General features: G+C 41.1%; 3 protein-coding genes across 4 annotated transcripts; 1 reads left to right on the forward strand and 2 right to left on the reverse strand.

Annotated features, from left to right (window-relative positions):
- Positions 1-59,506: 59,506 nt before the first annotated feature.
- On the reverse strand, positions 59,507-158,214 carry HTR7 (5-hydroxytryptamine receptor 7). The gene is made up of 2 exons (XM_088842135.1): positions 157,393-158,214; positions 59,507-62,751 (listed from the first exon to the last, which is right to left on the reverse strand). The coding sequence occupies exons 1-2, from the start codon at positions 157,935-157,937 to the stop codon at positions 61,989-61,991; spliced, it is 1,308 nt and encodes a 435-aa protein (XP_088698261.1). The 5' UTR covers positions 157,938-158,214; the 3' UTR covers positions 59,507-61,988.
- A 16,861-nt stretch (positions 158,215-175,075) lies between these two features.
- RPP30 (ribonuclease P/MRP subunit p30) lies at positions 175,076-203,585 on the forward strand. Of its 2 annotated transcripts, XM_055425107.2 has the most exons (11): positions 175,076-175,180; positions 176,644-176,699; positions 177,238-177,294; positions 178,692-178,766; positions 181,604-181,675; positions 187,416-187,505; positions 197,255-197,371; positions 197,917-197,946; positions 198,358-198,395; positions 198,758-198,837; positions 203,037-203,585. In XM_055425107.2, exons 1-11 carry the CDS (start codon positions 175,099-175,101, stop codon positions 203,144-203,146), a joined length of 807 nt encoding a protein of 268 aa, XP_055281082.2. In that variant the 5' UTR covers positions 175,076-175,098; the 3' UTR covers positions 203,147-203,585. The 2 variants fall into 2 exon arrangements, 1 of the variants encoding a protein (XP_055281082.2); XR_016038762.1 differs by lacking the exon at positions 198,358-198,395 and having other exon boundaries at positions 198,680-198,837.
- An 8,213-nt stretch (positions 203,586-211,798) lies between these two features.
- On the reverse strand, positions 211,799-221,270 carry ANKRD1 (ankyrin repeat domain 1). Its single transcript, XM_055425106.2, has 9 exons — positions 221,116-221,270; positions 220,269-220,448; positions 219,233-219,370; positions 218,788-218,895; positions 217,206-217,304; positions 215,579-215,677; positions 215,372-215,470; positions 215,141-215,239; positions 211,799-212,639 (listed from the first exon to the last, which is right to left on the reverse strand). Exons 1-9 carry the CDS (start codon positions 221,140-221,142, stop codon positions 212,529-212,531), a joined length of 960 nt encoding a protein of 319 aa, XP_055281081.1. The 5' UTR covers positions 221,143-221,270; the 3' UTR covers positions 211,799-212,528.
- Positions 221,271-288,358: the final 67,088 nt, after the last annotated feature.

The raw sequence follows: 288,358 nt of genomic DNA on the forward strand, positions 1-288,358 counted from the left end.
AAAAGCATCAATTCTTCAGCGATCAGCTTTCTTCACAGTCCAACTCTCACATCCATACATGACCACGGGAAAAACCATAGCCTTGACTAGACGGACCTTGGTTGGCAAAGTAATGTCTCTGCTTTTTAATATGCTGTCTAGGTTGGTCATAACTTTCCTTCCAAGGAGTAAGCGTCTTTTAATTTCCTGGCTGCAATCAGCATCCACAGTGATTTTGGAGCCCAAAAAAATAAAGTCTGACACTGTTTCCACTGTTTCCCCATCTATTTCCCATGAAGTGATGGGACCAGATGCCATGATCTTTGTTTTCTGAATATTGAGCTTCAAGCCAACCTTTTCATTCTCCTCTTTCACTTTCATCAAGAGGCGTTTTAGTTCCTCATCACTTTCTGCCATAAGGGTAGTGTCATCTGCATATATGAGGTTATTGATATTTCTCCCAGCACTCTTGCTTCCAGCTTATGCTTCTTCCAGCCCAGTGTTCCTCATGATGTACTCTGCATGTAAGTTAAATAAGCAGGGTGACAATATACAACCTTGACGTACTCCTTTTCCTATTTGGAACCAGTCTCTTTTTCCATGACCAACCTAGATAGCATATTAAAAAGCAGAGACATTACTTTGCCAACAAAGGTCCATCTAGTCAAGGATATGGTTTTTCCAGTAGTCACGTATGGATGTGAGAGTTGGACTATAAAGAAAGCTGAATGCTGAAGAATTGATGCTTTTGAACTGTGGTGTTGGAGAAGACTCTTGAGAGTCCCTTGGACTGCAAGGAGATCCAACCAGTCCATCCTAAAGGAGATCAGTCCTGGGTGTTCATTGGAAGGACTGATGTTGAAGCTAAAACTCCAGTACTTTGGCCCCCTGATGCAAAGAGCTGACTCATTTGAAAAGACCCTTATGCAGGGAAAGATTGAGGGCAGGAGGAGAGGGGAACAACAGAGCATGAGATGGTTGGATGGCATCACTGACTCAATGGACATGGGTTTGGGTGGACTCCGGGAGTTGGTGATGGTCAGGAAGGCCTGGCATGCTGCGGTTCATGGGGTCGCAAAGAGTCGAACATGACTGAGCAACTGAACTGAACTGAACTGATATCATTTATTTGTAGAATCTTTAAAAATGATATAAATGAATTTATTTACAAAACAGAAACAGACTCACAGACATAAAAAACAATTTTATAATTATGAAAGGGGAAAAGGTAGGGAAGGGGTAAATTAGGAGTTTTGGAGTAGCACATACAAACTACTATATATAAAATAAACGAAGACCTACTGTATAGCACAGAGAATTATATTCAACCTATAATGGAAAAGAATCTGAAAAACACTAAACATACATATAACTGAATCACTTTGCTACACACCTAAAACTAACATAGCATTGGAAATAAACTATACTTCAGTAAAGAGGAAAAATTAAGATTGAGTTATGACCCTATAAAACGTTTTCTAGTAAACACTATAAAAGAACAAACCATAGAGAAGTTTAACATCCAAGCAAACTAACAAGCAAACTGTCTGATGAGAGTGTATGAAGACATGAAAGTATTAGTAGCTCAGTCGTGTCCGACTCTTTAAGACCCCATGGACCATAGCCTACCAGGCTCCTCTGTCCATGGGATTTCCCAGGCAAGAATATAGGAGTGAGTTGCCGTCCCCTTCTCCAGAGGTTCCTGACCTGGGGATCGAACCTGGGTCGCCTGCATTACAGGCAGTTTCTTTACCATCTGAGCCACCAGGGAAGCCCAATGTAATTTGGGGAAGAAATAAATTACACGACTCGTGTTGCAGTACCATTTGCCACATAGAGTTGCTGGGGTCAGGAAGATAAAGTGGTCATAATGGGAAAAAAGTTATTATGCATGAGTGAATTTCCATGTTGTATCTGGAAGATGCTATGCTTGGCAGTAGGGGACCAGAGGAAATATGAGTTTTAAGTTTTTTTTTCTATAAGCATAAAATAAATAAGAAGTCAAACAAAAATATAAATAAAATAGCCCATACTAATCAATAATATTTAGGGATGCATTCCTAGGTGGAATATAAATAAATATGGTTTCTTTTTTAAAATGAAGCTGTTTTTTCATAAACTTCATCAGGGTATTTATCATTAGGGAGAAGGGGAAAAATGATTGGGAGTCGGGATAAAGGGAACTTTTAGGGTACAGAGTAATTCTGTTTTGGGTTTTACATGGTTTCATTTTGCATTATATTAGAGGTGTGCACTGTGACAGATAGAATCTAGGGTGAGCCCGTGATTCCCATGCCTTCTGTGGGAGGGTCCTGTGACAGGTTTTAATCAGCAGAATATACCAAAGGTAACAGATTATACAGTGGAAGTGAGAAATAGATTTAAGGGACTAGATCTGATAGATAGAGTGCCTGATGAACTCTGGATGGAGGTTCGTGACATTGTACAGGAGACAGGGACCAAGACCATCCCCATGGAAAAAAATGCAAAATGGCTGTCTGAGGAGGCCTTACAAATAGCTGTGAAAAGAAGAGAAGCGAAAAGCAAAAGAGAAAAGGAAAGATATAAGCACCTGAATGCAGAGTTCAAAGAATAGCAAGGAGAGATAAGAAAGCCTTCCTCAGCGATCAACGCAAAGAAATAGAGGAAAACAACAGAATAGGAAAGACAAGAATCTCTTCAAGAAAATTAGAGATACCAAGGGAATATTTCATGCAAAGATGGGCTCGATAAAGAACAGTAATGGTATCGACCTAACAGAAGCAGAAGATATTAAGAAGAGGTGGCAAGAATACACAGAAGAACTGTACAAAAAAGATCTTCAGAACCAAGATGATCACGATGGTGTGATCACTCACCTAGAGCCAGACATCTTGGAATGTGAAGTCAAGTGGGCCTTAGAAAGCATCACTACGAACAAAGCTAGTGGAGGTGATGGAATTCCAGTTGAGCTATTTCAAATCCTGAAAGATGATGCTGTGAAAATGCTGCACTCAATATGCCAGCAGATTTGGAAAACTCAGCAGTGGCCACAGGAATGGAAAAGGTCAATCTTCATTCCAATCCCAAAGAAAGGCAATGCCAAAGAATGCACAAACTACCGCACAATTGCACTCATCTCACACGCTAGTAAAGTCATGCTCAAAATTCTCCAAGCCAGGCTTCAGCAATATGTGAACCGTGAACTTCCAGATGTTCAAGCTGGTTTTAGAAAAGGCAGAGGCACCAGAGATCAAATTGCCAACATCCGCTGGATCATGGAGAAAGCAAGAGAGTTCCAGAAAAAAAAAAATCTATTTCTGCTTCATTAACTATGCCAAAGCCTTTGACTGTGTGATCACAATAAACTGTGGAAAATTCTGAAAGAGATGGGAATACCAGACCACCTGACCTGCCTCTTGAGAAACCTGTATGCAGGTCAGGAAGCACAGTTAGAACCTGACATGGAACAACAGACTGGTTCCAAATAGGAAAAAGCGTACGTCAAGGCTGTATATTGTCACCCTGCTTATTTAACTTATATGCAGAGTACATCATGAGGAACGCTGGGCTGGAAGAAGCACAAGCTAGAATCAAGATTGCCGGGAGAAATATCAATAACCTCAGATATGCAGATGACACCACCCTTATGGCAGAAAGTGAAGAGGAACTCAAAAGCCTCTTGATGAAAGTGAGAGGAGAGTGAAAAGGTTGGCTTGAAGCTCAACATTCAGAAAACTAAGATCGTGGCATCTGGTCCCATCACTTCATGGGAAATAGATGGGGAAACAGTGTCAGACTTTATTTTTTTTGGGTTCCAAAATCACTGCAGATGCTGATTGCAGCCATGAAATTAAAAGATGCTTATTCCTTGGAAGGAAAGTTATGATCAACCTAGACAGCATATTAAAAAGAGACATTACTTTGCCAACCAAGGTCCGTCTAGTCAAGGCTATGGTTTTTCCCGTGGTCATGTATGGATGTGAGAGTTGGACTATAAAGAAAGTTGAGTGCAGAAGAATTGATTATTTTGAACTGTGGTGCTGGAGAAGATTCTTGAGAGTCCCTTGGACTGAAAGGAGATCCAACCAGTCCATCCTAAGGGAAATCAGTCCTGGGTGTTCATTGGTAGGACTGGTGTTGAAACATAAACTCCAATACTTTGGCCAACTGATGCGAAGAGCTGACTCATGGAAAAGACCTTGATGCTGGGAATAATTGAGGGCAGGAGGAGAAGGGGAGGACAGAGGATGAGGTGGTTGGATGGCATCACTGACTCAATGGACATGGGTTTGGGTGAACTCCAAGAGTTGGTGATGGACATGGAGGCCTGGCGTGCTGTGGTTCATGGGGTTGCAAAGAGTCGGACGCGACTGAGCGACTGAACTGAAGATGAAAGTGGTAAAAACATGGAAAAGTGAAGAGGCAAGAAAAATAGCCTGAGTTCCAAAAATGTCTATTGTGAATTCATGGAAGAGAGAGCAAAGATGAAAACAAAAAAGGAGAAACAATATGTTGAAGATACAATGTTTTGGTTTTTTAATTTTTACTTTATACTGCAGTATCACCAACCTTGATAGTATATTAAAAAGCAGAGACATTACTTTGCCAACAAAGGTCCGTCTAGTCAAGGCTATGGTTTTTCCCGTGGTCATGTATGGATGTGAGAGTTGGACTGTGAAGAAAGCTGATCGCCAAAGAATTGATGCTTTTGAACTGTGGTGCTGGAGAAGACTCTTGAGAGTCCCTTGGACTGCAAGGAGATCCAACCAGTCCATTCTAAAGGAGATCAATCCTGGGTATTCACTGGAAGGATTGATGCTAAAGCTGAAACTCCAATACTTTGGACACCTCGTGCGACGAGTTGACTCACTGGAAAAGACTCTGATGCTGGGAAAGGTTTGGGGCGGGAGGAGAAGGGGACGACAGAGAATGAGATGGCTGGATGGCATCACCGACTCTGTGGACATGAGTTTGAGTGAACTCCGGGAGTTGGTGATGGACAGGGAGGCCTGGCGTGCTGTGATTCATGGGGTCGCGGAGAGTCGGACACGACTGAGCGACTGCACTGAACTAATAGTTAATTTACAATGTTGTGTTTGTTTCAGATGTACAGCAAAATGATTCCGTCATATATATATATAGACATTCTTTTTCAAATTATTTCCCCATTTAGGTTAGACACAACGTTTAAGAATTTTCCAAGAAAGATGAAATGCACCAATCCTCAGATTCAAGAAGCCTAGCAAATAGCAGGCTAGACACACCTCAGCATAACTTAGGACCAAGTGCAATTCCAAAGACAGTGAGACCTTCAAACTAGTAAGAGAAAAAAGCAAAACTGCCTATAAATGACGTGAAATTAAATTAACAGATTATTTCCCAGTATCTTCCCAGAATAATATCTTCAAAACACTGAAAGATAGAACTGTCAACCTAGAATGTCATATCTTAAGAAATTATTTTTCAATAATGAGGATGAAACCAAGACATTTTTAGACAGACAAAACCCGAGAATTTTCAATGAATTTATACTCACGAATTTAAAATGCTTAGAATGACAAGAGGAAAAGCAACTAAAATAAACTGATGCTTTCATTGAATATCTGTTTGTTGTTTAGGCTAATTGTACATCAGATGTTGTACAAAATGTACAACATTTTATTGATAAAACATTCAGACTGAGGTAAATTAGCAATTGCTAGATATCATTGACGGAGAAGGCAATGGCAACCCACTGCAGTACTCTTGCCTGGAAAATCCCATGGATGGAGGAGCCTGGTAGGCTGCAGTCCATGGGGTCGCTATGAGTAGGACGTGACTGAGCAACTTCACTTTCACTTTTCACTTTCATCCATTGGAGAAGGAAATGGCAACCCACTCCAGTGTTCTTGCCTGGAGAATCCCAGGGACAGTGGAGCCTGGTGGGCTGCCGTCTATGGGGTCGCACAGAGTCGGACACGACTGAAGTGACTTAGCAGCAGCAGCAGCAGCAGATATCATTGAAACCCAAAACCTTGCTATTGATTTAATTTATTTATATATGTTTTATATTTGTTTGTTATTGATTTTTGAAAGGGTATGGGATTTATCTAGGGCATTTGACTCAACTGTGCATTGAAAAAATTCAGGAGGAAAGTCTGAACTAGGATTCAGGCAGGTCTGCTCATACGTAATGAACTGGTGGGTAGCTGCCCTCAGTTCATTTCAATAAGACTAATTTGTCTCATTGATTGTTTTTGGAGGATATTGAGAAAGTTGGTCTTTCTGTAAGTGCTTAAGAAGAAAGATGAAGGAAATAGGACAACAGCGTAATGTTGGTCTCAAGTCTGGTTCTCTTCCCTGGGCAATGTCTGCACCTGGGTTCAGAATGTTTTGCAGCATCCCAGGAAATCTATTTGTCTTTAGTATTTGGACAAAGGTACTGGCAACTGCAGTCAAACAAGTTCCTCTCTTAAGGGGCTTCTTAGGAAGCAAACACTGATTACAGTCCAGAACAGAAGAAGCAGAGGAGTTTACATGAGTGCCTATGAGAATACCTCTGGAAATTCTCAAAAATAATGGGAAGACCCTGTCAACAACGGACTGAGATCCTGCATAAAGGGAGCGAGCATAAGTCAGTGAAGTTCAGAAACACTTCTGCAACTGTACCTGCATAGAGAGGGCACGTGTGAGATAAAGCACCTGTGGGGTACGCCTGCTGGCCACTCCATTTGCCACTGGTCATTGGACAGCTCCAATAGCCTTTCTTCCTTGAGCCCATGCCCTGTAGCTTCTAGTAAAGATGCTTTCGGTTATTCCTGAGAACCAAGATATAGAGTGATATTTTTGGAAAGAGATAAGATTCTTATGGCAGAGTCTACCACATCAGTCCTTCCTGGGCAAAATAAGAATCTATCCTTAGGAATGCCAAGAAGAGCCTCACTCTATGAATGAGAAAATAGAAAAGAAAGTCCAAATGAAATATACTGAGGTCATAGCATAGAAAGCATGGCCTCATGGACACAGAAGAGGAAGGAGAAGGCAGGAGGAACTGAGAGAGTAGAACTGGTATATGTTCACTGCTGCTGCTGCTGCTAAGCTGCTTCAGTCGTGTCCAACTCTGTGCGACCCCATAGATGGAAGCCCACCAGGCTCCTCCGTCCCTGGGATTCTCCAGGCAAGAACACTGGAGTGGGTTGCCATTTCCTTCTCCAATGAGTGAAAGTGAAGTTGCTCAGTCGTGTCAGACTCAGCGACCCCATGGATTGCAGCCTACCAGACTCCTCCATCCATGAGATTTTCCAGGCAAGAGTACTGGAGTGGGGTGCCATTGCCTTCTCCGATATGTTCACTACCATGTACAAAATAGATACCTAGTGGAAACTGGTGTACAGCCCAGGGATCTCAGCTAGGTGCTCTGTGGTGACCTAGAGGAGTGGGACGGGGTGGGGGTAAGAGGGAGACTCAAGAAGGAGGGGATATATGTACACACACAGCTGATTCACATTGTTATACAACAAAAACCAACACAACATTGTAAAACAATTATCGTCCAATTTTTAAAAACCCTATGATAAACCATAATGGAAAAGGATATTAGAAAAAGAATATATATATGCTTATAATCAAATCACTTGTTGTATATCAGGAATTAACAACATTGTAAATCAACTACATTTCAATAAAACTAAATAAGAAAATAAAGAAAGCATGGCAGCACAGAAAGAGTAGGGAGAAGTGGAGGGAAAGCAGGCAGGAGAGGCAGAGGGCAGCATAAAAGCAAAATGAAAGAAGAAAGTGAGGGAACAAGAGAAGAAATCATTAGAAAGCTGATGATGACGAGCAGACAGAGAGCAGTCCCCAGGGAGAGCAGGCAGTCTCCTGCTCAAATGACAGCCCAAAGAGAGCACAATCAGTAAAGCTTGGGAACTGAGAGCTCTACAGGAGAAACCAACAGAGATGGCTAACAGGGGAGGAGATGGAGCACGGAGAGAGAACAAGACTCGCTTCTTTGGCTAATCAGCTTTTGCCAGCTCCCTACTGATCTAAGTACAAAATGCAGTTTTTGTGCAGCTCTACCTGCAGATATAATGTTATAACATGTTAGGAGTCAATTTTGTATAATTCTTTATGTATAGAGAATAGGAAAGAATGACTTAACAGTTTTATAAAATTATACTTTCTCATAAGACAATTCTACGAATACTGAATAGAAGGAAAAAAGACAATAAAATACTACTCAAATCCCACCTACTGGAGATTAGCATGGTTACCATATGGCAGACATCATTTCAGGTAATTCAGATAAATATCTCTATCAAGCTCATGCTAAGTCGCTTCAGTCGCGTCTGACTCTTTAACCCTATGGATGGTAGCCCGCCAGGCTCCTGTCTGTGGGATTCTCCAGGCAAGAATACTGGATGGGTTGCCACGCCCTCCTCTAGGGGATCTTCCTGACTCAGGGATCAAACCTGTCTCTTACGTCTCCAGCATTGGCAGGCTGGTTCTTTACCATTAGCGCCACCTGGAAAGCCCCATATATATATGCACATACATACATACATTAACATATAAATACAAGCACACACATTTCTCTAAAAACACACATATACATATATGTCACACACATCACTGTACACATGGTTGGATGAATAGAACGATGTACACAGAGAGATAAAAAACAAATAGATTAAAGATAGAGAAAGAAAGGAGGAAGGAAGGAATGAAAAGGAAGGAAGGAAGGAGAAGAGAGAGGAGTAATGAAAACTTTTGCAAAATGAACTTATACTACCTGCTGCTTTTAATTAAAATATTTCCATAGAGTCACATTATCTAATGTGGATACATTAAAAATTTAGATCACTAAGACAAAGAACATTACTCACCACTCAGTTCTACAAGGGTTAAGTTGTAATCTACTGCAGTTGATTACCAACAGTGCATGCAGAAAGGAATCCAGGATGAAAAAGAGATGAGGCATTCTGTGCCTTGGAAAAGCAAGCCCTTAAATAATTGGATGCATCAGGAAGAATTTCAATAACCCCAGATTCTTGCATCTTCCCATACACATAAAAGCACTAAAATAATGAATTTGAGATGTCTATTCTTTGTGATTAGCAGTAATCTTTTACTAAGATATATATAGGTGTCTCGGTGGTAAAGAATCCACCTACCAATGCAGGCCAATGCCTGCTAACGCAGGGTTCAATCCCTGGGTCAGGAAAATTCCCTGGAGAAGAAAATGGCAACCCACGCCAGTATTCTTGCCTGGAAGATCCCATGGATAGAGAAGCCTGGTGGGCTACAGCCCATGGGGTCACAAAAGAGTCGGACACAGCTTAGTAACTCAACAGCAATATACTAGACTGCATGAATTTCTCAGCCAAAAACCGTATACAAATTGGCTCCTCTTTAAAGCAGTTTCCTCAGAGCTACTGAGTGGCTATAGTCTCTCAGGCTTTAGTCCTCAGCAAGAGCCTAAATAAAACTGAAACACAACTCTTATGCTATCTTTTTCTAAGTCGACACTAAGCATTTATTTAACTTACATAGATACAGCCACACACTTAGATAAAGAGAGAGAAGAGTAAAAATTTACTAAGTGCAGACGTTTCAACTTACCTTCCCCTTCATTCAAGGAGCATAAGAGAGATTTCCATCTGTTCCTCACTCATGGTCAATCACAATGTATCTCTGTAATGCAAGCATCTCACTGAACTGAATAGGAGAGTTGGCATGCCAAAGGAGATACTGTTCGCACAGTATGCCTCCACACAAACTTACTACCTTATCTAGTACTCTAACGAGAAAATATCAATTCCTTCCAAAGCTGGAGATTAAACTTTCTAAAGAGATTTTCAAAGAAAACGTTGATTGCAAGTAATATTCACATTCTGGGATCATCTTAAAATCTATTGCTTAAGCAAGATATAATTTTTCAGTATAAATTTGGTGTTCTCAAAATTTGCCAGAAGGTACCAATGAGTATGAAAAAAATACTAAATCTCCAAGTAATATTTATGAGATTTCATTTTTAAAAAGGACCCCAAATAAAAAGACATAAAGTTATTATTTAAACTATGCCAAGATTATTTTTTAATTACTTATTTTAAGTATAGTGAATGCCTATTCATTCCCTTCTTGAAAGATATGAAAATTAACACCATAGTTTCTCCTACCATCCTTCCCTCAATTCCTACTTTTTATTCATTAGACAATTATTTTAATGTTGTAAAAGTTGGTAACATGACAGTCTGATTGTGATCATATTCCTCTTACTGTGCTCTGCTGTGCTGAGTCACTCATTTGTGTCTGACTCTTTTTGACCACACAGACTGTAGCCCACCAGGCTCCTCTGTCCATGGGGATTCTCCAGGGAAGAATACTGCTGTGGGTTGCTATGCCCTCTTCCAGGGGATCTTCCCAACCCAGAAATAGAACCCAGATCATTTGCTAATTCCATGAGTTTAACCACTACTCCATACATCATGACATTGTCATTTATCTCTTAATGTGCTACATTTTGTTATCACGTAGATTTTTCAAGATTGGATCACTGAGACCACATAATTCAGAATGCCTGCTTTACAACTTTCCAATTGCATACCCAATCCACTCGATATTGGTAGATACCTGTTCCATTCCCTTCAGACACTTACTGATCCCATTAAGAAACCTGGCACCAAACATATTTTTCCCCTGTTAAGATCTAAATCTTCTTACCACTAAATATTCCTTTATTCCTAAAACATAGTAATTTCCCCTAGAGATGTCTTAATTTTAATTATTCTATATCAAGGTTGTAGATTTTTTCGTCCTAGGATAAACTGTGCCTTTTTAATCTGCAAATTCATGTTTTCATTTAGTTCAAGAAAATTGTCTTCTATTATATTTTTACTTGATACATTTTCCCTTATGTCTTAGAGTTACATAAGTTCAGTTCAGTCACTCATTCATGTCCGACTCTTTGCGACCCCATGAATGGCAGCACACCAGGCCTCCCTGTCCATCACCAACTCCCAGAGATTACCCAAACTCATGTCCATTCAGTCGGTGATGCCATCCAACCATCTCATCCTCTGTCGTCCCCTTCTCCTCCAACCCTCAATCTTTCCCAGCATCAGGGTCTTTTCAAATGAGTCAGCTCTTTGCATCAGGTGACCAAAGTATTGGAGTTTCAGCTTCACCATCAGTCCTTCCAATGAACACCCAGGAATGATCTCCTTTAGGATGGACTGGCTGGATCTCCTTGCAGTCCAAGGGATTCTCAAGAGTCTTCTCCAGCACCACAGTTCAAAAACATCAATTCTTTGGCACTCAACTTTCTTTATAGTCCAACTCTCACATCCATCCATGACCACTGGAAAAACCATAGCCTTGACTAGACGGACCTTTGTTGGCAAAGTAATGTCTCTGCTTTTTAATATGCTATCTAGGTTGGTCATAACTTTCCTTCCAAGGAGCAAGCGTCTTTTAATTTCATGGCTGCAATCAGCATCTGCAGTGATTTTGGAGCCCAAAAAAATAAAGTCTGACACTATTTACACTGTTTCCCCATCTATTTGCCATGAAATTATGGGACTGGATGCCATGATCTTAGTTTTCTGAATGTTGAACTTTAAGCCAACTTTTCACTCTCCTCTTTCACTAAGAGGCTCTTTAGTTCTTCTTCACTTTCTGCCATAAGGGTGGTGTCATCTGCATATCTGAGGTTATTGATATTTCTCCCAGCAATCTTGATTCCAGCCGTGCTTCATCCAGCCCAGCATTTCTCATGATGTACTCTGCGTATAAGCTAAATAAGCAGGGTAACAATATACAGCCTTGACATTCTCCTCTTCCTCTTTAGAACCAGTCTGTTGTTCCATGTTCAGTTCTAACTGTTGCTTCCTGACCTGCATACAGGTATCTCAAGAGGCAGGTCAGGTGGTCTGGTATTCCCATCTCTTGAAGAATTTCCCATAGTTTATTGTGATCCACACAGTCAAGGACTTTGGTATAGTCAATGAAGCAGAAATAGATGTTTTTCTGGAACTCTCTTGCTTTTTCAATGATCCAGTGGATGTTGGCAATTTGATCTCTGGTTCCTCTGCCTTTTCTAAAACCAGCTTGAACATCTGGAAGTTCACGGTTCACATATTGCTGAAGCCTGAGAGCATCAGAAGGCAGACAGACTGAAACCACAATCACAGACAACTAGCCAATCTGATCGCATGGACCACAGTTTGTCTAACTCAGTGAAACTAAGCCATGACTTGTGGGGCCACCCAAGGTGGATGGGTCGTGGTGGAGAGGTCTGACAGAATGTGGTCCACTGGAGAAGGGAATGGCAAACCACTTCCATATTCTTGTCTTGAGAACCCCATGAACAGTATGAAAAGGCAAAAAGACAGGACACTGAAAGATGAACTCCCCAGGTTGGTAGGTGCCCAGTATGCTACTGGAGATCAGTGGAGAAATAACTCCAGAAAGAATGAAGGTACAGAAACAAAGCAAAAACACCTAGTTGTGGATGTGACTGGTGATAGAAGCAAGGTCCAATGCTATAAAGGGCAATATTTCATAGGAACCTGGAATGTTAGGTCCATGAATCAAGGCAAATTGGAAGTGGTCAAACAGGAGATGACAAGAGTGATTGTAGACATTCTAGGAATCAGTGAACTAAAATGGACTGGAATGGGTGAATTTAACTCAGATGACCATTATATCTACTACTGTGGGCAGGAATCCCTTAGAAGAAATGGAGTAGCCATCATAGTCAACAAAAGAGTCTGAAATGCATACTTGGATGCAATCTCAAAAATGACAGAATGATCTCTGTTTGTTTCCAAGGCAAACCATTCAATATCACGATAATCCAAGTCTATGCCCTGACCAGTAACGCTGAAGAAGCTGAAGTTGAATGGTTCTATGAAGACCCACAAGACCTTCTAGAACTAACACCCAAAAAAGATGTCCTTTTCATTATAGGGGACTGAAATGCAAAACTAGGAAGTCAAGAAACACCAGGAGTAACAGGCAAATTTGGCCTTCAAGTATGGAATGAAGCAGGGCAAAGGCTAATAGAGTTCTGCCAAGAGAACGCACTGGTCATAGCAAACACCTTCTTCCAACAACACAAGAGAAGACTCTACATATGGACTTCACCAGATGATCAACACTGAAATCAGATTGATTATATTCTTTGCAGCCAAAGATGAAGTTCTATACAGTCAGCATAAACAAGACCGGAAGCTGACTGTGGCTCAGATCATGAACTCCTTATGGCCAAATTCAGACTGAAATTGAAGAAAGTGGGAAAAACCACTAGACCATTCAGGTATGACCTAATCAAATCCCTTATGATTATATAGAGGAAGTGAGAAATAGACTTAAGGGACTAGATCCGATAGACAGAGTGCCTGATGATCTATGGACGGAGGTTCGCGACATTGTACAGGAGGCAGTGATCAAGACCATCCCCAAGAAAAAGGTTTGTTACATAAGTACATAAGTTACATACGTACACAATCAATATTCCTTGAATGCATAAATGATATGCCAGAATACTTTTTCTGTTCCATTTATTCCATTCTTTTCTTCATAAAATAAATTATACTTCTGTTCACTACCTTTTCTCTGTCTTCGACCTGACCAATTTTTTATACCTCTTCTCCCTCACCTTTTTTTCCCCCCACACTGCAGGATCTTAGTTCTTCCACCAGGAATTTAACCTGGGCCCTTGGCAGAGAAAGCACTGAGTCCTAGCCACGGGACCCCCAGGGGATTCCCATATACCCTTTTTAATACCTCTGTCTTTTCCATTTTGCTTTTATGATTCCTCAAGCCTATTCAGCACTTTCACCTCTGGCTGTGTTTTCAGCATTGTGCCACTTCTTTTTCCTCTCTTATCGTTTCTGAAGTGTGCTTCATCTCTGTAATGATTTTGTTTTCTCACAGTTCTTCCCTAAATTCTACTGACACATTATTCATTTTCTGCTTGATTTATTATAGTCTCTTCACAGAACCCTTTGAGCTCTCCTTTAGAAAACACAATGTAATTTCTTTAAAATACATACACTTATTTGTCTAAACTCTTCCTATGTTTTGGGGTAATTTTTATGATTTATTTTTTTCAGCTTCCTTTGAAATGAAAATAGTGAGTCTTCTTTAAATGGAGCCAACTATTAGGTAAGGAATAATGTGGACAGGGGAGAGCAATCTTGAGAAGTCCACAAGGTCAGTTCAGGTTCATGGCTGTAGGTAAGTCTATCACAAATTATATGGCAGGCTAGGAGTTCTGGTGCATATGTTAAGTTAACAGTTTTCATCAGAATGAAAGGAAACAGTCATCTGGACACTTTCATACACTTCAAAAGGGTGCCCACTGCCAACATTCTTGACCGGTAAAACATATAGATTACAAACGAGATTGGAATATATACAGTCCCTGGTGTAGACCCATCACTTTCAGCTACAGACAGCCCCCTCTCTCTCATTTTCCAGCCTTCCTGAGGAGGGAAAGTTCATGGAGGTAACACTTCGGCTCAGTGTCTTTCAGCATCACAATGGAATATTTTCTAGTATGCAGTGAAATACTGAAACATTAGTGAAGACGGCTGGTGAATAATAAACCCAAGGATAAACAGGGTCAAAATGAGTTAGAACCAAAAGATCTGAAAGCAATGCTTGGAAGAGGGAGAAAGGGGATGACTCACATCCAGAATTATGCAGGAGGCAGAGGTAAGTGTATAAGAAATTCGAATACTGGGATTTAGAGCTTGAGGACTGTGGAATTTCAGAACCGATCTGTGCCACTGGTTAGACAACCAATGAAGTTCTGATTACCCACATTTATTCTCCTGACTCATATTTCTAGTACCTAAACACAAAAGAAACAACAGCTGAACAACAATTCAAATCACAGCCCTGATTGCTCTGCTCCTTCCCAAGTGCCTCCTCTTGCCATTCCTAGCAATTCAGAAGCTCCAGCTGACTCAGGCCAGAAGATCAGGAGCCATAGTTGGGGTGAGGAAGGGGACAATGTCAAGGTGCAGAGGGAGGATATGGTTGCTGAAATTGGCCAGAGGGCAAGTTCAGAGGTGGGAGACTTAATGCTTTGCCCTGGGAGAATGTCCCCGCTTCATCTCTGAGGTTTAGTGTTTCTGTCAATCAAGTCCTTTCTAGGATATGAGTAGGTGAAAAACAGCTTCCCTGCTCCCCTTTATTCTGCTGCTGTTTGGATAGATTTAGACAATCGTGATATCCAGCCTGTCCTAGACTCTAATCCCAGCTCTACCTTTTACTTCCTTACTCTCAGGGTAAGTTTAGACACTTTAGCCTCTCTGAACCTCGGTTTCTTCATACTTGAGAGGTGCAATCTATTATGCATAAAATAAATAAGCTGCCAGGATACATTGGACAGCAACTATGGCCACTATTTTACAGTAACTATAAGTGGAGTATAATCTTTAAAATTTGTGAATCATTATCCCGTACATTGGGCTTCCCAGGTGTTCCTGGTGTTAAAGAACCTGTCTGCCAATGCAGAAGACATAAGAGACATGGGTTCAATCCCTGGGTCTGGACGATCCCCTGGAGGAGGGCATGGCAACCCACTCCAGTATTCTTGCCTGGAGAATCCCACCAACAGAGGAGCCTGGCGGGCTACAGTCCATAGGGTCGCAAAGAGTTGGACACGACTGCAGCGACTTAGCATGCACACATGCACATCCTGTATATCTGCAATTTATACAGTATTGTAAAGCAACTATATCTCAACAACAAAGAAAATTAACTCTACCCCCGCCCGTCCCCCGCCCTGGGCAAAAGGGATGTCAATGAGGCTTTTCTTTTAGAGATGCCATCCCTACCAATGAGAACTATAAACCTGGGTCTCCATGGGCCAGTCCTCATTTGGTGACCTGTGTACTGCCACAGCATAGAAGATATCCTGTGATCTATAGAATTACAGGATGAGTCTTTAGGTTTGAGACATTTGAGAGAAATCTGGGGCATTTTGGGACAGGTTGCAGTTGGGACCATTTTATTCTTTCATTGAATATGAGGGGGTTGTTTTCCCTTGTTTTTCATGCTTTGCTACTTTAGATGAGTTTTAAGGGAGCAAAAAGGAGTTAAAATGCTTTTACAAGGACATATTTAACCAGAAACTCCCTAAGTTTGGCTGTATATAGGTCAGGAAGGAACAGTTAGAACTGGACCTGGAACAACAGACTGGTTCCAAATAGGGAAAGGAGTATGTCAAGGTTATATATTGTCACCCTGCTTATTTAACTTATATGCAGAGTACATCATGAGGAACGCTGGGCTGGAAGAAGCACAAGCTGGAATCAAGATTGCCGGGAGAAATATCAATAACCTCAGATATGCAGATGATACCACCCTTATGGCAGAACATGAAGAAGAACTAAAGAGCCTCTTGATGAAAGTGAATGAGGAGAGTGAAAATGTTGGCTTAAAGCACAACATTCAGAAAACTAAGATCATGGTATCCGGTCCCATCACTTCATGGGAAATAGATGGGGAAACAGTGGAAACAGTGGCTGACTTTATTTTTCTGGGCTCCAAAATCACTGCAGATGGTGACTGCAGCCATGAAGTCAAAAGACGTTTACTCCTTGGAAGGAAAGTTATGACCAACCTAGATAGCATATTAAAAAGCAGAGACATTACTTTGCTAACAAAGGTCCATCTAGTCAAGGCAATGGTTTTTCCAGTGGTCATGTATGGATATGAGAGTTGGACTATAAAGAAACCTGAGTGCCAAAGAATTGATGCTTTTGAACTGTGGTGTTGGAGAAGACTCTTGAGAGTCCCTTGGACTGCAAGGAGATCCAACCAGTCCATCCTAAAGGAGATCAGTCCTGGGCATTCATTGGAAGGACTGATGTTGAAGCTGAAACCAATACTTTGGCCACCTGATGTGAAGAGCTGACTCATTTGAAAAGACCCTGATGCTGGGAAAGATTGAGGGCAGGAGGAGAAGGGAACGACAGAGGATGAGATGGTTGGATGGCATCACTGACTCAATGGACACGGGTTTGGGTGGACTCTGGGAGTTGGTGATGGCATGCTGGGGTTCATGGGGTCGCAAAGAGTCGGACACGACTGAGTGACTGAACTGAACTGACTGATATGTGCAGAGGAAGTCTGGGGGATTACAGCATGGAGTTTCTAGTCAGTTTAAACATTGCCTTCATCGCTTCTCGGCCTTTTGGCTAAGATCAAGTGTAGTTAACACTGCCTTCATCACTCATGAGATCTTGGACCAGTGGCTTAATCTCTCAATGCCTCAGTTTCAGCATAGGGAAAAAAAATGGAGATAATAAGATATTAATGATAAGCTTATTTGCAGGGCTAAAATAAAATAATTCATTTTAAACAGCAAATAGTAAGAGAATCCAAAAATACTATGTACTATTATTATAAATTTGCCTTATATTACCAGTTTAAGAAAACGAAGAATTGGTCAATTTGCCAAACCTAAATCTGAGTAGGCCCTACTAATGCTTACGTGTTTATATCTACATCCAAGTAAGAAAATACAGCAGTCTTTTCCCTGAAGAAACAGTAAGTGACACTTCCTTGTAGTTCTATGCCACAAGTATATCAGTGGGATAGAGTATCAACCCCTGACAGAAGCACGGCACTTCACAAGGCAAGTGTGTAGTCATAATTATCTTTGATGGGTGCAGTAATGCTCTGAGTCAGACATCATAATTACCACCATGTAGATAAGGAATCGGAGAAGGCAATGGCAACCCACTCCAGTACTCTTGCCGGGAAAATCCCATGGACAGAGGAGCCTGGTGGGCTGCACTCCATGGGGTTGCTAAGAGTTGGACACAACTGAGCGACTTCACTTTCACTTTTCACTTTCATGCATTGGAGAAGGAAATGGCAACCCACTCCAGTGTTCTTGCCTGGAGAATCCCAGGGACGGGGGAGCCTGGTGGGCTGCCGTCTATGGGATCGCACAGAGTCGGACACGACTGAAGAGACTTAGCAGCAGCAGCAGGTAAGGAATAAAAGTGACTCGTCTAAGATCCCACAATAAGGTCTCAATAACTTAGAACTACTCTCTTTTTGTCCTCACTTTGACCCATGGACCCTCAACAGAGAAGTGCAGAGGTGCTAAAGCAACATGAGCCATCCTCTGCCTCCCGTAGGTACTGGAGAAAATAAAATACCAAAATAGACAGAGGTGGCACATTTCTCCTCTTTTTAGCCCTGCAATTTAGAAAGGCTTCGAATGAGTGAACAGAAATGTTCTCAAATCCTACATGGAATAAGGTAAGGTATGGAAGGAAAGAAGGAAGGGGAAAAAAGGAAGCAAGAAAGGAAGGGAGAGAGGAGAGGAGAGAGGGAGGGAGGAAGGGAAGACAGAAGGAAGGAAACCTAATCTGACCTAAAAATATAAGTTGCCAATCTTAAACTCTCACAGACCTGTGTAACTTAAGAATTTTATGTCTTACAATCTCTGTGAAAGCAACTTACAGTCATGCTTGACATTATCAATTGATGTCAAGATTGACTTAAAAAAAAAAGATGAAGCCTGAAGAGATAACAGCAAGAGATATTAGGAATGTTAAGACTACAAATTGCTCAATATTGGGCTGTTATTGAGAGCTGAACATTGTTTCACTGATGGGAGACTGGCTAGAGAAGCAGTGACTGTAGATTAAAGAAACATCTTTATACCTGTCTTCTCAGTCTGTAGTCTGTGGGTGAGCATCCAGATCAGATATCTTTCTGTTATGATATCATTCTGTTAGGATGGTACAGTTTTTTAAGACATGCCTTTATGGAGATGCCAACAACTTTATGATAATGACTAATCCCCATCTGTAACAAGATCCATGTACGGTGTCACAATACAGTTAACTTAAGCACATGGACATGCAGAAAACATTTAAATGGGTTTCCACCTAGGAGATGCTCACTCTCTAGTTCTTCCACTAATGTTTAGTCCATGTTGCTGTACTGATTCCTTTCACAGTATTAAGGAAGCTTTCATTTCTTAGCCTTTGAACAAGAACCATAACTCCCAGATTGAGTTTGAGTTGAAAACAGTGATCACTATAAAACATCCTCCGTGGAGGTCAGCACTTTTAAACATGTGAAAGTGTTAGTTGCTCAGTCATGTCCAATTCTTTGCAACCTCACAGACTGTAGCCCACCAGGCTCCCCTCTCCATGGAATTCTCCAGGCAAGTATACTGCAGTGGGTTGCCATTCCCTTCTCCAGGGGATCTTCCTGACCCAGGGATCAAACCAAGGTCTTCCACATTGCTGGCAGATTCTTTACCATCTGAGCGAAGCCCCAAGAACACTGGATTGAGTAGACATTGTCAGTTCAGTTCAGTTCAGTTCAGTCGCTCAGTCGTGTCCAACTCTTTGCGACCCCATGAATCACAGCACGCCAGGCCTCCCTGTCCATCACCAACTCCCAGAGTTCACTCAAACTCACCTCCATCGAGTCGGTGATGCCATCCAGCCATCTCATTCTCTGTCGTCCCCTTCTCCTCCCACCCCCAATCACTCCCAGCATCACAGTCTTTTCCAGTGAGTCAACTTGTCGCATGAGGTGGCCAAAGTATTGGAGTTTCAGCTTTAGCATCAGTCCTTCCAATGAACACCCAGGATTGATCTCCTTTAGAATGGACTGGTTGGATCTCCTTGCAGTCCAAGGGACTCTCAAGAGTCTTCTCCAACACACAGTTCAAAAGCATCAGTTCTTCAGCGATCAGCTTTCTTCACAGTCCAACTCTCACATCCATACATGACCACTGGAAAAATCATAGCCTTGACTAGCCGGACCTTTGTTGGCAAAGTAATGTCTCTGCTTTTTAATATGCTATCTAGATTGGTCATAACTTTCCTTCCAAGGAGTAAGCATCTTTTAATTTCATGGCTGCAATCAGCATCCGCAGTGATTTTGGAGCCCAAAAAAAATAAAGTCTGACACTGTTTCCACTGTTTTCCCATCTATTTCCCATGAAGTGATGGGACCAGATGCCATGATCTTTGTAGACATTGTAACTGTCCACTAATCCTGCTAATTAATCAGGAAGGCTAACTACAGAACAGCCGCAAACAAAGTAAAGCTCTCAGTGAGGATGACCTGGTTAGGACTAATGATCCTTTTGCTGGGAGACTTCTCTAAAAACAGCTGAGAAAATAAACTAGAGACATGTAATAGTCAATAGGTCAGCCTTTCTATTAGTTGAATTTACATGTTTTTTATCTTTATCTTTTTATCTCTTAAACTTAGTAAACAATGTCTCAAAAGATAATTAGGCATCGCAGGCACCAAGAAGCCATTCATCTTCAAAGCTTTGCCTGGCAATTTGATACAATGTTGAGACAACTTCAGTTTCTTAATTTCCTTCATATAGCAATCACTTAAATAATTGAAACAAATTTTCTAAGTCATATCCTTTCCTATTTATTCATAATTATCCAATCAATTGAAGTACTTTCCTGTAACTTCAACCATAATATAATAAGTGCTATAATCAGATAAGTTTAAAGTTTAATCAACTCAGACTTCTATGTCTATGGAAATGTTTTAGTAATCTAAATTAAAATCACCCCTGATAATTCACTCACTTCTCTCAATGGCATTGGGTAGTTCAGGGAGGGGCACATGTCAGGGGGTTAGCATTCAGTGACTTTGTGTTGTATGGAGAAAAAGTTATTTTCTTTAAGCACAATATAAATTGCATTTTAATATCTCTATAGATTTCCCTATTGACAAGAGGAAAGCACAGCAAATTTACTAAATACATTTGAACTGAATGGCCCAGGGTTATTAATCATTACATCTCTGTATTTTAAGGACATGAATTTGCTTGCTTAAAAGCCATCTGATAAAATTGTAGTGTCTATATATTGAAGGGCAGGTGAACTCAGTCTCATTAGAGTCCATGCTAACAGTACGGGAAAGCATATACAAACTGAGCTTTGGGAATAATCCACTTCATTGTAAAAATCCATTTATAATATAAATACACACACACACACATTTAGATCTACAGAGCTATGGAAAGCAAAAGTCTATTAAACCAGGAAGCTAATTCGGCAGTCTTTCAGTACACAGTGATATCAATACTCTATATTGATTGATGTTTTTTTCCAATTATACATTCTATCAACATTTGGAAAATGTAGAAAATTATGAAGGAAGTTAAAATAATAGGCTGCTGTGCTGTTGTGTTTAGTCGCTTCAGTTGTGTCCAACTGTTTGCGACCACATGGACTGCAGCCCACCAGGCTCCTCTGTCCATGAGATTCTCCAGGCAAGAATACTGGAGTGGGTTGCCATGCCCTTCTCCAGGGCATCTTCCCCACCCAGGGATCAAACCCATGTCTCTTGCAACTCCTGCATTGCAAGCAGATTCTTTTCTGCTGAGCCGCCAGGGAAGCCCCATAAATCCCATTTATTATTAGAAATACACTTATTAACATTTTTAAAATATAGAAAAGTATAAAAAGGGAAATAAAAATCACTTATAATGTCAATATTAAGAGACGACCACTTAAACAGTTTGTACACACACATATACGACTTCCTTCAACAGAGATTTTACTATATGAAATCAACTGAGATTTTACTATATATTTTACTATATGAAAATGCAACTTCTTACCTGGAGGTTTTCACCTTAAGTTGTACCATCAATTTTCTTTTTCTATTATATATGGTCAGGCCACTCAAGACAGCTGTTCTCTTGCTCTCTGGGCATCCCCTGCCCAACCAATGCCTATTTCCCACACCTTACGCACAGGGCTGACCTTCCTATGTACTTGCCCCAGTACTTCCTAGGTATTGTCCTACATACAGCTGGTGCTTGTTCTTATCGAAGAGGTAGTAAGGGGCATGCCCCTCTGCTGGTTTCCCTGGTAACTAATGGACCACCTGATGTCAATTTCCCTATAATTGGCAAGTTCCCCTTCCTCCCCTGGAGCGAAGACTGCTGCTAAGTCCTTCCTGCCTTCTACTGTACACAGTGGGGTGTTGCTCCAGGACCTTGCTTCAGAAAAGCTCCCCCATCCTTTAAAACACTGATGTCTGTGTTGCTGACTCCAAGCTCTTCGATCTTAAAGCCAAGCAAGAGTAGGCCTCACAGGCCTGGGGGGTGCAGCTAAGCCTATTATTAACTGTATTTCCAAAATCTGTTTATCATTAATGGCTGTTAAACGATAAGCTCCATGAACACAGGGACTAAATAAAATCTATCTTGTTCATATAACCAGTAACAAGTATGTCATAGTTTATTTAACTATTTTCCAATTGTTTGACATTTAGGTGGTTTACAAATTTTCACTCTCATAAATGTTACAATATTATTAATGCATGGATTTTCCCAGTCTTCCCCTTTACCTAACAGCTGTTTTGTCTCTTATCTCTCTCCCATCCTCAGAGAGCTCTATTTTGCCTGTAGAGACTCTGAGCTTTTGTTATGCAGATTTTAGAAGGAAGGTGAAACTTTAGAAAGCTAAAGTTGAAGAACAAGAGGTATGTGGGCACTAGGAGTGGGAGAGAAATTTTCTGAGAATTTTGGAGGACAAGATGGGGGAATAGGTATGTGAGAGAATTAGATGGGAGATAAGTATTGGCAGTGGTCTGTGTAAACTCTTCTTACACAGAACAGTTCTTAAATGTAAGTACAAAAATTTAAGTGAATCAGATGGCAGGGGCAATTTTGACTGCTGAACATTCATCCTTCACGATCAGGGTATCCTAACTTCTGAAACTGTGGTGTTGGAGAAGACTCTTGAGAGTCCTTTGGACTGCAAGGAGATCCAACCAGTCAATCCTAAAGGAAATCAGTCCTGAATATTCATTGGAAGGACTAATGCTGAAGCTGAAACTCCAATACTTTGGCCATCTGATGTGAAGAACTGAATCATTGGAAAAGACCCTGATGCTAGGAAAGATTGAAGGCAGGAGGAAAAGGGGACAACAGAGGATGAGATGGTTGGATGCATCACTGACTCGATGGACATGAGTTTGAGCAAGCTTTAAGAGTTGGTGATGGACAGGCAAGCCTGGTGTGCTGCAGTCCATGGGGTTGCAAAGAGTTGGATATGACTGAACAACTGAAATGAACTTCTAAAACAACCCCCAGATCTCAGTGGTTTAACATCATCAAAGTTTGGGACTCGCTCATGTCATGGTCCATTAGAGTGTTCAGTGGGTGACTTTCAGGGGGTGAGTTTCAGGTGGTGACATATGAACTCCACTTCTTCTTGTGGTGGATCTGACATCCCCCAGGGTCTCTTGAACTTGGCACTGGTCCTTCTACATCCTACCTGGAGATGAGGAAGCAGAGGGAGCACCACAGACTCTGCAGGAGATTTAATGGGACAGACCTAGAGGTGGAGAACATCACCTTTGCTTCACTGCATTTTCTAGAATTCAGTCAGGTAAACCCCATCTAGCTGCAAGGGAAATTGAAAATGTAGTTTCTTGTGTCCCAGAGATGACTAATCTTTGTTATCACTTCCTATTCTCTAAAGTCTTGATGAAGCTGTTCCTCAAGGCATCTGTGTCCTCTTGGCCAAATGACACACAGAGGCCCAGGTTCAGAATCTCCTTTTTTCCTAATTATTTCAGTCTTCACTCAAGTGACAAAAAGATGGAAAACATTTGGGGCTTATTCATTCTGATGGCAATGCCCTGTAATAACTCTTCATTTGTTTTTGCAAGGGGGACCCCCCCCCCCCGCAATATAGTCTTGGAACCATCTTTTTTTTTTTAATTAGAGGAAAATTGCTTTACAATGTTGTGTTAATTTCTTCCGTAAACAGTGAAAATCAGCCATAATTATACATATATCCCCTCCATCGTAAGCCTTCCTCCCCTTCTCCCATCCCACCCCTCTGAGTCATCACAGAGCGCCAATCTGGGTTTCCTGTGTTATACAGCAACTTCTCACCAGCTATCTATTTTACACGAGATAGTGTATATAAATTGATGCTCCCTTCTCCATTGTGTCCACAAGTCCATTCTATACATCTGCATCTCCATTCCTTCCCTGCAAACAGGTTCATCAATACCATTTTTCTAGATTCCATATATATACATTAATATTATATTTGTTTTTTTTTTCTTTTTCTGACCTACTTCACTTTGTATATAATGGGTTCTAGGTTCATCCACCTCACTAAAACTGACTCAAATTCATTCTTTTTTATGACCAAGTAATATTCCATTGCATATATGTACCACATCTTTTTTATCATTCATCTGTAGATGGACATCTGGGTTGCTTCCATGTCCTGGCTATTGTAAATAGTGCTACAATGAACATTGAGGTACATGTCTTTTAGAATTATGGATTTCTCCTTTAAAACACTAGGGATAAATCTACCATATGACCCAGCAATCCCATACTGGGCATACACTTTGGAATCATCTTCTACAAGAACTAGATATTCAACTTTTCCTTCATATCCATAATCTACCCACATCTTTACAACAAATTACCTTGCTGTCTGTTAGCCACAGTTATTTTTTGTTGTTTTTAACAAATACAGAATTTGAACCATTTTGGAATTATGTTCATTTGTTATTAGTACTAATCTGCATTTCTTCACTCATATCATCACTTTTGGGTGATGGCCTTATAAATGTTACAGAAGTGATGTTTAGATAAATTGATCTGTACATAAATCTTTACCTTATTTCTGATTATTTTTCTAAGCCAAATATCTAAACCAAATATGCTTTTAAAAGCATTTTAACCCTAATTATGTATTTTAGTCTTTTAAAGATTGATATAAAATCCTTTCCTACGATACACATTTCATTTCAGCTTCAGAAATTGTGTTTTCATCTCTGTAAGTAACAGTAAAAGAAACAAAAAAGCACTCACCACACAAACTAGTATTAAAGTTAATGAATCTAATCATAAGTGAGGAAATCCTTCCAGAAACTGCAGATACAGTGTGAGTTTTCCAGAAAGCTGTGTCCTCAGTTGCAACAGGACGGCAAGAGAAGTGTGGCTGTATCATTAGTGAGCCTTCAGTCACGTATTGGGTTTGGGTTGTGGTCAATTCAGCTCTCAGTTTCAGTGGAAGCCATTCTTTGTCCCCTCTCTTTATTCACGTTTCTTTCCCTCTATACTGGGATGTCTCTTCATCTCCATGGAGCACCAGGCCACCAGCCACCAGGTTATGCCCACATAAACCAGCTAGGTCTTTATGAAATTGCCCGTGAGGTTTCACTGTTGCATGAAGACAGATTCTTTCACAAGGTTGTTTTATCTTCTTGGTTTAGGAAAGAAAATGGGGGAAATTGGCACATAGACATTCATGTATCCCCCCAAAGAAGATAAGGACAATTTTTCTTTTTAATTTCCAAAAGGAGGAAAAGCTGCATATCTTGAGCTATTCTTATACAATAATATCCTACTGTGAAATTGGAAGAGCTGCTGTTGTGTAAAATTTAGCTCAGGTGTGGGCAACTCAGCCAAGTATTTTGTTATTGCTGTCCAACTTGTGCTGCTTGAAAAATACATTCTTTATCAAAATGTTAGCATAAAATGATTAGTATTTAAACCAACCAATATATTATTGTAAAGTAATTAGCCTCCAATAAAAAATAAATAAATAAAAAGAAAAAAAGAGTATATTATAAAAAAAATAAAGAAATATAACATATTTAAATACAATACATATTTAAAGAAAACAAGCACAAAGCTCACTAATAGAAAATTTTAACAGAGTAATACAGAAGTATGAGGAATCACTTTTAATAAAATTAGACTAAAACAAGTCTTTTTTAACCTAAAACCAAAACAAGAAGAACATGAAAAAGCTTTTAAAAGCTACTTATCAAAAATACCTGGCAGAATCATTATGTTAGCAAATATTTTTAAAATATATATATATATAGAATAAAGTTTGCTACTGAGGCCTGGAACAGTGTAAAGAAAAAGGAAATATCACATATCAAAATATGTCATATAAACATCCTGACACTATTGCTAAATCTTACTAAACTAAAAGAAAGCTACTAACCAATCTCACTTGTGAATATCAACCAAAAAAATATCCTAAACAAAATGTTACTAGAAGAATCAAATAAGACACTGAAAGGATAGTAGTGGATCATAAATAAGTGTAATTCATTCTAGACTGCAAGGATAACATAAGTAAATGTTCACATAATATACTCTCTTACCTGCCAAAAACATTTGGTTAATTCCAAATGTATTCCTGATTTTTTTTTAATTGTAAGGTAGGATGGAATGATTACTGCCTGAATAAATAAAATAAATACATATTGAAAATTAAGGTCAGTATTATATTTAGCGGATAAACAATGAAAATGTTTCTATTAAAGTCAGAAATAAGGATACCTTAGATCATCACAATTATTTAATATTGTTCTGAACATTCAAGACAATGTAATTAATCAATAAAATGAAATAAGAGGTATACATACTTGAGGGGAGGATGCAAAATTGCCATAATTTTTACTTAATATAATTTTATACCTCTAAATGACAGGAGAACAAACTGTAAAACTTGTGGAACTATTAGGAGTATCAGTAAGGTAGCTAGTTTTTAAAATAAATATACAAAAATTCAATCAGTCTTTTTATTTACCAATGATAACTAGTGAGAAAACTACCACATTTACAATAACAACAAAGAAAGTGAAATAGAAAAGTAAAAAGAAATATGCAGTAATACAAATTATAAAGCTCTACCAATACACAAAAATTAACTCAAAATGTATTAAAGACTTGAACATAAGACCTGAAACTGTAAAATTTCTAGAATAAAACAAAGGCAGTAAAATCCTTGTACGTAAGTCTTGGCAATGATTTTTCAATCTGATACTAAAAATAACAAAAACAAAAATAAACACCTGGGACTACATCAAATTACAAAGCTTCTGCATAACAAAGACATTTATTAACAAAATTAAAAGGCAACCTAAGCATGGAAAAAATATTTGCAAATCATATATCTGGTAAGGATTTAATATCCAAAATATATAAAGAACTCACAACTCAATAACAAAAAACAACAATCCAATTTTAAATGCACAGAGGATATGAATAGACATTTTTGCAAACAAGGTGTACAAATGGTCAACAGGTACATAGAAAGATACTCAATATCGCTAATCATCAGGGAAATGCTAATCAAAATCACAAAGATATCACTCATACCTGTTAGCATGCCTGTTATCCAAAAGACACAGTGTGACGATGTGGAGAGAAAGAAATACTGTGTATTTTTGGTGGAATGTAAATTGGTGCAGCCACTAAGGAAAATAGTATGAAGGTTACATATGATACGTACTACCATGCTGCTGCTGCTGCTGCTGCTGCTAAGTCACGTCAATCGTGTCCGACTTTGTGTGACCCCATAGACGGCAGCCCAAAGGCTCCCCTATCCCTGGGATTCTCCAGGCAAGAACACCTGAGTGGGCTGCCATCTCCTTCTCCAATGCATGAAAGTGAAAAGTGAAAGTGAAGTCGCTCAGTCATGTCGGACTCTTAGCGACCCCATGGACTGCAGCCTACCAGGCTCCTCCATCCATGGGATTTTCCAGGCAAGAGTACTGGAGTGGGCTGCCATTGCTTTCTCCAATGTACTACCAAATGATCCAGCAATTCCACTTCTGTGTGTTTATCTAAAGAAGACAAAAACACTAGCTCAAAAAGATATATGCTCCCCATGTTCATTGCAGCACTTTCAATTACCAAGATACAAAAGCAACATAAGTGTCCATCAATAAATGAATGTATTAAAATATGTGATATATGTAATATATATGCATACAATGCTATTATTCTAGGCATTAAAAAGAAGGAAAGCTGGCCATTTGTGACAACATGGATAGCATTCAAGGTCATTATGCTTAGTGAAGTAAGTCAGACGGGGAAACACAAATATCATATGATCTCACATGAGAAATCTAAACAAAAAAAAAAAGCAAAACAAAAAAGGCTGTCCTATAGATATAGAGAACAGTTTGATGGTTGTTAGAGGTGAGGGGTGGGTATGGGTGAATGTGTAAAGGGGATTGAAAAGTACAAATTTCCAGTTTAAAAATAAGTCATGGGATGTAATATACAACATGGTGACTGTTTAATTATACTGTACTGCACATCTGAAAGCTGCTAAGAGAGTAGATCTTAAAAGTTCTCATCACAACAAAAGGAACTTTCTTACTATGCAGGTGACAAATGTCATTACTGTGGTGATTATTTCACAATGTATACAAATATTGAATTATTCTGTTGTATACTTGAAACTAATACAATATGTTCTCAATTATAATTCAGTAGAAATAAATTTAAAGACATACCTTGTTTCTGGATGGAAAGACTTGGTGTCATAAGATGTCAATTCTCTTTAAAATAGACTACCAACTGTATGCAATTCCAATTAAAATCCAACAGGATTATTTTACAAAATAACGAAAATTACTTTCAAGTTCATCTGCAAAGATCATAACAAAAATGAGAAAGGAATGGAAGGAAGAGGACATATGCTTTCCCTATTAGGTAGTAACATCCTGTTTAGCAATAGTAGTAACAGCAGCAACAACATAGGAAAAGACAGACTGCTAAGGCATAGGACAGAAAATTCCAGAAGCAGACTCAAGTATCATGAGAGTATTGTTGGTTTGCAAACTCGGGAACTTCCTGGGTGCAATGTGAAATTGCCCACCGCCGCCCCCCATGTAAAGGCAAGCCACTCCCTGTTGGTGGGTGACAAGTTAATAAGGAAGGGACCTCACAATGCTTGTTGTGGGTGGCTGCCAAATGAGGGGCTCTCTGCACCTGCCCCCCAGAATCGTAAAGGTTTATATAGAGGTCTGAACTGAATTCAGTCATGTACACACTCCAGATGGTCTCATCACATAACTCTCTCAAAGCTGTGTCCTTTGAGGGCTTCCAGGTGGGGAGGGCAGGTGGTACATGCATTCTGAGGATAAAGGAGGAGGTAGGGAGCCTCTGATTGTCCGGATTCAGCTTGCAGGTCAACTGTCACGTTCTCTCTGTGACCTCCTCCAAAAAATATATGATAAATCTGGCACTTCAAATCACAGGGGAAACAGTTGCTATTCACACATAATTTGGGGACAAGTGGAACCTTAAGGGAAAATTAAATGTCATAAATTCAATTCCAGTTAGATTAAAATTTTTAATAAATGTCAAAAGTGAAACAAAAGTCTAAGTAAACACTTTTAAAAACAATAGAGTAAAACAAGCATTTCCTAACTTGACACCAAAGCCAGAAACCATAGGAGAAAATGAATTTACATAGAAATTAAATACTTCCTGGCAGCAAAAACAAAAAAAATACAATTATAGAGGTGTGAAAGACTTAGAAAAAGCTATTTAGTAACACACAGGATGGACAAAGAGCCCTTACAAATCAACTATAAAAAATGGTCAAAGACTACGAATAATAAATTCACAAAAGGAGAAATTAAAATGGACAAAAAGTAGGAAAATATGTTCAGTTTCATTATTTTCCAAAACACAGACAAGAACAACAAAAAGAAATCTTTTTAAACCATAGGACTAGGATCAGATGAATGACAAAAAACAAATGTTGGTATAGAGGAGGCAGATTTTTACCCCCACCCTCTTAGGATTTTTCTGCATGGCCTGAGAATTAAACTGACATAAGATAGATTAAAGGAGAAAAGTATATACACTCATATAAAACTTACATGACATGGGAGCCTTCATAGGGAATGCGGAGTAAAAAAAATAGCAGAACCTACATGCTTTTATATTAGCCTGAAAAAAAAAAGAAGCAATTGTGAAAAGTGGTTCAGTGGCTCAGTCGTGTCTGACTCTTTGCCACCCCATGGACTGTAGTCCCCCAGGCTCCGCTGTCCATGGGATTCTCCAGGCAAGAATACTGGAGTGGGTTACCATTTCCTTCTCCATGTGAAAAGTAACTAAACAATATAGAGAGGCTAAAGGAAGATAAGAACTATTTGAACAAGGTCTGTGTGTACAGATTTCTTTCTGCCTCAGTTTCGTGTCTTTGGTGATAAGAACATCTTCCTTTCTCCTGGTACAGAAAGGGCACCTTTCACAAGGGAGTTTTATCTCCTGCTTTCACAAATAAAAAGGAGGGTCTGAACACACATGTTGCATCTGCCGTTTCTCACGTGACTTTAATGCAAAATAATCAGTTCAGTCAGTTCAGTTCAGTTCAGTTCAGTCGCTCAGTCGTGTCCGACTCTTGACGACCCCACGAATCACAGCACACCAGGCCTCCCTGTCCATCACCAACTCCCGGAGTTCACTCAAACTCATGTCCATCGAGTCGGTGATGCCATCCAGCCATCTCATTCTAGGTCGTCCCCATCTCCTCCCACCCCCAATCCCTCATAGCATCAGACTCTTTTCCAGTGAGTCATAAATCATATATTATGGGGTGACACACTCTGAACTCCTTCATTGGCAAAGGAGAAAGAAAACTGGCATTTTCCAAAACTTTTGATATAAGTAAGAACGGATACAGCCTTCCTGGAAGGTGCTTTCATCAATCCATACCAAATTATAATGGCACATTTGATTCAGTCCAAAGATCTCATATGTAGAAATTCTCCACATAAAGACAGTTACAAAATGGGTGGGGGGGAGGGCATCAACATGCCCATTGTTTTACTAATGATAAAACAACACTGAAATGAGACAAAACAAAATGTCCATCATTGGGTGATTGGTAAAGTAAATGAGAGACTCTGCTATCATTAAAATAAAAGAATGTAGTTTTACATCTTTTGAGGTAAAAACATGAAGTTAGCACATTTTTGACTGGTGAAATAATAGGCTGCAGTAAAGGATGAATTCAATTATAAAGCATATGTCCACATATCTATACGTGCATCCATGTACCTTTAGAAATCTGAATGTTTATCTCTGGATGGTTACATTTGGTGATTTCACGATCTAAATAGGTTTTTCTCATTTGGTATTTACTTATTGAGCAAATGAGTATGTGTCATCTTAACTATTAAATAATAAGCTTTTTCAAAATCACTTTACCAACCAGTCCCCAACCCTACTTAGTTTTGTCCCTCTCTCGACACCAACACTACCACATGTTGTCAATACTAAACTGCATTTTCTTTCTCACTAGGAAGCATCTTAAAATGTATGGCACCTCACAAATGCGTTTGGCCAGGAGACTGGCCAAGACGACATAGCTGTCACTATGGTTACAGTTATTCTGACTGTCATCACTTCAGTTAATTACAGACTTCACTAGCACTACATCTGTTGAGTATAATCGGCATTCAAAATTGCCTTGGTTACTCTTTACATAGTTAATCACCTCAAAACTCGATAGCTTAAAACAACAGCAATCATTTTATCATCTCACAGTTTCTGTGGGCCAGGAATTCAGGAAGTCTTGACTAGATGCTTCTGGTTAAAACATCTCTCATGAGATTGCAGTCCCAGATTGGCTGGAACCAGAACTGAGGCAGAGGGAGCAGGAGCAGCTGGAAACTGGCAAAGCATCGATCTCTCTTCACTAGTCCCATGATGTCTCCATGGAATCCTCCTGAGTTGTACTAGTTTGGGTTCCTCCCAACATGGCGGCCAGAGACCAGTCAGACTGTTAACATGGAAGCTCTGGGCTCCAGAGCAACTGCTCAAGCAAACAAGGTGGAATTTACATCATCTTTTACAGAGCTGGCTTCAGAAGTCATGAGGCACCACATCAGATGCTGTCTGTCGGTTACAAGCAAGTCACAAAGCGAGGAAAAACTAGACTTCCCCTCTTAATGTGGCAGTTCTGAGGTGCCAGAACCACGTGTTGGGCAAGAGCTGTTATCGTGATCACCTTTGGGGAAAAAATATATGTCACGAAACGTTTTCCAAAACATTATACTTTTGTTTAGTATTGAAATGTGAAGTTATCTTAAATCCAGAAAAGTACTACATGATAAAAACAAATTCCTTTTATATTTCTAACAGAGCTCTTTCAGTAGGCATAATACAAAACTTTCAAGTGACAAGGGAACTTGGCAGAATTTATTCTTCCTTGGGGTCTGTTGCAGAGATGTCCTCCATTCATCCATTTTCCACACTTCGCCTCATGAGGCTGATGCTTGCCCTCTGTGGATGTGCTCCTGTGCCCACTGGCTTCAGGTTGGGCTGGACCACTGGAGCAGCCTGGCAGGAGACCAGGAGACAGAAGGGAGGAAGGGAAGGAAGGAGGGGAAGAACACAGCCTGCACTCACATAGTTCTCTGCCCATGAGCTCACCTGAGTCTCGTGGTCACTCTACAATTCTCTCCCCTTCCAGTAATATCCCCCACCCCTCATTCTTTTATATGAAGGTGGTGACAGTTCCTCAGATGTTAGCCCTAGGTTGCTACACTTTTCATTGTGGTTCTCCTACACCTTGGTAACTAGTGCCTTTGAAAATAAATTCTTGACTGGTCAAGAGGTGTATAAAATAATGCTGCATCTTACAACTAATGGCATCTTACAATAAATACATTTCAGAACAGACTTCACTTCACTTTAACAGAACGAACTTCTGTTAACAGAATGAACAGAGACTGGCCTGGACAAAGGCTTTCTAGGTAGGAGGAGAGGTAGGCTGGTGAAGCTGGGATCGAAGGGAAGAGTTCAGTTCAGTTCAGTTCAGTTCAGTCGCTCAGTCGTGTCCGACTATCCGCGACCCCATGAATCACAGCACGCCAGGCTTCCCTGTCCATCACCAACTCCCGGAGTTCACTCAAACTCATGTCCACAGAGTCGGTGATGCCATCCAGCCATCTCATTCTCCGTCGTCCCCTTCTCCTCCCGCCCCCAACCTTTCCCAGCATCAGTCTTTTCCAGTGAGTCAACTCGTCGCATGAGGTGGCCAAAGTATTGCAGTTTCAGCTTTAGCATCAGTCCTTCCAATGAACATCCAGGATTGATCTCCTTTAGAATGGACTGGTTGGATCTCCTTACAGTCCAAGGGACTCTCAAGAGTCTTCTCCAACACCACACTTCAAAAGCAACGATTCTTCAGCGATCAGCTTTCTTCACAGTCCAACTCTCACATCCATACATGACCACGGGAAAAACCATTGCCTTGACTAGACAGACCTTGGTTGGCAAAGTAATGTCTCTGCTTTTTAATATACTATCAAGGTTGATCATCACTTTCCTTCCAAGGAGTAAGCGTCTTTTAATTTCATGGCTGCAATCAGCATCTGCAGTGATTTTGGAGCCCAAAAAAATAAAGTCTGACACTGTTTCCACTGTTTTTCCATCTATTTCCCATGAAGTGATGGGACCAGATGCCATGATCTTTGTTTTCTGAATGTTGAGCTTCAAGCCAACCTTTTCACTCTCCTCTTTCACTTTCATCAAGAGGCTTTTGAGTTCTTCTTCACTTTCTGCCATAAGGGTAGTGTCATCTGCATATCTGAGGTTATTGATATTTCTCCCGGCAATCTTGATTCCAGCTTGTGCTTCTTCCAGCCCAGCGTTCCTCATGATGTACTCTGCATAGAAGTTAAATAAGCAAGGTGACAATATACAACCTTGACGTACTCCTTTTCCTATTTGGAACCAGTCTGTTGTTCCATGTCCAGTTCTAACTGTTGCTTCCTGACCTGCATACAGGTTTCTCAAGAGGCAGGTCAGGTGGTCTGGGATTCCCATCTCTTTCAGAATGTTCCACAGTTTATTGTGATCCACACAGTCAAAGGCTTTGGCATAGTCAATGAAGCAGAAATAGATGTTTTTCTGAAACTCTCTTGCTTTCTCCATGATCCAGCAGATGTTGGCAATTTGATCTCTGGTTCCTCTGCCTTTTCTAAAACCTGCTTGAACATCTGGGAGTTCACAGTTTACATATTGCTGAAGCCTGGCTTGGAGAATTTTGAGCATGACTTTACTAGCGTGTGAGATGAGTGCAACTGTGCGGTAGTTTGAGCATTCTTTGGCATTGCCTTTCTTTGGGATTGGAATGAAGACTGACCTCTTCCAGTCCTGTGGCCACTGCTGAGTTTTCCAAATGTGCTGGCATACTAGTGCAGCACTTTCACAGCATCATCTTTCAAGACTTGAAATAGCTCAACTGGAATTCCATCACCTCCACTAGCTTTGTTCCTAGTGATGCTTTCTAAGGCCCACTTGACTTCACATTCCAAGATGTCTGGCTCTAAGTCAGTGATCACATTATCGTGACTATCTTGGTCGTGAAGATCTTTTTTGTACTTCTGTGTATTCCTGCCACCTCTTCTTAATATCTTCTGCTTCTGTTAGGTCCATACCATTTCTGTCCTTTATCGAGCCCATCTTTGCATGAAATGTTCCCTTGGCATCTCTAATTTTCTTGAAGAGGTCTCTTGTTTTTCCTATTCTGTTGTTTTCCTCTATTTCTTTGCATTGATCACTGAGGAAGGCTTTCTTATCTCTCCTTGCTGTTCTTTGGAACTCTGCATTCAGATGCTTATATCTTTCCTTTTCTCCTTTGCTTTTCGCCTCTCTTCTTTTCACAGCTATTTGTAAGGCCTCCTCAGACAGCCATTTCGCTCTTTTGCATTTCTTTTCCATGGGGATGGTCTTGATCCCTGTCTCCTGTACAATGTCACGAACCTCCGTCCAGAGCTCATCAGGCACTCTATCTATCAGATCTAGTCCCTTAAATCTATTTCTCACTTCCACTGTATAATCATAAGGGATTTGATTGAGGTCATATCTGAATGGTCTAGTGGTTTTCCCTACTTTCTTCAATTTAAGTCTGAATTTGGCAATAAGGAGTTCATGATCTGAGCCACAGTCAGCTCCTGGTCTTGTTTTCGCTAACTGTATACAGCTTCTCCATCTTTGGCTGCAAAGACTATAATCAATCTGATGTCAGTGTTGACCATCTGGTGATGTCCATGTGTAGAGTCTTCTCTTGTGTTGTTGGAATGGGTGTTTGCTATGACCAGTGCATTCTCTTGACAAAACTCTATTAGCCTTTGCCCTGCTTCATTCCGTGCTCCAGGGCCAAATTTGCCTGTTACTCCAGGTGTTTCTTGACTTCCTACTTTTGCTTTCCAGTCCCCTATAATGAAAAGGACATCTTTTTTGGGTGAGTCACTGGGCCAGTTCCCTCTTTCAGACAGGCATGGCCACTGGGCTCTAAGGGCATGACCCACTGTAATATTTTCTATGTTGTAATTCTCTTGTACTACAAATACCCCTTCAGTTATGCTTGCTTGATGTTACAGCCTGATCTTATCTATGACATAAGCAAGGCCCAAACCTCCACTTGTTGTGTAGAAGAAATAGAAAATCAGTAGGAAGGAAAGACTTGTTGCCCAAGCAAGAAATGACCTAAGAAGGATGAATAATGCTCATGTACAAACAGATGACTGAGGGGATGGGTAAGAATCAGAACGAAGGAGGACATGGATGATTTCCCTGTGGGATCCCAGATACCTGGGGAAGCTCTGTTGCTGTATGTGACTCAGAGTCTCAAAAGAGAGGGAAGCTCCCAAAAGCTGGAGATGCCTGGTTTTCATACAGTTTTAAACCTAATTGTGAAAGTTGCTCAGTCATGTCCAACTCTTTGCGACCCCATGGACTAATAGTCCATGGAATTCTCCAGGCCAGAATACTGGAGTGGGTAGCCTTTCCCTTCTCCAGGGGATCTTCCCAACCCAGGGATTGAACCCAGGTCTCCCACATTGCAGGCAAATTCTTTACCAGCTGAGCCACAAGGGAAGCCCAAGAATGCTGGAACGGGTAGTCTATCCCTGCTCCAGATCTTCCCGACCCAGGAATCGAACCAGGGTCTCCTGAATTGCAGGCGGATTCTTTACCAACTAAGCTATCAGGGAAGCCCTTAACCTATTTAGGTGAACCTATTTCTTGAACAATTTTGGACATGAGCCCACTCGTAGTCATATCTCTGTATGGGAAGCAAGCCAGAACTTCCAAATCATCTTGAAATCTGATTAACAATTTTAGCCATTTCAATTCTGCAGATACACCAGTGATACACTGTGCTGAAAACAAGGCACATTCCTTTCAAGTAGAAAGTGAGTAAAGGGTCACGCTCTTGCTTTCATTTGATGTATTACTGATTCTTCTGAAACTTAACCAAAAGAGAGCATGCAGACTCTAATTGGTTGTGGGAACCTGCTTTATAAAAATTCAGCTAACACTTTTGACTAAAACATTGTTTCAAAGGTGACTGTCAAGTTATTTCAACAAAAATGCACTCTCTTTTCAATAATTCTAATTACTGCAATCTGTCAAAAAATAGATTATATTACCAAAAAGAGATTAAGAAGGATCATTAGGAGAGCCAGAGCTTTGGCACTGTTTACACTGGAAGAGCTCTTTCAACTCCCTCCCTCTCTCCTAACTTGTCTCTTTACCAAATTATAAGAATCCTCTATATGCAAAGATCTCTGCTTCCACAATTGCAGGAGTTGTTACTTGACTTTTTTTCCCTCTGGGTATTTATATTATATCCTAAAGATTAGATGTTCCATTTTGCCAAAGGTGCCCACCTCCCTTGAGATGAACTTCTCCAGGCTGATAATTCTTTAATGTTTCAGAATGTTAAAAAGTGTATTGGAAATGAGAATTATCTGAAAAATAATCCCATTCTGAGGGATGTCTACTTTCATTTGTGAATGGATTAATAGCCATAGTTATGAAAGTTAAGAAATATATATATTTATCTTTAAATTATGCAGGTCTAGAAAACCCCACCTATCTATTACAGTTGTTCTTTAGTCACTAAATCATGACCATCTCTTTTGCAACCCCACGGACCAACCCTGCCAGGCTCCTCTGTCCATGGAATTTCCCAGGTAAGAATACTGGAGTGGAGGCAAGAATACCGGAGTAGGTTACCATTTCCTCCTCCAGGGGATCTTCCCAACCCAGGGATTGAACCCGAGTCTCCTGTATCACAAGTGGGTTCTTTACTGCTGAGCCACCTGGGAAGCCCACCTGCAACAATAACTCTGGGTAAATAGTCTCAGGAATTCCAATTATCAATATATGTAATATTTGATGCATCCATTTTGTCATAATTAATAGGTACTGAAATTTTAAAAAATGTGGCTGGTGAGACAAAAATGTTCAGTTTCAAAAATCTGAACTTTGAGACCCTAGAAATAGACTGAGAAAGGTTTTACAATGTTCTTTCAGTAGAGGTTCTCTATACAGTAGGATTCTCCTAGTTGTTTGTGTCAGAAACCCAATTCAAACTAACATCTTTCAGAAGATCAATCGTGTCTAATAAGATCATTCTAAACTCCGGTTATGATTTCTTTTTAAGAAAATATATCATTTTCTCAGCTGTCCTCACCAATGGTAGATAAATTAATTAAGTTGGTACCCTTTTTTAATATTTGTTGTGGTGAAATGAAAATGAAATCATTTTACCTCAGCCTATGTTAGTGTTACTGTAAAACTGCATCCCCCACCGCACTGCAATTCATGTTATAATATTGAAGAGATGGTTTACATCCCAAACTCTGTGCTTTGCATGATCCAAATGGATGACTGGGAATTAGGCCAAATTCTCCCTTAATTAATTTAATTTACTAAATCTTTTATTTTTGCAGATAAGTTAAAAGCCAATATTGAAAAGCGTGCTACAATTAAATTGCTAAGAGACAAGCAAACAAGTATAAAAACTAGAATTTGACAATGCACCCAGAAATAATTTCAGGTGTTAATTTTATCTCCACATCTAAAATATATTCCAACATTGCAGACAGAGCCACTGATGAGGAAGTTGATGGAGTAACGGGGATGACAAGCAACACTCCTCACAGGAATTGCTGCCTTGAGCCAGAAAAGCAGCTAAAGCTGTCTCACAGAAGCAGATCTCCCAAAGACCAGGGTCCAGGGCAACTGGCCAAATCTTCCTGACAAACCTCAGCTGTTATCTAACTACCCTCATTCATCTTTGCTTTAAAAAGCTAGGGAATTCCCTCAATTCTCAGCTCCAATGGAGCAAGAGAGAGACCTGGCCCATGGTGTAGATGGGTTTGGTTAACAGCGTGCTTTCAGATGCAGAGGACCCTGGGGGTCTGCAAGTAACTGAACCAGGTTTGGTTTGAGCTGCTGTCACCAACACCAACTTGTCACATGGTCTGAAATTTCTATCAATACTCTCTCAGGTTCAGACACTGATCCAAGGAATTGTCTGCCTCAATGTAACTATGTACCTTGTAAAAAAGGGTCACTGCCTCTGAAAAATGGATTAAGGTATTTGATTAGGGTATTTGAACTGGCTGACAGTCAAGAGGGGCTTCCCTGGTGGCTCCGAGGTTAAAGCGTCTGCCTCCAATGCGGGAGACCCGGGTTCGATCCCTGGGTCGGGAAGATCCCCTGGAGAAGGAAACGGTAACCCACTCCAGTATTCTTGCCTGGAGAATCCCATGGACGGAGAAGCCTGGTAGGCTACAGTCCACGGGGTCACAAAGAGTCGGACACGACTGAACGACGGAACGGACAGAGAGAACGGACAGTCAAGAGAGAGAAAAAGATGAGAGAATGAGACACAGGACAGGTAAGTTTTAATGAAGAGACTACAGAAAGGCACACACTGGGACTTCCCTGGTGGTCCAGTGGTTAAGACTCTGCACTTGCATTGCAAGGGGGGCAGGCTCCATCCCTGGTCAGGGAACTAGGATCCCTCAGGCCTAATGGCTAAATCCCTCGGACCATGGCTAAATAAATAAGTAAGCAAACCTTTCAGAAAAAAACATGTATTGGTACATACAGCAATGAAAATGAATAAACTGTGACTAGCCAGAACATGGCTGAACTGACAAAATGAAAATATTAAAAATAAAAAGAAAGGCACACCTGAAAGGCAAGATCAGTTAGGGTAAGATCAGTAGGGTCTTCAGAGAAACAGAACCAGTATTCAGTTCAGTCCAGTTCAGTTCAGTCGCTCAGTCGTGTCCGACTCTCCACGACCCCATGAATCACAGCACGCCAGGCCTCCCTGTCCATCACCAACTCCCAGAGTTCACTCAAACTCATGTCCACAGAGTCGGTGATGCCATCCAGCCATCTCATTCTCGGTCGTCCCCTTCTCCTCCCACCCCCAACCTTTCCCAGCATCAGAGTCTTTTCCAGTGAGTCAACTCGTCGCATGAGGTGGCCAAAGTACTGCAGTTTCATATATTATACATAGGTTATTAATACACATACATCATGAAAGTGAAAGTGGTAGTCACTCAGTCATGTCTAACTCTTCGCAACCCCCTGAACTATAGCCCACCAGGCTCCTCTGTCCAAAGAATTTTCCAGGCAAGAATACTGGAGTGGGAAACCATTTCCTACTTCAAGGTATCTTCCCCACTCAGGGATGGGTCTCCTGTATTGCAGCCAGATTCTTTACCATCTGAGTCACTAGAGAACCATGTACCTACATCATATATATAGATAGATATAGATACATCTTTACACACACATCAACCAATATTCTACTCAGATATATATGTGTGTATACATAAATGTCTATGTCTACATGTACACATATATAGAGACAGAGTTGTATATACTTACATATATATACAACTCTCTGTCCAAGAGGGCTTCCCTGGTGGCTCAGCAGTAAAGAATCTGCCTGCAATGCAGGAAATACAGGAGACACGGATTCAACCCCTGAGTCAGGAAGATTCCCTGGAGGAGGGCATGGCAACCCACTCCCGTATTCTTTCCAGGAAAATTCCATAGAGAGAGGAGCCTGGTGGGCTATGGTCCATGGGGTCACAAAAAGTCAGACACAACTGAAGTGACTAAGTACATACACATGCATATAAAATTATTATTATAAGGAACTGCTCACATGATTATGGTGGCTGAGAACCCCATGATCTGCCATCGGCAAACTGAAGACCCAGAAGAGCTGGTGATGCAGTTCAGTTTGAGTCCAAAGGCCTGAAACCAAAGGGCTGATAGTTCCAGTCAAAGCACGGGAGAAGACTGATGTCTCAGCTCAAACAGTTGGGTGGAGAGTGAATTCTCCCACCTGCCATCTTTTTGTTCTTTTCAAGGCCCTCGATAAACTGGATGAAACCAACCTACATTAGGGAGGGCAATCTGCTTTACCCAATCTATAGCTTCAAATCCCATTCAGAAACATCTGTACAGACACAACCAGAAAAAATGTTTAGCCAAAATATATGGACACCCACCCCATGATCCACTCAAATTGATACATAAAATTACCCGTCATAGGGAGGCTGCAATAGAAAGGGATAACCAGGAAAAAGCAATTGCGATACTGGGTACCTGGAAATGCAGGAATCCAAGAAAAAGATTAAGAAGCATGAATCACATCCTTTGTTCCCTTCATAGTGATCTGGGATTTAACCTTGGGCAACCGCTTTGGGGTATTCAGTGTAAAATGAGGTAAGAAACAAGAGTGAGTCCCCTCTGAGTACAGATGCATATTTTCAAGCCCACAAATACAGTCAGTAACCAGTGAGATGCATTCTGTGAAAGGGAGAATGTCAGGGAAAGTACACATCAGCTGGAGAGCTAACATTTATTACTTACAAGTTAATGTCCTGGAGGGCCTTCCCAGGTGGCGCTAGTGGTAAAGAATCCATCTGCCAATGCAAGAGGTGCAGGAGACACAGGTTCCATCTCTGGGTAAGGAAGATCCCCTGGAGTCGGAAGTGGCAACCGCTCCAGAATTCTTACCTGGAAAATCCCATGGACAGACTAGCCTGGCAGGCTACAGTCCATGGGGCCACAAACAGTTGGCCGTGACTGAGAGACACACAATGTCCTGGAGCTCCGCAAACCTCAGTCCGTTTTCCCCAAAAAATGGATTTAACAGACTTTTAGATTTTTTTTGAGGATTAGCAGAATGACTAGTGAATAATAAATAATCAATTAATGTGAGCTGTATTAATAGCTGCTATAATCACACACATACACACACAATGGCAAAAGTGTGGACCTAGGCCGAGGTCAACATCTCACTCTCAATGAGTGAGATGACATATTTGACAAAGATCAACTCTTTGTTTTGTTGACAAACATTCTGATCAGCTACTTGGCCATGGGGCCAGAAATCTGATGCACTGATTCTTAGCCAACTTTGTGCAAAGTGCCAATAATAGTTAAGCCAGTAGTTACTCAAAAATGTAGGAATAAGCCCGGTCTGCACTTAAAACTCATATGTCTAAATATAACTGAAAACTGTCTACGGGGACCTATGGGTTATTTCCTTCCACAAGCTACAGTAGCATGGAGTCCTACAGGGCACTTAAGAGAGGGTTTAAAATCAAAAGCTTCTGCACAGCAAAGGAAACTATAAGTAAGGTGAAAAGACAGCCTTCAGAATGGGAGAAAATAATAGCAAATGAAGCAACGGATAAAGGATTAATCTCCAAATTATACAAGCAGCTCCTGCAGCTCAATTCCAGAAAAATAAATGACCCAATCAAAAAATGGGCCAAAGAACTAAACAGACATTTCTCCAAAGAAGACATAAAGATGGCTAACAAACACATGAAAAAATGCTCAACATCCCTCATAATCAGAGAGATGCAAATCAAAACCACAATGAGATACCATTTCACACCAGTCAGAATGGCTGCTATCCAAAAGTCTACATGCAATAAATGCTGGAGAGGATGTGGAGAGAAAGGAACCCTCTTACACTGTTGGTGGGAATGCAAACTAGTACAGCCACTATGGAGAACAGTGTGGAGATTCCTCAAAAAACTGGAAATAGAACTGCCATATGATCCAGCAATCGCACTCCTGGGCATACACACTGAGGAAACCAGAATTGAAAGAGACACATGTACTCCAATGTTCATTGCAGCACTGTTTATAATAGCCAGGACATGGAAGCAACCTAGATGTCCATCTGCAGACGAATGGATAAGAAAGCTTTGGTACATATACACAATGGAGTATTATTCAGCCATTAAAAATACATTTGAATCAGTTCTAATGAGGTGGATGAAACTGGAGCCTATTATACAGAGTGAAGTAAGCCAGAAAGAAAAACACCAATACAGTATACTAACACATATATATGGAATTTAGAAAGATGCAAATAATAACCCTGTATACGAGACAGCAAAAGAGACACAGATGTATAGAACAGTCTTTGGGACTCTATGGGAGAGGGTGAGGGTGGGATGATTTGGGAGAATGGCATTGAAACACGTATGTTGTCATATGTGAAACGAATCACTAGTTCAGGGTCAATGCATGTTATAGGATGCTCGGGGCTGGCATGCGGGGATGACCCAGAGGGAGGATAAAGGGAGGAGGGAGGTGGGAGGGTGGTTCAGGAGGGGGAACTTATGTAAACCCGGGGCAAATTCATATCAATGTATGGCAAAACCAACCAATATAATATTGTAAAATAATTTGCCTCCAATAAAAAATAAATTAATTACCTAAAAAAATAAAAAAAAATAAAAATAAAAACTAAAAAAAAAAAAAAAAGAGAGGGTTTGTGAGCATCTTGTGCATTCCTCTGACAAGATTCTATAACCATATACAAATGATTTAGATATTATTTCACATTAATCATGCTTTCCATACTAACTTCACACAGATTCAGTCAGATGAATTGGTTTTCCAGCATCTTTGGGAAGAGCAATTCTCAACATCTGGAGCCCGGATCAGTCAGTATGATCCGGAGCCCAATCTCACCTGGTAGGCACCCTCCAGGGCACAATGAATCACAGTTTCTGTAAATGGAGCCCAGCAATCTTTATGTTTCACAAACTCCCTAGATAACTCTTGTTCAGAATGAAATTTAGAAAAACATTGGGTATAAGATATAAGGTGGTACGGCTAGTGTCAGAATTAACATTCTAATATCACAACTTTTCACCTTCAAACTCTGTGGTTGACATGCTATCAAAATCCAGTCCCTTTCTTTGCCTTACATAAGAAAAGTTTAGTTAATAGAGTCATTCAAAAAATTAAACTCTTCTCTGTGCCTTCAGGTTAGCATTCTGGATTCAATTTAACTGTAGATAATTGAAGAGCAGAAACACAGAGGGGGGACGTTCTGCTGTGTAAAGGCTCTAATTCGTGACCACAGGTACCTTCTCTGCATGTTCCTGCTACCCCAGCGGTAGTTCTCAGACATGAGCTGTTCTTCACCTTCCCCACAGTACACCCTCCCAGTATAAGGCTCATCATACATGCTCCGTACTGCCTTGCACACATGTCTTGCATACTTGGTGTCCTGCACTTGTCACTTCTCAGCTGGGGAAGTGGTAGGATTTCCTTAATTGAGTAACTGCACACTTTCAGTCGACAAGAGTTTTTGTGATTCTTCTTCTCTGTGATGTTGGCTCTGACCATATTTACTGAAATGCAGTTTTACCTTTATTGAACTTAAAGGAAAAAACTGAACTTAACATTTTGTATTTTTTTCACTTCACTTTTCTTATAATAATCATTTTTATTACTTTTTCAAATACATAGCTGTATCAAATATTTAAAAAACACTTTTTCACCTAAGATAGTTTGCAAGACAGTTTGCAAGATGCTACCCCGTATCACATCTTGTCAACAGCGTCAGACAAAACACAGTTCTAATTTGCCGTGTTCTTGCTTGCTAACTGGGGGTGGGGAGGGGGGGGTTGTATCTCTGTGGGATCTTCCTGACTCTTTTGCTTTCATCTGAGGGCTTCCCTGATGGCTCAGCGGGTAAAGAATTTGCCTGTAATGCAGGAGACACAGGAGACCCAAGTTCAATCCCTGCCTCAAGAAGATCCCCTGGAGAGGAGCCTAAAAGAACTGGACACAACTGAACAACTAAGCACAGACAGCCATGAGATTCTCTAGGTCTATAATTCTCTGTGAATACAGTTACATTTCATTTTCTTACAGGTAGATTATTTATTTTTGTCAATTATCCATGATAAACTTTTACATCTAAATGACTTTTTGCTGCGTCTCCTCATAGCTCTCCCCCATCTCTCCCACTGTGAGACTGTGTGGGTCTAGAAAATAAAGAACATTTTAATAATAGCCCAATCAAAATGTAATTAAGAAAGGTAACTGGCACCAAAAATATCAAAGAAATTCTAGATAATTCTTGCTGTCTCCTATTTTGAATTACCACTTCTCTCCCTCACTGAAATTTAAATATTTATATCAATATACTGAAGTATGCATTTCTTTCTGAACTTTCCTGTATATGCCTTATTATAATAGACATCACATTTTATTATTATAATCATTTGTGTACCGTTCAGCTTCCTTGCTAAACATTTACCTTCACAAGAATGGGATTCATTTCTGTCTTACCCCTGAGTTCTAGTGTTTAGATAGACTTTGACACATTAATAAATATCTATTTGATTGATGAGTGGATGGATGAATGAATTTCTTAGAGGAAACATGGATTAGTCTTTCATTTTTTTATAGTCTTCTGAGTATTTCTTGTCTATCACCTTCCTTTTGATCCATAATCTCTGAGCACAAATTATATAGTTTAAATAGAATCTAAGATATACGTCTGTTGAGGGAACCATAATTACAAGATGTCTCAATTCTTTCTCAGCTTTTTGTAAAGTGCCAAATGCCCAACATAACTGTCATCTGTTAAATATATTTCTGGTAAGTTATCAGCCTCTCTCATTTGTTTTGGATTACCCATCATAAATTTTGCTTTCACATTTTTATTGATGATCATATCACATCTCTGTTGCTTGCACTGCATAAGCAGGGTTTGGGAATTTTTTTTTTTTACTGTATTTAGCCAGCAGAAGTTTAAATAGCAAAGTGTTTAAGAAATTATTTTTCTTCTCCAGAGAAAGTGTAGACAAAGCAAGTTGAAAAAGAGACCCAGTTAAATAAACTTCTGTCTCTGGACACAAAATCCCAAGGTCTTCATGCCTCACACATAATACTAACAAGGCCTGCTTTTCTGGATTTACACTGCTTAGAGTAAGTAAGGAATGACATCACGATATGCATTACTCCCAGTGCTTTCAAAATGCACTGAGATACTGAAAGTTTCCAAATGGCTTCTTTGTACTCTGTTAGGGACCATCTGGCTAACTGGAGATAAACAAGTTTCAACATATGGGCCCTAACACACACACAGCACTGCTTCACTAGTGCAGAAAATTAACAAAAGGTCACTCTCTTGATATGACAAACTCATGCTAAAGAGGCAGCACCATGTAGTGGAGGGCATGCCCTAAGTTGCACACAGGAGACCTTAATTCCAGGTTCTTTCTGCCCACTCACTGCACGTGGCACTTGATTACACCAAGTCTCCTGGAGTTCCTCACCTGAAAGTTAGAGTACCAAGTCAACACTGTCTTTACTCCTTCCCTTAGATCCTTCCCTTTTTCTCTTTTTATTTCTTCCTCCTTATGAAGGAATATTTATTAGTATTTTATTTAAAGTTCTCAGCATAAAGGCCTTTAATCTCCTTCTTTAGGTTTCTTACTAGGTATTGTTTTTGAAGGGATTTTAAACAGGATTGTTTTTTTTAATTTCTCTGATATTTTATTATTAGTATATAAAAGAAATGCAACAGATTTTGCTATATTATTCTTCTATCCCACCACCTTTATTATTTATTATTATTTATATATTATTATTTCTCATTTATTTATTATTTCTCATGGTTTTTGTCTGGAGTGTTTAGTGTTTTCTGTATAGATTATTTTATCATCTGCACACAATGACAATTTTACCTCTTCCCCTCTAATTTGGATACCTTTTCTTTTTCTTGTCTGATTACTGTCACTAGGACTTCCAATACTACGGTGAATAGAAGTGGTGAGAATGGGCGTCCCTGTCTTGTTCCAGGTTTTAGCAGGAAGGCTTTCAGCTTTTCACATTGCTTGTGAGTTTATCATTAATAGCTTTTATTACGGAGAAGGCAATGGCAACCCACTCCAGTACTCTTGCCGGGAAAATCCCATGGATGGAGCAGCTTGGTGGGCTGCAGTCCATGGGGTCGCTGAGGGTCGGGCACGACTGAGCGACTTCACTTTCACTTTTCACTTTCATGCATTGGAGAAGGAAATGGCAACCCACTCCAGTGTTCTTGCCTGGAGAATCCCAGGGACAGGGGAGCCTGGTGGGCTGCCATCTATGGGGTCACACAGAGTTGGACATGACTGAAGTGACTTAGCACCAGCAGCAGCTTTTATTATGTTGAGATGTGTTCCCTCTATACCCACTTTGGTGAGAGTTTTTGTCATGAATAGATGTTAAATTTTATCAAATGTTTTTTGTGTTATCTATTGAGACGATCATGTGGTTCTGTCTTGTCTTTTGTCAATGGGATGTATCACATTGATTCATTTGTGTAGGCTGAACCATTCTTGCAACCCCTGGAATGAATCCAACTTGATTATGGTGTACGATCCTTTTTCTGTATTGTTGGATTCAGTTTGCTAAAATTTTGTTGAAGATTTTTAACATCTAAATTCACCAAACCTATTGGCCTGTAATTTTCTGTTTTGTATTGTCTGTCTGGTTTTTGTATCAGGGTGATGGTGGCTTTTAGAATGACTTTGGAAGTATTTCCTCCACTTCAATCTTTTGAAATAGTTTGAGAAGGATTAAGTGTAAGTTCTTCCATTGAAAAGGAAACACTGATAAAGGAAATTGAAGATGATTCAAAGAAATGGAAAGATATCCCATTCTCTTGGATTGGAAAAATTCATATCATTAAAATGACCATACTATGCAAAGCAATCTGTCACTCTAATGTGATCCCTATCAAGTCACCCAAAACAGTTTTCACAAAACTAGAACAAATAATCCTAAAATTTATTCAGAATCACAAAAACTCAGAATTGCCAAAGCATTCTGTGGGGGGATGGAGGGAAGCTAGAGGAATAACCCTCCTAGACTTCAGACAATTCTACAAAATTACAGTAATCAAAACAGTGTGGTATTGGGGCCTCCCTGGTGGCTCAGTGGTAAAGAATCTGCCTGCCAATGCATAAAACACAAGTTCAATCTCTGATCTGTGAGGATCCCACATGCCACAGAGCAACTAAGCCCATGTACCATAACTACTGAGCCCATGCTCTAGAATCTAGGGGTGGCAACTACTGAGTCCACGTGCCAAAACTACTGAAGCCCATGTGTCCTACAGCCTGTGCTTCACAACAAAGGAAGCCACCGCAATAAGAAGCCCATACCCCACTACTGGAGAGAAGCCCCCTATTCACTGAAACGAGAAAAAAGCCCACATAGCAATGAAGACCCTGCACAGCCAAAAAAAAAAAAAAGTGTGGTACTGGCACTAAAAACATAGAGATCAACGGAACAGAACAGACAGCCCATAAAGAAACCCACGTGCTTTGTAGGTGGTGCTATGGTAAAGAATCCACCTGCCAATGCAGGAAATGCAAAATGCCGGTTGGATCCCTGGGTCAGGAAGATCCCCTAGAGGAGGAATCACAACCCCCTCCAGTGGAATTCTCTTGCCTGGAAAATTCCATAGACAGAGGAGTCTGGCTGGCTACAGTCCATGGGATCACAGTCAGACATGACTGAATGAGCATACACTCACAAAGAAATCCATATACCTATGGCCAATTAATCTTAGAGGCAAGAATATATAATGGAGAAGAGATTGTCTTTTCAGCAAGTAGTTTGGGAAAGCTGGACAGCTGCATGTAAATCAATGAAGTTAGAACACACCCTCACACCATACACAAAATAATACATGACACCATAAACTCCTAAAAGAGAACATAGGGAAAACATTCTTGTACATAAATCAATGTAATATTTCTTAGTCTCCCAATGCAAAATAAATAAAAACAAAAGTAAACAAACAGGGCCAAATCACACTTAAAAGCTTTTGCAAAGCAAAGGAAAACATCAACAAAAAGAAAAAAACAACCTACAGAGTGGGAGAAAATATTTGTAAATGATGCAACCTGACAAGGGGTTAATTTCCCAAACATACTAACAACTTAAACAATTAAATTTCAAACAAACAAACAACCCAATCGAAAAATGGGTAGCAAACCTAAACAGACATTTCTCCAAAAAAGATATGCAGATGACCATGACATAAAAGCAGAGGAAAAGATGCTCTGTGTGTATATATGTTAGTCGCTCAGGCATGTCTGGCTCTTTGCAACCCCATCAACTGTAGCCCTCCAGGCTCCTCTATCCATGGAATTTCCCAGGCAAGAACACTGGAGTGGTAGCCATTCCCTTCTCCAAGGGATCTTTCCAACCTAGGGATCGAACCCAAGTCTCTTGCATTGCAGACTCTTTACCACCTGAGTCACCAGGAAAACCCAGAGAAGATGGGAAACATTGCTAATTATTAGAGAAAGGCAAATCAAAACCACAATGAAGTATCATCTCACACCAGTCAGAATGGCCATCATCAAAAAGTGTACAAATATTAAATGCTAGAGAGAGTATGAGAAAAGGGAATTCCTACACTGTTGGTGGGAATGTAAACTGGTATAGCCTCTGTGGAGAACAGTATGGAGATTCCTTAAAGAACTTAAAATAGATCTACTATGTGACCAAGCAATAAGGATACATGCACCCAGTGTTCATTGCAGTGCTGTTTATAATAGCCAAAGCATGGAACTTGCATCCATCAACAGATGAATGGATAAAGATTTGATACACAAACACACACACATACACACATGTTCAGTTCAGTTCAGTTCAGTTCAGTCGCTCAGTCGTGTCCGACTCTCCGCGACCCCATGAATCACAGCACGCCAGGCCTCCCTGTCCATCACCAACTCCCGGAGTACACCCAAACTCATGTCCACAGAGTTGGTGATGCCATCCAGCCATCTCATTCTCCGTCGTCCCCTTCTCCTCCCGCCCCCAACCTTTCCCAGCATCAGAGTCTTTTCCAGTGAGTCAACTCGTCTCATGAGGTGGCCAAAGTATTGGAGTTTCAGCTTCAGCATCAGTCCCTCCAATGAACATCCAGGATTGATCTCCTTTAGAATGGACTGGTTGGATCTCCTTGCAGTATAAGGGACTCTCAAGAGTCTTCTCCAACACCACAGTTCAAAAGCATCGATTCTTCGGCGATCAGCTTTCTTCACAGTCCAACTCTCAACTAGCTTGGTGCAAAAGTAACTGGTTGTACATTGTTGAACTTTGCTGTTTGATATTAGAATACATTCTTAAATAAATGTCATTATGTTATACATTATTTTCATGAGCATTTCTCACTTTATGTTTTTTTGCTAATGATGAATTACTTGCTGTTCATTTTATATTTATCTTAGACTATAGAAATGATATTAGATAATAAGCAAATTTGAGTGATTTTTTAATTTCAGTTCAAAATGGGTCGTAAAACAGCAGAGACAACTTGCAGCATCAACAATGCATTTGGCCCAGGAACTACTAATGAATGACAATGCAGTAGTAGTTTAAGAAGCTTTGTAAAGGAGACAAGAGCCTTGAAGATGTGGAGCATAGTGGTCAGCCATCAGAAGCTGACAAAGACCAATTGAGACCAATCAGCAAAGCTGATCCTCTTAAAGTTGCCAAAGAACTCAACAATGACCATTCTACGGTCATTCAGCATTTGAAGAAAATTGACAAGGTGACAAAGCTCGATTAAGCGGGTGCCTCATGAGATGACAGGAAATTTAAAAAACTGTTGTTTTGAAGTGTCATTTTCTTTTATTCTATGCAACAACAATGAACCATTTCTCAATGGGATTGTGACATGCAACAAAAAGTCGATTTTACATGGCAACCAGCCATGACCAGCTCAGTGGTGAGACTGAGAAGAAGCTCCAAAGCGCTTCCCAAAGCCAAACTTGCACCAAAAACTAGGTCATGGTCAGTGTTTGGTTGTCTGCTGCTGGTCTGATCCACTACACCTTTCTGAATCCCAGCAAAACCATTTCATCTGAGAAGTATGCTCAGCAAATCGATGAGATTCACTGAAAACTGCAACGCCTGCAGCCAGCATTGGTCAACAGAAAGGAGTCAATTCTCCACAACAATGCCCAATTGCACGTCACACAACCAATGCTTCAAAAGTTGAATGAACTGGGCTACAAACTTTTGCCTCATCCACCATACTCACCTGACCTCTCACCAACCGACTACAACTCCTTCAAGCATCTCACAACTGTTTGCAGGGAAAATGCGTCCACAACCAGCAGGAGGCAGAAAATGCTTTCCAAGAGTTCATGAAATCCCAAAACATGGATTTTTACATTACAGGAATAAACAAATATTTCTCATCAGCAAAAATGTATTGATTGTAATGGTTCCTGTTTTGATTAATAAAGAGGTGCCTGAGCCTAGTTATAATGATTTAAAATTTATGGTCTGAAACTTCAATTACTTTTGTACCAACCTAAAGGAGATCAGTCCTGGGTGTTCATTGGAAGGATGCTAAAGCTAAAACTCCAATACTTTGGCCACCTCATGAGACGAGCTGAGTCACTGGAGAAGACCCTGAAGCTGGGAGGGACTGGGGGCAGGAGGAGAAGGGGACGACAGAGAATGAGATGGCTGGATGGCATCACCGACTTGATGAACATGAGTTTGAGTGAACTCCGGGAGTTGGTGATGGACAGGGAGGCCTGGCGTGCTGTGATTCATGGGGTCGCCGAGAGTCGGACACGACTGAGCGACTGAACTGAACTGAACTGAATACACATACACTGCATTACCACTCAGTCATAAAAAGAATTTGCAGTAACCTGGGTGAACTGAGAGGGTATCATGCCAAGTGAAATAAATCAAAGAAAGACAAATTTTATATGATACCACTTATATGTGTAATCTAAGAAATATTATAAATGAATCCATTTATAAAACAAACAGACATAGAAAAGAAACTTATGGTTATCAAAAGGGAAAGAGACGGGGGAGATGAATAAATTAGAGGAGTATGAGATAAACACCACTATATATAAGATAAATAAGTAACAATTTACTGTATATTATAAGGAACAATATTTAATATCTTATATAATAAGTTATAATGGAAATAAGTTGAATATATATATATAACTGAATCACATTATTGTAAATGTGAAACTAACATAAAATTATAAATCAACTACACTTCAATTTAAAAAAATAAATATTTTTTGCCTTCTATACAAGTTCCAAGCATGGTGCTTGGTGCTGGGAATATTGATTAAAAAAAAAAGACACGGTTCATGCCCTTGAAGAATTACTAATCAATGAGAAAACATACATAAAATCAATAATTGAGAACAGGAAGAAAAAATTCCAGGCAGAGGAGGAAAGCACATGCGAAGATACTCAGATAGGGAGGAGCATGGACTGTTTAAAAAATTCAATTCAGACATTATTATATTTGTTGTTATTGTTGTTTAGTCGCTAAGTCATGTCAGACTCTTTTGCGACCCCATGGTCTGTAGCCCGCTGTAGTTCTCTGTAGTTCACTGTCCATAAAATTCTCCAGGCAAGAATACCAGAGTGGGTTGCCATTTCCTTTTCCAGAGGATGTTCCCAACCAGGGATCGAACCTGTGTCTCCCACAGAGATTGAACTTGCGTCTGTTACATTGGTAGGCAGATTCTTTACCAGTGAGCCACCAGGAAAACCTATTATTACCACAATAGCATAAACTACTTGAAAAATTGCCTGAATTTTCTATTTGTCTTGTTGAGGTAATGCCTATAATTGATGAATCTAATAAAATTACATGAAAATATGATCATCAAAAACATTTACAGGCATCTCAGGCACATGACACCATGGTAAATGCTTTAAGAATTTATGAAACAGTTTCCAGAAAACCTAGGTTCTATGAGTGCCTCCTGTTTAATATTTACAAAATAAAATTAAACACTAAGGCAACAGTCATTAAGTTACCTCTTACAAGTACGCCACTCCTCAAGTATCATTTCCCAATATTCGGTCTTACCAGAAAATAACTGATATCCTAGAGTCAGAAGAGAGATTAGTTATAATAGTCACTGTTGCTGAATAGTCCAAAAATACATATAAAATTTTAAGTGATTTTCCCAATTCTTAGTTAAAATCTGTACCTTTGGTACAAATTACATCATAGGTGAAATAGTATAAATTGTTTGACATTTTTTCTCATTCTCTCCCAGTTTCTACTTTTTCTTTCCCTTTGGCTGCTAGGCATGGAAAGTACAGTATCCAGTGACCAGCCACTGTAACCAGAATGAGGCAGAGAGTTCAAGGGTCAAGGTGTTCAAGTCAGGCAGGATAAAGAACCAATTTTAATAACTAAGGTCCTAATAAAAAAAATTAAACACATATGAAAACCTGAATCAATCCAATTAACCATAAGGCTCTGCCTTAAACTACAGGAAAGAACGTGTCATTCCTTAAAATATCTCTATTGTGCTTTCTATACTACATGGTGACAAACTGAGAAAAGTCTGAACTCTGATGTAAATTCCTCAAAAGTAAGGACTTGCTTTACCCATACTGGTTCCCTCAATGTCCACAGTGCTGAATGCAGCAGGAGCCTAACAAATGCTTATTAATCAAATCAAGGAATGAACGGTCACTATTTTTAAAAAGTTACAAAGTGTATGCAATTAATTACAGAATTATCTTAGCTACCTGTTAGGATTGCAGCAAATACATAAAGTTTGCCATTCTGTTATTCTATGTAGAGTGACATTTGTAACATCAGACCATCAATTAAAAGTCATTATTTAAGTTGCTTTATTACAGCTACAAATAAACTTTATTTGATGTAATGTAATAAAACATTTTCAAATTTAACAACATTTACCTGACCAGAATGAATCATTTAAATTATGGATATAAGTATATACAGTTACTTCAGCAAATCCGCAGTTCAGGAACTGGTACAAGTTTTATCGGAAAGGACAGTGCCCACCTCCCCTTTCAGAGAGGCAGACCCTTCCTTGTGTGTGGTAAGAAGCGAAGTCAGTGAAAGTTGGAAGAAATCTGCCATCCACGCTGGAATTCCACATTATCCTGTGAGAAAACAGCTACACATATTGCAGGAAAATAATATTCTCTTTCCATTCTCTCTTGTCAAAAGAAAGTTTGCATTCATTTTGTCCCCTTAGAGGTACTCTTCTCTGATCTACTTGCTGTCTCCCTAACTCATACATATTACATAGAACCATTTAAAAAAAAATAACAAGTACAAAGGGAACTTTTCCATGTCCTGACCTGCCCTGAATATCTACCACTTTGGGGAGGGATGGGGGAGAAGAACAGAATTGACCAGGCACACATGTGATTTCAGATACAGAGAACACAAATACCAACCCTCTAGAAGGAACAGAATGGTACTACAGAGGCTTCCCAACACTGCCCCAGGTGACCTCTGGGGCACACATACAATGCTGCTCAATGAGAATTAGCACAAGGACGTTCCATCTCCAAAAGCATCACAGCCTTGCATGGAAACCCCATTATTACCATCCTTCCTCCCCCAAACCTCAGAGTTAGGAGCCAGCCCGCAGGCCCACAGCACCCAGGTGTAAAGGACAGTCATGAGTTCTGTGCCAACCATCATGTTCATGTCCAGGGTAGGGAGGCAGCCTTCATGCTCCACTCAGGGAAAACTCCTCACAGGAGGAATGCCCCTCCCCTCTCAGAAGCCCCCAGGAGAAGAGTGAGCGTGATAAAAAAATTAAAAAAAAAACTTTATTCAGATTTTAAGATTCTCTCCATCCTGAGCTCTGTTCCTGAGTTACTCCAGACTGAGAAGAGAGTTAACAAAGAAAGGAGGCTGGTGGGGACGTCACAGGGACCCTGCAAAAAAGCCAAACTGTTTGACAGAAGCTTTGAACAGACACTGCTCTGGGAGATCATTTGTAGTAGCTGATGACAGGGTTCTGTTTTCTAATGTGGACATGCAATGTATTCATCACTAGGCTTACTGCAGTGGGCTGAGGAAAACACCCTCTGTCCCACCGCAAAATACATCTGTCTCATGAATGATTCCTGAATATTCACCACAAGGCCTAGACTCAAAAGCATGGGAAGTGCGCATGGGAACTTCTTCACTTGCACAGACTTGGACAGAAGCAAAGCACCAGAAACTGTGTTCTTTCTGGAACTCAGTTCTGTGTGTGCGCTTACAGCTGAGCCGATCAGGCCATTTTCACGTGCACACAATAGCACGGATCCACAGAAAACAAGGAGAGGTCACCATCCCTGTCACGATATACTCTGAACAGTGGATATACTTTGCTGGTCATGTCTTAGCCATCCCAAGAAAGGACAGACGCCGCATTCCATTCCGAAGTCTCGGCAAATGATTGCATTCTGTTTCCACCTCTGTCTTGCCTTGTTTATTTCATCTCCATTATTCTGCTTTTGATCATGAATCATGACTTTTTTTTCTACAGTAGTCAGAGTTTTGTCTACAGAGAGAGAGAGAGAGAAAGAGGACGCAAGAAAATGATTTAGCAGAACTGTAATTGTGAGTTCTTGTTTTGTGGTGAGTGGATTTAATTCTTACAGCACTTGATAATTTGAATTATTTGTGGTTTCTAAGGGGATACAAGCATCTAAGAGGGAAGAAAAAGTGCTATGACTCTTGTCGTACATTTCGTAACATCTACAGCGGCCTTAATATATTTGCAAATCAGCTCCAGATAACCCATTTAGAAGTTCACTTTTATAATATAGCCTCAAATGGCTCTATTCTCAATAATCCTTTCAAAACACTACTGCACTTGCTGTACCTGAAAAGAATAATGATGACTACAATGGGAAGTGTCCTTCCCTTCAAACTTAGAAGGGTGCATTACAGTAAACCATGTGTGCAGAGACTGAGAAGCCCCTCCTTCCTAGCTTCCTTCCTCCCAGATTCACAGAAATGGCATGAGTCAGAAGTCTTGGCCAACAGCTGAAGAAAAGCCCCTTTCTCCTTAGTGCAGAGCCAAATCCATCTAGATAAACTCCCCTGACTCAGTACCTTCACAGGACGTCTTAACTTACCAAACTACATCTCTGTGCTTGAGAGCTGGGTCTAAGAGGGTTCTGCCCTCCCATCCCATTGAAAGTGCCTCCTCACATGGCTGTCAAGACTTGATGAGTGAGTCTCCCTGGTGACAGGATCAGTTTCTCCATAAGACACCAACCCTCAATTTGTACCTCACCACCACCATGGTGCCTGAGGGGACGCACCATGCTATGGCTTTGACCCACGGCTCCAGGCTGCTGGGTAGCTAGCAGAGAAAAAGGCTGTGTCCCCACCAGGGCTCCACACTTATTCTTGTCCCAGGGCCTCTGCCTCTTCTCCCCACAGAGGAGACTGCAGTTCCTCCAAGGCTCACAGCAGCTCATAAGCTTTACTGAATCCCACCAGGCTCCAGCACCATCTCTGAAGCTCTGCTTTCCTCACAACCTACCTGTTAGTCAGTTCCCAAATGTCCAGACATCCTCGGTCTCTTTCCTAGTCTGAATGCCGACCTTCCTCGGGCAGGCCTCATCACTTTTACACTGCTCTCCTACCCATTTCCCTTCTCCTGTTGTGAACTCCTATTTATACAGTAGATCTTTTCTCACTCCAGCTCAAAAACCTTCATTTCTCTCCCCGCCCGCTTTGCCCACATGCCCTCCAAGTTGACCCCAATCTACCCAGCTTCCAGGTCCTACTGAAGACACAGCCAAGGGTCTCATTGTGTCTCTGTCCACTTCTAAGTCCCTCTGTCCATACTGTCCCCTCTTCTTGGAGTAGCCCCCAACCCACCTCCACCCCTGCCATCCCTTAATCCTACTCTTTATTCAAGACCCACCCCAAAGATCATCTCCTTCATGATTTCCATCATGGGTATTTTCTTCCTAAGACATCCCCCTGAGGCTATTTTTCTTGCAGACATGTTTATACTGCTTGATTTTATCTTGTGCTGTGTGTATTTACTGTCTACTGAAAAAACAAACAAAAATATTAGAAAGAAGCAAGTGAGGTCAATTGCCTGCCTTTCTTACTTTAAAGAGACTCTGCAAAGTTAAAATGTAAGCAAATACAAAGCAGGAAGTGAACAAGCTATTATTAGTACTAATTGATGATTTAATAAAAATAAAGAGCTGAATTCCAGCTAGTTAATGATGAGGAAAATACTACTCAGGGGAAAGAAAATTAATGAAATAACCAACTTTTTGTTTGGCTTTGTCTTTAAGACAACATCCTACCACAGACATCCAGGGTTTCAAGAGCAATGATGTTTCTTCCCAATTTTCAACAGGACCCATTTCATCTTTTTTTTTTTTTTTAATCACTCCTAAGTGATTCCTTGCCCATAAAGACAAGGCAGATTCACTCTAAATTCCTAAGCTTCAGTACTCACCATGGAGCAGCATTCAGGACAAGAACTCAAGATGACTCCGCTACAACTGCAATGGACAGGGACTGTAAGAGTCTCTTTGCTAGGAAGAAGGGAGAAGGGAAGGCAGAGCTACTTGAAAACAATATCATGAAATCTTTTTACACGGAAGTATTTTAGAAATTGCTGTTCAATATTGTTCACAGTAATGGTGCTGAAGAACAAAAGTCACCCAAATGTGACACTTAAAAGCCATTTAGCTTTTTGGCAATTCAAAGAAAATCCATAAATAAAGTCATCAAATTAAAAAAGTCCCTGCTTCTATCACATTATCACATTTGGTTTTATATTATCAGTATTTGAACACTTGTGAAAAGGTGACAAAGACTGTAATTTAGGGTTCTGTTCTGTTCTGTTCCATCGCTCAGTCGTGTCCGACTCTTTGCGACCCCGTGGACTGTAGCCTACCAGGCTTCTCCGTCCATGGGATTCTCCAGGCAAGAATACTGGAGTGGGTTACCGTTTCCTTCTCCAGGGGATCTTCCCGACCCAGGGATCGAACCCGGGTCTCCCGCATTGGAGGCAGACGCTTTAACCTCTGAGCCACCAGGGAAGCCCATTATAATTACCAGTGAAGTATTTATAGCCTTTTCCCTCTATTCACTCCCTAGCCAAGGAAGACTCCCGAGTGCCTGCCAGACTCCTGAGCCTCTTGTTATGCTGATCAAAAAAATGGGGAAATATTTGGAAGTAGCAATACACAAGCTAGTGGATTGTTTATACAGGAAAGGAGGAAAACTATTATATAGGAGGAAAAAATAAAGCCAAGAAGATGGAGTTGGGGCAAAAGTAAAAGAGACTAGAACCTAAGCAGCCAGGGAAGGGGGGCTGGGAAGAGGGCTAGAGAGATTGGAAGGAGCAGCCCAGAGTCTCTAGGTTGGCCAAGAAATGTGTGTGCTAGAAAGACAGGGAGGGGGAACAAAGGCTTGTAAGATTCGCTGTGAGCTATGCACTGGATGCCAGATCATTATTCCAGAGACTCGAGTAGAGTTAGGATTGATTTGGATTATCCAGCTGGTGTTTACTTGAATGCAGCTGTGCAGAGCGTGGACCATAGGGGGAGTTCTGGTTACTAGTCATTTACTAGCCACCACTCCCACCATGTCTACAGTCACCCCAGCCCACTGGATCTGTGAGCTTCCAGAGGCAAGGACTGTCACTTATTTGTCCATCACTGCCATGCCTGGTGCCATGCCTTGTCACAACAGGCTCTCAAATGTTTCTGGAGAAAACAAGCCGATGAAGAGATGCCTTAACTCCAACCTCTACCTTCTAATTCATTCCACATGATACCACCAAATCAGTCTCATGGTTTTGGTGACTCTGTTTTCCTTACTTGCAGAGATTTGGTCAATGGCTTCCTTCTGTCCACAGGAGGATTTCTGAACCTTACATTATGGACATTTTGGGCTGGGTAATTATTTGCTGTGGGGGCTGCCTGAATGAGGAAGGATGTTTAGCAGCATACTCAGCCTCTACCCACCAGATGCTAGGAGGTCTTCCCCTTCCCTATCTGAAACAACCTAAAACATCTTCAGACATTGTCAAATGTCCCTGGAATGCAAATTAATCCTGGTTGAGAACCATTTGCCTACACAAAAAAATCCCTAAAATTTCTGGGACTGGAATGGAAGGTCCTTCATAATTTAATTTATCTGATCTTTCCATTAAGATCTCTAAATCTCCCCTACAACAATGCTTCAGTCAGCCTGTCCCTTGCATAAAGTCTCACATCAACACCTCTATAGGAAATGTCCCCTTCATAAGGAATGCCATCTCTAGTCTCCTGTAGTCATAAATGTTTTGACCCTGATAGTCATATTTGACCCCATATCCTTTAGGAAGTATTCCATGGTCTGCTGCTGCTGCTAAGTAGCATCAGTCATGTCTGACTCTGTGCGACCCCATGGACTGTAGCCTACCAGGCTCCTCCGTCCATGGGATTCTCCAGGCAAGAGTACTGGAGTGGGTTGCCATTGCCTTCTCCGATTCCATGGTCAGAGGTAAGGCAATCACTGAATTATTTTCCTCTCCTTTGAATCCTATAGCTTTTCCTGTCTCCCAACTTTCCTTGTGTTCTCAACACAAAAAGAGTAAATGAGCTTGTGTGTGTGTTTACGTACAGTCTGTGCAATAGAAATACATTCACTATGGCAAGAAAGACATCGTATGTTTTGTGTATCCTCCTCAATGCTTGACACAGTTATAAACAAGAATTTAAAAATGAGTCCTCCCACATTGGAACTGAAAAGAAAATTGCCTGCCATAGAATTTTTTAAATAGCAGCTATTCCAACTAGTTAGAAATCTCCAAGAGTTAATGAATACTTAGGTCCATCATCCCAAATGATTTTAACGTTCCATAATTCTAAATAAAATCAATAATTAAAAACTTAAACAGAAAGGGATGTAATGAGGACACAATCATTTTCTGAGACCAGGGGAGAGCAGACTATGACTTGTAGGCCACATCCAGATTGCCACCTGTTTTTGTAAATAAAGTTTTATTTGTATACCATCATATTCATTTGGTTACTTGTGTCTAGGACTTGTTGCTCACTCAAAGACAGAAATAAGTATTTTCAGTGGAGGCCATATGGCTAGAAAAACTTAAAATATTCACCATCTGGCCCTTCACAGTGAAAGTCTGCTGATCCTTGTCTTAGATTAACTGGAAAACTAATACCTAAGATGCCACACTAGCTAAAGATGCAGAGGCAAATATCTTTTGATGTTATGTTAGCTGATTTAAATACTTTTATAAAAGTCATAGCAGCATGGAATTTAAAAATACATTTGAACACAGATGTCCTGCGCTCAAATTCAGCTCCCCATGTAAGACTTTGAAAAATTATTTGACCTCCCCAACAGAATGAAGATAAAGGAAACCAACCTCCCATAAGGTTTGTTTTTTTTTTTCCCCCATAAGGTTTTAAGAATTTAAATGACATAATTCACATGGAGTGCTTAGAAGAGTACCTGAGAGTGAATCATCAATAAATGTGGGTAACTATTCTTTTAAACTGGAAAACCTATTTGTATGATGTTTGAAAAATTAGCATTTTTTGAATTATATGTGAATTATTAGCTAAAGTAATCGATAAAATTATCCCCGAGTTCTTTGACTGTGTAGAAGGAAAACTAACATAGTGGTATTTTCTAGTTTAGCACCTCAGTGGTTCTTTCCTAGTTTCTACACTGGCTGCTTAACTGAACCCCCTGCCATCAGTCTTTTTATTTTATCTGCCCTTCTCACTGCTGCCAGAGAGACTTTCTTCAAACACATCTTTCAGCACGTTACTCCTGGGAACTGAAACCAACACACTTTCCTGCTCCTGTGCTGAACAATTCTGGAGCCAGGCAAAAGAACCCAGTACTTGTTACAGGAAATAGTTGCTTCTAAAAGATAAGACTGCACACCAACCGAACTAGCTTACCCCTCAAGACTGACAGTTAACTCATTAAAACTGGTTTCAAGGTCCTCACTCAGCTGTACCCACCAATCCAAAGTTACCACATCATAAACTCTGCCCCGTCTTCACTTCTCTGCCCTAACACTACCCAGCCCAAGCTCCCAAACTCCATCAATAACTTTTGTTTATTTCCTCATCAGAGAAATGACCAAGACTCTGTCAAGGAGGTGTCCTCTTAAACTGCAGTAAGTCTAATAAACTTAACTTACTCCTATTAATGGGTTTTTCTAAACATCTGCTTAGTGAACTAATTTAATGGTTAAAATCCCCAGCTCAAAACATCCACAAGTTCATTGCTACTATAGACTGAAGTCATCTGACAAGTAGTGTTACACAATAGTTAAGAGCACATGCACTGGGCTGATTCATACCATATCTACCACTCATAATCTTAGGTTGTTACTTTATGTCCCAAGCCTGTTATTCTTCTGAAAACTGGGGGTGCCAGAAGCAACCAGGTTACAGGTAGAATGATAAACACCATGATAGCATCTGGTAGGTATTCAACAATTGTTAGAAATTATTACTTGGATTATCTATTATGTGTCAGGCACTGTACTAGATTCTACAAACAGAAATTTGAATAAGACATGGCTCTTGCCCTGAAGGAATTTAGAACCTGGTTCTGGTGGATAAACACTAGTGTTTGATTCAATAAGAATCTTATAAACCTGGAAAGATCCTTGGTAATATAGGTCACTCATTGCATTTATTCTGAAACCAAAAGACTGTATTCTTTTATAATGAAATTTTATTTTTTGATGCAACATGGGGAATTTCCCCAACCAGGAATCAAACCTGTGTCCCCTCCAATGGAAGTTCAGAGTCTTAACCACTGGACCATCAGGGAAGTCCTTGTATTCTTTCAAAAAAAAAATCTAATTTTTTTTTATGAACAAGTTCTTATGTACAAAACAGGGTATAGAATAGAAGTAAAAATAAATACCTGTGAAGCTATTTCACAGCTCAAGAATTAGCATATCTGTAGTCTTACAACTTTGAGTTCCTAGGACAGGAAATGATGATCTCTGGTTTCCCTTATCCATATTAGGGAGATGTTTCTGCCTCCTTCATCCTGGTGATGAGTTAGAGAACAAGCTGAGTTCCTTGAGGTTTTCAGAGTCGTTTGGTGTGTATTCTAGTTGGGAGCCCTGGAGTCTACCATAACCAATGAGGGCACTTTGGGACCCTATTCCCCTGAGATAGCTGAGAGCACAGAGGTCTCCTTGGCCACCTTGATTACACATAAAAGCAGTTTAGTATAGGGACAGCATCTGGAGGTAAGATTCACATGATGTGGGATCCAGACCCAGAGGTACCACTAATCACCGCATGATAGCTCACTTGCCATGACCCAGTTATGTCTTCTGTCAAAGGAAGGGACTGGACATGATGACTGGGAAGGTCCTTCTCAGCTACAGAGGTCCAAGGTTCTCTGGCCAATTCCAAAGAACAAGGTTCAGTGAAGAGGGACACCTCTCGTCTCACATTCAACACTGATCTATTCTCTAACCAGCACCTTCTATTTCTTCAATCTAGTTTATTTCCCCTCAGTTTTCAAACATGAAAACGTCTCCTCTACCTCAAATTTAAAACAAAATCTTCACTGGGCCTGATGACGTTGCTATGTTGTCTCCTTCCTTCTTCACAATACCAAATTAATCCACATGTGTGTTATAGTTCCTTATCACCACTGGCTCTTTGTGGTCCTTTTTCAGATTCCAACATCCTATTGTAATTGCTTCTTGAAAAGTCACTAACTGCTTCCTAGACAAACTCAACAACTCTCTATCAGTTCCCAACTCCTAAAAGTGGGTAGCACTTTCTGAAAACTCTGTATCTATCAAGACTTTGCTCCACCCTGGCACTTCCCCACACTAACCACTCCCTACTGCCTCAGACGACTTCTTTTATCTTTACTAGATATAAGAGTAATAGCAACTAAAACGATAATGTTACAAGAATTAGAGCTATAAGGACCTAAGGTGAATGTTATTTTCAGAGAAAGGAGGAAAAACATCACCTTCCTTGTCAGCCATGGCATCAATTGCGATTCATCAGCAAATCAGTCTTCTTCCAATCCAACTGAATACCTATCTTTGGCTTTTGGAACTCTATGGGGTGGAAGACTAGAGTACAGTATTCTGGACTCAAATCTGATACACTTGGGAGAAAATAAGCTTGCTACTGGTTCTGGAAGCTTTCTGCCATGTGCTTCAGAAAGGAGTTCCATGAAAGGGTTGGGGGGATAGAAGGAAAACAGTGATAAATGACCTTACAGCACAAGCTCAGGTCTCTCAGGCCTCTCGGCGAGCTTCAGGGCCTCATGCATGCCTGCGGCCGAGAGTTTCCGGTTGATATTCCGGTACTGGCATTGGAGCAGGCTGCGGTAGGTGGTCCTCAGGTCCCGGTTGAAGAAGGCATATATAAAGGGGTTAATGAGAGAGTTTGCATAGCCCAGCCACAGACATGTCCTCTCCACCCACAGTGGAATGCAGCTGCAGGCGACACCGCAGATGAAGGGCCTGGCAGTTGAGAGGAGGAAAAACGGCAGCCAGCACACGGTGAAGGCCCCGACGATGATGCCCAGGGTGGTGGCTGCTTTTTGCTCCCTCTTAAAGATGGAGATGTTTTTCCTTTCGTGTTTGAGGAGTCTCGAAAGGTTTGCACACTCCTCTACCTCCTTCTGGAGCTTCACCATGCCATTGAGGGAGATGACGCTGTCGGGCTCCTCTGGCCGGGGGAAGCCAGGGAACTTGTGTTTGGCAGCGCTCTTCCTGGCGGCTTTGTAAATCTGGTAGTACATGAAAAGCATGACAGACATGGGGATATAAAATGCCACTGCGGTGGAGTAAATCGTGTAGCCAAAGTCCTGGCTGATCAAGCACACCTTGCCATCATTGACGTTCTGAGCCCAGCCAAAGAGCGGCGGTAAAGTGATAGAGGCGGACAGAAGCCAGACGGAGAGGATCATCTTGGCCATGCACTTTCCGTTCTGCCTCACAGGGTAAGTCAGCGGCCTCGTGATACCAAGGTACCTGGGAGAGAAGTGGGAAGAGAACACATGACTGCCATGATCACAGCTGATCAACTGGGGAGTACCACTAGGCTATGAACCTAGTAGCTCCCTTCCTTACAGTCCCTTCTAGGCAGGCATCTGTCTTCCCATTTCACAGAAAGGTAAACTAAGGCTCTGAGAGGCTGTGCATTTTATTCCAGGTCACACAGCCAGCCAAAGGAACTGCCAGCACTCAGCCTGAGCCCTCTGCCTGTAATGCTGGGCCATGCTCTTTTCATACCTTGCAGCCTCTCACAGTCTGTGTGGCCAAGGAACCAAAGACTCAACACTGCCTTCGCCCCATGACTGCTGCCACTGAAATCAGTCAGGAACAAAATGTCAAGCCTGGTGGGATGTTGTGATACACCCTCACAGGCTAGCCAAGGTCTACCACACTCGGAGATTATTCACCCACTGATCTCCGCTATCTGAATTCAGGCCAGCTCTGAATTCATTTTCACTTCCCCTTTGCACTGAAATGAAAGCACTTCTCTAAGATCACAGAGATCTGTGAGATATTTAGGAAATCCTAGGGTTTTGGAATGGAAAGTAGCAAGTGATCTTTTTTTTTTTATCCCCAGAAAATTCTCACACAAGAGTAATGTCCTAGGAGCAATCATTAGAAAATAAAAACAGCCTGCCTCGTCTTTCCAGTTCTAAGGAGGATCATAAGGAAAAGCATAATTCTGAAAAATATTAGGCAAACCCAACATTTCCTCCATGCTTAGTTCTATACAGAGAATAAATACTTCTCTGTGTCTGTTATCAAGGATTTATAATGCAAGAGAGACTCAGCAAACAGGGAAAACATAGTCAGCAAGATGTTCTGCCAAATGCTTGGTAGTTTTCAGCTTTCCAAATCTGTTTTCTTCTATTTAATGGTCTTGGCTTCTATTTGAGAAGGGATTCAAAGAGCACTTGAGAAGCCAAGATAGGTAAAACCTGGCCATTTTGTTGTTTTTCTCATTTATATACATATATATATATATATGACATATTCTTGAAACATCAAAAAGAAAGGTACAGAGAATGACCAACTTACCAACATGTTATTTTCTGAAAGTCTGTCACTTGATGGGTTGGAGTTTAAAAAATAATTATTTTTGTGCTAGAAATACCCTCACACGTTATGCTTGAATTATCTGACAAAAGTCACTTTAAGAATGAAAATTAGCATCAATGCAACACTTACAGTAAGGCAAAATTGAACTTTAGTTAAAAAAAAAAAAAGAAGAAACAGCAGCCAGATTTGCTTATTCAGTGACAATATTCACTCATTCCTTTAACAAATATTAGCAGAGTTCCTTCTATATGCCAGGTGCCATTTTAAATGTTGGAAATGTGAAACTAATGAAAGAGACACAAACCTTGAATGCAGGCACATGGGGAAACCATGCAGGGGTGAACAGGACAACTGGCTTGTGGGCATGTTACAGTGACCCCTGACCCCTCCTCCCAAGCATGCCGGTGTCAGTGGCACCAGTTCTTCATCCCCACGTCTGCCTTCCTTTGTCCACAATAAAGCTGGCCCACAAGCACAGTCTCTAGGGTTTTCAGCTATAACTAGGATTATGTTTTGGTTTCCAGATAGAATGAACGATGAGAAGGAAGGGGGTTTTTCCTGAGAATCCAAGAGTAAGAGCTGAAAAGGGAGGGAAAAGAGGAAGGAGGAGGAAAGGAGGAAGAGCAAAGAAGAAGTAGCTTTGGCCTGGAGAAGGCAATGGCACCCCACTCCAGTACTCCTGCCTGGAAAATCCCATGGACGGAGGAGCCTGGTGGGCTGCAGTCCATGGGGTCGTTACGAGTCGGACACAACTGAGCGACTTCACTTTCACTTTTCACTTTCATGCATTTGAGAAGGAAACGGCAACCCACTCCAGTGTTCTTGCCTAGAGAATCCCAGGGACGGGGGAGCCTGGTGGGCTGCCGTCTATGGGGTTGCACAGAGTCGGACACGACTGAAGCGACTTAGCAGCAGCAGCAGCTTTAGCCTTATGTGGAAATGTCTGAAATTATCTGAGTTTTAAGCTATGGGGGAAAAAAATTAAAAAAAAAAAAATGGTACGTAAGGAAACCCCTGAAGAAAGATGTTAGAACTGACAGGAAGCTTACAATCAAGCTCATCTGTACCCTATGGCTGAATGCAGAGGTTCCACTAAAAAACAAACAAACAAACCTCTCTCTGTCTTTGCTTTGGTTCAGGGGCTTCCCTGGTGGCTCAGAGGGTAAAGCATCTGCCTACAATGTGGGAGACCTGGGTTCAATCCCTGGGTTGGGAAGATCCTCTGGAGAAGGAAATGGCAACCCACTCCAGTACTCTTGCCTGGAAATTGCCTGGTGGGCTACAGTCCATGGGTTCGCAAAGAGTCGGACACAACTGAGTGACTTCATTTCACTTCACTTCACAGGGGCTCTCTCCAAGTTTTTCCCGCTAAAACTCTTTTGCAGGCCTCTCTTTTTGGACCTAGTTCTTGCCCTCTACCAACTCCTGTGGATGGAGCCTGGGCTCTTTCCAAGCTTCCCTAGGCAGCCTGTGCTAGAACTTGGACTTTGATCATCTCCCTTTGACTGTAGCCACAGGCATAAAATGCTTTTTCCCAAGCCTGGAACTGGCTTCCAGGATACTGTATCAACCCAGGCTGCAGATCCAATGAGATTAGTTCATATAGTTTCTTAGGTGGCCACCAGATGGCACTGTCAGACCATCTTACTGGGGGTTGGGATGGTGGGTAGTTAGAGAAGTAAATGCTGGAAGGAGGATTACTCATGACAAGATGAGAAATTATGTTGTATTTGTGGGGTCATATAAAAAATTTGCAAGCCTGGAACTCACAACCTGCTGAACTCTAATTCTTGAGAAAGTCAGTTCAGTTTTCCCTTCCATCCTTCACATTTTCATTACTAAAAAAAGAACTTATACCTTAAGGCTTAATTAAATTTAGCTTCTCTCTTAAGTAATATCAAATCCACAAAGATTAATCCTGAGAGGTTAATTAATTGAGTATCAAAGGACATCTCAGAATATTAAATAATCTCATAATAACAGCATACTTATTCATTCTAATATATTTAGTCTGACTTATATTATATTTCAGTGATGAGGATTCAGTCCTTCCTGGATATACAAATTATATTCCATAAAGTTGCCTATTTTAGGCTCTATTCTATAATCACCTCAACTAATGTTCTACAATAAGGGAATTATATTTTTTTCTTTAGACTTCTGGGTACCACCATCAAAGACTTCTGAAAGCTAAAATCAACCAAAAGATGATTATAAAAAAATATGAGTGCTCATTAAAGTGTCTGGAAATAAAATAAATAAAAGTCAATAGCTTTCTAAAAAAGGATTAACAATCAGAAAATATCATGGAAGAAAATAATTTCATTAACAACAATCAAAAAATTAAAATATCTAGAAAAATCTTTTTAAATGATCAGGGCCTATATAAAAGAAAACATAAAATGCTACTGAGAGACCTAAGAGAATGCCTGAATCCATGAGGAAAAAAAAAAACTATAAAAAAGTCCAGTATTATAAAAGTGCCACTTCCCCTTCAATTAATGTAAAAATATCATACAAATCTAGTTGAAAATCCTAGCAATTCTTTCGTTAGCTTGACAAAATGATTCAAGTTCATCAAGTAAATACACAAAAGTAGACAAAAAACGGAAACAATGAAAAATGAAGGGACATTTATAAAAAATAGCATTAATCCACAGACGTAAAAACTGAATAATAACTATTCAGAAATAAATAGATCAATAGAACAAGACAGATCCCAGAAGCATATTCAAAGGTATAAGAGAATTTAATATCAGACAGTAAGTAATTTTAAATCAGAGTATAAGATTAGATATTCATGAAGTCTGACAACTGGCTAGCAATTGAGGTAAAAAACAAATCTGAATTATCTTTCTTCTTATTCAAAATTAAATCCCAGATGGATTAAAGATTATCATGTAAAAAAATTAAACCCTAAGACTGCTACGAGGAAATACAGATATTTCTGCAATCCTACCAGAGGTCATTATTAACCTTTGGATACAAAAGCTTGATATTATAAAATGATATCTAAGCTTGAAACTATTGATAAATTTTTGACAAAAATTTTACACAAAAATACACATAAATAAGAAACATTTTATTTAATTCAAAAATCACTATGCACAGAATTAAAAGTCAAATGACAAACTTGCGATCCAAAGAACAATATATCAGTATTCACAGATCTCTTACAGGTCAGTAAGAAAAATACAGCCATCTTGATAAAAATAGTGAACAATAAAACATAAAAGAAATAAGAATATTCTGTAAGCATTCAGAAATATGTATAACTTCATTAATAATTAAATATATGCAAATTTTTAAATAATGTTAGAATTTGGAATCATTTGTCAATTCTTAAGAAAGACAAAACTCAATATTGGGAAAATGTAAAAAACAAGTGTGCTATCTTTTTGCCAGTGGGAGTTTCAGCTGAGATAAAAGTTCGGGAGGGCAGTTTGGTAATTAATATACATCAGCATTTGTCTTATAGCTCAGCAATCAAGACTTCTAGGAATCTGACTTAAAAATATAATTGTACAGATGCAAAATAATTACTGTGCAAGGATATTAACTAAAGATATAAGAAAGAGTGGAGAAAAAAGATGCAATCTAAATATCTATCAATAGATATTTTTGTGTGTGTAGGTACAGACACACAAAATGTGTATGTATATATATCATGTTACCATTAAAAATTATGAGGTACATATCTATTTATTGATATAAAAAAACCCAACCAGAAGTGGATAGAAAATGACTGACGAGCCCTAAAAGATAAGTAATAGAAATCATATGTTGTATTAACCTGTTTATATAAAACTAGGTGTTTTCTCTTGAGAAACCTATATGCAGGTCAGGAAGCAACAGTTAGAACTGGACATGGAACAACAGACTGGTTCCAAATAGGAAAAGGAGTACGTCAAGGCTGTATATTGTCACCCTGCTTATTTAACTTATATGCAGAGTACATCATGAGGAACGCTGGCTGGAAGAAGCACAAGCTGGAAACAAGACGGCCGGGAGAAATATCAATAGCCTCAGATATGCAGATGACACCACCCTTATGGCAGAAAGTGAAGAGGAACTAAAGAGCTTCTTGATGAAAGTGAAAGAGGAGAGTGAAAAAGTTGGCTTAAAGCTCAACATTCAGAAAAGATCATGGCATCTGGTCCTATCACTTCATGGGGAATAGGTGGGAAACAGTGGAAACAGTGTCAGACTTTATTTTTTTGGGCTCCAAAATCACTGTGGATGCAGATTGCAGCCATGAAATTAAAAGATGCTTACTCCTTGGAAGGAAAGTTATGACCAACCTAGATAACATACTAAAAAGCAGAGACATTACTTTGCCAACAAAGGTCCGTCTAGTCAAGGCAATGATTTTTCCAGTGGTCATGTATGGATGTGAGAGTTGGACTGTGAAGAAAGCTGAGCGCAGAAGAATTGATGCTTTTGAACTGTGGTGCTAGAGAAGACTCTTGAGAGTCCCTTGGACTGCAAGGAGATCCAACCAGTCCATTCTAAAGGAGATCAGTCCTGGATATTCATTGGAAGGACTGATGCTGAAGCTGAAACTCCAATACTTTGGACATCTCATACGAAGAGTTGACTCACTGGAAAAGACTCTGATGCTGGGAGGGATTGGGGGCAGGAGGAGAAGGGGACAGCAGAGAATGAGATGGGTGGATGGCATCACCGACTCGATGGACATGAGTTTGAGTGAACTCCGGGAGTTGGTGATGGACAGGGAGGCCTGGCGTGCTGTGATTCATGGGGTCACAAAGAGTCGGACACAACTGAGTGACTGAACTGAACTGAACTGAACTGAGGTGTTTTCATGAGCGTGTGTGCACGTATATATACTGAGATGTCTAGAAAAATATCTACCAAGATAATAACAAGAATTTTAACTGAGTTTTGGAGATTTTTAAAAATCTTCTCTTTGTTTTTTATGCTTAAGTTTTAACTTTATATAATTCTTTTAAGTCATTTTAATTCTAAGAACAAAATAAAAGATTTAAGAGGATTCTGTGATTCTTAAGTCACATAAGTGATTTTGGCAACAGAGATGATCTGGTTTAAAAGTCTGACAATTAAATCTTAGATAGTTTTATTTGATTAGCTTTTCAAAAGTGTTTTATTATATTCATAAGTTCACACAAAGAACACAGAACTTACTGGCATTTAAAATCCTATAATTACTACATAAAGTAATACTGGTATTCAGGAAAGTGTTTGTCCAAATTATAAATTGATCCTCTGCAATCTTCTATAATACAAACCTTACCGTTGGTGGGGGGAAGCAGCCTAGATTGATTCTAAACATTCCCTTATATGCGTGGCTAACATTTGTCAAACTAACATTTTATGCTCACTGTTAATTAGAAAGCGGGGTGCTTATAAAGCCTTCAGAATTTTATTTTTAAATGCATACGAATGTGAAAATACAGTAAATCTCAAAGACAAAGGCAGCAAAGTATTATATAATTGAGAAATGTATGCAATTCACACTAGGGATTCCATTAAAATGGGGTTTAGAGAAAAAGAGGATTAGAGAATTATTATATACATGGAGAAGGATTAGAATGCAAATTAACTCTGCTGCCTGTCTTCCATTCAAACTGTATAGAAATTATAGATAATGGCTCTTTAATTAAATGGCTTCTCCTGAGTTTTGTTAATATAGAATAATCATTTATGGGGTAAGGAAACTGGGTAGAATTATTCTGAAATACACTGGTTGTTTTGGAATGTTAGGTTTTAAAAAGATCTGCCCATTTAGAAGACCTCTTCTGTGAGACCTCCTTCCTTACAGTAAGTGAAATTAACTGCAATCTCCAGCCTCATCAGTGATTCCCCAAATTATCAGATTATCAGAATCACCAAGAAGCTGTTGAAACACAGACTCCCAGGCCACCACCCAAAGACTCCCTTTCAAGGTCTGGAGACCCTGGGCACTTCATCTGGGGCTGATGATTCTAGTTCTTTATCCCATGTATCTTTAGAGTCATCGCCCCTCGTTCAGTCAGAAAGACTTTACACTCACAGTATGAAGGGCTTTATTGTTTCTTTACACATCTCATCTTAATGGTGTGCTTCCAGTCTGGTCAAACAAAATCATCATGAACCACATTTCCAGTATCTCAGCCATTAGTTCTGTCTTTCAGAACTGTGCCAAATGAAAATAAGACAAGCATGGTTTTTATGTCTTAATAAAGTTGTAGATTTTTTTAAATGTACAATACACAGCAGAGTTTTGTAAAATCTTTCTGACATGAATTAAAAATAAATATTTTTTACAATAAGAAATACATTTTTCACCATCACTCAGTACAAATATATATACTGAGTTGGCCAAAAAGTTCGTTTAAATTTTTTCTTAAGATTTATGAAAAAATATGAAAGAACTTTTGGCGCAACCCAATATTTATTTATGCAAATTAAAAACTGATGCATGCACATGTATGTACATCTACGAAGGTATATAGATATAGATGCACATATTTATATATATGAAATTCAAACAAAAGTTTTACTGTACCATACTTACCATTCAGTTCAGTTCAGTTCAGTCGCTCAGTCATGTCCAACTCTTTGCGACCCCATGAATCACAGCACGCCAGGCCTCCCTGTCCATCACCAACTCCCGGAGTTCACTCAAACTCATGTCCATCGAGTCGGTGATGCCATCCACCCATCTCATTCTCTGCTGTCCCCTTCTCCTCCCGCCCGCAATCCTTCCCAGCATCAGAGTCTTTTCCAGTGAGTCAACTCATCGCATGAGGTGGCCAGAGTATTGGAGTTTCAGCTTCAGCATCAGTCCTTCCAATGAACACCCAGGACTGATCTCCTTTAGAATGGACTGGTTGGATCTCCTTGCAGTCCAAGGGACTCTCAAGAGTCTTCTCCAGCACCACACAACTTGCAAATCACTCTCTTCTACTGTATGCTATCCAACTTCAGATTTTTTATATCTGGTCTAAATGTACTAAATTGATTTCAAGACCCAATAATGAAGCATGTCCCGAAGTTTGAAAATTGTATTAGTTGCTCAGTCATGTCCGACTCTTTTGCAACTCCACGAACTACAGCCTGCCAGGTTCCTCTGTCCATGGAATTCTCCAGGCAAGAATACTGGAGTGGATTGCCATTCCCTTCTCCAGAAGTTTGAAAATTACTGACTTCCAATAAACATATATGGGCTTCCCTGGTGGCTCAGAAGTTAAAGTGTCTGCCTCCAATGCAAGAGACCCGGGTTCGATCCCTGGGCCAGGAAGATCCCCTGGAGAAGGAAATGGTAACCCACTCCAGTATTCTTGCCTGGAGAATCCCATGGACGGAGAAGCCTGGTAGGCTACAGTCCACAGGGTCGCAAAGAGTCGGACACGACTGAGCAACTTTACTTACTTACTTAATAAACATATGGAAAGGTATTCAACATTATGAGTCATGAGGGAAATGCAAAATAAAAGCATGCTGACATACACCAGCATGTATCAGAATAGTTAAAATTAAAAATAATGATGATGATGACAATAAGAATAATAAATTATGATGCCAAGTGTTTTGTGAAGATATAGAACAACTCTAGTTGTCATGCATTGCTGGTGGGAATGTAAATAGATGTAGTTACTTTGAGAAACCATTTCTTAACATCCTCTAAAGCTGAAATAAATATATATACACACACACACATATATATATATTTCTTTCTCTATGACCCAGCAATTCTAAGTATACAATGAACATGCATCAAAATACGCATATAAGAATGTTCAAAGCAGTAGTAATGGTAATAAAACCAACCCATTCTACATGAATAAAATAAGTACAGTTCTGCAACAGTAGAAGTGGTACATAAACTGTGGTACATTTACACAGTGAATTCTATAAAAAAAAACAAGAATGAACCAACTACTGTATCAACATGGATGATTCTCACAAACATAACTGAGCTAAAGAAGCCAAACTCAAAAGAGAACGCAAGGTTCAAAAATAGTCAAATCTATGGTGACAGGAGCCAGAAGTGTCACTGCCTTGAGGGGAGAGGACATGCTCCGGAAATGTTCTGTTTCTTTACATTCCCACCAATGGTGCAAGTGTGTTCCCTTTTCTCCACATCCTCTCCAGCATTTATTGTCTGTAGACTTTTTGATGATGGCCATTCTAACCTGTGTGAGGTATATCTCATTGTAGTTTTGATTTGCATTTCTCTAATAATGAGCAATGTTGAGCATCTCTTTTCATGTGTTTGTTAGCCATCTGTATGTCTTCTTTGGAGAAATGTCTGTTTAGGTCTTTTTCCCACTTTATGGTTGGATTGTTTGTTTTTCTGGTATTGACTTGTATGAGTTACTTGTATATTTTGGAAATTAATCTTTTGTCAGTTGTTTCATTTGCTATTACTTTCTCCCACTCTGAAGGTTGTCTTTTCACCTTGTTTATAGTTTCCTTTGCTTTCCTTTGCAAAAGCTTTTAAGTTTAATTAGGTCCCACTTGTTTATTTTTGCTTTTATTTCCATTACTCTAGGATGTGGGTCAGAGAGGATCTTGCTTTGATTCATGTCAAGTGTTCTGCCTGTTTTCCTCTACGAATTTTATAATTTCTGGCCTTACATTTAGGTCTTTAATCCATTTTGAGTTTATCTTTGTATATGGTATTAGGAAGTGTTCTAACTTCATTCTTTTACATGCAGCTGTTCATTTTTCCCAGCACCACTTATTGAAGAGGCTATCTTTGCCCCCACTGTATATTCTTGCCTCCTTTGTCAAAAATAAGGTATCCATGGGTACATGGGTTTATTTCTGGGCTCTCTATCTTGTTCCATTGGTCTATATTTCTGTTTTTGTGCCAGTACCATAATATCTTCATGATTGTAGCTTTGTAGTATATTTTATCTGTGTGTGTGCACAGATCCATTCATTTTTAGCCACTCTTTTTTACATTCTTTTCCCATATGTGTCATTACAGAGTATTGAGTAGAGTTCCCTATGCTGTATGGTAGGTTCTTCTAAGTTATCTATTTCATCGCCCTGATACCAAAACCAGACAAAGATATCACAGAAAAAGAAAATTACAGGACAATATCACTTACAAACACAGAAACAAAATTCCTCAACAAAATACTAGCAAACTGGGTACTTCCTGCTGGTTAAAAATCCACCTGCCAATGCAGGGGACACAGGTTCAATCCCTGGTCCAGGAACTAAGATCCCACATGTTGTTGCAGTTGCTTAGCCACTAAGTTGTGTCCAACTCTTTTGCAACCCAAGGGACTACAGCCTTCCAGGCTTCTCTGTCCATGGGATTTCCCAGGCAAGAATACTGGAGTGGGGTGCCATTTCCTTCTTCAGAGGTCTTACTGATCCAGCAATTGAATGCACATCAATTGCATTGCCAGGCAGTTACCACTGAGCCACCAGGTAAGCCCCAAGATCCCACATGTTTTGGGGCAACTAAGCCCATGTGCAATAACTACTGAGTCAGACAGCCCTAGAGCCCACGGTCCACAACAAGAGAAGACACTGCAATGAGAAGCCCATGCACCACAGCTAGAGAGTAACCCCCACTCACCACAACTAGAGAAAGTCCATGAAGCAATGAAGAGCACATGCACTGTAAAGAAAACTCAGCACAGCCAAAAATAAATAAACATTAAAAAAAAAAATACTAGCAAACCGGATGGAACAATACATTAAAAGGATCATATACCATGACCAAGTGAGATAAAACTATCTTTAAAATGGGGTTCTACTATACTTTTAAACCATTTTCATCAGTGTGTCCAAGCTGTAATTATAGTTAAAACCAGTAAACAATCTAAATTCCCCATTCTGACCTTAGCATTGAAGAAAAAATGTGAGCGGACAAGCAGGGACAAAAAAAGCGACAAACTTCAACAAAATTTGGAAACGAGAACAAAAGCTTTTTCTTCTTTGAAAAAGTAAATTATAAAACAAGATACGAGTTTCCCTTTAAGGAGAGAATCAGACAATTAAAGCAAATCACTTAAAAGTACTTTTAAAATATTCATATATTGTTGCTACATAATTAATTACCACAATTCAATAACTTAACACCAATTCTGCAGGAGATCTCACAGTTCTGTAGGTCAAAAGTCTGGACACAGTTCAACTGGGTTGTCTACGCGTGGTTTCATCAGGCTGAAGTCAAGATGTTGGCTGGGGCTGAGATGTCATATGCAGCTCAGAGTACTCTCAAACACATGTGGTTGTTGGTCGAGTTCATTTCCCAGTAGCTGTAGAACTCACAGAGGTTGCCACCTTCAAGCATACCAGAAGAGCACTGGCTGCAGGTCTCACCCTTTGATATTTAGACCCACTTTGAAAAGGGCTCACCTGATTAGATCAGGCCCACTGACATTCAGGGGGAAGGAATATACAGGGCATGCACACTGGGAGCCATCTTAGAACTCTGCCTACACAGATAGTTGGTCATAACAGAAGCTAAAGATGCAGAAAATGTCCTACCACAGGAGTTCGACAAAGACCTATTTCCTACCTACTCAAGTTGAGACAAGCCTTCCAGTGACACTAATGTTGTCTGTACTCTATCATAAGGCAGTGGTTTTCTACTGAATTTTTCTGTCATTCAGTGCAAAAATATGTTATCTTATTGTCAACTCATTTATTTAGCCATCTGTTATGTAAAACTCTCTATGTCATCTATTAAAAACTATCAAAGGTGATTTTTAAATAATTACAGAAAGTCATGAAAATGAACAATACAGGAGATCAATAGTGATCCCTACATTACGCCTACTGCTAATCACTGCAGTTGTATCTGAACTTTATTATACAATAGACTCTGAATTTTCCCACCAAAGAATTTTCCCACTCAGAGAAAGAGAAATGGCAAGGCAAAGAGGGAGCCCAAATTTACAACAAAAAAGGAAAGGATGGCATAAAACCTTAGCTAAGAAGTACGAAGATTACAGGAAGGGAAAATATAGAGAGAGAGAGAGAGAGTTATGTGACCGTACTCAGTTCAGTTCAGTTGCTCAGTTGTCTCCGACTCTTTGCGACCCCGTGAACTGCAGCACGCCAGGCCTCCCTATCCATCACCAACTCCCGGAGTTCACCCAAACTCACGTCCATTGAGTTGGTGATACCATCCAACCATCTCATCCTCTGTCGTCCCCTTCTCCTCATGCCCTCAATCTTCCCCAGTATCAGGGTCTTTTCCAATGAGTCAGCTCTTCACAAAGTGGCCAAAGTACTGGAGTTTCAGCTTCAACATCAGTCCTTCCAATGAACACCCAGGATTGATCTCCTTTACGATGGACTGGTTGGATCTCCTTGCAATCCAAGGGAATCTCAAGAGTCTTCTCCAATACCACAGTTCAAAAGCATCAATTCTTCAGTGCTTAAAAAAATAAATTAAAAGGGGGGCTTCTAATCCCACCTTATGCCAAGAAGCAGCACTGAAGAAAGAAGGTAAGTGAATAAAATCCTTAAAATTCTGTCTGTGCATATTGCATGCTAAGTTGCTTCAGTTGGGTCCGATTCTGTGTGACCCCAAGGATGGCAGCCCACCAGACTCCTCTGTCCATGGGATTCTTCAGGCAAGAGTACTGGAGTGGGTTGCTGCGCCCTCCTCCAGGGGATCTTCCCAACCCAGGGATCAAACCAGTGTCTCTTATGTCTCCTGCATTGGCAGGCAGGTTCTTTACCACTAGTGCCATCTGAGAAGCCGAAAACTTTGACTATGCTGTACTTAGTCATGTCCAACTCTTTGCGACCCCATGCACTGTAGCCCGCCAGGCTCCTCTGTCCATGGGGATTCTCCAAGCAAGACTGTTGGTGCGGGTTTCCTTGCCCTCCTCCAGGGGATCTTCCCAACCCAGGGATCGAACCCAGGTCTCCCATACTACAGGCAGATTCTTTACCATCTGAGCTATCAGGGAAACCCAAGAATACTAGAGAGGGTGGCCTATCCCTTCTCTAGGGGATCTTCCTGACCTAGGAATCAAACTGGAGTCTCCTTGCATTGCAGGTGGATTCTTTACCAGTTGAGCTACCAGGGAAGCCCAAAATTCTGACTAGTACCCTCCTCTTTGAAGAGAAGCAAACTGGGGTGGTAAGAAACGAGCATTAAAAATAAAGTAATGAAAAACTATCATGTACCAATTGTACACAATTTCAGCAAAGATTAGAGGAGCCACCATAATTTGCTCTCTTTCAGGCCACTGGGATGAACTGGGACACACCAAGGTTTGGAAGGGGTAACCCTTACCTAACTGGAAAGTGCTCTGATACCGGACATGGATGAGAAGTCAGAATGAAGAATAGTCCTCTATTAAAGGCCACACTTGACTGCAGTGAAGTCCACGCCCTTCACTTCCCCCAACTCTACACCTTTTTCAGGCTACAGAGAAATAGATACAGTAAATAGTAGCCTAAAGGATAAAATTAACTGAAATCAAACAGGAATGAATATCAAAAAGAGTTCAACCACACTGTGTCAGAAGAAACATTAAGTTTTAAGTAACCCATGAATGAGCAAAAGAAAACACTAAAAGCTTCTTCAGAGCAAAGGAAACTATAAGCAAGGTGAAAAGACAGCCTTCAGAATGGGAGAAAATAATAGCAAATGAAGCAACTGACAAAGGATTAATCTCAAAAATATACAAGCAGCTCCTGCAGCTCAATTCCAGAAAAATAAATGACCCAATCAAAAAATGGGCCAAAGAACTAAACAGACATTTCTCCAAAGAAGACATACAGATGGCTAACAAACACATGAAAAGATGCTCAACATCACTCATCATCAAAGAAATGTAAATCAAAACCACAATGAGGTACCATTTCATGCCAGTCAGAATGGCTGCTATCCAAAAGTCTACATGCAATAAATGCTGGAGAGGGTGTGGAGAAAAGGGAACCCTCTTACACTGTTGGTGGGAATGCAAACTAGTACAGCCACTATGGAGAACAGTGTGGAGATTCCTCAAAAAACTGGAAATAGAACTGCCATATGATCCAGCAATCCCACTCCTGGGCATACACACCAAGGAAATCAGAACTGAAAGAGACACATGTACTCCAATGTTCATCGCAGCACTTTTTATAATAGCCAGGACATGGAAGCAACCTAGATGTCTATCTGCAGATGAATGGATAAGAAAGCTGTGGTACCTATACACAATGGAGTTTTACTCAGCAATTAAAAAGAATACATTTGAATCAGTTCTAATAAGGTGGATGAAACTGGAGCCTATCATACAGAGTGAAATAAACCAGAAAGAAAAACATCAATACAGTATACTAATGCATATATATGGAATTTAGAAAGATGGTAATGATAACCCTGTATACGAGACAACTAATCTTCAAATGTATAGGCATAAAGTTGTTTCTGTTATTTATATTCTTAATGCTTCTATGAGTAATTCCCATTTTGAGTATTGTTTATTTGCAAGATTTTTCTTGTTGATTATTGTTACCTGATGTTTCCCTTTTTAGAGAAGCTTTTTAACGATAACCCTGTATGCTAGACAGCAAAAGAGACACAGATGAATAGAACAGTCTTTTGGACTCTGTGGGAGAGGGCGAGGGTGGGATGATTTGGGAGAATGGCATTGAAACATGTATATTATCATATGTGAAAAGAATCACCAGTCCAGGTTCGATGCATGATACAGGATGCTCGGGGCTGGTGCACTGGGATGACCCAGAGGGATGATATGGGGAGGGAGGTGGGAGGCGGGGTTCAAGATGGGGAACACATGTACACCTGGGGTGGATTCATGTCAATGTATGGCAAAACCAATACAATGTTGTGATTATCCTCCAATAAAATTAATAAATTAAAAAAAAACTATAGTAACTACATAAACATGCGACAAAAATAACCCTAGTGAAAGAAGCAACTGAATATGCACAAGACTGTTGAAAAACAAAGTTCAAAAAGAAAACACAACTCTCAGAATATAAGCCATTTTCCTACAAATACTTTTCACTGTGAAAGACCTTAATAAGTATATGTTATCACTAAAGCAGAGACTCAAAGATGAGATTTTAAAACAGAACATGACACAAAAAGGGACCATAAGGAAATAAATTGAGGTCAAAACACCACCACTGTGGATCTAATAGATAAATTAGAAGCAACTGGGAATAGAATAGACAGGCTTGAAAAGCTAATCAATAGCATGAAATAAAGGCTGGAAGTAATAATAATAATAAAATACAGGGGGAAATTTTACTCAAGCAATTAGAGAGACGATAACCAACATACAAAGAGAATATAACATAAAGATCACTTATGCTCCCAAAGAAAAGAAAACAACAAATGTAAACAACAAAATGTAAACAGAGGTGCAATATGTAAAAAGTATACAGAGATACAGGACATTTTCCTTAATGCAAGACCTGAATGTTATGATCTAAGCGACACATAATATAGTTGGAAGAAATGACCATTATTATCAACAAGACCTATCCAAAAAAGTCACTAAACTTCAAAACATGGGAAGATGTATGCAGGCATCTGAAGTGAAAAAAGAAACTGAAAAATATGCAAGGGGAAAATAATCGAGCTGACTCTCAACAGCACCATCCCGTAACAGGACATACTCAAAAAATATCCAGAAAGACATGAATGTACAATAATATTATACCTGCTATTAATGGTTATGAAATCAACAAGGATACTTTCTCAAATATGAAAACATTGGTGGTGGGGAGATAGTTCCCTTTTTGGGAGGAAAACCAAAATTCATTCAATCAAAAGATGAATCAAATTAGAGAATTTAGAACCATGATTCTAAACCATGGTTATCACTGAGCCTGTTTAAATGTAGAAAATAACACCTGTGGGAATTATATTAGAAAAACAGAATGTAAATTTTACAAAGTAAAAATAATATAAATCACAAGAACCGGGAGCTGAGAGAAAGGGCATATGATATAGTGTTCAGTTCAGTTCAGTTCAGTCGCTCAGTCGTGTCCGACTCTCCGCGACCCCATGAATCACAGCACGCCAGGGCTCCCTGTCCATCACCAACTCCCGGAGTACACTCAAACTCATGTCCACAGAGTCGGTGATGCCATCCAGCCATCTCATTCTCCGTCGTCCCCTTCTCCTCCCGCCCCCAACCTTACCCAGCATCAGAGTCTTTTCCAGTGAGTCAACTCGTCGCATGAGGTGGCCAAAGTATTGCAGTTTCAGCTTTAGCATCAGTCCCTCCAATGAAGATCCAGGATTGATCTCCTTTAGAATGGACTGGTTGGATCTCCTTGCAGTCCAAGGGACTCTCAAGAGTCTTCTCCAACACCACAGTTCAAAAGCATCGATTCTTCGGCGATCAGCTTAGAGTTCTAATAATTCCACTCTCACAGTAGGGCACAACTAAGACTGTCTAAAATTTTAACAGAGTTTATACAAATCCAGTTTCTTGACAGTGTTCATATTTTCCCTCCTACTCTTCATACAATCTTTTAGGAACTACTAGCTCTGAAATTAATAAAGGTCTTAAAGGTCTGAAATTAATAAAGGTCTTAAAGGTCTTTTTTATTTCTTTTCTTTTAAATTCAAATAAACTCAGTTTTAATATTTTCTGAAAAAATGTATAATATGATTTCATTCTTAAAAGTTTTTATCTATCAACTTTCTATCTAGCTGCCTGTGGAGTCAGCCAATCAGAGCCAGCCATCCTTCTAAGTGGATATAAGAATAGACAACCTAAAGACACAGACATAAAGAACAGACTTGTGTGGGGGATGAGAAGGTGGGACGAACTGATACAGTAGCATTGAAACATATACATTGCTATATGTAAAATGAGATGGCCAGTTGAAATTTGCTATATGACACAGAGAGTTCAAACCCAGAGCTCTGTGACAACCTAGAGGTGTGTAATGGTATGGGAGGTGGGAGGAAGGTTCAAGGGGAGGGTACATATGTATACCTATGGCTGATTCATGTTGATGTACAGCAGAAATCAACACAATATTTTAAAGCAATCATCCTCCAATTAAAAATAAATAAATTTTTAAAAATAAAGTAAAAAAAAAAAAGAGAGACATCTAAAATGATGCTCACCAAATGTTAACACGGGTTTTTTTTTCCCTCTGCAGAGGGAGAGTTCAGATGATCTGTTGCTTTATTTGCATTTTTTATTTGTATGTTTTACAACTGCTTGAAATTTTTATTATGAGCACATTTAATTTTCACAAAATTAAGTTATTTCTCTAAAATATAGCAAAGCCTTTAAAAAAAACAATGATTTCAACCAGTCGTTTCATTCACCCACCGGTTGGTCTCTTTAAGAATCCCTCCAGGAACTTAGCAAGTTTGGAATTAACAGCTAATTTAACCATATTCACTTTCTGAGAAATTTTGCCAAATTATCTGTTCTCTCTGAATTCTCACTAACTTCTTGGACTGTGAAGTAAATGGAAGAGGAAGCCAGTTCTAACCATCCTAACACTATAATCTCCTAATGAGTCGTGGTGGACTACAGACAGCTACGTATTCTTTGCCCTTCTCTCTTTGAGGGGTAAACTCTTCCCCTCTCCTTTATTCTGAGCTCTCCCTGTGACTTCTCTTTACCATCAGAGAGTGGGGCAAGTGGATAATGTGTAACTTCTGAGGCTGAGCCTTAAGAGATCGGCAGCTTCCACCTTCACTGCTTGGAAAACTCCATCTTGGGAGTCTACTATGTTGCAAGGAGGCCAAAGCTACCCCTGTTAAGAAAATCAGTGCCATGTGGGGGAGCACCGGGGAGTCAGACATCTAAGGAAGCCTTCCTGGACCTTTCATTCCAGCTGAGATAGCAGCTGAGTGCAGCCAAGTGAATAATCCCACATGATGCCATTGGGAGTCAATAACTACCCACGTTCCTGAAACAGGAAATTAGGAATAATAATAAACACAAATAAAGTTACAGGGTAGTTTATAAGGCAACAGTAGATGCCCCCCCCCCAAGTGGTGCTAGTGGTAAAGATTGCACCTACCAGTGCAGGAGACATAAGAGACATGGGTTTGATCCCTGGGTGGGGAAGATCCCCTGGAGGAGGGCATGGCAACCCACTCCAATATTCTTGCCTAGAGAATCCATGGACAGAGGAGCCTGGTGGGCTACAGTCTATGGGGCTGCAAAGAGTAGGGCACAACTGAAGCAACTTAGCACTCAGCACAGATAATTGAGACAACATAACAATGCCATATTCTCCTAACATATGACCTTAGAAATTGGATTGGTTGGCAAGCACTTCGCCTCATTACTAGGAATGAGTCTATCCAACCACTTTGACTTGACATCTGCAGTCCCTAAAGTGAGCCACAAACACCAGTATTTGAAGCAACTCTAAAATTCATTCCATGCTTACTTTGGAACTTTGACTGATTCATTTATTCATTCAAAAACTATATCCTAAGTGTCTACAGTATACCAGGTACTGTTTTAAGAACTAGGGATACAGCAGTGAACGAAACAGACAAAAATCTGTTAAACATGAAGCTGACAATCTAGCAAGGGGGTGAGGAGACAACTCCAAGATAAATAAGTAAAAACACAGTGTCAGATAATTATGAGTGCAATGGAGAAAAATGAAGCAGAGGAGGGGGAACAGTATGGGGTTGGGGGTAAGCTGCAACACAGACTTGCATTGTGATCACAACCTTGAAGCCCTTTCACCTCTACCTCCCAGGGTGGATATCTAGACCTCAGCTCTTCCTTGAAACATGAGATTGGTGTGTCCCTTTAGGATGAAGATCACTATTATCTCAAGTAGGAGTTTCCTATGCAAGTTTTATTCAACAGAATCTAAACTCCCCCTGTGCAAGGACGTACTTAAAGAAGACTGACTGTGGGCCTAAGCTTTCTTCCCTCCTCTAAGGACTGGCATTTAAATTATTTCTCTCCCCCTCTAACTTTTCAAGACTATAGGTTTATTCTGTTCCACCTACAGGTATAAATGTATGGGTGGGTACACATGCATCTACTGTGTGTATATATTAATAATGTGCATGTGTAGTCATGCCTGACTCATTGTGACCCCATGGACTGCAACCTGCCAGGCTCCTCTGTCCATGGGATTTTCCAAGCAAGAACACTGGAATGGGTTCCCATGCCCTCCTCCAGGGGATCTTCCCAACCCAGGGATCTAACCTTTGTCTGTTGCATCTCCTTCATTGAAAGGTGGATTCAGACCACTGTGCCACCTGGGAAGCCCTTTTGTATATATTATATTCCATCTAATCCTCCATAGTTCTCATTCCTTTTCACCCCAATTCTATGGAACATCTCTAGATAGCATATTAAAAAGCAGAGATATTACTTTGCCAACAAAGGTCCGTCTAGTCAAGGCTATAGTTTTTCCCGTGGTCATGTATGGATGTGAGAGTTGGACTGTGAAGAAAGCTGATCGCCGAAGAATTGATGCTTTTGAACTGTGGTGCTGGAGAAGACTCTTGAGAGTCCCTTGGACTGCGAGGAGATCCAACCAGTGCATTCTAAAGGAGACCAATCCTGGGTGATCATTGGAAGGACTGATGCTAAGGCTGAAATTCCAATACTTTGGCCACCTCATGCGAAGAGCTGACTCACTGGAAAAGAGTCTGATGCTAGGAAGGATTGGGGGTGGGAGAAGACGGGGATGACAGAGAATGAGATGGCTGGATGGCACCACAGACTTGATGGACTTGAGTTTGGGTGAACTCCGGGAGTTGGTGATGGACAGGGAGGCCTGGTGTGCTGTGATTCATGGGGTCGCAAAGAGTCGGACACGACTGAGCGACTGAACTGAGCTGAAGCTGCTTTTATTTTCTACCCACCCACTTCCTTCTGATTCTCCCAATAATCTGGTTTCTAGCTGCACCAAAAGCAGTTTACTCTAAAAGGTTACCTCCCTTTTAGATAAGTCTAACTGTTTTTTTGCTCATTTCCAGTAACTCTTGACACCTCTCCTCCCTGAACTGTGATTGCAGACTACCCAGTCTTTCTCCACTCTCAACTTCTGTGGCGCTGCCTTCCCCACTTCTTTATCTTAGCCTGCATGGACAGGTACCATCTCTACATAGTGGTTAGATGATATTCAATGTAAAGAGAAAATGAAACCAATCTAAACCTTGCATTGGAGAGGTCTGGTTTGAGTTTTGGCTCTGTCCTTTTAATCAGCTAAAATACTCCAAAGCAGCAACTTAGGCTTCCTGAGCTTTCCCTGCCTCACGCATAAGGAAGAGGAAAAGAGTATCTATCTTGTGATTCACTATGACAGTTACCTGAGAACAGGCATATAATTAAAGCTTTCACCACACTTTCTACCTAACAGACATTCATAATATATAGCTGACTTCCTTTCCTCCAAATGTTCTTTTAAAGAAAGGAATGGGCAAATAAGGTGATCTAGTAAGAGAATAAGAGGATTACAATACAAAGATCCGAGAAACGAAGTAAGACTGCTGCTGCTAAGTCACTTCAGTCGTGTCCGACTCTGTGTGACCCCATAGACGGAAGCCCACCAGGCTCTCCCGTCCCTGGGATTCTCCAGGCAAGAACACTGGAGTGGGTTGCCATTTCCTTCTCCAATGTGTGAAAGTGAAAAGTGAAAGTGAAGTCGCTCAGTCGTGTCCGACCCTGAGCGACCCCACGGACTGCAGCCTACCAGGCTCCTCCATCCATGGGATTTTCTAGGCAACAGTACTGGAGTGGCTTGCCATTGCCTTCTCCGGAAGTAAGACTAGAAGGTGGTTATTTCTACATACAACAGAGCATACAAACACAGAGCAGGTATATGTGGAATTCATTGGTGTGATTGGAGGCTGGATCTGAATTGGTGAAATGGTGCTATTAGTGGTGAGAAGAAGACAGAAGCAAGAGACAATGCTGAAACAGAGTAACTAGAACTTGAAAATGGTTTAGTAAGGATGTGGGATGCTGTGTGTGCTCAGTAGTATCTGACTCTTTGTGACCCCATGGACTACAGCCTGCTAGGCTCCTCTGTCCATGGGATTATCCAGGGATAAAGATAAGGGAGGAACTAAAGAAGCTCACCGATTTTCCTGCCAAGATAACAAGCAAAATGGTTGGCCAGTATCTGAGGTAAGCAGATCTCAATCCACTGTAATCCACCCAAGAAGCCTCTGAGATGGATCTTGTGGGGATCACTGATGCTCTCTCTGGATTCCAAGGACATTTCTCCATTCTCATCATCCCCCACAGCTCTGCAGCCCTCGTGTGCACTCACTGCCTCCTCCTTGAAACTTTTTCCTTGTTCGGTATCACCGCACTCTCCCAGTTTTCCCAGTCCTCGGCACCCTCTCACTCACTCTTCTTTACCTCCCTTGTCCTCCCCGAGCACACCTTCATGTTTTAAAATTCCACAAGGCTGGGTCCCAACTCTACTTTTCTTGTAATTCCAATTCCCTAGTTGTCTTCAACAATTACCAGTTCTTCAAAAATCTCTACTGACTGATGATCCCCAAATTCAAATCCCCAGCCCAGACTTCCCATGGAGCTCCAAACCCACAAATGCAACTGCCTCCTTCATGTCTCTGTTTTACTATCTTTAAAATATCATACTCATTTCTTTGTTCAACAGACTGTTATTAAATACTCTGTATGGGTCTGACCCCACCTAGACAGGTCCAAACACATTAGCATCTCCACAAACTGAGCTTCCTTCTGTTTCCTCAAATTCATGAGTCCATCTAAGGGCATAGTCCAGAAACCTGGGAATGATCCTCGACTCCTCCTCTTTCGTCATTCTGCTCCCAGTTATTAACACATCCTGCCCTATTTTACCTCCCCAGTACCTCTAAAACCTATCCACTTCTGTCTGTCTCCACTGCCCCCACTCTTGAATCACTCTCTCTCCACTGATTACTGCAACGACCTCTAAATTTGTCCTCCACATCTCTTTTCCTTCCTAATCCATTCTCTTCCTGCATCCAGGGCAATCTTTTCTTTTTAAATTTTTTAATGTTAATTTATTTCATTGATTAAGTAACATCTTCACGTACCTCAGGGAAGAGGGAGCCTGGTGGGCTTCCACCTATGGGGTCACACAGAGTCGGACACGACTGAAGTGACTTAGCAGCAGCAGCAGCAGCACGTACCTCAACATTTTAAATTAGGTGGGTATTAAGAAGTCTTACTTCAAATCCTATTTCCATCCTCCTCACCCTCGTCTCATATATGTACCACTTTTATTAGAATCCTGTGCACTCCTCCAGTTTTTCTTTGTACAAATGCAAGCAAATAGAAATATGTGTTCTTATATGTAAGACAGCATACTGGATACAATATTTTGGACTTTTCACTTTAAAATATCTCCTGGGGATATTTTCACATGGGTGCATTGTGAGCTCCCTCATGTTTTTTCAGAGCTGCATAGCATTCCATTGTAGGGCTCTGTCATTGCTTACTTAACCAGTAATCAATAAATAATGGGCTTCCCTGGTGGCTCAGTGGTAAAGAATTCACCTGCCAATGTAGGAGATGCAGGTTTGATTCCTGGGTTGGGAAGATCCCCTGGAGAAGGAAATGGCAGCCCACTCCAGTATTCTTGCCTGGGAAATTCCATGGACAGAGGAGCCTGGTGAGCTATGGACTATGGGTTGCAAAGAGTCAGACACGACTGAGCAACTGAGCGCAAATCAATAAACAATAGGATTAACAAATTCAGATGGTATCACCAACGTTCTTACCCACTTTCTACCTGATATCCACACTTCAGAGGTGAACACCCAGGCATATAAATGATAAAATAATTACAACATCTTGGTGATACAAACCCTAAAATTTAGTGGCCACCAGTCCTTCAGTTCACCTTTGAAGAAAGGATGCTGACGACAAAGGCTGGTGTTCAGCCGCTCACATGGCATAGAATTGACATTCCTTCCTACTAGCCAAGAACAGCCCCATTATCTGGAGCCTAGGGCCTACTTCACAAAAACCCTGCAGAAGCTGATGGTATGTGTCCCTGAGGCATCCTTGTAGAAGAGACAAGAAAACAAGTTTCCTTAATGTACTCCAAGTTGCTGTACTATTTGAATATGAACATCGCTTTACTCCTATGTTAAGAATATCACACATAGCAACCTAAATCCATCAATATTCAAGTTTTTAAAAAGCATATAAAAATATGGCACCTACAGCTTTGGGGAAGACATATGTCTCTCTATTTAACACTTTGAAAACACCATTTCCCCTTAAGTGAATTGTATGGAAAGTTACAAATTAAATTTATTCTATACTTTCTTTTCTATTCATTATTGTTGATAATTGTTAATTAATTTGCCCATTTCCATTAATCTTCGCCCAAAGCAATCAACTAGCAAGTATATTTAATCTTCAAAAGCATATTATGTATGCATATGAATGCATAATTTCAGTGTGTTTTCTTTCAGAACTAAATTGCTTATCTGATCTAGGCCTATCACAAATGTTCATATATTTCCACTGAAATAGAGTAGAATATAAATCAGCATGTACCAAAATGCATTTTCTAGTTTAAAGTTTTAAACATAATCAGCTTCATGCATTAGAAGTAACTATAACCAAATACGTACCTTAAAATAATTATGAGAACAATGAACAAAAGATGTTTTAGAATTATAGAATCAATGATATAATATATTCCAACTTAGAAAGTAATTTTAAAAATTCGAGTCTAAAATCCAAAGTAAAAATAAAACAGTAATAACAGAACCAGCTAGCAAAACACCAAATGCCACCAGTGCTTTGAACAAAATGAATAAAACTGAAAATCCCCTTTGTGGACTGTGAAGTAAGAAAGAAATGAAAAGAGAGAAAATATTATACGGAAAGGTCAATAATTTTCTAAGTAAAACAGAAAACAAAAAATGAAGAAAAGCCTCTTGGTAAGAACCATAAAACATTACATCTTTAAAAACAGTATTTAGAAGAAATCTCAATTGAAAACGGATGATAAAATTACTATAAAATAATTCAACAGCCTCCTAAATTCAGAGAATATTAAAACAAATTCCTAAAAACAAAACTCTCACATCATAACAGCACAATTTTATTCATATCTACTTAATACTATAAAACAGCAAATAGGCATCAGGTGTTTGGTTATTCTCTTAATCCTTTATTCTTATATTTTTTAAATAGTTTCTCTTAAAATAGCATTATTCAATAGTTTGAAATAACATTCAGTGCTATTAATCTATATGAGCCATCACAGAGTCTAATTGCTTAGCTGTTGTCTTGTCCTAGGATACACAATATATAGCAGTAAAAGAGACATTTCCCCTCCTCTTCCTTTCTCCTTTAGCACATTAACCACTAAAAATCCACCACAGCTTTAGTCCAGAGGCTATTTTTATTCTTCTCTTCTTCCCCTGAGTCCCATTTTACATGACAAGTCTCTGCATGCATGTGTGTGTGCTAAAGTCGCTTCAGTCATGTCTGACTCTGCAACCATAGCCCACCAGGCTCCTCTGTCCATGGCATTCTCCAGGCAAGAATACTGGAGTGGATTGCCATGCCCTCCTTAACATCTCTCTTTACACTAAAGCAAAAACCTTCCCGATTAAATATTATAACTGACAAACTATTACTTTCTACTTGTATGGGGAAGAATTATGTTCATTTTATACATGTGTCTACCCAGAAATCCACACTTAATTATGTAAGGTTAATGAAATACGGCATATTTTTTTCTTTGCTCCCCAGAATGATTATGCTGAAAGAATAAGAAGAGCAAAAATAATTCTGCCTCATGTTTACATAGCATTTGAATAAAACTGGCTGATATTTACTGAGCATACAGCATGCCAGGCTCTGTGATAAGTGCTTATACAGAGTATTGGATTCAGTTCTTACAACCCTAAATGGTAGGTATTATCCCCATTTTACAAATGAGGAAATTGAGGCTCAGAGAGGTTAACTTACTCTCCCAATGTCAGATAGTTATTTAATAAAGTTCAAAACTGGGTTTCAAACATGGATTTTTCTCCAGATCCTCCTCTTAACCAATATATACTTTTCTACTGAGTCAGTTACAAACCACATCCATATACCTGGTCTAGTATAATCCCTGTTTCCTGTTTATACTGGACAATCAATGAAATTCTTGTTGGAAAGAATTTAGAAGACCTGACTCTGACTCAGTATAGAAATTCCCACTTTGAGCATCCCTAGCTTTTAGTTAAACTCATATACTGACAGAGAAGTCATGGCTGCTTGAAGCAAACATCTACACTGCTGGATGGTCACAAATGTTTAAAAGTTCTATTAAGTCCAGGACAGACGCACCTTTTAATGGATTTCCCTCCCCTCCATGGGTGTCACTCTTTCAGAGCAACTAAGACTAATTCTGAATCTTTTCCATATGACACCTATTCAAATAACTGTAGCCATTTGTGATCTTTTCACATCTTTCATTAAGTTAGGTCCTTTCTTTTGAAAATGACAGAACCCCAAGCAAAAATCAAGAGTAAGCAAGAAGGCTAGTGTTGAGGTTATGCTTCAGGCATGCCTCAATCCGGAGGCTCAAATGATGTCACCAGAATCTAGGTTCTCTCCAACTCTCATCTCTGTACCCGTCAATATGGCTTCATTCTCAAGTTCAGTTATGGCAATATGGCATTCCAAGCAGCACCAGGGTTATATTTTGCAAGGATCAATCTGATTCAAAAGTATGTGCTCTCCCCCAGCACATGCAGAAAATGTCTGATTGTGTTTTTCTGGCCCAAATCAGTTCACACGTCCACCCCAAACAAATCATGCAGGCCAGGAAAAACACCCCACCCTCCAGACTGGGGCATCCACTCCACCCAAAACACATGGAATAAGAATAGGGGTAGGGATAGCTTCCTGGACAAAAATAATAGCTGTTCCAGGCATCATCCGTGTTTTAAGTAGAATATGTCAGTCATAACATGACTACAGAAATGAACTCAGGACTTCAAATGTACATGAACTAGCATAGATTACATGAAAAGCAGAATCATTTTCTCACATTTCTGTGTTATATTTATAATTCAAACTTATATAATGGTAACTGAAGGTATTTTTCCTTTGTTGGAGTTTTTTGTCTCTCAAGTCCTGAGAACTCATTTTGTGCTAACTGTGTCTCTAGCCTACTCCTTAGAGAGATTCTACTTATTGTCACTTATTATGACTTCTGTACCTTCATCTGACAGGTTTATAATTTGGAGGCTGCTTCACTTGAATTTTATTATAACATAAGACCAGTTAGATACATTTGACTGGGGAGAAATATTTTTCAGAAAAATCAGCTCAAAATGACCTAAACAATGAGAATGATTTATTATCTCCCCAAACAAGAAGTCATGAAGTTGGCCTACTCTGAGATACTTAATTTGCCAGCCTGATGACATCAGTGGGGAGTGGGTTTCCTTCCATCTTTTCACTCTGCCATCGTCAGTGTTCAATTCAGCAGCTCCAATGGACAAGGTATGGCAACTGCCAACCCAAGCATCACCCACAAACCAAAATCAGTAGGACTCTGACAAACTGTTTCTTCACGAGCATCTTTTTTTAAGAAATAAAGCCTTCCCAGATGGCCTTCTCCACAGCCTTCTGCTCATGGCTTGCCAGCTGTGAACTATATCACATATTTATCCCTAAACCAATCACATACAGAAATATGAGACAACCACAAGTGGTTTAGTGAAACATGACCACATGTAGAAGAGGGAGTGCCTGAACAAAATAAGGTTCTTTTAACGAGGAAAAAGAGGGGATGAGCTCTGAGAGGTAGCAGGAAAAAGTTAAAATCAATCATACACTCATCACCCCAGAAATAGATCTGATTAACATTGTGGTGTATTTGCTTCCAAACTTTTTTCTATTTTGTTGCTTCTCTTAAAAGGTTTTCATTCATTCATTTGCTTGACAAATATTTACTGAAAATCTACGACTTCCCACTAGTGTTCTAAGCATTGGAGATATGGTGGTGATAAAGGCAAGGAAACAATTGAAGATGGCTTCTCAGACAGTGTTAGGTGCCAGGTAGGTTAATTAAAAAGGTATAAAAAGCAAGGAGGGTGCAGTGGGCCAAGAGAGATGGTAAGGTGAGGGCAGGACTATCTGAGCAGAGTTCTGAGAGAGGCTAGTGTGAGTCACACGAGGGTCCAAAGAAGGTGAAGCCTAGATGCAGAGGTTCTGAGACCTCTGTCCATGAGCACACGCCACGTCCAAAAGCCAGCCAAAGGACCAGAGTGGCCCCATCATCAGGTGGGTGAGTAGGGGAGATATGAGTGAATCAGACCTTACAGGGCCTGATGGGTCCCTATGAGGCCCTTGGTTTTATTCTTGGTGAGATGAGAAAGCCTTGGAGAGCTGAGTGGGGGAGACGTGGACTGACTTACATTTTGTGATGTTTACTCGGGCTGCTCTGTGTAGAAGAGACTGTGGACACAAAATTCTAGGAAGCAGACTTTTTTCAAGAATTTCTGACAGCTTTTTAATGTCTTTTTCCCCCTGATTTACAAGAACAACGCTGTCCACTCACTAGCTTTCTCCTGTATCTCTGATAGTCTCTTTCAATTTTGTTTTAGACCATACCTGGCCAACAGAAATATATGATGAGAGCCACAGATTTAAAGTTTGTAGTAAAAAAAAAAAAATGAAGTAAAAAGAAACAGATGAGCTTGAATTTAATATTTTATTTAACACATATTTCCTGAATAAAATTTCCACAATCAACTAATACAAAAATTTTAATGAAATATTTTACAAGCTTTTCCTTGTATAAAGTCTTTAAAATCTAATTATATTTTATGCAGACAGCACATCACAATTCTCACTAACCACGTGTGGTCACTGCTCACCATATTGGACATGGAAGTTTGGGACAATAGTTTCTACTTGTTCTATATTCCTTTTAATGTATCCCTTATGCTGTATCATACCTTTAATATCTGTGGACTTAATTTCATGAATATTTTAATTTTAAAAGGTCCAGCTAACTTTAATACCCTGTATCAGTCAGATAACGTTGGATGGATCTTGTCTCATTCTATTGTCTCTTTAGATTAACTTTTTATTTGCAAATATTTTAATTCAAAAACACACTTATACAGTTGACTGCAGGCTAGTAATAGTTCAAAATATTTACCTGAAAAAGGCAGAATGAATACTGACAATCTTTATATCCTTTCTGTTCTGTTCAGCTGCTCAGTTGTGTCTGACTCTTTGTGACTCCAAAGACTGCAGCACACCAGGCTTCCCTGTCCTTCACTATCTCCTGGAGTTTGCTCAACTTATAAGTCCACTGAGTTGATGATGCCACCCATCCTTTAATTAACTGGATAAATTGTATTAACCTTAGAAAAGATGTAAATCTGATTTACTTTTTCTTTCTTTTAAGTTTATGTGAGAACTATGTTAATATCCTCACACATCACAAAACTGCACGCTTCCAAAATTGCATTACTAGTCTTTTAAAAATCTGAGTATGGTATTCAGTACATGGTACAGAAGTGGCACACAGCAGGGGATGGTCAGTGTGAGATAAAGGATTAAGTGAATAAACACAGCGCAGCTCAGAAGGTACCAGGAACAATGGGAGGCACAATGCCTTGGGAAACGGAACAGACTCCCATTCAGTGTGAACATCAGCCATCACTAAGAATGACAAAATCAAGTTCCCTACATCTGTAAATCTAAGAAGTAAAATCTAATGAGATGATGGGAAGTTATCTGATTTTTGGTTTATTTTTTAGGTGCTGTTGTGGTTGTTTGTCCCAGCAAGAAACACGCATAGCCCAGAGCCCAGAGCATTGTAGGATTCCATATGTCTGACTTTCCTCTCTCTCCTAAGAGTACCACTGGTTTGAGGAAGAAAACCAGGACAATCAAAACTCCCTTGCAAAGAATAAATATTTACATCTATGACATATGAGACTTAAAATTTTAAATGTTTAAAATTTTTCATTTTTCATATTGGAAATATGAGACCCACAGCATTGAAAAAATATGAAAAAGTATGAATTCAAAAGTAAGTCTCCTTGTCCATTTGTAACCTAAATTTCTAATACTACTCTCCAAAGAAACTGCTATAACAGTATATTCTTCTTAAAATTATCTATGCATACTATATTCATACATGTTTATACGTAATCTTTTTGTAAAAATGAGGTTATACTCTACATATTCTATGACTTGCTTTTTCCCCTTCACCACATACACTGGACATGTCTCTGTCATAAATATAAATACCCTTCCTTCATTTTAAAGCTGAATAGTGGATTTAACTCTGGGCTTTCTATTTTGTTCCATTGATCTATATTTCTGTCTTTATGCCAGTACCATACTGTCTTGATGACTGTGGCTTTGTAGTAGAGCCTGAAGTCCGGCAGGTTAATTCCCCCAGTTCCATTCTTCTTCCTCAAGATTGCTTTGGCTATTCGAGGTTTTTTTGTATTTCCATACAAATTGTGAGATTATTTGTTCTAGTTCTGTGAAAAATATCGTTGGTAGCTTGATAGGGATTGCATTGAATGTATAAATTACTTTGGGTAGTATACTCATTTTCACAATATTTATTCTTCCAATCCACGAACACGGTATATTTCTCCATCTATTAGTGTCCTCTTTGATTACTTTCACTAGTGTTTTATAGTTTTCTATGTACAAGTGTTTTGTTTCCTTAGGTAGATATATTCCTAAGTATTTAATTCTTTTCGTTGCAACAGTGAATGGAATAGTTTCCTTCTCTTTCTATTTTCTCATTATTAGTGTATAGGAATGCAAGGGATTTCTGTGTGTTGATTTTATATCCTGCAACTTTACTATATTCATTGATTAGCTCTAGTAGTTTTCTGGTAGAGTCTTTAGGGTTTTCTGTGTAGAGGATCATGTCATCAGCGAACAGTGAAAGTTTTACTTCTTCTTTTCCTATTTGTATTCCTTTTATGTCTTTTTCTGCTCTGATTGCTGTAGCCAAAACTCCCAGAACTATGTTGAATAGAAGTGGTGAGAGTGGGCACCCTTGTCTTCTTCCTGACTTTAGGGGAAATGCTTTCAGTTTTTCACCATTGAGGATAATGTTTGCTGTGGGTTTGTCATATATATCTTTTATTATGTTGAGATATGTCCCTTCTATTCCCACTTTCTGGAGGGTTTTTATCATAAATGGATGTTGAATTTTGTCGAAGGCTTTCTCTGCATCTATTGAGATAATCATATGATTTTTATTTTTCAGTTTGTTAATGTGGTGTATTACATTGATTGATTTGCGGATATTGAAGAATCCTTGCATTCCTGGGATAAAGCCCACTTGGTCATGATGTATGATCTTCTTAATGTGTTGTTGGATTCTGATGCTAGAATTTTGTTAAGGATTTTTGCATCTATGTTCATCAGTGATATTGGCCTGTAGTTTTCTTTTTTTTGTGGGATCTTTACCAGGTTTTGGGATTAGGGTGATGGTGGCCTCATAGAATGAGTTTGGAAGTTTCCCTTCCTCAGTAATTTTCTGGAAGAGTTTGAGTAGAATAGGTGTTAGCTCTTCTCTAAATTTTTGATAGAATTCAGCTGTGAATCCGTCTGGACCTGGGCTTTTGTTTGCTGGAAGATTTCTGATTACAGCCTCTAGTTCCATGCTTGTGATGCATCTATTTAGATTTTCTATTTCTTCCTGGTTCAGTTTTGGAAAGTTGTACTTTTCTAGGAATTTGTCCATTTCTTCCCGGTTATTCATTTTATTGCCATATAATTGCTGATAGTATTCTCTAATAATCCTTTGTATTTCTGTGTTGTCGGTTGTGATCTCTCCATTTTCATTACTAATTTTATTGATTTGGTTCTTCTCCCTTTGTTTCTTGATGAGTCTGGCTAGTGGTTTGTCAATTTTATTTACCTTCTCAAAGAACTAGCTTTTGGCTTTGTTGATTTTTGCTATGGTCTCTTTTGTTTCTTTTGCATTTATCTCTGCCCTAATTTTTATGATTTCTTTCTTTCTACTGACCCTGGGGTTCTTCATTTCTTCCTTTTCTAGTTGCTTTAGATCCACGCACCTATGGACACCTTATCTTTGACAAATGAGGCAAGAATATAAAATGGAGAAAAGACAGTCTCTTTAACAAGTGGTGCTGGGAAAACTGGTCAGCCACTTGTAAAAGAATGAAACTAGAACACTTCCTAACACTGTACACCAAAATAAACTCAAAATGGATTAGAGAGCTAAATGTAAGACCAGATTCTATAAAACTCCTAGAGGAGAACGTAGGCAAAACACTCTCCGACATAAATCACAGCAGGATCCTCCAGGACCCACCTCCCAGAATATTGGCAATAAAAGCAAAAATAAACAAATGGGACCTAATTAAAATCAAAAGCTTCTGCACAGCAAAGGAAACTATAAGCAATGTGAAAAGACAGCCTTCAGAATGGGAGAAAATAATAGCAAATGAAGCAACTGACAAAGGATTAATCTCAAAAATATACAAGCAGCTCCTGCAGCTCAATTCCGGAAAAATAAATGACCCAATCAAAAAATGGGCCAATGAACTAAACAGACATTTCTCCAAAGAAGACATACAGATGGCTAACAAACACATGAAAAAATGCTCAACATCCCTCATAATCAGAGAAATGCAAATCAAAACCACAATGAGATACCATTTCACGCCAGTCAGAATGGCTGCTATCCAAAAGTCTACATGCAATAAATGCTGGAGAGGGTGTGGAGAGGAGGGAACCCTCTTACACTGTTGGTGGGAATGCAAACTAGTACAGCCACTATGGAGAACAGTGTGGAGATTCCTCAAAAAACTGGAAATAGAACTGCCATATGATCCAGCAATCACACTCCTGGGTATACACACCGAGGAAACCAGAATTGAAAGGGACACATGTACTCCAATGTTCATCACAGCACTGTTTATAATAGCCAGGACATGGAAGCAACCTAGATGCCCATCTGCAGACGAATGGATAATACACAATGGAGTATTCAGTTCAGTCCAGTTCAGTCGCTCTGTCGTGTCCGACTCTCCGCGACGCCCCCCATTAAAAAGAATGCATTTGAATCAGTTCTAATGAGGTGGATGAAACTGAAGCCTATTATACAGAGTAAAGTAAGCCAGAAAGAAAAACACCAATACAGTATACTAATGCATATATATGGAATTTCTGTTCAGTTCAGTTCAGTTGCTCAGTCGTGTCCAACTCTTTGTGACCCCATGAATCACAGCATGCCAGGCCTCCCTGTGAAAGATGCAAATGATAACCCTGTATACGAGACAGCAAAAGAGACACAGATGTATAGAACAGTCTTTGGGACTCTGTGGGAGAGGGTGAGGGTGCGATGATTTGGGAGAATGGCATTGAAACATGTATGTTGTTATATGTGAAACGAATCACCAGTTCAGGGTCAATGCATGTTACAGGATGCTTGGGGCTGGTGTGTAGGGATGACCCAGAGGGAGGATAAAGGGAGGAGGGAGGTGGGAGGGGGGTTCAGGAGGGGGAACTCATGTACACCCAGGGCGGATTCATGTCAATGTATGGCAAAACCAACCAATATAATATTGTAAAATAATTAGCCTCCAACAAAAAAACAAATAAAAATAAATAAATAAATAAAGCTGAATAGTGAGAATAAGGAATTTAAGCCATATCAATGAGCCAAAACTTTCTGGAATTTCACTTTTAAATAAATCTTTCAAAGAGAAAAAGAGTTTAAGACATTCTCTTACAGAAACAATGAGAAAACTGAGCTCATATTCCACAGAAAAATCAGAAGACCTCAGAAGGGTAATATATGGTCAATACAATGCAACTATTCACCTTTTAACTGAAACTAAGAATCTGAGAAACTAAGTATTTTACTTTCCCTAGAAAGTGTGTGTGATTCTTCCAGGGGAAAAAAAGAATGATTTCAAATGTCCTTATTTCAAACACAGTTTTGTTATAAGCCCTCTTCTTTTATTTTCTCATAAGCAGAGAATCAGAATTAAAGTCCCTCCCCATTACTTAAAGGCAATATTCATGCATCAAACTTCACACATTAAATCAGTATTTTGCTGGGAAAACTCTCTCAGCAGTGCTTTGACCACTGTAAGGTTCCTGGCAGAACCCTGCCTATAGCCATAGGGAGCAAAGACAGCAGTCAAACTGCAGCCTGCACCTCACTCAAGGATTGTTCCCCAAGCCCAGCTCCCTGCTTTGGGCATGTTCTTCTTTGGTGCCAGACCTCAGCTCTCTCCCTCTTCTGCCTGGGTTGGATCAGACTGCATTCCAGAACCAAGCACTGACCTCTGGCTCTGCTCCGGTTTCCCCTTGGGAGGTTGATTCCTGCCATTCACGGGACATCACAAGTACAGCAAGGATGGCTTCCTCCCACATCCTGGAGAGGTTCCTGGATACTGGCTCTAGCAGATCCACAGCACCTCCAATTCCATACTCATGAGCAGGAGACAATGCACCCATGTCCCACCTTCTCGGGTACCACTCCGGCTGCTCTGCTTCTCCAGGGGGACACGGAGCAGCTTCCAGAGAAGCCAAGTCAGGAATGTGAGCGCAAAGATCAGGCTGACTGGGGTCACACCCAACTTCTAATTTGTAAGCTAGAGTGAGCCATTTTTTTAAATATTTATTTATTTGGCTGCGCTGGTTTTCAGTTGTGGTATGTGGGATCTAGTTCCCTGACCAAACTCTGGCCCTCTATGTTGGGAGTGCAAATCTTAACCACAAGACCATGAGGGAAGTCCCTAGAGTGAGCCATTTAACCCAAGACTTCATCATCTCACTGATAACATTGGGTTAATGATAGCACTTTCATAATATGGTTAAGTAAAATCTTATTTAATAAGATTAAATAATCCCTATTATTTATTGTGCTCAGTAAAGTTCAGTTAGGTAATAACACTATTACTGTGTTCAGCACAATGCATGAAGCTTAGTATATGCTTAATAAGTATTAGTGGAAATGACAATGGTGACGGTGATGATGATAATGATGACAACAATGATGACAATGATGATGCTGCTGCTGCTGCTGCTGCTAAGTCACTTCAGTCGTGTCCGACTCTGTGTGACCCCATAGACGGAAGCCCACCAGGCATGATGATGCTAGACCTTGCCAAAAGACTTTAGAACTACTGGCTTCCTAAATAATTAACATGAAGAGCAAGAAGAGAAAAAAAAGCCTTCTTAAATGAACAGTGCAAAGAAATAGATGAAAACAACAGAATGGGAAAGACTAGAGATCTCTTCAAGAAAATCAGAGCTACCAAGGGAATATTTCATGCAATGATGGGCACAATAAAGGACAGAAACAGCAAGGATCTAACAGAATAAGAAGAGATTAACAGATGGCAAGAATATACAGGAGAACTATACAAAGAAGGTCTTATGACCCACATAATCACGATGGTGTGGGCACTTACCTAGAGCCAGACATCATGGAGTGTGAAGTCAGGTGGGCCTTAGGAAGCATCACTACAAAGCTAGTGGAGGTGATGGAATTCCAGCTGAGCTATTTCAAATCCTAAAAGATGATGCTATTAAAGTGCTACACTCAAAATGCCAGCAAATTTAGAAAACTCAGCAATGGCCCCAGGACTGGAAAAGGTCAATTTTCATTCCAATCCCAAGAAGGGCAGTGCCAAACAAGGTTCAAACTACCAGACAATTGCATTCACTTCACATGCTAGCAAGGTAATGTTCAAAATCCTTCGAGCTGAGCCTCAACAGTACATGAACTGAGAAATTCCAGATGTTCAAGCTGGATTTAGAAAAGGCAGAGGAACCAGAGATCAAATTGTCAACATCCACTGGACCAAAGAAAAAGCAAGAGAGTTCCAGAAAAACATCTACTTCTGCTTCATTGACTACACTAAAGCCTTTGACTGTGTGGATCACAATAACCTGGAAAATTCTTAAAGAGATGGGAATATCAGACCACCTTATCTGTCTCCTGAGAAACTTGAATGTAGATCAAGAAGCAACAGTTGGAACCAGACATGAAACAATGGACTGGTTCAAAATTTGGAAAGGAGTACATCAAGGCTGTATATTGTTACTCTGCTTATTTAACTTACATGCAGAGTACATCATGTGAAATGCCAGGCTGAATGAAGCACAAGCTGGAATCAAGGTTGCTAGCAGAAATATTAACAATCTCAGATATGCAGATGATACCACTCCAATGGTAGAAAGCAAAGAGGAACTAAAGAGCCTTTTGATGAAGGTAAAAGAGAAGAGTGAAAATGGTGTGAAAAAGCTGGCTTAAAACTCAACATTCAAAAAACTAAGATCATGGCACCCAGGTCCCTCGCTTCATGGCAAACAGATGGGGAAAAAGTGGAAACAGTGACTGACTTAAATTTTCTTGGGCTCCAAAATCACTTCAGACTGTGACTGCAGCCATGAAATTAAAAGATGCTTACTCCTTGGAAGAAAAGCTATGACAAACCTAGACAGCACATTAAAAAGCAGAGACATCACTTTGCTGACAAAGGTCCATTCAAAGATATGCTTTTCCAGTAGCCGTGTATAGATGTGAGGCCATAAAGAAGGTTGAGTACCGAAGAACTGATGCTTTGGAATTGTGGTGCTGGAGAAGACTCTTGAGAATCCCTTGAACTGCAAGGAGATGAAACTAGTCAATCCTAAAGGAAATCAACCCAGAATATTCATTGGAAGGACTGATGCTGAAGCTCCAATACTTTGGCCACCAGATACAAAGAACCAACTCACTGGAAAAGACCCTGATGCTGGGATAAATTGAGGGCAGGAGAAGAAGGGGCGTGACAGAAGGTAAGATGGTTAGATGGCATCACCGACTCAACAGACGTGAGTTTGAGAACACTCCGGGAGAAAGTGAGGGCCAGGGAAGCCTGGTGTCGTGGCGTCTCAAAGGGTGGGGCATGACTTAGCAACTGAACAACCACAACTAATTAACTCCCTAGAATCACGCCCCATTAACTTTCCTAGATATCAAGGAATGAGAAGCCTGGATCCTTCCAGAGGAAAGGCACTCTGACAAAGATTCATATCTTTTCAGTGCCCTGAAATGGCCAACTACACTTAACCAGAATCCTCCAAAACTAAAAGGAAAAGCCTTGCCATTTTCCATGTTCTTGAGGCTTCCAAGAGTTCATCTGAGGCTTGTACAATTTTCTAACACTCATCCTGGAGCCATTTTTCCTCTTCCCACAAACCTGCCCAGTCATTTTGTATTATTTTTGTTCCTTGCTCATACATTCAATTCCATATTTAACCTCTTTAAACACAGTAAACTTGGGTATCTGAGGTTCAGTATTTGATAATTACATCTAAAGTCTACAGCCCAATTTGGCCTGTGTGTAGTGTCTGTTAGTAATGCCTGGCTTCCTAAGGATTTGATGATGTGGTGACTGTGAGCCCGGGTTTACTGGGACTTTAACTGTGGGGATTCTTTGAAGCCTGTAATGAAGATGTGTTTCTCCAGGGGCCATCTGCATCCATTTCTACCAGGCCAGGCAGCATTGTCAATCCAGGAAACCTTTACATCAAATTCTAGTTTGGGTTTTTGGTTTGTTTTTCCTTACACCTCAGGAGTAGTCCCCAGAAGTGCCTGCTTCTGGTTACAAATTCTTAAGCGAGACTACACCACACAGTGCCAGAGTTAAGAAAGGCAAATTTCCCTGCTAAATCTCTTGCAAGCCCCCACCCCCACAGGTCACTCTTTTAAGGTCCTAAATTCCAGTGGTAGCTTCAAGCTCACTACCTCATTCTGCAAAATCTCTAGGTTTATTTCTTGCCTCCAGAATGCAGTCTTTATAGACCAGGTTCTAGGTCACCAGAAATCAGCAACTATCCCAAGGGAGGCCACCAGCTTCCATGCTGGTTTTCCTCTCTGTTTTCTCTACATTTAAGGATTATAAGGATTTCTCTCACTTTTTAGCCAGATCAGCCACATGATTTAAATGACAAATATTTTTCACATTTTATCCAGCTTTTCTAAGGTTTTTCATTAGATAAGTCTTACAAAATAGCTAGTCCATCCATGATACTATCAGGAATAGCCTGGATTTTTTATCTGATGTTAAAATGTACTCAGTATTTTGTTTCCAGTGATTGGAATGACTTGTCTGCCTCTCCTTGTCGTCTGCTTCAATAATCATGATGTTCTTGCTATACTGTGGAGCCCCCATGAACTCACCTCTGTCTGAATTGTCTCTTACTCAGTTCAGTTCAGTCGCTCAGTCGTGTCCGACTCTCCGCGACCTCATGAATCACAGCACGCCAGGCCTCCCTGTCCATCACCAACTCCCGGAGTTCACTCAAACTCATGTCCATCGAGCCGGTGATGCCATCCATCCATCTCATTCTCTGTCGTCCCCTTCTCCTCCCGCCCCCAATCCTTCCCAGCATCAGTCTTTTCCAGTGTCTCTTATTACCTCCTCTCATTTTCCATTAAGCTCTGGCTCTTCACCACAAATTTTTCCAACCAGGTCTGCCCATAGGAGAAAGGTTACTGCATAATTATTATTTTACTCTGTAACTTCAAGCAAGATTTCTAGGAAATTTAATTCTTGATAGGTACAATAAAATTACACAAAGAAAGATGGGGATTAATTACATTCTTGTTAAGGCAAGTCCTATTAAAGAGATGATATGGAATAGTATGGCACTTTATACATTATCTGTCATAAAATACACCACACACAAAACTATCTAATTATGTTTCCAACCACCTCAGGGATATAACTGTCTACATCCTATAATGCCTTCATTATCTTAAAATTAATCATGAAAGACTCTGAAAAGATTCACTAATAGCCCCTGCAAAACATACTAAATACCCCCATATTGTTCTTTCTCTAAAGCTCAAGTCTTAGGATTTCAAGCCTAGCCTCTGCAATAAACAGCTGGGTCTGAGTCCTTACTCTGATCCTTAGAGTAAGAGCCAACAGCAGGTCACTCCATCTCTATGAGCCTCCAGTCCTCATTTACACAACAGAGATAACAGCTCCTCCTTTATAGCACCACATCAGGGTTTAAATAAATGCATTTATAAAAGCCTTGGTACAGTTCCTAGTACCTAGGTTGTCTTCAATAAAAAACAGCTAAAAGAATGAATTCTATTACTACCTAATTTTTAAAAAATACCCACCATTCTTACAAATGGAGTAGTAAGCACAACTGGACCAACATCAGTAAAGTGTAAGGAAGCCAAGAGATTTGTTTAAGGACTGGAGATTAATGTGTGCTGACCTGATCACTCTTCTACTTGTTACTCTGTGGAACCAACCCACTCTCCAAGATGGTCAGTCAGGAGAAAGCCTAAATTCAGGATCTGTAATAGCTGGTTGTGTGACTTGGTATCAGTAGCACAAGTACATACAGTTCTATACTATTGCCCAGTTCATTCATCAGCTGTTCGTGCTCTTGTCCACTCTGGGGAAGACTCAAGCTCCCAGCCACTGTATAGACTGCTCCTCTGCCTGGAATACTCTGTGGTCTTCCTTGGGCTGCTGCTGCTGCTGCTAACTTGCTCTAGTCGTGTCCGACTCGGTGCGACCCCATAGATGGCAGCCCACCAGGCTTCCCCATCCCTGGGATTCTCCAGGCAAGAACACTGGAGTGGGGTGCCATTGCCTTCTCTGTTCCCTGGGCTAAGTCCTACTTATTCTCTAGATACCAGGTTGGATGCCGCTTCCTCCAGATTCTCCAGAGTTACGAAGTGCCCTGCTCAGAGTTCCTAGAGCATTTCCTCATCACAGCATCAACCACCCTGGACAATGATTAAACGCTCATGTGTTTGGATTCTCGGTAAGGTTAAGATACATTAGGATAGGAATCATGTTTTTCCTTGATCAGAACTAAATCCAAACACTAGTACAATGGCTGACAGGCATTAAATACTGGTAGGATGAATGAATGAATGAAACTTGACAAACTATACTAAAGACTTCTTTTTTCCACAGACATCATTTAGAGGTATTAAAAATATCAAAGGTGTTTGATCACTCAGGCAGCGATCATTAGGCCTAAATATCTAACAGAGGTAATCAAACTGAAGAAATGGCACAGACATACACTTAAAACACTATCTTCTTGGTGAAAGCCACATAGAGCCTAAAGGCAAGAATACTTCACCAGGGGATCTGCCCAACCCAGGGACTGAACCTGCATTTCCTGCATTGGCAGGCACATTCTTTATCACTGAGCCACTATGTGGTACACAGTCACTAAATAAACATTATCTGAATAACTGAATGGCACCCTTGCATTTTTCACACATCAACCTCAACACTTTGCCTATGGTTAAATCGTTAACTTTCAGCAATCCATCTCCAGCCTTCATTTTGGGGATGTACTTTAAATAATATTATAGCTGATCCTTCTTTTTTTTCAGTGAATATATACAGTATTCTATTAATTTCACTTAGGAGCTTTTAAAGATAATATGATGGTCCAGTGGTTAAAACTCCACACTTCCACTGCAGGGGGCATGGTTTGATCCCTGGGTCAGGAAGTTCCACATGCCATGCAGTGTGGACAAAAGATAAAATCAATTAATCAATAAATATATACCAGGTAATCACTAATATTTTACTAGGATGTGGACAGGTGTTTTTCTTTTCATTAATTTTGGGATGAGGGCTTTTTAATTTTTTGTTTTTATTGAAATATACTTGATTCACAATGTTGTGTTAGTTTCTGGTATACAACAAAGTGACTCAGTTACACATTTTTTTTCAATATAGGTTATTACAAGATACTGAATATATTTCCCTGTGCTATACAGTAGGACTCTGTTGTTCATTTATTTTATATATACTAGTTTGTATCTGCTAATCCCAAACTCCTAACTTTTCTCTTTGGTAACCATGAGTTTGTTTTCTATGTCTGTGATTCTGTTTCTGTTTCATTGATAAGTCCATTTGTGTCATAGTTTAGATTCCACATATCAGTTGAGCTCAGTTGCTCAGTCATTTCCAATTCTGCAACCCCATGAACTGCAGCACGCCAGGCCTCCCTGTCCATCACCAACTGCCGGAGTCTACCCAAACTCATGTCCATTGAGTCGGTGATGCCATCCAACCATCTCATGCTCTGTCGCCCCCTTCTCCTCCTGTCCTCAATCTTCCCCAGCATCAGGGTCTTTTCCATTGAGTCAGCTCTTTGCATCAGGTAGCCAAAGTATTCGGAGAAGGCAATGGCAAGCCACTCCAGTACTCTTGCCTAGAAAATCCCATGGATGGAGGAGCCTGGTAGGCTGCAATCCGTGGGGTCGCTAAGGGTCGGACATGACTGAGCGACTTCACTTTGACTTTTCACTTTCACACATTGGAGAAGGAAATGGCAACCCACTCCAGTGTTCTTGCCTGGAGAATCCCAGGGATGGGGGAGCCTGATAAGCTTCCGTCTATGGGGTCACACAGAGTCGGACACAACTGAAGTGACTTAGCAGCCAAAGTATTGGAGTATCAGCTTCAACATCAGTCCTTCCAATGAACATGCAAGACTGATCTCCTTTAGGATGGACTGGTTGGATCTCCTTGAAGTCCAAGGGACTCTCAAGAGTTTTCTCCAACACCACAGTTCAAAAGCATCAATTCTTTGGTGTTCAGCTTTCTTTATAGTCCTACTCTCACATCCATACATGACTACTGAAAAAACCAGAGCCTTGACTAGATGGACCTTTGTTGACAAAGTAATATCTCTGCTTTTTAATATGCTGTCTAGGTTGGTCATAACTTTCCTTCCAAGGAGTAAGCATCTTTTAATTTCATGGCTGCAATCACCAACTACAGTGATTTTGGAGCCCAGAAAAATAAAGTCAGCCACTGTTTCCACTGTTTCCCCATTTATTTCCCAAGAAGTGATGGGACCGGATGCCATGATCAGATCCCTGGGTCAGGATGATTCCTTGGAGAAGGGAATGGCTACTCACGCCAGTATTCTTGCCTGGAGAATCCCACGGATGGAGAAGCCTGGCAGGCTATAGTCCATGGGTTGCAAAGAGTTGGACATGACTAAGCTACTAACACTTTTATACACACACACACATATACACATATGAACACACAAATATGGGCTTTCCTGGTGGCTCAGTGGTAAAGAACCCGCCTGCCAATGCAGGAGATGCAGGTTTGATCCCTGGATCAGGAACATCCCCTCAGTTCAGTTCAGTTCAGTCGCTGAGTCGTGTCTGACTCTTTGCGACCCCATGAATCACAGCACGCCAGGCCTCCCTGTCCAACACCAACTCCCGGAGTTCACTCAAACTCATGTCCATCGAGTCGGTGATTCCATCCAGCCATCTCATTCTCTGTCGTCCCCTTCTCCTCCTGCCCCCAATCTTTCCCAGCATCAGAGTCTTTTCCAGTGAGTCAACTCGTCACATGAGGTGGCCAAAGTATTGGAGTTTCAGCTTTAGCATCAGTCCTTCCAATGAACACCCAGGACTGATCTCCTTTAGAATGGACTGGTTGGATCTCCTTGCAGAGAAGGAAATGGCAACCTACTCCAGTATTCTTCCCTGAGAAACCCCATGGACAGAGAAGCCTGGTGGGCTTCAGTCCATGGGATTGCAAAAGAGTCGGATAATATTTAGCAACTAAACAACAACATACATACACATGTGTGTGTGTATACCTACCTCTTCTTTATCCATTCATCTGTCAGTGGGCATTTAGGTTGTTTCCATGTCTTGGTTATTATAAATAGTGCTGCTATGAACATACAGGTGCATATACCTTTTTGAGTTACGGATTTCTCTGGATATATACCAGAGGGATTGCTGGGTTATATGGCAATTTGATTTTTCATTTTTGTGGGAACTGACATACTGTTTTCACAAGTGAACTTATTTATGAAACAGAAACAGACTCACAGATATAAAGAACAGACTTGTGGTTGCCAAGGGTTGTGGGGAGGGATGGATTGAAAGTTTGGGATTAGCAGATGCAAACTATTATTTATAGAACAGATAACTCTCCAAAGAAGCTGCACCAATTTACATTCCCACCAACAGAGTAGGCAGGTCCCCTTTTCTCAACACCCTCTCTAACATTTATTGCTTGTGACATTTTTGTGTGGACCATAGCCCACCAGGCTCCTCTGTCCATGGGATTCTCCCAGCAAGGATATTGGAGCAGGGATATTGCCCTTCTCTGGGAGATGGTCTTGACCCAGGGATCGAACCCATGTCTCTTACGTCCCCTGCACTGGCAGGCAGGTTCTTTACCACTAGCATCACCTGGGAAGCCCAGCTGATTCTTTGCTGCTAAGTCGCTTCAGTCATGTCCGACTCTGTGCGACCCCACAGACGGAAGCCCAACAGGCTCCCCCGTCCCTGGGATTCTCCAGGCAAGAACAGTGGAGTGGGTAGCCATTTCTTTACTCAATCTTAAAATCAGGTTTTTATTTCCCCCAACATTTCTTACTACTCCTCAAAGTACACTGTAATACTTGATGCTAACGACTGAGCTCTGAATACAAAGCCCCACAAATTCCTCCAGGAACAGTTGCTGAGCAGCCAGCTAAGTACCCAACGTGGGAATGTACATTCCCGCTGGGCGTGTGTTTCCCCACTGAGATACACGTGACCACTGATATGGCCTTTCTGTGAGGAGCTTAAACATCACCTCAGTTCAGTTTAGTCACTCAGTCGTGTCTGACTCTTTGTGACCCCATGAACCACAGCATGGTAGGTCTCGCTGTCCATCACCGACTCCCAGAGTTCATCCAAACCCATATCCATTGAGTCAGTGATGCCATCCAACCATCTCATCCTCTGTCGTCCCCTTCTCCTCCTGCCCTCAATCTTTCCCAGCATCAGGGTCTTTTCACATGAGTCAGCTCTATGCATAAGGTGGCCAAAGTATTGAAGTTTCAGGTTCAGCATCTGTCCTTCCAATGAACACCAGGACTGATCTCCTTTAGGATGGACTGGTTGGTTCTTCTTGCAGTCCAAAGGACTCTCAAGAGTCTTCTCCAACACCACAGTCCAAAAGCATCAATTCTTTGGTGTTCAACTGTCTTTATAGTCTAACTCTCACATCCATACATGACCACTAAAAAACCATAGCCTTGACTAGATGGACCTTTGTTGACAAAGTAATGTCTCTGATTTTTAATACGCTATCTAGGTTGGTCATAACTTTCCCTCCAAGGAGTAAGCGTCTTTTAATTGCATGGCTTCAACCATCATCTGCAGTGATTTTGGAGCCCAGAAAAATAAAGTCAGCCACTGTTTCCACTGTTTCCCCATCTATTTCCCATGAAGTGATGGGACCAGATGCCATGATCTTTGTTTTCTGATGTTGAGCTTTAAGCCAACTTTTTCACTCTCCTCTTTCACTTTCATCAAAAGGTTCTTTAGTTCTTCTTCACTTTCTGCCATAAGGGTGGTGTCATCTGCATATCAGAGGTTATTTATATTCTCCCAGCAATCTTGATTCCAGCTTGTGCTTCTTCCAGCCCAGCATTTCACATGATGTACTCTGCATATGAGTTAAATAAACAGGGTAGCAATATGCAGCCTTGACGTACTCCTTTTCCTATTTGGAACCAGTCTGTTGTTCCATGTCCAATTCTAACTGTTGCTTCCTGACCTGCATACAGGTTTCTCAAGAGGCAGGTCAGGTGGTCTGGGATTCCCATCTCTTTCAGAATTTTCCACACTTTACTGTGATCCACACAGTCAAAGGCTTTGGCATAGTCAATAAAGCAGAAATAGATGTTTTTCTGGAACTCTCTGGCTTTTTCCATGATCCAGCAGATGTTGGCAATTTGATCTCTGGTTCCTCTGCCTTTTCTAAAACCAGCTTGAACATCTGGAAGTTCAGGGTCACATATTGCTGAAGCCTGGCTTGGAGAATTTTGAGCATGACTTTACTAGCATGTGAGATGAGTGCAATTGTGCAGTAGTTTGAGCATTCTTTGGCACTGCCTTCCTTTGGGATTGGAATGAAGACTGACCTTTTCGAGTCCTGTGGCCACTGCTGAGTTTTCCAGATTTGCTGACATATTGAGTGCAGCACTTTCACAGCATCGTCTTTCAGGATTTGAAATAGCTCAACTGGAATTCCATCACCTCCACTAGCTTTGTTTGTCGTGATGCTTCCTAAGGCCCACTTGACTTCACATTCCAGGATGTCTAGCTCTAGGTGAGTGATCATGCCATCATGGTTATCTGGGTTGTGAAGATATTTTTTGTACAGTTCTTCTGTGTTCTTGCCACCTCTTCTTCATATCTTCTGCTTCTGTTAGGTCCATACCATTTCTGTCCTTTATCGAGCCCATCTTTGCATGAAATGTTCCCTTGGTATCTCTAATTTTCTTGAAGAGATCTCTAGTCTTTCCCATTCTATTGTTTTCCTCTATTTCTTTGCATTGATCATTGAGGAAGGCTTTCTTATCTCTCCTTGCTATTCTTTGGAACTCTGCATTCAGATGCTTATATCTTTCCTTTTCTCCTTTGCTTTTCACTTCTCTTCTTTTCACAGCTATTTGTAAGGCCTCCTCAGTCAGCCATTTTGCTTTTTTGCATTTCTTTTCCATAGGGATGGTCTTGATCCCTGTCTCCTGTACAATGTCACAAACCTCTGTCCATAGTTCATCAGACACTCTATCAGATCTAGTCCCTTAAATCTATTTCTCACTTCCACTGTATAGTCATAAGGGATTTGATATAGGTCATACCTGAATGGTCTAGTAGTTTTCCCCACTTTCTTCAATTTCAGTCTGAATTTGGCAATAAGGAATTCATGATCTGAGCCTCTGTTAGCTCCTAGTCTTGCTTTTGCTGACTGTATAGAGCTTCTCCATCTTTGGCTGCAAAGAATATAATCAATCTGATTTCGGTGTTGACCATCTGGTGATGTCCATGTGTAGAGTCTTCTCTTGTGTTGTTGGAAGAGGGTGTTTGCTATGCCCAGTGCGTTCTCTTGGCAAAACTCTATTAGCCTTTGCCCTGCTTCATTCCGTGCTCCAAGGCCAAATTTGCCTGTTACTCCAGGTGTTTCTTGGCTTCCCACTTTTGCATTACAGTCCCCTATAATAAAAAGGACATCTTTTTTGGGTGTTAGTTCTAGAAGGTCTTGTAGGTCTCATAGAACTGTTCAACTTTAGCTTCTTCAGCGTTACTGGTCAGAGCATAGCCTTGGATTACCATGATATTGAATATTAACACCACCTGGCTTCCAGCTAAACTACTGCTCATTCTCGGCCTTTCTTGGGAGAAAATTCCTCAGAACTTTCTGCACAGGTTTATCTCTGATCTGAACAACCTGTGTTTTCATTAAGAACACATAATTTAGAAGAGCACCTGGGAGGACCACCTGATCTTTGCTTGGCATCTACCCACACACCCAACAAGCAGGATAACTGCCGTGGGGGCCTGCACACTCTGTCAATGCCAAATGGCCAAGGATGATTGGCCAGGCCTTGCCTAAGGATGACTGATCGGCTTCAACCACAGGAAAAGACTGGTGAAACTTGCCTGCTGCTAGATACCTGTTCATATTTCTCTACGCAGGTCAGTGATCTTTTTCTTCCCACATACATTCCTCTTGGGAATTCTGAAGCTAACGAGGAGGCCAGCTGTGGCACCTGGATTAACATTCCCATGTGTGTCTGTCCCTGACACCATGACACAGGGACAAGTTAAGACATGATTAAAAAGATGGAAAAGCTATGAGATGGGGAAGACTGAGAAACTCTGACAGGGTCTAACGTCCCTTATTGTCGATTATTACCTGAACTTTTATTTTTTAAACCACAAAGCCTTGAAATTCATGAATAATACAGGAAATCTGTAAAATGCCACTTTTCTGGAATAACCAGGACATTAAAATGCAAATTGCAGTTCCACACACAGCTGTACTCGATGTGACAAATTAAGCTCCTCTTATTCCTAGTCTTGACATTTACCTTCAAGATGTTTGTTCGATGTAGATAGAGCAAGCAAAAAGCAGATGAGAGGAGTGGCCACAACAAACCCCCAAGAGGCCAGCCTCCATAAGATGCCCTCAGGGGGTGAAAGGTCACCCTGGGACCCTCCTTCCCCCCTAGCAGAGAGCAAGGGAAAAACCGTCTTCTGCATTGTCACACTTTGTCAAGAAAACCTTCTCCTAAAAACAGTATTCTTTCATGATAACAATCCGTCTTCAGAACGAGGAGGACAGAAATCTATAAATGAAGTAAACTGGAAAACTTATGAGCCCCTGTTGGACCCATAACTCCACACTGTGTTCACTCAGCTAGACTCACAAAGCCCATTCTCAAACTTTCCCTTAGTATTCAACATATTTCTTTACGAGGACTACCTACTATGGGCCTGGAACACTTAGGATCCATAAGCAAATAACACAGACCAAGCTCACTGACTGGGGATGGGGGATGAAGAACCAACACTTCATCAGCTGCACTGCTAAGTGTTTTACATGAGACCACCCAATCCCCAGGAAACTGAGGCACAGAGAAGGTATTTATCTAGTGAACTAGTAAGCAGATGAGCTGGGATGTGAACCCCTGTACCCTGGACCAAGAATCAGCATGCTTATCCACTTCATTAGATTACCTTTCTCTACAGCCTTGTCCAGGCTTCCCAGGTGACTCGGTGGTAAAGAATCCACTTGCCAATGCAGGAGATACAGGTTTGATCCCCAGGTCAGGAAGATCCCCTGGAGAAGGAAATGGCAACTCACTCCTATATTCTTGCCTGGAGAATCCTGGACAGAGGAGCCTGGTAGACTACAATCCATGGGGCCACAAAAGAGTCGGACACGACTTAGGGACTAAACAATAAAGGCCTCCTCCACTTGCTATTTGTCTACAATAAAGTGCGAACTCTCCCAAGGACAGGGTCTACATCCTAGTAATCTTGGGAACCCACCACTCACAACCCATGTATAGTTCGGGTTGCATGAGTGCTAAGTCATTTCAGTTGCAACCCAAAGGACTGTAGCCTGGCAGGGTCCTCTGTCCATGAAATTCTCCAGGCAGCAATACTCAAGGGGATCTTCCTGACTCAGAGGTCGAATCTGTGTCTCTTATGTCTCCTGCATTGGTTCAGTTCAGTTCAGTTCAGTCGCTCAGTAGTGTCCGACTCTTTGCGACCCCATGAATCACAGCACGCCAGGCCTCCCTGTCCATCACCAACGCCCAGAGTTCACTCAAACTCATGTCCACAGAGTCGGTGATGCCATCCAGCCATCTCATTCTCGGTCGTCCCCTTCTCCTCCCACCCCCAACCTTTCCCAGCATCAGAGTCTTTTCCAGTGAGTCAACTCGTCACATGAGGTGGCCAAAGTATTGCAGTTTCAGTTTTAGCATCAATCCTTCCAATGAACACCTAGGATTGATCTCCTTCAGAATAGACTGGTTGGATCTCCTTGCAGTACAAGGGACTCTCAAGAGTCTTCTCCAACACCACAGTTCAAAAGCATCAATTCTTTGGCGAACAGCCTTCTTCACAGTCCAACTCTCACATCCATACATGACCACGGGAAAAACCATTGCCTTCACTAGACGGACCTTGGTAGGGTGATTCTTTACCACTAGCGCCACTCCAACATTCTTGCCTGGAGAATCCATGGACAGAGGAGCCTGGTGGGCTACAGTCCATGGAGTTACAAAGAGCTGGACACAACTGAGTGACTACACACAGCACACAGCACCATCCAGGAAGCCTTATGGATACTCAATAAATATTTATTGAATAAACAAATCTTCTACTACTACTAAATTATCCTGGAGCTACAACAGCAAATATTAGCGCCATCTAGTGGAAAGAGGCCTGGCACAGGAAAGACTGCTATAATATTATGGAGTGGTTGACACCAATAGTCAAAGGTAGTCAAAGGTTATAGCAATTATCTGGATGACACAGGAAAAAGTCTTCATGTAGCTGCCTTGCCATCATCCTACAGAATGCTGGCACTTGATTTGATAACTAATGCTAGTTGCCTAGTATATAAAATTAACATTCCAAACCCAAAACAGATCAAGCCGTACCATTTTTAAAGGATCAACAAAGCAGAACATTTTAAGCAGAACTCTTCTGAAAAACCCATGATCACTGACTCACCATAATAGGGAAGATCTCAAATTCTTATAGGAAAGACCTACAAACATGTATCTACAAAATACGGTACTAATATTGTGAAAAGCAGATGACACCAATCATTTGGAGACCAAAAATGCAACTGGGTCCAGATATAAAGCCCTAAAGGGCTTCCCAGGTGACTGAGTGGTAAAGAATCTGCCTGTCAATGCAGGAGACACAGGTTCGATCCCTGGTTCAGGAAGGTCCCCTGGAGAAGGAAATGGCAACCCACTTCAGTATCCTTGCCTGGGAAATCCGAGGGAGAGAGGAGACTGGTAGCCTACAGTCCATGGGGTTACCAAGAATTGGACATGACTGAGTGACTAAGCAGCAGCAGCATAAAACCCAAAAAGAATATGACTCTTTCTGACCTCTACTCCTCAGGAACCCATTGTATATTCTTTTACTAAATATTAGCTAATTGTGCTATCAATTTATTAGTAAAAAATAAGAATGAAGCCTCTATATAAACCAAACAAATTGCATTTACTTCTTAAGACCTCTTATCAAAAACAATAGAAAAAGTAAGAATATTTTAATCTTCTTCATTTGCTTTTCCCCTTTGACAAAAAGTTAAAATAAAAAAAGAACAGAAGAAGTCAATGAAAAATGCAGGGAAACATTGTTATAGGCCAAAATGCAAAAGTCAGAAAGAGTCTGTAAACTTCTAACCCCCACTTCCTAACCAGGAAAACTCCTATTCATCCTTCAAGACCTTGCTCAAGTGTCACATCCACTGTGACGTTCTTCCCTTCTGCACCCCACCTACAGCTGCACACCCTCATTACTGAGATCTACAGCACCTGAGAAATAACACTATGATATGACTTATATCACATTATATTATAACTATGCCCTGACATCCTTCTCCTGCCTTCCTCATGAAGTTTCTCAGCACATCTACCAGCTCTAGAACTACTAAAATCAGAAATAATGATCATTTGAAACAAATATTATTTCTTTCTTCCTAAGCTATTCATTGTATCATTACACAACAAAAAAGCTCTTGAAAATAGCACAGAGACACAGCAATTCTCAAGGCCTTTGCTTTGACTCTCTGTTTGTGGGTTTTTTCCCTTATGTGGTTTTCAAAACTAATCCTGCTGACAAAATCAACAATCACTGAAAATGTAAAGTAGAAGAAATAACCAAGGACTTTGGTTTTCAACGCTATATTTGTCTGTTCTGCCCACGATAAAACTGTGTCAGGAAGGACACCCCACACACATCAATGCATCTGCCTGAACTGCAAAGAATGTGGAAAGGCTCACTAGGAACGTCAAATCCACTTCATAAATCCAAGTGCTCAGACATGATCTGTCTCTTTCAATGTTCTTGGCAAATGTATGACTGAAGGTTAACAGACAATTAAGAATCTCTCTAGTTCCATGAAAATAATAAATAAAACAGAAAGATCAGCCTTGCATGGTTACATAAAATCAGCTACAATTAAACAAAAATAAGCCACTAGGGAAAGCAGTGTGCTTGCTAAATGCATCTTACTGGTATACTGCTGCTAAGTCACTTCAGTCGTGTCCGACTCTGTGTGACCCCATAGACGGAAGCCCACCAGGCTCCCCCTTCCCTGGGATTCTCCAGGCAAGAACACTGGAGTGGGTTGCCATTTCCTTCTCCAATGTGTGAAAGTGAAAAGTGAAAGTGAAGTCGCTCAGTCATGTCCGACCCTTAGCGACCCCACGGACTGCAGCCTACCAGGCTCCTCCATCCATGGGATTTTCTAGGCAAGAGTACTGGAGTGGCTTGCCATTGGCCTTCTCCATACTGGTATACTGAGATGGTTAAATGTTTGGATATGGGGAGATCACAGAGCCAGAATTTAAATCCATGCTCCACAATGTATAAAACAGGCAACACTGAACATGTTACTTGATCTCTTTATGCCTCAGTTTTCTTATCTGTAAAATGGGAAGAATAATAACACAATCCTGGGTTTGTTATGAGCACTTTGCAGAGTGTCTGATATACGATAAACATTCAGTAAATATTAAAAAGTTATCATCCTTTCTCTTATCTCATTTATTTATTCATTAGTTCAAGAAAATAAACATTTAGTGCCAACACTAAATATCGTACTAGAGACATTCATACATCATGGCAATTCCTATCTGGAAAAATGAAAAGATTTTATACTGTGAAACTTTTTGATGTCAATATCTTTCATTCTAGTCATGTGAGTAATAAAACATGGCTTCCAGAGTTCTTCAAATATCTGATTTAAATTTCATTGTGAAAATATCAATGATGAAAATATATCAATCATTTTTTGGAACTGTGCTATAAAGTATCACCCATACTTAACTTGTGTTCTGTATTAAACTTTAACACAAAGCAGATCCCAAGTGACTTAATTTGTGCTGCCTTGTTATCTCTGCTTTCTTCTGGAGGCTTCATGATAGTTTCCTCATGGATATATTTGAACTTTATAGGAATGTGATGATGATTAAGAAGATCTCTTCTTGTTTTGTTTTGCTAAAATTCAGACCTACCCATGTCTACTCACAGAAAACCATACAAGCCAATACAGCACAACATATGTGTGTTCCACTCCATTAAATGACATGATATAGTCATAGGTATTTTTTGACAAATGATGACAAATTAAAATAACCAAGGAACCCATTAATTGACTCTAAACTGAAACTTAACAATTACTTGCATACACTTGTTCAGTTCAGTTCAGGCGCTCAGTCGTGTCCAACTCTCCGCAACCCCATGAATCACAGCACGCCAGGCCTCCCTGTCCATCACCAACTCCTGGAGTTCACTCAAACTCATGTCCACAGAGTCGGTGATGCCATCCAGCCATCTCATTCTCCGTCGTCCCCTTCTCCTCCTGCCCCCAACCTTTCCCAGCATCAGAGTCTTTTCCAGTGAGTCAACTCGTCGCATGAGGTGGCCAAAGTATTGCAGTTTCAGCTTTAGTATCAGTCCCTCCAATGAACACCCAGGACTGATCTCCTTTAGAATGGACTGGTTGTATCTCCTTGCAGTACAAGGGACTCTCAAGAGTCTTCTCCAACACCACAGTTCAAAAGCATCAATTCTTCGGCGATCAGCTTTCTTCACAGTCCAACTCTCACATCCATACATGACCACGGGAAAAACCATAGCCTTGACTAGACGGACCTTGGTTGGCAAAGTAATGTCTCTGTTTTTTAATATACTATCAAGGTTGGTCATAACTTTCCTTCCAAGGAGTAAGCGTCTTTTAATTTCATGGCTTGCTATGATATTAACTTGAAACAAGTATTCCCTACTCTTTTGAGTTACTGTAATAGTTAAATTGAAGAGCAAGCTATTAGAAAATACTACCATTTGCAGTTATTCATCTGTGTGAGCCCCAATTTGCTTAAAACCATGCAAAGAGAAAGAGAGTGTGCTTTTACATGAGACAGAGACACAGAACGAACAGAGAGGGAAAATTAAATTGGAGGCTTGTATTTATGTGACTAGAACTGTTTTCTATAAACAAATTTCATTGGAAGTTTACTATTGATAAATCAGCCTCATTGATCTTTTGGATAACTTTATAATAATCAAATGTCACAAATTCAAACTAACAGCTTATACTAACAAAATGCCCCTTTAATCTCTTCTACATATTTGAACCCTAGATGATATTTCTTTTAAAAGAGAGGTTCAGAAAACTGTTCCAAGCTATTCTCTTTAGTGAGCCATTACCACAGGCCAGTAACTATTATGTTCCTAAGTGAGACACAAAGAAAAATACTACAAAGTACCTGTCCACAAGGTTTAAATCTAGAAGAGACAGACATGTTGACATTTACAATAAGGTAGTATGTGGGACGTGCCAACAAAGTATGTGTGCAATTATACACAATACCTGAAGGAGGAGGCAGATTGAGGGATGATCAATTTCAACTGGAAAGTTAAAGGAATTAGTATTTAATGAGTATTTAAGTTGCACATTGAATATTGATTAGAATTCAACACAAGGATTAAATGGGAAGTTTCAAAGGAAGAATGCTTAAGAAAAATGCATGACCCAGTGTGTATATATACATTTTTGTTCACGTCCACTGAAGGGAGGAGGGGAGGAGATGGAACATTCTGAGATAAGGCGAGCTTAAATTAAAATATGTCACAGCCCCCGAAACTGTACCTAGAATAAAGATGTACATTTGGTATTTAGCGTATATCTAATGAGCCAGAAGAGTAAATGTTTACACTGAACTGTTGATAATGCCTTCCAGTTTTTCCTTTCAGCCAAGATACCATTATAATTTCCAGGAAGTTGAAGCCTGAAAATCCTCCTGTTTCTTGACCTTTCCTAACAATTTCTCACAAACATAAAAATTATTCCAGTTTTTGACAAGAGTTTTATTTCTTCAAATTTTAAGTAACTGGTTACAGCTGCTCCATATAGTTCTTTGGTAGTTACCTGAGAAATCTCCAAGGCTGTCTTTGGTATAGTCTAAAAAAATACATCATGAAATTAAAAAACTTTGAAGAAAGAAGGAACCATAAGATCAAGTAACTCAAATTTCTCATTTTCAAAGGCATCTATAACCCATAAAAGTTAGATGATGCTGTTGAAAGGATGAAATGAAACAGAAGGTGAAACAATTTTTTTTAATGCAAAAACCACTAAAAAATATTTTTTTTAAGTGTCACGCAAGTTAACCACATAAGCTCTCAGCTCAGTTCAGTTGCTTGGTCATGTCCAACTCTTTGCGATGCCACACACTGCAGCACACCCGGCTTACTATCCATCACCAACTCCAGGACCTTGCTCAAACTCATGTCCACTGACTCAGTGATGCCATCCAACCATCTCAACCTCTGTTGTCCCCTTCTCCTCCTGCCTTCAATCATTCCCAGCATCAAGATCTTTTCCAATGAGTCAGCCCTTTGCAACACATGGCCAAACTACTGGAGTTTCAGCTTCAGCATCAGTCCTTCCAATGAATATTCAGGACTGATTTCCTTTAGGATGGACTGGTTGGATCTCCTTGCAGTCCAAGGGACTCTCAAGAGTCTTCTCCAACACCACAGTTCAAAAGCATCAATTCTTTATGGTCCAACTCTCACATCCATACATGACTACTGGAAAAACCACAGCTTTGACAAGATGGACCTTTGTTGGCAAAGTAATATCTCTGTTTTTTAATATGTTATCTAGGTTGGTCATAACTTTTCTTCAAAAGAGCAAATGTCTTTTAATTTCATGGCTGCAGTCACCATCTGCAGTGATTTTGGAGCCCAAGAAAATAAAGTCTGTCACTTCCCCATCTATTTGCCATGAAGTGATGAGACCAGATGCCATGATCTTAGTTTTTTGAATGCTGCATTTTAGGCCAGTTTTTTCACTCTCCTCTTTCACTTTCATCAAGAGACTCTTTAGTTCCACTTTGCTTTCTGCTATAAGGGTGGTGTCATCTGCATATCTGAGGTTATTGATATTTCTCCCAGCAATCTTGATTCCAGCTTCTGCTTCATCCAGCACAGCATTTCACATGATGTACTATGCATATAAGTTAATTAAGCAGGGTAACAATATACAGTCTTGATGAACTCCCTTCCCAATTTGGAACCGGTCTGTTATTCCATGTCTGGTTCTAACTGCTGCTTCTTGACCTACATACAGATTTCTCAGGAGACAGGTAAAGTAAACTGAAGTGAAGTGAAAGTCACTCAGTAGTGTCTGACTCTTTGAGACCCCATGGACTATACAGTCTGTGGAATTCTCCAGGCTCAGAATGCTGGAGTGGGTAGCCTTTCCCTTATCCAGGGGATCTTCCCAACCCAGGGATTAAACCCAGGTCTCCCACACTGTAGGCAGATTCTTTACCAGCTGAGCCACCAGGGAAGCCCAGGGTAGGTAAGGTGGTCTGGTATTCCCATCTCTTTAAGAATTTTCCAGTTTGTTGTTATCCACACAGTCAAAGGATTTAGTGTAGTCAATAAAGAAGAAGTAGATGTTTTTCTGGAATTCTCTTGTTTTTTCTATGATCCAATGGATATTGGCAATTTGATCTCTGGATCAAATTGGCTACAGCCATACCAGATGGAAATAATTAAATAACTATAATTATAAAACATACTCCATGTATGACTCTCTTTTTCATTTATTTATCTTTAAAAACACAGGGAATACCATGAATACACCATCCATCCCAAGAACCAGGATGCAGACTATCATATCTCTCCATGGACATCTTCCTGTTTCTTTCTTTGCCTTCCAAGGGAAGACTCAATGGTCAGACTTGAATCAAGGATGATCAGTAGCATTTGGATAGATGGAAAATAATACACAAATCTGAATAAAATCTTGAACAAAGTACAGACAAACAAAAAAACTAGAACTAGGAGGAAGCAGGGGGGTACAAAGACCTATGCAGCAGAAATAATAATTTGTGGAAGGACTTAAGAGAAAATGCATCTATGGGTTCAGTCGCTCAGTCGTGTCCGACTCTCCGCGACCCCATGAACCACAGCACGCCAGGCCTCCCTGTCCATCACCAACTCCCGGAGTTCACTCAAACTCATGTCCACAGAGTCAGTGATGCCATCCAGCCATCTCATTCTCTGTCGTCCCCTTCTCCTCCCGCCCCCAACCTTTCCCAGCATCAGAGTCTTTTCCAGTAAGTCAACTCGTCGCATGAGGTGGCCAAATGCCACCTAAGGGGTCTTAAGCTTATCCTGAAGACATTGGGGAGATTTTCAAAGGGAAAATGAATGATCAAAGTAGTGTTTGGGGAAAGTTGGCAGGATAGATAAAAGCAAAATAGACTGAAGGGAAGGAAACCAAAGTCAGAAAGTTCAGAGTTGTACAAGGAAATCTCACAGTAAATGATCACTGGCCAGCATTCCAATAGCAGCCATTCTCTGCTTCCCATAAAAATACCCACTCTTCATGAAAAATAAAGATATGACTTATAAAATTACTTGTGAATAATCAAACTACTAACAAGAACCCTCAGACTATCTTTAAAAATATTGAACAAGACATAGCTTAAAAAAAACACATCTATTTAAAAGCACAGAGAGTTACAGGATAAACAGAGGCAAATATTAATTTTAAAAAAAGCAGATGGCCATATTAATTTCAGATGAAGTATACAATTCAGCTGACCCGAAATATCTACAGGAAAATATAAATTTCACAGATTAACCCCCCGAAGAAGTAGATTAGTTATTAATAGTCTACTAAATAGACTAGTTAGTAACCTACTAAATAGTCTAGTTAGTAGTGAAGAAAAATTAAAGGGGAAAAAGAGACTCCAGAACCAGACGTTCTAATATGGACAAAAAGATGTAAACCTATCTAATTCATTTTATAAATCTAATATAATTCTAATATCTGAAAAAAAAAAAACTAGCTCCATTTAAAAACAAATTATTGATACTAACTACAGACAGTTTCATGTCTTTAATTTTAATAGGTTTTACATAGATCTATTAGGTATATCTATAGATCTGTTATCTAATAGGCACTATGCTACAACACAAGGAAAAAACACAATCTCTATATTCCTAGTACTTATAGTCTAGCCAGTAAACAAGCAGTTATTAGTGTTATGGGGTAGATATAAGATATATAAAAATTACAAAAAATACTGACATTTTGAAATAAACTAAAAGAACCACTCATAATGACCACAGTGGAGGTTAATACCAGGAATGCAAGTATAATGTTCAGAAATTTATTTATATCGTTGTGTATCAACATATTTAATATATGTTAAGAAAATTTACATTAAAACCAATTTTAAAAAACTCCTTAAAAACAAAAAATAATATCAGCTCATAATTACAGATCAGTGTATACTATAGCTTCTACACTTATTCATCAATTCCTTGATGTATAAAGAGTGTTTTTTAAAAACAGAGTTGGAAAGCAAGAAGAGGTTACCTTCAGTGAACCAAAACTCACATGGAATCCCTTAAAGACAAAAAGTACATGCATGCATACTAAGTCATTTCCAACTCTCTGCGACCCCATGGACTGTAGCCCGCCAGGCTCCTCTGTCTATGGGGTTTCCTAGGCAAGAATACTGGAGTGGTTTGCCATTTCCTCTTCCAGGGAATCTTCCCAACTCAGGGATCAAACCTGCGTCTCCTGAGGCTCCGGTATTGGCAGGCAGCCAAGTAGACTGGATCAAATTAAAAGAGGAACCACGGTTCAAAATGCACTGAGAAAAATGACTGCTGAAAACCAAAGGGGACTGCTCTAAGCTAGGAAGCAGGACGGATACAGGAGGGGGATCCAGGGAAACCGATAGTGTGATTTGAGTGGGGACAGTTATCACAGTACAAACAGACAGGCAAATCTGTCACTCTCCACTCACCCCTGTGCCCCAAACACTAACTAGTAGGACAGCACACCTGGAAATGCCTCCTCCCTCCCTCATCATAACCCGGGTACTGCGGTGAAAGAGACACCATCAGCAGATAAGCAAGATGAGCCCACAACCAAGAACCACAAAATATTTTACGGGAGAATCCAAAATCACCAAAGTGAAGCAACAAACTCAACAAGACCTAACAGAGGAGGAATTATTAGAACAAACAGGGAGAGACTTGAAAAGAGGTATAATTTTTAAAAACACAATTAATAATCCCAAAATGATCACACAAGATATTAGTCAATAAAAAGTAAGAGTTTGTATAGAAATTATATCTCAGAAATGTAACAGGATATTTGTTTTCTCAAAATGAGTTAAGTAATTCTAAGTTCATCTAGAAGAATACTTAGATGATATTAGCCAAGGAAATAAGTGATCTCATCAAATAATAAAAAATTAAAACAGCAAGATATTGGCATAAGAATTGATAATCAATCAGATAGAATAATGGCCCAGAAACAGACCTCAATATGTATTAAAGCTTTCTATAACAATGAAAATAACGAAAGAATGGAATGTTAAAAAAAATCCATGAAATAGCTAAAATAAATCACAAATATTTAAATTATCAAAGGATACATAAAGACATCTTAAGCAAAAGTGAAACCTAAGAAATAAAAGAAGATAGATTTAACTGTACTAAAAATATCACCAAAAATAAAAAGCAAATGATAACTCAGAAAAATATATCTGCAACACATATGACAAAAAAGGGACTATCCTCCAAATGTAGAAAGCTCCTATGAGTTAAATTTTAATTAGTGTAAGTATTGAGATATAAAGAAAAAAGATTCTTTGAATATTCACCATCTTAATGATACATATCTTAATGACACATATCTCTATGTTGCAAAAGTAAGAATTTTATTTCCTTTATACATTTTTGTATATGCCAAATTTTCTACAATGAAAAATTTTATAATCAGAAATAATTAGAAATAAAAGTTATTTCTAAATCAGTAAAATGAAGAACACACAGCAAAGACAATTCACAAAAGAACAAAGAGAACGCCGGTTAAGATGTGATAAAAGTTGGACATTACTAATCAAAAATGCAAAACAAAATGAGATGCTATGTTTGTTTCTTAAAATGTCAAACTTTTTTTAGGTTTTTTTAAAAATGAAACTACCAAATGTTGGCAAGAATGCAATGAAACACATACTTCACATACTCTTAGTGGTGAAAACTGGACTGGTATAATCTCTCTGAAGAACATGGTGATATATGCCATAAATATTAAAAATATACAAACTCATAATGTCTACTTGCAGGAAATTAGCCTGAGAACTGCCTCAGAGTGGCAAACTGGTATTTTTATCACACTCTTTAATAATGGTCAAAAATGACAAATAACCTGAAATATATCAACATATATATATATATATATAACAAAATAAATTATGGTACACAATTATGCAATCTCCAAAAGATACAATTTTGAAAAATGACTTAATTGTGGGGTAACTGCACTCAAAACAATGTTAAAAGAAAACAACAAAACATAAAATTCTATCTACAGGGAGAATTTAAAATGGTGCAGTCACTATGGAAAATAGTAGGTAGTTTGTAAAAAAAAAAAGAAAGAAATTAAAAACAGAATTATTAAATAACCCATAAATTTCACTTCTGGATATACACCCCCAAAAAACAGAAAGCAGGGTCTTGAAGAGACACGTGTACATTCATGTTCAAAGCAGCATTATTCATAGTAGCTGAAAGGTGGAAGCTACCCAATAGACAAATGGATATCTGTACAATAGAATACTATTCAGCCTTGAAGAAGGATATTCTGACACAAGCTACAGTATGGAGGAAACTTAAGGAGATATTGCTGAGCAAGATAAGACAGCCACATAAAGACAAACGCTGTCTGATTTCCATTAATATATAGTACCGAGAGTAGTTACGTTCATAGAGACAGAAGACAGAATGGTGGTTACCAGGGGATAAGCAGAGAGAGGAACAGAAAGCTATTTACTGGGTACAGAATTTCACTTTTGCAAGATGAAAAGAACTGGACAGTTTAGTAATGGTTAAGACTAAATTTTATGTATGTGCACTGTACTACAATTTTTTAAATGGGGAAAAAAATAAGCATGAACCCACTTTTGAAAGACATTGATATGGAAGAGAAAAAGAAAATTATCACCTCCCTCGACCATCTCTACTACCACTGATTTCTAAGGAGACTGATGGTATAAGCACAAAAGATTAAAAGTTATCTGAGCAATAAATATTACTAATAAAATAATATCCTCCATAAGAGACGAGAAGTTTAGGAAATGAAGCAAAAAGCAAGAGAGAAAGGAAAAGATATACCCAACTGAATGCAGAGTTCCAGAGAACAGCCAGAGAGAGAAGACTTTCTTAAATGAACAACACAATGAAGGAGAGGTAATCAATAGAATGGGAAAGACTAGAGACCTCTTCAGAAAATTGGAGATATTAAGGGAACATTTCTTGTAAGGATGGGCACGATAAAGGACAGAAAAGGCAAGGACTTAACAGAGGCAGAAGATATTAAGAAGAGGTGGCAAAAAATACAGAAAAACTATTCAATAGGTTTTAGTGACTGGGATAACCACGATGGTGTGGTCACTTATCTAGAGCAAGACAACCTGGCACATAAAGTCAGTGGGCCTCAGGAAGCATTACCACAAACAAAGCTAGTGGGGGTGATGGAATTCTAGCTGAGCTATTTCAAATCTTAAAAGATGATACTGTTAAAGAGCTGCACTCAATATGTCAGCAAATTTGGAAAATTCAGCAGTGGTCACAGGACTGGGAAAGTTTTCATTCCAATACCAAAGACAGGCAGTGCCAAAGAATGTTCAGCTACCGGCTAACTGCATTCATTTTGCATGCTAGTAAGGTTATGCTCAAAATCCTTCAAGCTAGGCTTCCACAGTACATGAACTGACAACTTACAGAGGTACAAGCTGGGTTTAGAAAAGGCAAAGGAACCAGAGATCAAACTGTCAACATTCAATGGATCATAGAGAAAGCAAGGGAATTAAAAAAAAAAAAAAACACCTACTTCTCTTCACTGACTATGCAAAAGCCTTTGACTGTGTAGATCACAACAAACTGTGGAAAATTTTTAAAGAAATGGGAATGCCAGACCCTGTTACCTGTTGCCTGAGAAACCTGTATGTGAGTCAAGAAGCAACTGTTAGAACCTTACATGGAACAATTGACTGGTTCAAAATTGGGAAAGGAGTACAAGTCTGTATATTATCACCTTATTTAACTTATATGCAGAGCACATCATGCAAAATGCTGGGCTGCATGAATCACAAGCTGAAATCAAGATTGCTGGGAGAAATATCAACAACCTTAGATATGCAGATGATACCACTCCACTGGCAGAGAGTGAAGAGGAACTAAAGAGCCTCTTGATGAAGGTGAAAGAGGAGAGTTAAAATGTAGGCTTAAAACTCAACATTCAATAAAACTAAGATCATGACATCTGGTCCCATAAATTTATGGCAAACAGAAAGGGAAAAAGTGGAAACAGTGACAGGTTTTATTTTCTTGGGGTCCAAAATCACTGCGGATAGTGATTGCAGCCATGAAATTAAAAGATGCTGGCTCCTTGGAAGGAAGTTATGGCAAACCTAGATAGCGTATTAAAAAGCAAAAACATCACTTTGCCAACAAAGACCAATATCGTCAAAGCTATGGTTTTTACAATAGTCGCGTACAGATGTGAGAGCTGGACCATAAAGAAGGCTGAGCGCCGAAGAATTGATGCTTTTGAACTGTGGTGTTGGAGAAAATTCTTGAGTGTCCCTTGCAAGGAGATCAAACCAATCAATCCTCAAGGAAATCAGTCCTGAATATTCACTGGAGGGACTGATGCTGAAGCTGAAGCTCCAATACTTTGGCTGCCTGATGCGAAGAACTGACTCACTGGAAAAGACCCTGATGCTGGGAAAAACTGAAGGCAGGACAAGGGGACGACACAGGATGAGATGGTTAGATGGCATCACTGACTCGATGGACGTGAGTTTGAGTGAGCTTCGGGAATAGGTGATGGACAAGGAGGCCTGTCATGCTGCAGTCCATGGGGTCACAAAGAGTTGGACATGACTGAGTGACTGAACTGAACTGAAAACTCCATTACCAAAGAGAATTTACAGTATGTTATAAATGGCTTCTAAATACTTTGTGCAAGTGGATTCTTCTAGGAAAGCTCAGAGAAGAGGCTGAGTGGCAGCGGACATCTGGGTTATATAAGAAATGTCTAAGAAAAAAGACTGGAAGGATACCTCCTAACTGTCCATGATGGTTATTTCTGGCTGGCAGAACTCCTGGTGGTTTTTCTTCTTGTTCATATGTTTTCATTTATACATTTTCTAAACTTTCTACAAACAGTATGGGGGGAGTTATTTTTCAGTGGTTGTTTTGGAGCATAGAGAAAAACAAAGCAAGGGAGAAGTGATAAGCATGAAAGAAAGGTTAAGCAAGAGACACTGCTGTGTGAAAGACAAACCTACAGGATTAGGGTTAGGCCCACTGAGGAATTTTATCTTTTTTGCAGGTCATTCATTTTCCGATTCACTGTTCTCATACATATTTATCAAGATTCAAAGGACACCAAAATGAAGAAGATTCAGTTCTTGCCCTCAAGAAGCCAGTTCTTCCAGTCAGTTCTTACTTACAGTCAGTTCACCATAAAGGCAGAGGAGAACTGAACAAATGCTGCATGCGAAGGATAAACTGTAAAAAAAACTAGAAATCTTGTCAAAGTACCAACTGGAAGCTAGGGTGGAAAAATGCTTGGAATTAGTATAAATCAACAGACGCAAGATTCTGTCATAACTATCTGAATTATTCCACTGAGGAACAAAAGCCCCATAGAACCATGGAGAATGTATCAAGAAAGATGTGCCCCTAAGCAAACTGTCCCAACAGTGCATGTTCAGGCAGTTAACATGTTGATAAGTATTTTTGAATGAAATCTTTCAAAAATAATGTGTATGCTTTTTCTGCATCCCGAAAGAGCATCTGCAGAACAAAATCTAGTTTTCCTGATGACTCAATGCCACCATGAAAAGAATCAAGTATTATACTGCCTATGACACAGCTATGCCCTCAGAAGCTACTGGGTTCTCTAGGATTATTTCCTCCATACTGGGTCCAGATTTCTAAGTTTTTCTCCTTCTTGTATGTGTTTTCAGCAGCTTTTTATAGCTTTTATCTTAAATACATTGAATTTTAGAGCTGGAAAGGAACTCAGAGATTAACCAGTTTAACCCACTCATCTCATAAGAAGAAACCGTTCCCTCCTTCACTCTAAAGTTCTATCTCCAACTTGGAGACATTTTAATGCTCCTGCTGTGATCGACACCTCTCCCTTTTCTGATTTTTCTGCCTCTGACAACTGGGAGACCAGATAAGCAACCTTATTAAAATGATACCAAAATTAGCCATAATCGAAATGGAAAAAAATATTCTAAGAACACAAAGTCTGATTTTTACCATTTTTCTCTTGGGCCATACGTTGTGGGAACATGGAGGCCTCTTTTCTATTCTCCAGGTTTGGTGAATCTGTTTACAATATGAAACTGAAGGTTTCCAGGACTGTCAAATGATGAATGCTCATCCTCTTGAAAAGGAGGACTTCTTCTCCTTATGAACTGTGTGGACTTGAGTAATTATTCTGAGCCTCGGTTTGCTCATATGTATAAAGGGAACACAGAAGAGGAAATAGCAACCCACTCCAGTATTCTTGCCAAGAAAATCCCATGGACAGAAGAGCTGGACGGGCTTCAGTCAATGGGATCGCAAGGAGTTAGACAAGACTGAGCATCTGAGCACACACACACATGAAGGAAATAAAGTTTACCCAGGATAATAATGAATGTATGACATGAAGTCATGTGCTTTAATGAGTGCTCAAAAAATGGGACGTGCTCTTGCTGTGTCTCCCCACTTTTCCTTAAGCAGCACGAGACGGAATATTTGCCATCTTCATTTTCTGCAGCAGCTTCAGGACCTGAGTACAATCCTGTTCAAAGCAAAATGGGTTCATCATAGGGCTTCTCAATGTAGATACCATTAGAATCACCTGGGGGCTTGTAAAATGTGTGCTGCTTACACATCACCTGCAGATATTCTGATTTGATTGGCCTGGGTTGGGGCCAGGTAGAAGTTCTTTTTAAGAAGTCTCCAGATGATTTTCACAGAAGCCCAGGTTGTGAGTTAATGCTCCAGAGAAAAGCCTTGAGCTGTGCTAAGCCTCCATGCCTGTCTGTGTGAGATCAGGACCCCTAAAAGCCCACTGTTCACCGGCCAGACCTTGGATTGGACCCTTTGCATAGACAGCCATACAATTTGCCTCCTAATTTTATTCAAGTCTTTGTTCAAATGTCTTCATACTGAAAACAAATGGAACCCAAACTAGTCACTAAAAAGGCGTTTTGCCTTTGCTGCAAAGCACAAATTATTTACTACACTTCTTAGTCTGTGTGTTGTATGAGTCCCTCCACTAGATCCAAGGTTCAGTGAGAACAAAGATTTGGCCTGGTTTGTTCATTCTCTATTCCCAATTCATTGAAAAGAATCCATTCCATATTAAGTGCTAATCAGTATTTGCCAACAATGTGTGAATAAAATGAATTACATACTACTTAGAAAATATATGGATGAGAGAAAATATCTGCAAATCATATATCTGATAAAGAAAGGGCTTGTATCTAGAATATATAAAGAGCTCCTACAATTGATAATAAAACCACAAACAACTAAAAAGTGGGGGAAAGTTTTGAATAGACATCCCACCAAAGAAAATACACAACTGGCTAACAAAATGCTCAAACTCAGGACTGGGTAGGAAAACATGAATTTAATGACAACAAAATTCCACTGTAAACCTACTAAAGTCACAATAAGCAAAACGACTGGTATGAACATAAACTGAATTCCCATTCATTGCTTTTGGGAGTGTACAGCAAACATCTTGGAAAATAGTTCAATAGTTTCTTAGAAAGTATGTTTAACTCTGACTGTAATTCCACGCATAGTTATCTACCCAAGAAAAACAAAATCAATTGTCCACATAAGGACTTAACACTATTTATAGTAGCAAAAAAAAGTGGAAATATTCCAGATGTTGAGTGAATAATTATGTTGAGTGAAATATTCATTGTTGAGTGAATAAAACACGGTATATACATAAAATAAAATACTGTTCTGCAAATAACGTGTGTACGTGCGTGTGTATAAAAGGAATGAGCTACAGATACGTACTACAGTATAAATGAACCTCAAAATATATTATGCCAAGTGAAAGAAGCAAGGTACAAAAGACCACATATTGTATGATTCTATTTACATGAAATTTCAAAAAAAAAAAAAAGGCAAATCTATAGATACTGAAAGCAGAAGACTAGTTGTCTAGGAGTGGTCAACGGGAAATAAGGGCATATGGAATTTGTAGATGTACTGAAAATTTTCCGGAACTGGATTGAGCGGATATATTCACAACTCCATAAATTCACTCAAAATCACTGATCTGTGTACTTACATTGGGTAAATTTTACAGTATGTAAAGTATCCTTCACTAAAGCTGTTAAACAATAACAATGAGACAAGACGAAATAAAAACCACCATGGAAATACATGTTCATTCCATTCCCTCCCAGAAAATCTCTCCTACTCCCTTTTCATTAATACTGCTTCTCTCTCCACTATGGCAATTAGACATGCCTAGGGCTGGGGACCCAAGTCAATAGGGATCTGCTGGGTCTGGGACTTTGTCTTTGAACAGCATACCCCATTCCCCCATAAATTCTCCCAAATAGCCAATGATTTGTTGATAATTTTGAATCACAACCCTAAATTGCGCCACTAAGGCTTAACCTGATATCTGGCTTCTACTTCTATGGTTGACCCACTGTGAATTGTCCTCTTGGTTCTCACTTTTGTCCTGGACGCTAGCTTTGGTTTAGCCTTATTCCTCAAAGCATACACCTGAATCAAGAACCCTCCATTCCATCCCAGATCCTGGGCAAAGAACCTCCTTTAGATCAGCACCAGCTAGTTTCCCACTACTTCTGGGGAGAAGCAGAGTTCATGCAGTATCTCACAAGCTAAAAGGAATATTCCAGGAAATCCCATCCTCCTTCAAAAATGAGGACCCCTTTTATAGAAATGTCAAAACATTTTTCAAACCCACATTTAGTAGTCATTGTACTTCTAGTATCAGTTGACTGAAAAAATTCAGAATGACACAAAGGTATGATAGCTTAAATGCTCTTAAGTAAATTTGCATTTTATTAATCATAACTACATCTACATTAATCAGGAAGGAAAACTTGCTATTTTAAAAAATAGGGAAGCACTCCAGCTGCTGCTGCATTCTGAGAAAGGGAAGAATTCACTTCTGGGGGAAAATGTCGTTGTTTTGCTTAGAATGACACAGCCCCAAGGTCACGAAAGGGGAGGCCCTAGGCTAAACTGATGAGAGAGAGGCTAAAGAAAAACAAATTGTTCTACATAATAAAATAATACAGCTATTTTAAGTTGTTCCTAGGTAGCTTAAGAGAGTGATGGCTTTCAATTTTGTTTTTGTTGTTGGGGGTGTGGGCAAATAGGAAAGGAAAGACTCCCAACACATTGAAAGAGATGTTGGGGGAAAAAAAGTTGGTAAGAAGAGGAAATGAACTTGAATTCAGGCCTCTCTTATTTGGAGCAAGAACCTGGAGGCTGTCAGAACTCAACCAACAAAAAGGGGATATCCGCTGTAGGAAATGCAGTTCCTGACCATTTTCTTGAGTTATTTCTTTAGAATCATAAGAACTACCAGTGATTTTACAGATACTGGGCAAAGATCCCAAGCATCTAAACCAGGAGATACAAGGATCAAAACTCAACATAGGCCCCATAGTCCTGCCAAGTCTGTTGTTTCAAAGGACAGTTGTAACATCCTAACACTACAGTAAAAGCAATGATTTCCACAACTTACAGAAAAGCACTCTTGCATAAACTTTATTTTCACCACCAAAATATCCTATGAGAAAGGTATTACCAACTCAACTTTATAATGGGGAAATTTAGGCTCAAAGAGAATGAAATGATACTTATAGCTAATAAGGAAGCCACAGAATGAGAACTAAAAGAAAAGCCTTTGCATTCCAAAAGCAGTGCTCTTTCTACATCAACACAGGTATGGAAAAGGAGTAAAAAGATAAAAGGGCATCAATAAAATTATAATTAATTTTATCAGATTTCAGTAGCCAATACAGAAAACCTGAGAGGTCAAAGAATGAAGCACTGCTCAAGACAGATTAGATTCTACTGCTAACTTTAAACCACTTCCCACTCAATATGAATATTCATTAATTTAATAATTAAACAAATACTTATTGACTTTTTATCGTATGCCAGTGCACTGACAAAAGCTAAGTTTCAGTAATTATAACTTGAACACTGTTCAATAATTGTTATCAATAAACAGTGTAATGATATTCTTCCCTTGATGGTGAAGTGAAGTGAAAGTTGCTCAGTTGTATCTGACTCTTTGAGACACCATGGACTATACTGTCTTCCTGTCTTCCCTGGTGTCTCAGCTGGTAAAAAAAATCTGCCTGCAATGTGGGAGACCTGGGTTTGATCCCTGGGTTGGGAAGATCCCCTGGAGAAGAGAACAGCTAACCACTCCAGTATTCTGGCCTGGAGAATTCCATGGACTGTATACTTCATAGGGTCACAAAGAGTCGAACATGACTGATCAACTTTCACTTCACTTCCCTTGATGGTAAGAACCTGATTCACTGCCATATTGGTTTGTGGATGTTATAAGCTGATGCCTTTCTTAAAAGAACAAAGAGCGTTTACCCTGAAAGACATTAATTACACTGAACACAAACCATCTGCCTACACTGCTCTTAAATTTGTAACCAGATAAACACAGAAGCCCATTTGTGACTTTTTTCATTCTAGAGCACCCAAGGTAAGACAAAAGTCATAGCTGAGAAGTTGCCCAAGTACAGCTGAGCAATGACGCAGGTCAAAGTCACCACAGGAAGATGTGAGCCAGCAAAACTGCCCTATTAACAAAGGAAATAAATAAATAACTTCCTCAACTTATGTTCTGCCAGTCCCTGTCTTTTGTCACTAGAGTCACTAGACAAGAAGTCAGCCCGGCGTGCCTTTCAAGTTCTGGTTCTGCCACTTAGTCAGTTTCTTCAACAGACACTTTCTCTGCGCTTCAGTTTTCTCTTTATAGAATGTAATGGTTTAACTACATAATCTCTAGAATCCTCTGTCAATCAGCAATCAGCAAGATACAGACTGTACACTCAGGCAGGAGGTAGGGAAAGTACAAAGGACAGAGAAGCCACAGGAGAATAATCACCATCTCAGGAAAAGGGAGGAAGGAGGAGGCAGTTACAGGACAGAAGGAAGGAGTCATGTAGCAAGGGCCACCGTGAGATGAGCAGCGACTCCCTATCACAGGGTACAGTCAGTGCCAGGTGACCACCCTGCAGAAAGGGCTGGATCTCCCTTTCATATCCTTCACTGGACTTGCTACTGGCTGAACCCAACCAGGAGTCAAAGAGCACATCCATTCTCCAGGGCAGAGAACAGACTGGAGAAGGATAGATAAGGCCTGGAGATGGGAACCAGCACAGGTTCTTTGAAGTTTTAACACTCGCTGATTCTGTTTGTCTGGCACTTTGAGGGGACAACTTGACCTCATTTGACCACTGACATGCCAAACCTGGACCTTCTGGGCAGTCAAGAATGTGTACAGAGCAACATTCCCAACGAGGTCAGCCCCTATCCTATCCCTGTACAGAATATTTCCAGATCCTGATATTATGCTCCTAGGTGAACCCTGAAGGTCCAGACATGTTATTTGATTTTCATCTTTAGAAAAGAATACATAATCTAAAAGAAATAGACCATATTTTCCATCTACTTCTCTGTGAAGCATCAGAGTTAAGACAGCAATGCTGAAATCACATCAAATCAAACCCAAGTCTGATTCCAGGTTCCGATTCTGGGTAACTCGATTAAACTCTCTAAGCTTCTCCTTGTTTGTAAAATGGGGATAACAGAACCTACCATGTGATTGGGAAGTTTCAGAGATGGTCAGCATGTAGCGCAGGGTCTGAGTGATAGAAGGCAACCTTTAATCCTTCACTGGGTATTTATCTAACAGCGTTTCTTGGGGAGTTGTTAATGACTATTACCTGAGTTATTTTCCTCCTCCTTCATTCTGACTCTGAAGGACTCCTTCAAATGACTTTCTAGGGTTCCCAAAATGCCAACAATCAATCACAGATTTTTACTGAGGCTACACATTAAACGAATTTGTTTGAAGAGTTATCACCTCAGACAAGACAAAATGAATAGCTTTCAGAGGAAAAATTGTTCATTTTGAAATCATAAATCTTACACATTGAAAATAAAATCAAACCCAAAGAAGATATAAATCAATCATCACATAACACCATTGAAAAATATAATTTAGAAAAAGGAAACTTGGATTCTATCAAAGGGATTCATTTTGCCCAGTGCCTTTAATGACTATATAATCCTATTTTTTAAAAACTTGGGGGACTTGGGCAATAGAAACGCAAAGATAACATAAGAATGGATGAAAGATCACTGTACAACAGAATGTGACAATACAAAATATCACGAGTACAGCAAACATCAGGTTTTACGTATCTAGCTGGGGCGTAGAGAAGAAACAACTAAAGAGAATATTCCTGACACAGAAGCCAAGATTCAAAGACATCACAGTTGAGCTGTACATGCTCATCTGGCCCATCCACACTTCCAGACTGTGTTCTTAGTCCTGGGCACTGGAAGAGGTTGAGGATGAGCAAATCCTATTAGTCTTCCAGATACCACTTCTGCTTCTGGAGTATCCAAGGTCTACTGGGGAGGTAGACTCATAAACAACCATCAAGAGAACACAATGGACATGGATCAATACGGGAACATAAATCCAGGGGGAGGAGAGTCCAAGTACTAACGGCTTTCTATAAGTTATCTTTGGCTATGTAACAAACTAATCTAAAACCCTATGATTAAACACCAGCCATCATCCAGCTAAATATTTGGTGGGTCAGTGGGCCTGTTCTGGGTCAAGCAAGTTCAGTTCATCTCAAGTGGGTTATCTTATGTCTGTGTTCAGGTGACAGATCTGCAGGTGCCTGAATTGTTTTACATGACTTCATTCACCTGACTGGTAACTGGCAGCCAGGGAACTTAGAGGACTCAGCCATGGGTCTCTCATCATCCAGACGGGACTCCTTCACATAGGTTCCCAAAAGCAGCAAAAGAAGGCAAATTCCAAGTCTCCGTATACATCATGCTTGCTGAAGTCCCGCCAGCCAAAGCACGAAAGAAGATCAAGCCAAGAGTCAGTGTGGGAAGGGCTGTACAGACACACTTGAAAGGCACATAGCGTTGGGAAGAACTGGGAGCCATTTTTATAATCTATCACAAGGCTACTGACAAGTGATATTTGTGGGGAATGTTAACAGTCTCCAAGGAATTCACGAGGAAGGAGCTATTCCCTGGAAGAAGAATCAAAACAGGAAATGGAAAAATGCGCCACAGACCCACCAAAGAATGGATTAAGACAGGTTCTGGAGGCAAGGTTAGATTTCATCACTTGATTTCTTTTTTGAGGAAGTTTATTTGAAATATTCATGGCTATAGTGGATCCCATCATACTGTCTCCAGTGTCTAGTCTTGTCCCTGGGGCTTGGTAGCTAACCCAATAAGGCTGCTGGGGATGTTTATACAATATATTCCGAAGGCAAAAACCCCACTACCTGACCATCCTTACAGGGAGACCTTAAAGAAAAAACAACCTGGAAATGAAATCCACAGCATCTTTATAAGTCATGAGAAGCAGAACTGTGCCTTCAAAGACATAGAAAAAATGCTCCTGGTAGCTATAATGAGGTCCCCACTCAAGGGAGTAAGGAAACAAGACCCACCAAAGCAGAATGAGTCATAAATCATGTGGCTTCTATGTCCCTCTTTCATTTTCCCTCCCTGTTTCATACTTAATGTCTTAAATGACACAAATAGTCAATTTTCCCCAGCTTCATTCATTTACTGATTCACTTATCCAGCAAATATTTATTAAGACCTTTCACATATCAACAGAAGCTGGGAGCAGACAGAAATTTTTTTTAAAAAAGATGTCTCTGTCTTTAAGAACGTAGCATTTAGTGTGTGGTGGACAGAGAAATACGATCAACTACATTTCATGATCATAGAAAACGAAGCTCAAAGTGGTAAGGGAGAGTCTCGGAGGGGCATCTAAGCCAGACCAAGGTGTCAGAAACAGCCTTCTAGAAACCAGGCCGTGTTAGCTTCGTCATGAAGAATACTTGCCCGAGGTCAGGGGTGGCGGCGGAGAGGAGCTACCCCACGTCCAAGGAGTGGCGGCTGCAGGGGTGCAGGAGGGCCGAGAGGAGCTACTCCACGTTCAAGGTCAGGAGAGGTGGTCGTGAGGAGACACTCCTCGTCCAAGGTAAGGAGCAATGGATGCGCTTTGCTGGAGTATGCATGAAGAGACACCCCACGTCCAAGGTAAGAGAAACCCAAGTAAGACGGTAGGGATTGCAAGAGGGCATCAAGGGCAGACACACTGAAACCATAATCACAGAAAACTAACCAATCTGATCACATGGACCACATCCCTGTCTAACTCAATGAAACTAAGCCATGCCATGTGAGGCCACCCAAGACAGATGGGTCATGGTGGAGAGGTCTGACAGAATGTGGTCCACTGGAGAAGGGAATGGTAAACCACTTCAGTATCCTTGCCTTGAGAACTCCATCAGTTCAGTTCAGTTCAGTTGCTCAGTCGTGTCCGACTCTCCACGACCCCATGAATCACAGCACGCTAGGCCTCTCTGTCCATCACCAACTCCCGGAGTACACTCAAACTCATGTCCATCGAGTCGGTGATGCCATCCAGCCATCTCATTCTCTGTCGTCCCCTTCTCCTCCCGCCCCCAACCTTTCCCAGCATCAGAGTCTTTTCCAGTGAGTCAACTCGTCGCATGAGGTGGCCAAAGTATTGCAGTTTCAGCTTTAGCATCAGTCCTTCCAATGAACACCCAGGACTGATCTTCTTTAGAATGGACTGGTTGGATCTCCTTGCAGTTCAAGGGACTCTCAAGAGTCTTCTCCAACACCACAGTTCAAAAGCATCAATTCTTCGGCGATCAGCTTTCTTCACTATCCAACTCTCACATCCATACATGACCACAGGAAAAACCACAGCCTTGACTAGACGGACCTTGGTTGGCAAAGTAATGTCTCTGCTTTTTAATACACTATCAAGGTTGGTCATAACTTTCCTTCCAAGGAGTAAGCGTCTTTTAATTTCATGGCTGCAATCAGCATCCGCAGTGATTTTGGAGCCCAGAAAAATAAAGTCTGACATTTTTTCCACTGTTTTTCCATCTATTTCCCATGAAGTGATGGGACCAGATGCCATGATCTTTGTTTTCTGAATGTTGAGCTTCAAGCCAACCTTTTCACTCTCCTCTTTCACTTTCATCAAGAGGCTTTTGAGTTCCTCTTCACTTTCTGCCATAAGGGTAGTGTCATCTGCATATCTGAGGTTATTGACATTTCTCCCAGCAATCTTGATTCCAGCTTGTGCTTCTTCCAGCCCAGCGTTCCTCATGATGTACTCTGCATATAAGTTAAATAAGCAAGGTGACAATATACAGCCTTAACATACTCCTTTTCCTATTTGGAACCAGTTTGTTGTTCCATGTACAGTTCTGACTTTTGCTTCCTGACCTACATACAGGTTTCTCAATTGTCAGGTCAGGTGGTCTGGGATTCCCATCTCTTTCAGAATGTTCCACAGTTTATTGTGATCGACACAGTCAAAGGCTTTGGCATAGTCAATAAAGCAGAAATAGATGTTTTTCTGGAACTCTCTTGCTTTCTCCCTGATCCAGCGGATGTTGGCAATTTGACCTCTGGTGCCTCTGCCTTTTCTAAAACCTGCTTGAACATCTGGGAGTTCACGGTTCACATATTGCTGAAGCCTGAACAGTATCAAAAGGCAAAATGATAGGATACTGAATGAGGAATTCCCCAGGTCAGTAGGTGCCCAGTATGCTACTGGAGATCGGTGGAGAAATAACTCCAGAAGGAATGAAGGGAGGGAGCAAAAGCAAAACCAATACCCAGCTATGGATGTGACTGGTGATAGAAGCAAGGTCCGATGCTGTAAAGAGCAATACTGCATAGGAACATGGAATGTTAGGTCCATGAATCAAGGCAAATTGGAAGTGGTCAAACAGGAGATGGCAAGAGTGAAAATAGACATTCTAGGAATCAGTAAACTAAAATGGACTGGAATGGGTGAATTTAACTCAGATGACCATTATATCTACTACTGTGGGCAGGAATCCCTTAGAAGAAATGGAGTAGCCATCATGGTCAACAAAAGAGTCCGAAATGCAGTACTTGGATGCAATCTTAAAAATGACAGAATGATTTCTGTTCATTTCCAAGGCAAACCATTCAATATTACAGTAATCCAAGCCTATGCTCCAACCAGTAATGCTGAAGAAGCTGAAGTTGAATGGTTCTATGAAGACCTACAAGACCTTTTAGACTAACACCCAAAAAAGATGTCCTTTTCATTATAGAGGACTGGAATGCAAAATAGGAAGTCAAGAAACACCTGAAGTAACAGGCAAATTTGGCCTTGGAGCATGGAATGAAGCAGGGCAAAGGTTAATAGAGTTCTGCCAAGAGAACGCACTGGTCATAGCAAACACCCTCTTCCAACAACACAAGAGAAGACTCTACACATGGACATCACCAGATGGTCAACACCAAAATCAGATTGATTATATTCTTTGCAGCCAAAGATGGAGAAGCTGTATACAGTTAGCAAAAACAAGACCAGGAGCTGACTGTGGCTCAGATCATGAACTCCTTATTGCCAAATTCAGACTTAAATTGAAGAAAGTAGGGAAAACCACTAGAACATTCAGATATGACCTAAATCAAATTCCTTATGATCATACAGTGGAAGTGAGAAATAGATTTAAGGGACTAGATCTGACAGACAGAATGCCTGATGAACTATGGACAGAGGTTTGTGGCATTGTACAGGAGACAGGGATCAAGACGATCCCCATGGAAAAGAGATGCAAAAAAGCAAAATGTCTATCTGAGGAGGCCTTACAAATAGTTGTGAAAAGAAGAGAAGCAAAAAGCAAGAGAGAAAAGAAAAGATATAAGCATCTGAATGAGAGTTCCAAAGAATAGCAAGAAGAGATAAGAAAGCCTTCCTCAACGATCAATGCAAAGAAATAGAGGAAAACAACAGAATGGGAAAGACTAGAGATTTCTTCAAGAAAATTAGAGATACCAAGGGAACATTTCATGCAAAGATGGGCTCGATAAAGGACAGAAATGGTAGGGACCTAACAGAAGCAGAAGATATTAAGAAGAGGTGGCAAGAATACACAGAAGAACTGTACAAAAAGATCTTCATGACCCAGATAATCACAATGGTGTGATCACTCACCTAGAGCCAGACATCCTGGAATGTGAACTCAAGTGGGCCTTAGGAAGCATCACTACAAACAAAGCTAGTGGAGGTGATGGAATTCCAGTTGAGCTATTTCAAATCCTGAACGATGATGCTGTGACAGTGCTGTACTCAATATGCCAGCAAATTTGGAAAACTCAGCAGTGGCCACAAGAAAGGAAAAGGTCAGTGTTCATTCCAATCCCAAAGAAAGGCAATGCCAAAGAATGCTCAAACTACCACACAATTGCACTCATCTTACACGCTATTAAAGTCATGCTCAAAATTCTCCAAGCCAGGCTTCAGGAATACATGAACCGTGAACTTCTAGATGTTCAAGCTGGTTTTAGAAAAGGAAGAGGAACCAGAGATCAAATTGCCAACATCTGCTAGAACATGGAAAAAGCAAGAGAGTTTCAGAAAAACATCTATTTCTGCTTTATTGACTATGCCAAAGCCTTTGACTGTGTGGATCACAATGAAGTGTGGAAAATTCTGAAAGAGATGGGAATACCAGACCACCTGACCTGCCTCTTGAGAAACCTGTATGCAGGTCAGGAAGCAACAGTTAGAATTGGACATGGAACAACAGACTGGTTCCAAACAGGAAAATGAGTACGTCAAGGCTGTATATTGTCACCCTGCTTATTTAACTTATATGCAGAGTACATCATGAGGAACACTGGGCTGGAAGAAGCACAAGCTGGAATCAAGATTGCTGGGAGAAATATCAATAACCTCAGATATGCAGATGACACCACACCTATGGCAGAAAGTGAAGAGGAACTCAAAAGCCTCTTGATGAAAGTGAAAGAGGAGAGTGAAAAGGTTGGCTTGAGGCTCGACATTCAGAAAACTAAGATCTGGTCCCATCACTTCATGGGAAATAGATGGGGATACAGTGGAAACAGTGTAAGATTTTATTTTGGGGGGGCTCCAAAATCACTGCAGATAGTGATTGCAGCCATGAAATTAAAAGACGCTTACTCCTTGGAAGGAAAGTTATGACCAACCTAGACAGCATATTAAAAAGAGACATTACTTTGTCAACAAAGGTCCATCTAGTCAAGGTTACGGTTTTTTTAGTGGTCATGTATGGATGTGAGAGTTGGACTGTGAGAAGGCTGAGCGCCGAAGAATTGATGCTTTTGAACTGTGGTGTTGGAGAAGACTCTTGAGAGTCCCTTGGACTGCAAGGAGATCCAACCAGTCCGTCCTAAAGGAGATCAGTCCTGGGTGTTCATTGGAAGGACTGATGCTGAAGCTGAAACTCCAATACTTTGGCCACCTCATGCGAAGAGTTGACTCACTGGAAAAGACCCTGATGCTGGGAGGGATAGAGGGCAGGAGGAGAAGGGAACGACAGAGGACAAAATGGCTGGATGGCATCACCGACTTGATGGACATGAGTTTGGGTGAACTCTGGGATTTGGTGATGGACAGGGAGGCCTGGCGTGCTGCGATTCATGGGGTCGCAAAGAGTCGGACACGACTGAGCGACTGAACTGAACTGAACTGAAGCAGAAAAGAGGAGGGCATTCCAGGCAGAGGAAACAGAATACACTGAGACACGAAAACAAAGGAAGACATAGTATACTGGAGAAGACGGAAGAAGCCTCAATACTTACTGTGATACACAGGAGTTACACAGAGAAAGGACAAAAGCAGGAAACAGCTAGGATGTTGTGAGGAGTGATGGTGCATCACAAACACTCCCCTCCCTATTATCTAAAACATTACATAAGGTACCAATTATTTATCCTTCCTGACTGACCCACTGAGCACAACTTAGCATGACTGAATTAAAGTCCTTGACTTGCCTCAAGCAGCATCTGAACTAAATCTTGAAAGTGACTTTGGCCCCTATTTTTGGCATCCTTGGACAGGCAGGGTGGTGCATGGGCAGGCTGGCATTCCCTGAAGCCTCATCAAGATCCCATATAGACTCTTCCTAGATGGAGGAGCCTGGTAGGCTGCAGTCAGTGGGGTCGCTAAGGGTCGGACACGACTGAGCGACTTCACTTTCACTTTTCACTTTCCACTTTCACACATTGGAGAAGGAAATGGCAACCCACTCCAGTGTTCTTGCCTGGAGAATCCCAGGGACTGGGGAGCCTGGTGGGCTTCCGTCTATGGGGTCACACAGAGTCGGACACGACTGAAGTGACTTAGCAGCAGCAGCAGCAGCAAGCAAAATTGATTTACTTTTTCCTTTCAGGATGACACAGGACAGTCAGAAAAGTCAGCAGTGAACCTTCCCATTCAAACAACTCTCCAATGAGTGGCTGGTAGAACTCAATTCTCTGGTACATTAATATTATTAATATTAACATCACTAATATTAACAATAATAACCACTCTCAATCAGTGGGTATTTTATGTAAGTCAGGCCCTTGGCTAAACTCCTCATATATATAATCTCATTTATACCCCACATTAACTTCAAGGAGATATTTCTATCATACGTGAGAAATGAGGTTTAAAAATAAGGTCTGCTGCTGCTGCTGCTAAGTCACTTCAGTCATGTCAGACTCTGTGCCTCCCCATAGACAGCAACCCACCAGGCTCCGCTGTCCCTGGGATTCTCCAGGCAAGAACACTGAAGTGGGTTGCCATTTCCTTCTCCAACGCATGAAAGTGAAAAGTGAAAGTGAAGTCTCTCAGTCATGTCGGATTCTTAGCGACCCCATGGACTGCAGTACGTCAGGCTTCCCTGTCCAGCACCAGCTCAGAGCTTGCTCAAACTCATGGCCATCGAGTTGGTGATGTCATGTAACCATCTCATCCTCTGTCGTCCCCTTCTCCTCCTGCCTTCAATCTTTCCCAGCATCAGGGTCTTTTCCAACAAGTCAGTTCTTCGCATGAGGTGGCCAAAGTATTGGAGTTTTAGCTTCAGCATCAGTCCTTCCAATGAATATTCAGGACTGATTTCCTTTATGGTGAACTAGTTGGATCTCCTTTCTGTCCAAGGGACTCTCAAGAGTCTTCTCCAACACCACAGTTCAAAAGCATCAGTTCTTCAGTGCTCAGCTTTCTTTACAGGCCAACTCTCACACCCATACATGACGACTTGAAAAACCAGAGCTTTGACTAGATGGATCTTTGTTGGCAAGGTCTCAGTTACGTTACAGTTAAGACCTCTGTTGGCAAGGTAACAATTAGGAGTCACAGAAACGGAATCTGGCTTCTGACTCTGGCCTTTCCCCAGAGGGAAAAGGATTCTATGGGAATCCTGGTCTAAACAACCAGCATCGCTGACCTTTCCTAACCCAAGCTCCCCTACTGTACTCCCAAGTTTAGCAGACTCATTTATTCGTTCAAGGATATTTTTTGCATTCCCACTAGTGTACATGAGCTTCCAGAAGATGAATCAGACACAGTCTTGAGCCTAAAGTATTTCTACTCTAGTAGGATATTCATTAACTCCATTGATCCATTCATTCAGTTAATATGATTCATTCAGTTAATATGATTAAGCACCCACTGTGTGCCAAAAACAGTGTAAGCACTAAGAAAAACAGAATTTAAGACATGCACATAAATAATTATCATAAGGGTCACTGCAGCAGAAACAGAGTTGAAATGTAGGTTTCCTGACTCTAAATGCTGCTGCTGCTAAGTCGCTTCAGTCGTGTCCGACTCTGTGCGATCCCATAGACGGCAGCCCACCAGGCTCCCCCGTCCCTGGGATTCTCCAGGCAAGAACACTGGAGTGGGTTGCTATTTCCTTCTCCAAAGCATAAAAGTGAAAAGTGAAAGAGAAGTTGCTCAGTCGTGTCCGACTCTTAGCGACCCCATGGACTGCAACCTACCAGGCTCCTCCATCCATGGGATTTTCCAAGCAAGAGTACTGGAGTGGGATGCCATTGCCTTCTCCGACTCTAAATGCTAACCTTCTTCAAAAAGCTGATTATAGTCATTGCCTCTGCTTCCTTCTTCTCAATCTTTCTTCACTTCACTCCATGTGGGCTTCCACACCACTTTTTCACTGAAACCACTCTTCTTAGGATCACCAGTGACCTCAAGGTCACCCAATTGATTGGCCATTTTCCTAGCCTTATCTTAAAACTGTTTTTGACACAATTGATATTCTATCTTTGTCAAAACATGTTTACCTTAATTTCCATGATGGCACTCTCCAGATGTTCCTATTTCACTGACCATGTCCATGTTTTAAATTGTGCTGGCTCTTTCTCTTCTCTTTACCTCTAAATATTTTACTTCCCTAAGTGAGAGTTGGACTGTGAAGAAAGCTGATCGCCGAAGAATTGATGCTTTTGAACTGTGGTGCTGGAGAAGACTCTTGAGAATCCCTTGGACTGCAAGGAGATCCAACCAGTCCCTTCTAAAGGAGATCAATCCTGGGTGTTCATTGGAAGGACTGATGCTAAAGCTGAAACTCCAATACTTTGGCCACCTCATGCGACGAGTTGACTCATTGGAAAAGATCTAATGCTGGGAAGGATTGGGGGCAGGAGGAGAAGGGGATGACAGAGAATGAGATGGCTGGATGGCATCACCAACTCGATGGACATGAGTTTGAGTGAACTCCGGGAGTTGGTGATGGACAGGGAGGCCTGGCGTGCTGTGATTCATGGGGTCGCAAAGAGTCGGACACGACTGAGCGACTGAACTGACTGACTGAACTGAAGAACTAGTAGCTGGACCCCACCCTATGGCTCTAAACATCATTTCCAATGATGCCCAAATTTGTATCTCCAGTCCTACTTCTCTCTGGAATCCTAGACTCTTATATCCAAATATCTATTGATATCAAAGTTACCATTCAAAACAGAACTCTTGGAAATGCAAATCAAAACTACAGTGACATATCACTTCACACCAGTCAGAATGGCCATCATTAAAAAGTCTACAAATAACAAATGCTGGAAAGGGTGTAGAGAAAAGCAAACCCTCTTCACTGTTGGTTGCAATGTAAATTGGTGCAGCTACTATGGATAACATACATATAGAGATTCCTCAAAAAACTAAAAATAAAGTTGCCATATGATCCAGTAATCCCACTCCAGAGTATATATCTGGGCAAAATGATAATATAAAAGCAATGCTGTACATATAGCATACAGTACTGTTCACAATAGCCAAGACATGGAAACAACCTGAATGTCCATCAGCAGATGAATGGATAAAGAAGATGTGGTACATACAGACAATGGAATGGTACTCAGCCATAAAAAAGAATGAAATAATGCCATCTACAGCAACATGGATGGACCCAGAGATCATCATACTAAGCAAAGTCAGAAAGAGAAAGACAAACACCAAATGACATTACTTATATGAGTACTCAAAAATATGGCACAAATGAACTTATCTGTGAAACAGACACGAAGAAGAGACCTATGGTTGCCAAGCGCAGGAGGAGAGAAGGACTAGGGGTTTCGGTTTAGCTAGATACAAACTAGTACATACAGAATGGGTAAACAAGGTCCTAGTGTATAGCATGGGGAACTGTATTCAACATCCTGTGATACACCGTAATGGAAAAGAATATGAAAAGGCATGTGTGTGTGTGTGTGTGTATAACCAAATCACTTTACTGTACAGCAGAAATTAATACAACATCATAAATCAACTATACATCAACAAAATAAAATGCATCACAGCTATATAAAATGAAACAAATAAATAATAGAATTCTTGATTTTTTACCACCAGTTCTGCAACTCTCTTATTTGGTCAACAGCATAACCATCAACTGACCTGCCTGAGCCCAGAGCACAAGGTCATCCTCTATCCTTCTCTGTCATCCAATCCCTCAGTCTGTTGGGTTATTCATGTCCAACTCATCGCAACCCCATGGACTCAGCACGCCAGGCTTCCCTGTCCTTCACTATTTCCTGGAGTTTGCTCAAATCCATGTCCATTGATGCCATCCAACTATCTCATCCTCTGTTGCCCTCTTCTCTTCCTGCTCTCAATCTTTCCCAATATCAGGGTCTTTTCCAGTGAGCCATCTCTTTGCATCAGGTGGCCAAAGTACTGTAGCTTCAGCATCCGTCCTTCCAATGAATATCCAGGATTGATTTCCTTTAGGATTGACTGATATGATCTCTTTGCTGTCCACGGGACTCTCAAGAGTCTTCTCCAGCACCACCATACAAAAGCATGGATTCTTCGGCACTCAGCCCTCTTTATGGTCAAACTCTCACATCCATACATGACTACTGGAAAAACCATAGCTTTGACTACAAGGACCTTTGTCAGCAAAGTGATCCCTTAGTTATTCCTATCAATGTACATCCCAGATCTATCTCAAATCCTTCCACTTTTCTCCAACTTCACTCTTTTAATCTTCTTTTATCTTAACAATTACAGAAGCCTTCCCATTGATCTCCCAACTTTCACTCTCAACTCCTCTCCATTTCATTCTCCACAAAGTAACCACAAGGAACTATTAAGACTATAAACTAGATCATGTCACCCAAGACTTCAAACTCTTCAAGGGCTCCACTTTATTTAGAATAAAATCCATTCTCTTCACCTGTCCCAAACCTCAATACGGCTGTGACCACTGCTCTACTGTCATCTCCTTCTGGGCTTTCCCTTGAACTCCTACTCCAGTCACACTGGCCCAGGGCCTTTGTATAAGCTGCTGCCTTTGCCTAAAATGTTCTTCCTCCTGATCTTCTCACTGCCAGATCCATCACATTACTTGTACCTCAATGTATATGTCACCTCCTCAGGATCACCCACTCTAACACATCATTCTGTTTTAATTTTTCATCTGGCACTTATCACTAATGAATCAGTGTGCACATGTGTATGAGGTTTTTTTAGTTTATCTGTTCCTTATCTATTATTACTCAAATATAAAATCCAAGACAGCAAAGGCCTCATCTGCTTTATTTAGGATAAACAAGAGTAACCAATGAAGGCTAAGTAATCAATAAATACTGAAGATATGAATAGGTGAATCCCCTAGGATTCCCTTAACCTAAAAAAGGGCAATTTTTCTATGTTAAGAAATTGCTATCAGAAGACTATCACCTCTGTGACCCCAAAAGGAAGCCAGAGTGGTAAAAGCCTGCAGTATTCAGAAAACTGTCAACTATGAAACTGTGAGGCAATCTATTTTTCAAAATAGGAGATTCTGCAAAGACTTCTCTTGAGAATATCAGAGACGTCTTCAAACCAAACGTATAGAAGATACATTTCCCAAAAATAAAATTCTGAAATATTCAGGCAGCTGGGCCAGATTGATGATAGATGGCTTGAAGCATACCATTTAAGTCTCTGCATGTCTGACTATAAATATTGATAGCCCCCGTGAGGTGGATGGTTCTGCCTGATGTTCCAGATAAAAGAACCATTTGGAAGGAAGAGAGCTATCCAGCTGCCTCCCTTTGAGAGTGGGAAATATTATCAGAATGCCCAGAAATACAGAATTTGAATCAGAACAGAGGCCAGGATGAAAGTGAGAATACAAACTGGCTAAACAGGCAAAAATAAAGCTCCCCAAATAGATGCACTGGAGATCCTCCCCCGAAGGCCCACAGCTGCTCAGCCCCCAGGGCCTGGCATCCTGTACTTCAGCAGGCAACATCAGAAGCATGAGCACATAGGTCTGACCTCGCAGCCCTCGTTTTGCAGCAGTCTTAACAAGAATTCTTCAGGCACAGAGAGGATGCTCAAAAACAGACCATAGAGTACTGGGGGTTTTATCGATGGAAGTGCTCAAACCACCCAATTGTTTGCAACCAGAAGCTATGTGATTCACGAATCCCTTCAAGAAAGGTTATATCACACAGGGATTGACTGAAAAGCAATATGGACAACCTAACTTCTTAAAGGTACAAATGTTCTGGTATGTGAAAAAAAATAATTTATGCTCAACTAGATAACCTCTTCGGAGAAGGCAATGGCAAGCCACTCCAGTACTATTGCCTAGAATATCCCATGGATGCCTGGTAGGCTGCAGTCCGTGGGGTCGCTAAGGGTCAGACATGACTGAGCAACTTCACTTTCACTTTTCACTTTCACACATTGGAGAAGGAAATGGCAACCCACTCCAGTAATTTTGCCTGGAGAATCCCAGGGACGGGGGAGCCTGGTGGGCTTCCGTCTATAGAGTCACACAGAGTCGGACACGACTGAAGCAGCAGCAGCAGATAACCTCTTAAGGACAAGGTTGTGTCTTTATACACCTTTGTGTCCCGACAGTACTTAAATACCCAGTAGGCAAACAACAAGGGTTTCTTAGTAAATAAACGTCACCCCCACCATCTCCTCTAACCTACTCGCCCATGTACCCTCTGTCACCTCCCTTCCCTCTCTTCTTCTCTCTCTCCATCCATACCAATCCCCACTTACCTACTCCTCTTTTCACCCTCCCCCTTTACACACACACACACACACACACACACACACACACACTTGGCTTCTTTGTTAGGGCCTATTGCTCAGACTCCAACTTAAATCTTTGAAGGAAAGTGCTAGTCACTTCAGTAGTGTCTGACTCTCTGTGACCCCATCGACTGTAGTCTACCAGGCTCTTCTGTCCATGGGATTCTCCAGGCAAGAATGTTGGAGTGGGCCACCATTCCCTTCTCCAGGGGATCCTCCCTATTTAGAGATAAAACCCAGGTCTCCTGCATTGCAGGCAGATTCTTTACCATCTGAGCCACAAAATGGATCTTAATATTCCATAATATTCCACAGTGACTTCACCTTAACTGTAACCCAAGAGCTAATGGATGGACTGGAATGGGGGATGCCCTGGATCAATGCTAGAGGAAAATGTGCCAGAACACATCTGGTCATTGTCCCTGTCTGAGCAGCAGGAGAAAATACCTTCTATCACTTGGAATGTTCAGAAATGATGTTCGCAAAGCCAATACCCTGGGTCTCAAAAGAGCGGGACTCACCCCCAGCCAAATGGGATTCACTGCTTTCCTCCTATATGCTCTTGGGCGAGTTACTTCATCTCTCTCAGCTTCCCTTTCCTCATCTGACAAGAGCAGTGGGCATGAGAGTGCCCACGGAGTGGTCATGTGGATGAAATGAGATGCACCACATTAAGCTCTTGGCACTGGGCCTGGCACATAGGATGCGCTCAGTAAATGATTCTGTAACCGTCAGCTATTGTGCTCCCCGCCTTGGGTACCACCTTCATGACTAACACCCATGGCTTTCCTTCTGGGTTGCATTAGCTCTGTCAAAATATGTTTTACTCATTGAAATAGAAAGAGTCTGGGATTTTTGTTTCATTGTGCCTGTCTTTTCACCCTGCTTCATGGCACAGCAATGATGATAATAAAAAGCTTACTCCTGGGCTCTAAGCTGCTAAATTTTTGCATCACTAGGGCTTTGTTTATGTCAGTGTTCTGCACATGCGTGGAGAGCAGAAAGTGACTCACAAGTTTACTATGCCTTACAGGATGACCCCTCAGGACTATCCAGTTGCCTCCACACTGCTTCTGTTTCATCACAAATCTCCCAACCCTAATTTGGCTTCCAAAAAAACTTCCCCAAGAGGAATATTTCATAAGAAGCTGGAGAATAAGAAGGCAAGGCCAGACATTTGGGAATCAGAGGTACCCACCTTCCCGCTCCTCCTTTCTTCCTCCCTCAGTCAATCCATATGGATTAACTGAACACCTACTGTGTACCAAGTATTATGCTGGGGGCAGGGCGCACAGTCTCCAACAGGAGAGACCTTGGTCCTGCCATGTCTGCTGTATGGACAATCCAGCAAATCATGAATCCACTATAGTTAATTTAAAACCGATAATTACAGACCGAGGTGAGAAAAACTGCAGGGAGTTATAAGACTAAGATAGTCTGGGGATTCTCAGAATGCTTCCATGAGGCAGTAACATCTAGTCAAGGACCCGCCTGAAGAATGGTAAAAGTTAACTCACCCAAGAGGCACATAACAGTGCCAGGGTGTGGGGTGGGGAATAGGCAATAAAAAGACTTGTGAAGTCCCTGAAAAGCAAAATGTCAAGGAAGTGAAAGAAGCTCAGAGTTGCCAGAATATGGGGGAAAGAGAGACAGGGGGAGGGAGAGAGATGATCTGTAAGATAGAGAATTGAATTGAATCAAACCAAATCTTGGGTAGAAGTCGGCAAACTCTAGCAGCATTAAATCTGGTCCCTACCTGTTTTTGTATACCAGTCCCCATCAGCTAAGAATACTTTCATATGTTTTAATAGTTGAAAAAATAAAAAGAATAATATTTAATAACATTGTGAAAATCATATGAAATTCTAATTGCAGTAGCCATAAATAAAGTTTTATTGGAACACAGCCATGCCTGTTCATTTACATACAGTCTACAGCTGCTTTCATGCTACAGAAGCAGAGCTGGGTAGTTGCAACAGAGACCATATGGTACACAAACCCAAAATATTTACTATCTAGCCCTACTGTGGAGAAGGCAATGGCACCCCACTCCAGTACTCTAGCCTGGAAAATCCCATAGACAGAGAAGCCTAGTAGACTGTAGTCCATGGGGTCGCCAAGAGTCAGACACGACTGAAGCGACTCAGCAGCAGCAGTAGCAGCAGCAGCCCTTTACTGAAAAAAAAAAAAAAAAAGCCAACCCCTGATCTAGTAAAATACACAGAAATCAGATTACAAAATCTTTTAAATTATATTAAAAATTTAGCATCTTATCCCCAAAGCAGGGGAACTCATTAACCCATTAAAGAGTTTGAAGAGGAGAACAGCATAATTCAGTAGTGCCCGAACCTGTCTGCACACTGGACTAACTTAGGAAGCTTCCAAAATATAATGCATGAGTTTTGCCTCCAGTGTTGTACATCAGTTGGGTTTGTGTATGGTCTCGGTATGGGTTTTGGAATTTTGGGAAGATTCCAAGGTGATTCTGATGTGCAGGTAACTTTGGGAACCATGGATAAAATCACATCTACATTTTTATAAGATCACCCTAACTCAGGGCTTCTCCCCCTGGCTGGATACACCTGAGGGATATTTTCAAACACACTGATACCCAGGCCCACTCCACACCAGAATCTGTAGAGACAGGCTCCGAACACTGATATATTTTAATTGCCCAGATGATTCTAACGTACAGCTAGGGTTACACACTTTCTTATCAATGTGTGGCAAGAGTAGATACAGGGAGAATCCTGGGAGGCTACTTCAAAGGGTCCAAGTTAAAGATAACAGAGACTTGGGTTGAGTTTCTGGTCCTGAGACTGGGGAGAAGAAAAGTGAAGGGACAGTCAGTAGGATCTGGTGATAGGCTGGTGACAGTGAGGGGTTGGTTGGGAAGTTTCAAAGGTGATACCTAAATGTCTAGGAAAGAAAATGGGTGCAGCCTAATGCCATTTACTGGGATGGGAACCCTGTAAGAGGAACAAGTTCGGGGGTAAGAACATTAGTTCTATGATTCTGACATCTGGTTGAAAGAGAGAATACCTATGATGGAGTTAAGTCAGATTGAGGCTATAAAGGAAGCTGGGGTCAAATTACAAAAGGCCTTGAATGCTATACTCACAATATCATCCTCATTCAGCAAGCAATGGCTACCATGCAGTAGAGGAACACGTGAGGGCTTTTCATTCAGCTGGTGTTCTTGCTCCATACAGTGTGTATGCTTCCTCAGCTTCCTCATCTACAAAATGGGATTTGAAATGTTCCTACTCTGTCTCTTATACCTTTAGCCAGCAGACCTCAATGACAGCAGAGGCCTCAGTAAACACCCTTATAAAGGTGTTATGAAGATTAAATGAGATATTGTGTAAAGTCTCTAAGGATTTATGTAGCACAGAAGGCCCTTGTTTCTAAATGTCCATTCTAAGAAGAGTGGATAAAGAAGATATGGTACACACACACAATACTGTGCTGTGTTGTGCTTAGTCGACTGAGTCATATTCAACTCTTTGCGACCCCATGGACTGTAGCCCACCAGCTCCTCTGTCCATGGGGATTCTCCAGGCAAGAATACTGGAGTGCGTTGGCATGCCCTCCTCCAGGGGATGTTCCCAACCCAAGGATCAAACCCAGGTCTCCAGCATTGCAGGCGCATTCATCTGAGCCACCAGGGAAACCCAAAAATACTGGAGTGGGTAGCCTATCTCTTCTCCAGGGGAACTGCCTGACCCAGGAATCAAATTGGGATCTCCTGCATTGCAGGCAGATTCTTTACCAGCTGAGCTACCACCTGGCCATAGAACAGAATAAATAATGCCATCTGCAGAAACATGGGTGGGTCTAGAGATTACCATACCAAGTGAAGTAAGTCAGAAAGAGAAAGACATATACCGTAAGATATTACTTATATGTGGAATCTAAAATAAGATACAAATTAACTTATCTATGAAACAGAAACAGACTCACAAACATAGAGAACAGACTTGGGGTTGCCAAGGGGGAGGGAGAGTTGGGGAGGGATGAAGTGGGAGTTTGGAATAAGCAGATGCAAACTATTATATATAGAATGGATAAACAACAAGGTGCTGCTGTACAGCACAGGGAACTATATTCAATATTCTAAAATAAAACATAACGGAAAAGAATTTTTAAAAACAGTATTCATTATTGCCAAAGGAGAATGACACAGTGACACCTCACAATGATGCTTTAGGAAGTATATAGAGCATTAGTGTGAAGGATACACACGTAGGATAAGAAACTGGCACTAAGATTTAGAAGTTGTGACAGACAACATAACCATATCTGTTCAACCACTAGTAAGAAGTCAGGGACATGCAATCCAGTAGAGTCCATAACCCTTCAGGGTCCCCGCTACCCTCCCAGTAGTTATCCTCCTTCTCAAGCGTGGCCCTGGTTGGTTGTCCCTCTTGATCATGAGTTCCAGCCACTGTACTCACTATCCAGTTGACAAGATGGAGGGGAAAAAAACAAAAAAGAAAAGGATTCTATCAACTCTTAGAGAATATATACATGCTGAAAATTAATTTTAGAGATGATCAAGGATGACTTCCTTCAAAGAGAAAGGGGATCCAGAGAAGCCAGAAGGCACCCTGCACTGCTGACTGCAGCAGAATTAAAGCCAAGAGAAGAACTCAGATCACTGAGGCGAATGAGTCATGGTACCTGGCGAGGAAGCAAGGCTTCAGCCAGACACCAGTCAGAATTAAAGATTATGGCTCTTGCAAATTAGCCAGAGGAGTTCCTGTAACTGTGGACAATCCAGAGACAAGCCCTGCCCTCACACATGAGCCTGCAAATAGTTGCTGACTGCATTAAAACAGTAACTGCTGAGCGACTTCACTTTCACTTTTCACTTCCACACATTGGAGAAGGAAATGGCAACCCACTCCAGTGTTCTTGCCTGGAGAATCCCAGGGATGGGGGAGCCTGGTGGGCTTCCGTCTATGGGATCACGGAAGAGTTGGACACGACTGAAGTGACTTAGCAGCAGCAGCAGCAGCAGCACCTGCTCAGATTAGCCATACATCTGATGTACATCCTAAACACCTCACAAGATGTCATCAAATAAATACTTCTGTCCCTTTAATATAAAATAAAACACAGATGGAGGAAGTTGTGGATATTTTCATAGTAACTTTTAGAGAACCCTCAAGATACCTTGCCTGTATCCACCTCTACAGGCAAGAGATAAAACATTATGCCATCTCAAAAGCATGCCTCTCTGTTTCTTCCCACCTAGAAGTAACTAATCACTATCCTTGTTCTCATGATGTATATTTCCTTCCTTTTCTTTAAAATATTTCCATTTCTATGTATCTCCAAATAATGTTGCTTGTTTCTATTTTCACAAGAAAAGGATTACATTAAATGTGTTCTTTTTACTCTGTTTCTTCTGCTCAGCATCATGTTTGTGGCTTCAAAGCATTATATTTATGGGTGAAAGGCCACAATGTCTAAAATTTGAGTTAAAATATGGTGAGGCAGGAGTTACAAAGTAAACATTAAATACTTTGTGATGGATAGATTAGGCTCTTTATACCAGACTCTTGGCTCTTAAATTTTAAGTTTCAAAATTTTTATAATAAAAAATTGCTTAAATTACTTTGTGAGATTCCTTTAACTACAGTAATTTTCATTGCTGTATAGCAACAGTTTTCTAAGTAAGGTCTCAAAATCAAGAGCATCAGAATCATTTGGGAATTTGTTTGAAATGCAAATCACTGGGCTCCACCCCAGACTTACTGAATCAGAAGCGCTTGGAATGGGGCCCAGTAATCTGTGTGTTAATAAACCCTCCAGATAGTTCTGATGACGCTCAAGTTTGATAATCACTACTGAATAGTATTCTATTATGTAAATGTTCCACAGCTTATCCATTCTACTATTGATACATTTATATATTAACATATTTCAAGTTTGGGGGTTTCAAATTTGTGAATATTATAAATAGTTTGTACAAGACTTTCGGTGACAAGAGTCTCTCTGATATATACCTACTGGTATAATAACAGAATCATAGGGTATACATATTAATATTACCTGATAATGCCAACTATTTTCAAAGTGGTTCACCAATTCACAGTCCCACTAGTAATGTACGAAGGTTCCCTCTGCTCTACATGCTTGCCAATATTTGGTATTTTTCAGATATTTTCATTGCTGCCTTTCATTAAGCACTTTCAAGCTTTCCAAGTTGGGATCAAAAAACATGTATTAGGGAATAGAACTCCAGACATGAAATCATAGTATTGCAACTATATTAGTTGGTGGATCTGCATGGAATAAGCCTGACATAGAATTTGGCATGATAGAGAAACTGAAAAAGGCCAATATGATTATACTATGAAAAGCAAGGTGAAATACAGTACAAAATGTTGTTGGAGGTAAGAGAGGAACAAATCAGGGACCCTGTAAGCATGCTAAAGACCTTGAATTATATTCCTAGTGAAATCAAAAGCCAATGAAGGTGTTTAAGCAGGAAATTTACATGGCTATATTTCTACATCTGTATATTTAAAATCTTTCAGGCACACATCCAATTCTCCCTATAATGGAGTTGCTTAATGCTTCAGACTATGCTTCTGCTAAAAACAACTAGAATAGCTGGATAAAGCACAAATACATACACACACCTTCTTAAAGGCATAACAGAGTTTTTGAGACAACCAGTAACTGAGGGGACAAATACTAGAGATAAGGGAACCACAAAGAGATGAGCCAAAATTCTGCAGTCATTCTTTCCCTTGGGACATTTGCCTAAAGTAGGGGAGGGGTAAGGGGCTGAGGATCCAGGCAAACAGCCTCAACACGGTTGCTATTAAGAGGCAAAAACACCAGAAGATATTTCAGTAGTCTCTTGAGGAAAGAAAGACAAAACTTAAGAGCCTTGAGATGCCAAGATCCAAATAAAAAAGAAGCAGAAAACTAAGCCCAGCGCTTGGCTGGTATTCCCCTTTAGACATCTGCTCACTTCTAAAGCTGTGCAGGGCAGGAGGCTAAGAAGCCAAGGAGAAGGATCCCAAAAACACTTCCAGCAAGAATTCTGATAGTCTCACACTGCTGAGGAGAGAAAAGACCTCTGGACTAGCCAGGGGGAGAAGTCACTGAGAACACCCTATGCTCTTAGCTGGAGTTCCAAGAAGGCTACGACCTAGAAAAAGGCACCGGCAAGGGGCACACACAGCTACATCAAAACTGAAACAATGCCTATGGTCAGCTAAGTCCCTAGCTGGGTTATAATCATCAGTCCCCCAGTGTGCATGCCTGGAAGCTTTTTCTCTGGAGATAAAATCACATACAACATTCACAATTTTTCATACCAAATGTGGAATATACAATCAAAGTTAATTAAACATGCAAGGACACAAAGCACAAACCCAGAGGGGAATAAAAAACAGATCACAGACAAAGAAACCACAAGTGATTCAGGTATTAGAGTTAACAGGAAAAGAGTCTAACTATGATTAAAATATTCAGAAATATAGTAAGAAGGTGGAAAAATTCATAAAAGGTAAAGAATTTCACCATAGAGTTAGAAGCAATAAAAAGAATCAAATGCAAAAAATAAGGTCAAAAATAATTTCTAGGACTGTAAAATGAAAACTACTGAGCAACATATTAGACATACAGAAGAGATGATTAATAAATAGGAAGGTAGGTCAAAATTCTTCAAAGCTGAAGCACAGAGAAAAGCTAAAATGGAAAAGAAAGAACAGTGTAAGATACATGTGTGATAAAGGAAAAAGACCTAAATTATGTAACTATGAAGACATAGAAGAAGAGCAAAAGAAGAGGCAACAAAAGTATTTAAAGAGATACAACCAAGTTAGAGATATCAATGCACAAACACAAACGTTACTAAGAACTTCATCAGGGTTGACAGCAAATATACAAGAGAAAATAATCAATAATGCCAAACCTAGGGACATCATAGAAAGATGGATAAAAACTAAAGGCAAAAAGAAAATCCTAAAAGTAACCAGAGGTAAAAAAACACAATATCTTCAAAAAAGTATTAATAATGTTGGTTAATGACTGACTTTTCAACAGAAAGGATGGAAGCCTGAAGACAATGGAATAAGATTTTTAAAGTGCTGGAAAACCTTCAATATATTAATAGAATGACATATTTAGAGAAAATATCATTCAAAATGACAGTAAAATTAAGATATTTTCAGATAAGTAGAAACTGAGAGGATCTGTCAGCAGTAAACCCTCACTTTGAAAAAATGCTAATAAAAGTCTAATGGGCATAAGAAATTGATTCCAGATGAAAGCATGGTAATGTAGGGAAAAAACAAAGAGCAACGGAGAAGGTAAACATGTGGGTATATAAGAAGGAATATTGATTGTTTAAAGTAACAATAAAAATTCTAATACATTTTTAAAATGTGTATTGTAGATTAAAATGCATCTATAAAATGAAAGATGTGAGAGGGTATATAAAATTAAAATGCAATAAGGTATCTTATTATCCAGTATTACATTTACCCAAAAGAAATGGAAATATGTACACAAAATGATTTATACATTATATATTTATAAAAGCACTATTAGTGACAGACTTCCCAGGTGGCGCTATTGGAAAATAATCCACTTGCCAATGCAGGAGATGGCAAGAGACATGGGTTCGAAATGTGGGTTGAACCCTGGAATGAATGATCCCTGGAGTAGGAAATGGCAACCCACTCCAGTAATCTTGCCTGGAAAAATCGATGGACAGAGCAACCTGAAAGACTACAGTCCATGGGGCCGTAAAGATTCAGACACGGCTGAGCACACACACACCTACCTAATTCCTAGTATCCACGGTTAGTGACAGGTAGAAACTGAAAACAATTCAAATGTGCATCTACAGGTGAACTGATAATCAAATTAAATGGAATACCACTCAGGGAAAAAAAGGAACAAAATACTGACAGACTAAAAACTATTGATGAATCACACACACGGGTTTAGAGTGAGCAAAAGATGCCAGGTTTAAAAGTACACAGTATACTATTCCATTTTGTGAAGTTCTGACCAAGAGAAACTAGTTTATGATGCTAACAATCAGGATAACTGTTATCTTTGGGAGTAATATAAACTGGGAACAAGTAAGAAGGGACCTCTGGCTGGTTGGTAATGTTCCATTTCTTGATCCAGTTACATTCACGGGTTCACTTCATGGAAAGGGATCAAGTTTCACATTTAGGATTGTTCATTTCTCTATATGTATTTAAAAAAAAAACAGAAAGTTATACACAGGATAGCAAGACTATATCAACCACTAAAATATAGCTTGACCAGTATCATTAATACGTATGTTACTCCCTAATTACCCCCACCTCCACCCTACTAGAGATAACTACTCTCATAAATTTGGTGCTCACCATTCTTCTGCACTATCTTATATTTTAACTCCTTATATATCAGTTCAGTGCAGTCACTCAGTCGTGCCCTACTCTGCGACCCCATGAATCACAGCACACCAGGCCTCCCTGTCCATCACCAACTCCCAGAGTCTACCCGAACTCATGTGCATCGAGTCAGTGATGCCATCCAGCCATCTCATCCTCTGTCATCCTCTTCTCCTCCTGCCCCCAATCCCTCCCAGAATCAGCATCTTTTCCAATGAGTCAACTCTTCGCATGAGGTGGCCCAAGTATTGGAGTTTAAGCCTCAGCACCAGTCCTTCCAATGAACACCCAGGACTGGTCTCCTTTAGGATGGACTGGTTGGATCTCCTTGCAGTCCAAGAGACTCTCAAGACTCTTCTCCAACACCACAGTTCAAAAGCATCAATTCTTCGGTGCTCAGCTTTCTTCACAGTCCAACTCTCACATCCATACATGACCACTGGAAAAACCATAGCCTTCACCTAAATAATATATAGAATTGTTTTGCATGTTTTTAAACTTTATATAAAAGATAATTTGATTTCTGTTTTTAAAAGATCATTCTAAAAATGGCACAAGGAAACTTCCTAGTATAACAAAATATTCTATGTATTATTTGGAGTGTTAGTTAAATGTGTAAAAACATTTGTCAAAGCACATCAAAATGTACATTTAATATCTATGCATTTCACTACAGGTAAATGTTACCTCACTTAAAACCACTTTTTAAAAAACAAATCATTCTAGCATTTTCATAGGCAATGGATGAGAAGTGAAATCAGGAAGGCCAGTGAAAATATTACAGTAGACCTAGTGAGGGCCAAACGCATCTCTCTGAGAAGTAAGGAACGAAAGTCAGGTTGTGGTCATAGTTCTTTGAACAGCTTAACTGTGAAGTGAAGGGCTTCCCAGGTGGCTCAGACCGTAAAGAACCTGCCTGCAATGCAGGAGACCCAGATTCAATCCTTGGGTAGGGAAGATCCCCCGGAGAAGGGAATGGCAGCCCACTCCAATATTCTTGCCTGAAGAATCCCATGGAGGAGGAGGAGTCTGATGGGCTACAGTCCATGGGGTCACAGACAGTCACAGACAACTGAGCAATAATCCTTCCACTTCCCACTGTGAAGTGAAGCAGGGACTGGAGGGAGGAAGGAGGCCCAAGAGAAGTTCTCAAAAACGGAAGATTAAGCCTGACCCTACTGAGAGGCAACAGAGAAGACAAAGGAGAGATGGGGGTCAAGGGTGGAGTCCTCCAGAAGATGAGAGGGATGGGGTGGTCTGGTCTCTGCTGGGACCCAATGCCTTCTTGCTTTTAACTAGAAGGAAGTAAAGGTACAGATGCAGGAAAAATTGTTTGGTGATAGAAAGACAAAGGAGTTTCCATTCAATGGCTGCTACTTCTTCAATGATCATGGGTCATTACCTATAAAGGGTGGAGACTGGAGTGTCGAAGCTTATGAAAAGGGGCATGAAACTCCATTGGAAAAGGCTGGGAAAGCATCCCAACATGGTAGTGAAAGGTTAAGAAAAAAATCTAAGGTTCTATTTTGCTAGGTTAAATGTCCAACAGTTATCCAAATCAAAAACAGGAATATTATTATCCATCTTTGCTTATGCTTCATGAAGTACAGTGTAACAAATGTTAGGTACATGAAAGAATGAATGAGTGAAGATTAAATCTTTTCATATTTTCTTAGCACCTTCTTATATCGTTGGCCATATTCTACCATGGAACTGAAGAAAAAATAGAAACAATGTACCTTATCAATCAATCACTATCAAATGCATTTTCCTTTTCCTCAGTTTTAGTTCTGTTTGTTCTTGGAAGAAAAACAATCTGTGTCTTCCAATGTTATAAATTCTTCATTTTATCAAAAAACGACACGTTCATCCTCTAAAATAACTGTTCAGCAGAATTCACCAATGGGGCAATTTTCATTAAAAAATAACTAAGAGATAAACTCTGCATCCCTATATTAACACAGTCTGTGACAATCATAAGGATATATATAGTTGAAGAAGAAATGAGAAGCTCTTGCCAAGAAGGATTAACCTCGTCTCTATTGGAGATGTTCCTGCTGCTGCTAAGTCACACGTGCATATGAGTAAAGAAAGCCTTTAGCTTGTGTACAGGAATCTCAGGGTGACCCCAGCAAGCAATAAGCACGCTGTGCTGTTTGTTTATCACTTATCAATTGTGAAACTGGAAAAAAAAAGATTATAAATGCATTACTTGCAGTAGAAATTATTTTTATTACACTAAGCTCCATTGAAAACAGCTCCATTCATACAAGAAGCACAGTTTTGGCTTGATGAACAGTCAGATTTTTGCACTTATAATTCAAGCATATACTTACTACGTACATTGAGTGCACTCTCCTAGTTCCTGTTGCCACAGTCAGACTATAAATGCGTATTTGCGGTCATGCTTAACTACAGTAATTCAGAACTTCAACTGTCAGGTTTGGAGCTAATATTCTCACGTATGGAATTCATGTTCTACTCTTAAAAATAATTCCTTGTTTGCTATCAGAAGCTCCTAATACACAAAATAGGAGGATCAATTTTTTAAAATAATCCATCTATATCTTTAACTAAATGTACTTTTTTCCCTGAAAATATCCCCTTCCTTCAGTAACTATAAACCCTGGTGAAGCAGTAAAACAGCAGAACATATTAAATATATACAAAACACACAGAAAACAGCAGTGTTTACAGGGAGGAAAAGAAGGAAAATCTCAGTTTTGTGCTAGACTATCCTTTGAGACATTTTTTTAAGTGTGGAGGCACCAATTATTTCTCTTTTGCTGGAAGGTCTACACATTTAAAGGTTCTGTAGGTCCACTAAGAAAATAAGCAACTGTTTCTCTGTATCACTAAACACAACAGGATACCAGTCCTGTGCCGATTTTAAAACACTAACAGAATTCTAACTGTGAATATTAAGATTTAACATTTCAGTTTGAAGAGAAGCAAAGAGTTGTTTTGTCTCCAAAGAGCATTAGAACCATACTCCAAATTGTCAATTGCACAATATCTCTAGCACTGAAGGCTAGCTCCATTGCAGAATCTTATAATGCTAGAGTCTGAAGAAACCTTGCAGGTCTCCTATTCCAATCTGACACCCAAGACAGGAATTTTTCCTCAGCATCCCTGACAGATGGTCAGTCTCTGTTTCAATTACTCCAGTGGGGGAGTTCTCAAGAGAAGATTCCCAAGGGATATGATGAAATGCTAGAATCAACCATTCAGACAGGGAGTACAGCTCCAATAAGCCTGTAGATACAGACAGCGTTGCCAGACACTAAAACCAGACTTCCAAAAGAAAGTGATTCAGAATCAGCAACGTTAAGACATGTAGACCCCCCAATTCTGGGACCACCCTAGGTCTTTTTATTGGCCTGGGAAGTTAGCGTCTACAATCTGGGAAGCAAGGTGGCTTTTCTCCTGCTGGTTTCTTAAAGAACTGATTCTTTCAGGCTCACAGCAAGGGTTTGTTAGGCTCAGAGAGGATCAAATTTCTTCCTTCTGAAAACCAAGCCAAGGGACCCCCTGGTGGAATTGCTAATGCTTAAAATACTCCTAACTTTGGTCTTAAAATTCTCACTACAATAAACCAGGGCATTTCAAGCTCTTCTTTTAAAGGTACATATAGGCTAAGCTGTAACTGAAGTAGTTTGGTTGGTGTAGGGTTGATGTGTGGGGGTTGATGGTTTAAGCGCAGCCCTTCATCCCGCCGTGAAGTCTGGTTTATCTGACCAGGAAAGGCGAGCGTGCGGGGCTAAGCTGCCAGCACACCCCCTGCCGGACCCCGTCACAGGGCTGCCCGGCCCTTACCTGTCGATGCTGATCACGCACAGGGTCATGATCGAGGCCGTGCAGCACATGACGTCCATGGCGATAAAGACGTTGCAGAAGAAATGGCCAAAGATCCACTTGCCCCCAATAAGGTCGGTGACGCTGACGAAGGGCATGACCGCCACGGCCACCGAAAGGTCGGCCAGCGCCAGGGACACGATCAGGTAGTTGGAGGGCTGGCGGAGTTTCTTGACGAAGCACACCGAAATCACCACCAGGCAGTTGCCGGCGATCGTCAGCAGCGTGATGAGCGTCAGGATGGAGCCGATCACAACTTTCTCGGCTCGGCCGTAGTTGATCTGCTCCCAGCAGCCGGAGGTATTGTCCCGCGGCGCGTCCCGGGTGGGCCCGGGGCTAGCCGTCACCTCCACGACCCCGTGCAGCAGGTGCGGCGCCCAGGAGCCCGCGACCGGGCCGGCGCCGTCGGGGCTCAGGTCGGGCAGCCCGCGCCCCACCTCCGGCAGGAAGAAAGAGCGGAGGTGCCCGTAGAGGTCCGGGCGGCCGCTGCTATTAACGTCCATCATCCTGCCGCTGTGCGCCGCTGCCCATGGAGCCGGCGCGCCCGCCACGCGCTGCGGCTGCCGGCCCAGGGGCTTCACCTCGCCGGTTCCGCTCCGCTCGGCCCAGCCATGAGGCCCGCGCTGGCCGCAGGGGGGCGCCCCGGCTCGGCCTCGCGGCTCCGCACGTCCCGGTCCCGCAGCCGCAGCGGACCACACGGGAGCGCGGCCGCCCCGGGGACTACTTGCAGGAGGCGTCTCCGGCACCCGACGGACGCCCGAGACGCGCGGGTTCGCGAGCAGGCGGGCCGGGCTCGGCTGGCCGCACCGCAGTCCTCAGCCCGCAGCCGCCGCGCCGCTCGGCCGAGAGCGCCCGGGAGGCAGCGGCAGAAGTTGCGGAGTGCGCCCCGCCCCTCGCGCCCGCCGCCGCCGCCGCCGCCGCCGCCGCTCCCCTGCGGCAGCCACGCCGCGTCCCCGCCGCCGCCGCCGCCGCCGCGTCCGGCCGCTGACCGAGCGCCCCGGGATCCCGGACGGGCTTCCCGCGCTGGGCAGGGGCCGCCGCCTCTCCCGCGCCACCCCCGACCCACTGGGCTGGGGGAGGCGCTCCTGGAGCCTCCCGGGATCCCGAGTCGCCTCGCCCGGGGGATCCCTCTTTCCGCGGGAGGCTCACACGCCCTCCGACAGACCCGAACCCCCTTGCAGTAGTAAAGATAGTTTGGTGGGGGAGGACTAGGGAGCCAGCGGATGTCCGAAGCCGGGGAGGAATTTTTTTTTTTAATCTTGATTTTAAAAAAGAAAAAAAATAAACCTTTCTGAGCACTATACCAAGCAACAGATTATTTCCAATTCTTATTTTGACCACTGATGGGAGAAAGCGAAGATGAAAAAAGAGAAGCAGCTGAATGGGGCGGGGGTGAGGGCTCAGATGGAGAAAAGGGACCGAGAGGGACGTCTTGGGGTCCTGGCACCTAGGAGGAGCTAGGGGCTCTGGAGAGGGCTCTGGAGAAGGGCCTTCAGAGAGCTTTAAAAAACCCATTGTGACAAACCCCCCAGGCGTCTAGAAACCGGCCTTTCCGCTCTGAATATAGACCTTGGCTATATTCAGACTTCGGAGCCTATGTTCAGACTTCAGAGCCTAATATATTGAAGTATTCACAGCCTAATACATTGAAATGAGGGCTAATTCTCTATGGCGTTCTGGAAATCTTGCACATAAACGACCGCTTATAATGTTCTGCATTAGAATCCTGGAAATGTATGTTGATTTAATCTCTATTGCTTAAAATCCCCTTGGTATTGAAGCCCAGTCAGGGTGGAGCTGGTTTTTTTATTTGTGAGACTTATTTCATTCCATTTTGTTCAAATATTTTATCGGAAGCTAGCAGTGATTTCTTTAAAGACCCTTAAAAATAAGCAAATCTGTTTTCTAGTTAGGCCCTCAGTTCAGTTCAGTTCAGTCGCTCAGTCGTGTCCAACTCTTTGCGACCCCATGAATCACAGCACGCCAGGCCTCCCTGTCCATCATCAGCTCCCGGAGTTCACTCAAACTCATGTCCCTCGAGTCGGTGATGCCATCCAGCCATCTCATTCTCTGTCTTCCCCTTCTCCTCCCACCCCCAATCCTTCCCAGCATCAGAGTCTTTTCCAGTGAGTCAACTCGTCGCATTAGGTGGCCAAAGTATTGCAGTTTCAGCTTTAGCATCAGTCCTTCCAATGAACACCCAGGACCGATCTCCTTTAGAATGGACTGGTTGGATCTCCTTGCAGTCCAAGGGACTCTCAAGAGTCTTCTTAGGCCCTGCTGCTGCTGCTGCTGCTGCTGCTAAGTCGCTTCAGTCGTGTCCGACTCTGTGTTACCCCATAGACGGCAGCCCACCAGGCTCCCCGGTTCCTGGGATTCTCCACGCAAGAACACTGGAGTGGGTTGCCATTTCCTTCTCCAGTGCATAAAAGTGAAAGTGAAGTCACTCCGTCTCCTAGTGACCCCATGGACTGCAGCCTACCAGGCTCCTCTGTCCATGGGATTTTCCAGGCAAGAGTACTGGAGTGGGATGCCATTGCCTTCTCCATCTTAGGCCCTAGGCCCTAGTGTCTCATAAATAAGAAGAAAGGGAACAGAAACCTCAAAATGTATTAATGTGAGTGCTGGGTTGGTTAACACTTCATTCTTCAAGGTTTTTCATTCCTCCTATTTTTCCAGATAAGGAAACATAGTTGCTATTTCAGTCAGCTGGTAATAGGTTTCAAACCCAGGTTATTCTGATTACGATATTCATATTCTTCCCTCTAAACATTCCCAAAAATGTTTTAAGTGGAAAAAAATAAATCCCTAAATCTTGGGCCATTATTGACAGCTCTTTCACTACTGTGAGCGTGTCAGGGGCTCTCCTCTGTTTGGGGTAAGCCGATCAGTACATTCAGAGGAAGAGTGGAAGGTAACAGAGACCACAGAGCAGCACTGTTTCATAGTTAAGAGGATGGGTGAAGAAGTGTCTTCAACCTTACATAAATTAGTATTAAACGTAATTTCAGACAAAAGAAAAGTAGTTTGCAATTGGAAGGCAGCTGAAAAACCATTCTGTTGCAGAGAGGGGAGTAGAGGCTGGGGCAGGTGACTTGTCCAAGATCATTCGTGACTACAGTGAAACGGATCAAGTTTTTGGTTTTGTGGTTTAGAATCGTCTCAAGGTCTCATAAAAATTCCTCAATGTAGTAAATTTCACACGATGTTCTGGGCTTTTCTCATTTTGACTTTTTAACTCATTTTGGCTTTTCTTATTTTTTCCTTCTTGAGAACTCTAATCAGGGTCACCTTACTTTCTGTCTTGGCTCTTTTAAGTAATATTCTATATTAATTATACAAAGAATCTGAAAAGCAATATTCTATATTTGAATCTATAGTCAGTATAATTTGCCACTATACTCTGGCCAGCCCTTACCCAGCCCACTTAGGTTTCATAGCAGCTTCTGATGTTTTTTTGCTTTTGTTTTTTTCATTGTAGACATATAAATGCACCAAATAATCGGTAAAATAGTAGTTTCAAATTTACTTCCTCTTCCACGTTCAATATAGCATTAGTTCCAAACTCCCCTTTTTATAGTGAAGTCACCTCTATTATATTATCCCTGGTGATGGCTGAGTGTATTTCCTAAGAGTTGCTAGGTTTTTAATTTATAAGCTGTCACAATGCATAAACACAGTTATTGAAAATCTCAGCCTCTGCAACATTGCTTATGTTGAGTTTAAATTTCATCTATCATTGTATCATTCCAAAATCCAGACAGAACAACCTGGAATTCTTTCAGTTTGCCGCTAACGTCGACTAACAAATAATCATATCTTAATAAAAATGCTAAAATCTCATTTATTCTTTTCCATAATTTTCTCACAAAAAAATGCTAAAGATACAGCTTCACAAAATGTTCATTAAAATACCTAACATTCACCTAAATGGGTTGTTTTGCCCTTGGTTTCCTGGGGTTTTAAAATCCATATCAGGGTGTTGCTGTCTTTCCTTTCCTCCTGCCAGCCTACTCTGGCTGTTATTTTAGAGATAATAAGAGAAGTGTTGGCATTTAAATCAGATTATGTCTTTAGTTTTTATCCCTTGTATTTCTTTCATTAAAAAAATACAACTCTTCTAACTTTAAAAAGTACTAGTCCTTGTCTAGACTCTCATCTCCTATAACAGCATTATCCTAAAATTGTCAATGAGGGCACCTGAAACTACAGCTTTCTGAGGCCTCCAACTGGCAATCTCCTGCTCTCAAAACTGCTCTGGGGGAGGACAGAAGAGCAGCCGCATCCTACAATAGGAATTATCATCTTTTTATAAGCTCTTCTTCCTGTAGGTACTCATCTGGCTCATCTAAATGCGTGTGCTTAATCACATCTCTGCAGACCCACACATATCCATCTGGAGAACATAAGCTTAGGAGAGTTTATTTTCCCATAAACCAGCATACTCTGATAGTCTAGATTTACTTTAAGAAACACAAGTAAAACTAAGGCTTTCTATGCCATAGGATTCACTGGCAACACACTAGTTGTTAAGCATACTAACGTCATGGTGACTGAGGCTCCAGTAATTTCCAATGCCCGATGCAGCTGTCTTCCTACAGGGTTACTCTTGCACATCCCCAAAGCTTCTCAACTGCTTGCTTGTACATCCAATTGGCTCATTCAACTGAACTACCCAGAATTAGATAAGAAAAGGCTAGGAAAACAATGCTTAGATGGGTATTGTGCTAAGATTAGTATATATAAATAATCAAATCCTGCCCTGTGGACCAGTCAGACTGCAGAGCAGTAGCACAGAGAAAGAACATTCATCCTAGCAACTGTTAACACAGATACTGGGAGGCCCAGTTGGAATAAAAGCAGTTATTCTGGTACATAAGAATGTCCCCTTCTCTGTGACAGGCCCCCTCACTGTGACTAGTCTCCTCCTTTCTAGGCGCTGAAGGCTCTTATGGCACTTTTTTCACATCTTTATTATAGCACTTACAGCATTATGCTTTTTATGTTTAGGTGACTTGATTTTCTGTCCAAGTGAGAACACCCCAAAGATAAAGATATTTTCTTATTCCCTCCACATACTAGGTGCTCAATAAATAAATGGCTGTCAAATAAATTGAGTGTAGAAAAATGCCTATAACCAAGAGTCGTTCAGGATTTAAAATCATTCCTCAGCTTAAAAGTGAATGGTGAGTTTTGTTTTCATTCAGATGTATGTGTCTTTTAATTGTGATACTTTTTTCATTTGCATTTTCACTTAATTCTGACTAGAAAAAAAATGTATTTTTTTTCCATTGGTTCCTTTCGTTTAGAAAATTTTCATTCTCTTCACAAAGCAAATGTAACCTTTAAAAATTTTCCTCAAAAACAAACAAACAAAGAATATGAAGAGAACATCAGGGAACAGATAAATCCAAAAACGCTCATTTGTTTTCCTAATTACTCAACTTTTTCTTACCAGGACCATCTTGACAAATAAGCGGTACATGCACACCCTCTAGCGGTGAATCCATTCCTCATACAAATTCCACACAGAACTTCAAAGGAAAGCGTCGGCTTCTATGGTCCAAACCTGAAGGATTAATTAAAAGAAAAATTAAGTTCCTCAACTTAAAGAAAAACAGATAATATGAATATTCACTCATTGATTGAGTCAACATTTATCGACTGTCTAACACATCCCAGACACTGTTTTAGGAGTTCTTTTTTAAAAAGGACACAGTAAGCTGAAGATCCTGATGGACATCCAAGTGGAGGTATCAGATAGTAAGATACAAGTTCAGGAGACAATTTCTCAAGAAGAATAGATAGAGAAGAAGCCTGAGGAATTTACCCTAGGATGGATGCTCCAACATCCTGAGGTCAGGGAGAGGATGAAAGACCAACAAAAACTGAGGAGAGACCCTTGAGTTAGGAGGTGAACCACAAGAGATTGGATGCTCCAAGTCAGGAGAAGAATATGTGTCAAGGAAAATAAATTGATGAACTGGATCGAATGCCAAGTAAGGAAAGAATTATTCCAGTGGAGTAGCTGGAATAAAAGTGGACTAGAATGGATTCAAGAGATCATGAGAAGAGAGAAAATGGCAACTGGAAGGGCAGACAACTTTTGTAGTAGTTTCATTCAAAAGAGTAACAGGGAATTGGGCAGAAGTTAGAGGCTGCTGCTGCTGCTAAGTCACTTCAGTCGTGTCCGACTCTGTGTGGCCCCATAGACGGAAGCCCACCAGGCTCCCCCGTCCCTGGGATTCTCCAGGCAAGAACACTGGAGTGGGTTGCCATTTCCTTCTCCAATGTGTGAAAGTGAAAATTGAAAGTAAAGTCGCTCAGTCGTGTCCGACCCCTAGCGACCCCACGGACTGCAGCCTACCAGGCTCCTCCATCCATGGGATTTTCTAGGCAAGAGTACTGGAGTGGCTTGCCATGAACATGTGATATTTAAAGATGATCAGAAAAGAAAGAAATAGGAAAGTCCCTTTTTTAAAAATTGATAGGACACACCTTATTCCACATTTTCTAATCTCCTGTATAATTTTAGCAATCCTTCTATAGTCTTCAAAATAGTATGTGAAATGAAAATTTCCATCATGTTCATGTCCCCATTTCCAGGCAAAATTATCCTTGATCCATTCTTTCAGTCATTTAATAAACAGGTACCAACTATGTATTGTGTTCAGTGCTAAGGATGAATAATTAAGACAAATTCTCCATTCTGCAGATGTTTACTACCTGGTGAAAGAGACGGACTAGATACAATGCAGTATGAAAAGCCTCATAGGTATGAAACAGAGGAAAAGGGCATTGGCTGTTCTTGAGGAGACCAAAGAATTCACAGAGCTAACATTTCAGTTCAAGCAGAAGTTTCATCAATAGACTGAAGGACAGGGGGGTGTTCATAACTGTATGGAAGATTTGCCATAATATGTAATGTAAAATGCATTGGAAACAGCAAGGGTAGACTTGTTGGGAGACAAACATAAAGAATCATGTGTGTCCAAACAGTTAATGCTAGAGAAGGTGTGGCAAGAAGGGAACCTTCCTACGCTGTTGGTGCAAATGTAAATTGGTACAACCACTGTGGAGAACAGTATGGAGGTTCCTTAAAAAGCTAAAAAAAGAGATACCACATGACCCTACAGTCCCACTCCTGGGCATATATCCAGAGAAAACATGATCTGAAAGGATATATGTACCCCAGTGTTCATTGCAGCACTGTTCACAATAACCAAGATGTGGAAGCAACCTAAATGCCCATCAGCAGAGGAATGGATAAAGAAGATGCAGTACATATACACAGTGGAATCTCACTTAGCCATTAGAAAGAATGAAGTAATGCCATTTGCAGCAACATGGATGGACCTAGACAGCTGAGTCATACTGAGTGAAGTAAGTCAGACAGAGAAGGAGAAATATATGACATCCCTTATATGTGAGATCTAAAAAGAAATGATACAATTTAACTTACTTACAAAACAGGAGACTCACAGACTTAGAGAACAAACTTATGGTTGCCAGGGGGAAGGATAGTGGGGACAGGATAGGGAGTTTGGGGTGGATCTGTACACACTACTATATTTAAAATGAATAAATAACGAGGACCTACTGTATAGCACATGGAACTCTGGTCAGTGTCAGGTGGCAGCCTGGATGGGAAGGGAGTTTGGGGCATAATGGATACATGTACAATGGATACATGGTGGAATCCCTTTGCTGTTCGCCTTAAACTACCACAGCATTGTCTGTTCATCACCTATACCCCAACACAAAGTAAAACACTTGAAGAAAAAAGAAATGGTGCTACCACCTCCCCCGAAAAAAGAATCATGTGTCATACCAAGAAGGTATGAACGTTGCTGTGTGCTCATATGGCAGAGATCAGAGAGAGAAGAAAAGAACTTTCTCATGTTTCTTCTTGTAAGGGCACTAATCCCATCACAAGGGCTCCACTCTCATGACCTAACCATCTCCCAAAGGTTCCTTCTCTAAATGTGATGTAAATACATCATATTTGGGGTTAGAATTTCAGCCTATGAATTTGCAGGTACACAAACATTCAGTTCATAGCACTTGCCTTTTAAATAAAATATTTTGCAATGATGCTACTGCTACTGCTAAGTCACTTCAGTCGTGTCCGACTCTGTGTGACCCCATAGACAGCCTCCTACCAGGCTCCCCCATCCCTGGGATTCTCCAGGCAAGAACACTGGAGTGGGTTGCCATTTCCTTGCAATGATAGAGGAGAGAATACATAGATATATAAGTGTATGCATGCTTAGACACCACTGTATCAAAAATATAGTAGATGCCTTTATCTACTTCTAACAAATATGTTTTCATTTTAATACGTTTAAATGCAGATTTGAGATCAACTGAATATAGTCAACAGTCCAAATTTACATGTAACATTTTGAAGTAAGGGCTAAATACATATATATATATATATATATATATATATATTTACTATGTAACATATATTAGATAGTATATAAGATGATGGATGGATGTACTTGTGGGTATGTCTGGTAATATTTACATAATAGAATCACCATGAATGTAACTACTATAAATGCAGAGTGACACAGATTGTCAACTCAAATAACTGAAGTAGCATAGCTGCAATGACAAAAGTTTTTGAAGTGGGGAGCAACTCTTCTGGTTTTCTTATCTATCAGTTCAGTTCAGTTCAGTCGCTCAGTCGTGTCCGACTCTTTGCGACCCCATGAATCACAGCATGCCAGGCCTCCCTGTCCATCACCAATTCCCGGAGTTCACTCAAACTCATGTCCATCGAGTCGGTGATGCCATCCAGCCATCTCATTCTCTGTCATCCCCTTCTCCTCCCACCCCCAATCCTTCCCAGCATTAGAGTCTTTTCCAGTGAGTCAACTCGTCTCATGAGGTGGCCAAAGTATCCAACTAACTCTTATAGGTCCAAGCAAAGCAAAATACAGTCTTCCCTCTATTTTCACAATAATTATATTCCTAGAAAATTCTGTGCATATAAAAATTGCTGTGCTTTTATATGTAAAACCTATTTAGGGTCTAGGCTTAGGCAGTGATAAGCAAGCTTTACCCCCATGTGAACATCTAGCAGGATATTCAAAAATCATGCAAGATGAGGGACAAGGGTTCATTATATGATACTCTCATTCACTGCAGGATAGTTAACATCTTGGCCCCTTCCTACTATAAGCTAGTGTCAACCACCTCACTTCTCAAGTATAGTGACAGTGATAAGCTTACAACAATAAATTACTATGACAAGCAAAAAATTACACAAATTTTCAAATCCCTCCCCACCCTGGCAATGTTAACTGAGAGGTAGAATAGAGTGTATGAACACTGTTGTGGATCATTGATTTAAAAAGTGTTCATCAGATGAAAACAAGGTCCTCCTGTACAGAACAGGAAACTACATTCAATATCTTGTGAAAAGAGTATGAAAAGGGATGTATGTAAAACTGAATCACTTTGCTACACAGCAGAAATTAACACAATGTTGTAAATCAACCATACTTGAATAAAATAATTAGAAAAAAAACAATGAAGAGTTCAGCAAACATTTTCCATAATTTATATCAGATAGTAAATATTTTGGGTTTTCTGGGCCGAGATGCAGAATTGAGGCTATTATGTAGGTGTTTAAATAGCAAAACTTCCTTTCGTAATTTAAAATCACATTAGTGACATTAATTCAAGAGGGCAAATTAAGAAGTATTAGTATGAAGTTTCAAGGTTTAAATCAGAGCACCCTTTTTGGATCAGTCTTCAGCTCCACAATTTAGTGCTGCACTGTGAGATTAGACCACAGTTTTCATATTTGGAAACCAATTTCTAGGCCAAAAATGAGCTTAATTATTCCTAGTCAGATGAGTTTCCCCAAAACAAAATTTTGCTATACATAAACAAATTGGTTTATATGATTTTTTCTAAAAAGAAAAAGAGTATTTAAAGGGGTTATCAGTCAGTCAGTCAGTTCAGTCGCTCAGTCGTGTCCAACTCTCCGCGACCCCATGAATCACAGCATGCCAGGCCTCCCTGTCCATCACCAACTCCCGGAGTACACTCAAACTCATGTCCACAGAGTCGGTGATGCCATCCAGCCATCTCATTCTCCGTCGTCCCCTTCTCCTCCCACCCCCAACCTTTCCCAGCATCAGAGTCTTTTCCAGTGAGTCAACTCGTCACATGAGGTGGCCAAAGTATTGCAGTTTCAGCTTTAGCATCAGTCCCTCCAATGATCACCCAGGATTGATCTCCTTTAGAATGGACTGGTTGGATCTCCTTGCACTGTAAGGGACTCTCAAGAGTCTTCTCCAGCACCACAGTTCAAAAGCATCGATTCTTCGGCAATCAGCCTTCTTCACAGTCCAACTCTCACATCCATACATGACCACGGGAAAAACCATTGCCTTGACTAGACGGACCTTTGTTGGCAAAGTAATGTCTCTGTTTTTTAATATACTATCAAGGTTGGTCATAACTTTCCTTTTATGGCATGGACCAAAAGAACCACATCTGGCCCAACCTCCACTAGTAAACCAAGATGGAGATTTTTTTCCTTGACAGCATCAGTAAAGTAAATTTCTTTCAGGAGTTCAAACTTTCCTCAGCATCCACTATATGCGCTGCAGCTTTTTGGAACACAGATTGTGTGGGTCATGGTTAATTACCATGGCTATTACTTGTATAGTTTTTAAGTTTAAAGTTCAAAGTGGTTCTGATCTACAGGACAATAAATTGGCTAAAATTCTGCCTTAACAAAATCTTGTCACATTGTGCTTGTATTTCATGAGTCTGATGTTAACACTGACCCCTGCAGGAGTCCCATCTGTAGTCATGGTTACCAATTCTGACACATCTACTTTAAAATGGTCAAAATTTCTCTCCATACACAAAAATAAGCCACTTCCTAATGATGTGCCTTGTTCAGGCAGCATTTTCAAAAGATATTTGGTCATATCAAAATTCTCAACCTCACCAGTAGCTTTTATATATCTACTTACTTATCAACTGTAATAGAATATGCCAGAAATAACCTAGCTTTTTCTTGCAATTTACCCTGAAAGTTCTAAGCTATATTTCCAACATACTGAAAATAGACTTTTAGTTGTATTGTCTGTGAATACTAGTTGCCTGAGCAGTTTTTCTTCACTTATGGGATGATTTCAAGGCACCATTCCTACAATGATTCTATCAACTTGACTGGGCCACTGGGTGCCCAGATCAGTGTCAAACATTCTGGCTGTGTGTTTGAGTCTTTTCTGATTGAGATTAGCACTTAAATCAGTAGACTGAGTAAAACAGATTAACCTTCATAAGGTAGGTGGGTTTCATTCCAACCTGTTGAAGAACTGAATTGAACAATAGGACTGACACTTCTAAGGGCTTCCCTGGTGGATCAGCGGTAAAGAACCCACCTGCAATGCAAGAGACACAGGAGACACGGGTTCAGTCCCTGGATTGGGAAGATCTCCTAGAGAAGGGAATGGCAACCCACTCCAGTATTCCTACTGGGAATATCTCATGGACAGAAGAGGCTGGTGGGGTATAGTCTAAGGGGTCACAAAGAGTTGGACACGACTGGAGAGAATGAACACACACACAGTATGCTTTACCAGGGTCCCTAGGAAAAGTTGGGCAGGTGGTTCACTGAGCAGACTTACCACCCATGTGGTGAATAGGGGCAAATGTGAATCTGCCTGGAGGAAGGGCCTCTTCTTCTGATCTGCACAGGAGCACCAGTAAGTACTCCATCATTGGGAACAAGAGAGGGGGCTCTATTTGAGTTGCTAGTGTACCCTACCAGTCTACCATATACATAGTTCAGTTAATTTCTGTGTTTAGGTAATTGAATACATACATCAGTGCTTCAGTTACCCAAACTGTTGTTTAGGTAATTGAATACATCCAGTAGTGCTCTAGGGCTTCCCTGATAGCTCAGTTGGTACAGAATCCACCTGCAATGCAGGCAACCCTGGTTCGATTGCTGGGTCAGAAAGATCCACTGGTGAAGGGATAGGCTACCCACTCCAGTATTCTTGGGCTTCCCTTGTGGCTCAACTGGTAAAGAATCTGCCTGCAGTGCAGGAGACCTGGGTTCAATCCCTGGGTTGGGAAGATCCCCTGGAGAAGGGAAAGGCTACCCACTCCAGTATTCTGGCCTGAGAATTCCTTGGACTATACAGTCCATGAGGTCTCGAAGAGTCGGACACGACTGAGTGACTTTCACCTTCACCAGTGCTACAGTTGGGTTCACATGGGGTTCACGTGGGTATGAAGATGAACACAAAGCCATGGGTTGCTGTATTAAATTTGCGACTTTTGACTCAGTACCACCTACTTCATGCTAGTTCTGGATACACCTCAGACCTCTGCATCTTGTTGTTCCTCCATTTCATGGGTCAAAATTTAATTCAAGCATCACCTCCTCTAGTAAACTGCATGTCCTCTCCAAATCTCTCAAACCTCATCCTCAGTCTGGAAGAGAAGACTCTGCCAGATAACCTGTGCAAGTCATGTTATATAGTATTGCTTTCTTGCCTTGCCCAACCTCAACCTTAAGCTGACAGAGGCCGGGGCTGGGAGGAGTGTTTCTGAGCTCACTCAGGAAGGCTGAGCCAAGTGAGAAGAGTACAAAGGGCAAAGACCAACAGAGCACTGACATTGAGGGGCCAGCCCAAGAAAGAGAGGTCTGCAGGGAGACCCAGATGGGCTGGAAGGTTGCTTTGGATGCTAAAGCCTGTTCTCTCTTTCACAGCTGCCTAAGGAAAAGGAAATAACTGAAGAATTATCCTTTTTGAGTTCAGGACTCCTTGATATAATAGGAATAACAATATCTCATTGGCTGGTTGTGAGGATTAAATCAGACTGTAGATAGGAGATATGTAGAGTAATTATATAGTACTATTATTTTCCAGTCGGAAGTTTCCAAGGTCTTCTATTAATTTTTTGCTGTAGCTACACCAACCCACCTCACCCCTAGGCCAAATTCTGACTCCTCTTCCCTGCTCCCCTCCCAATGCCATCTTCTCTTTTCCTTCTTCCCATCCTCCTCCCCTCTTCCACCTCCTTCCTCGCCTACCCTCTCCCTCCCTACTTCTTCTTTCCTCTCTCTCCAGCCCTCCACTCTCCCTTTCCCTCTTCTTCTCTCCCCGCTCCCTTCCCATCCTCCAACTCTCCCTCTGCTTGCTTTGCCCAGGAGACAGAACACCGAAGTCCAGGATGAAGATGCTTGGATCGACATGTAGGTCTACCACGATTAACTAAGTTTTAGATGACTCAGATATAAAATGTAGATGTTACTAAAAAGCAGGACTTAACTCATAGCTGCTTTGAAAATTAAATAACATATGTAGGTAATTACTTAGCAAATGGGCTTGCCCTCAGTAAAGTGATCAAGACTGTCATCTGCTCATTTTCCTTCTCGCCCTTTTTCTTTGTTAGCTAAGCCCAGGGTGAAGATAAAGAACAAATTCTAAAGGGTACAGTTCACAGCAACAGCACCATGACTTTCAAAGAGAGAAGCTCTCTGTTGTCTAATGCTGGCATCAAATAATGAGTCATCTTATTTACCTTCACCACACATTGGATGTATTTCTGACCAATCTAGATTTTGTGGTCATAGTATTACCAAAACACAAGTTCATGTGTCTGACACACAGTGAGGTCAAACAATACCAAAATGTCATGGTTTGGAACAGAGAAATTGTATTACAGGGCCATGCAAGCAGATGGGCGGCTCAAGCCTTAAAACCCCCAAATTCCCTGAAAGCTTTCAGCAAAGCCCTTTTTTAGGAAAGGTGAAGAAGAGGTGTAGTTAGTCATTGCAAACTTCTTGGGTCAGATCCTTTGTTTTTGAGGTCAGGTCATGGCCAGGTAACGATGTTTCTGTAGATCTCTACCAAAGGAATGTTATTCTCTGTTCTGACAAGAAAGGGCAAGGTCTCAAGGCACAACTTTTTCCCTCTGAGGTCAAGTTCCTGGCTAAGAGGAAGTAAAGCTCAGCTAGCAACTCCCTCAGAGCCAGCTCCCTGCCCAGGTGTCACCGCTGAGGGAGCCAGATGCCCAGGACCCAACTGGCCCTCAGGTTCCTCAGGTCACCTAAATGGGAGGAAAGAGAAGGTCACACAGACTGCAATCCAGGCAGATGTCAGTAACTGCTATCAGGTCACTAAGATGCGCTTGGGGGAGAGGTTCACTGCTGCCTCACAGCCTGGGCCAAGGCCAGTGGGTGGCCATGATAAGGGTTCTGGAGTCCTATAGGACAGAACCCCCAGTCTGTTCGCTGGGCTCCCCAGCTTACCCACCGGGCTGAGACCAGGTGAGCTGGAGGAGCCTGAGGAGAAGGCAGGGAACTCACCTCTTACCTGATTTTTCACCTGACAACCACCACTCTGCCTGACTGGAGTTGGCTGAATAAGCCCACTAATGGTCACTCCTTGAAAGTTGGTGCTTGTGGGCGGGGCCCACTGCAGTGCTGACCAATGGCTGAGCAGTACCCCTAATGGTCCTGTGGTAACCTTTCCCTGGTAACAGGGTGCAGGGATAATGCCACACAGCAATGGCCATGTGCCAAGGGCTGCACTCGGCTGCACTCTATTACAATGGTGTGATAGAGTATGACTGAGTGCAGCTCTTAGCACCTGGACCATTGCTGTGTGCCATTAACACCCTACCCTGTTACCAGGTAAAGGTTACCACAGGACCATTAGGGGTCCTGCTCAGCCATTGGTCAGCACTGCAGTGGGCCCTGCCCACAAGCAACCAACTGTCAGAGTGACCATTAGTGAGCCCCTTCAGCCAACTCCAGTCAGGCAGAGTGGTGGCTGTCAGGCAGAGAGAAAGGTAAGATGTGGATCCCAGCCTTTTCCCCAGGGCCCTCAAACTCACTTGCTGGCCTGAGGCCCAGTGAACTGGAGGGACCCAGGAAACAGGCAGGGGGCAGTGTCCTGGGGGGCTCCAGAGCCTGTCCCAAGGACACCCACTGGCCAGACCCAGGCCTTAAGGTGGCAGTGAACCTCTCCCCCACCCCCTGCTCTGTGACCTAATAGCAGCAGTCTGCATAAGATGCAGTCTGGGGGACCTGGCCCCTGATGTTTGGGTGGCCTGAGGAGTCTGAGGGTCAGATGGGTCCTGGGCACCTGGCTCCCTCAATGATGACAGCTGGACAGTGTCTGGGAAACTGGCTCTGAAGACACCTCCAGCTGAGCTCTGCTTCCTCTTAGCCAGGACCTGAACCTCACAGGGTGAAAGTTGTGGGTTGGGACCTTGCCCTTTCTTATCAGAAAAGAGAATAACATTCACTTAGTGGAAGTTTACAGGGACATCATTACCTCACAATGACCCGACCTCAAGAACAAAGGATCTGACCCCAAGAAGTTTGCAACAGCTAACTACACCCCTCTCTCACCTTTCCTAGAAAAGGGCTTTGCTGAAAACTTTTGGGTTGCTGGTGGTTTTTTAAGCATGAGCCACCCATCTCCTTGGATGGCCCTTGATAAACCCTCTCTGTTCTAAACTCCAACATTTTGGTATTGTTTAGCCTCACTGTTTATCAGGCTCAGGGACTTGAGTTTCCGTAACAACTGGTGAAGATCCTGTAAAATTAACATCAGATATTCTGATGAAAAGCAAAGGGTTTGCTTTATATGACTTCGTTCTCTTTGGAGAACTAAATTTTTATTCTTACTTAGGATATATCAAGTGTTGGGAAAACAAAAGATTTCTTCTTTACTAAACTTAGCCGAAAGGAGAATTGCTTGCTGTTACATGCAATTCTAGGGACAGGATTGAAGGCAAAAGGAGAAGAGGGCAGCAGAGGATGAGATGGTTAGATAGCATCAGTCACTCAATGAACATGAATTTGAGTCTGCCTGCAGAGCAGGAGACTTGGGTTCCATCCTTGAGTTGGGAAGATTCCCTGGAAGAAGGAAATGGCAACCCACTCCAATATTCTTGCCTGGAGAATTGGAAATGGCAACCCACTCCAGTATTCTTGCCTGGAGAATTCCATGGACAGAGGAGCCTGGTGGGCTACAGTCCATGGGGTCGCAAAGAGTCAGACAGGACTGAGCAACTTACACTTTCACTTTCAAGAGATAGCGAAGGATAGGGGATCCTGGTGTGCTGCAGTCCATGTGCAAAGAAATGGACATGAACAACAATAACATGGGGCAGATCCCTCTTAAAATTCCCTTCTGAGACCAAGGGGAAAATGAGAGGAATACAAGATGTGGCCTCAGGCTAGAGATTGTCTGTGTACTCTCTGTGATAAGTTAGCACAGAAACTGAAACTGTTTAGAAACTTTCACACCCATTAGGCCTTATCTGGATACCCAAGTCCCTAGTTATTGGTCTCTTTTTATTCAGTTGTGTACAGAGCAATTCAGATGTTAGATCAAACTTGTGAGGCCAGATTTGTCTATTGGTCAGGCAGGAGGAAACAGGCATGGGTCCTAGAACAATTGGTGGGGGGGTGGGCAGTCACCAGGCCCTTCATCTCAGATCGTTTGAAAAAGCACTGATGTTAACTATTGTTGTTGTTGAGTTGTTAAGCCTTGTCCAACTCTTTGTGACCCCATGGACTACAGCACGCCAGGCTTCTCTGTCCTCCAGTGTCTTCCAGCGTTTGCTCAAATTCATGCCCATTGAGTCAGTGATGCCATCCAACCACATGATGTCATCTGATGTGAACTATAGTTCCACAGTTTTATGTTCTTGGATCATTGATCAATATTTAAGAAGAGTTCACTTACACGAAGTTCAAAAATGTGGAAATATCAATTGTGTGGGATTTGAGTGTACATTTCTTCTTATTTCAATTACTCCCCTCTTGTCTAACCAGTTTTTGGCTAAACCAGTGATGGAGCTAACCTCTCATCCTACAGAGAACCCTGCCATCTGGTGGCTGAGGATGTTGAGTGTAAGGAAGTAGCGCGCTGTGAGTCCCCAGTTCAGACAGAGGAAAAAGATCTTCCCCCCTGGCAATCCGCTTTTAGGTCAATTTCCCCATTTTCCGTTAAGTCCAATTTAAACAACGGAATGGCCTTTAACGGGAAAAAAAGGAACAAGTTCCCCACTACTTTTAAAGCATTTCCAGCCCTTAGCAAAAGGATTTGGTTCAAGTAGGCGCTCAATTAATGGTGTATATGCCCGCTGGCTCAGCGGTTAAAGGGTCTGCGCCTAATGCGGGAGACCCGGGTTCGATCTCTGGGTCGGGAAGATCTCCTGGAGAAGGAAATGGTAACCCACCCCAGTATTCTTGCCTGGAGAATCCCATGGATGGAGAAGCCTGGTAAGCTACCGTCCACGGACTCGCAAAGAGTTGGACACGACTGAGCGACTTTACTACTCACTATTACTATGTCCATTTTAAAAGAATCACTTTCTACATTATTTCGAAGGATGAAGGGTGGGAGATGTGAACCCGCACGCCCCACCCCAGGAGAAACCAAACATTCTGATTTGGAAGCAGACGAAGAAGGACTGAAGCGAGGCTGCTAATCTCCACATGCTAACTTCTGCTGGTACTTGAAGGCGAGAAAGGAGCCTGAGAACCGCAGACCACGGGAGGGCGGGGCTGACCCAGCCGGTGAACTACAATTCCCGGCATGCCCGAGGCGGCGGGGCCCAGAGGCTGCGCTCGCGCCGCGCTCACGTGACTTCAGCATGGCGGCGTTTGCCGATTTGGACCTGCGGGCGGGTTCCGACCTGAAGGCGCTGCGCGGGCTCGTGGAGAACGCTGCTCACCGTGAGTCGCCCGGGCTTCGCGGGCCGCCGTGCCTGCGCTGTCTCGCTGTCCCTAGGCTGTCCAGCCATGCTCTGGGGGGACCCGGTGGGCCTAGTTCTGGTGTCCTGGGGCCTCCGGCTTGTCTTTGGAAACTGATGCCCCAGCGGTGTTGCTCTGACCCGAGGCGCGGGAAACTCGAAAGCACTGGGGAGATGTTACCCAGTCCAGCTCCTTCTGTCTTGCGAATTGAGGAAACTGAGGCCCTGACTTGGCGGAGGATCTGCATGGGCCCCGCAACTGATGGATAGCACAAAACAGGGCTCCCAAGTGTACACCTACAGCAGTGCTTTTCATATCGCCCCTTCCTGCGTCTCTTGACATTGTCCTGAAACTGTCAAATGCGGGAAACTGACGCAGAGATGGGGAGGGGGGCGTGTGGTTCCGAGTGTTGGAATGTTATTTTCACGGAGAGCAAGTGGGGGCGGAGGACTTACTGGGGGTCGGGGGGAAGGAGAGCAGAATGGCTAGCATGTTACTCCTGTTTGATTCCAGGGGAAGCAAAAGCCGTGAGAGGTAAGACCTCATCTTAATTATTGAAGTGAGTCGCAACTGCTGTCTAAGTGGGGATAGAAGAGTTTCAAAATAAGAGGTTTCTTCAGGGTCTGTTAAGTAATGGATGCTCAGTAAATATTTGAGAGAGGAAAAAAAGGACCTTGGACAAACTGATGAGGGGGAGACCACTATTTTGGCCTGAGTATGCGTTATCTTTTAATATTAATATCCTGTCGTTACCGTTGGTGTTTAAATAGCTTAAAGATTGGAGTCGTGATTTAAACATATTTTTGAAGTCCACATGTCCTGAGCAGTGATGTGTTGAGGCTGATAAAGCGAGGCCCTGGCTTCAGAGAGTTCTCAGCCTCTTGGTGGGTAGCTCAAAGGAGAACGTGGACACTGGTGTGAATAAGTGGCCATCCTGTTTCTCCTTAGCAAAAGGGTCTCTGAAGAAGTAGAAAGGGTAAAAAGCAAAAGAAAAAAAACAGCAACAAAAAAGTAAGAATGAAGTTGATAGTGAAAAAAGTATAAATTTGATGAGATGAAAATGAACATAGGGACATAAAAAAGAATGATGGTTGAAAGAAGATAGGCAAAGATAAGAGTCTCTGTTATCATGCTGATAATACATCACCAAAGTCAAACAAAGCCCTGTGTCTGTGCCAGGCGCTCTTCTAAAACATCCAGTGTGTGTTATCTCATTTAATTCTCATGAGTTTTATGAGATGAATCCTGATATTATCACCATTTGGCAGATGAAGAACCTAAGTAACTTTTAAGTGGTAATGTTTAGGTTTGAGAACAGGCAAATCTGACTCCAGAGTCCATACTCATAACCATTCTTCTACCTTGTAGTCTTGACATGAATTGGTATGAGCTTATGTGTAAAAGAGGTTGTTGTATTTGACAAGAATTTCAATTTTTCTTTTCAGTGGGCTATTCAGTTGTTGCCATCAATCATGTTGTTGAATTTAAGGAAAAGAAACAGGTAAAATAGGATTTCTGACATTAATAATAACCAGCATTTATAATTATTTTGTGTGTATTGGTAATGTGGAAGCTACAGATGAGCACTCTTTGTGTGTTATTTTATGTGTTAATAGTTGAGCTGATACATATCTGTGCAAATGATAACTTTTTTATGAAGTACTGGGGTATGGTGTAAAGATTCTTAAAGTCGATTTGATGTTAAGTAACTTTTTAAAAAGTGCATTGTTGTTGTTTAAACTGTAATCACAATAGTTAATCTTTTTTTATTTTACTGTCATGGACTCATTACTGATTGATTTCCCTTTCGAACATACTAGTAAATATGTGTATCTCTCCTTAGGCCAACAACTGTTTCTTACAGATTGTTCATCCTAAAAAACTGTTTTTCCTCCTTCCTTTCCACTGATGTTCTCAGCTCCTACTTGGCTTCAACTTTCTTCATTAAAAAACACACACATGCACATACACACAGCTTATTTAGTGTTTCTGCATGCTAGAAATTAGCTTTCTGAAAAATTATTCTTTATTTGTCGTAGGAAATTGAAAAACCAGTAGCTGTTTCTGAACTCTTTACAACTTTGCCAATTGTACAGGTAAGTACTTTATTTAAGAAACATAATACATACTCAATCCAGTTCAGACATTCCCAGTCATACGTATGGTTCTCTAACCTGCACTGCCCCTTCCTTTGTCTACCAGTCTTACCTTTCCATGAAGACTTAGTTTTTCCATGAAACATTATGTACATCTCTTTTTCTCTAGCTATACAGGTATACCTCAGAGATACTGTGGGTCTGGTTCCAGACTACCACATTAAAGCAAATCACGAATGTTTTGTTTCCTGATTCATGTTAAGATTATGCTTACATTGTTCATTAAGTGTGCAGTAGCATTATATCTAAAAAAAAAATGTTTATCTTAATTTTAAAATATTTTACTGCTTAAAAATGCTCACCATTATCTTAGTCTTCAGTAATTCATAATCTTTTTGCCAGTGGAGGGTCTTACATTGATGCTGAAGGCTGCTGACTGATCAGGGTAGTGGTTGCTAAAGGGTGGGGTGGCTGTGGCAATTTCTTAAAATAAGACAACAATGAATTTGCTGCATGAATTTGCTTCCTTTCAGTACAATTTCTCTGTAGCATGCAATGCTGTTTGATAGTGTTTTACCCACAGTAAATCTTGTTTCAAAATTGAAGTGAGTCCTCTCATACCCTGCCACTGCTTTATTAACTGAAATTTTATGTAATATTCTCACTAGAAAAGAGTCTGATGCTAGGAGGGATTGAGGGTGGAAGGAGACGGGGACAACAGAGAATGAGATGGCTGGATGGCATCACCGACTCGATGGACATGAGTTTGAGTGAACTCCGGGAGTTGGGGATGGACAGGGAGGCCTGGCGTGCTGTGATTCATGGGGTCGCAAAGAGTCGGACACGACTGAGTGACTGAACTTAACTGAGCTGATGTAATATTCTCAATCCTTTCTTGTTATTTCAACAATTGATTAACTTCAGTGTCTTACATGTGTGTGGTTTTTGACACTGAAAACAATTACAATAGTATCATCAGAGATCAGGGAATTCCCTGGCAGTCTAGGGATTAGGACTTAGGCAAAATCAGTAATTACAGATCCCCATAACAAATATGATAATAATGAAAAAATGTGAAATGTTGGGAGAATAACGAAAATGTGACACAGCGACGTGAGTGAGCAAATGCTGTTGGAAAAGGACGCATTACAATAGACGTGCTCAATACAAAGTTGCCACCAATCTTCAGTTTGTAAAAAAAACAAAAGCAATATCAGTGAAGCACAACAAAGCAAAACACCGTAAAACGAAGTGTACCTCTATTATAAATTCCTTGAGAGTTAGGGCTAGGTTTTACTGATCTTCACTATTCCTTATTGTTAGTACCTTTTAATGAGTACTTTCCACTGGTAAGGAGGAAAATCAGTCATCTGTATTTTGTGCTTTTCTTATTACAGGGAAAGTCAAAACCGATTAAGATTTTAACTAGGCTAACAATTGTCGTTTCGGACCCGTCTCACTGTAATGTTTTGGTAAGTTAGTTTTCTTCTCTCGTGGTCTTGTAAGTTGTATTGATTACTGTTGAACACTTGCTTTTCAACTCACCTCATTCTTACATCTTCCCCAGCCCCCAGTGTGTGGCGCTTGACCTCTCTCCTTAGCTCAGAATTCACATGGTATAGTAGAGTCTCTCCTACTCATGACACATGTATAAGGATTAAAGATTGAAAGAGTCTTCCAGCAGCTGGTACTCATTGAACTTACACGACCCAGACATAGAGTACTGGTGACGTTGCTATGAAGAATACAGACGTCATCCTTTGGAAAATGGGAAGAATGTTTAAAAAGCGGGAGATAGTAAATAAGGAATATTCTGGGAATGTGTAACAGGAGGCCAAGCTGAGGAAGCTGATGTTCAAACTATGGCCATACGAATCAGTGAGTTATTGGTGCCAGATAGGGAGAGGATGTTCCCTCAGACAGGATGAATTGTGCAAGTTTCTGAATCCCAAAATAACATGGTGCATGGTGGGAAATGAAATGCCAGTTGAGTTGAGCCTGATGAGCTGTCTAACCTAGGATGATATTAGAAAGGTAGGTCTGGGTGAGCAATTAGAAGAAGCCTTTGAAGGTTTTAACTAAGGGAGTGCAGTTATGAGATTTGCATTATAGAGAATGGGTCAAAGGGGATATAGGAAGGGTTTTGATGGGTGGGGGAGGGGAGGGTTGACAGGATTTGATGTTGATTGGATCTAAGGTGGTGACTCCCTGCTTTGGCCTGAGCAGCCAGATGGGTATATGGTACCATTTCCTGAGATGAAGCATACAAAGAGAAATAAGTGTCGGATCATCATGTTTGAGACACAGTAGGTTATTGTAAGAGTTCCAGTGAAAAGACAGTCACAATCATGTCCAACTCTTTGTGACCCCATGGACTGTAGCCCACCAGGTTCCTCTGTCCGTGGAATTCTCCACGCAAGAATACTGGAGTGGATTGCTATTTCCTTCTCCAGGGGATCTTTCCAACCCAGGGACCGAACCCAGGTCTCCGGTATTGGAGGCAGACTGTTTACCAACTGAGCCACCAGAGAAGCCTCAAGAGTTCAAGTGGAGCTTGTCAAATGAGTAGTTGGAAAAAAAGGACATGGCCCTCAGAAGAGGGACCCCAATTCAAGATACTCATTTGGAAGTGGTCACCTTGTAGAGAGTAATTGTATTCATGAGAATGGATGAGACTCCCCGGTCAAAGTATAATGTGGGAGGAGAAGGTCTGGGACAGAATCCTGAGGAGCATCTATATTCAGTGGTGGAGTAGAGGGTGAGCTGGGATGGGAGACGGAGATAGGCCATCTGCAGAGCAGGTGGACAATGAGGAACATGAGAAGGCTGAGCAGCATCAGCGTGCCTGAGTACTCAGTCAAGCAGGAGAAGGGCTAAAACATGTCTTGGACAGGCAAGTTCCCTGATGACATGGTGGTCATTGGTGGCCTTACGAAAAGCCGTTTTCATGGAAATGATTGGGCTATAAGAAAATGCAGCCGGTGTCTGCTGCTAACTTTGCTTAAGAAACTTGACTCCATGGAGGAACAGAAGGCTTGGGAGGCTGGTGAGAACCTGCTGTCTAGATTCTGTTTGTTAAATGGAGACTTGCAAATAGCTGGTGCTGATGTGAAGGATTAGTGAGGGAGAGAGAAAGTGAGATCTCTGAGAAGCTGAGCTGTTTCATCATCAGCTGGAATGGCCTCCTTTCTCATAGGAAAGGAGTAATCAAGGAAGGGCTGCCTCCTTTCTAACAATTAGCATTGCTAAAGAAATTATGAAAAACCAAATTTGGGGTTGTTTTTTTTTTTATAGTTGCAGGTTGCATTCTGGTTCTCTAAGCCTGGGGAGACACAGAGTTGACTTTTTATGGTCACAGTTGATTTTTCTCTTGTTACCATGAACATCCTGGTGGCCCCTTTCAGTCCCTGTCCCAAGTGGGAGTGTCACGCAGAGGAAAAGAGTGCTGGATCCTGACTTTTTCTGAGACCTGGAACCTGCCCTGTCTTGGCATGCATCTGCCCAGTGGGTTCGCTTAGCTGCTCAAGCACAGTACCTGCTGCGTCTCTGAACCGTCCTGTTTCCTCCTTTAATTTTTATCATGCTTTTTCTTTTTACAGAATAAGAGGTAAAAAATTTGAAAGGTGCCAAAGGGAGAGAAGAAATAGCGCATACTGTCTCATCATTCAGCGATTGTATACTTGAATATGTATTTTTTCAGCCTTTTCACGTGCATGCATACACAGTATCAGTTTGAGACTTTCTTTTATAAACAGTCTTAAACTGATAAATCTCTCTCCTTCTGTCAGAGGACTCTTGGTTATTTTCTTACACATCTAGCAGTTTAATTTGTATTTAGCAGTATTCACATTGTGAACCTAATCACATCATACTTAGTCATGTGTATTTCTCATCTCACCAAAATAATGATAAGCTCCACTGAAAGCAGACGTATGCCTCAAATGATTTTGTATCCCTAGTGCCCTACTCATAGCAGGTGCTCAGTACATTTCTGGCTAGCTCCTCCGCTAGCTTATAAGAGCAGGAGCTGTCTAATTTGATTTTTGTGTCTCAAACAAAATGTTTGATATACTGGTAGAGCATGACAATGTGGGAAGGAAGGAGAGATGATTGGTGAGATGGATATTGATAACTAGAGTCTTACGTGCTGAGAAAGTCTTTTCTGTCAACATACAAAGCAAAGCAAAAATGTCAGTGGCATATTATAAGTATTACAAGATTGAAGAATAAGTGCAGCCAGGACACTAGTCAGAATCCCATATGCATTTGTTGTTGTTACAATACGGTGACATTCTTTTCATTTTACTAGAGAGCAACTTCTTCAAGAGTCCGGCTGTATGATATTGTTGCAGTTTTTCCAAAGACAGAAAAACTTTTTCATGTAAGTAACAGTAAAAGAAAATAGTACTCATTATTTTACATAAGAAGGCTGATGTTGTACCTTTGTAGATGACCTGTTTCATCTCATCTGGAAACACTGAGGATTTTTCGTTTATACGTGGAGTCCTGGAACTGCCAGAGGGTGTATTTGGGTGGCATATTTTTTTTGTTCGTTCTGTTACATATTTGATGGGCTGATATTAAGAGAGTCCGTTAAGTTTTCCTCTTTTTTTAAAAAAAATAATTTTGTTTATTTTTATACTGATAGCTGGGCTGGGTCTTCTCTGCTGTGCAGACTTTTCTGTAATTGTGGGGTGGGGGGCTGCTTTTCATTGTATTGCACGGGCTTTTCTTTTAGGTGGCTTCTCTTGTTGTGGAGCTCTAGGGCAAGTAAGCTTCAGTAGTTGTGGCTCTCAGGTTTAGTTGCCCCATGGCACGTGGGATCTTCCCATGTCAGAGATCAAACGTGTGTCTCCTGCATTAGCAAGTGGATTCTTTACTTCAGTTTCTGTCCTTGCTAGTTGCTGCTGCCTGTTACAGAAGAAAGGCACAAAATTCTACTGTGGCACAAAAGATCCTTCTCTGCTTAGCTTTTCCTTTGTTTCCTCTGAGGAGTGGTCCATATGCTAGCATGATCATGGTCTTCTAGATATCCTTCAGAATCAACCATCTGCTGGTACTGTTCCTTTTTGTTTAAGAGAACCTTTATGAATTTCTTTTGTCCTTTTCAAATGGCCATTTCTGTGACCTTTTAAGAGGCAAAGTTGTTTAATGTATATGCTCATTTTATTAACTTGAGACAGAACACACTGGGAGTTGTTAGTGATCACAGGAAAAAAGAAATCAACTGTAATAATAGTTTTTCAGGAATACGTTTTATTGTGTAAAGTTAGATATAGCTGCTTTTAGAAATTTTGGAACGTTGATTTTGTCTCGGTTCAAGAAAATAGCCATCTACCAAAAGTGTATCCACCAAAGGGATATTATGGAGCTGGTCTTTGATGTTTTAATTTTACAGCATAATCGATTTTTAAGTAGTCTGTTCTAGAATTATAAGAAAATTTTCCCTAAGTTTATTCCAGTAGATGGAGCTGTTGACTAAGGAGACTCATGTGTGATAAATTTCATTTTTGAGGTACACTCACAATTTTCATTGTTTATATTAACGCAGGGAAACAGCACAAGTTAGCAGTGAATTCCCCCCTTTTGGTGACTCCTTTTCTGAAATGCTCAGTTATAGTAATTCTCTAGAATTTCATTTCAGAAAAAAGGGAAGTAGGATCGAGTAGATCTTAGACATCAGAGACCCCTGTGGAACCTTTTAAAATCAGGCAGGCTCAGATCTCCACCATGGGATATTCTGATTAGGTAGGTTTGGGGTTGAGCTTGGGTATCTGTTTTTTTAAGTTCCACATGGGATTTTGATTCAGTGTGGAAACCCTTAAGAGAAACATGAATATGTCCAGATTTGTTAAATAGCAATTTAGTTTTTTCTTAAATATTAACAACTCGGTTATAATGTAGACTAAAAGTTGGTAGTATACCTAATTTTTTATTGTACTCTTTTGTTTTGAATTGTTTTTGAAGAGCATACATCATACATTTCCATAGCCATTTACGTGATTAGAGAAAACAACAGCCCAGGGGGTAATTGAGATAGATGCTTATTATTATCCCCATTTTATAGAAGAGAAAATTGAAATTCAGGCTAAATGATTTGGTCTAAACCTCAGGTAGCTTGTCATAGAATTAGGACTATGGTGTTAGAATGCATTATAGTTTGATTCAGTGAATTTATCTTACTGTTTTCCTCAGATTATTCTCAAATTTTAGGTCAGAAGTATGAACACATAATTCATGATGGTGGGTGGAAGAATCAAATATTCTGGAAGATGGATAAAAGCTATAAATAATTGGCAGAGTATTTGTTTGGAATTGACTGTAGAAAAAAGTTTTTAAAATCAGAACATTTTTCCATATCTTACCCATTCTTTAAGATTCAGTTGAAGTTGGCACTCCTTGTTTTCTATAGAAAATCCATTTAAAAAGAGATTTTTCTTTTAATCGTAAAGCTTGAAATTGGGTCAGATGCAAGCAATTTGTTGCTTAACAGGTTATGTTCTATTAAGTGATTTTGTTTGGTAAGTTGATTATTTAGAATGTAGGCAAGTGTCTCTGTAGATAGGATGTTCTAAAACTAAGGTCTCTAAAAATGAGTCATAAAAGTATTCCTAAACACATGTTAACAATTAGTAGTATGAAATCTAACCACCTTAACTGTTGTTTCCATGGGAATTAACATACTAGTTTCCACTCAGAGTATCTGAAAGATATCTCATAGATAAACCCTTTTCCTCCATAGTTACCCAGGGGATAAGGCAAAGATGAAAGGTTGTAAGCTGAGTCCACTGGCCAGGGCTTCTTGGGATGGGGGTGGCTGTGGAATGTGGCAGAGAGAGTTACATAGAAGTTTCAGAAGCTTCTGAGTTAAGTTATTCCCATTTAGGATTTTTTTTTTTTTAATTTTATTGAAGTATAGTTGGTTGTGTTAATTTCTGCTATGAAGCATAATGATTCAATTACACATATATATTCTTCTTCATATTCTTTCCCGTTGTTATTCCCATTTTGGACTGGACAGGGTGAGGAGAATTCAGGCTGTTTAGTCCAGCGGCCTCCGATCTACTTTGAGTGTGTACTATATCAATTTGAAAAAATACTGGTCCTACATCCCCAATATGTGTGTGTTTATTTTCTTTTAAATTATTTGCATGTTCCATTATATCAGTGTGCTTTATGAAATAATATACACACACTGAACAAAATATTTTAAGAGAAGGAATTAAAAATGAGTGAAAATTGAAGTTCTCTTTTCTTCCTGCTTCCAAAATCCATGCCTTATTGTACTAATAATACCTGAGGCTACTGAAAGGGCAGATCTTTCCAGGCTCCTTTTAAGGTGTGGTCTGGCTGCACTGGTGTCAGATTTGCCATGAAAATTTGTTAAAATGCAGGTGATTAGACCCTACTTACTGAATTGATTGCTGGGAGTAGGGCCTGGTAATCTCCATTTTAAGGAAATTCTTCAGGGGAAGATTTTTTTTTTTTTTTTAAACACAGGTTAGGTTGGGATCCGTTTATGGGCATCTCTTTTCACTGACAAGCCTGGCTCTTCCTTGAGTAAAACACCAGGATGTACCAATCTGACATCCATGAAGGATATGGGGGAGACAGAACCTTCTCCCTCTTATTCTTCTTGTTCCATAACATCGAAGATAAGTGTATGTACCATTTGGGGAATACCTTCCTTATATCCTCATAGGAGTCTTTGGCCAGAGGAAGATTAGGAACAATTGATATGAATTCATATACAACCTGCCAAAACTACTATCATCAAATTCTTAATGACAAGTATTTGGACATAATGTAATCATTTTTAATGATTTAGAAAGTATTTCATTATAATGTGAACATTAGCTCTTATTTTATAGTTACCTAAGTGTATCAGTTGAACATTTGGATTAATAGCTAAATAACAAAAGAATTCGGTTTGAGACATTTTAAGTCTAAGGTGCCACGTAGAGCTGTCCTTTGTAACTGAAAATTTATTATAACGTGTGTATTTAAACCAACACAAGGGATTTTTTAAAAATTAACCCTGGGGAAAAAAGAGCAATACATAATCAAGGAACCTAATTTAGCCTTACTCTGGGGAAGAATGTTTTACAGGCTTTTAAGAAATGAATCAGCTTTTTGAAATGAAAAATAATTTGTGCTTGTAATAATAAATTCAAAGAGTGCAAAGAGGTATACACTGAAAAGTACACCATCCTCCTACTTAAAACGCCTTGTCCCTTTTCTTTAGAGGCAACCATAGCGAGAAGTTCTTGGGTTTCTTTCCAGAAGTGTTTTTACCCAGTCCTTCTTCGTTCCCCTCTCCCTCTTTCCTGCATGCCTTCCTGACACCTTGCTTTGTTCACCTGACAGTTTGTCTTGGCAGTGGTTCCATAATATTCATTTGAGAGGTACCTCATTGCATATAAGGAGTCAGCGTATCCTATTGTGTAAAGCGACCCTGTTTGTTTAAGTAAAATTGAGGAATGTTTACTTGTGTCTAGCCTTTTGTGATTGGTACTGCAGCAAATGTTCTCTCACTAATATGCTGAAGCATTTGTAGGGTATAGAGCTATAGAATACACTTCTGGTCTCTGTAGGATACCTTCCTATAGGTGAAATTTGCTGATGTGTGCATGTAAAATCTTGATACCTATTGCTGAAATGCTTTTCAAGACTGATTTTAAAAACCGTGTGAGTCCCTGTTTGTTCTTGTGTCACCTGTATGTTACTAAACTTTATGATCTTTGCCAATCTGATAGTGTAAAAATGGCAAACAGAGGCTGAATTTGTTTTAGTTTTACCTGCTATTCAGAGCTTTTCACATCCATTCTTAGCAAATTTTCAATGATTTTTATGAGTTAGACAGCTGTAGCAGTTGGGATGGGACAGGTCCTTTATGAGCCGAGTGTCTGCCAGAGCAGCATTACTTCCCAGGCTTACTGAGTTACTGTGACTGTCTTGAAGCCAGGCAGCCTCCGATCACTCCCTGCTTCCTGGAACCCTGAGGTGGGGGTAGCAACGAGTGGAACAGGGATTCTGAAGCAAAAGTATAAGATGTGACAGTCCTGTCATTGCTGAAGGTTGAGCCTACCCTACAGGGCGTTGTCACCCCCTCTCGACTCATTTCTCTTGGTCATTGCCACTGATGTTAGATTGCCAGCACAGCCACCCTGGCAGGTTGAATTTGTTCATCAAGCCTGACTATACTGGCATTGATAGTGAGACTTATTTTTTGTCATAGTAGGGAAGAGCCAATTCTTTTTATCTCTGTAAATCAAATAATGACAAAATGAGAGCCGGATGTGCAGCTTCTGGCCTGCACTTTTAAGCTAGTAACCACTCCTCAGCTTTATTTTCCTTCCCTGTTCTTCCTTTTATCCTCATTTCCTTATCCATTTATTTTTTTCTTGCATGTATTTTTTTATAAGCAGTTTCAGATCTCTTTTGGAAGTAAATGCAGAGTGTCAACAAGTAATAGCAAAAATGAGAAGAAAGGAAAGCAATTAACAGTTGAAAAAAATGCATTCAGAATCATTTGATTTACAACAGTTCTCCTTTGACCATTTGTGGAGATGCTTTGTTTCTATTAGCATTTGAACAAAACGCTATTGGTAGTGACAGGTAAGTGTTTCTTTGACCACTCAGTAGACTGATTGGGCCCATAGATGTGGGACAGTTGCTGGCACAAAAATAAATAATTTCTGGAGAAAGTGGACCATGCATATATTCCTTTTAGCTTTTCTTTTTTCTTTTTTTTTTGGATATCAGAACAGTTTCCTTTTTCTGGAACAGTCTGAAGTAACCTTCCAGAAATTGAGCCTGTCTTAGCAACCTCTCCTTGTGTAGCTGACCGTGGATTAGAGGGTCTCTGGACCATGTCTGTTGAGATGTTTTGTAGACATACCACCCTACTTCAGCTGGATTACAGCTAAACCATTCAAACCAAATGTGAATGGCTAACCATTGGTTTTGCAAAAGGACGGATGCATTTGAACACAGAACCCTCCAGTGTCTGTTGAGTGAGCTGTATCTGTTTACATTTCTTTATATCATGTTTGAACCTACCCCATTCTTAACATGTGCCAGTTTTGCTTTTGGTTTTACATGTGTTTTCTTCTTGACAGGTTGCTTGTACACATTTGGATGTGGATTTAGTCTGCATAACTGTAACGGAGAAGCTACCGTTTTACTTCAAAAGACCCCCTATTAATGTGGTAAGTGTCACACTTTGTTCTCTATGTGAATCTCATGCGTTAACATGCTGGGAAAGGGGCAGAGGAAACCGCTGTTTTTAGAGGGGAAAAATCAAACGCTAGTAATAAATAGACAACTTAAAGGATTTTTTTGTGCGAGCTGACTAAAGGTTGAGAGAAAGCTTAATATAAAAAATAACTAGTAAATTACCAAGGTGTGTTTGAAAGGTCTTAGAAACTCAACTGTGTGAAGGGAATTTCCTAAGCAGATAGCTAATAATAATGGACACTTACAGTTTGCATGTTGCATATTAAGGAGACAGAAGCCAAGAAAGGAGGAGGGAAAAAATAGGGTTCTCATGGCAGCAGCAAACTGGAAAGGGGAGTGGGAGTGGCAGGGACAGGAGATGGCAGGGAATGGAAAGCACAGCAGGCATAGTCTGTGCCCAGTTAAAATCTGCTCTGAGGTATGCTGGCTCACACAAAAACCCAGCGTTACTTTTGTAATAACCAAAGTAGGTGACCCCACGTTGTACTCCTTCCTCTGCTATAGAATCTTTCTCGTTACCTTTCTACATAATTTCTCATTTTCTTCTACTCGTTATCTTCCATCTGTCACACCTTTTTATAAGTCTTATTCTGTCATGAAAGTGAGATTGCTTCACATCGGGAGGATAAGGTTGGCACAGCTGTCAACTATTTGCATTGGCAACCGGATCCTGGGAGGAGTCTGGGTGCTATTTTAGAACAGAGTCTTCTGAAGCTGTTTCCCATTCTCAAAAAGTGCTGTTGAAGGAGAAAAAAGGTTTAACAGTCTAGATTACATACCCAACCCTGTCAGAACTGGAAAATTAAAAATTTATGGATTTTTTTTTCAGGATAGGTAACTCCCCTATCCATTTGTCTCTGGAGAATCTTTTGTTTCCCTCTCTGCTGCTAAGGAGTTGGCTTGATGCTGAGAATAGGCAAAGACTGTAAAAAGGAGAAAATTGATCTGTATGGTATGGAAAAATTGAATCTGGTGTGGAAAAAGTTTAAGATAGCTTATGTTCTACCCCTGAATGTATGCTACTAAAGCATTCAGGAGTAATATTTTGAAAAGTATTCAAAATGTTAAAGTTACGTATATTTAAAGGGAAAACTATTAAACAGCTCTTTGCTGATTAATAATGAGGATACTACTGAACATATATATAACAACACGCTCAAATTATTGTTTCCCCACGTTCTTGCCAGTACTTATAAATAAATGAGTAAACACTTTTAAGAAAAGGCCCTAAAGCATCACATTTTGGAATTGGAGATCTATGTTGTTTTAACAGCTCACTTGTCAAAAGTGGTGAAATGAAGGCAAGGAGAAGCTGTACAGCTCTTCAGACCCAGGGTTGGGACAGATCAGATTTGATTTCCATTAGATGAGACTTCCAACGTGCCCCACCTACCATGTTGAAAGCTCAAACTAACAGAGTACCTGAGGTGATAACAGTCTTACTGGCCTCACATGTTGTTCCTCCCCTGAGGAAGCAGGCTTTGTCTCCAGAAGTTTGCCAGGGCTTTTTACCAGCTTCAGTTTGCCATTCCAGTTTACATGTAAATGGCACCCCCCATAAGTTGCTCTTAAACTTTCAACTTCTTTACTTTTCTCTTCACCCTGATGAACAAGGAAGGCCATTTTTTAGATGACTTTGAGTAAACCCACGTACAATTCTGTGTTCTTGGTTGGGAGGAGACAGTGGCATGTGATGCTAAGGCCAATTCCATGGAATGAATGGACCGCAGTTCACAGCACTTAATTCTTCTCATCCCACAACAATGCTAAGCTACCCAGGGGCAGTTTTGGGGATGTCTTTCTGTTGGTTTCTTATGAACATGCCCTACTGTTCAACCCAGATTGTAAGCTTCTAGGAAGCACCATCCATATCATGGTACTTTCTTAATTACCCCAATACCTTCTCTTTAATGAGTCCTCCCTAAAATTTTCAGTTGAACGAGTATACATCTAATTTCATATTGTCAAGGTACAACTCAGGGAACACAACCAAATCCTGCAAGCCATTAACCCTTAACTGGTTGTCAGGGCTCGGCAGGCAACCTCCACAGTAAGAGGAGTGGGGCACTGGGGCAGCATGAGGAGGGGACGCACCAGGACAGCCCACCTGCCAATTCCATCTGTAAGTTTAGGAAGGTACTATTTTTTGATGGATATTTTTGGCCACATTCCCACATTTTTTAATGTAAGAATTCTGAAAAGTAAAAATTTGACAAGTGAGACGAATATGCAGTATTTAACACAGTGTCTGCTTTTTTTAAAATCTGGTGTGAACATTTTACATATGTTGTTTAATAAAAACTAGATGATGGAGTGGAGGGAAGGCTGTGCAGTCTTATTTTTAGTCTTCGTCTAGTGTATAAGTAGGCTGCGGTGTGAATTGGTCAGGAAGCAGAAGAGTCCCTGTTAATTTCATTCACCTCTTTTTCATTTAAGAGAAACTGGAATTAAAAGTTAAATTAACTAAAATTAAAAGCTAGAAGCATATTGATACAATAAAAGTTATCAAGCTTGTTGTACAGGATAAATAAAGAGTAGTTGTACAGATGTGTGTATATTATTTATACCTGATATTATGGATTTGGAACTGTATGCTTAAAGTATGGAAATATATTCCCCATGAACGTGGGGAATTGTTTAGTCTTAAGTCTTGGTCCTTGCATGCTCTTTTGGCCCTTAGAATGAATTTGTCTTTGACCATGATAAGTTGTTGGCTTGGTTTATAAGGATCATAGTATTGGGTACAGATCTTAGTTTGGATGGAGTGGTGAAAAAAAAAAAGGAGCAGTAAGATATTTAATTCATTAGTCTTGACCTCCTGGCCATAATACATGTGAGAATTATCAGCTCAGAAAGTTGGGATTTTAGGTCAAAGGGTACAGATTTTCACTTAGAAAAAGAACTAGTTCAGAGGCTCTAATATACAGTATGGGCAACGGTAGTTAATAGTCCAGTATTGTAACTTAAAAGTAGTTGAGAGAAGATCCTAAGCAGTCTCACCACAGGAAAAAAAAAAAGTTAACTACATCAGGTGATGGTTGTGTTAATTCTTTTGATCTTGGTAATCATTCTACACTGTAGAGCAACGGTCCCCAACCTTTTTGACACCAAGGACTGTTTTCTTGGAAGACAATTTTTCCATGGACTTGGGGCTTGGGGGAGGGGATAGATGTTTTCACTTTCGCCCGCTGCTCATCTCCTGCTGTGTGACCGGGTTCCTAACAGGCCATGTACTGCTACTGGTCCATGGCCTGGGGACCCCTGATGTAGAGTATATGTATATCAAATGATCACATTATATACTTTAAATATATGCATTATATTTTTCAATCATCCCTCAATACAGCTTTAAAAAAAGAAGTAAAAGAAGGCTGCAATTGTGAAGCAGGGCCCAGGAGCTAAGACATACCAAAGCATTCCTTATATATAATTTTTAGCAGCTTTCATCCCTCTTGGTATCTTCACCACGTGCTTAGAGCACCATAATTTCAGTTATGTTAATTCCCTCTAGAATCTCCTACAAACCTCCTCTGAAGTCTAAGTAACTTGTAATAGAATCATTTTATCTTGTTATAGTTGGGTTTCAAGAAAGTTGAATTCAGCTCCTTTTCTTGGATAACCAAATGACCTCTAATAGCATTTTAAGGTTTAAGCTCTCTCATACTTGCTCTCAGCCCATAGCTTTAAGGTGGGGTAGATGTGAATTCTCTCCATTATGCAGGTGATGTAATTGAGACTCAGGTAGCTTGCATCTCACAACAGGTACATATCTCTCTCAAAAGTTAACTTGGGATTTGTACTCAAGCTTTGATTCTAAATCTGCTGTCATTTTCCTCTTGGGAAATGCTATTTAAAATTACTGCAGAACTCTTTGTTAAGCACAGAGTAATTTCATATTTTAAAACATCATTATGAATTCAGGTTTTGAGAAGAATTTTCTTTAAGCAACACCTATCTTCACCTTCACTTTTTTTTTTAAACAGTTTTTTACCATTCAACAACAACTAAAAGTTTTTTAAGCTGTTTTCAGTGATTTTATGTTTTATGCTGTCTTTGTGACGTTTTTCCTTCAGCATTTTCTCTAACCCTAATCCATTTGTCTTCTTGGTCCAATTAGTCCCCACTGAGAGAAATCCAGTAAATAGCATCTGAAGCAATGAGGTTGTTCCAGGAATCTTTCCATATATCCTTAAGTTGCGTGTGACTGCTCTATGAACTTTATTTTTCATCACACATACTGTGAACCTAAATGTGTTAAATACTTTATGGATCTAGTGCTTGGAGCAGTGCCAGCAAGCTTGACAGTATCAAAAAATGTCTGTGTGGCAAAAAAAAAAAACACCCATCAGAAACAGTGGAAAGGCTAATGACAGATTGGTGGAAATAGTTTCACTTATGTCATAGACAAATGGCTAGCCTCTTTAATATATAAAGAGCTCCTAGAAGTTGATAGGGCTTCCCCAGTGGCTCAGACGGTAAAGAATCCACCTGCGATGCATGAGACCTGGGTTTGATCCCTAGGTTGGAAAGATACCCTGGAGAAGGGCATGGCAACCCACTCCAGTATTCTTGCCTGGAAAATCCCCATGAACAGAGGAGCCTGGCAGACTACAGTCCATGGGGTCGCAAAGAGTCAGACATGACTGAGCAACTAAGCATGCATGCAGAAGTTGATAAGCTTAAAAAAGAGAGATGTTCAATCCAAAAAAATGGATTAAGACTATGAAAAGGACATTTCACAGGAAAGGAAATACAAATAAGCTGTTGACATATGAAAAGATGCTTAAATTCATCATGCTAACATAAATTCACATCAAAAATCACCTGTCTGGCACAAACCCAGAAGTTGATGATACATGGTTGTGGAAAGCAAGGGCTCTCATACTTTGATTTTAACTTTGTAAGTGGAGCAATCCATGTGAGGGAAGGGATAATTTGGCAACAACTATCACAATTATACATGCTTTACCCTCTGACCTATTGTATTAGTTGCTTGGGGTTATCATAACAAAGTACCACAAATGGGGTGGCTTAAACTAACAGAAATGCATCAACTCACAGTTCTGGAGTCCGGAAGTCTGAAATCAAGACATTATGGGGTTATGCTCCCTCTGAGACCAGTAGAGGGATCCTGCTTTGTCTCTTCCTAGCTTTTTGTGATTTGCTGGCAATCTTTGGTGGTCGTTGGCCTGCAGCTGCATAGTTCTGATTTCTGCCTCTGTCTTTACAGCGTGTCTCTATGTCTTCATGTGGTCATCATCTTGTAAGGACACCAGTCATACTGGAATAGGAGTCTGCCCTATTCCAGTATAACTTCATTTTAATTTACATCTATAGTGACCCTGTTTCCAAATAAGGTTACACCCTAAATACTGAGTATTAGGACCTCAACATAACCTTCATAAAGAGACACAATTCAACCCGTAATATCCAGCAATCCCACCTTAGCATTTATTCTACAGATATATTGGAACAGTTCAAAACTATCAGAGGCTTGGTTAAGCATGCCATACCTCTGCAATGGACTACTACAGCTCTAAAGCAATGCTGAAGTTAGGAACTGAGATGGAAAACCCTTGAAGTCAGAACCACAATGCAGTGGGCTATCTGGGGTAAGAAAGAGGAAAACAGATATTCATATTTGCTTATATTTATATGAAGAAACTCAGGGAAAAGACATAAGAAATTAATAAAAGTGATATGGGAGATGGGGGTGGGGCAAACAGGAGCAGAGATACAATTAAGACTTTTTGTTGCTTTCTTGTGTTACTTGATATGTGAACCGTATGAAAAAGTTACCTATCTCAAAGAATGATACACCAAGAGTGTCCTCCTTTGCAATTCAGTAAAGAACTAATTTTCATGAAATAAACAGGGAATCTGTTTATTGTCCCAGCAATCAACCCCCTATTTTCTTTCTCTTAAGCTTTGCTTTAGCTCTTGGAATTTTACCACCACTATCTCTTTTCACATGTCACACACCTGCTCTTGGTTTGTAGCATGGTTGTGACTGTTATTTCTCATTAGTAAAGAAATATCTGCTTATTCTAGAACCTTTGGTCAGAGATGGAAACAAAAGCTAATCAAGCAGGCACTGGCATTCTTTATAAAAAGGCTGTTATGAACAATCAGTTGATGAGCTTAAGGCAATTTACATTAAAATGGTCTTGGAAGCAGGAGCACAGGTAATGAGTCTATTTCATCTATCTAAAAATTTTAAATAAAGTGTTATGAAAGAAGTGTTCACAGCCTTCAGTAGCACATTATGTTCAGTTTCTGAGTTTTCTTTCCATTTTAAAAAGTGAATTTGATTAATGTACTAAGATCAGAATCAGAACTTTTTTCTTAAAAAATAATTAAGTGGATAATTGTGTCCATTTAACCCTCTCCACGCCCAAAAAAAGAAGTTTTTATTTTGCTCTGGTCCCCAAGGAGGCAGGAGGTGGGGGAAGTAGCAAGAATACTTTGGGACCTGGTCACCTAGTTCTGTGTGTCACCTGCATCTTTTATTTCTCCTCTTCTCCATCTTACTGACCTGTGTTTTAGTTCAGCACCCAGAGGGATGAGGAAAAGAAGTACATATAAGTAACCTCTTTGGCTAATTAGTAGTTTTGGTTAGAGAAATAGCCAGGGGGATAGTTGAGAATATGGTTGAAAGACATGATTTGGTTTATCTGTGAATTTCAATTTGCCAAGTTAACCCTGGTTTCTTTTATGATGGATCATCCATAGTGAACAGCATTATCATATGATCTCTTTTCCATAAGCTACTATTTATTCCCTCAGAATATTAATATATTAAATACTTTTTATATAAAAGAACAGCTCTGTGTTACTGAGAAGTATCATGATACCAGCTTCCAAATGTCCAAGCTAGACTGGGAGAATGGGGTATATCTTTGTGCCACAAAGAATATCATAAGAGATATCATTCCCAGATATAATCAACAGAAGACAAAGAATTGGGGCAGGAAGAAGCTGTCTGAAAAAGAGAGAGGGGGTGGTTGCAGTGTGGAAAACAGTGTGTAAATGCTAATTACACTAGGATCAGATATATAGGGAAGATAAAATAAAATCTGGGCACCTCAAGGCAGGAAGAAGAGGAAAGGGAAGATTCGGGGATGGAAGAAAAGAAGTATTCAGAAGACAGATTTTTTGCATTACTTGTTACACTCAGGAGTAGACCTCTAGCCGTCCCAGCTGAACAGGTCCCAGCCCATCTACCTCCTGGTCTTTGCCTGCTTTACTTTGTTCCTTCAAAAGACCACTGCAGCCATTGTGACTCCAGTCATCACCTCCATGAGAAAATCCCTAGATGCTCTGTGTGGCTAAGATTAATTCTGTCTCTGTTCTAAAGACCTGCATTGCTGGCTCTTCCCATCCTCTTCTAGCCTCCACTCCCACCACAGGGCTCTCTGCATTCTCTCCTCCCCAGCCTTTGACCTTCTCCACACGCTCCACCACTCCCTCCAACCCTAGAGCTTCTTCATACACCCTCCCCCCAACCCCGACTGTGCGAGTGCTTCACTCTTCTGCTGTTTAACTGATTAAGTCCTTCTTCAGCTGCACCTAGACTTCTCCTGACATTACTTAGCACAGTGGAAGTTTTTAATTTCTGTGTGATTATTTGATGGTCCTCCCCACTAAACTGGAAGTTTTTAGAAGAGAAGAACCATCCATGTAAGCTTTTGCTCACCATTCCCTTGCACAGCTGGCTTGAAACCACTCTCTTGTAAATGGATGAAGATGCAAATCACTCATCAGGGAAGCAGCATAGTGTAGTGGTGGATTTAGTCCCATTGCCACCTCTTCCAGGCTGAACAATCAGTTGATGAGCTTAAGGCAGTTCACATTAAAATCGTCTTGTAAGCAGGAGCTTAGGTAGATGAGTCTGTATTTCATCTATCTAAAATTTTTAAATAAGGTGTTAGCTGTGGATACCTGTGAATTCCACCCTATTCAATTCAGTTCAGTCGCTCAGTCGTGTCCGACTCTCCGCGACCCCATGAATCACAGCACACCAGGCCTCCCTGTCCATCACCAACTCCCGGAGTTCACTCAAACTCATGTCCACAGAGTCGGTGATGCCATCCAGCCATCTCATTCTCTGTCGTCCCCTTCTCCTCCCGCCCCCAACCTTTCCCAGCATCAGAGTCTTTTCCAGTGAGTCAACTCGTCGCATGAGGTGGCCAAAGTATTGCAGTTTCAGCTTTAGCATCTCTCCTTCCAATGAATACCCAGGATTGATCTCCTTTAGAATGGACTGGTTGAATCTCCCTGCAGTACAAGGGACTCTCAAGAGTCTTCTCCAACACCACTGTTCAAAAGCATCAATTCTTCGGCGATCAGCTTTCTTCACAGTCCAACTCTCACATCCATACATGACCATGGGAAAAACCATAGCCTTGACTAGACGGACCTTGGTTGGCAAAGTAATGTCTCTGCTTTTTAATATGCTATCTAGGTTGGTCATAACTTTCCTTCCAAGGAGTAAGCGTCTTTTAATATCATGGCTGCAATCAGCATCTGCAGTGATTTTGGAGCCCCAAAAAATAAAGTCTGACACTGTTTCCACTGTTTTTCCATCTATTTCCCATGAAGTGATGGGACCAGATGCCATGATCTTTGTTTTCTGGATGTTGAGCTTCAAGCCAACCTTTTCACTCTCCTCTTTCACTTTCATCAAGAGGCTTTTAGTTCCTCTTCACTTTCTGCCATAAGGGTAGTTTGCATATCTGAGGTTATTGATACTTCTCCCAGCAATCTTGATTCCAGCTTGTGCTTCTTCCAGCCCAGCGTTCCTCATGATGTACTCTGCATATAAGTTAAATAAGCAAGGTGACAATATACAGCCTTGACATACTCCTTTTCCTATTTGGAACCAGTCTGTTGTTCCATGTCCAGTTCTGACTGTTGCTTCCTGACCTGCATACAAGTTTAAGAACACCTTAAACAAGAAAGTTTCTTTTTCTCATGTAGAAGGCCAAGCTTGCAAGCTGGGCAATATTGTCAGGGATGCGGGCTGCTTTCATTGTTTTTGCTGGGCATTCATGAGCCTTGCTTAAGATACTGACTCCATTAATAAAGAAAATGGGGAGATCAGAGCGGAACAGTTAGCTGTCTCTGCCATAGTGCTTTCTAGGCATTGTGGGTGTTGAATAAATACATAAGACTCTCTCAGCACAGTGCCTGGCACATAGCACTTCTTGGCTGTTTGTGTTTCTTCCTTCAGCATGTGCATACTAAATCACTTACCCTGGATGCCTTCTACTCCTGTTCTTAGGATGTTTTTGAGTTCTTCATTTTTTGTCTCTTCATTCTTGGATCAAATTAGTTGGTTTACTACATTTGCAAACAGTCTGCCCTGCGTGTAGGGAACACGTCTCCAATTTCCTTTTTTAGTTCGTGGAGTAGTAGCCTTTCTGCCACACCACTGGGACATTGCTCTCCTCGGCCTCTTGATGACTCCTGTTTATATAAAGTCAGCTTCCCCACAGCTCAGATAAATTCTGTTGATCAAATAGAGCCAAAGATCTTTTTTTTTTCGCATGAATGGTGCCATCCGGGCACAAGTATGCCTTTTTTCAAAGCTGTACCTGGACATGCAGGAGCTAGGTGAGGTGGGACGGGTGAGGGAGGAGGTGAGAGGGAAGTTCATTGAAAATACAGTAAGACAGTGTGTGTTACCTTGACAGCTTTATTTTCTTTGTTTCCTATGAAGGCAATTGACCGAGGAGTGGGCTTTGAACTTCTTTATAGCCCTGCTATCAAAGACTCCACGATGAGAAGGTACACAATTTCCAACGCCCTCAATTTGACGCAGGTCTGCAAAGGAAAGGTATGATTCCATAATTTTAGGATGTTTTTCATATCTGATTGTTTATTATTAATATACTGGGTTATCCAGCTGATCCTTAGAGCAAAAAGTTCTCAAGGCTCAAGAACAAATTCTCCCATTTCGACAGGCTCTGCAGGTTTTAAGAGAAAGAAAAATACCCTAAGGAAAAATAACACGATGGGGGAAGATGTGTTGAAAGTCTTTATCTTTCAGTAAAGAATTGGCCATTTACCTACTGTGAACGAATAGTCTGGAGAGCAATTATTTGTCATCATTGAGTTGAATTAAGGTTACATGCCCTTTTCAACTAGTTTTTTAAACTGATTCATCTTTCCTAAGATCTGTTGGGAAGGCCTGTTCTGTTTCTTATTTTAGGCTGCTTTTAGTTTGACATGAGGTCTTTCATCCATCACTTTATGTACCTTATCTTAAGAAGAAGTTGGTGTTTATGTTAAAATTTGATTGCTGGTTATTTGTATTGTAAGACTCTTCAGTATTTTCCCACATTTATCTAAGATTAATGTTGATTACTTTCTGTTTTGTAGAATGTAATTATATCTAGTGCTGCAGAAAGGGTAAGTCTGGTATTAAGTACTTTGTTTTCACTTTTCAAGTTTTAAAACTAAAAGGTTTTCCAGGGCAGAAATTAAAATAGTAATGTAATAAAAGTTTGTGTTTTCATTTTTAACTTCATTTGCTCATTGTAATTGCTGAAGAGCAATTTTATCCCTATTTCTCCCCATTCTTTTGGGGCTTCAAATTTTGTTTATATAAATAGTCTTTCCTTTATATTGTTGTAAAATGCTTTTCAAGGATCTTTTATATTTTCAAAAATGTAAGAAACCCATCAAAATTATAGTGACTTAAATTTATGCAGTTGACTTCCTTATTTTTAGATACTTAAGCATCCTATTTACTGCAGATGAAGTCACTGAAATGTTATGAATAACTTCTCTCCTATCTATTTTTTGTTCCTTTTATTTTAGCCTTTAGAAATAAGAGGCCCATACGATGTGGCAAACTTGTATCCTTTTCTGAATAAGAAGTCATTGCAATTTTCTTTTAGGAAATTTGGAATTTGGTATATTAAACTTTAACAAGAGTTTTAAAACTATAAGTTTATCAACTAGGAGCTTCAGAAACAAATTATATCAGGCTTAAAGTGCTTTATCCTTTTGTTTTCTGGATGAAGAGTAAAGTAGAAAAGAAGGGGAAGAGTAAAAGTTTAGAGTTAAATGAGTCTTTTCTCAAATGCTTTTTCCATTTGGGCTAAGAACTGTAGAATTAAAGTGTCTGTCTCGGTGCCAGGGCAGCTGGCATTGTTATGTTTCTGTTAGTCTGGTGTCCTCGGCTGACTCTGGGCTGAAATCTTTAACGACCCCCCAGAGGGTTGCTGTTTGGGCTGTCTGAAAGTGATGCCAAGGCCGCAGTGTCCACCAACTGCCGAGCAGTGCTTCTGCATGGAGGTGAGCACGTTTTTCCAACAGAATCACTGAGTGGTCATGTTAAGAGCCAGTCATTTCTGTCAAACAGTTGAGCCATATCAACTTTTATTATCCTACCCCTCAGAGTTCCTTTAAAGTCATCTTTTCTGAACCCACTGGCCATGTGCATCAATGCTTTTCTTGCCCTTCCCTTCAGGCTTTATGTTCTGTAGTTTGTGGAATGAATATACTTTGCCTTCAGTGTTGAATGCTTTCTTTCAAGCTCTACATATGTATCCCTGCCTACATTTTGATAGGCCTCTAATTGCCCTTTCTCCTCCAGAGGGACATGCTTTCCCTGCTGAAAATAACTGATTGAGAGAAGTGAAAAGTGAAAAACACATGTTAAGCCATTGATGAGGAACACAAAAGCACTGAGTACATTTTTAAAGATCCAGCTAGCAAACTCAGATCACAACTTTGCACATTTATTACATCTTGTGATTCTTTCCTCATTTTTTGTTTCCATGTTAATATGCATAGATTCCACGTTTTTTACTCGCATTTCATTCACATATATCTACCTCCTTACCTTAATTCCACTACTTGAAGGCACTGAATTTCTTATTCAACAGATGATAAAAATTGAACTAGAAGTGTTTGATATGCCAGGACTTTGGAGAATGAAAAAGAAAAAAATTTTGTACTTTTGATCTGCTGTTTTTATCTTCATTCCCTTTGTAATTTTTAGTACTAGTGGTAATGGTCAGGAAGCAGTTTACTTGATATCATCTACATGAATGTTAAGCTTCAGAATTGGTTGCTACATAAAGACTAGGTTATTTAACAAAAGAGTAGTTATTGAGGACTTGTATATTAAGCCTGGATTTTAATGATCTGATTTCTGCTTGGGAGAACTGGTTGCTGTATTGACTTACCATGAATTTGATGATTTTGCTTTTGTTTTCAACCTTTTTAGTTTGAGATTCTTTTATTACATATATAACCTAGCCCCATCATATAAGCTCTGGGAATGACCAAATTAGAACTTTTATCAAGATTTTCTGAAATTAGGAAACAGTTCAAACTGGTGGTTCTGCCATTATTTTTGTCTGTGTTAAGTGAACATAAGGTTATCATCAAGATTTTGGGTAACAATTAGTGGTCAACAAAGAAGGGAAACTAATTTTAAAAATTTAATAGGGAAAAATATGAAGATCTACTCTTAAAGAACCTCAGCTGTTCAACCTAAGTTATATCTAAAGCTTGGCTTTTATGGAAGCTAAACTAAAAGGAGTCTCGTGGACTTTAATAGCATTCCCGTTCATTCTGGTTGTGCCCCAGACACTCCTAGTTTATGCTCGCTGTCCCTGTAGAATTAATAGCACGTCTATAGGATAAATTGTAATTACCATGGTTTAGTTGACATTGGGATCAATGAGACAGTAGTGTGGTGGGATACTAAGATTATTAATTCAGCCTAAGTTTCAGTTCAGTTCAGTGGCTCAGTTGTGTCCAACTCTTTGTGACCCCATGGACGGCAGCATGCCAGGCTTCCCTGTCCATCACCAACTCCCGGAGTTCACTCAAACTCATGTCATTGAGTCAGTGATGCCATCCAACCATCTCATCCTCTGTCGTCCCCTTCTCCTCCTGCCTTCAGTCTTTCCCGGCATCAGGATCTTTTCCAAAGAGTCAGTTCTTTGCATCAGGTGGCCAGAGTATTGGAGCTTCAGCTTCAGCATCAGTCCTTCCAATGAGTATTGAGGACTAACTTCCTTTAGGATTGACTGGTTTGATCTCCTTGCTGTCCACGGGACTCTCAAGAGTGCTCTCCAACACCACAGTTCAAAAGCATCAATTCTCCGGTACTCATCATTCTTTATGGTCCAGCTCTCACATCCATACATGACTACTGGAAAACCATAGCTTTGACTAGACAGACCTTTGTCAGCAAAGTAATGTCTCTGCTTTTTAACATGCTGTCTAGGTTTGTCATAGCTTTTCTTCCAAGCATCTTTTTAATTTCATGTCTGCAGTCACCATCTGCAGTGATTTTGGAGCCCAAGAAAATAAAGTCTCTGACTGCTTCCATTGTTTCCTGATAAAAGTGAAAGAAGAGAGTGAAAAAGCTGGCTTAAACTCAACATTCAAAAAACTAAAATCATGGAATCTGGTCCCATCACTTCATAGCAAATAGATGGGGGAAACAGGGGAAACAGTGAGAGCCTAAGTTTCCATGAGAAGAACTACTCGATTCTGAGGCAAGAGGATTCAGTCGCACTGTTGTCCTCTGTGCTGGTAAGACCCAGCTGGCACCTGCATCATCCTGAGTGCCGCATTTAAGGACACCACTGCACAGAGGCACTGCCAGAAGATGGTTCTTGGAGGGTGTGAAAACCCTTTCATGGGAGCAATTGTTGAAAATAGTGCCAGAGTAGATACCTAGAAAACAGACGAGTTGAGACACACAGTGCTAGCAGGCCTTCCACATTGGAAGGCTTACTCCAAGGAATCAAAGTTAGATGAGTCCTATGGGGTTCTAGCAACCAGTGAATAGCAATTTTAAGGTCGAAACAGAGAAAAGAGGTTCAGGGTCTAAAAGAGTTACTTTAGTAACTATATAAAAATCTTGTTTTTCAGTGGTTTATAATCCTGTTGGCTTAAATTAAGAAGTAAATGTTCATGTGATTAAAAAAAGAATATTTCTGACATGGAACTAAAATAATTTTGAAACCAGTCCTTTTTGTTTTGTTACAAACATTTTTGTTAATTGCTTTTCACAATTTAATTTTTATATTTTTTATTTGTTCTGATTTTTAGACTTTTACTCATAATCATAGAGATAAAATAAACATCTGTAAGTGTAACATTTTTCTTGGTGAAATGCAAATTTGGGGCAATTTCTGTTTGTTTTGAGGTTCTCTGATTATGTTGGCATTGTAATGACCTTGAGAGAAGTTTTGTCCCTGTTACAAATTAAAATGCTTTTAAATGACAGAAATTTAGTAGACTTGGTAAATTAATCTTGATAAATGAGAAGGTAATATTTAACTTTTTAGAAATGACTTTACTTCTATTACATGAAATAAGTCTTAATTAAATTTGCATTTATCAAGTCCCTTTGATGTTATCTCTTTTGTCACCAAAGGGTCTTGCTTCCTCCGTCATCCTTCCCCATTTCTTAAGGACTAAGTTTAAATCTCTTTAATGGCACTGTGACCTTTCACAAACTACCCCTCCAGCCTTGTTTTCCCCTGATGTTTTCACACTACTCGTTTACACCAGTCATCTTGTCTCCTAAGTATTATTTTCTTCTGAGCTCTCTCTCCATATCTTTGCAAAGGAAAACTTCCCTTTTTCTTTTCCTTCTTTTATGATAGTGTTACTTCTTTTATAATACCTTCCTGATTCATCCAGGCAGGGTTACTTCTTGTGGGGTCTCCACTCCTATTATACTATTATATTTGCCCCGATGTTCTGTCAGTATAGGTAGAAAGAAGCACTGTTTAGGCATCTCAGAATCCTCTGTAGATGACACAGTGCCTGGCCCCTTAGTACATTTTTAGCAGAAGTTAGCTAGACTGAAGTTGAACTCTGCTGCCAGCCTGACCTAAACATCTAATAATTTCCATTCTTCTTTTTGTCCATTGTCAACAACATAAAAGAGACCAATAACTATGTATATTATTCTTTATTCACTCAACAAGTATTAAACACTTGTTAAATAGCCAGGCATTGCTGTATGTTGGCCATACATTATGATTGATTCTTCAGACAGACACTCATGATCTAGTGAGGGACACAGATAATGAATGGTCTGTGCCATAAAATGAAGTGAGCATGCACACCACCATGGATCAGTACGGCTGACTGTTGTACTTGCTGTCCTGACTCATCCATCTCTACCACACTTTAAGCATGTGCTGTCCCAACCTCTGAAACTTGGTTTCTGGCTACATGAGATACCATTAGAGACAGACCTGTTAGAGATAACTTGCCCTGTAATTTTACCCTTGAGGGTAGTCCCTTTGGATGAACTAGATGTTAATAATATACTGATATTTGTATAAGCTAGGGGCAGGTAAAGGTGATAGTAGTAAGGCATCAGCACTCACAGTTCATATAGGTTTATCATTTACTCGTGCTATAAGTCACAGTAACATGGGGATGCTTGTTACACCACCTCTTTAAATCATATCTTAACTTTAAGCACCTTGGTTTCCCTGTTTGACTTATAGAAACTAGAAAAACTGCTTTTGGAATTATTTCCACGGTGAAGAAACCTCGGACATCAGAAGCAGATGATGACTCTCTTCCAGCCTGCAAAAAAGCCAAGTGTGAGAGCTGAAAAGAACCCTCCATCTCGGTCGACACTCTGCCCTTTCAGAGTCCATCAGCCACTCTGAACAGAAACGGAACTCCCGTATGATTCACTGTTTTCACTTGGAGCCAGATATCACTAGTCTATTTAAAAAATCCTATATTCAAGCCATTAAAATAACAAAACCTAGTAAAGCATTTAAAACAAAAAAAGACTGTCCCCTTAATGAATTTAGATATATTTTAGGAGAAAACAAGGACTAGGTGGTTTATCCTTGGCATTAAGCGATAAATGGCAGGCATACTTGAGTAAGATGTTTTAATACAAGAGACTCTTTAAAAATGTTTCTTGTTCATTTTGAAGTGCATGCTTTTCAGCTTCACTTGGTATACATGGCTAATTATTTTTTAGTTTTACTGCTCAAAATGTGATTATTTTGAGGACTATTAAAATTTTTGTTAAGGGGTTGACTTTTTCGCTGATCTTTTGTTTTAAGCCTCTCTTTCATTATGTTCATGAAGTCCAAGTCCTTTCTAAGAGAAATTGCTGTAAAATTTGTGGAAGGAAAGGGAAGGTGTACATAAAATCACATTGGCCTCTTCCTTTGCTGCTTCTTACCTCCATGATGTCCTTAAAATATGATTCCTCTGAGTTGGAAGCCCCTGAAAACGTAATACTGATTTTTATAAAACTATAGTAAAAATCTCAAAGTACTGGATTCAATCAATTTTGTAAATAATTTTTTTTAATAGTGGGATCATTATGTTAAATAGAAGTAGCCTTTTTTTACAAGTATCTGCATTTATGTTATATTGATACTAAGAAAATTGGAGAAAGCTTTACACCAAACTCACCTGTGAATTTAGATGCTTACATAAAATATTGGCAAAACAGTGTATCCAGGTGAGAATCTTTCTAGAAATGTGTTTCAGTTTTTTCAGTGTACTATACTTTATCATATTAATAGGTCAAATTAGATAAATCAGAATCATTTTAATAGATGCAAGTAAGACATTTAATAAAACATGAAATCTACTCCTAATTTAAAAAATAATAAAAGCCCTTAACAAAATACAAGTATAGGAATACTTCACACATACATGCATATGTTTGTTTCTATTTATATACTGTATTAAGCATCATGATTCTAAAATAAAGCATTTTTTACTCCCATCTGAATGCAATATGATGGATTAGCCTGCTGCACTCCCTAAAACAGATGGCCACTGCTGCTGAACCCTAGAGCCTGCCACTTCCTTGAGTGCCAGCTTGCTTCTGCGTTCACCCTACTGCATTCACCAAGGGTTGCTGCTGCTGCTGCTAAGTCACTTCAGTCGTGTCCGATTCTGTGTGACCCCATAGACGGAAGCCCACCAGGCTCCCCCGTCCCTGGGATTCTCCAGGCAAGAACACTGGAGTGGGTTGCCATTTCCTTCTCCAGTGTGTGAAAGTGAAAAGTGAAAGTGAAGTCGCTCAGTCGTGCCCGACCCTTAGCGACCCCACGGACTGCAGCCTACCAGGCTCCTCCATCCATGGGATTTTCCAGGCAAGAGTACTGGACTGGCTTGCCATTGCCTTCTCCGTCACCAAGGGTTAGGTGTATGTTTATTCACAAGTATATTTATGCCATTGCATTTATTTAGCATTATAGAATTATGTAAGTTAATTTAAAATTAGTGAAAACTGATGAACTAGGAGAACAAAAAAAAAGGATTCCCATGAAAATTAATGCTTTTGAAAAATTTTAAAAAGATTTAAAAGAACTGTCAAAATAGGTATGAGCAAGACAACTAGATTTGGAAGAGATCCAGTGGACATTTACCAGTCTTTTATTTTTTTTCTTCTTCTTTTTTAAATTGATGTAACATTGTTTATGAGGTTTTATGTGTATAACATTATAATTCAACTTATGTACACTACATGTGCTACCAAAAGTTTCTACCCATCACCACACAGTTGACCCCTTACCAATTAATTCCACATAAGAATGAGATCATTTAGTATTTGTCTTTCTCAGTCTGACTTCATTCCCTTAGCACCATATCCTCAGGTCCATCTGTGGTGTCACAAATGGCAAGATTTCTTCTTTTATGATTAAGTAGTATTCTATTTTATATGCTCACACACAAGCCACATCTTTATCCGTTCATTTGTTGATGGACATTTAAGTTGTTTCCATACCTTAGCTATGTAAATAGCGCTATAGTGAACATGCTGCTGCTGCTAAGTTGCTTCAGTTGTGTCCGACTCTGTGACCCCATAGAGGGCAGCCTACCAGGCTCCCCCGTTCCTGGGATTCTCCAGGCAAGAACACAGGAGTGGGCTGCCATTTCCTTCTCCAATGCGTGAAAGTGAAGTCGCTCAGTCGTATCCGACTCTTAGCGACCCCATGGACTGCAGCCTACCAGGCTTCTCCGTCCATGGGATTTTCCAGGCAAGAGTACTGGAGTGGGGTGCCATTGCCTTCTCCAATGCGTGAAAGTGAAGTCGCTCAGTCGTATCCGACTCTTAGCGACCCCATGGACTGCAGCCTACCAGGCTTCTCCGTCCATGGGATTTTCCAGGCAAGAGTACTGGAGTGGGGTGCCATTGCCTTCTCCGATAGTGAACATAGTAGTGCGTATATCTTTACAGATTTGTGCTTTCGTATTCTTTGGATAAATTCCCAGAAGTGCAATAGCTGAGTCATGGTAGTTCTATTCTTAATTTTTTGAGGAATTTGCGTAGTGTTTTCCTTATTTGCATTTCCACCAATAATGTATGGGGGGTCCCTTTTCTCCACATCCTCTCTATACCATTTGGTATTTCTTGCCTTTTTGATAATAGCCACATTCCAATAGGCAGTCAGGCATGACGTAGGTATTAGCATTATCTTTCTGCATGTTGTATTCTCAGGCAAGGGAAACATTCAAAAGTAAAAGGCTGGACAGCAAAAGAAACCCACCAGCAAAATGAAAAGACAGCCAACAGGGACCTTCTGAATAGCACAGGGAACAATAATAAATATTTTGTAATAAACTATAACGGAGAAGGAAATGGCAAGCCACTCCAGTACTATTGCCTGGAAAATCCCATGGATGGAGGAGCCTGGTGGGCTGCAGTCCGTGGGGTTGCTGAGGGTCGGACATGACAGCGACTTCACTTTCACTTTTCACTTTCACGCATTGAAGGAAATGGCAACCCGCTCCAGTGTTCTTGCCTGGAGAATCCCAGGGACGGGGGAGCCTGGTGGGTTGCTGTCTATGGGGTCACACAGAGTCGGACACGACTGAAGTGACTTAGCAGCAGCAGCAGCAGCAATAAACTATAAAGAAGAATCTGAAAAGGTATCATGTGTATGTGTAAAAGGAAGTTTTTGTCTAGTAAAAAAAAGGCAACCTTTTGAGTGGAAAGATATTAAAATAATGTATCAGATGAGGGGTTAATAGTCAAAATATATTAAGAAAAATTCATACCACTCACCAACAGAACACTAAACAACCCAATTAAATGGGCAGAGGATCTGAATATAGACACTTTTCCCGAGATGTACAGATGGCCAATAATTGACACATGGAGAGATGTTCAGTATCACATATTCAAATCAGCGCTAATTGAGATCCCACTTTTCTTCTTGAAAGAGAACGGAACTCAGAAACGAAGATCCCCCATCAGTGGAACCATACTTCAAAGAATAGGCTTTGATGTGATGTGATATGATGTGAAAGTCGCTCAGTCATGTCCGACTCTTTGCGACCCCATGGACTATAGAGTCCATGGAATTCTCTAGGCCAGAATACTGCAGTGGGTAGCCTTTCCCTTCTCCAGGGGATCTTCCCAACCCAGGGATCGAACCCAGGTCTCCTGCATTGCAGGCGGATTCTTTACCAGCTGAGCCACAAGGGAAGCCCACAAGTGCACAAAAGATTGCACATGAGTGTATATTTACATATTTTAACTTGGAATTTTTAAGGGGATGTGTGTTCAACTTATTTTTGATGCACCTCCATAATCTACATTTTCAACCAACTGACTGTATATTAGCCCCATCTGTGCCAGATATAATATTGAGGAGTTTCATGTTATATTGGAAAGGAAGTAAAGTTACGGCAGAATGTGAGTCTTGTTTGAAATATTTCAAGAAAAGCAACTAGATAAAGATGAGAAATACATCTGTTATGTATTTGCAGTTGTACCTGCTTTTTGATTATGAATATGCACTTACCCTGTTCAAAATAGGGCATGATGCCTGGTCATCAGTGAAGAGCAGCAGGCAGGGCTTTTTAAAGTTTGCTTTGGTTAGAACGTGAACTGGTTTAATTGTAACAAGATGACAGTACCTTTATTTCAGCAAGGTGGTCAGTATAAATACAAAAGCCAATGGTTTTAATAAATATAACAGAAACTTGTTATAAAATACCATTTTAAAAAATGGTCCTAATCACAGACATGTTACCAAGAAACGATGGAACTCATGAAGAAAATTCTTAAAGGATATGGGAAATTAAAGCCTGGAATACATCAAGGGAGATGTCAAATTCTTCCCCAGTTTATGAATTTAACAAAATCCAAAACAATGTATATATTATTGTTTGTGTTTACTTTTTGCTTTTAGGCTTCGTATTTTGAAAGAAAAAAGTTGAGACTAGCTAGGGAATTTTTTGTAGAGAAACACTGGGAGGGACTTGGAATGGTGATTATTACAGAGTACAACAGAAATGTAGTAACTAAAACAGTATATAACTGGTACAGAAATCCATGTGTATGAATAAAAGAGCTGGGAGTCCGTAACACTCCAGTTACAAGAAGTGACCAGATTGTTCAGTTAGTGGTGTTGGAACAACTGGTTACTTAGCAGGAGAGGCAGGACAGCACAGTACAGTAAAGTGCAAAGACTGAAGACATGCTACCCAAACTGCTAGTAGTTACTGCCCATGACCTTGGGCAAACGACATAACCACTCTGCATCACTTATCTTCTCCCAGTGGTGGTATTGCAAGGGTTAAGTAGATTGAAATTTGTAGAAGGCTCAGAGCAGAACCATGGGGTCACTGAGTCGGACATGACTGAGCGACTTCACTTTCACTTTTCACTTTCATGCCTTGGAGAAGGAAATGGCAACCCACTCCAGTGTTCTTGCCTGGAGAATCCCAGGGACAAGGGAGCCTGGTGGGCTGCTGCCTATGGAGTCGCACAGAGTCAGACACAACTGAAGCTACTTAGCAGCAGCAGAGCAAACCTGTCATAGAATGTTCCTACTAAGTATCAGCTGTAATTCCGTCATTTAGGGGGAAAAGTCCACTCCCTATCTCATACCCAGGACACATCATAAATTCAAGTGGATTGGAGAGTTAACTTTAAAAATTAAGATTGGATTGGAAAAGACCTAAACATAGTCACCAAAGCCAGAAGACAGAAAAGCTTAATCAGTTTGTCTCTATAAAAATGTAGTGTTAGAAAAGTACAAACAACTAGGAAGTTACATTTGCAATGCATATTCCAGCGAGGTTTAGCATTCTTGGCTTTTTTAAAGAGATTGCTTTTAAAAAACAAATATGCAGCATGACAAATACTGCTAGTGTCCATCCAGATTCTTTCTACCAGGTGGTACCCCCTGCCCCACAGCTGCTGAAGATGTTAGGTATTGTTTATCCTCAACCTCCCCCAGAGATTGTCCAGGGCTAGTTGTCCCAGAAATGCTTGGGAAGGTTTATCCCCAGCCCTGGAGGTTGGCCCATGCTGGATGCCTGATGCAGGGCATTACAGCCTGGCCTTCTGGTCTCTGTGGTGCAGTTTATGCTTCTGAGCTCCCCACGGAATTAGGTTTAGGGGAGACTTCTGAAACCACCTCCGTGCCTCTTCTCCTGCTCTATCCTGTTTCTCTCTGTCCCTTATAGAGCACTCTCAAGAAATCACACAAGAATCCTCATTTCTTAAGTGCCACTTCCAGGGAACCTGACTTAATAGAAAATTGAGCAAAGAAGATTGACCCAGAAAAATGCTCAACAAACCTGAAGATGCTGAATTTTTATGGTAATCGGGAAAATCATCAAAAATACATGTTTCCATTGCTGATTGGATTGAAAAAAGATTATTTATAAAGTGAGTATTTTCTTGATTGTGGGGAAAGGCTAAGGGATAATTTGATACCAACCTTATAGATACTTCTGTAAATGCATTTCTTCAGAAATGGTTAGGTGTAAAGGATGCATGGGTAAGGATAGTCATTGCAACAATGTCTGAAACTGGAAACAACCTAGATGCCCGAAAATGATAGGATTAGTTAAACAATCCATTGTACATTGAAACAAGACTATCGTTTATAAAAATGTCTAGAATAAGTTGTTCAATTGACAATAAAGTTATAAAGCTAAGTGTATGGTGCCCATATGTAATGTGCACAGAAATAATCAGTGCCATGAAATTAGGGTTATAGGGAATGTTTGTTTTCTTCATTATTCTTTTCCATAATCGGCTTATCAATGAGCATGTGTTGCTTGCTCAAGGGGAGAAGACATTTTTTTCATTTAGGAGGTAAAGGTAGCATGATAGATGTTATGACACGGAGAAAAAAAGTACAGCAGGAACACACGAGACTAAAAAGTCCAGGTAAGGATCAAGGATGGCTTCCTGGAGGACGAACAGCTACCCGGAAAGGGAGGAATGAGGAGAAATTATGCAGTGTGGGGGGAAGAAGAGCCTTCCAGGGAGTTGGCACAGTATATGAGAACAAAAGGTAGTGCCTAGGTTTTTTTTAGAAACTGGAAATTCAGTTGAATTGAAATTTACTGTTTAGCTAGGAAAGTAATGAGAAATGGATGAGAATGAAGAGTTAACAGCAGCCAGATTTCCAGAGTTTTAGAAGACGTTAAAGGCATTTTTATTTCATCTTGAGGGCAATGGGCAGTCACTGAAAATTTTTGTAGAGAAGAATGACCAGATTTGCATTTTAGAAAAATCACCCTGGCTGCAACTTGAACAGACTGGAGGAAAGTTAAGCTGAAGCATTTAGTAACCAGGGAGATGACAGGTAGTCTGAACTAGGAGTGGCCCCTAGGACGAGAGGAAGTGGACAGATAACAGAGCCCCTTAGGTAGGATTCTTGGTAAGCAGTCCTGAGGTTACTTGAAAGAGGGATGAGGCAAAGGGCAAGTCTACAACAACTTCCAAGACTCCATTGGCCAGCGGGACATTCCCTTCACTGATAACACAAGTGAGAGACTGCGGGCAAAGAGCTGGCTCAGGCTGGAAGACAGCTTATAAATGTTGACCACCTTTGTGACAGACTTTGCCTCAAGTGTTTATCTTCTCAAGTAGTAAAGGTCACTGAGTTGCCCTTGTTATAATGAAACTTATTCCGTGTTGATTCTCATGCCCCCTACTTCTGTACTAGTGCAGATCTTCATATGCATGAACACAAAAGTGTTTTAACCCCTTACTTCCTTCTCTCCTTTACCTTCCAATTCTTGTGGGGAAGGGAACTTGAGGAAGACATAGAAAACTTGGCCACATAATAACACACCCAAGTTATGCTGTGGGAAATGTCAGTGTAGCAAGGGAGATGCTGCCTGTTTAGTAGGTGCTTTGCTGAGAAAAAAATGGAAGGATCCTGAACCATAAGGATCTGATGGGTTAGAGTCAGCAGGATCCTCTAGGGAGGGCAGGGGGTGGCAGAAGGGTATTGAGAGGGAGGGATATAACAGAATGAAGCTCCTGAGGCCCCCAGGAGGTGGATGCTACAAGATAGAAAAGGCACAGAAATATTTCACACCATCCTTTCAGCTCCATGATCAGCTAACTGAAGGATCTTCTGGTTATGGATTGTGCCTGCATGCCCTCAGTGTTGGCGACATAGCTGAGAGGTCATGAGTATTATACTATCTAAAGTGGTTTATTTCTGTGATCACTTCTTTAAAATTCCTAGGAAGTCCTAAGAATAGGGGGCTTCCCTGGTGGCTCGGTGGTAAAAATCCACTTGCTAATGCAGGAGATCAAGGTTCGATCCTTGGGTCAGGAAGATCCCCTAGAGAAGGAAATGGTAACCCACTCCAGTATTCTTGCCTGGGAAATCCCATGACAGAGGATTGTGGAAGGTTACAGCCCATGGGGTCACAAAAAATTGGACACGACTTAGCAACCAACAACAATCCCAGGAAGGCAGGGCAGGGACAATCTGGTTTGCTCATCACAGATCATAGCACCTGGCCTAGCATATGACAAAATCATTCTCCTTGGAGTTCAACAATCATTGGCCAGGTGCATTTTTTCTTGGGCAGCTTTGACACTAGTAGCTGGCGTCCACAATAATTGTTAAACCTCAGATTAGTTAAACCCCAGTGGGAACGTTTTAAGGAATCATTAACTTGTAGTAATCATTTTGCCCACCAGAGGTCCCTTTCTCCCCATCACGGGCCAAAGAGCTTGAACTCCTGTGTATCTTCATAGTTTTCACAGCCATCCTGCTCATTGAAGACTGTGGTATACCACCACCTCTGCATCACTCAGGGGCTTGTGTAATGCAGAATCTCAGGCCCCACCCACACTGGAGGAATCAGAATCTGCATTTTAACAAGATTCTCAGGTGATCTGTGTACGCATGAAATACTGCGAAGTACAGTTCTACAGAACATGCATAATCTGAAAAGCTTGGAAGACAAAACCCCATCTAAATGGCCTTTCCACAAGACCTAAAGACGGAAAGAGGTTTAGAATCTGCTTTTATTATGAATATAAAATATACATACAACATAATATACATTTACACATTTACAAGTTGCATTTAGTTTCACTTTTTTAAGCACATTTGGTTCTGCACGGCCCAGTGGCCCATGTTCCTTCCACTTACACTCAAGACATTCTCTTCACCTTGGTACATACTTGGTAAGAAATACCAGGCCCAGGCATCAAATGGCCAGCTTTACTGTCTTCACAGAATCACTTTCATTCTGTTTCCCCTTCTGCTGCTACAGGCTTTCCATGGCCTCAAACTTCAGCATTAAAAATGCAGGAGAAAAGAGGGCTGCAGTAATCCCCTTTGTCTTTCAAAATCACCTTGAAACATCTCAGCTGAGCAAGGTGATACATCATAGGCATTGCTAGTTAACATGGTTTAAGAACTACCTACGGGGAGGCTCTGACGTGTCACATACAAACTAAGCTTGTTCACCAAATGAATGATCAAAGGATCTGAGTATCGGTGGTATCGCAGTAAATAAATAAATAAGTTAACTGGAATAAATACAAATAAATAGAGTGAGTTTCACTAAGGAAAATGTCAATGCCTACGTCCCTGTGCTCCAAACCTCATTAGGTGCCGCTTTACAACAGGTTGATAAACAGAAGCTGGATTTCTCTATGAGTCGCTCTTTGGGGCAACGCCTTCCATGTGCTGGTAAAGAGCAGCCAATGGAATCGTTTGTCATCGCTTTTCTCAGAATGTTGCTATGCGAGAGGCTTTGTACGAGTTCTCTTTGAGGCTGTCAAATATTGCTTTGGTTCCATTCTGCCAGTGTAGTACCAGATCCATCGGAGTCTTCCCAGCCTAATCAAAACAGAGGAGGGAATATGACTTCCAGGTTGAAGGCATCTATAAGTTCATCTCCTCTGTGTGTGTGTGTATTTAATGAGGTAATAGATAGGAGTATGTTACTGAGGTGTTTTATGTTTCCCACTATGATTTGCAGTTTATTTTCAAACCAGCCCTTTACTGTTTCTCACAGGAATGCTTTTGGCATTTCAAATTAGCAGATCAGCAGTGTTTGGGGTTTTTTTGCCCCCCTGTGGGACTATCCCAGATGTTGGTAAAAAACCCTAGTCCCTTGACACTAAATAATTGCAAGCCTAAGCCAAATCATTGTGAAATTCAAAAGATGCCTCTGTACTTATACAATGTACTGCAGAATGGGCATGGAGAGGTAGCAGTATCCACCTGGTCAAAAACCAGTTCGTATCAGTTTGGAAAATGATTTCTGACTGATAAAAACTGGTGGGATATGAGCTGCTGCAACACCTTGGCTTAATTACACAGGTACCACTCCAGGGAGTAAATTTTTCACAGCTGCTCAGAAGTTACACTGGGCTCTCCCAGGGAAATTATTTTTCTTGGAGATGATATCAATGATTTTTGAGACCAAAATTTTTTTTACTTTATGTCTCAAGATATTTACAAAAATTAAAATTATGTCACCTCTCAATCCTTCCCTTTCAATTTGAGAAGTCCTGAAATTTTCCATCTCTATCTATTCAGAAGTCTCTCTTTATCCCAGAGATTGCAAACTGGCAGGTTTGAGATGCAAATCAGTCTAGAGGCCTGTTTTGGCCCAAACAGAGCTTAGATTTTTTAAAAATTGGAATTAATTGGCAACAGTTGGAAATTAAGAGATTTCCCAATTGAATCTGTGATCTCTCTGAAAAAAACTGGAAGGCTTGGCAGCACGATATCCATGGTTTCATGGAGCAAGGGACTGGATTAGGGAAGGACCACTACCTTATGTGCACAGAGCCTGCAGCCACCATAAGCCATTTATGTGATCTGCCTGGGCCCTAGAGGATTTGAGTTAATGTCCCTGCAACCTTAATTTTGGACCTTCTCACCCTGTAGCATGTGCCATGGGGAACACTTATCAGCAGACATGAAGACAGAGTTTGGGACAATGATACAATAATACTACAGTAGTGTATTGTTTACAATTCCCTTCAAGATGGTGTCCAGTAACTCAGTAGTCTTTTTTGGGAATATCCATCTATTGAGTCAATGACATTTATAGTTCTAGAACCTTTATGCTGGGGTCTTACTGAATGCAGAGCTCTGAGGCCCATTTGTATATTTAGGGCTATTTTTCCATGAATTCCTTAAACTCCTTTGTATTGAAATTTATCTCGTGATTCCCTAGCTACTCACACAGTCTCCCCAAATCTATATGCTTTTGATCTCTGCCTGAAAAAAAATTATATTTTCTGCAGCTTTGGGGATTTTGGTGAATCCACTCTTTCTGATAGTTTAAATTATTTGATAAGATCAATCCCATATCAAGGATGAGGGGACCCTACTGTTAACACTTTCCCAACCCAAGCAGTCTCTATTTATTGCATTTATTTTGTTCCTGTCACCAAGACAGCTTTATTTTTTTTTTGGAATGGTGAAGTATTCCTCTCAGTCTTATAGTAACACAGTAAGAGGAGGAAATGATTCACAGTAAAAGATGACTGGGTTTTTTTTTTTTTTCCCCTTTCTTTGTAAAGTGATTCTCCAAAAGCCTCTTTCAAATTACTTCTTCAGTACTTTACACTCATTCCTCCCAGTGGTATTTTTAAAGCTTATATTAGATGATGCTTGACTAGGAATTGGGACCATGAGGAAAATCTGGTTACATTCCCTGGCTTACAGATGAAGCTAAATTAACATGTACTTGTAAAAGGGATTTATACAAGCATTTTCTGGGCCTAAATATAAGAAACTATTTTGAGGGATGTGCAGCTAAACCAAAGAGGAGAATGAATAGAAATTAGCTCAAAAATAAAGGCAAACAACATGGCTACCTCTGTAAGAAGGTGGTAGCATTCATGCTGTTGTAAGAGGGGAAGGACTATTCACAATTACTCGGATTCAGTGTTGAATCATTTGAGTTCCTTGACCCTTGGCTGCACTGACCACTGTGGAATTTTCAAGAGCTTCAGGAATGGTGGGTGTCTATTCCTGACTATTCCGGCCTAGCTCAGCCAGGGACGGCCAAGGCAGACACTGCTTGTGGCTGTGAAGGTGGGTGGTTTGACCATCTTTTATTTCCAATACCAAATTCTCAAAGAATTCCTAAATGCTGTGTTAGGCATTGAGGGCATAGGAGGCACGATGGCTTCCCCATCTCTGACTAGGTGGCCTGAGTCCTTGCCAAGGTCAGCAATATCCTTATGGGAAGGAACGGGGCATTTAAATCATCAAAAGACCCCCGAAATGCTACCGCTGTTAGGCTACTTTCAAGTATGTGAGCCATACTTCTGTTCATTAGAAAGCAGGCAAACGAGGCCCCTCGCCTGAGTACTTACACAGTTCTTGACGTTGAGGTCGGCGCCATATGTAATCAGGAGTCGGATCATCTTGTACCGATTCAGCCTCACGGCGTCATGCAAGGGAGTATCTCCCTCCTAGAGAACAGAGTGAACAGGCTAAAGGTGGGCCCGAGGCCAGGAAGCGCGTCCCGAAAGGGTGCCCAGCAAGGGCACTGAGCCCAAATACATGAGTGAAGGTTTCGGAGGCCAAGCTGCCGGCCTGCTCACCCGGTCTTTGGCGTCGAGGTCTGCCTCGCAGGCGATGAGGTGCTCTGCGCACTCGTGGTGGCCAGTCCTCACCGCAACATGCAGCGCGGTGCTGAGCAACTACGAAATGGAAGAGCCTGGCTGGGTCCCTGGGCGTGAGGACAGAGGGTGTCCCACACCCCGACGCATGCGTGAAGGGGAGGAGGGGAACGCGGGTTGCAGAAATACCTTATCCCGCGCACTGATTTTGGCGCCTTTGTTCAGCAACAGTTTCAAGACATCCAGGCTTCCTCCGCGGCTTGCCCAGTGGATTGCTGTGGATTCAAGCTATACGGGGAAGGTAAAAGGACATGACTCGGTGGAAGAAGGACCTGGTCAAAGGAATTAGTTCTTGGTTTCTAAGATCTAGGAATACCAGGTTTGCTAGGGCATCTGTGATAGCACTGGGCTGTCCTGGTCTAGATTGCCAGTTCTAACTATGTAGTTCAATTCTCTTGCCAAATGTTTTGGCAAAAATGTGCGAACGTGAGTGTATGCTCTCCTATGTATGTATCTGTGTGCATGTTTGCATCATTAGGAGGTTCTTAATAAACCTCATCTTTTTAAGCGAGGATAGGAACTAAAATGTACTGAGAATTTCGTGGTGCCCACATGGTGCTTCAGACGCATTGATGCTCCCAGCAACACTGTGAAGTGGGCGTTCCTGTGCTCATTTTGCAAATGAGAAAAAGGAGGCTCCAAACTATTCAAATTTTTTGCCCGAGGAAACACAGCTAGTAAGAGGCAGAAGAGTTATTCCAACCCACAGTGTGCCTGGAACGTTTAACCACTTTTGCCAAATAAACTCAAAAGTTCTAGACAAATGTTCAGATTTTAAAATCCTGGCAGGAAAGAAGTAGTCCCTTCCCAAAGATATTCATCTGGATCTGACCCCTCTCCCTGTGTCCCTGTTTTCCTTTCCTCGTCTCTTCCTGGTTCTCTCCTGCCGTTTGTGCTAGCCCTCTGTCATCTGCCTCCACCGTCGTCATTTGTGGTTACTGCACTTAATCACACTAGAAAGTCTGGTATATCCCTGGCCCTCCAAATATCATGCTCATGAATTTTTGTGTCTTTCCACGCAAACTTTATATTTTGTTTCTTTACTTGTTTTTCTGTGTGTGTATCTTCTGGGTTCAGTTTTTAGCCAAATCCTTTGGACTTTTCCAGTCCCTTTACCACTCTGCTTGAAAAGTCAAATGGAGCTGTATTTAAATAAAGCTTTTGTTTTTCCCCCAGCTCAATCTTCATTTCATTGAATATGCTATATACTGGTCTGCATAGAAATCACATTGGTTGAATTACTGAGATCTGAATAGCAGCTACTTCCCATAGATGCAATTCATTTTGTGTGCAGTCTAGCCCCAAATCTCACTGACGGCAATCAGCATCTATCAAATTAAGGTGTGCAGCTAGAGAATTCTGAGATGTTGCTGGCAGCCAAGGGTCAGGAGCAGGTGGCCACATATGATGGAAGGATGGGGATGCTGAAAGGCAAGTGGCGACTTTATTACTTCTCAGTAAGGCTACTGACTTGATAACGACCCAAGTCTTTGATGAGGATATTGAATTCTGTCCAACAGCTCTCACTTCCTTCTTTTCCCTGAAATACTTCTCTCCTTTTCAGTATGTATGGAAAATACTTTCCACATGACCTAGTCCTATCTCCCAACTTCCCTTTGTATGGAGAAATAAGCTTCTGCCTAGTTCTCTCAGATCAATCTTCAATACAATTGGCCCCATTTTTCATTGTAGGTTTTCTCAAGCTTCACATAGTCTACTTACTTTGGCTCATTTCCAAACAAAGAGATATATTTACCATATCACGGAATTCAATCTGGGCTCCAGCTTCTATTAACTTCTCCACAATTGCCAAATGTCCTTCCAAGCATGCTCTGTGAAGAGCTGTCCGTTTATACTGTCAGAATAGAGATTTTAAAAAGAGTGAGAGAGAGCAATGCATATAAAAATGAGTATAAATCCTTTCTAAGAAATAGGGAGCTGGGGATTCTGATGACCTAGCTGATAGAAACTTGAGTTCTTCTTTATGAGTTAGAAATGTCAAATTTACTAAAATTATCGACTGGAACAATTATTCTGCAATTGAGATTTGCGTCTCCTGCAATACACGTTTCTAAGTGATTAGAGGTCTTCATTGAGGCTCATGGACTTAAAGATTCAAAACTACCTAAGTGCTGACACTTCCCTTTCTTGTGTTTTGTGCCCTCATGATTTCTGTAGTATCTGCCATGCAGTTCAGACCGTTTCCTTCCTTTGGGACTGCTGTTAGGTTGAATATCAAAAAGTATTCATTTTTAAGATAACGGAAGACATTTTTCTTTCAGCTTCGGAAATGATTCCCCATTCCAGTTCATAGGGGAAAGGAGTCAAAAAAGGATTAGTGATGTCTGATAAATTGGCTTCAAATAATGGATTAATGGGCTTCCCAGGTGGCTTCCCTGGTGGCTCAGAAGGTAAAGAATCTGTCTGCAATGCAAGAGACCCAAGCTTGATCTCTGGGCCGAGAAGATCCACTGGAGAAGGGAATGGCAACCCACTCCAGTATTCTTGTCTGGAGAATTACATGGACAGAGGAACCTGGTGGGCTACAGTCCATGAGGTCACGAAGAGTCAGACACAAGTGAGTGACTAACACTTTCACTTCAGGTGGCTCAGTGGTAAAGAATCTGCCTGCCAATGCAGGAAACACAGGAGGCAGCAGATACCATCTCTGCGTCAGGAAGGTCCCCTGGAGAAGAAAATGGCAACCCACTCCAGTATTCTTGCCTGAAAAATTCCATGAACAGAGGAGCCTGGAGACCACAGTCTGCAGTCGCAGAGCCAGAGACTACTGGGCTCACACGCAAATGGATTAATAGGCTATTTGTGCTCAAACACTATTAGGCATTATTTCATTCCAATGCCCTCTTTTTTCAGGTAAGGAAACTGAGGTCCAGAAAATGCAGATTGGCTGCCAAGAATCAAATAAGCGAGTACTGATAGAAATGACACTTGAACTCCGGACTAGAGATTCCCTGTGTAGAGCTGATATATTTGGGTCCAGTCAAAGCTAATGCCAATAATATATCTCTCCAGTCATGAATGGTTGGTCCTGCTGTGCTAAAAGTCTATCCCAAAGATCTCAAAATTAAAGGCAAACTGAAAAGGCAGTGGGAGGAAAACGAGAGTGCAAAAAAATAATGCAATCCATAGCACTGATCCAGCATATTCTTTTTCTGGCCCACTGCACTCCCCTGTTATGCTACTGGCATATGTGGCAACAGCTGGGGAGACGGTTTCAGGTGGATTGATTTCTGGCATCAGACTAGCAAGGCTGCAGTAAAGCATAAGAAACACAAAATTAACAAGATGGATTTTGCAGTGCTTTGTATAAGCCTTACCTCATCACAGACATCTGGATTGTTCTTGTCTGACAAGAATTTTTCTATTACTGGCAGTTTATTCTCCAGGGCAGCTTTCAGAAACCTAGGCACATCCACAGGTTCTGTCTAAAGTTAAAAAAAAACAATGTGAGAGTTACCATGGGTTTTCCTACATTCAGTCAAACCCCCCACAGATAGTTAATTCCTTGTAGCCTAATGCCGAGGGTTTCCCTGGTGGCTCAAACAATAAAGAATCCGCCTGCAATACAAGAGATCCAGGTTCAGTATCTGGGTTGGGAAGATTCCCCTGAAGAAGGAAATGGCAACCCACTCCAGTATTCTTGCCCAGAGAATTCCATGGACAAAGGAACCTGATAGGCTGCAGTCCTGGGGTCACAGAGTCAGACATGACTGAGCGACTAACTCCCATCCCCACAACATGAGGAAACCAAGCAGTGCTTACCACGATTTCAGGTTCAGGTTCCTTCACAACTGGAACTTTTGTTTTCCTGTATTTTTTCCTTTTCTTCAGTTGAATGATTATTTCAAGATCTTCTAGATTTTCCAGTTTTGATCTTTGTTCTAGTTTTTTCTTCTTGAGCTAAAAAAGAAATCCGTGTTTCAAAATATGGTGAGTTCTACTGACAAGCATTCTGGTTGTGTCAAAACAAAATCTGCAAGGTCTGAGCTCAATATGTGAACAGTTTGAGCAAAAAGATTTAAAAAATATATATTTATAATAAATCTTTGACTTGGATTTAGTGATTTCTTATTCAAGTATGTAGGGGTCAAATTTTTCAGCTAACTGCCTTTATTTTTACTTCCCTTGCTTGTAGCACCAGCTTCTTGTTGAAGATAGAATCTAGTCTCCAAGTGATGATTTTGTAATTATTTCCATAAACAGACCCCAGATTTCTGTAGAATTTTTTTTTATCATGCTCATGAATTTTTTTAATTGAAAAGACTTTACTAATAAGTTTCAAACTCTAAAATTTCAATGCCAGTGACTTTTAGGTGGCTCACTGAGCAGGGCTCATGAAACAGACTGTCTTGGGACTACATCTGTGGTTAGTAAGTAATGAAAATTCACCCAGCAACACATTTTGTCAACACAGAAAGTTGCCACAGTCAAACAATGATCCACGAACCACAAACCACATTACTGAGAAGAAAAGGCTCCCTTCCTTGGGATTAATTAGACAATATAAGACATCAGAAATTCACCGGACACTTTTCTCTTTCCAAGTCTTTGAGTCAAAACACAGTCATACACCATTCGGTGATTGATTCAGAATCCAGAGGTCAGAGTCTTGCCAAAGAATTATTTTCTACAACCTGTTCCATAGAAGTTGCTTCTTTATAAGTTAGAAATTGATAAAGAAATACCTTTGGAATGGTTGCACTTATTTGGTTTCTCTCTCTTCACCTTCCTATCTGGCGCCTTTGTCCTCTGCACCATTCCCAACCTCCCACTAGTGAGTTTCACAGAAGGCCCTTACCTCTGCCTCTCGCTGTTTGTCAGTTTTCCATTGTTGCTCCCCCAGGCTCACAAAGTGGGCCGGAAGTGTTTTCAGGTCTTCTTGCTTCTCTAAAGTGACAGCAGCTTCATATTCTCCATCTCTGAAGTCCTCGGGAAGGAACTCCCCAGCATCCCCACTGCCATTCTTCTTTCCTGTAACCTGCAAGGGAAGAAGGTGGCAGGGTCAGAATAGCAGAGTCTGTCCGGGGGTCCTTCTCCATACAGGATGCTGCAGGAGGTCCCCCGGCCCTTCCTCCCTGCTGACAGTGGCTTCAGAGCAATGCACTCTCAGAGCTCAGGCTGTGATGCGCTGCCCCAGAGTTCCAGGAATACCTTCAGATGCTTGTTCTCTTCTATTGGTTAAATCAAGATTTAGTTTAGGTTAATATGTTTAAGTCTGCTTTTAATCCACTTAATCACATTTCTCCTAAGAAAATCCCAACCTCTTCCCCCATCCCCACCGATGATTTTAAAATTCTTTCATTTTCAGTACTTTTGATGATCCCTTGCCTTCCTATGGTTTCCAGATATATATTGTTGCAATAGAACTTCTCGCCTAAGGCATTTTGATTACTGTACATGATTCCACACTTTAGTGATAAAACCAAAGGAGAAGATAATAAATAGGGAATATGTAGAGAATTCATTACTGCCAGCTCCTTTTTTTCTAATTTTATTTATTTCATCACATGAATCAACCGTTTTCCATATATGACATTTTCAGAATACCTGTGCATTATGCCTGAAAGAAAAGAGCATTTCAATTTTCAAATAAAAATCAAGGCAGCACCATTTTTCACTGCATAAAAATAATGTGCTTTACATACCAGCTCTTCTACCTTCAGAACCATCATGTTGACCCGAAGTTCGTCAGTCTGTTTTCCTCCTGGGGAATGAACCCTTAAGTTGCCCTGGGGAGCCCATCTGCTCCAGTGAGCTTATATAGCTAGAGCTGGGTGAGATAATCTTCCAACCTGGGAACCCAAGTAACACCCCTACCCCCTCCCTCCTGGGGCCAACTCAGAGGCAGGTGAATTTTTCATTTCAGACTCAGTGTCTGGGAAGCAGGAGAGGGAGGGGATGACAAGTAACCCCGCTGAATATGTGAATCAGGAAGAAATGTGAGAGGGCCATTCCTTTGGCAGTGACCACACCGCTCAGCAATGCAAGTCATCCTATTTATCAGGGAGCCAGAGGACAGCTGTCTGTTGACATTGCGCCACACCGCTGCTCCTTTTCCTTCTTTGTCAGCTTTCATATGACTAACCCTATCAAGAAAATGTAAATGGCCTGCGTATCACACCTCCAGTAATATCTTTCTGATAACCAGACTTATCAACACGTCACTTGGGGGAAGTGTTGCTTTAGGACATCCTATTCCCATGGGTAAACAGCCTGAGAGGAAAGGACCCAGGTCCTAATGACCCTTGTCTATATCTGTTTGGAATCCTCTGGAGTGATGTCGAGGGCTAAAAGGGCCCCATGACATGCCACCTTACCATCATTATAAGAAATTGAAAGCATTCAGTAATACACTTTTATTTTATGGTGTCACAGGCCATAATTAGCACATGACATGCTTACTGTCTTCTAAAACAGCATACTTACTGGAACAATTTTTATTCAAAAAAGTTTCAAAATGTCCTGAGATAGGTTATATGAGGCTAATTGTTAGTAACAGTATGACCTTGATCAGGTCATTGAGCCACAGTTCTCAGTTGCTGTGGAGAAAAGACACCTGCAGGAGCTGGTGAAAACTGCAGGTCCCTGGGTCCCACTCCACGGCATTCTGTGTCAATTTATGGTTGAGTCCTAGGAGTCTGTTTTTCAAAGCACTCAGGTAATTCTGATGAAGGTTTGAAACAGGTTGCCAGAGAAACAAAGAGCTCTGTTTGGGTTGGAGTAAAAAAAGACCTCTGTTCCTGGTTTCTCATCTCTGAAGTGTTAAATTATGTAAAAAATATTTATGTCTCTTTGGGCTTCCCTTATGGCTCAGCTGGTAAAGAATCTGCCTGAAATGCAGAAGAGCTGGGTTCGATCCCTGGGTTGGGGAAAATCCTCTGGAGAAGGGAAAGGCTACCCACTCCAGTATTCTGGTCTGGAGAATCCCAGGGACTATATAGTCCATGGGGTCGCCAAGAGTCGGACACGACTGAGCAACTTTCACTTTCACAGTCCAAGGAGAAACTAGAATTACTATCTCCAAAGCCATTTTAAAACTTTTTTTTTCCAGTAAAAGAAAGGAAAGGAAAGTGAGAGAAAGGGAATGTGAATGGAGAAGTGTGTTCATTAGATGTTATGCTGACCTTCTGTGTCTATCACTCCCTCAAACGTACCCCACTCAGCACACATGGCTGCCAGCCTCTTCTTTCCCCTGATCAGCCTGGGGGTGGTTTTGCTGAAATTTTCAGAATGACACATTGACACCCACCACCAGCCCCCCCCACCAAAGTGCTGACAAAGAGGGATCCTCCCAATTACTCGGGTATCTGTTCTAGTCTTCTAATGTTCTATCCTAAAAGGGGTTTTACTAAAACGAAATTTCCCAGTGTTTTCTTTGAGGTGGAGACAGCTATGACCATTTTCATTGGTTTCTTTAAATTAAGAAGTAGCCTTTAAACTTTTCCTACCTTTTCTTATCTTAGTCTCTTTGTTCCAGGGCTGACCCAAACTGAGGGGAGCCTTAGGAGATTTCCTTGAGGGAAGGGTCACAGGTTGTTGAAGTGTCTTGGATATTGAATCCCAGAGCTGTTAATGCCCTCAAAGTTCAAGCAAGGCCAGTGCGTTCATTATACAGAGAGGGCATGGAAGCAAAGAAACATGTCAAGTCACTGGTTGCAGACACACAGCTGGTTGGTGGATGCTAGGTTGAAGAGTTTGGATTCCATCCATCAGAAGAAGAGAATCACTGAGGCCAGAGCACATTTCCCAGGGTAGTTCAGACCTAGACCCACTCAGGGCCCAACCAAGACCTATTAAAAGGTTCTTCTGTGTTCAGGGCACCTCAAAAAAAAAAAAGCAAGTGAAAGTGGGTGGGATGGTACACCAAGCCTATTTCTTCCTCTGGTCATTTAATTATCCCCTCAAACCTGGCTGGTTCTACACAGGAGAGTCCAATAGGTCTAAAGAAAACTGCAGAGGATGACGCTTGAGGAAGGCTTGATGGGATGGGCAGAACTTAGAGAAAGGAGACTGCTGGCCAGATCCCTGGGTATCATCAGGTGAGTAAACTCTGCCTGCCTCTCCACTCCCCACTTCTGGTGTTGATCCCGTTGGTCATCGTAAAACATGAGAGGATTTTGCTTTTCAAAAGAGATTCTAGATGTACTTAGCTCCCTAACAACGGATCAGATGAAATTGTATTTTCAGATCATTCCTATTCATCAAAATTGAGAACCAAACTTCGCAACTGGAGGAGAGTTTTCTGTTACTTGCTTTTAAGGAGCTTCCTTTCCATAAAAGTTCCCCTAGTGGAGTAAGTTCTGAAATTTGTACGTTTGACTTGATCACAACCTCAAACTAGGCATAACCTTTCCTTATCAAGACGAATTAAGACAAATTGGTTCTAGAATGATTTAGCAAACCAGTGTCAACCACCTATGGACGGAATAAGCAGGGAAATGGTCCCTGAGATTGACCAGAGTCATCTCAAGAGCCTTTTCTCCTTCCTCTCAGGATTTGTGCGTTTCAATGAGACCAGAATTATAATCCTATTTTCAGGTAAGGAAAGTGAGGGGCAGAGAAGTGGAATCTAAAGCATTTATTATTGTATTATTGTCACCCAGAGTCTGAAAGACATGCCCCAGCACCACCAGGGTTCATGTGCCTTAGCTCAGCTCCAAGGACAATTTTGTCTTTCCAAATTTTAGGACATGATACACTTATCTACTCAGACTTTTTATTTTTACTATGTTTTCTTGACTATGTAAGTAACATATAAATATGTTGTTAAAGCAATGCAGAGAGAAGGTTGCTTAATTGCAATCTTGCTGAGTGCTGATTTGGTGCTTGATGTGTTTCTCTTGATCATGTGTCTTAAAGATTATCTTCTACCAGCATGGATGAATCTGTCTCATTATCTTCAACCACCACGTGGATTTCTGTGTGTGGACATACCTTGCTTATTTATCCACTTTCCTATTTATGGATATTTAGGCTATTTTCCAAAATGGTCTCTCTTATTTGCTACAATCCAAGGTATTTTATAGCACACATAATGGTATGGTTATTAACACTCCTTGCCCTTGGAACACCCACCTTGATACAAAGAGGAAAGGCTCTGAGGACGGTCGCCAGACTCTGACTGGAAGCCACCTTGTTCTGCTACTGCACTTGTAACTGCTCATTTTGCCATCCCTCCTAATTGCCTTCCCAGTCCCAGCTGCTCCTCACCTCTCTTGGCTCTGAGAAATGGCTGACTTGGCCCAACTAGGAATCCAAGTATCCCTCCAGCCAAGCTTAGGTTCAGTTACACACTCAAAAATATCAGAGGGAGGTCACAGAATTGAAGCAAACAAGGTTCAACGTTCCTTCTCTCCCCTGCCAACCAGGGATGGAATCACCTGTATTTGAAAAGCCACACGTACTGGGAACATTTTGAGCAGGATTGAGGCATCTGCCTTCCTCTGCTCTCAAAGGATAGACTCAAGACCAAGGTCCTCCTGTATCCAGGGCTCTGAATAAAACTTGCATGCACACTGCGGTAAGCAACCCAGTTTCAAGCTACCTTTTCGCAAATATCAGCACTTTCCTTTGGTAGAGATGGGTGAAGGCTTTAGGTCTCTTCCCCATACCTTACAGCAGCAGGTCCCTTGCTGTAAATTATGTCTCTAGCCAAATTCTGCCCCACTTATGGATTTGTGTCACCCAACAGGTACACACAGCCATACGACTGTTCTATAAACTCTCTGAAAGTGGCCCCTACCCACTTACACTCTAAGACAGTGCCTGGCAAATGAAGTCATTCTAGCAGTAGACTTTAGCTAACTTGCTAGCCTAATCAGATGACAGAACCCTTCATGTATGACCCAAGACAAGATCTGTCCAGTTCCTAGTACTGAATATATAGGTCTAGGACTCCATAGAGCATACGTAGCAAAGTGCCTGACACATAGTGAGGCTAAGTATTTAGCTAACATCTGGTAGGAGTTTTATAATCTTTCCTAGCCATACCACATATCTCAAATCTCCTTTCAATGACAAATAATTAGGAACATTTTAATGCTAAATAACAAATAACTTTCTAATACTAATTAGGGGTAAAGATAAAGTGCTTAGGTAATCTCTGGAGTGTGAGCATCTTATTAGCATTTTTCAAATGCTGACCAACCATGACAAGTATAATTTCCCAGTTAGGGCATATCACAAGTGCCCTTCCCTAATGTGGTGGTTCCAAGGCTGGGTGCGTCTTAGAAGCATCTGAAAATCTTTTAAAAGATGCTGATGCCCTGGTCTCAATCCAGGTGAATGAAATCTGAATATAAACTTCAATATCCAGGTATTGTCTTGAAAAAGCAAAAAAACAAACAAACAAAACCTTTCCAGTTGATTCTAATTTCCACCCAGCATTGAGATTACCACTCCAGGGTACAGATTTAAATGAATGCATACATAAATATATACTTGTATATCCTCGAAGATGGAGGCAGTAAAGCCATCTTTATCCCAGTGTCAGAATTCTGACTGTGAAAGACTTCACCTTTACTAAGACTGTGGGAAACACACACACATAAAACTTACCATCAATATTTATTTGGCCCTACTATGTGTCAAACTCTCCTGCCCTTGGGGAGTTTTCAGTTTTACTGAGTTTTTTAAGGAAAATCGCAGGCAATATAGTATGCTGCTTCTGCCACAAAGCCAAGGAGGGCAGCCTTCGTATATATAAATGTATAAAGTTGTGAAAGATGAAGGATGTGGGGTGAGGAATTAGGGAAACTGGCTTTTAATCCAGGCTCTGCCCTGGGACTAGTTGAGCAAATCCCCTCAACTCCTCAAATTACCAAAGGAGAGCTTTGAACAAAATGATTTCTGGGCCCCTAAAGTTTTACTGAAATCTCAAAATCACTGAATTAATAGATAGAAATAAACAGCGCTCCTGACTGCAGCACCACACGTGGACCACAGAGTGGATTCTCCAAAGCCTCTGACACAGGTGCTGTGCTGTGCTTAGTCACTCAGTCATGTCCAACTCTTGTGACCCCATAGACTGTAACCTGCCAGGCTCCTCTGTCCATGGGATTCTCCAGGCAAGAATATTGGAGTGGGTTGCCATTTCCTTCTCCAGGGGATTTTCCCCACCTGGGAATTGAACCCAGGTCTCCTCATTGCAGGCAGATTCTTCTTTTTTTATTGAAGAATAACTGCTTTACAGAATTTTGTTGTTTTCTGTCAAACCTCAACATGAATCAGCCATAGGTATACATATATCCCCTCCCTTTTGAACTCCCTCCCATATCCCTCCCCAGCCCACTCATCTAGGTGGATACAGAGCCCCTCTTTGAGTTTCTTGAGCCCCACAGCAAATTCCCATTGGTTATCTATTTTAAATATGGTAATGTAAGCTTCCATGTTACTCTTTCCATACATCTCACCCTCTCATCCCCTCTCCCCATGTCCATAAATCTATTCTCTGACGTCTGTTTCTCCATTGCTGCCCTGTAAATAAATTCTTCAGTACCATTCTTCTAGATTCTGTATATATGTGTTAGAATACGATATTGATCTTTTTCTTTCTGACTCACTTCACTCTGTATAATAGGTTCCAGGTTCAGCCACCTCATCAGAACTGACTCAAATGCATTCCTTTTTATGGCTGAGTAATTTTCCAGTGTATATATGTACCACAACTTCTTTATCCATTCATCTGTCGATGGACATCTAGATTGCTTCCATGTTCTAGCTATTGTAAATAGTCCTACAATGAACAATGGGATAGATGTGTCTTTTTCAAATTTGGTTTCCTCAGAGTCTGTGCCTAAAACTGAGAATGCTGGGTCATATGGTCGTTTTATACCTAGTTTTTTAAGGACTCTCCATACCGTCTTCCAGTGGAAACAGTGTCAGACTTTATTTTTTTGGGCTCCAAAATCACTGCAGATGCTGACTGCAGCCAGGAAATTAAAAGACGCTTACTCCTTGGAAGGAAAGTTATGACCAACCTAAATAGCATATTAAAAAGCAGAGACATTACTTTGCCAACAAAGGTCCGTCTAGTCAAGGCTATGGTTTTTCCTGTGGTCATGTATGGATGTGAGAGTTGGACTGTGAAGAAAGCTGATCGCCGAAGAATTGATGCTTTTGAACTGTGGTGCTGGAGAAGACTCTTGAGAGTCCCTTGGACTGCAAGGAGATCCAACCAGTCCATTCTAAAGGAGATCAGTCCTGGGTGTTCATTGGAAGGACTGATGCTAAAGCTGAAACTGCAATACTTTGGCCACCTCATGCGATGAGTTGACTCACTGGAAAAGAGTCTGATGCTGGGAGGGATTGGGGGTGGGAGGAGACGGGGACGACAGAGAATGAGATGGCTGGATGGCATTACCGACTCGATGGACATAAGTTTGAGTGAACTCCAGGAGTTGGTGATGGACAGGGAGGCCTGGCGTGCTGTGATTCATGGAGTCGTGGAGAGTCGGACACGACTGAGCAACTGAACTGAACTGAATACCATCTTCCATAGTGGCTGTATCAATTTACATTCCCACCAACAGTGCAAGAGCATTCCCTTTTCTCCACACCCTCTCCAGAATTTATTGTTTGTAGATTTTTTGATGATGGTGATTCTGACCAGTGTGAGGTGATATCTCATTGTGGTTTTGATTTGCATTTCTCTAATAATGAGTGATGTTGGGTATCTTTTCATAGTTTGTTAGCCATCTGTATGTCTTCTTTGGAGAAATGTCTGTTTAGGTCTTTTTCCCACTTTTTGATTGGGTTGTTTGTTTTTTTGGCATTGAGTTGTATGAGCTGCTTGTATATTTTGGAAATTAATCCTTTGTCAGTTGTTTCATTTGCCATTATTTTCTCCCATTCTGAGGGCTCTTTTCACCTTGCTTATAGTTTCCTTTGCAGTGCAGAAGCTTTTAAGTTTAATCAGGTCCCATTTGCTTACTTTTGCTTTTATTAACTTTACTCTAGGAGGTGGGTCATAGAGGATCTTGCTTTGATTTATGTCATTGAGTGTTCTGCCTATGTTTTCCTTTAAGAGTTTTATAGTTTTTGGTCTTACATTTAAGTCTTTAATCCAGTTTCAGTTTGTCTTTGTATATGGTGTTAGGAAGTGTTTTAATTTCATTCTTTTACATGTAGCTGTCCAGTGTTCCCAGCACCATTTATTGAAGAGGCTGTCCTTACCCCATTGTATATTCTTGCCTCCTTTGTCAAAAATAAGGTACCTGTAGGTGCATGGGTTTATTTCTGGGCTTTCTATCTTGTTCCATTGGTCTATATTTCTGTTTTTGTGCCAGTGCCATACTGTCTTGATGACTGTAGCTTTTTAGTATAATCTAAAGTCAGGAAGATTGATTCCTTCAGCTCCATTCTTCTTTTTCAAGACTGCTTTGGTCATTTGGGGTATTTCCACATGAATTGTGAAATTCATTTTGCTTGAATTGCATTCAATTTCAATTGTGAAATTTTTTTGTTCTAGTTCTGTGAAAAATGCCATTGGTAATTTGATAGGGATCACATTGAATCTGTAGATTGCATTTGGTAGTATAGTCATTTTCACAACATTGATTCTTCCTACCCAGGAACATGGAATATCTCCCCATCTGTTTATGCCATCTTTCATTTCTTTCATCAGTGTCTTATAATTTTCTGTGTATAGTTCTTTTGTCTCCTTAGGTAAGTTTATTCCTAGATATTTAATTCTTTTTATTGCAATGGTGAATGGGATTGTTTCCTTAATTTCTCTTTCTGATTTTTCATTGTTAGTATATAGAAATGCAAGTGATTTCTGTGTATTGATTTTGTATCCTGCAACTTTGCTAAATTCACTGATTAGCTCTAGTAATTTTCTGATACTATCTTTAGGGTTTTCTATGTACAGTATCATGTCATCTGCAAACAGTGAGAGCTTTACTTCTTTTCCAATCTGGATTCCTTTTATTTCTTTTTCTTCTCTGATTGCTGTAGCTAGGACTTCCAAAACTATGTTGAATAATAGTGGTGAAAGTGGACACCCTTGTCTTATTCCTGATCTTAGGGGGAATGCTTTCAGTTTTTCACCATTGAGAATGATGTTTTCTGTAGGCTTATCATATATGGCCTTTACTATGTTGAGGTTGGTTCTTTCTATGCCCATTTTCTGAAGAGTTTTAATCATAAATGGGTGCTGCATTTTGTCAAAGGCTTTTTCTGCATCTTGAGATTATCATATGGTTTTTATCTTTCAGTATGTTAATATGGTTTATCACATTGATTGGTTTGCATATACTGAAGAATCCTTGCATCCCTGGAATAAATCCAACTTGATTGTGGTATATTGGCTTTTTGATGTGTTGCTGAATTCTGTTTGCTAAAATTTTGTTGAGAATTTTTGCATCTACGTTCATCAGTGATATTGGTCTGTAGTTTTCCTTTTTTGTGTTGTCTTTGTCTGGTTTTGGTAAAAAGGTGATGGTGGCCTTGTAGAATGAGTTTGGAAATATTCTTTCCTCTGCAATTTTTTGAAAGAGCTTTAGAAGGATAGGCATTAGCTCTTCTCTAAGTGTTTGATAGAATTCTCCTGTGAAGTCATCTGGTCCTGGGCTTTTGTTTTTTGTAAGATTTTTCATCACAGCTTCAATTTCAGTGCTTGTAATTGGGTTGTTCATAATTTCTCGTTCTTCCTGGTTCAGTTGCAGGCAGATTCTTTACCAACTAAGCAACAAGGGAAGCCCATAAAGTGAAAGTTGCTCAGTCATGTCCGATGGACTATACAAATTGTGACCTGATCGACTATACAAATTCTCCAGGCCAGAATACTGGAGTAGATAGCCTTTTCCTTCTCCAGAGGATCTTCCTGACCCAGAGATAGAACCTGGGTCTCCTGCATGGCAGGTAGATTCTTTACCGTCTGAGCCACTATATCTACCTTTTCAGATATGTAAGGCAGAGCCTTTAACAATCAGCATGTGAGATGGTGATAAGGATGAGTGGATTGCCTATTACCACTCAGAGGAGAATGGGTGTGTGGGAGAATCAGCTATTGTGAATACATAATGTTTTCCCCTCCTGCCCTTAAACTTCTTGAAAAGCTAAACTGACTTCATGAGATGAAATTGTACTGAATGGACAGTGGGATGATGAAGAGTTTGCACTGAAGTGGTTTTTTAAAAAGAAGCCTGATTGTCATAGTAACACTCTGAAAAGATTTTGATGCAACTTTGGAATTACTTCACATCCAATTACATAGGACATTCACTTGGGGTGAGAGATAAGTGCTTCTGTCACTGCAAACATAGAAAGAAAATCCATTTAACCTTTTTAGCCAATTTATTAAAGCAGAGGAGAATTATTTTTAAAATGCAATTTCTGACTTCAAGTAAGGAGTGTTGGAAGAAAATTTTTCTTGGTGTAGTGTGGAGTTTCCTAATAAAGGAGAAAATGCTGCAAGACATCTTAAGTTTGGGTTCTTTAGGAAGAAGAGAACTCGAGGACCAAGAAAAACACCAAGCAGTCACTGAGTTCATTCACTGACCACCAGGAAGGTCCAGGTTCAAGCAGGTAGGATCCTCCTACTTTAAAGACTGAGGCCAAAAATAAATAAATAAATAAAGACTGAGGCCTCTCTTTGTAAATATCCCAGGGCTTAAACTCATTTTACCATAGTTTTTTTATTTTTTTAAGCTGCAGGTGTCTGAGACGAGTCCCGGGTGCCAGTCCCACAGCTCAGGGAAGCGCACCACGTGGGGACCCCACTCCGTTTCTTTCCAGAGCCCAATTCTTCACAGCTGCAATGGGCACCTCCGGAGAAGCACGGAGAAGCACCGGGCCAACCCGCGGCCTCAGGCGGGGGTGCTGGGACTGGGCGGGCGGGTCACCGCAGCATAGTTTTTTTTTATGATTTACCTAAATCTTGGCAGTTTAGTCTGTTTGTTTCGTTTTAGCTTCAGAAAAGATCATCACCACCAAAAACGTTGATTGAGCACTTTTTACAATGAGTTTTGTTAGATGAAGAGGAGAAAAAGATAAAAGGTTTCTACCCCTAAAATCTTACAGGAACAATCCCCTCTTTTGGCTCAAAACCCTTCTCATAAATAGGTATTGTTAATCTCTTCAGAACATCGAATTTTGGAGCATACAAAGGGTTTCAGTACCTCTAGCCCAGTTCCCTAATTAAATACAATGGAGCAAGTGACACCAGAAGAGATTAAGTGGTTCAACCCAAATCACACAGAGTTGGGATTCCAATCCAGGTCTCCCTGCTTCCAGACCAGTACTCCATCTCTAGCTTAAAAGTATCTTGGTTATTTTTCTTCACAAAGAGACCCTGGCTGACATTTAGTGCTGTATTCCCTTCAAAGTAAATGCCCACGCATGTATCATTTTATATTTTGTCTCCTCCTATACAGTGTTTCAGAGAAGGCAATGGCAACCCACTCCAGTACTCTTGCCTGGAAAATCCCATGGATGGAGGAGCCTGGTAGGCTGCAGTCCGTGGGGTCACTAGGAGTCAGACACGACTGAGCGACTTCACTTTCACTTTCCACTTTCACACATTGGAGAAGGAAATGGCAACCCACTCCAGTATTCTTGCCTGGAGAATCCCAGGGATGGGGGAGCCTGGTGGGCTGCCGTCTATGGGGTCACACAGAGACGGACACGACTGAAGTGACTTAGCAGCAGCAGCATACAGTGTTTATATATATATATAAACAATGAAACGGGAGGTTCAATATGAGCTTAGACTACCCTGTGCTTGGAAGCACAGAGGTACTCACAGACCATGGGAAACTTGCCCAAAGATGCAACTGTAAGGGCTCCTGCTCTCCAGATTTGGGACATGTCGAATGTCAGAAAGAATCACAATGTTAACTTCTGAATAAAACAATCTATTGAGTCCACAATGGCACTCAAAAAACTAATATGAATATATAAACAAGTAAATAAATATAGAAAGAAAAGGAAAGGGAAAGTCTCTTCTTAACAGAAGAATGCTAGCTAATCGATATGGAGAGAGGGCACAATTAGAAAGTTAATGGTTTCACAACCCCCAATGAAATAATTGATTCAAGCAAAGATCATCTATGAACTCAAAGACCATAAAAGGTTGTTGGGCATCAGGATATTCTCATAGTACTAAAAGATCACACAGAGCAGAGATTCCTTAAAAAACTGGAAATAGAACTGCCATACAACCCCCTTAAAAAACTGGAAATAGAACTGCCATACAACCCAGCAATCCCACTGCTGGGCATACACACAGAGGAAACCATAATTGAAGAGACACGTGTACCCCAATGTTCATCACAGCACTGTTTACAATAGCCAGGACGTGGAAGCAACCTAGATGTCCATTGGCAGATGAATGGATAAGAAAGCTGTGGTACATATACACAATGGAATATTACTCAGCTATTAAAAAGAATGCATTTGAATCGGTTCTAAGGAGGTGGATGAAACTGGAGCCTATTACACAGAGTGAAGTGAGTCAGAAAGAAAAGCACCAATACAGTATATTAACACACACATATGGAATTTAAAAAGATGGTAGTGATGACCCTATATACAAGACAGCAAAAGAGACACAGATGTAAAAACAGACTTTTGGGTTCTGTGGGAGAAGGCGAGGGCGGGATGATTTGAGAGAATAGCATTGAAACATGTATATTATCATAAGTGAAATAGATTGCCAGTCCAGGTTCAATGCATGAGACAGGGTGTTCAGGGCTGGTGCACTGGGATGACCCCAAGGGATGGGATGGGGAGGGAGGTGGGAGGTGGGTTTCAGGATGGGGAACATATGTACACCCATGGCTGATTCATGTCAATGTAATGCAAAAACCACTGCAATATTGTAAAGTAATTAGCCTCCAATTAAAATAAAAAATTAATTAAAAAAATAAAAAATCACACAGGGATTACATACTTAATACAAAGGAGCAAAAAGCATCTTTACAATGGAGAAATCTGGCAGGTACCACCTTCACCAGTGACCTGGTTTATCAAGAGAATTGCTTGGGACCAGATATTTGCATTTTTAAAAATTTTCCAGCTAATTCTAATTTCTATCTAGAATTGGGAATACCATCCCAGGGTTTATTTAGATTTACACAAATATGTATGTATATGTATATTTATATATATGGTGCTTCCCTAAAGGCTCAGCAGTAAACAATCCACCTGCCAACGCAAGAGATATGCATTCCATTCCTGAGTTGGGAAGATCTCCTGGAGAAGGAAATGGCAACCCACTCCAGTATTCCTGCCTGGGAAATCCCATGGAAAGAGGAGCCTGGAGGGCTACAGTCCATGGGGTCGCAGAAGAGTGAGATACAACTTGGTGACTAAACTGTGTGTGTGTGATACCTTATCATGGTATCAGAAGTTTGATTGTTAAAGACTCTGCCTTTACTGAAACTATGGGGGAAAATACATACATCATATATAGAAGTCCTTCATTCAACAAATGTCTGTTTAGCTAGTCTATTCATTTCCTAAAGTGTTGCAGTGAGTAGCATCACTTATGTAATATTCTTACCAAAAATGATTGACCTGAATCCAATTCTGAGGCAGTAGTCTGACAAATCTAGAATGTTGGGCAGTCAAAAAGACAACTAACTACCTTGGGCTCTTCAAAGGTCAATGACTTGAAAAACCAAACAAAAAGTGAGAGATTGTTCTAGATGAAAAGACATAAAAGAGAACAGTCAGACAAAATGCATAAACTTTGGTTGGATCTTGTAATTTAAAGAACAAAAGCCATAAAATACATTTTAGAGCCAATTCAGTTCAGTTCAGTCTCTCAGTCGTGTCCGACTCTCCGTGACCCCATGAATCACAGCACGCCAGGCCTCCCTGTCCATCACCAACTCCCGGAGTTCACTCAAGCTCATGTCCACAGAGTCGGTGATGCCATCCAACCATCTCATTCTCTGTCGTCCCCTTCTCCTCCCGCCCCCAGCCTTTCCCAGCATCAGAGTCTTTTCCAGTGAGTCAACTCGTCGCATGAGGTGGCCAAAGTATAGAAAGCTAAATTTGGGCTGTATTTTAGACATGATATTTGATTTAATGATAGTTTTCTTGTGTGTAATAATGATTTTGAAATAATGTAGGAGAATGTCTTTATTCTTAGGATATACATTCTGAATTATTTAGGGGTGAGGTGTCATTTTACCTGCTCTCAAATGGTTCAGCTAAAAAAGAGTATGTGTGTTTGTGTGTTGAGAGAGAAAAGTGGAAAGAAAAAGAAAGAGCATAACTTTAAAAGGTTAGCAGTTGAATCTATGTGAAGAGTATACAGGTACTCATTGTACTATTTCCATGTTTCTGTCCCTTTAAAAAATTTAAAAGAAATAAATCAATCCTCTTAGTAAAATAGGAACCTTAGGACACAAACTCCATGAAGCAAGGGATGTATGTTTGTCTGTTTATCTCACTGGGTTACCAAAAGCCCTTAGAGCAGCCCCTGGCACATAGTAGGCATTCAGTAAACATTGTTTAATGCAAAACAAACAGGAAAGGTGGCCCCAGCTTGGACTCAGAGGGCTGGATGGAGGCCAGGGGACAGGCGTGGCTGCCCAGTGGTGCCCTGCCTGTCAGCACGGTTCTGAGCTCCCTGGGGAGGCTCCAGCATCAGCCTGGTGCTGCCAGCTGGGCAGAAGGTTGGGGGAAAGAAGAGTCACTCAGCCAGAATGGCTTTCCCATGACCTGCTTTCTCACCATTTGCGCTGATCCAACTGGAAACAGCAAGGAGACGTTTCTGATGAGAGTATTAAGATGTAGGCACCCGTCGACACATAGGGGTTCAGCCACCCCATGGACTCAGGAGAAAACCTCCTGGATGGCAAACTCCAACAGACCCATACAATGGGAAAATCGAAAATCTTACAGTAAGGCCACAACTGGCTTCTTTTCTTTTTATCTCCCGTAATGCCTGGCGTGCTGTGATTCATGGGGTTGCAGAGAGTCGGACACAACTGAGCGACTGAATTGAACTGAACTGAATGCCACCAAAACAATACATTGCTTTTCAAAGATGAGTTTCCTAAGATTCTATCAGTTAATGACTTACCACTTCATTTCCAAATTCTAGGATTAAGGAAACATATATATTAAGAAACGATACAATCAGTTCAGTTCAGTTCAGTCGCTCAGTCATGTCCGACTCTTTGCGACCCCGTGAATCACAGCACGCCAGGCCTTCCTGTCCATCATCAACTCCCGGAGTTTACTCAAACTCATGTCCATCGAGTCGGTGATGCCATCCAGCCATCTCATTCTCTGTCGTCCCCGTCTCCTCCCACCCCCAATCCCTCCCAGCATCAGACTCTTTTCCAGTGAGTCAACTCGTCGCATGAGGTGGCCAAAGTATTGCAGTTTCAGCTTTAGCATCAGTCCTTCCGATGAACACCCAGGATTGATCTCCTTTAGAATGGACTGGTTGGATCTCCTCGCAATCCAAGAAACTCTCAAGCGTCTTCTCCAGCACCACAGTTCAAAAGCATCAATTCTTCGGCGATCAGCTTTCTTCACAGTCCAACTCTCACATCCATACATGACCATGGGAAAAACCATAGCCTTGACTAGACGGACCTTGGTTGGCAAAGTAATGTCTCTGCTTTTTAATATGCTATCTAGGTTGGTCATAACTTTCCTTCCAAGGAGTAAGCATCTTTTAATTTCATGGCTGCAATCATCATCCGCAGTGATTTTGGAGCCCAAAAAAATAAAGTCTGACACTGTTTCCACTGTTACCCCATCTATTTCCCATGAAGTGATGGGACCAGATGCCATGATCTTCGTTTTCTGAATGTTGAGCTTCAAGCCAACCTTTTCACTCTCCTCTTTCACCTTCATCAAGAGGCCTTTGAGTTCCTCTTCACATTCTGCCATACGGGTGGTATCATCTGCATATCTGAGGTTATTGATATTTCTCCTGGCAATCTTGATTCCAGCTTGTGCTTCTTCCAGCCCAGCGTTCCTCATGATGTACTCTGCATATAAGTTAAATAAACAGGGTGACAATATACAACCTTGACATACTCCTTTTCCTATTTGGAACCAGTCTGTTGTTCCATGTCCAGTTCTAACTGTTGCTTCCTGACCTGCATACAGGTGTCTCAAGAGGCAGGTCAGGTGGTCTGGGATTCCCATCTCTTTCAGAATGTTCCACAGTTTATTGTGATCCACACAGTCAAAGGCTTTGGCATAGTCAATGAAGCAGAAATAGATGTTTTTCTGGAACTCTCTTGCTTTCTCCATGATCCAGCAGATGTTGGCGATTTGATCTCTGGTTCCTCTGGCTTTTCTAAAACCTGCTTGAACATCTGGAAGTTCACGGTTCACATATTGCTGTAGCCTGGCTTGGAGAATTTTGAGCATAAGCAATTTTTTTTTTTTTTTTGCTCAAATGATACAATATGAATTTTAAAAGTGCCCTGGAAGTAAATGGAGGAGTTGGTGGTGAGGGACTCGGGTGTGTGACACAATTGCTCAGTGAAAGGCCCTCCAGTAAACGTGTCTCTATCCTCCTCTTCTTTTCTCTTTTTCCTTCTTTCTTCTATCCGCTTTCTTTTGCTGTCTCCTTTCTTTCTTCCCTTCCTTCCTATCTTTCTCTCTCAAAAAAAAAAGTCACCTGAAGCTCAAGGCTGACCCAGCCGCCACCCTCGCCCCCCACCTCCCATGAGCAGAGCCATTTCCCTCCCAATAGTGACAGTTGGAGAAAGAGTTTCAGACCCTTTACCTCAGAAAATCCCCCACCCTCTCCCCAGGCCTGTCATCTCTTTCCTGTGTAGACCTGCAATCGAGGCGACCTTACCTCTCCTGGTTAGAAGGAGCCTGGTAGTGCTTTCTGAACTGAATTCATGTAAGAAAGGGAAGCGCCTGTTTAGAAGAACATACCCTTCTGCTGCCAACACAAGCAGATCTTTAGAGAGAAGGGAAAATGCAATCCCTCCAAGATCTTTGCTCTCCTTCGGAGCCCAGGCGGTCAGGTTTCACAAAGGAATTTATAGAGCAGACTGACGCCTCTGGGGTTGGAATGGGCTCAGAACCAAGTGGAGAGCAAGAAGAGGGACAGGCACCCCTGTCTGCTTTGTGTGGGCTGGAATTGTTTACCAGGGGATGAAAACGTCCTCTCACTGAAAAGGAATGTTTGGCAAGGAAATGACCTCTGGAGGCTCAACCCAGTGGCTCCCTGGGGAGGCAGTCTGGGTGAGTAAGAGATCAGAACCCCCAACCTGGACAAAGCTCATCAAGCTGGGCGAGGAGGGGGCTGGGATCACAGGAGCTTTGTGATGTTTAAAGCAACTCCTGCCTTCAAAGGACAGCTGTCCTGTTGATAAATTATGTTTTGCAAAAGAAGGAAGAGAAAAAAAAAAGCTTGAGTGGTGTGAAAGCATATTGAAAAATAAAAGAAATGTTTCCTAATGTACCATTTAGCTCAGAGCTATCCTAGGTCCTTTCAAAACCATGTTTGGGGGTCCCAAGACGGCGTGGGGTGAGTTGCTCTGGTTGCTGACATTTCTACTCGGGTGAAATGGAGACAGAGATGACATTCTTCCTTATTTGGTGGCTTTGGAAGTCAGATTCCCTCATCATCTCTCTTCCTATAAGACCCTGACCCTGGTCAGTAGAAGCCCAAACCATTCAGCAGGCCCCACCCTTGGTGCTCGCTTATCTCAGAGTCTTCGCTGTGGAATTCCCAGGCCCACCCAGTGCTCCGGATGCGCTTCAATCCAGGGCCTGCCACTTGGCTCTTCTTGTGATGACAAGCAGATAACATAGCTCACATGCCTTCTCCTTTTCTTGCATACCAACCAGACCCCAGCTCCAAAAAGGAAACAGACCACAAACCGAGAGAGATGGAGTTTTTATTTTTATATAGACATTGTTAAGACTCTGCAGTAAGCCTAGAATTGTGGAAAACACCCTCTTGTGTTGCTTCAGTTAATCTTCTCCACATCCCAGGATTTTTACAGATGAAGAAATTAGTGGATACAGAGGTTAATTAAATATCCACAGTCACATAACAGACATGTATGTGTGTGTGTGTTGGGGGTGAGTGGCAAATCCAAACCCGAGGCTGACTCTAAGTCCAAAGCACTTTTATTGTAGCTAAATCCCATCACAACTAAGCATGACCCCAATGGCAATCACTTTCAAGAAGATTTACCAAGTTCGGACATCATTAACTTCAAGACAAGTTTCCTTTCTTCAAGGCTTGCTAGCAAAAGTAGCACTTTCATTATTCATCAACATCACCATGGTTACAGCCACAACTTCAATGCAATTTACAAAGGCTCCATATCTGAGAAACAAGAAGCAGAGAAAATATTTGCTAAGCACATTAGTAAATGAATAGGTGTAAACATGAAATGAAGTGGCAGAAATATGCCCGAATCAATAAATATGAAGGAGTTAAATGCCTCTTTTAAAAGACAGTTGCTCTTATATGGGGTAAAACAATATGAACCAAGCTATCTGCTGTTTTGTGAGGGCTTCCCAGTGGCAAAGCATCTACCTCCAATGCAGGAGATGTAGGAGACACAGGTTCGATCCCTGGGTTGGGAAGATCCTCTGGAGGAGGAAATGGCCACCCACTCCAGTATTCTTGCCAGGAAGTTCGCATGGACAGAGGAGCGTGGCGGGATACAATCCACAGGATAGCAGAGTTGGACGCGACTGAGCATGGATGTACACATCTGCTGTTTTCTAAGAGACACATTTATACCAGGATGACACTGAGAGGATGAAAATAAAGAGGTGGACAAGGGGATACCATGTAAATGCTACCAAAATATGCAGAAGGGGCAATGTTAGTATCAGACAAAATAAATTCAAAGCAAAAAAGCACTACATGAGACTAAAAAGGATGAAAAACACCAGCGAGAATTTCTACTAATAATTAATTTTTATACAGTCAACAATACAGCAACAAAATTTCTAAAGACCGAATCTGTGTACTCAGGCCTGCTAAGAATGGGTACACTCAGTAAAAAGTATTGTCTGGGTCCAATAGGAACTTGCTGTCTCTTCCAGTGGGTAATTTGAATGCAGTGTATTTAAAGCAAGGAGCTTAAGCTCAGATTTCTAGATTGGAAAGACTCGAAGTATTTCAGGGAGAGTTTATTTACCCTGTATGAGTATTTTACGTCAGGGAAGCATTATAACAAATAGACCGTGAAAATCGCACCACATCCTAAGGAAAAACAAAAAGCCACAGAAGGTTCTTGGAGTGTCTCTTCAGGAAATCCTCAAGCACTCAAAGTCCTTGCCAGTTAGGGTAATGTGTTCATAAATTTCCCCTAACAAACTCATTCCAGCATCAGAAAATGACAAATCAATCAAACTTTAAAGGATTGATGGCTAAACTCTTCCAGGACCGTAGGCATGAATCCAGGGAAGGAATTTATGCCAGAAAATTGAACCCCTTCCTGCCAGAAATGGAAATAAAGACAGAAACCCGTTTACTACAACTGATATCTACCGTGCTTTAGTCAAGAGAGTGAGGGTGCAGCCGATAGCTTCTCAAAGGTGAGAAGAAAGTAAGGAAAAGACAGGAGCTAAAGTGTTCAGTTCTTGAACAAATGTCATCTTGTCAGCAGGGATTGGGTCAGTGGAGGAAAGGGGCCCATTGACCCCTAGTAAGGGGGAAGATTGTCTGTGGAGTAAGCACCTAGGTTCTAAATGATGTCTTCTGAGGGGCACACAATTTGAGTTGATATTAAAGGAAACTGAAAGCTAGTAAGTACAAATCTAGAATATTTAGTCTGGTAAGCCTAAATTAGACAATGAATAGGTTGGAAACCCTTGAAGGAAAATTAATGTAGTTGAGATCATGAGTCTTTTATGTCCTATGTCCAAACCCCATAAATCCTTCCAAACTCTGTGGAGATATAGAATGAGACCCTACTAGGTCAGTGACCAACATGACTTTTTGGTCTGTGAATGGGTTGAAGACACACACACACACACACACACATATAATTGTATGTGTGTATGTCTATATATGTGTGTAACTATAGGTGGGTAGATATTAATTTCTATCTCTCCCTCTCCATTTCTTGCATGGTCTTTTCTCTTTCTCCTCCTCTGTCTGATCTAACTTTCTGCCTCTGTTTGCATTCCCTGTGTGTCGGTCAGCACGTATGTCTTTTCTCTGCATGTGTCTCCATGGAGCTCAGTGTATTGCTCTCAGTCATAGGCTGTTTGTCCTTCTCTCTTGCTCTCTCTGTCTCCCTCCTCTTTCTTACTTTTGCCTTTTGCCCTGCTGCTGTGATGCATTTTCTACTAATGGTGTGAGCATTCAGGATGAACAAATATGGTAATAGGTTTCAATCAGAGTTGAGATCATGGTAGCTAGGCAATGCTTATACCCTGTACAGTGCTCGGGAAACTCAGGACCCTCACAAACACCTCACACCTCATATCCAGGCTCCTGAGATCCGGAGGAGAGAGAGAGATAGCCAGTCCCTGGTTTATAAAAGGCATCAGAGGCTCTTTGTTGGCAGCCACCACTTGTTATAATTCAGTCAATTTTCCATCCCAAAGCAATTTACATTCATGTCTCTGTGGGGATTACTTTGCTCTGCCCTTACTGGAGGGGAAGCTGTCTTCCTTAGAATCATTTAGATAATCAGAGTAAATCCACTGGATAAAGGAAAGCTCAGGTACAACAATGAAACTATTGAAAGATCTTTTTTTAAAATTCACCCTTCTTTTAAAAGAATGTTCAAAGAAACTGTCACATCAGAGTTCTGAAATGTCAAGAATTCCTCTCATTTCTTGTGGTAGCTAATGCCAGGAACATTCTAGAACACTGCAATTGCTTGTTCTTTAACGTGAAGGATAAATGATAATTTTGTTTGCCTGTGCTTTAACCTACCTGAGAAGTATTTTTTCGAGGTCCTCCTTGAGCAAAAGACTGAAAAATGTTCAACCAACCTATGGGGAAATAACTTTTTTTATTAAAGGGCTTTGCTTAATCAAGCATTCGTCTATGACATTTTAGGGATTTCATTTTTACTGAATCCTTCCCGAACCTGCAAAAAACCTTCAATATGGACAGCACCAACTTCAGCTACAGAAAACAGTTGCAGTGAGGGTTAAAGGAGACAGGCTACAGTGCAATGTGTCAAGAGTACAGTTTCATTTTTCTGTATTTCCCTTTTGTGATTTATTTTTAAAAAGGAATCCAGATCAGAAAGGCAGGGGAGCCTATCACTTAAATTCATGACTCATTAAATTTGTTAGAAAGGGTTTTTTTTTTTTTAAGTCTTATGGAAAGGCTATGTAGGGTGTGACGGAGAAGGCAATGGCAAGCCACTCCAGTACTGTTGCCTAGAAAATCCCATGGATGGAGGAGCCTGGTAGGCTGCAGTCCGTGGGGTCACTAAGGGTCGGACACGACTGAGTGACTTCACTTTCACTTTTCACTTTCCACTTTCACACACTGGAGAAGGAAATGGCAACCCACTCCAGTGTTCTTGCCTGGAGAATCCCAGGGACGGGGGAGCCTGATGGGCTTCCGTCTATGGGGTCACACAGAGTCGGACACGACTGAAGTGACTTAGCAGCAGCAGCAGCATGTAGGGTGTGAAACTTTCCACCTAGGAAACTTTCCCCCTAGGGCTTCCCAGGTGGCGCTAGCTGTAAACAACCCACCTGTCAATGCAGGAGGCATAAGAGACTTGGGTTTGATCCCTGGGTCAGGAAGATCCCCTGGAGGAAGAAAAAGCAACCCACTCTGGTATTCTTGCCTGCAGAATCCCATGGACAGAAGAGCCTGGAGGGCTACAGTCCATAGGGTCACAAAGAATTGGACATGACTGAAGCAACTTGGCACACATGCAGGACAAATTCTAAACTATAATGGGACCTTCCCCTCAACCCAGCGCATTTATTACCATTTATCGAGTACTTAGTCTATGTCACATTCTGGGGTAAATGTTTAATTAGTTCTGTAGCAATACACATAAGATTGTGCTTGTGCTGTGCTTAGTCACGCAGTCATGTCCGACTCTTTGCGACCCCATGGACTGTAGCCCATGAGGCTCCTCTGTCCATGGGATTCTCCAGGCAAGAATACTGGAGTGGGTTGCCATGGCCTCCTCCGGGGGATCTTCCCAACAGCTATCAAACACAGGTCTCCTGCATTGCAGGCAGATTCTTTACCATCTGAGCCACCAAGATTACTATTCTCTATTTTACAAGGAAGAGACTGAGCCTCATGGGTTAAAGCAATTTGTTCACACATAAAATTCTTCCTAAGAAGGAAGAAATATGGGATTCAAATCCAGGTCTGCTGACATTACAGTCTGTATTTTTAAATACCTGTCCCATGGCTAGACTCGATACCTGAGAGTTCAGCTACAGGGAGAAAATTGGCTACAAGTCCCAGTGGGAATAAATGTGTCATATGGGAAGATTATGGAGACCTTTGTAGTAAGAACTATTGAACTATTATAGTAAGAAATAAAACAGGAAGACAGCTAGAATTTGTGAGAGGGAAAATACAGAGCAGTTCTCTATCCAACATTCCCAATAGACAGAAATCACCAATAAATTCAGTTCAGTTCAGTCGCTCAGTCGTGTCCGACTCTCCGCAACCCCATGAATCACAGCACGCCAGGCCTCCCTGTCCATCACCAACTCCCGGAGTTCACTCAAACTCATGTCCACAGAGTCGGTGATGCCATCCAGCCATCTCATTCTCTGTCATCCCCATCTCCTCTCGCCCCCAACCTTTCCCAGCATCAGAGTCTTTTCCAGTGAGTCAACTCGTCGCATGAAGTGGCCAAAGTATTGCAGTTTCAGCTTTAGCATCAGTCCTTCCAATGAACACCCAGGACTGATCTCCTTTAGAATGGACTGATTGGATCTCCTTGCAGTCCAAGGGACTCTCAAGAGTCTTCTCTAGCACCACAGTTCAAAAGCATCAATTCTTCGGCGATCAGCTTTCTTCACAGTCCAACTCTCACATCCATACATGACCACGGGAAAAACCATAGCCTTGACTAGACGGACCTTTGTTGGCAAGTATTGTTAATTAATTCATACCTGTAATAAGATGTTACATGTTAAGGGAGACTGCCAAGAGAACGGGGTATAGAGATTAAACAAGTATGTAAAGGAGATCGGCACGTCCTTCCCCTGGTTGGATGTTCACAGCAGACCAGTTCTTCCATCTCTGCATCGAAGATGATTGGAGAGATGTGGAAGGTACAGAGAGATGCTCCAGCACTCAGACTTGCTTGCCCACCACTGAGCTTGGCCCTGAGCTTGAACTTTCCATGGGACAGCTGGAAACGCTACATTGCAGGGAGCTAGGCTTGAGCCATCTTGCTGTCATCCCACCTAAGAGGGTTGTCCATCCAGTGTGGATGCCCATCAAGAGGGTGTTGCATATGCCACCTTTGATGGGAGCTTAGATGGAAGGAAAGTCCAGGAGTAGAGGACATGGAGCTGGGGCTAAGAGATTTTGTTAGGGAGGAGGAGGGATTCCTCAGGAGTTCCGAAGAACTGCTGCATGTACATCTGTCACAGGGGTGGCATGGACATTGAGCACTATAACCTGGATAGTTAGCAACACAACAAGGGAGGACCTTAACTAGTTGAGTGAAAACAAGTTTTCCCTTTCTTCTTCCCTCTTCCCCACTTTCAGTGGTTAATTTTATGTGTCAACTCGATGGGCCCCAGGGTGCCCAGATATTTAGTTAAATATTATTCTGTGTGTGTCTATGAAAGTGCTTCTAGATGAGATTACCATTTGAATCCAAGGACTGAGTAAAGCAGACGGCCCTCCCAATGTAGATGAACCTCATCTAACCTGTTGAAGGTCTGAATAGAGTAAAAGATTGAGTAAGAGAGAATTGGATCTTTGTCTATTTTTGAGCTGGGATATCAGTTCATCTTCACCTGCCCTCAGACTCAGACTTGGACTAGAATTACACCATCACTCCCCTGGGTCTCTAGCTTGCCAACTGTGGATCTTGGGACTTGTCAGCCTCCAAAATCATCTGAGCTAATTCTTACAATAAATCTCTTTCTGCATATATTTACTTCTTTTTCTTTTTTTAATTTATTGAAGTAAAGTTGACTTACAATACTGTGTTAGCTTCAGATACACAGCAAAGTGATTCAGTTATACATACATATATACCAATTTTTTCAGATTATTTTCCCTCAGCAGTTCAGTTCAGTCACTCAGTCATGTCCGACTCCTTGTGACCCCATGAACTGCAGCACACCAGGCCTCCCTGTCCATTACCAACTCCCGGAGTTTACTCAAACCCATGTCCATTGAGTCGGTGATGCCATCCAACCATCTCATCCTCTGTCGTCCCCTTCTCCTCCTGCCCTCAATCTTTCCCAGCATCAGGGTCTTTTCAAATGAGTCATTTCTTTGCATCAGGTGGCCAAAGTATTGGAGTTTAAGCTTCAACATCAGTCCTTCCAATGAATATTCAAGACTAATTTCCTTTAGGATGCACTGGTTGGATCTCCTTGCAGTCCAAGGGACTCACAAGAGTCTTCTCCAACACCACAGTTCAAAACCATCAGTTCTTTGACATTCAGCTTTCTTTATAGTCCAACTCTCACATCCATACATGACTATTGGAAAAAACATAGCCTTGACTATACAGACCTTTGTTGACAAAGTAATGTTTCTGCTTTTTAATATGCTGTCTAGGTTGGTCGTAACTTTTCTTCCAAGGAGTAAGCATCTTTTAATTTCATGGCTTTTCCCTATATATTGCAAAATATTGAGTATAGCTCCCTCTGTATATATTTAGAGCCCTGACAAGTGGAGAGGAAAGGTATAGAGCTTTGAACCACATAAAACATTTAAATCTTATACTGTGTCAGGCAAAATTGTAACAGCTGAAAGTGAAGGGAAAGTTATGGAATGTATCTAAATTCTGTTAAAGCCTAAAGAATGATTTGATGGTGTATAATAGGGCCACCTTATGCGACAAGTTGACTCACTGGAAAAGACTTAATGCTGGGAGGGATTGGGGGCGGGAGGAGAAGCGGACGACAGAGAATGAGATGGCTGGATGGCATCACTGACTCGATGGACATGAGTTTGGGTGAACTCCGGGAGTTGGTGATGGACAGGGAGGCCTGGCGTGCTGTGATTCATGGGGTTGTGGAGAGTCGGACACGACTGAGCGACTGAACTGAACTGAACTGAACTAAATAGGGACTTGGGAATAGCCATTGAAAGAAATAAAAATATTTCATGTTTATACTCCAAGAAGTTTAAATTCTTCAGTAACCTAGTTACATGCCTGACCTTGTCCCACAAAAGGTTTAAGTCATTTATTAAAAGCCATTTAATACAATGGAAAATAAAATCTATGATAGGAAAAAATGTAAACAGAATAGAATGATAATCAACAAGAAAGGAAAGTCACAGCAAAGAACCACAGGCCTTCCAGTCCTGCACTGCTAGTAGGGTTAAGCCACTGACTTGTTTCTGATCTTCTTGGCAGCCAAAGCAGAAGGGTGAACTGGATCCATTAACTGATAACAGGAATGAAGTATGCTAACAATTTTCAGAATAAAAATGTTCTGGACGGTGAACTGTGTGATCAAGTATTCAACACCAGTAACTGTCACTATACAATGCCCTGTCCTCTACTGCTTCATTTCTTTAACACTTAACTATACCCTCCAATTAATAATATGCTTTGTGTGTGTGTGTGTGTGTGTTAGTCACTCAGTCATGTCCGACTCTTTGCGACCCCATGGACTGTAACTTGCCAGGCTGCTCTATCCATTGAATTCTCCAGGCAAGAATACTGGAGTGGGTTGCCATTCCCTTCTCCAGAGGATCTTACCAACCCAGCGATCGAACCAGGTCTCCTGCCTTGTAGGCAGATTTTTTTACCATCTGAGCCACCAGGGAAGCCCAATAATATGCTTTAGATGAATAATATTAATGACTAAAATAGGCATGCTGAGTACCATGCGAGTACTTCTAGTTGTCCTCATTTCATAGATGGGGACCCTGACGCTAATAGAGACTAGGTAACTAGACTACATTGACCCAGCTAGCAAGCTGCAGAACCAGAGTCTGAAGTCAGATCTCCTGATTCCTAAGCCCGCATGCTTCACTAAACCCAACTCTATAACGCTGTTACGGGAAAGGAGAAAATACTGACAGCGCCCTCTTGGCCTGAGAGCTTAAGGACCGGGGTGTTCTGGTCAGCTGAGGGGCAAGCACACTGGTGACATCTCGTCATCTAGGGAATGCAGCGATACGACGACAATGGTTAAGAGTGTTTGAAAACTCCGCCCAGCGTCGGATACCCTCCACGCTAGCTCCTCTTTCAGGCCACAGAAAGAGAATCCAGATCCCTCTCACTGACGACCTGAACCAAACTCTTTTTCTTTTCTTCCAAGTGCACAGTTGTGATTTTTCAGGTAATTACATTTAACTGACAGTCTAGAGAGCAAACAATTCATAGAACCAAAACTCTCCACTGATCTGTGTTAAATGCTCTCAGTTCACATTGGACTTCATCCTTAACTCTGATTTTCAGGATTTCATGCCAACAGGCTGGGAGCCTATGATTTGGACTAAAATGCCTGAAAACCGTTTATTCCTTCCTTTAGCATTTTCATCACTGGTAACTGAATTGCTCTGAGACAAACCTGGGAAGAAATACCTTGCATCCGTTTGTTTTCTGAATACTGCCATGGTTAACTGACTTCCTGTGCAGGAGACGCAGCCGTAGGTAACCACAGAAATAGAAGTGTACAGTTTCCGGCCTTTAACAATGAAAGCGGGAACCTGTGAGATCTAGGAAAAGCTGAGTCTGAATTTCCCCACTTGGAGCCCCTGCCTCAACCACAGCAGCCGAGTTCCCAGAACGTATTAGAGAAATCACAGAATTAAGAGGTAAAGACCCAAGTTCTCATCCTGGGCCACTTCAGGCAAAGAGTCCTCTACACATGAGAAGGATAATGATGCTTTACTTGTTACCTAAAGGTCATAATATGTAATAAAACCTGAAGTTATCTAACCTTCACATGTTGAATATTGACAGTGTACCCGGGTAATGTTCGGGCTTCCAAGGTGGCGCTAGTGGTAAAGAACTCATCTGCCAATGCAGGAGACATAAGGGACGTGGGTTGGATCCCAGGGTCAGGAAGATCCCCTGGAGAAAGAAATGGCAACTCACTTCAATATTCTTGCCTGGAGAATCCCATGGACAGAGGAGCCTGGGGGCTACAATCCATGGGGTCACAAAGAGTCAGACTTGACTGAAGGGACTTAGCACACAGGTGATGTTCTGGGGGTGGAACAGTAAACAAAACTAAGACCTTGCTCTCATGGAGATAAAATTTTACAGTGGGAGTGACAACTGTTAATGTTAAGTTTTAAGAGATCTGGCCACTCTGGCGAGAATCGATTGCAAGGTTGGAAGCAGCGAGACCAGTTAGAAGGCTATTGCAATAAGATAGGTGAGATTTGACTCTGGCTAATGATGGTAGAAGAAGTGATTAAGGGTGATCAGAGCACAGATGTGTTTTAAGGTTGCTAAGTCCTTTCAGTCGTGTTTGACTCTTTGCGACCCCACGGCCCATAGCAGCCAGGCTCCTTTGTGCATGGGATTCTCTGGGCAAGAATACTGGAGTACGTTGCCATGACCTCCAGGAAATCTTCTCAACCCTGGGATGGAACTCACATCTCTTCTGTCTCCTGCATTGGCAGGTGAGTTCTTTACCACTAGCGCCACCTGGGAAGCCCATTTTAAAAGTGGAATCAACCAAAATTTTCTGATGCAAAGTGGTGGTGTATGAGAAAAAGAGGAGTTAGAGATGACACCGAGGGTTTTCCCTGAGTAATCAGGAGGGCAGCGCTGCCAAGTGGAGCAGGGAGATGGAAGACACAACAAGATAACCTCTTCAAATGTGCTGCTCAAGTAAGGTCCTCCCCTGGATCCAGGCTCCTTCTCTGTGAGTTGGACACATGGTGGCTGCAATGACCTTCAATGGACAGTTATTCAGCTCCAACCAGCCACCGCCCCCACTCCCCACATTTCTCTGGGGCCAGCAGCTCTGTGCCCTTCACTGTGCTGATCCCTGCCAGCCCTCCCCTCCCTCCGGTCCTAATGTTCATCTTTCCTTTGGAGACTTTGGGCACAAGAGGAGCCTGTTTTATGTGCCTTTAGAGGAATGAGAACTTGAGGGTGGTGTCCTTATCATGCTTTGCCTCCCTACCTGCTGCTGCTTTCTCCCCAGGGCTTAAACCCAGTGGGAGCAAGTCTGCAGCTCAAGAGGCAGTACAGACTTTCATCTAGGGATTGAAATGGCAGTCTCCCCACCAGAGTTTATAGTCAGTTCTCGTGGGCCTCACTTCCCTAGTTCGAGGGAGGGACAGTTGGTGGCCTTCTCCCTGAGAGAGGGGCAGCATCTTTTAGAAAATGATATGTTTTCTTAAAGGCATCTCCTTCCAGACTGCAGTCCCCTCTTAAAACTCTTCTCACCAGGGTCCCCTCTCTTGCACAGGTGATGGTGGAGGGTAGCAGCAGGTGAGAGGGTTGGTCCTAGAGCAGGAGTGGGGCTTTGTTTGAATTGGAGATCTGAGAACTTGTTAACATCTCACTAGAGCTATCTTTGCTACATAAAGCAAAGTCAGGAGCAGAGGAAAAAAAAAAAAAACCTTAATACTTTAAAACATCCCATGATGTACAGGATGAGTTGTTGCCATGAAGCAACAGAGAGCCCTGTCTGTCCCTAAGAATACACATCAGAAAGAGTGGCCCCTGCCCAAGGCAATGAGGGAACTGGCTTCCAACAGAAGAGATGTGGAAATACCCATTTCCCAAGGCCAGGGGTGGAGATTCTGGTCTAAAATCACATTTTCTGGGCCAATCAGCCCAATGGGACATTTAACTTTTCTAAGACTCAGTTTCCTGATCCCTAAAATTAGCCTTGAATTCATCTGCCTGGTTTTCCCAGCTCCGGTTTTTAAGAGTTAAGATGACGGAATGTGCTGATGTTGTATAAATAAAAGAAACAAGTCATTTTTTTTTTAGCTATCTGGAAATCCCCTTCAGAATTTGTGACTAGAGATAGAATTCAGATTTATAACCCAAGATAATCTTCTCCTATCTCAAATGTCCCCAATTTACTCTCTGGCTTATTGTTATATTCATTTGTGATTTAAGCCAAATAGATGTTGTCCTGATTAAATAAAAGCAAAAATCAAGTAACTTGGACTTCAAACTTGTGAGCAAATTCATAAAACTAGAGTGGCATGGCAAAGATATCAACTGAAACACACAGACTCTCTTAAAGGAGTCCAGTGACAAATGGATAAGGAGTAAGAAGGGGTATATTTATCCAGGACTATTAAAATGATCTTAAAACTACAAGGTGGCTTTGTTGGAAAGGCACATGGAGATCTCCTGGAACCCAAGGGCAGATAGGGTAGCAGACCCCATGGGGACGGGTCCCAGGGGCTGGGGCAATACTTCTCACCAGCTATCCAGCTACATGGTCTTTTATCTTGGCTTCTCCCTGCATATCTACCGGCACACTTCAGAGAGAGTGTGGGTTCAGTTCCAAACCACTGCAATAAAGCAAATATTGCAATAGAGTGAGTCACGTGAATTTTTTTGGTTTCCCAGCACATTTAAAAACTATATTTACACCACACTGTGGCCTATTAAGTATGCAATAGGATTTTGTCTAGAAAAACAATGCACATGCTGTAATTTAAAATTATTGATAAAAATGCTAACCATCATCTGACAATGCAGTGCCGTCACAAACCTTCAATTTGTAAAAAACGCAGTAAGTGAAGCACATAGTGATATGCCGGTACTGTTACTGAGGAGGAGTAGGTGGAGGCGGGGTTGACAAACTGATGAAACAGTGTGTGACAAATTGCAGAGCTCAGGGAGCCTTTTTCTTAATGAAAGTAAGTCTTGAGTTTTAGTTACTCGTGCTTCTGATTTTAATGGTCTTTGTTGTTATGGGAAGCCTAAGAATCTTAAATTGTAGGTGCCTTAGGTTCACCAGTAATAATAATAATAAAAGATAAAGCACTGGATAACAAGACAGGGAGAGTTGATTGAAAGCTGTCAAGTCCCTGAAAGACAGAAATAAGGCATAAAGACTCCCATGCTCCTAGTCCATGATTCTGGCGACAGTTGACCTGTTCACTTAAAGATGACATTTAAAACGGTTGGCTAGAAATAATGACAGTGTCAGAACCTGTTAACCATGTTAAGATTTGAGAAAGAACCTTCAGTAAGAAAAAGTGAAACTTTGCCTATTACTCAGACATCTTTGGCCTTTTTTCTTTCTTTCTTTCTTTTTGGAAATAATTTCCAGACCTCACAATAATTTGAGCCAAAAGTTACCAGCCCAGAACCCAGTCCAGGCTTTGACACTAATTTTTCAGAAAACTTGTACCTGGAGCCTGGAGTTTGATGAATAGCACAGAGTTCCTTCCCTAATGCCTTTGCTGCTAAATGCTTTGATGTCTCGAGAAGGCTACAATGCTGGTTCCATCACTGACCAGTTATGCGCCCTTGGGAATATACTTAACCTCTCTAAGTTTTTCTCATAAAGCCTTGAGCAGTTCACTTTCCTATCATTTGTGTTAACAATCTTGAAGTCTTTTGAGGCAGTGTTTCTCACCTGCAACACTTTGTCTTGGCTTGGCTACCGCTGTTGGCACAGTGCCAAGCTGGGAACCTGTGTTCAAGAAATGTTTATAATTTACTTGATTTTGCCAAAAAATAATAATCATTTATGAAAATTTTCCTCTGGGCAAAATCTGGTTTCTTTAATGAGGGGAGAGGAAGAAGGACCATCAAGGAGGAAGATTTGTCTTTAGGAACCTTTAGTTTTGTGTAGGGACCAGATAGGTAATTGACCTGGCAGGTTTCTCCTCTGCTCTCCCTCAGTGTGTGACCCCAGGGATCTGCTTGGGAGTAGAAGCTGTTGGGACCAGAGTTGTTGTCTAGCTCGATGATCCTGGCTTCCTAGTGACCCACAGAGTCAAAGAAAGGAAGCTGCTGCTGCTTGTTAGATGTCCTGTTTTCCTAAAACAAATACATATTGGACATTAAAGGAGATCTGCTGTTCTTCTTTAAAACGTTCGGTTATTGCCTCAAAGATCTGGAGCTGCACAAGCTGGGAGTAGGGGAAGGGCAGAGGTGAAGGGGAGAGTTATTTGTGCATTGTGCTCCTGGCTTTGCCCCTCTCTCCTAACTTCCTTGTACCCCAGAAAGGAGCAAATCCCCATGCCTGCAGGAAGCGGGGCTTCTCCCATGGACATCCCCCTCCACCCCTGTCCCACCTCGTTCTCCTTCAGTCCGTTCTCTCTGATCTTCCAGGGTGGAAGGTGAAGGTTGGAGAAGTGTGAGTTCTGGTGGTCCCGTGGATGAGGGGAGGGAGAAGCACCTGAAAGGGATGGGGGAGGGGGAGGACTTGCCATTCCAGATTGCCATTCATTTCCTCCTCAATAATCTAAAATCACACACTATTTGTGAACCAGAAGACTAGCTTTGCTCTGCTAATATCCACTCCAGTGTACTGTGTGAGCCGTTCCTATTCCTCCTATGAACAGAACTTTGGTCCTGTTTCTGATGAAATAAAAATCCTGCTCCTACCGAGCTGAGTTCGTCCCCTCCATATCTGGGTAATTGTGAAGCTTCCTGGCATTAACTGACATTGACGGGTGCCTGTCATCCCTGATTTCTCCTCCTTCCTAGGTGGAAGAATAGGCAGCAGGTAAGGGTGGAGGTTCAGCCAGCCTTATAACAATGGATTATAGGAGCTAATGTCAATTCACACAGCATCTTTCCCCAGGAGTCCAAGGAATATTGGTACCCGGTGAAATTGCAGTGCCTTCTCCATGATATCTAGGGAAGCTGCTTGCGTGACCCTTTCCTATATACTTAGAGTATTGTCCACAACCTAGTGTCATCTCTACCACTCCCTAAGAATGAAGGCAAAAGAAAAGGGTGCTAGAGGATGAGATGGTTAGATAGCATCATCAACTCAGTGGATATGAACTTGGGCAAACTCTGGGAGATAGTGAGAGACAGGGAGGCCTGGCATGCTGCAGTCCATGGGGTCTCAAAGAGTCAGACACGACTTGGCGATTGAACATAACAACCACCACTCCCCACCTGAGGCTGTGGGCCATCTGAGGGCAAAGTCTGCCCCACCACCTGCAACTAAGGGCATGCCAGCTGCCCTCCCACCACCCTTTGCTCACAACATTTTGTGAAAAGAAAAGAGGAATGCTTTGCCTCCCTTGTAATTGTTCAGAAAGTATAGCATCCTCCTCCCAAGCACTGAGACTCACACTTAAAGTCAGTCCATAATGGATGAGATGAGATATATACAAAGACAGGCAAAAGACAGATTGGCTTCCGAGCCTGAAACTGGAAGGCCAAGCAATTCTGGCTCCATCGACTTGTCTATAGCTGCATGGAATGAATGGTATTACCATAACCCAGGAAGTTCAGGATGGTTAGACAACTGCAGCTCTAGTAAAGGACAGACAAGGAAGAAAGAACCTGCATGTGTCTCCAGAGCTGACCCTCAGGTGTGGCCTGTCTGTTCCAGCTTGTACAGACAGATGATTCAGCTGTCAGAGCCTGGAGACATAAAATATTTGAATCATACATGCAGTTACCATTCATATCATTTCATGTTCACTAAGCATCGTAGTGAACATTGTAATCAAATTACAATTTGATTTTCCATGTATTTATTAATACCCCACTTTGTTCTAAAAAATACATGAGGGAGCTTATGAAAGTGGGCATGCTTCCATTTAAAAGATAAAATTTAATATAAATTGTTAGTGTGGGTTTTGGTTTTTCCTGCCTCAAATCCATTTTATCCTTATATGTCCACATTTTCTTTGGGAGAGCTAGCTACCTCTCAGGTGGAACTGGTACCATCTCATCATAAGTTCCTACACCTGGCACATCTGAAAATTGCATCAGCCTGGTCTCTGCGGCTTGGCTGAGTCCCCCATGGAAACTCAATTCTAGAAACTTTGTTGGAATCATGAGGAAAAAGAAGCTCTTCTTCCATTGGCATTGCTGTCAGTATGGTGATATAAGTCTGACACTGCCAGGAGCTTTCAAGGAGTAGGCAGGAGCCTGAGGATGGAGGCTCCATAGAATGGAACACAGCTAAGAGATGCAGGAAAAGACACTAAGTGTTGATGAGAATTTTTGAATTCTTAGATCCAGCCGTGGCAGAAGTTAGACAAACTCATGGGTTTTCTTAGCAGTCCTAACGTATTCCCTTTTTTCTTAAGTTGAGTTTCTAGCCCCTCTCAACTGAGGGTCTTGATTAATTCAACATATCAGAAAAGTAGACAAAGAAAAAAATTAGCGTAGAGAAGGAAAAATGAGACGAATAGTAAGGTGAGCACACATACCCACAAAATGTTTGCAGTGGACTCAGTCTCTTTGTTGGCACTGGCCTGCAAACTCACCTCAAACCACATAGCAGTTAACACAGCGGCAGCCTGATCACTGAGGCTAATTACAGGACCCAGAAGAAGAAAACTAGGCAAATGCTCAGGAGAAATATTATTATTCCTGATTATAAAAATTGAAGAAATTTCTCCTTTGGGCTCCTTGTAAAGAAGCTGTGTGAAATAATGAATCACACCCTCAAAAATATTCCCACAATAAATCCAACAATGAAATAATGACTTTCATGGGACTGTTTCTAGTAATATCTTCTATAGCGGCCTGATGACATAACACCAGAGCCTAACTCAACGAGGACTGCTTTACAGTCCAGGAGTTCTGCCAGTCATGTCTATGGCTCTTTGCTAACACGCTTGGTCAAAGTGACTCCTCCAAGGTGAACACGCTGCCACATCCGCCTCTAGGTGACAGAAATGGTTTAGGGCCATAAACCAGTTACAATTTCTTTGCTTTGGGAAGCTGATCTATGTCTAATTTTCCGTGGTAATTAGATGAATCACTGGCTATTGAGGCCATTCATACTTTAATGCCTTAATGCAAGGTCACATGCAAAGAAGAGAGTGGGCCGCAAGAGGGAGGCTTCTTTCTAGTTTTCTAGAAGGGATACCTTCCGGATTTAAAGGAGTCTTCCTGCCTACAATTTGACAGAGACACAGGGTTTTTGTTGCTGTTTTTTAATCTAATGAATTTCTTTTTTCTGTTTTTTAAATTCTTATTTGTTGAATTTCTTATTTTTTTAATGAGGTTGCTTTTTTTATATTATTATTGAAGTAAAGTTGATGCACAATGTTGCATTAGTTTCTTTTTCTTTCTTTCTTTCTTTCCTTTTTGGCCACACCACACAGCATGTAGGATATTAGTTCCCCAGCCACCAAGGACTGACCATGCCCCCTTGCAGTGGAAGAGCTGGTTCTTAATTAACCACTGACTGTCCCAATGTTGTGTTAGTTTCTATACACGGTTTCAGTAAAATGCACGGCAAAGTAATTCACTTATACATACAAATATATCTATTCTTTTTCATATTTTTCCCCTTATACATTTTGTAAAAATTATTTAGTTCCATGTGCTATACAGTAGATTCTTGTTGGTTGTCTATTTTATATATAATAGTGTTTATATGTTAGTCCCAAACTCCTAATTTATCCTACCTTCCCTTCTCCTTTGGTAACCCCATCAGTTTATTTTCTATGTCAGTGGGTCTATTTCTGTTTTGTATAAAAGTTCATTTGTATCATGTTTTTTAGAGTCCACCTATAAGCGATATCATCTGATATTTGTCTTTCTCTATCTGATTTAATTTACTTAGTATGATAATCTCTAGGTCCATTCCTGTTGCTGCAAATAATATTACTTCATTCTTTTTAGTGGTTAAGTAGTATTCCATTGAATAAATATACCACATCTTCTTTATCTAATCATCTGTCAATGGACATTTAGGTTGCTTCCATGTCTTTGCTATTTTAAGTAGTGCTGCAATGAGCATAGAGGTGCATGTATCTTTTCAAATTATGTTTGTTTGTTTTTTTCCCAGATATATGTTCAGGAGTGGAACTGCTGGATCATATGGTAGCTCTATTTTCAGTTTGTAAAGGAACCTCCATACTGTTCTCTATAGAAGCTGTACTAGTTCACATTCCCACCAACAGTGTAGGAGGGTTCCTTTATTGCCACACTCTCTCCAGCAGTTATTATTTGTACTTTTTGACGATGGCCATTCTGACCAGTGTGAGGTGGTACTACTTTGTTGTAGTTTTGACCTGCAGCACTAACTGTGTGGCTAGCATGGTGGAGTTCAAAGGCAGACAGTCCCTGCTTGATGGCAGAAGATGTTTAATATGTGAGTTGAATGTGTGATAATCACACACTTGAAGTATATCTTATAAAGGTTTTCTGCTCCTGTTGAGACAGAAAAGTCTATAAAATCCCTAGTAACACTTCACTCTCTGGATGGCCACTCAAGATGGCTCTCTTGCTCTCTGGACACCCCCTGCCTGACCAGTGCTTGCTTCACCTGTACCTTGTGCACACAACTGACCTTCCTACTTATTTGCCCCAGACCCCAGCTGGTGACTGTTCTTATCAAAGGGGCTGTGAGGGGTGTGCCCCCTCTGCTGGTTTCTATGGTAACTAGTGAGCCCACCTGAGGTCAATTCCCCGTTATTAGCAACCTCTTTATTCCTTCCCCTCCTCTGCCTGGAGTGAAGACTGCTGCCATGTCCTGACTGCCATCAGCTGCACACAGTGGAGTGTTGCTTCAGGACCTTTCTGATGGGTAAGCGCCCCTTTCCATTAAACCACTGATGTCTCTGTTGCCAACTCCAAGCTGTTTCTTTGATCTTGAAGCTGGGCAAGGGCAGGCCTTGTAGGCCTGCAGGATGAAGCTCAACAGTGTCCTACGAACTCTTTCTATTTATGTGGTCATTATCCAATTTTTTAATGTACAAACAAGTTCATCTCTAATAGGCACAAATTTTAATGTATTCCTTTCCTTCAATTTGTATTTCCATTCCATTTCCTCCATAGAATTTCATTCTAATGTAATATATTTTTATATGTGAAAGTCTTTTGCTGATATTTATCTTCAAGTACACTTTGTAAATTGAAATTAATTTTTTAATTCTTGTGACTATAAAATTCTTAGTGTTAAAATTTTCAACTGGATTCAGTTATTCATTACAATAGACATTAATATGTGATTGATCAAAACAACATAACTATATTACAAATTATAATAAGTACTTAAACATAAGAAATAACATTTTATGAAATAGTTTCCTCTTGATGAGATCGATGGAACTTTTTTCAGTTTCTCATATATCCTTGGATGAATATTACTTCCTGTTAGAATGAGACAGGATTCAACATAACTTCTAGTTCTCCTTTTTGTTTTTATAAATATAAGCATTGCTAAACCTGGCTCACATAACTAATTAGATGGGAATGGAAAGAATTTTGTTTTCTTAATTCAACTCAATTATATTCTAATTTATAGTCATATTTATTTATATTTTTGGACTTTAAGCTCCTATATAAACTTATGATTAATATAACATACAATTACTATATAATATGTTACATATATTATATATTAGCTGGGAAAGATTGAAAGCAAAAGGAGAAGAGGGCAGCAGAGGATGAGATGGTTGGATAGTATCACTGACTCAATGGACATGAACTTGGGCAAACTCTGGGAGATGGTGAGGGACAGGGAGGCCTGGCGTGCTGCAGTCCATGGAGTCACAGAGTCAGAAATGAGTTAATGACTAAATAACAGCAACAAATGTTATATATTCATATATTTGATTCCTATATACTCTGTTCTGCTAAGTTATATTCAGAAAACCACATAATGTTCCATGTTAAGATAACTTTTAGTGATCATTGAGAAAATTACTTGGCCTTCCTTTAATTTAGCTGAATGCAAAGCATTAGACATCATAATATTTAGAAAATTATTCTTTAAATTCTATCATTAAGGTCATTTACTTGCTCGAAGCTATCAATTTCAGTTGCCCCTTTTTTCAAGCTTTGGACTTCTGTGCCCATTGTGAGATTCAGGATGCGAGAGTGGCACATAGAGCAGAGAAGCACATGTGATGTGGGTAGGGAAAGGAGAGGCACACTGTCTCCTCTGCAGGTCAATACTCACATGGAAATTAAGGCTCTGGAAAAAGGCGCCCTTAAAATTCACCCTTTATACCCTCAGCCCTTAGAAAGCTACTTATTAAACATAAGAAATGAAATATGCATCTCAGTTTGAGTGTCAGTGTTCTAGTGAAGAAGAAAACATTTTATTAAAATATAGGAACTTACTAAAAAGTACTATAAAGAAGAAGCCAGTGGTAAAATTCTGGAGGGAGGGTGCTGTGTGAGAAAGACCATGGGAGAGGCCTGTGACAGGTGCCACTGAACTGAAGTCCAAGGACAAGCATAGGCAGCATGCAGAGCTGGGGAAGCACGTTCTAAGCAGGAGGAACAGCAAGTACACAGGTCCCACTGGGATTATGCTTGGGTGCACATGACTGGCAGGAATTAGGCTGGTATGGCTGGAGCACGGTTGATGCGGGAGGTGTGGAGCAAAGCGAGACCAGAGAAATGGGCAGGGCCAGATTGGGTAGGGCCCTGAGGGAGCTGCCTATTCTTCTTGATACAGTCCATAGCCATTCGAAGTTTACCAGGAGAATGATAGGAGCTGAGCTGTGTTTTAGAGAGATCATTCCAGTTACTAGCGTATGAGGCAGTGGATGATGCAGAAGTAAGAATAAAACCAGCAAACAGCTGGTGGCCTTAGACTAAGGCAACTGTCCACAGGGGAAGAACAGAGTCTCAGGATAGGGGAGGAAGAATAGAGCTATAAGAGGCGTTGAATTAGGGCAATACTTTGTAGAAAAGGCCTATAGGAATTACTGATGAATTGAATATAGAGTGTAAAGAAAGGGAACGAATCTACCTGTAGGATAAATTCTATAAGTGGGATTACTTAATTATGTCTATGACATATTTCAACATCAGAAAATTTGAACCCAGAGGTGCTGGGCAGCTATTTGGGTCATGGTACTCAGTGACTGCTTTTTTTTTTTTTGGCTTATCATACTGTTCACGGGGTTCTTGTGGTGAGAACACTGAAGTGGTTTGCCATTCCCTTCTCCAGTGGACCATGTTTTGTCATAACTTGCCACTATGACCCGTGTGTTTTGGGTGGCCCTGAATGACGTGGCTCATAGATTCATTGAGTTATGCAAACCCCTTTGCCACAACAAGACTGTGATCCCTGAAGGGGTTCAACTCAATGGACACAAATCTGAGCAAACTCCAGGAGACCTGAAGGACAGGAAAGCCTGGTGTGCTGCAGTCCATGGGGTCACAAAGAGTCGGACATGACTTAGTGACTAAACAACCACTAAGTGACCATGAGTGCCGGCCTGAAAATCTACCTGGATAAGCAATGATGTGGATCCTACTCATGGCTTTTTGCTCCCAATCACCATCCATGTACCAGGCATGAAAACTGCCACATAAAATCTCTGAAAATTAGGTCCATTTTTGAAGGGGAATTCTTATTGCCACAGTTCTGGTTAGTTCAAAGTATATGCCTATCAAGTTTTAAGTGAATTTTCTGTAACTATTACCAAATAAGAGTTTTGAAAGTAAAATAAATATTTCAAAATTACCCATAATTTAAACAATTTTGATCAACCTAGCAAGAGAAACCATCTGATCTTTCTCACTACAGAAAATAGTATAAAAATGTTGTTACACAAAGAGGCAATTAAAGAGCACACAGCCAAAATGTAAGGGAAGAAGTATGATAGAAATGTGTCAGGCAGGTAGTTAATAAAATGTTACATGACCTTTCTTGATTTTGTGATGATTATGGTATTTGTCAGCATTTTGAAATTTGCAATTCATTGTTATTTCTCAGCCTAAATGAATATTTATTGTCACACTCAATTTGTATTTTAATTTTGTATTATTTATGTGAAGAGGGCTCTGCAAATCATTTAAGCTTTAGGCCTAAAAAACCTGCCCCTGGCTAGTGGCATCAGTTATAAGATGGGGAAGTCTTGGCAGGGAGCAGAAGATTGTTGTTGTTTTGGGGGCTGTGGTATTGGATGGGTTATCAGTAGTGTTTTTTTCCTTTTCTTTTTGGAAGGGATGAGCCTAGGTTAAGTGAGAAATGACCATTAGACATCCAAATGGAGCTAGGCAGTTGAATCAGTAGGTCTAGAGCTCAAGAGTTCTGGGTTGGAGACATCAGTTTGAGCATAATTAATGCACAGTTGGTGTTTAAAGCCCAAGAGTCTATGAAGTTAGCTGGGGAAGGAGTTTATAGAGATGGAAGAGAAGCAGGTTCCTGACAGAACTCTTGGGTCATCAAGGTTTAGAAATTTAGTTTAAAAAAAAAAAAGACTCAAGAGAAGAGGCTTGGCAGCAATAGCTGAGCAGGGAAGCCAGGAAAGTGGGAGTCCAGAGGCCTGGAGGAAATGACTCTATGGAAATGGGGAGGTCAGTCAGGCCAAACCCTGCTGCAAGGCCAAGAAAGACAAAGATGGAGCTGGCCCAGGGCTTTGGCCACTGGTAACTCTGACAAGAGTCGTTTCCTTAAAGTGGTGGATAAAGAACAACTGGGTTTGGAGAGTTTGGGAGAGTGTGGATGGGGAGGAAGTAATGACGATGCCTGGAGACATCCCTCTTAAAGAGCGTAGCAGTGGTGGGAGCAGAAAAAGGCAACAGTAGCTAGAGGAGTGTGGGCCCAAAGGAATGTAGCTGGATTTTCTGTTTAAATGTGTGATATTCAGGCATATTTGTGTGTGGATGGGAATGAACCGGTAGAAAAGAAAATTGATGATGCAGGAAAGAATGGGGATAATTGCTGAGGAATCTGGGTCCAAACGGAAACATTTAGCTTAAGTGAGCGCCAGGATGGAGGGATGGTGGAGAGTGTGGTTACCAACCCAGGTTAAGGATGGATCTCGTGCTGGGCACTGAGGTGTCCTCATCTGATCACATCTATTTTCTCTGTACAGTATGGACATTTGGAATCAGAGAACGGCTCTTCTCTGACTATTGGGGATGAGGGGCAAGAGGAAAAAGTGTTGAAGATTTGCGGTGAAAAAGAAATGTGAATAGCTCTTGAATGGAAAAGCAACACGACTTTGCTGTTTGTACTGTTGTTGTTTAGTCATTCAGTCGTGTCCGACTCTTTTGTGAACCCATGGACTATAGCCTGCCAGGTTCATCTGTCCAAAGGATTGTCCAGACAAGAATACTGGAATGGGTTGCCGTTTCTTTAGCCAGGGAATCTTCCCAACCCAGGGATCAAACCCGTGTCTCCTGCATTGGCAGGCAGGTTCTTGACTGCTGAGCCACAGGGGTGGCCTGCTGCTTGTATACTTTTCTACAAAATTGTAAGCTCTTTGAGGGATGAGCCTGTGATACCCATTTCCAAAAACCCTATAGAGCCAATATGGCATCTGGCACAAGTAGGCCCCTGAGGCACTCCTGTTGGGTAGGTGGGTGGGTGGATAAATGAGAGCAGTCTTAGAGAAATCCAAACGTAGAAATAAACTTCATCAATTGAAGTAAAAGACTTCACCCAATGATGTGGGGCAGGGAGGATATGAGTGATCAGGAGGATTTTCCACTTGAGTGTGGCATGAATAAGTGTAGCATCGTCTGGGAAGACTTTTCCCCAACTTTGGCAGAGAGATGCATGTTTGAGGCTATGGGGAGATACATTCATGTGTGTTGGTGAGAGAGGCCCAAGTGTGCTGTGCCTTGAAGGTTGTGCTAAGGAGATTGGACTCCAGCTGAAATTAGCAGCATGTATGTGGTGCCCAGGCTGAGACTTTTATTTGAAGGCTTAATGAATACAACCTGGAAAAACTGAAATTTTAAGACCACTACTAGTTTCATGTCACTCAAAAAGTAGAAACTTAAAAAAGTAGAGGCTTCTGTTTCTTGGGAAGCCATCTGAATGGGTCTTTATACTACAAAAATGTAAAATGTGTGGCTCTCTAAAATGAAGATGTTATTAACGCCAGAGGCTAAGCTCCTCTGTAAGATAAGGGAACAGGTTACTGCTGAGGGTGCAGAAAGAGTTGCATCTCTGCAGATGTTTCCCTTAGAAAAATGATTTCTTACACCCACTGGCAGATGTTTGTGTTCTGCTTGGATGGATGTGTTCTTGTTCAGGCAATGTTCATAGGAGGCCAAAGGCAAAAGAGTGGGAATGGTGAGTGGAAAATGACTTCACCTTACCAAGGGGACTGGTTTGGGTTTGGCAGGATTTAACCCGGTTTGAACTTCTGGTCTCCTGCCCATCATATCACTGAAGATCGATTAGCCCAGAAAGTACTATTATAAGAGTACTGAATTATGATGTGGTTGTCCAGAAATCCTCCTGCAGAGGAAAGCTATGTTTCTCTTGAAAGGAATGAATATCATTGCTGTCAATCACCCAGGGAAGAGCTAGATCCTAGAACAGGAGATAAAGATTGGGAAGGCTGATCTTAGACTAGAGAAGAGGAGAAACTCCTTTCATTCACTGCGACTTGGGTGATGGGTCTGCATGATTTGGGTACTTCCACAGATGGGTGTGATGACCATTTTGTAGGCAGGTCAAATTTTAAACAACTGTAAGTCAGTATATCAGCCTGTATGTTCAGAGAAACCATATCTTACATTATCTCTTAGTGCCCTCAGATTGGGGAAAGTCTAAGTCTCCTCCTGTGCTTCCCCCAGCCTTAAGTCAAGTTCAGCCTAAGCAAGGTAGTGGGGAAAGAAGAATGCACGGGGACATGTTTGGGTCCTAGTGAGGAAGGGCAGAATAGGGCCCTTCTCAGAGGCCAGTGTGATGAAAGCATTATACAAACTGCCATGTGCCACAGCACAGCGATCCCTGGGGACCATGGGCAGCAGAATCGTGGGAGCTTGGTGGTTTTGCAAGGATGTTATTAGACATGAGACATCAGACACCCCATAAGGGATTCTCTGAAATAACTGGGAGAAATTCTACAGGAGAAGCCAGTGGCCAAAATCATACTTTAGCAATTTTTAAAAAAGTGTTAAGGTTTAAGTAAGTCATATAAAGCAATTCCATATCCCTCTTCCAAATTTGAAATGGATAGAGATTTAGACATAGGGGTCAAAATATGAAAATATCAACCTATTGTCACCAGCACTGACTTGGATGTTGCATATAAATGACGGCAAATGACCAGACAGCAGACACACCAGCCCTGCTGGGGCAGTATTCCTTGGAGGAAAACACAAGAGACAGAAGCAGTAGAAGATATCTGGGTGCCCACTGCCCTCTGCCTTCTAGGGCATGATCAGTGGAGCCAGATGTCAGATTCCAGGAAACAGACCCTGACTCTTAGGCTGTGAAATTTTAAAGATATGTTTTTTTAAGGAAACAGTCTTCCCTGGTGACTCATATGGTAGAGAATCTGCCTGCAACGCAAGAGACCTGGGTTTGATCCCTGGGTCAGGAAGATCCCCTGGAGAAGAGAATGCCTACCTACTCCAATATTCTTACCTAGAATTACTCCAGTATTCTTACCTACTCTAGTATTCTTACTGACGGACAGTAACCCGCCAGGCTTCTCTGTCCATGGGGTCACAAAGAGTTGGACACTACTGAGTGACTAACACTTTCATTTATACTCAAAAAAACACCAAGCCATCCTCTGGAGTATTTGGTGGTCAGAGTACAACACAAGTTTCTAGTATAGTAGAACCCTGGCTCTGGCCCCTCGCCTTGTATAATTGGCTCTTGGGTGTGGGGGAGGGGTGAGTCCAGGCTTTGCCTCTGCAGCTGTAGCCGCAAGGTTCATCCCAGGATTCAGGACCTTTCTCCTGGCCGGTTCTGGAGCCTGCATCCAAGCCTAGAGATTACCTAGGACTGGGTGCCTTCAGCCCGGGGCTGTAACTTGCTTCCTGAAATCTTTGCCGCCAACTCCTTTTCTAGAAGGCTGATTGGTAAGAATCAGTCTCAGACAAATGAAGACATATCTTTCTGAGCCTCACCCAACTGCAGGCCTTCTTGGGGAGGGGCAAGGTCTACCTAAGTGAATTTACTTGTCAGTGGAGCAGGAAATGTGCATATCCTGAGGCAGGCTACTGTGAAAGAGAATATCCAGAGAAGGTTGAATTTCAGTCTTCTCCCAATTCATCAATCAGCTTAGTCATTCATCTACCCTTGGGGAGTAGGAGTGAAGAGTTGGAAAGTCTTCAGAATAACCTTCCACTGATGCTTTCTGTTCCTGGGGAAGGAACGCAAGTTTCTTGTCCTTTATGGAAATGTACGGCGGCTCTGAATTAAAAGTGAACTGGATCTAAAAGTTCTGGACATGGATGATGGTGATGGTTCCACAACAATATAAATGTATTTAATACCACTGAACCATCCACTAAAAAATGGTTAAAATGGTAAATTTTAGTTATGTATGTTTTTACTACTGTAGAGCAAACAAATGAACAAAGTGAATCTAATCCTGGCTTTTGTTTTGCTTTATTTTGAACAGTTAATATATTCAAAAGATTTTAAATTTAAAAAATGAAATGGCACCTCTTCTGTCTTTCTGAGCCAATCCATTTTCTTCCCCAGAGGCAAACAATAAATACCAGCATTTTGGTATTCTTTCAGAGACATTTTATGCAGACACAAACAATACTTAAAAAAAATTTTTTTTGACACAAATGGTATCAAACTTACACTGTTCTACAGCTTGCTTTTTCAGCTTAATGAAATTTCTTGAGGAATGTTTCAGATCAGTCTATCAGAGTTCCAACATTCATAGCTACCTATTTTGCCATGCATGGATGGCTCACAGTTGATTAGTCCTCCTTTATAGTGCAAATCTAGATATTTCTACCCTTTTACTATCCCACACACTAAAGAACCTCTAATATGTTTCATTTCTCACCTATATCTACTCACAGGATAAATTCCCAAATGTGGAATTATCTAACCATGGTTTTAATAGTTTTTAACAGGGAGGCCTGGCGTGCTGTGATTCATGGTGTTGCGGAGAGTCGGACACGACTGAGCGACTGAGCTGAACTGAACTGAACATAGGCAACCTTAACTCTAATACTCTTTTTAAAATTAATTAATGAATTAATTTTCTTCTGGTTACACTGGGTCTTCACCGCTATCCTCAGGCTTTCTCTGGTTGTGGTGAGTGGGGACAACTCTCTGTTGCCACGGACAGGCTTCTTACTGCAGTGGCTTCTCTTGTTGCAGAGCACAGGCTCCAGGTCCATGGGCTTCAGTGGTTACAGTACATGCAGTAGTTGTGGCACGCAGGCTTAGTTGCTCTGTGGCATGTAGAATCTTCCCAGACCAGGGATCAAACCCATGTGCCCTGCACTGGCAGGTGAATTCTTACCTACTGTACCACCGAGGAAGTCCTTAACTTTTAGTACTCTTGAATAGACACTGGAACTGAGTAAGATCTCTAATCTGACAAGCTAGCCAGAAAAGTGGTGATACGTATCCCACTCATAAACCAATGCACCACACTTCTGTATGTGTAATAAAGTGGGAAAACCATCAAGTGAACCCCAAGACATAATGTCCATTTTCAAAGAGAAACTCTTTCTGACAGCAGTCTGGTCAGTCTATAACTACCTGACTATACAGGTGTTTTCTTTAAATAATTCCTTACATTTTCCCCAATATAATTTCCTCATATTTCTATATATGTTATCTGTTTTGTTCTGTAATAATTCAAGAACCCCATTAAGTTATCCAGAGAAAATGACTACATGCTACGATAGGTAAGAAAAGAGAAGAATAGAGGCCAAGTGAAATTGCAGCTAGTTTGATGTCACCCAGCAAGTTAGTGGAAGAGTCAGGATTAAGATTCAGGCTGACAATAATAATAGGGACTTCCCCGGCAGTCCAGTGGTTAAGACTTTGTCTTCCAGTGCAGGGGATGTGGGTTCTATCCCTGGTCTGGAAGCTAAGATCCCACATGCCTCTGGCAAAAAAAACAAACAAACTTAAAACAGAAGCAATATTGTAACAAATTCAATAAAGGACCACATCAAAAATAAATAAATAAATGACCCAGCTCAATAACGTAATTCTGTGCCTTTTTACTAATCCATATTGTCCTGTTTATCCAGCTCTGAGCAATAAAGGAACTGTTCTGAACATACTAGGCTTGGGAGAGGTCTCAGTTTATGGTTGGCCAACGACTGCCTCGCTGTTTATAACTTTTCCCTGATGCTTCCTTATGCTGAAGATGAACAGAGAGGATCTCTCAGGAATAAAAGGTAAGTCTGAGCTTTGGTTGATACCACTACCCAGGAGGAACCAGAGAGGAATGAATTTTGATTTTGCACCATGGGAAACACTTTTTCATATTATGTGCACTAAAATGCTATGAACTACTTAAAAGCCTTACCATGCAATGCAATGCAGGGTGGCATGGAAAAGAACAACTCCAGCACTGCAAGCCATTCTGGGATCACCAGACAATAGCCATTGTACCAATGGGAGTAACTCTGCGTATATATATTTGGTCAATAAGGAATTTACTCAGGTTAATCTTTGAGCTGTAGTAGACATAGTAATGAATTCTTCAAAGTTAGTATTTCTAACCTTGGTCTATGAAAGAGTCTGTTCTGAGTGCTATAACAAGCAAATCTTACACCTACCTCTGTCACAGTGAGGTAGTGGCTGTATGAGGTGGGGGTGGGGGGACTGTACTCCTTGTGATCACAGAAGTGATGTCATCACCAGGGCTCAATGAATGGTTCCCATTGCTTGGGAGGTTAGGAAATGAGTTTTCCAGTGTGCTTGGGAGAAAAAGAAGAATTAGGGTAAATACAGCAATCTCTGGAGAAAGAAGTGACAACCTACTCCAGTGTTCTTGCCTGGAGAAGTCCATGGACAGAGGAGCCTAGCGAGCTACAGTCCGTGGGGTTGCAAAGAGTCAGATATGACTGAGTGATTAACACACACACAGAGCAATCTCTCTGCTCTATCAACATAAACAATCTTAGAATTTCAATGGTAAAGGACACAGAAGAGGGCACCACTTAGGGAAGAACTGAGACAATTAAAAGAAAAAAGATCTGAACAGAATCAGATAGAGATATACAGACAAATCTTTGGTAAAAAAGAATGTGGAAATTGATTCCATAATTAGTCTATTATGGATGACTTTGAGACCGTGTAACAAACTGTACATCCTTGTCTCTTCATAACTGGAGTCAATCGTTCTCAGTTGGCTGTTTGTAAGGCCGTGGGTTAAAGAACCATACTGGGTATTTCTAACATGAGGTGTTTGGGCAGGGAGAGTCTTACAATTGAGGTCAAGGTTCTTGGCCCAGGGCAGAGAGCAAGAAGGGGTCCCCCTTCAGGATGGCACCCTGGGCAGATTCCTATGTGCCATGCTACACGCCTCACTTCAAGCCTGGAAAAACGAGTGAGTGAGCAAGCATCAAACGCCGAGTCCCTGGCAGAGTTATTCTAAAACCACACACCAAGACAAATCTCAGGGAAGTTAAAAAACAAACAACAATAACCGAGGCATCCCAGCTATTCTAAATGGGGCGGGAGCTTCATTTACTTCAAACCCAAATTCCTGTGAACTTGGCAACCTCTCAATTCTGAAACAAACATCCCTTGCCAGCCACGATGTTTAAACAACACAGTTATCCTCTAAGTCGAAGCCTTCTCTAACACCAGAAATGTGTCTGTGTAGGGGGGCCCATGACAGTGGGTTTATGACAATGTGACCGTGTTGGAGTGTGTGTCTGGTTTATTGTATTTGCGTTACTCTGTGTACTTGCGTGTGTGTGTCTGCATGTTTGTGAAATCCAGACCAGGAGAGAGGAAGGTAACTCAAGTGGCTCCGAGTTTTACCTTAAACCACGTGAAACTCTAGTTAATTGGCTGAAGAGAAACAAACCCACAGGGAACTGACATTAGGGCCATTAAGAGGACCTAACCTTTGCTGGCTCTGTAACCACAAGCACCTGCAAAACTCTGCCTGGCTGAGGACTGAGCAGGGTACACCTGGCAGCCAACATCTGCCTTTAGGAAGGCAGACAGGACTGCAGCCCTGAGCAGAGGGGTGCCAGCCCCTCTCCTGTGCTCTGCTGTCACTCTCAGGTGCAGTGTGCGTGGGTCTGCCTGTCAGCTGGCACTGAATCCTACCACCCCATTCCAGGCCTGCCTATCTGCTGTGTGTTCCCAGAGACCTGTTGCCCCTGCCTGTGTGCACCCAGGAAGACTCTGGTTTCTATAACAACAGACCCCGTCCCCCCAGAGTTTCCTCTCATTCTGAATTTAGGCCACCTGCCAATCTACACCAACTCTGCCCAGCCCTCAGCCTGGCCATGCTTGTCCCCACCCAGACACCAGCCCTGAGCATCAGTGTTGCCCACGGGTGCCAAGAGGAAAATGGAGAATCGGTAAATGTCAATCAAAGGAGAGCTTCTGTAAGTCATTCTAATCTTGGCACAGTTCGCATTGCCTTTACCACTGCCTTATCTAGGTTCTTGAAAGCTTACAGCGAGAGTCAGAAATCGGCCATCATTGGCTTGCAGTGACATTTTCTCAATAATCTTTTTGAACGGCAGTTGATTCCAGATGTTTTCAGATCTAGACGCAGCATTCTGCTACATTTATGGCCATGATACCTTTTGCTGGAGTTGTCTTTTCACTTGTAGGGTTTTTTCTCAGAGTCCATCTTGGCGGGAAGAGAGCAGGTGAAGTGTTGCTCTGTGATCTTGTGCAAACTGGAAGGAATCATGCTTTCAAGTCTGAAGGATCGTGACTGTTGTATTGTGACCATGTTCACATTTGCAGTCTTCCTCATAACTAGAAGAGCCACTTGACAAATGTGTGCTCTGAAGGCACCAAAAGAACTGCTTATTCCAATGTGGCTCTGGGTGCTGCAGGGTGCATAAGCAATTGCCCTTACAGCTGTAGGGCCAAGCCTGAGCATCAGTCCTCTGGGTGGATTCGGAGCTAGTTCCTTCCCCACCAATCTCAGCTGCTAAGAGCAGGTGACCTCACAAACCATTTTAGCAACTTTCACTGCTGGGAATCATTCTCTTGGGAACCTCAGAAGCTGGCAAAATAAATCTTGTGCTCTGCTTGTATTCTGATAACACTGACTAAAAATCCCTCCTTTAAAGAGGAAAGGTTTATCCCAAACAAAGGCAACTGACAAAAGAGATTCCTGTTGTGTGGCTTTGAAGGTGTTATTGGAATAATAGTAATTGCTTAAATTTTGATAAGGGTTCCAGAGTTCTCTTCTGAGTTCCATTTCATTTGATATTTGCAGTTACCATGTGAAGGAGGCAGGGTTGACCTTGACCAGCTTCTGTATCAGCAGCTCAGTGGGATTAAATGACTTGCCAATGTCACAAGGTGAGTCTTGGCACTGATTGCAATGCAAACATTCTGACAAATAAGTTAGCTGGCTTTCTATTCTGCCGCTCCACTAAGCTAAAATTATCCAGTGAATTAAAAAAGAAAATGTAATGGCCACTCATGCACAAGCCCCTGGAAAATTCACAGGCTGATGAAAGGGGTCCATTTTGGTGATGAAAGTAAATACTGAGCTGCTGATTTTGAGCAAAAGCAGCCGATGCAAGTCAACATGAAATATTCATATATTCATCCATTTGAAAGAAATCTGATGGCAGGAATTTGCTCCCAGATTCTCAGATTTTTGCATGTTCCAGCATCTGTACAAATGCATGTCCTTCTCTGCAACCTCCATGCCCATAGGAGGAGACAGATTCTCTGAGCATGAAGATGAGACCTTAGAGATAATTTTGTGCCACCCATTCTGTTGGGGGAGTGGGAAGCAGGTGCAGAGAGCAGTGCTTTATCTAAGGTCAGAAGTGTCAGAAGTAAGACCAGACCCCAGACTTTCAGACACCACAGTCAGTTCGGAGTGACACCTCTGAGTCCCTGAGTAGTTCCAAGCCACTAAAGTACCACTAAATTATGCTCAGGGCAGTACTTAAGCAGATGAGTGCAGTCAGGCCCTTTTAGCAGGATGTAGAACAACAAAAGCTGGAATCAAAGGCCTGCGGCTTGTTTAAGGTTGTTCTGACAGCAGGTCTTTCCAGAGGGCAGGCTCACAGCAAATCAGCCTCAACTCCGCTTTGTCCTGGAGCCTCGGGCCTTGCTGTGTGAAGACAGAGCTGGCTGGTGCCCAGTGTGGTGTGATGGCAGGGACAGGGTTTGGCCCTGGGCTCCCCGTGCTTTCCACATGGCTTCATTTATCAGCCAGGACACAGTGCAAGTCCCAGAAAACCAGGCCAAAACAATTGTGACCAATGGCGCAAGGGGTGACGGTATTTATTCAGGGGCTTTCTCAGAAGGCTTTCCAAATATTCCATGGGGAGATTTATTTTCAAACCTCAGTCCAAGACCAAAGCACTCAGAGTTATGTCAGCCTCTTTGCTCAAAGTGTCCCTGAGCTGCTTTCAGCAAGCTTCTCAAAGAATCACTCAGACTCAGGGTTTGGAATGTCTCTGAAGGAATGGTCTGAGCCCAGGCTCTATAGGAAACTTTCCTGTGTGTCTCTGCACCGGGGACTTAATCAGATAAACCTGTGTTGGGTGGGGGCTGCTCTCATGGGTGGGGGCTGCTCATCATGCTCACAGCAGATGACACGTGTGCTGCTCCGATCTTCACCTCAGGACCAAGGCACATCCTCCCTGAGGTGTGAGCAGTGTTGGCAGTAGGTGGCCCACAGTGATAATCACTCAAGATTACAACAACCTGCGTCTGATGGCTGGTCATTGTTGGAGGTACAAAGCATTAGTCCTTTTGCTCAATTCAGGACACGTTTGCAGGAGCCCCCTGTGGGATGGCTGGGGCCTCTGTGCTACTGCCCCAAAGTACAACTCCCCGCTCTGTCCAGTCTGCTTCCCTCACCCCTGTACAGTGGTGTTGCCCAGAGCCACCCCCCAACTCAGATTTACATGCAAATTTTTGTCCTAGAATATCAGTACACACTCCCCCTCACCTTCTTCTGGGCCAGAATCTTGACTCTTGTCAAATGGCTGCCACCATCTAGGCCATATCAAAATGCCTAGAAGTCTCTTTTGATCAAAACAACCAAAGAAATCTGCATTAGTTTCCTATGACTGCTGTAACAAATTATTAATACAATGAACTTGGTGGGCCAGAAGCTGGAAATCAGCTTCACTGGGCCAAAATCAGGGTGTTGGCAGGGCTGGGCTCACTTTGGAAGTTCTTGGGGAGAATCCATTCCTCGCCTTTTTCAGTTTCAAGAACTAAATTCTTTGCATTCCTTGGCCCAAGGCCTCTTCCTCCATTTCAAAAGCCAGCCACAGAGCATCTTGCTTCAGTGGTCACATTCCTTCTCCTCTGTGTCAGAGCTCCCTCTGTCTCCCTCTTATAAGGACACTTGTAACTGCATTTAGGGCCCAGCTGGATAATCCCAGATAATCTCCCATCAAAAGCCTAAATCTAAGCCCACAGCAAAGTCTCTCTTGCCATACACGGCAGCATTTACAGATTCTGGGGATTAGACCTGGATATCTTTGTAGGTCATTGTTTAGCCTGCACAGAATCATTGAGTAAACCCTGGGGGACACACACTCTGATTTTGATTTGTAGTTTATAGTTGTTTACTTGAAAGTGAGGAGGCCTCCAGATCTTCTTTTTGCAGTCCATTTGTTATTGTTCCAATTAGCCTGGTCTCAGCTGGGAGACCTATTTCTTTTTTAAAAAAATTAGAGATTAATTACTTTACAATATTGTGATGGTTCCTGCCATACATCAGCATGAACTGGCATTAGGTATACATATGCCCCCTCTCTCTTGAACCCCTCTCCCACCTCCCTCCCCATCCCACCCCTCTAGGTTGTCACAGAGCACTGGCTTTGGGTTCCCTGTGGAATATGTGGAACTCCCCCTGGCTATCAATTTTATGTATGGTAATGTATGTGTTTCAGTGCTATTCTCTCGTATCATCCCACCCTCTCCTTCCCCCACTGTGTTCAAAATGTCTGTGTCTCCTTTGCTGCCCTGCAAGTAGGATCATCATTACTATCTTTCTGGATTCCATGTACATGTGTTAATATATGATATTTGTCTTTCTCTGGCTCTGGAGTGATATTACTTCACTCTGGCTCTAGGTTCATCTACCTCGTTAGAATTGACTCAGATGTGTTCCTTTTTACAGATGAGTAATATTCCATTGTGTATATGTCCCACAACTTCCTTATCCATTTGTCTGTCAATGGACATGTAGGCTGCTTCCATTGTACATTATTCCATTGCTACAATAGTCCAAGCTGTGGTAAATAGTGCTGCAGTGAACTCTGCGGTACATGTGTCTTTTTCAATTCTGGGGACACCTACTTCTTGATTCTGGCTTTTATTATTAAACAACAGTAATTCTTACTTCTTACCTGCTAGTGCTAAGAACTCATTCTCTCTCCCTCTCTTCCTTTCTACCCCTCAAACCCACCAAATTCTGTCACCTTGGTGGTTGTCTATTCTATGCTGGAATAACATTCTTAGGCATGCTATGGCCTCGGGTATGGACAGAATGGGCAAGGGAGGGGAGTGGAATAGTGGTTTAAGCCCAATTATCAGACTCCTGTCACCTCTATAGAGCATCCTTAGTCAATAGCAACTTGGGATGATACCTTATGAACCTTCAGATAGGGATTTGAAGATCAGTCTTCACATAGTCATTGACCAGAAAGAAGGCTGATCTGAAATTTTGGTAGTTCCAAGAAATCCTCTGCAATCTCATTTCTTCCCCTGCCCCCAATTCTTTTAACATATTATTTCTACCAATTTTTTTTTAATGGACCATGTATCTTGGTCTGTATATTTATCTTTCCCAAAAGAAGACTGTGAGCTTTTTTTTAAGACTTTATTTTTTAGAGCAGTTTGGGGGTCACAGCAAAAATTGAGAGCAAGGTACAGAGATTTCCCATATATCCCCTGCACCCCCCACACATGTACAGACCCCCCTATAATCAACATGCCCCTCTAGAGTGGTACATTTGTTGCAATCAATGAACCTACACTGATAAATTAGGTCACCTGAAGTCCATAGTCTACACTAGGGTTCACCCTTGCTGCTCTGCATTCTATAGGTTTGGGCACATGTGTAATGGACATGTATCCACCATTGTGGTATCACAGAGTAGTTTCATTGCCCTAAAAAACCCTCTGTGCTCTGCCTGTTTATCTTCCTCCCAGCACCCCCCCTAAACCTTGTTAATCGCTGATCCTTTTACTACGTGCATAGTGAGCTCATGTTTTTCCTCTCTCTCCTGATAAACCGATTATCTGGGGTCATCCTGGGAGTACATGGCCTCTGCAGAAGCAGGCTACCTGCAGTCTGTGAACAGCCTGGAATCCCAGCGGCCCTGGTTACACCACGTGCACAAAGACAGGCGCTGCCGTCCAGTGACACCTTGGCAATCAGAGGGAGCTTGTGACTGTCATCTGTAGACGTGACAGCCAAGCGTGTGGCCCTGGGGAAAGCCCTTCAGATGGGTCTTTCCTTGTTGCATTTATATTTAGCTCAAATGAAAAGCCATATTTGTTTCCCTCAGTGGTAGGTACCAAACAATAGCAAAAAAAAAAAAGCTAAGGGATCATTATTACTGTTTTCCTCATTAGGACATGTAGTTTTTTAATTTGGGACCACATGTCTCTGACAACTGACTTTCCTATACTTGGCCCAGGGTATGCGCACAAATGTTAGTTGTATAAAATTGTATTGAAGAAAATTCAGAGGGAAAAGGCTTGAATTCTGGTTCTCAGATTTTTTTAAATGTTTCTATATATTTTTTTTACAGTTAAGAATTATTTCAAACATATTGACAGGGTAGAAGAAAAAAAAAGACGACCATATGCCCCTCATCCAGATTAAATAGCTTTTAACATTTTCCCATTTACTTTAGACCACTTATAACAGAAGCCAGATTAAAAAATATATGTAACTACCCACCGTCTGCCCTCCCCCTTCACTCTTAATCCCTTTCCTTCTTCCCTCTGTAGAGGTATCTCTGCCTCCAGTTGATATATGTTGATCCCGTGTATGATTCTGGACTTCTACTAAGCATCTGTAGGTCCAAAACAACAATTACTATCATTTTATGTACATTCAGAATTTACTTAAATGGAATCATATTGTCTGTATTATTTGCATCTTGCTTTTCTTACTCGAGGATTTATTTCAGAGATTTGTTCAAGTTGTGTGGATACAGTGTATACCTCGTTCATTCACTCCAACCACAGCCTGTAAGTCGCTTCAGTCGTGTCCGACTCTGTGCGACCCCATAGATGGCAGCCCACCAGGCTCCCTGGGATTCTCCAGGCAAGAACACTGGAGTGGGTTGCCATTTCCTTCTCCAATGCATGAAAGGGAAAAGTGAAAGTGAAGTCGCTCAGTTGTGTCTGACTCTTAGCGACCCCATGGACCGCAGCCCACTAGGCTCCTCCGTCCATGGGATTCTCCGGGCAGGAGTGCTGGAGTGGGCTGCCACTGCCTTCTCCACCGCCTAGCATACCACGATTTCTCCATTTTTCTAAGGAGGGACAGTGGGTTGCTTTTCCGTGGTTGTTGGTGTGAACATGCTTCTGCGTGTATCTTTGTGCACCTGTGCATAGTTACTTTAGTGCAGGCACCCGGAAGTGGAATTGGTAAGTAGCAGGGAATATATGCCTTCCTTTCCTTGATATGGAAAAATTGCTCTCCCAAGTGGCTACACCAATTCACATTCCTACCAGATTCCAAATTTCTATTTTCCTACATCCTCACAATCCTTTGTGAGACTTAAATGTTTCCAGTCTGACAGATGTAAAGGCAGTTTATTGTCTTAATTTACATTTCCCTGATTATATATAGGCTTAAGCACTTTTATATGTTTGCTAGCCAGGAATGTGTCTGTGTGTATGTGTGTGTGTGAGTGAGAGCGAGCGAGCAAGGGAGAAACTAGTTCTAATCTTTTGCTCCTTTGAAAACGCTGGTTTATCCTTTTCTTATACATTTATAACTGTCCTTTATTTACTCTGGTTATTATTCGAATTGCAAATATCTTCTCCTGAACTGTATCTAGCCTTTTTATTTTGTTTATGATATCCTCTGTTATAAATAACTTCTAAAACTTAATGTAGTCAAGATCATAGATCTTTTAAAGATTTGGGGGTATTTGGTCTTTATTTAATAAATCTGTTCATGATTCTACATCCAAGATATTCTCCCATATTGTTTCTTAAAAATTCTAAAATTTTGCTCTTCGCATTTAAATTTTTGTCCATCTGGAATTTACTTTTGCTTATATGGTGAAGTAGGAATCTAATTTTATCTTTTTCCAAATAGAAAGTTAAGTGTTTCAGCACTTCGTAAGGATAGTCCAGGCTTTCTCAGTGTTTGAAATACCATTTCTGTTATATACAAGTTCCCATGCATAAATGGGTCAGTTCTTAGACTCTATACCATTATCTCGGTCCATTTGTCTATCCCTGTGTAATTTTAACATTTTTATAGCTAATAGCTACACTTAGCAGTTGATATAGTGATATAGTGAGTCCCTCATTCTTTGTCCTCAAATTTGTCTTTTTTTTGTTTTCCAGCTTTACTGAGATATAATTGATAATATTTTTAAGTTAAAGTTGTACAACATAATGAATACATACATATGTGTGTATATATACACATACAGCTAAATGATTACCGCAATAATGTTAGTTATCACATCCATCACCTCACATAGCTACCATTTGTGTGTGTGTGTGTTAAAACATTTAAGATTTAGTCTCAGCAATTTCAGATCTATAATACAGCTCTGTTGATTATAGACTCAAATTTGTTTTGACTTCCATTAGTCATTATTCTTCCAATATTTAGGATTAACTATTTGATTCCTATGAAGAATGCTATTGGAATTGATAACAGTAGTGCATCACAATAGATTAATATGAGGAAATGCTGCCATTTGTATAATATGGAGTCTTCCCAGTCAGAAATACATCTTTGTACATAGGTCTTCTTGATAAATGATATATTTATATTATTTAATAGATTTATACATTTCCCTGTAAAGACTGTATACATTTTTGTTAGCTATATTGTGAAGTTTTTATAGTGCTCACTAATACCATAAATAGTATCTTTTTGGAAATTGTGTTTTCTAAATTTGTTGTGGGCTTCCCAGGCAGTGTTAGTGGTAAAGAACCCAGCTGCCAATGCAGGAGACTGAGAGGCGGGTTCCATCCCTGGGTCAGGAAGATCCCTTGGAGGAGGGCATGGCAACCCACTCTAGTATTCTTGCCGGGAGAATCCCAAGGATGGGGGGCCTGGCAGGCTACAGTCCATAGGGTCAGAAACAACTGAAGCGGCTTAACACCGTACACACAAACATTTGTTGCAGATATTCAGGAACCATTTTTAAAAATCCATTTTAAATTAGATAACTTGTTAATTTCCTTATTTTTTCTTCTTCTGCTGCTGCTAAGTCACTTCAGTCGTGTCCGACTCTGTGTGGCCCCATAGACGGAAGCCCACCAGGCTCCCCCATCCCTGGGATTCTCCAGGCAAGAACACTGGAGTGGGTTGCCATTTCCTTCTCCATTGTGTGAAAGTGAAAAGTGAAAGTGAAGTCGCTCAGTCATGTCCGACTCCTAGCGACCCCACGGACTGCAGCCCACCAGGCTCCTCCATCCACGGGATTTTCTAGGCAAGAGTACTGGAGTGGCTTGCCATTGCCTTCTCCGTATTTCTTCTAATAGTTGCCTATTCTCTTCTCTTGGAATTTTGAAGATAGTATCCATAAATAATGATACTCATTTTTCATTATGAATCTTTATTAATTTTATTTCTTCTTATTATCATTACTTCATCAGATAGTACTTAAAAAGTACCAGTGAATAAGGACTTTTGAGACTAGTTATCCTTGTCTCCCTCCTGAACATGAGTGGAATTATTTTAGAGATACACTGAGTAAAATTTCCACTATAGATTAATAGTAGATGAAATTTATTGGGTTATTCTTTTTATTTTTTAGTATGCTAAGGGCATTTGCTTATGAATGGGTATAGAACTTTCTTAATATATTTTTTGCATCTTTTGGGGTGATCACATGTTATTTCTTATTTATCTTGTGTGCAGCAAATTACACAAATAGCTTTCCTATTGTAGTCTATTTTTAAGCTTTCATTCCTTGAGTAAACCAACGTGGTTATGATGTATTATTTTAGCACTGCTAGGTTCAGTTTGCTAATGTTTGATTTCAAAATTGTACATATTTTTTAACAAATGAAATTCTCCTATATTTTGTGTTTTTTTTGTAATGTTTCTTCCAATTTCTGTTGTCAAGTTTATATTATTATCACATAATGAGTTGGAAAACATTTCTCTCTCTCTTTTTTTCTGAAACAGATTGCTAATGATAGTAATTCAATTTTCCTTGAAAGTTGGGAAAAAATTTACGCATAAAACTCCGTGAGGTGTCAGCTCTTTTTTTTTTTTGATCAGTTCAGTTCAGTTCAGTCGCTCAGTCGATAGATTTTTAAATTACTGATTAAATACTTAAAAGGCCATATGTCCATTCCGTTTTTCTTTTTTTTTTTTGAGTTTTATTTTCTGGATGTGTTTCCATTTCACCTAAAATATCACTATTATTACAATAAAGTCAAACATAGTAGTCCCATGACTTGGTAAATATATATCTATGGTTACATCTTTTTATTTTTTCTTTTCCAGAATAGTTCATTTATACCATCTTTCTTTTTCTCCTGATCTTTTGCCTTCATTGGCTGCTCAGTTGTTTGTTTTTCTATTTCATTAATTTTTGTCCTTATCTGTATCTTCTCTCCTTTGTCTTTTCTTGGGTTCACACGTGATTTTTTTCTGACTTCTTTAATTAGATATGTTCATTAGTACTCAAGCTTTCTTTTCGGGTTTAGTATTTGTGTATATGTGTGTCTCTGACTCTTTGGACCCCAGGGACTGTAGTCCTCTAGGCTCCTGTGTTCATGGGATTTTTCAGGCAAGAATACTGGAGTAGGTTGCCATTTCTTTCTCCAAGGGACCTTCCTAACCCAGGGATTGAATCCACTGTTTCCTATATCTTCTTGCATTGGCAGGCAGGTTCTTTACCACTGAGCAACCTGAAGTGTAAGAGAGAGTGTTGGTTGCTTAGTTGTGTCTGACTCTTTTCCACTCCATGGACTATAACCCACTAGGCTCCTCTGTCTATGGGATTATCCAGGCAAGAATACTGGAGGGGGTAGCCATTTCCTACTCCAGGGGATCTTCCTGACCCAGTGATCAAATCCACATTTCTTTGTGTCTCCTTCATTGGCAGGCAGGTTCTTTACCACTGTGCCACATCCATAATGTTCTCTCTTGTTGCACTTATTTAGCTACATCTCAGAATTTTGAGATGCAGTTTTTCCCTGATCATGCAACTCTAGATACTTTAATTTTTTCTTTATGACTTCTATTTTAACCTATTAATAGTTCAGAAGTATTTAAAATTTTCCAAGCATATGCTTCCATTTTTTGTAGTTACATTTTTGTAATTTGCTTTAAGTTTAGTAACATTTTGAAAGGGAATGTGTTCCATATGATATTGATTCATTTATTACTGTTAGATACTTGCTTTGTGGTCAAGCATGTAGTCATTTAAAAATAAATTCAATCTGTACCCTCTAACTGTTAGATATAGGAAATGTCATGTTGAAGTTATTAAATGTGTTGTTTAAATTTTTTATTTTGTTGTTCAGTTGCTAAGTCATGTTCAACTCTGCAATCCCACAGACTGTAGAACCCCAGACTACTCTGTCCTCCATTATCTCCCAGCTGCTGCTGCTAAGTCACTTCAGTTGTGTCCGACTCTCTGCAACCCCACAGACGGCAGCCCACCAGGCTCCCCCGTCCCTGGGATTCTCCAAGCAAGAACACTGGAGTGGGTTGCCATTTCCTTTTCCAATGCATGAAAGTGGAAAGTGAAAGTGGAAAGTGAAAGTGAAGTCGCTCAGTTGCGTCCAACTCTTAGCGGACTCATGGACTGCAGCCCACCAGGCTCCTCCATCCATGGGATTTTCCAGGCAAGAGTACTGGAGTGGGGTGCCATTACCTTCTCCAATTATCTCCCAGAGTTTGCTCAAATTCATGTTCACAGTATTGATGATGCTATCTAACTATCTCATCCTCTACTGCCCTCTTCTCTTCCTGCTTTCGATCTTTTCCAGCATCAGGGTCTTTTCCAATAAGTTGGTTCTTTGCATCAGGTGGCCAAAGTATTGGCACTTCAGCTTCAGTATCAGTCCTTCCAACGAATATTCAGGGTTGATGTCCTTTAGGATTGACTGGTTTGATCTCTTTGCAGTCTGAGGGACTCTTAAGAGTCTTCTCCAGCACAATTCAAAAGCATTGTAAGTTTACTAATTATTTTGTTTGCTTGAGCTATTTAAAATTGCGCATTGTGTTAAAATATCTCATTATGATTGTGGATTTCTTGTTTTTATTTTTGCCATCATGGTCATTTCTGGTTCATATATTTTAAGACTATCATCTTAAAAGTCAACAATTTCAGAACATTTTGATCTTTCTGATGGACAATTCTTGGCCTATCTATATAGTAATTCTTCCTTTGTTTCCACTCCTTCCTCTGGGAACTAAACCAGTCCAGGGAATTCTGCCACCATTGCCCATACACATTCCCACTGCTCTAGAATTAAGATTTAGACTCTACCTCTGAGAAGCTTTTGTTAACTTTTATTGAGATTTGCAGCCACTAATACTCTTTATGATCCAATTCATGTACCCCATTGCTTGAGGTCCACAGCTTTGGGGGAGCATTTCCACTTATTTTATGACTCAACTTTAAGCTCTCTCCCTGTTTTGCTAAAATTGAAGGTCAACTTTTAGTTTTTTATTCTTCTTGATGCTTTGGGATGCAGAAAATACCAGTTTTTGCTGTCATCTTCACACCAGAATTTCAACATAATGAAACCTCAAGTAAATCAGTATTTTTGCCTGCTTCCTGAGCATTGCTTTACTCCTTTCATTCTAACCACTCTTTCTTGTATTGTATGCTTTTGTCTAGTACTATATTTTGTCTAGTATTTTAGTTTTTATAATCCCCAGAACAAATCATCATTATGTTGGTTTGTGATCACTGTTCATTTAGACTTCCACAGGTATTTATCAGTCACTTAATTTGCCTTTGCCTCTGGCTTCCCATGATTTCTCTCAGAGAAGGAGAGATTTCAGAATTCTTTCAGCAGCGGGCCTGTGAACTAGCCATTGTTTCAACCTTTGCTTGCCTGATGATGTCTAGTTTGCTTTCACTCTTGAATTTTAGTTTAGCTGAGAACAGAATTCTAAAGGGTCATTTATTTTCTTTCAGCATTTTGAAGTTTTTTTTTTATTAGTTTTCTATTATTGCTATTAATAAATTAGCTAGCAGTTTAATTTATGGTTTCCCAAACATTTTTTGATTTTGCAACCTTATAAATAAAACCAATTTTGATTCCAAACCTCTAGTGTGTGTGTAATATATAAATACACATAATATATATTAATGTCCTCCTCAGTCATGTCTGATTGTTTGTGACCCCAGGGGCTGTAGCCTGCCAGGCTCCTCTGTCCATGGCATTTTCCAAGCAAGAATACTGAAATGGGTTGTCATTTCCTCTTCCAGGGGATCTTCCCTACCCAGCGATTGAACTTGTGTTCCCTACATCTCCTGCATTGCAGGCGGATTCTTTTTTAACTGCTGAGCCACAGGAGAAGCCCCATATATTACTGTGTATATTAGTAAGTTTATATATATATTAATGTACTAGTATGTACAAAATACAACATATATAAAATACAAACTGACTGCATACATGAAAGAAATAATTTAAAAGCTAAATTTGTCCTAATATACAAAAAGCATTTTGCTTTTACTAAATTAATAGTTATAATTAATAATACTTTAAGAAATTAAGTATGGATAAATATACGCTTCATTGGATTTAACATGCTCTAAAATAAAGCAATAGGAAGATCTGGTTACGTTTGGCTTATTCTGATTCTTAGTTTTAGGGATTATAACAGCTTATAGCAAGAACAAGAAATCTAGACCCCTCACAAAGACATATGGATACAAATGGGGACAACAGTAGTAGCTCTTACTAAATCAAAATACTAATTTTTTATTCCCATTTGTCAATTACATAAAAGTTTTATTTAAATTCTATTATTACATTTCTAGTTCTCCTGATGTCAATCAATTACTTTTACAAACTATTTGAAACTTGTTGTATTTTTGCACATTTAACGTATGTATTTAACTCACTAAAACTCTTCATCTGTAAGAGCTGTAAACAGGTTAGGAACTTGTGTGTCCAAATTTTGTATTTGTTCTTTTTTGTAAATACACAGTTATGAGGTGTTTCCCCTACAGAAGTGACATCCTTCCATTGTTTTGGTGACAAATGATCACATAATTATAGAAAATGTCTTGACAGCCCTAACAGCTAGAACCATTTCTGTTAGTTCTCTGTGCCACTTCAGGGAAAACACTTCCATTCTCCGTACCATTCTCTCGTCCTACCACCTCCTAAGGTACTCCCACACATTCCTAACCCACCCTAGGAGAGCTGAGCAGAAAATCCAGGCTCTTGGGAGTTGTGGTTACACGAATCAGTGCGCATCCACATGGCAGAATATGGTGCAGCCATAAAGAAATAAGGATGCTCAGTGTGTGCTGATATGAGTGGGTTTCCAACATATCACTTAAAGACAACAGAAAGGGAAAGAAGGGTGCATGAATTAAAAAGATAGATCAATGTATAGTTGTTAGTAGAAACAATTGGAGAATGGGGAGAATCAGTGGTTAAGTGTTCACAGTGGTTATTAACAGCATGGACAAGGGACTAAGCAGTAAAACCTTTCTTTTTCCTTCTTTCTTTTTTTTTGAAACTATTTTGAAGTATCTGAATTGGATAATTCAGAACAAATATTCCATACATACATGTATATATGAATGTCATATACTTATGCATGTGTATGTATGTATGCATACATGTATATAACATATGCACTATATAGTATATTGGGATTATACATGTTATATATAATCTATATTACATATAAAACAGAAAATTATATATATAACAGAATGGTGGTGGTGATTTAGTCCACTAAATCTTGTCTAACTCTTGTGACCCCATAGACTGGAGTGGGTTGCCATTTCCTTCTCCAGGGGATCTTCCCAACACAGGGATCTAACCCAGGTCTCCTGCATTGCAGGCGGATTCTTTACTAACTGAGCCACCAGGGAAGCCAACAGGATAATGCATATATAAACAGCAGGAGTTTTCTGTGCAGGGTAACTGCTGCTCTGCTCTGCTGCTCAGTCACTTCAGTCGTGTCCGACTCTGTGTGACCCCATAGACAGAAGCCCATCAGGCTCCCCCGTCCCTGGGATTCTCCAGGCAAGAACACTGGAGTGGGTTGCCATTTCCTTCTCCGATGTGTGAAAGTGAAAAGTGAAAGTGAAGTCGCTCAGTCGTGTCCGACCCTTAGTGACCCCATGGACTGCAGCCTACCAGGCTCCTCCATCCATGGGATTTTCTAGGCAAGAGTACTGGAGTGGCTTGCCATTGCCTTCTCCAAACTGAAAACCATTTTTTTTCTGGCTTAGTTTCTTCTTTATACTTTTCTATTTAAAAAATTTTAGGGAAAAATTGTGGAAAGCAAAAGGTCTCTTAGTATACCTGTACTAGTTTCCTAGAAGTGTTGTAAGGAAGTACTACAAACTGGAAGGCTTGAGGCTTACATAATAGGAATTTGTGGTCTCACAGATTTGGTGGCTAGAAGACTGAGATTAAGGTGTGGGTGGGGTTGGTTCCTTCAGAGGTCTGTGAGGAAAGAAGCGTTTCCAGGCCTCTCTTTATGAGAAGTATTTGAATATGGTAACCCAGTGGGTTCTGTATTCACAGATTCAACCTACCACAGTAAAAAATATTCTGAAAAAAGAATCCAGAAAATTGCAAAAAGCAAAACTCGAATTTTCTGCAATTTGGCAATATTTCATATAGCATTTACATTGTATTTTCAACTATTTACACAAAATTTACCTTGTTTTATGTGTTATAAGTAATCTAGAGGTGATTTACAGTATACAGGAGGTTTTAAGGTTATATGCAAACTATGACATTTTATGTAACAGAGATCAAATTGCCAACATCTGCTGGATCATCAAAAAAGCAAGAGAGTTCCAGAAAAACATCTATTTCTGCTTCATTGACTATGCCAAAGCCTTTGACTGTGTGGATCACAATAAACTGTGGAACATTCTGAAAGAGATGGGCATACCAGACCACCTGACCTGCCTCTTGAGAAACCTATATGCAGGTCAAGAAGCAACAGTTAGAATTGGACATGGAACAACAGACTGGTTCCAAATAGGAAAAGGAGTACGTCAAGGCTGTACATTGTCACCCTCCTTATTTAACTTATATGCAGAGTACATCATGAGAAACGCTGGGCTGGAGGAAGCACAAGCTGGAATTAAGATTGCGGGGAGAAATATCAATAACCTCAGATATGCAGATGACACCAACCTTATGGCAGAAAGTGAAGAAGAACTAAAGAACCTCTTGATGAAAGTGAAAGAGGCGAGTGAAAAAATTGGCTTAAAGCTCAATATTCAGAAAACTAAGATCATGGCATCTGTTCCCATCACTTCATGGGAAATAGATGGGGAAACAGGGGAAACAGTGGCTGACTTTTATTTTTTTGGGCTCCAAAATCACTGCAAATGGTGATTGCAGCCATGAAATTAAAAGACGCTTACTCCTTGGAAGGAAAGTTATGACCAACCTAGACAGCATACAAAAACGCAGAGACATTACTTTGTCAACAAGGTCCATCTAGTCAAGGGCATGGTTTTTCCAGTCATCATGTATGGATGTGAGACTATAAAGAAAGCTGAGCACCGAATTGATGCTTTTGAACTGTGGTGTTGGAGAAGACTCTTGAGATTCCCTTGGACTTCAAGGAGATCCAAGCAGTCTATCCTAAAGGAGATCAGTCCTGGGCATTCATTGGAGGGATTGATGTTGAAGCTGAAACTCCAATACTTTGGCCACCTGATGTGAAGAACTGACTTATTTGAAAAGACCCTGATGCTGGGAAAGATTAAGGGCAGGAGGAGAAGGGGACGACAGAGGATGAGATGGTTGGATGGCATCACCGACTCAGTGGACATGGTTTGGGTAGACTCCAGCAGTTGCTGATAGGGAGGCCTGGTGTGCTGCGGTTCATGGGGTCACAAAGAGTTGGACACCACTGAGCGCCTGAACTGAACTGAGAATCTGCAGATTTGGGTATGGGAAGTGGTTCTAGAACCAATCCCCTGAGGATATCAAGGGATGACTGTACTTAATATGACATGAATTCATCGGAAAGGAAAAAATAAATGGAGACACTTTCTGGAGGAAGTGACATTGAATCTCATTCTTAAAGTGTAAGTTGTCTTCATTCTTTGTCAGGGAGAAGAGTTAATTTCACAACTCCCTCCTTTATTTCTCTGGATTAATCCGGGGGAAAGAATGATCTGGAATGACCAGGACACTCAGGAGGTAACTCTTTATGACCTCATGGACTGTAACCCACCAGGCTCCTCTGTTAATGGGATTCTCCAGGCAAGAATACTGGAGTGGGTTGCCATTCCCTTCTCCAGTGTATCTTCCCAATCCAGGAATTGAACCTGCTTCTCCTCTGTTGGCAGGTGGGTTCTTTATCACCTGAGCTACCAGCGCAGCCCTTCATTTCTGCAGTGAACATAAATTGGGATACAACGGATGACACCAGCGGAAGTGAGTAGATGTAGGGCATTCAAGAAAGAAGTTGCATGTACCCAGAGTGGTTCTATAGTGGAAATCATCTCTGCACCCTCAGGTAAGGGCATCCCTGGGGGAAACTGAGGCAGGTCCACAGAAGGGTCTCATTGGGTAGGCTATTGGGTTAGACCAATTCTCCCCATCAGGGAGAAACCTTGGTGGGGTATGGGTGAGGCCTAGGGGAAGAGTGTTATGAACAATAGCACTCCTACTGGGGGAGAAATGAAACCCCAACACAGGAAGGAGCATTCCTTTCTAAAAGGCAAACCATTCACAATGGGGGAAACAAAGGCACAGGGGGAGAATACACTTACTTTTATGAGGAAGGTCTGATTCCCCAGAGTGGCACTTTGCAGCCATATTTTCACAAGGCCACAAAGTTCAGGCCCCAAAACCTGGGGTCAAGAGTATGAGAATTTTGGCCCAAGATGAATAAACCTGGCCCCTGCAGCTGACACCACTCTGGAAATTTGTATGTTGAAAGAATGTGAGCACTTGAGACTATTTCTAGTTCCAGCTGCTCTGCGGTATTAATAAAAGTCTAATTGCTAAAACCATATGCAGTGGACATGGTGTTCATTTTCCTGACACATGGAAAATGTGGTTTGGAGACTGAGCTGTCAGGCCCAAATCACCTTCAGACCCTGACTATTGCTAGCACATTTCATCACCGGGCAGGACTCACTAAGCTCAGTTGATGGCCTCATTACAGCTATTTGTATCCTGACACTGGAGCCGACATGACAGGTTGGCATTCCTGTCAAAGAAACCCCAGCACCAGCGTCCTTCCAGCCCCATTTCCCAGGGGATGCAGTGTGGACAGATTCTATCATGTCATCACACCTGAAGAAGAAGGAGTGATCTGTCCAGCTTTGAGATCATGTTCCTGGGGCGTCTCCTGACTCTCACCTGGCAATTTCATATAAAGGAGGCCACCTTATAACTTACAGACAGGCTTCCTGTGAAAACAGAGGCGGGTGAGAATGATGGGGCAGTAGTCACACGGCTCTTCAATCTGCCATGGCTCTTCAGGGACAGACACAAGTCTCCACATCTTAGGAGACAGCTTGCTCTTCCAGCCCTGCCTGACCATACCCACAAGTTGTGGTTGCCATCTCTCCTCCAAATCTAAATGTATTTTACTACCTTACTGCTTCATGGTACCACAATTCAGATTCACAAAGATACTCATTAGTTGTCCCATACTAAAAACATCGAAGCTCATACATTTAAAAAATTTGTATTTTGCATTGGAGTATTATTAATTAACAATGCTGTGTTCATTTCAGGTGTACTGCAATGTGTTTCAGTAACACGTATCCAAGACTCTATTCTTTTTCAAATTCTTTTCCCATTTAGGTTATTACAGAATATTGGGCAGAGTTCCCTGTGCTATACAGTAGGTCCTGGTTGACTATCTATTTTAAATATAGCAGTGTGTAGGTGTCAATCCCTAAACCCCAATCTATCCCTCCCCCTCTCCCTTTCCCCCAGTAACCATAAATTCATTCTCTAAGTCTGTGAGTTTGTTTCTGTTTTGTAAATAAGTTAATTTGTATCATTTTGTAAAGATTCTGCATGTAAGCTATATCATATGATGATGCTAGGGGTAAAATGAAGTTGCTCAGTCATGTCCGACTCTTTGCAACCCCATGGGCTGTAGCCTACCAGGCTCCTCTGTCCATGGGATTTTCCAGGCAAGGGTACTGGAGTGGGTTGCCATTTCCTGTCAATGCAGATTAGGCATAAGAGATGCAGGTTCGATCCCTGGATCAGGAAGATCCCCTGGAGGAAGGCATCGCAACCCACTCCAGTATTTTTGCCTGGAGAATCCCGTGGATAGAGAAGCCTGGTGGCTACAGTCCATAGGGTCACACACAGTAGGACACGACTGAAGCAACTTAGCATATCTGACTTAAAGTCCATACATTTATAATTTACTACTAGGTCCAATACTTTGGCCACCTGGTGTGACAACCTGACTCATTTGAAAAGACCCTGATGCTGGGAAGGATTGAAGGCAGGAGGAGAAGGGGATGACACAGGATGAGATGGTTGGATGGCATCACCGACTCAATGGACATGAGTTTGAGTAAACTCCAGGAGTTGGTGATGGACAGGGAAGCCTGGCATGCTGCAGTCCATGGGGTCACAAAGAGTTGGATACAACTGAGCGACTGAACTGACTGACTAGATCCAAGCTTTGATGAAGAATTCCTCCTCCTAAATTGACTCACTTTTAATTCATTTTCCTGGCTTGTGAAGGGAGTGCCTAGCTAGGGCTTCATTCCCTATTGGACTTTCCATGGAGGCCTTGGACGTCAGTGGGTTAAATGATTCTAATGAGAGGATCCACACAAATATGTCCTGCTAATTTATGGGCCCAAACCCTGGGCATTACAAGCTGTATGACATAGTGATAACAAGCCTGAATTTCACAGTCAGCCTACCAGGGTAGTCCATACTGATTCCACAATTTATGCCTCAGCTGACCTTGTGCAAGTGTCTACAATAGTCTGTGCCTTGGTTTTCTTATATGTAAGTCAAAAAAAAAAATGATAGTATCTCTTTGTAGGTTAGTTGTGAAAATTATCAAGTGCGTTATCAAGTGTAAAGTACTTTGTAATAAATGTCAGTCATTTGTATTGTCTCCACAGAAAATAACGCAGTTAGATCAAGTAAAGTGGGATCCCAGAAGCATCCTCTGGAACATGGGGATTCAGGTCTACACCCTTTGCCACAGGATACCCATTATACAAATGCTGGATTTGTACACATGTTCCGCAACAGGGCTGTGCTGTTTTCAGTGTAATCAATGGATAGTGGGCATGAAATTGTTAAACAGAAAAATCAAGTCTGGTTCCCACTACTGGAGGAATAGATGTCTGATAATGTTAAACAGGAAGTCTAGTCTGGAAGAGGTTATTTACTGTAGAAGAGTCCTGGCCTGTGGCAGCCAGAAGCAGCTCAAAGAGAGACAGATACCCCTGATTTATAGTGATCTTGGCAAAGAGCTGGTGCAGATGAGGACAAGCTGTTCTTTAGTTAAGTGGGCAGCAGGAATTTTGTAGAACATTTGGGGGCGGAGGAGGGTTAGCAGTGCCCGAACCTGTGCAGTAGCCAGCAGGGATAGCTAAAGCAGTTAGGGATGAAGAATGTAATTTATGCCTAAGCTTAGAGGAATTCCTAGGGGAGACAACTGGTGTGGTTCACAGGTCAAGCCAATGATTGGTTTAGAGCCAGGATGACGAAAAAGGATTCAAATGTCATCTATGCAGAGACATCTGCTTGGAAGGGAGCTTGAGCTCACTGTTTGAGGGCTGTGATGAATGAGGCTCCCAGACTCCTGACAGAGATGTGAGCTGGCTTATTCCCCAGCTGCCAGCAAGTAGCCCTCAGGGCTCAGTCCTCTGGAATTGCCTTGGCGGAGGGGCCTCACTCAGGGTTACACTTCTTCCCAGGACACCTGATCTGGTGCCTGTATTCACATAGGGGTACAAAAGTCTAGCCCTTTTGCCCCAATTCAGGACAGTCCTGAAGGTATCTGGTCTATAGAACCCCTCACAAAGTCAGCCAGGACTCCTGAGGTGACTACATTGAGGCTGGATCTGTCACTCTGCCCAACTCCACAGATGTGGACTCCAAGAGCACTCCCCTAGAGAAGCTCTGAGTGCCACTGTCCACCTCAGAATCCCCCTCCCAGCAGACCCAGGACTTTCCCCTCATGAGCTGTGGTTTTCTCTGAAGTTCCCAGAAGACACCAGGGTCATGTGATTGAGTGCTGACCAATGGGAGGTGAGCAGAGTGAAGTAGCCCGCGGATCTTTCAGGGGTGTTCAGTGTGTGAGAGGTGGTGTAGATGGAGGAGACTTGCATGAATAGAAGACAAACCTTCACTGTGTTAAAGCACTGCGATTTGGGGTTTGTTTTGGTTTGTGGATTTGTTTTCCTACCAAGCCCTGGCTTACCCTGTCTTATCTAATGCATTAGCTATATTTTTTCGGTTCAGTTCAGTTGCTCAGTTGTGTCCGACTCTTTG

This window comes from Moschus berezovskii, chromosome 12 (genome assembly GCF_049115385.1).
Source record: "Moschus berezovskii isolate FMDL1 chromosome 12, NW_MosBer_1.0, whole genome shotgun sequence".
NCBI lineage: Eukaryota > Metazoa > Chordata > Mammalia > Artiodactyla > Moschidae > Moschus > Moschus berezovskii.

Coding starts and splice junctions, on each gene's coding strand:
- HTR7 (XM_088842135.1), bottom strand. CDS start 157,937: ATGATGGACGTTAATAGCAGCGGCCGCCCGGACCTCTACGGGCACCTC. Junction 62,752..157,392: donor TGCGTGATCAGCATCGACAG/GTAAGGGCCGGG, acceptor CTTCTCTCCCAG/GTACCTTGGTATCACGAGGC.
- RPP30 (XM_055425107.2), top strand. CDS start 175,099: ATGGCGGCGTTTGCCGATTTGGACCTGCGGGCGGGTTCCGACCTGAAG. Junction 177,295..178,691: donor CAACTTTGCCAATTGTACAG/GTAAGTACTTTA, acceptor TTCTTATTACAG/GGAAAGTCAAAACCGATTAA. Junction 187,506..197,254: donor AAAGACCCCCTATTAATGTG/GTAAGTGTCACA, acceptor TTTCCTATGAAG/GCAATTGACCGAGGAGTGGG.
- ANKRD1 (XM_055425106.2), bottom strand. CDS start 221,142: ATGATGGTTCTGAAGGTAGAAGAGCTG. Junction 218,896..219,232: donor AACCTGAACCTGAAATCGTG/GTAAGCACTGCT, acceptor TTTTAACTTTAG/ACAGAACCTGTGGATGTGCC. Junction 215,471..215,578: donor AAATCAGTGCGCGGGATAAG/GTATTTCTGCAA, acceptor TCCATTTCGTAG/TTGCTCAGCACCGCGCTGCA.